The sequence below is a fragment of the Sciurus vulgaris genome (genome assembly GCF_902686455.1).
Source record: "Sciurus vulgaris genome assembly, chromosome: 4".
NCBI lineage: Eukaryota > Metazoa > Chordata > Mammalia > Rodentia > Sciuridae > Sciurus > Sciurus vulgaris.
This window is the reverse complement of record NC_136464.1, coordinates 138,526,487-138,741,303: the sequence shown is the minus strand read 5'-3', so window position 1 is coordinate 138,741,303 and position 214,817 is coordinate 138,526,487. Positions and strand designations below refer to the sequence as shown.

At 37.3% G+C, this 214,817-nt stretch overlaps 3 protein-coding genes and 2 pseudogenes across 15 annotated transcripts; 3 read left to right on the top strand and 2 right to left on the bottom strand.

The window, feature by feature from the left end:
- Positions 1–21,700: 21,700 nt before the first annotated feature.
- On the bottom strand, positions 21,701–108,752 carry WBP4 (WW domain binding protein 4). Of its 6 annotated transcripts, none has more exons than XM_079136529.1 (12): positions 108,595–108,751; positions 107,568–107,640; positions 104,746–104,808; positions 104,537–104,660; positions 102,013–102,183; positions 99,844–99,890; positions 99,273–99,348; positions 96,763–96,953; positions 93,624–93,787; positions 89,397–89,590; positions 81,455–81,582; positions 21,701–21,958 (listed from the first exon to the last, which is right to left on the bottom strand). In XM_079136529.1, coding segments are annotated over exons 1-12 (1,476 nt in total). In that variant the 5' UTR covers positions 108,597–108,751; the 3' UTR covers positions 21,701–21,715. The 6 variants fall into 6 exon arrangements, with proteins under 6 accessions (XP_078992655.1, XP_078992659.1, XP_078992656.1 ...); XM_079136532.1 differs by lacking the exon at positions 21,701–21,958 and adding an exon at positions 75,835–75,924 and having other exon boundaries at positions 108,595–108,750; XM_079136531.1 differs by lacking the exon at positions 21,701–21,958 and adding an exon at positions 79,599–80,411 and having other exon boundaries at positions 108,595–108,750.
- On the top strand, positions 24,185–24,819 carry LOC306660293 (bcl-2-like protein 10; annotated as a pseudogene). The gene has a single exon. The product of its transcript is annotated as a bcl-2-like protein 10 (transcript).
- On the top strand, positions 53,729–56,378 carry LOC306659311 (kelch repeat and BTB domain-containing protein 6-like; annotated as a pseudogene). Its single transcript has one exon. The product of its transcript is annotated as a kelch repeat and BTB domain-containing protein 6-like (transcript).
- On the bottom strand, positions 65,745–70,433 carry LOC306659975 (catenin alpha-1-like). The gene has a single exon (XM_079138017.1). The coding sequence runs from the start codon at positions 70,416–70,418 to the stop codon at positions 67,542–67,544; it is 2,877 nt and encodes a 958-aa protein (XP_078994143.1). The 5' UTR covers positions 70,419–70,433; the 3' UTR covers positions 65,745–67,541.
- A 140-nt stretch (positions 108,753–108,892) lies between the features above and the next one.
- Positions 108,893–212,898, top strand: ELF1 (E74 like ETS transcription factor 1). Of its 6 annotated transcripts, none has more exons than XM_079136524.1 (9): positions 108,894–109,339; positions 162,932–163,232; positions 185,214–185,394; positions 190,294–190,401; positions 192,422–192,589; positions 194,209–194,292; positions 195,249–195,441; positions 203,169–203,615; positions 210,926–212,898. In XM_079136524.1, the coding sequence occupies exons 2-9, from the start codon at positions 163,161–163,163 to the stop codon at positions 211,527–211,529; spliced, it is 1,857 nt and encodes a 618-aa protein (XP_078992650.1). In that variant the 5' UTR covers positions 108,894–109,339; positions 162,932–163,160; the 3' UTR covers positions 211,530–212,898. The 6 variants fall into 6 exon arrangements, with proteins under 6 accessions (XP_078992654.1, XP_078992650.1, XP_078992652.1 ...); XM_079136526.1 differs by lacking the exon at positions 108,894–109,339 and adding an exon at positions 137,025–137,209 and having other exon boundaries at positions 192,485–192,589; XM_079136523.1 differs by lacking the exon at positions 108,894–109,339 and adding an exon at positions 137,026–137,209.
- Positions 212,899–214,817: the final 1,919 nt, after the last annotated feature.

Sequence of the window (214,817 nt, the reverse complement as noted above, 5' to 3'; positions counted from 1 at the left end):
AGAAAAGGGGATGATACCTTGAGTATAGACATGTTGAGGTCTTCCACAGCCAAATGTTATTTCAGATTTCTGAACTTAAATTGAAAAGTGAATGAAAGCGTTGTACAAATTTTAATTTCTCAACAAGCAGACATGGATGTATCTCTACTACCCCAAAAGCAAAAAGCTTCCAGAGTTCATTCTTCTTCTTTTTCTGAAGTGGGAAAGGTCCTGGGGGCCCACTAGTGAGATGACCACAGGGGTTATGGCCACTTTGACTGGGCCATTTCTTCTCTGACCTCACAAGGAGCCATTGTGAGGGAACCTGAAACAGCCAGTATATAAGCGGGTGGCCGCGGCTGGGTTTTTGTCCATTAAGTACAGGAAGCTCTTGGTGGTGACCTGTCGGACTCCCAGATAGTTAGAGCGTTTGGTGGTTGGCGGTTGGTGGTTGTGGTCTTTGGATACTGGTGTTTTTGATTTGGGTTTTTTGTTTTTTGGTTTTTTTTGTTGTTGTTGTTTTTTATTTTGGTCTGTTGTTTTGTTTGGTTTGTGGTTTTTTCTTTGTTTGTTTGTTTGTTTGTTTGTTTGTTTGTTTTTCTTCTTAGCTAGCATCCTTGGGTGGGGTTCCCGCTGAGGATGCGTAGGCAGAGTAGAGAGACTAGTGTAGCGTTGCAGGGGCCCTGCTCCTGCGAAGAGGCGGCCTTCCGGGACCGCTATGAGGTCCTGAGGACCATCGGGCGTGGTGGGAGTGCCGAGGTGCAGGTAGCCCGCCATCTCCTCACCGGGGCAGAGGTTGCAGTGAAAGTGCTGCCGAAGGTAAAGGGGAAGGCGGCCCTCTCCCTCTCCGAAGCCAGCGTGATGAGGTGGCTGGAACACCCCCACGTGATCCAGCTCTTCCAGGTGATCGAGACCCGTGAGCACGTCTACTTGGTGATGGAGCACGCGGTGGGGGGCCCGCTCAAGCACATCCCTTCCCGGGGCATGCGGCAGGAGGAGGCGCGGAGGGTGTTCCGGCAGATCGCGGGGGCGGTGGGCTACTGCCACGGCCAGGGCGTGGTGCACCTGGACCTGAAGTTGCCCAACGTCGTGGTGGATGCGGCTGGCACCTGCAAGCTCATCGACTTTGGCCTCAGCCTGAGGGTCAGGCCTGGGCAGAAGCTGCGCAGGTGCTGGGGCACCCTGGCCTACCTTGCTCCCGAAATCCTCCTGAGGCGGGAATACCAGGGCCCCCCAGCGGACGTGTGGAGCCTGGGCGTCATCCTGTTTTATATGTTGACCGGAAGGTGCCCCTTCAGGGCGCTCTTGCGCTCCGGGATGGTGAGGCGGATCCGGGAGGGAAGGTACCACATCCCTGAGCGCGTTCCGCCCCGAGCACGCAGCCTCATCCGCAGCATGCTGAGCCTGGACCCGGCGCGGCGCCCGACGGTAGAGCAAGTCCTCCAGCACCCGTGGCTGAGGGAGGGTGAGGAGGCTTCCCCCCGTCAGGATGGGGAGCCACCCCCCAAACGCCCAGACCCCGCCATAATGGCAGCCCTGTTGGACTTGGGTCACGACCCGTACGAGGCCTGGGTGTCTCTGACTCGGGGCAAGTTTGATGACGCCGCGGCCGCCTACCTGATCCTTCGGCACCAGCTGAGCCAGGGGGCGGGCTGCGCGTGCAAGGGGAGGCCTGCGCGACCCGCACACCCTTCCCATGGCTCCGTCCTCCCGAGGAGGAGCACCAGCGAGCTTGCCCTTCGCGCCTGTCCCTCGGCCCGTGACCATCGGCTCCCCGAGGAGGCCCAGCACACAGGGCACAAGGACCTCAGAAGGGTCAGCCTGGCTGGCACCGACCTCCGCTGGCTGCTCCAAAGGACCCCTGCACCTGCCCCTGCGCCCCAGAAGCCCAGCCATTCCCGCAGAGATACCTCCACAGGGCAGCCCAAGGCCTGGAAGCGGGTGGCCAGGAGGCTCGCTTCCTGCTTCCGCCAGCTGTGTTGCTGCGAGCCCTGTGGCAGCGAAGAAGGGACTCCTGAGACCAGAGAGCAGAGACGTGGCAGAGGCAGAGCGAGAGTGGCTCCCGTGTGATGGAGAGCTGCGTCTGACCCACCCCACCGGCAGCTGGAGGACGCTGTGCTCTCCGCATGCAGACCTCAGGGCCTGGGCCTGGGCCTGGGTCCCGTGGACTCCAAACCCCTGCAGGAGCCAGGTGTGCAAACTGGCTCAGGCTTCTCTGCACCAGGCGCAGCCAGAGGCACCTGTGGATCTGCCTGGACAACAGGAGTCTCCTCTGCCCCCGCCTGCGAGAGACACCAGAGACTGTTTCTCCCTGGGACACTGGTCCCTGCCCGGCCCTTCTCTGTCCTTTCCCCCATATTTCTGGAAGAGCAGAGGCTTTTCTTGATAGCTTTGTTTCTCAAAAACTTTATAATAAAATCGATGTTCCGAAGATCAAAAAAAAAAAAAAAAAAAAAAACATGTGCTTAAGAAAATGGGGGAGTGGGGAGGGCCTCAAGAACTTGGATGGGCTCCACCAGCAGCTCATTCCGAGGCCGGGCAAGATCGTGTAGCTCCCTCTCCCGGTCAGTGCATTTGAAGACTCGATCACCTTGAGCCAGTGCAGATGGGGCGTCCTCGGTCTCAGGCAATGAACCTGGGTGCTCACTCGCCTTTAGCCATTTTCCTTGGGGACTCAGTTACTTTGTCCCAGTGTGGTCGGAGACTCACCTCCTTGACCCGGTTTGGCTAGAGACTCTCCCCTGGAACCAGTGTAGGCATGGCTTACATTAGCTGGTTCCGTTTTGCCAAAAGGAACTTCTCTCCCAGTCTTCAGGTGCCTCCCTGAGGTGGGCAGAGAGGGTGGGTGGCAAGTGTTGGAGAAGTCGTATCTGACAGGCTCGGGTCCGGGCCAGGCTTGGAAAGGCATCTTCCAAGGCATGCCTAAGGCCAGTGCCCACTTTTCCCTTCTGGGTCACTAATGCCGCTTTCTCCCCAAGGCCTTCTTTGGTCCCCAGCTTCCTACGGTCTCCTGTTCCCTGCTCGCCATAAGTGCACTCAGGTGGGGATGGGTGTTTGGGCCCATGCAAGTGCCCAGCGGACAGGAGGTCACAGGCAGGGGTCCGGCAACCCAGATATGTTGTTCATCCTCCCACCACGTGAACAGTAGCGGGCCTGAGTTGAGCCCGTTGCCTTTGGAAGGTATGAAACCCCAGCTATTTCTTGGGAGTAACAGAAAATGGATGACACAACCGCACAAGTTTAAACAACACACATTACAATTCGGTGAGGTAGACCATTTTGTGAGGAAGCATGCTCAGTCACAAGAACATGGACACCACATAGCCCAACAAATTAGGTAAGCAAATTAGGTTCTCATCCTGACAATTTCCAAAAGGGTCTTGGGTTACACATGATATCACTGGAGAGTTCTACCGCACATTTAAAGAAGTACTCATCCCAATTCTATGGAGTCATTTCCAGGAGGTAGAAGAACAGGGGACGGTTCACAATTTATTTTCCACAGCTGGTGTTGCCCGATTGTTCTACTGCAAAAGGTGGCTCCGAAGGAAAACAACGAACACAACCGAGGATTGACAGGCCAAAGGGCATGGTGAATGTGGATGTGAAAGTCCCTAGAGAGCGCAGGCCCGAGACATCCTATGATCGTATGGGCTGATGTAGGATTGTGGCGTGACACAGTTCCACTTCCACGGGTTGGAATAATAAAACACGGGAAAAATAGGAGGAAGAGTGAGTGTTTGGGGTTAAATTATATCCCTGAAATCTTTTATGTTTAGCTCCTAACCCCACACCTAGGAATGAGGCCTTCTTCTGAGAAATGGCATTGTGAGGATGAAATTCCCTCAGGATGAGGTCATAAGGCAGTAGTGGGAGCAACGTGCCCATTATGAGGAGGGCAGGGGTGCTATCGGGTCAGTGGGACTTGTGTCCTTATAAGGAGAGCAGCCTGGGTTGCTGCTTCCGTTGCGCTGGTGTCTTTATGTGATCATTTTCTGTCCTGTGGAGGTGGTTTTTGGCGTGAAATATGTGAATTCCCTTACCTTTCATCTTGGGTATGTTTTGTGTTTCTCGCGGGCCGACCACTTAATGAGAGAGAGAGACCACTCTGATGTGAACCTGTGGCAGTGTAACTTCAGTAACGCAGAGACATTACTCCCCCTACACAACTGCATTCTGATCCCCCTCACTTACCGACGTCACCGTGTACCATGTGTGTGCGTGGTGTGTTCACTGTCATAGGCTGGAATGAAGGCTGAAGTGGCCTCTGAGGGTCGGTGCTGCTCAGCGTGGTGAAACAATCTGTAGGCGTCCCCTGTGCCAGCAGTGCCCTGTGCTGCCTCTCTGGAGAAGTATTCTCTTCCGTGCCCTGGAGCCCTTGGTGGGTGTGGGCTTACACATAGCTGAGAGGTCCTCGAGGCATCTTTCCTAGGGTGTCTGTGCAAAGTACTTAGTATCCCTTGCAAGGCTGCAACCTCTTCAAGAAGCTTGTCTTCCTTAGCCTCATGTACGTGTGCGCATTTCTGGCTCAGCTGCAAGCTTTTAAAGTGCTTTGGCTTTAACGCTGCTCCCCATTCATGGCAAACCAGGCCGCAGTCTGCCGGTAACATCCGTGCCAGTGACTGAATGTGCTGTGCCATCCCAAAATTCGCTCCACCAGAGTAAGTAGTTCATCCCTTTAAATTCAGAATCACTGCAGATCTCGGGGCATGAGTAACACGTAATGGAGTCCTCTGTGGCGGGCGAAACCCGGGGCCCAGGGTTACGCCACGTGCATCTAAAGATGGGGACTGGCAGAGAGCAAATGGCATCCTAATTATGCTTGGAGAATGGCAGGACGCGTTTACAATTGGCTGTATGATAATCAGTTCAGCCGCCTAGCGCGTGGACAGATATACTTTACATGTATGCTCAAGCGAGTGATTGCTTGACCTTTAACAGGATTGGATGGTCATATCTGGTTACAATTGCTTATGCATGAGACTGCTTATATATTGAGGGTGTTATTTGAATAAAGGGGAAGCTGCTTCATGAACCTTTGAAGCGTACGTGGCTTTCGTCCCGCTGGTAGGGCCGTAGGAGCGAGAAGCCGCGGTTTTCCGGAAGCGGAGCCGCTGGAAGCAGCCTCAGCGGCAAGCAGCGGTTCTCTGTAGTCCTCAGTGCCAAGCACCTGTTGGTTAGATCTGTCAGTCACTGATAGTTACACCCACCACCTGAAAAGAAGAGCCGAGAGAAGGACAACGTGATTCAGGGTCATGATTTCAGAAGTCTGGGTCCAGACATGGCCCACGGAATCGCCGTGGGCCAAAGGTGAGGCGGCACACCGTGGGAAAGGGGCCCAGCAGAGGAGAACTGTTTCCTACATGAAAGCTCGAAGCAGAGAGCGGGAAAGGAGCGAGAGAGCAGAAGCACCCCTCCAGGGCATGACCATTTATCGCCACACCTCCTCCAGTCACACACTGCCTGTGTAGGGTCACCTCCGGGAACTTCCATTGAAACGAGGAGGGTCTTCATTGGGCTACAGCTCTCACAAGCCACTCATTGGACCTCAGAATCCTCCTGCATTAACAGAGAACCTTTGAGAGGGAATACGTCCTGTGCAAACCGTGACAGGCTGCGAGCCCATCTTCCAGGGACCCCCAGGGGGAGGATCACACACTCAGGCCCGGCCTCAGCACGTCAGTGAGACCTCGTCTCAAAAAGCTGGGGATGTACTTCAGGGGGAGAGTGCTTTCCTAAAACGCGGAAGACCCTGGGTTCAGTAGGCAGGATCTTGGGTGGTGAAAGGGGGTGCAGGGGAGAATGAGTTCTACCCTCCCGCCCCTTCCATCATGCGAGGAAAGGGCAGTGCAGTTGTTTGGCCTTGATCTTGCCAGTCTGCACAGCTGGGAGAGGTTAAGTTCTGGTACTGTGTATTACTCAGTGGGAGGTCTTCTGTTACAGTAGCGGGGGGAGGACCCGGTCTCATCCATGTCTTCAGTCCGTGGGAAGGCCACTTTGGATGGTTCCAGCATTCTTGGCTGTCACGTTTTCTCCTTTATCACTTGGAATGTGTCAACCCACTGCATTTTGGGTTGCAGGTTTTCTACTCAGACTTCATTGAGTACTTTATGGGGAAATTTGGATGCGCCGTTCCTCCCTCTCATGCCCACAGGTGTTAGTAGCACGCTCCACAGTGTACATTGTGGCACGGTGTCACCGTGTGAGTGAGCTGCTACCATCCTTTTGGTACCAGTGATTTGGAGTTGGAAGAAAAGGGGATGATACCTTGAGTATAGACATGTTGAGGTCTTCCACAGCCAAATGTTATTTCAGATTTCTGAACTTAAATTGAAAAGTGAATGAAAGCGTTGTACAAATTTTAATTTCTCAACAAGCAGACATGGATGTATCTCTACTACCCCAAAAGCAAAAAGCTTCCAGAGTTCATTCTTCTTCTTTTTCTGAAGTGGGAAAGGTCCTGGGGGCCCACTAGTGAGATGACCACAGGGGTTATGGCCACTTTGACTGGGCCATTTCTTCTCTGACCTCACAAGGAGCCATTGTGAGGGAACCTGAAACAGCCAGTATATAAGCGGGTGGCCGCGGCTGGGTTTTTGTCCATTAAGTACAGGAAGCTCTTGGTGGTGACCTGTCGGACTCCCAGATAGTTAGAGCGTTTGGTGGTTGGCGGTTGGTGGTTGTGGTCTTTGGATACTGGTGTTTTTGATTTGGGTTTTTTGTTTTTTGGTTTTTTTTGTTGTTGTTGTTTTTTATTTTGGTCTGTTGTTTTGTTTGGTTTGTGGTTTTTTCTTTGTTTGTTTGTTTGTTTGTTTGTTTGTTTGTTTGTTTTTCTTCTTAGCTAGCATCCTTGGGTGGGGTTCCCGCTGAGGATGCGTAGGCAGAGTAGAGAGACTAGTGTAGCGTTGCAGGGGCCCTGCTCCTGCGAAGAGGCGGCCTTCCGGGACCGCTATGAGGTCCTGAGGACCATCGGGCGTGGTGGGAGTGCCGAGGTGCAGGTAGCCCGCCATCTCCTCACCGGGGCAGAGGTTGCAGTGAAAGTGCTGCCGAAGGTAAAGGGGAAGGCGGCCCTCTCCCTCTCCGAAGCCAGCGTGATGAGGTGGCTGGAACACCCCCACGTGATCCAGCTCTTCCAGGTGATCGAGACCCGTGAGCACGTCTACTTGGTGATGGAGCACGCGGTGGGGGGCCCGCTCAAGCACATCCCTTCCCGGGGCATGCGGCAGGAGGAGGCGCGGAGGGTGTTCCGGCAGATCGCGGGGGCGGTGGGCTACTGCCACGGCCAGGGCGTGGTGCACCTGGACCTGAAGTTGCCCAACGTCGTGGTGGATGCGGCTGGCACCTGCAAGCTCATCGACTTTGGCCTCAGCCTGAGGGTCAGGCCTGGGCAGAAGCTGCGCAGGTGCTGGGGCACCCTGGCCTACCTTGCTCCCGAAATCCTCCTGAGGCGGGAATACCAGGGCCCCCCAGCGGACGTGTGGAGCCTGGGCGTCATCCTGTTTTATATGTTGACCGGAAGGTGCCCCTTCAGGGCGCTCTTGCGCTCCGGGATGGTGAGGCGGATCCGGGAGGGAAGGTACCACATCCCTGAGCGCGTTCCGCCCCGAGCACGCAGCCTCATCCGCAGCATGCTGAGCCTGGACCCGGCGCGGCGCCCGACGGTAGAGCAAGTCCTCCAGCACCCGTGGCTGAGGGAGGGTGAGGAGGCTTCCCCCCGTCAGGATGGGGAGCCACCCCCCAAACGCCCAGACCCCGCCATAATGGCAGCCCTGTTGGACTTGGGTCACGACCCGTACGAGGCCTGGGTGTCTCTGACTCGGGGCAAGTTTGATGACGCCGCGGCCGCCTACCTGATCCTTCGGCACCAGCTGAGCCAGGGGGCGGGCTGCGCGTGCAAGGGGAGGCCTGCGCGACCCGCACACCCTTCCCATGGCTCCGTCCTCCCGAGGAGGAGCACCAGCGAGCTTGCCCTTCGCGCCTGTCCCTCGGCCCGTGACCATCGGCTCCCCGAGGAGGCCCAGCACACAGGGCACAAGGACCTCAGAAGGGTCAGCCTGGCTGGCACCGACCTCCGCTGGCTGCTCCAAAGGACCCCTGCACCTGCCCCTGCGCCCCAGAAGCCCAGCCATTCCCGCAGAGATACCTCCACAGGGCAGCCCAAGGCCTGGAAGCGGGTGGCCAGGAGGCTCGCTTCCTGCTTCCGCCAGCTGTGTTGCTGCGAGCCCTGTGGCAGCGAAGAAGGGACTCCTGAGACCAGAGAGCAGAGACGTGGCAGAGGCAGAGCGAGAGTGGCTCCCGTGTGATGGAGAGCTGCGTCTGACCCACCCCACCGGCAGCTGGAGGACGCTGTGCTCTCCGCATGCAGACCTCAGGGCCTGGGCCTGGGCCTGGGTCCCGTGGACTCCAAACCCCTGCAGGAGCCAGGTGTGCAAACTGGCTCAGGCTTCTCTGCACCAGGCGCAGCCAGAGGCACCTGTGGATCTGCCTGGACAACAGGAGTCTCCTCTGCCCCCGCCTGCGAGAGACACCAGAGACTGTTTCTCCCTGGGACACTGGTCCCTGCCCGGCCCTTCTCTGTCCTTTCCCCCATATTTCTGGAAGAGCAGAGGCTTTTCTTGATAGCTTTGTTTCTCAAAAACTTTATAATAAAATCGATGTTCCGAAGATCAAAAAAAAAAAAAAAAAAAAAACATGTGCTTAAGAAAATGGGGGAGTGGGGAGGGCCTCAAGAACTTGGATGGGCTCCACCAGCAGCTCATTCCGAGGCCGGGCAAGATCGTGTAGCTCCCTCTCCCGGTCAGTGCATTTGAAGACTCGATCACCTTGAGCCAGTGCAGATGGGGCGTCCTCGGTCTCAGGCAATGAACCTGGGTGCTCACTCGCCTTTAGCCATTTTCCTTGGGGACTCAGTTACTTTGTCCCAGTGTGGTCGGAGACTCACCTCCTTGACCCGGTTTGGCTAGAGACTCTCCCCTGGAACCAGTGTAGGCATGGCTTACATTAGCTGGTTCCGTTTTGCCAAAAGGAACTTCTCTCCCAGTCTTCAGGTGCCTCCCTGAGGTGGGCAGAGAGGGTGGGTGGCAAGTGTTGGAGAAGTCGTATCTGACAGGCTCGGGTCCGGGCCAGGCTTGGAAAGGCATCTTCCAAGGCATGCCTAAGGCCAGTGCCCACTTTTCCCTTCTGGGTCACTAATGCCGCTTTCTCCCCAAGGCCTTCTTTGGTCCCCAGCTTCCTACGGTCTCCTGTTCCCTGCTCGCCATAAGTGCACTCAGGTGGGGATGGGTGTTTGGGCCCATGCAAGTGCCCAGCGGACAGGAGGTCACAGGCAGGGGTCCGGCAACCCAGATATGTTGTTCATCCTCCCACCACGTGAACAGTAGCGGGCCTGAGTTGAGCCCGTTGCCTTTGGAAGGTATGAAACCCCAGCTATTTCTTGGGAGTAACAGAAAATGGATGACACAACCGCACAAGTTTAAACAACACACATTACAATTCGGTGAGGTAGACCATTTTGTGAGGAAGCATGCTCAGTCACAAGAACATGGACACCACATAGCCCAACAAATTAGGTAAGCAAATTAGGTTCTCATCCTGACAATTTCCAAAAGGGTCTTGGGTTACACATGATATCACTGGAGAGTTCTACCGCACATTTAAAGAAGTACTCATCCCAATTCTATGGAGTCATTTCCAGGAGGTAGAAGAACAGGGGACGGTTCACAATTTATTTTCCACAGCTGGTGTTGCCCGATTGTTCTACTGCAAAAGGTGGCTCCGAAGGAAAACAACGAACACAACCGAGGATTGACAGGCCAAAGGGCATGGTGAATGTGGATGTGAAAGTCCCTAGAGAGCGCAGGCCCGAGACATCCTATGATCGTATGGGCTGATGTAGGATTGTGGCGTGACACAGTTCCACTTCCACGGGTTGGAATAATAAAACACGGGAAAAATAGGAGGAAGAGTGAGTGTTTGGGGTTAAATTATATCCCTGAAATCTTTTATGTTTAGCTCCTAACCCCACACCTAGGAATGAGGCCTTCTTCTGAGAAATGGCATTGTGAGGATGAAATTCCCTCAGGATGAGGTCATAAGGCAGTAGTGGGAGCAACGTGCCCATTATGAGGAGGGCAGGGGTGCTATCGGGTCAGTGGGACTTGTGTCCTTATAAGGAGAGCAGCCTGGGTTGCTGCTTCCGTTGCGCTGGTGTCTTTATGTGATCATTTTCTGTCCTGTGGAGGTGGTTTTTGGCGTGAAATATGTGAATTCCCTTACCTTTCATCTTGGGTATGTTTTGTGTTTCTCGCGGGCCGACCACTTAATGAGAGAGAGAGACCACTCTGATGTGAACCTGTGGCAGTGTAACTTCAGTAACGCAGAGACATTACTCCCCCTACACAACTGCATTCTGATCCCCCTCACTTACCGACGTCACCGTGTACCATGTGTGTGCGTGGTGTGTTCACTGTCATAGGCTGGAATGAAGGCTGAAGTGGCCTCTGAGGGTCGGTGCTGCTCAGCGTGGTGAAACAATCTGTAGGCGTCCCCTGTGCCAGCAGTGCCCTGTGCTGCCTCTCTGGAGAAGTATTCTCTTCCGTGCCCTGGAGCCCTTGGTGGGTGTGGGCTTACACATAGCTGAGAGGTCCTCGAGGCATCTTTCCTAGGGTGTCTGTGCAAAGTACTTAGTATCCCTTGCAAGGCTGCAACCTCTTCAAGAAGCTTGTCTTCCTTAGCCTCATGTACGTGTGCGCATTTCTGGCTCAGCTGCAAGCTTTTAAAGTGCTTTGGCTTTAACGCTGCTCCCCATTCATGGCAAACCAGGCCGCAGTCTGCCGGTAACATCCGTGCCAGTGACTGAATGTGCTGTGCCATCCCAAAATTCGCTCCACCAGAGTAAGTAGTTCATCCCTTTAAATTCAGAATCACTGCAGATCTCGGGGCATGAGTAACACGTAATGGAGTCCTCTGTGGCGGGCGAAACCCGGGGCCCAGGGTTACGCCACGTGCATCTAAAGATGGGGACTGGCAGAGAGCAAATGGCATCCTAATTATGCTTGGAGAATGGCAGGACGCGTTTACAATTGGCTGTATGATAATCAGTTCAGCCGCCTAGCGCGTGGACAGATATACTTTACATGTATGCTCAAGCGAGTGATTGCTTGACCTTTAACAGGATTGGATGGTCATATCTGGTTACAATTGCTTATGCATGAGACTGCTTATATATTGAGGGTGTTATTTGAATAAAGGGGAAGCTGCTTCATGAACCTTTGAAGCGTACGTGGCTTTCGTCCCGCTGGTAGGGCCGTAGGAGCGAGAAGCCGCGGTTTTCCGGAAGCGGAGCCGCTGGAAGCAGCCTCAGCGGCAAGCAGCGGTTCTCTGTAGTCCTCAGTGCCAAGCACCTGTTGGTTAGATCTGTCAGTCACTGATAGTTACACCCACCACCTGAAAAGAAGAGCCGAGAGAAGGACAACGTGATTCAGGGTCATGATTTCAGAAGTCTGGGTCCAGACATGGCCCACGGAATCGCCGTGGGCCAAAGGTGAGGCGGCACACCGTGGGAAAGGGGCCCAGCAGAGGAGAACTGTTTCCTACATGAAAGCTCGAAGCAGAGAGCGGGAAAGGAGCGAGAGAGCAGAAGCACCCCTCCAGGGCATGACCATTTATCGCCACACCTCCTCCAGTCACACACTGCCTGTGTAGGGTCACCTCCGGGAACTTCCATTGAAACGAGGAGGGTCTTCATTGGGCTACAGCTCTCACAAGCCACTCATTGGACCTCAGAATCCTCCTGCATTAACAGAGAACCTTTGAGAGGGAATACGTCCTGTGCAAACCGTGACAGGCTGCGAGCCCATCTTCCAGGGACCCCCAGGGGGAGGATCACACACTCAGGCCCGGCCTCAGCACGTCAGTGAGACCTCGTCTCAAAAAGCTGGGGATGTACTTCAGGGGGAGAGTGCTTTCCTAAAACGCGGAAGACCCTGGGTTCAGTAGGCAGGATCTTGGGTGGTGAAAGGGGGTGCAGGGGAGAATGAGTTCTACCCTCCCGCCCCTTCCATCATGCGAGGAAAGGGCAGTGCAGTTGTTTGGCCTTGATCTTGCCAGTCTGCACAGCTGGGAGAGGTTAAGTTCTGGTACTGTGTATTACTCAGTGGGAGGTCTTCTGTTACAGTAGCGGGGGGAGGACCCGGTCTCATCCATGTCTTCAGTCCGTGGGAAGGCCACTTTGGATGGTTCCAGCATTCTTGGCTGTCACGTTTTCTCCTTTATCACTTGGAATGTGTCAACCCACTGCATTTTGGGTTGCAGGTTTTCTACTCAGACTTCATTGAGTACTTTATGGGGAAATTTGGATGCGCCGTTCCTCCCTCTCATGCCCACAGGTGTTAGTAGCACGCTCCACAGTGTACATTGTGGCACGGTGTCACCGTGTGAGTGAGCTGCTACCATCCTTTTGGTACCAGTGATTTGGAGTTGGAAGAAAAGGGGATGATACCTTGAGTATAGACATGTTGAGGTCTTCCACAGCCAAATGTTATTTCAGATTTCTGAACTTAAATTGAAAAGTGAATGAAAGCGTTGTACAAATTTTAATTTCTCAACAAGCAGACATGGATGTATCTCTACTACCCCAAAAGCAAAAAGCTTCCAGAGTTCATTCTTCTTCTTTTTCTGAAGTGGGAAAGGTCCTGGGGGCCCACTAGTGAGATGACCACAGGGGTTATGGCCACTTTGACTGGGCCATTTCTTCTCTGACCTCACAAGGAGCCATTGTGAGGGAACCTGAAACAGCCAGTATATAAGCGGGTGGCCGCGGCTGGGTTTTTGTCCATTAAGTACAGGAAGCTCTTGGTGGTGACCTGTCGGACTCCCAGATAGTTAGAGCGTTTGGTGGTTGGCGGTTGGTGGTTGTGGTCTTTGGATACTGGTGTTTTTGATTTGGGTTTTTTGTTTTTTGGTTTTTTTTGTTGTTGTTGTTTTTTATTTTGGTCTGTTGTTTTGTTTGGTTTGTGGTTTTTTCTTTGTTTGTTTGTTTGTTTGTTTGTTTGTTTGTTTTCTTCTTAGCTAGCATCCTTGGGTGGGGTTCCCGCTGAGGATGCGTAGGCAGAGTAGAGAGACTAGTGTAGCGTTGCAGGGGCCCTGCTCCTGCGAAGAGGCGGCCTTCCGGGACCGCTATGAGGTCCTGAGGACCATCGGGCGTGGTGGGAGTGCCGAGGTGCAGGTAGCCCGCCATCTCCTCACCGGGGCAGAGGTTGCAGTGAAAGTGCTGCCGAAGGTAAAGGGGAAGGCGGCCCTCTCCCTCTCCGAAGCCAGCGTGATGAGGTGGCTGGAACACCCCCACGTGATCCAGCTCTTCCAGGTGATCGAGACCCGTGAGCACGTCTACTTGGTGATGGAGCACGCGGTGGGGGGCCCGCTCAAGCACATCCCTTCCCGGGGCATGCGGCAGGAGGAGGCGCGGAGGGTGTTCCGGCAGATCGCGGGGGCGGTGGGCTACTGCCACGGCCAGGGCGTGGTGCACCTGGACCTGAAGTTGCCCAACGTCGTGGTGGATGCGGCTGGCACCTGCAAGCTCATCGACTTTGGCCTCAGCCTGAGGGTCAGGCCTGGGCAGAAGCTGCGCAGGTGCTGGGGCACCCTGGCCTACCTTGCTCCCGAAATCCTCCTGAGGCGGGAATACCAGGGCCCCCCAGCGGACGTGTGGAGCCTGGGCGTCATCCTGTTTTATATGTTGACCGGAAGGTGCCCCTTCAGGGCGCTCTTGCGCTCCGGGATGGTGAGGCGGATCCGGGAGGGAAGGTACCACATCCCTGAGCGCGTTCCGCCCCGAGCACGCAGCCTCATCCGCAGCATGCTGAGCCTGGACCCGGCGCGGCGCCCGACGGTAGAGCAAGTCCTCCAGCACCCGTGGCTGAGGGAGGGTGAGGAGGCTTCCCCCCGTCAGGATGGGGAGCCACCCCCCAAACGCCCAGACCCCGCCATAATGGCAGCCCTGTTGGACTTGGGTCACGACCCGTACGAGGCCTGGGTGTCTCTGACTCGGGGCAAGTTTGATGACGCCGCGGCCGCCTACCTGATCCTTCGGCACCAGCTGAGCCAGGGGGCGGGCTGCGCGTGCAAGGGGAGGCCTGCGCGACCCGCACACCCTTCCCATGGCTCCGTCCTCCCGAGGAGGAGCACCAGCGAGCTTGCCCTTCGCGCCTGTCCCTCGGCCCGTGACCATCGGCTCCCCGAGGAGGCCCAGCACACAGGGCACAAGGACCTCAGAAGGGTCAGCCTGGCTGGCACCGACCTCCGCTGGCTGCTCCAAAGGACCCCTGCACCTGCCCCTGCGCCCCAGAAGCCCAGCCATTCCCGCAGAGATACCTCCACAGGGCAGCCCAAGGCCTGGAAGCGGGTGGCCAGGAGGCTCGCTTCCTGCTTCCGCCAGCTGTGTTGCTGCGAGCCCTGTGGCAGCGAAGAAGGGACTCCTGAGACCAGAGAGCAGAGACGTGGCAGAGGCAGAGCGAGAGTGGCTCCCGTGTGATGGAGAGCTGCGTCTGACCCACCCCACCGGCAGCTGGAGGACGCTGTGCTCTCCGCATGCAGACCTCAGGGCCTGGGCCTGGGCCTGGGTCCCGTGGACTCCAAACCCCTGCAGGAGCCAGGTGTGCAAACTGGCTCAGGCTTCTCTGCACCAGGCGCAGCCAGAGGCACCTGTGGATCTGCCTGGACAACAGGAGTCTCCTCTGCCCCCGCCTGCGAGAGACACCAGAGACTGTTTCTCCCTGGGACACTGGTCCCTGCCCGGCCCTTCTCTGTCCTTTCCCCCATATTTCTGGAAGAGCAGAGGCTTTTCTTGATAGCTTTGTTTCTCAAAAACTTTATAATAAAATCGATGTTCCGAAGATCAAAAAAAAAAAAAAAAAAAAACATGTGCTTAAGAAAATGGGGGAGTGGGGAGGGCCTCAAGAACTTGGATGGGCTCCACCAGCAGCTCATTCCGAGGCCGGGCAAGATCGTGTAGCTCCCTCTCCCGGTCAGTGCATTTGAAGACTCGATCACCTTGAGCCAGTGCAGATGGGGCGTCCTCGGTCTCAGGCAATGAACCTGGGTGCTCACTCGCCTTTAGCCATTTTCCTTGGGGACTCAGTTACTTTGTCCCAGTGTGGTCGGAGACTCACCTCCTTGACCCGGTTTGGCTAGAGACTCTCCCCTGGAACCAGTGTAGGCATGGCTTACATTAGCTGGTTCCGTTTTGCCAAAAGGAACTTCTCTCCCAGTCTTCAGGTGCCTCCCTGAGGTGGGCAGAGAGGGTGGGTGGCAAGTGTTGGAGAAGTCGTATCTGACAGGCTCGGGTCCGGGCCAGGCTTGGAAAGGCATCTTCCAAGGCATGCCTAAGGCCAGTGCCCACTTTTCCCTTCTGGGTCACTAATGCCGCTTTCTCCCCAAGGCCTTCTTTGGTCCCCAGCTTCCTACGGTCTCCTGTTCCCTGCTCGCCATAAGTGCACTCAGGTGGGGATGGGTGTTTGGGCCCATGCAAGTGCCCAGCGGACAGGAGGTCACAGGCAGGGGTCCGGCAACCCAGATATGTTGTTCATCCTCCCACCACGTGAACAGTAGCGGGCCTGAGTTGAGCCCGTTGCCTTTGGAAGGTATGAAACCCCAGCTATTTCTTGGGAGTAACAGAAAATGGATGACACAACCGCACAAGTTTAAACAACACACATTACAATTCGGTGAGGTAGACCATTTTGTGAGGAAGCATGCTCAGTCACAAGAACATGGACACCACATAGCCCAACAAATTAGGTAAGCAAATTAGGTTCTCATCCTGACAATTTCCAAAAGGGTCTTGGGTTACACATGATATCACTGGAGAGTTCTACCGCACATTTAAAGAAGTACTCATCCCAATTCTATGGAGTCATTTCCAGGAGGTAGAAGAACAGGGAACGGTTCACAATTTATTTTCCACAGCTGGTGTTGCCCGATTGTTCTACTGCAAAAGGTGGCTCCGAAGGAAAACAACGAACACAACCGAGGATTGACAGGCCAAAGGGCATGGTGAATGTGGATGTGAAAGTCCCTAGAGAGCGCAGGCCCGAGACATCCTATGATCGTATGGGCTGATGTAGGATTGTGGCGTGACACAGTTCCACTTCCACGGGTTGGAATAATAAAACACGGGAAAAATAGGAGGAAGAGTGAGTGTTTGGGGTTAAATTATATCCCTGAAATCTTTTATGTTTAGCTCCTAACCCCACACCTAGGAATGAGGCCTTCTTCTGAGAAATGGCATTGTGAGGATGAAATTCCCTCAGGATGAGGTCATAAGGCAGTAGTGGGAGCAACGTGCCCATTATGAGGTGGTAAGGGCGCTCTCGGGTCAGTGGGACTTGTATCGTTATAAGGAGAGCAGACTGATTGCTATTTCAGTTGTACTCCTGTCCTTATGTGATGATTTTCTCTAGAATCTAGTTGATTTTCATAGTGGGATGTTTGAATTCCTGTCCCTTTCATTTACATATGCTTTGAGGCTCTCACAGGCATTCCATTGAATGTGAGAGAAATACCACTCTGATGTGAACCTATGGCAGTGTAACTTCAGTAAATAGAGAATGCTGCTCCTCCACATCTCCATTCTGATCCCCCTGACATACTGATGTCACAATGTACCATGTGTACGCATTGTGTGTTCAATGCTTTAGAACAGAATGGAGGCTGGCGTGACCTCTCAGCATCTGTGTTACTGAGAATTTTGAAAACAATTTTTCGGTATCTCTTGGTCCAGTAGTGTCCCATGATGTTTCTTCAGAGAAATATTCTTTTCCTTACCCTGGAGCCCTCATTGGCTATGGGCTTATACGTTCCTGAGATGCCCTCAAGACATCTTTCCTATTGTGTTTGTGCAAAGTACTTATTATCTCTTCAAACGCTTAAATCTCTTCAACAAACACATCTTCTTTAGCCTCAATTTTACATGAGCTTTTCAGGCTCAACCCAACCACAACGTTGAAAATGCTTTGGCTTTATTTATGCTCCCCATTGGCACAGCAAACCATGCTAAAGACTGCCAATAATATCCATGCTACTGACTGAATACTTTGCTATCCTGAAATTTCCTCCATCAGATTAAGTCGTACAATAATTTTAAATTCAGAATCACACAGAGTCTGAGGACATGAGCAAAATGTAATTGGGCTCTTAGCACCAATTTTTGTTTCAGTTAATTATTTGAGTCAGTGGTAGAACACTCCCCACATCAAAACAACATCATTTAGGAGGAAAATGTTATTCAGGGTCATGATTTCATGTTTTTTTTTTTTTTTCTTTAGGTTATTGTGAATGGGGTAGTTTTCCTAATTTCTCTTTAGGGGATTCATCACTGATGTATAGAAATACATTTGATTTATGGGTATTGATTTTTATATCCTGCTTCTTTGCTGAGTTCGTTTATTAGTTCTAGAAGTTTTCTGATAAAATTTTTTGGATTTTTTAAATACAGAATCATGTCATTGGCAAGTGGTGATAGTTTGAGTTCTTCTCCTATTTGTATCCCTTTAATTTCTTTTGCATAATTGCTCTGGCTTGAGTTTTAAGAGCTAGGTTGAATAGAAGTGGTGACAGAGGGCATCCCTGTCTTGTTCCAGTTTTTAGAGGGAATGCTTTCAATTTTTCTCCATTTAGAATGCTGTTGGCCCTGGGCTTCACATAGATAGCTTTTAAAATATTGAGGTATTTTCCTACTATCCTCAGTTTTCTAATGTTTTGAAGATGAAGAGGTGCTATATATTGTCAAATTCTTTTTCTGCATCTATTGAGGTAATCATGATTCTTATCTTTAAGTATATTGATGTGATGTACTATGTTTATTGATTTCTGGATGTTGAACCACACTTTCATCCCTGGAATGAACCCTACCTGATCATGGGGCATTATCTTTTTCGTATGTTTTTGTATGCAATTTGCCAGAATTTTATTGAGAATTTTTGTGTTTATGTTTTTCAGAACCAGTGGTCTGAAGGTTTCTTTCCTTGATGTGCCCTTGTCTGGTTTTGGTATCAGGGTGATATGAGCCTCGTAGAATGAGTTTGGAAGGGGTCCTTTCTTTTCTATTTCATGGAATACTTTGAGGAGGCTTATGCGTTCCTGAGATGCCCTCAAGACATCTTTCCTATTGTGTTTGTGCACTATTTGGGTCATAAATATTTATGATTGTTATGTCTTTGAAGGTCTTGTAGGACTCAACTGAGAATCTGTCTGGTCCTGGGCTTTTATATGGTTGGTAGACTTTTGATGGCATCTTCTATTTCATTGCTTGAAATTGATCTGTTTAAATTGTGTATGTGCTCCTGCTTCAGTTTGGGTTCACCATAAGTCTCTAGAAATTTGTCTATGTCTTTGAGATTGTCTATTTAATTTGAGTATAAATTTTCAAAATAGTTTCTAATTATCTTCTGTATTTCAGTAGTGTTCATTGTGATACTGCCTTTTTCATCACAAATTTTAGTAATTTGAATTTTTCTTTCTCTTTGTTAGTGTGGCTAAGGGGTTTATCAGTTTTATTTATTTTTTCAAAGAACCAACTTTTTATTTTGTCAATTTTTTGAATTGTTTCTTTTGTTTCAATTTCATTAATTTCAGTTCTGATTTTAATTATTTCCTGTCTTCTCCTACTTTGGGTGTTGATTTGTTCTTCTTTTTCTAGGACTTTGAGATGTAATGTTAGGTCATTTAGTTGTTGACTTTTTATTATTTTAATGAATGAGTTCTATGCAAGGAACTTTCCTCTTAGCACTGTCTTCATAGTGTCCAAAGATTTTGATATGTTGGTGTTCTTATTTACCCCAAGTATTTTTTTAATTTCTTCCCTGATTTCTACTGCTATCCATTCATCATTCAGTAGTATATTATTTAGTCTCCAGGTGTTGGAGTAGCTTCTATTTTTTATTTTATCATTTCTTTCTAGTGCCATTCCATTATGATCTAATAGAATGCAGGGTAGTATTTCTATTTTTTTTTTTTTTTGTATTTGCTAAGAGTTGCTTGTGGCATAACATATGATCTATTTTAGAGAGGGATCTATGTGTTCCTGAGAAGAAAATGTATTTGCTCTTCGATGGATGAAATACTCTATGTATGTCTGTTAAGTCTAAATTATTGATTTTATTGTTAATTCTATAGTTTCTTTGTTTAGTTTTCATTTGGAAGATCTATCCACTAGTGAGAGAAGTGTGTTAAAGCCACCCAGTACTAATGTGTTGCGGTCTATTTTATTCCTGAAATCAAGAAGGGTTTGTTTGATGTACGGAGATGTTCCATTGTTTGGGTCATAAATATTTATGATTGTTATGTCTTCTTGATGTATGATTTCCTTCTGACTAACTTTGACTTGAAGTCCATTTTTTCTCATATGAGGATGGAAACCCTGCTTGTTTATGCAGTCCAGGTGAGTAATATGTTTTCTCTTATCCTTTTATCTTCAGTCTGTGAATGTCTTTTCCAAGGGGGTGAGTCTCTTGAAGATGACATATTGTTGGGTCTTTTTCAAAAAATCCAATCTGCCAGTCTATGTCTTTTGATAAATGAGTTCAGGTCATTAACATTCAGGGTTATTATTGAGTTATGATTTGTTTTTCCAGTCATTTTTTAAAAATTTGACTTAGTTTCTCTTTTTATTGACTTTTCCTTTAGTGTATTTCTTCCCTTTACTAGTTTTCATTTTTTTTTTTTAAATTTCTCCTCAGGGAATGTTTTGCTAAGAATATTCTGTAGTGCAGGCTTTCTAATTGTGAATTCTTTTTACTTTTGTTTATCATGGAAGGCTTTTATTTCATCTTCAAATCTGAAGCTTAGTTTTGCTAGATATAAAATTCTTGGTTGGCAACCATTTTCTTTCAGAAAATTGTTTATATATTATTCCAGGACCTCCTGGCATTAATAGCCTGAGAAATCAGCTGAGATTCGAATTGGTTTCCCCCTAAATGTAATTTCATACTTTTGTCTCATAGCCTTTAAAATTCTATCCTTATTCTGTATGTTAGTCTTCTCATTATAATGTGCCTTGGTGTGGGTCTGCTGTAAATTTGTACATTTGGGGTCCTGTAAACCTCTTGCAGTTGATTTTCCTTTTCACTCTTTAGATTTGGGAGGTTTTCTGATATTATGTCACTGAAAAGAGAGTACATTACTTTACTTTGTATTGCTGCATCTTCATCTATCCCAATAAATCTTAAATTAGGTCTTTTCATGTTATCCTATATTTCTTGGAAGTTCCATTCATGGTTTCTTACCATCATCTCTGTACAGTTGGCTTTATTTTTAAGAGTATATATTTTGTCTTCATTGCATGAGGTTCTGTCTTCCAAGTGGTCTAGTCTATTGGTAATACTTCCCATTGAATTTTTAATTCGTTTTATTGTTTCCTTCATTTTGAGGATTTCTGCCTCTTTATTAAAGTGATCTTTCACTTCCTCCATTTTCTTTCTGATACCATACTTTATTTCAAAGATGGTTTAACTATGTATTTTCTAAACTCCTTCTATGACATTTCTTTAGTATGTCATCTATGGATTTTATTTTTGGAACATCTTGGTTTGTTTGAGGCAATTTGTTCCCTTGTTTTTGCATGCCGTTGTGTGTCTTCCCATCTAGCAGTATGGATTTGAGACAGTATAGTTCCTATCCTTTAGTCTTGTGTCTCTGAAGGCTTCCTTTAAGGGAGAGACCAATATTAACTGCACTCAATGCAAACAATATATAGCTTTATACCAAATAGCTCCTATTAAGGCATCTACAGTTTTGTCACAATAAACAGAAATGATGCATTCAATTAATTTCCACAATATAAACAGTAAGTTTGCTAAAAGGATTTACCATTTAAAAATGATAGACAAAGAAAGAATAGAAGTAGTGTAGAATGTGATGTTTATGAGGGAGAAGGAGAGAAGATAGAGGTAAAATTTTATAGTACAAGTCAAGAAGGAATTAATAGAGGTTAGCTGTTAGCATGAGAGAAGAGAGAAAGAGAACCCAGGGAGACAGATTAGTGAGAGAAAAAATATATACAGATTTTTTAAAAAGTAAAAATATAAGAAAATACAACAAAACTGTAATATACTATACAAACATTCCATTCTTCAGTAAATTGATGCATGAAAATATTTGTATTTAAAGATGATAGAGATGTGAGATAGAGGGGGTGAAAAAAGGAAAGTCTCAATGAAAAACTGAACAATTTTTTCTGCAGGCTTTCAAAAGTTTCTTGGCTTCCCTTCTCCATCAACAGGTGAGGTTGTCTGGAGTTTGATGGTAGCTCCAGTTCTGTGGGTGCCAGACTGGATGGGTGGGTGAGCAGATAGCCAGATACCTCATGCCCTCTTCCAGTCTACCCACCCATTGCAGCCATCCCCTTCCAACCCCATACACTTCAGGACTCACTGAGCTGGAGAGAGCCTGATTCTTTCCAGTTTCTCCAACCTGTGCTTCCCCCAGAGAAATGCCCCCAATCTCTCACTATCTATAGTCTTGCTAGGCCCAGACTCAGTCACATAGACCCAACCACAATCTGACAGATCTGGGCTTCAGATTCCCCAGGCTCTTCTTTGTTGCAGTGACCAGAGCTCAATGCCATTCCAACTTGCACAGAGATCACCAGGAATGCACTCACACAAAGGATCAACCATGCAAACAGTCAGCAAATTGGTTGCTACTAGCACACCCAGCAGCAAGACCTCAGGTGCAACCACACCTACAGGTATCCCAACAATAGATCTCCTGGCCCTGGCTGGTGTCCCCAGCCTGAGGTGGCCATGCCCCAAGGACGTGGCAGTGGCAGAAGCAAACCTGCAGGACCCTTGGCCCTGGGCTCCCAGGCCCTGGTCAGTGTCCCAAGATGACAGCAGTCACATGTAACCAAATCTCCAGATACCTTGACAATGGACCTCCAGGCAGCACTGGGTAGCAGGCAATCCATGAGCAAACAGTAGGTGGTCTGTGGGTAAACAAGGGGCAATCAGCAGGCAAACATGAGTAGCAGGCGATGGGCAGGGAAAAGGTGGATGAACAGTGGGCAATCCACTGGCAAACAGCAGGTAATCTGCTAGCAAATGGCAGGCAATCATGGTGGGCCAATGGGAGTGAACAGTGGGGAATGGGCGGATAGCAACAGCTGCCTTGCAGAGAAACAGTATTTCCTATTCTTGAAATCTGAGTCACTAGGAATGCAGCCTCCATCTAGTCCACCATCTTGGATCTCATGCAATCATATTTTAATCAGAAGAATTCATATTTTTTAATTACTTTATTGAGGGGGTTGACAGATAATATTTGTACGTACTTATGTGGTAAAATATGATGTTTTGATTCATTTGTTGGGTAGGGATTGTATCACTTCTGTATTTTGTTTTCAGTGTCTTATGATGAAAATTGTTTAGTTCTGATGAAGTTTCATTTATCCATTTTTTTCTTTAATGATTTGTTCAGTATTGTTCATTTGTTGGTTTGTTTCCTAAGGAATCTTTGCTTACTCCAAGGTCAGAATGTTTTCTATGTTATTTTCAGAAGTGTCATAGTTTTGACTTTTCTCTTTAGTATTAATACTCATTTAAAATTAATTTTTAATATGGTATTGTAGTGGGTAACTGACCCAAGATTGGATATAAAGTAAACTGAGGACACTGCCCTGGAGAGTGAGAGTTCTCCTCCCTCTGCTCCCGCCAGATGGGTTTCAGGAAAACTAATTAGCACCATTTACTCCTTCCTTTTAGAATGTAAAGGACTTTCCCTGGGACCTAACATCCCTTTGAAGTATGAATGCCCCTGTGAAAACTGGGAACTCAGGGCTAGAGATACAGAAGACTTTTTAAGACAGTTTCCCTTATCACAGTCTGTTTTTGTAAACAGTTCCCACTCTTAAGACCCTTATACACAATCATATGTTGTTTTTTGAAAATTTGTGCCCAATTATGTACTGTTTTAGACTAGAAAATTTATGGCAGTAGGTAGCGCATAAATGTTATAAAAAATTGGTCAGAGGTGCTCAGAATTTTGGAGTGTTAATCTCCTCTGGGCCCGCAGGTGTAAAATAAAGTCTATTTTCTCCAACCCTTCTGAGTGCCATTTTGTTGTTTCCCACAACAGTACAAGGTAGGCTTCATCAATCAAACAAGCAAAGATATTGATTTTATTCAGGATACATCAGTATAATGGCCCTCATATTCACATGGAAAAAGATTGCCTAGGAAGTTCTCCCAAATTCTCTGTAGTTGCCTCATTTTAGAGGCAAATCCAGAGATACTCATGGTCAACATTTGAGATATTGGCTTAGAATATTTTGATGTTCCACACAAGCACTGCTAAGACAGAACAAAGATCAATGTGAGAAAAAGGTGAGTAGAATACCACAGAAAAACTGGCATCCAATAGAAGGCACAGCACAGGGTAGAGTTTGGGATACAGGAATAATTAGTAATGGTAGGTTTAATGATGAGGCGAACACCTCAGGAGGGCAGAGTCTTTGAAGAGCATTGAAGAAAGTTGTAGGTTTGGTTTAAAGATAGGGTATGAATGTACAAATGAATTTAAATAAATTTAAATGTGAATATATAAATATCAATGTCAAAATACACATGAATATTCATATAAATATAAATAATTTCTGCATAAGAAGGTTAGAATTTGGGGGTAGTGTTAAGATTAGGACTAGGTTTAGGGTTAGGGTTAGAACATAGATGATAGATAGATAGATAGATAGATGATAGATAGATAGATAGATAGAATATATATATATATATATGCTACATATATATTTAGCACATATATGTGTGTGTGGCCAACATTTAAAATGGAGAAAAATTGAAAGCATTCCCTCTAAAAACTGGAACAACACAGGGATGCCCTCTGTCATCACTTCTGTTCAACCTAGTTCTTGAAACTCTAGCCAGAGAAATTAGACAGTTCAAAGAAATTAAAGGGGTAGAAATGGGAAAAGAAGAACTCAAACTATCACTATTTGCCAACAACACGAGTCTATGTTTAGAGGATCCAAAAAAATTTCACCAGAAAACTTCTAAAACTAATGAATTCAGAAAAGTAGAATATAAAATCAACACACATAAATCTAATGTATTTCTATTCATAAGTAATGAATCCTCTGAAAGAGAAATTAGGAAAACTACCCCATTCAAAATAGCCTCAAAAAAAATAAAATACTTGGAAATCTAACAAAAGAGATGAAGGGCCAGGGCAGACGCAGTGGGTTCTGGAGAGCAGGCGAAGGTCCAGGCCGGGTGCAGAGGCCAAAGGATGGCAGACCCGTTGCAGGAGCGCACGTTCAGGCTGCTGAGGGCCTACCTGGAGTACTGCGCCCGGGAGCCTGGCACCCCGGAGCCGCCGCCGTCCACACCCGAGGCCGCGGTGCAGCCGCTCAGTTACAACGGCCATACCGGCCCTTCTTCTCCCTCTACCGCGAGTACCAGGGAAACCGCGTGGAGCTGATGGCACGGATGACAGGCTGTTTTTTCCGACAGCCAGGGCCTCAACTGGGGCCATGTGGTGACGTTTGTGACCTTCGCGGGGACTCTACTGGAGAGAGGGCCGCAGGACACCGCCCGGGGGCAGAAGAGGGACAAAGTTGCCCTGGACTGCCAGCGTCTGGTGGCCTTGTGTGCTCAGCTCGTGGGGCGGCGCCGCACCTGGCTGGAGGCTCTTGGTGGCTGGAATGGCTTTTGTCTCTTCTTCAGGACACGCTTACCGCTAACTTTTTGGAGAAGACTGCTGGTCCAGATTTTTATGTCGCTCCTTTTAGCAACTGCCTTCATCTGTTTATGGAAACGATTTTATAAAAAGTTCTGACATTTTTAACCGATTTTTACCTGTTAACCATGACCAACTAAGTGACAATTCTAGGTGAGAAAAACCAGAACTCAGGAAAGCCTCCTCCCCCAAACATTTTTACCTGCATGCTACAGGGAGTCGTGTGGTGATGATTCGGCCAGTGTTTCAGCTCTGGGGAAAAATTCAGGTGTGAGGACAAGGCCACAAGAAGCTCTTTTCCAAGTGGGAAAGTTTGGAGTCTATAGGTTCTTTGCTCCAAAGAACTGCAGAAGAAACTGCCTTCCGTTGACTGGGAAATGTGCTCTTGGCTGCATTTGGATGAGTGAATAGAAGCTATTCCTGTCCATCCACAATTTCAGGGCTGCTGCTAACTTACCATGGCTGTGGCTTCAGGGAAAAATCATCCTCAGAGAAGCCTAAGTCCCAGTGCATCAAAGAATGTGGTATTAATCCTTTTATAAGGAATTATTTGAAATTGAATTATTTGAAACCTAAATCCTTTGATATCTAATTCCTGGGACATCTAGGTTTATAGAGCTAATATATTAGTTTTTTCCTCTGATTCGAACAAAATTTTACGTAACTTCAAAGTTTTAATAAATGTAGATCTTTTTAAAGATTAAAAAAAGAGATGAAAGACCTCTACAATGAAAACTATAGATCGCTAAAGAAAACATTAGAAGGCGGGAAGATCTCCCATGTTCTTAGATAGGCAAATTAATATTGTCAAAATCGACATACTACAAAAAGCACTATGCAGATTCAATGCAATTCCAATTAAAATCCCAATGATGTACCTCATAGAAATAGAGAAAGCAATTATGAAATTCATCTGGAAGAATAAAAGATCCAGAATAGACAAAGTTATTCTGAGCAGGAAGAGTGGTGCAGGAGGTATCACAATACTAGAAATAATAACAAAGATGGCATGGTATTAGCACCAAAATAGACAGATAGACCAATGGCATAGAATTGAAGACACAGAGACAAGCCCACATTAAATAGAGTTATCTCAGATTAGACAAAGGTACCAAAAACATACAATGGAGAATAGATAGGCTCTTCAACAAATGGTGCAGGAAAAACTAGAAATTAATATGCAACAAAATAAAATTAAACCCCTGTCTCTCACTCTGCACAAAACTCAACTAAAAATGGATCAAGGACCTAGGAATTATACCAGAGACCCTGCACCAAAAAGAAGAAAAAGTAGCCCTGAATCTTCATCATGTTGGTTTAGGACCTGACTTCCTTAATAAGAATCCCAGAGCACGAGAAATAAAAGCAAGAATCAATAAATGGGATGTATCAAGCTTAAAAGTTTTTTTTTTTTTTTTATCAGCAAAGGAAACAATCAATAATGTTAAAAAGACCCTACAGAGTGGGAGAAAATCTTTTCCACACACACTGCAGATAGAGCATTATTCTCCAAAATTTATAAAGAGCTTAAAATACTTTACTACAAAAATACAAAAAACCCAGTCAATAAATGGGCTAAGGAACTGAGCAAACACTTCACAGAAGAAGATCTACAGGTGATCAATAAATATGAAAAAGTGTTCATCATCTCTAGTAATTGGAGAAATGCAAATCAAAACCAACCTAAGATTTCATCTCACTCCAATTAGAATGGCTACTATCAAGAATACAAGCAATAACAAGTGTTGGCGTGGATGTGGGGGGAAAGGCACACTGATACATTGCTGGTGAAGTTACAATTTGGTTCAGTCACTTTGGAGAGCAGTATGGAGACTCCTCAGAAACCTTAGAATGGCCCCACTATTTAACCAAGCTATCCCATTCCTCTTGCCTATACCCAAAGGACTTAAAATCAGCATATACAGTAACGCAGCCACATCAATGTTTATAGCAGTTCAATTCCCAATAGCTAGACTGTGGAACCAAACTAGATGCCCTTCAATAGATGAATTGAAAAAAGAAACTGTGGTATATATACACAATGGAATAATACTCAGCCATAAAGAAAAATAAAATTATGGCATTTGCAGATAAATGGATGGAGTTGGAGAATATCATGCTAAGTGAAATAAGCCAATCCCCCCCAAAAAAAACAAAGGCAAAATATTTTCTCTGATAGGTGGATGATAATAAATAATGGGGGGGGGAGAATGGAGGAAATTTAAAATGTGTAGAGGGAAAGGGGGGGAAGGTCAGGGAAGGAAAGATAGTGCAGTGAGAGAGATATCATTACCCTATGTACATGTATGATTACATGAATGGTATGAACATACATTGTGTACAACCATAGAAATAAAAAGTTATAACCTTAAAGAAAAAAAACTGGAACAAGACAGTGATGCCAAGGATGCCCTCTTTCATCACTTCAATTCAACATCGACCTTGAAACCCTAGCCAGAGCAATTAGACAAAAGAAAGACATTAAAGGGATACAAATAGGAAAAGAAGAGCTCAAGCTATCACTATTTGCTGATGACATGATTCTATATTTAGAAAAGCCAAAAATCTCCACCAAAAAACCCCTAGAACTCATAAATGTATTCAGCAAAATAGCAGGATATAAAATTAACACCCATAAATCATTTGCATTCCTATACACCAATGACAAATCAATTGAAAGAGAAATCAGAAAAAATGATCCCATTCATTATAGCCTCAAAAAAAAACATACAAAAAAAAAAAAAAAAAAAAAAAAAAAAAAAAAACCTTGAGAATCAATCTAACAAAAGAGGGGAAAGTAGAGACAAGCCCATAAAAATAGTTATCTCATACTAGACAAAGGCACCATAAACATACATTGGAGAAAAGATAGCCTCTTCAACAAATGCTGCTAGAAAACTGGAAATCCATGTGTAGCAAAATAAAATTTAGACCCCTATTTCTCACCCTGCACAAAAATCAACTCAAAGTGGATCAAGGACCTAGGAATTAGACTAGAGACACTCTGCCTACTAGAAGAAAAAGTAGGCCCAAATCTCTATTATGTTGGCTTAGGAAATGAATTCCTCAACAAGATTCCTAAAGAGCAAAAATTAAAATCAAGAATCAATACAAAGCTTATTTACAACAAAGGAAACAATCAAAAATGTGAAGAGAGAGCCTACAAAATGGGAAAAAATGTTTTCCACCTGCACCACTAATAGAGCATTAATTTCCCAGATATATAAAGAACTTAGAAAACACCAAAAAACCAAATAACCCAATCAATAAATGGGCAGAAGAACTGAATAGGCACTTCACAGAAGAAGAAATACAATCAGTCAATAATATATGAAAAAAATGTTCAACATCTCTAGCAATAAATGCAAATTAAAACTACACTAAGTCTGGGATATAGCTCAGTTGGTAGAGTGCCTGCCTTGCAAGCACAAGGCCCTGGGTTCAATCCCCAGCACCACAAAAAAAAACAAACAAACAAACAAAAAAAAAAACAACAGCAACTAAGATTTCATTTCACTCCAGTCAGAATGGCAATTATCAAGAAATATAAGCAACAACAAATGTTGACGAGGATGTGGGGAAAAAGGCACTCTCATATGTTGCTAGTGGGATTGCAAATTGGTGCAACCAATTTGGTTTGCAACCAATTTGCAAACTCCAGTATGGAGTTTCCTCAGAAAACTTGGAATGGATCCACCATTTGACAGTTAACCACTCTTTGGCATACACCCGAAGGACTTAAAGTTAGCATACTATAGTGATGCACCCATATCAATGTTTATAGCAGCTCAATTCAGCTTTGGAACCAACCTAGATGCCCTTCAACAGATGAATGGATAAAGAAAACGTGGTAAATATAGAATATTTGGAATATCATATATGGAATATTACTCAGCCATAAAGAATAAAATTATGGCATTTGCCTGTAAATGGATGGAACTGAAGAGTATCACAGTATGCGAAATAAGCCAATCCCAAAAAACCCAAAGGCTAAATGTGCTCTCTGATATGCATATGCTAACTCACAATAAGGAGAGGGATATGAACTCATTGGATTAGACAAAGGGAAATAAATGGGAGGGAGTGTGGGAATAGGAAAGACAGTAGAATGAATCAGACGTAACTTTCCTATGTTCATAAATGAGTACACAACCAGTGAAATTCCACATCATGTACAAATATAAGAATGGGATCTTAATTAGAATAAGTTATGCTCCATGTATGTATGTTTCAAAATACACTCTATTGTCATGTATAAAAAGAACAAGTAAAAATTAAAAATAAACATATCAATATTTAAAACATGTTGATATATATGAAAAATATATTTGTATATTTTATATAATAAATATATACTTTTAAATATATAACATATATATTTTAAATCTATAATCACACATGTGAAAGTATATGTGAAAATCTATATAAATATATGTCTTCATATATGAATATATTTAGGGTTAGGTGAATGGTTATGTTTTTTTTAAAGACAGGGTATGAATATATAGATGAATATATATGAACAATACACAAAGCCATAAATCTATTTATATATAAAAACTCATTCATGTAGACTATCATATATATTTTTACCACATATATTCATATATATCTTCATATATACTGATATATATTTCATACCCTAGTACTAACCCTAGCCTTATTCCTAAACATAGTCCTAAACCTAAAAAACCCTAACCATAAATCAATTTATATATAAAGCATATATATTTATATAAATATCCATATATATTTTGACATATTTCTATATTCACATATGTTCATATGTCCATTTATATATAAATACCCTGTTTTTAACCAAACTGTAACAATATACCTAACCCTAAACATATTAATATATGAAACCATAAATATTTATATAGGTTTTCAGTATTTTTACATTATATTCATATATACATTCATATATATTGATATATATGCTAATACCCTAACCCTAACCCAAAGTTATTTCTAAACTTAGACCTAAATATAATAATACTCCATACCCAAGCCTACTTATATGTAATACCATATATATTTTATAAGTATTTATATATGTTGACCTATGTTTATTTATTCACATATATGTATATATTCACATATATTTAAAGCAAAACACCCAACACTAGACTGATTTATATAGGAAGACATATATATTTATATGTTTTCAAATATATTTTCACATATATACTCACATATATTGATACATATCCATATTCCCTAACCCAGACCCTACACCTACTCCTAAACATAATCCTAAACCTAACACTACCACTAAACCTACTAACATGTAAAACCATATATATTTACATGAATATTTATGTATATTTGGACAAATATATTTATATGTTCACATATATATTCAGATATATTCATTTATATATATTTTAAATATTTTAGTTGTAGATGAACATAATGCCTTTGTTCAGTGTTTTGTTTTGTTTTGTTTTGTTTTTTTACTTTTTAATGTGGTGCTGGGGAACAAACCCTGTGCCTCACGCTTGCTAGACAAGTGCTCTACCACTGAGCTACAACTCCAGCCCCCATTTATATATTAACACCCTGTCTTTAAAGGAAACTGTAACCATACATTGAACCCTAAACATATTCATATATGAATCCATATATACTTATATGGGTTTTCATAAATATTTTCACACATATATTTATGTATATTGATAATGTTCATTCCCTAACCCTAACCTTAATCCTAACCCTACTCCTAAACTTTGGCCTAAACCTAACACTATCCCTAAATTTAAACAACTTTATACATAATAAAGTTATATAAATATTTCTTTATTTATAAGTATAAATATTTATATAAGTATTCATATATATTTTGGCATATGTATTAATGTATTCACATATATATTTATAAATGTGTTTGATTATATCACATATATTCATATCATATCTTTAAACCAAACTGTAACTATATACATAACCCTAAATGTATTCATATATGAAACCATGTATATTTATGTTTCACATATATTTTCACATATTTATATATCTATTCATACATAATGATATGTATGCTCATACCCTAACCCTAACACTAATCCTACTCCTAAACTTAGTCCTAACTTTAACACTATCCCTATACCTAAAGCTACCTATACATAAAACCAGATATATTTATATGAATATTTATGAACAGTCTGACAAATATGTTTATATATTAACATATAAATTCATACATATACATAAATATTCATTAATATATTCATATATATCTTTAAACCAAACTGTAACTATACACCTAACCTTAAACTTATCCATATATGAAACCATATAAAATTACATAGGTTTTAATATATATTTAGATATATATTCATATATATTTATATGTTAATTCCCTAAACCTAACCCTAATCCTAACTCTAAACTTCATCAATCCCTAAATCCATTCCTAAAACTAAACCTACTTATATAGAATTCCATATATATTTTATATTCATATATATTTTGAGATATATATTCACATATAAATTCCTATATATTCATTTATACATTGAAATCCTATCTTTAAACCAAACAGTAAACATATACCTAAAAAAAAATATCCATATATGAAACTGTTTATATAGGTTTTCATATATTTTTACATATGTTCATATATATTCATATATATTGATATATATGTTAATATCCTAACCCTAACCCTAAGCTTATTCCTACCCCTGTCAAGATGACTAAATGTAAACCTACTTATATATAAAACTATATATTTAAATGAATATTCATATATATTTTACATACATATTTACATATCGATATATATATTCATATCCTATCTATAAAAGAAACTGTATCCACACAAGGGTATATATGAAGCTATATATATTGATGGTTTCATATATATGGTCATATATATTTATATATATTGATATGTATGTTAATTCCCTAACTCTCACCCTAAACCCGCCCCTTAATTTAATCCTAACTTTAACCATATCCCTATATCTAAGTCTATTTTTTTAGAGAACCATATATATTTTTTAAAAGCAATTTTTAGTTTTTTATTTTAATAATTTTTTAGTTGTAGCTGGACATAATACCTTTATTTTTTTAATGTGGTGCTGAGGATCGACCCAGTACCTCACATGTGCTAGGTGACTACCACTGAACTACAACCCCAGTCCAAGAACCAGATATATTTATAACTATCCATATATATTTTGAAATGTATACTTGTATATTCACATATGAATTATATATTTATTATTAATATATTCGTACCTTATCTTTAAACCAAACTGTAAACATATATCTAACACTAAACCTATCCATGTATGAAGCCATATATACTTATAGTTTTTCATATATTCTTCACATATATATTCACATATTTATTCTTATATATTGACATATACTAATGTTAACCTTATCCCTACTCCTACTTTTAATATTAGTACTAACTGGGCTGGGGATATAACTCAGTGTGTAGAGTGCTTGCCTGTCAAGCACAAGGCCCTGGGTTCCACAAAAAAAAAAAAAAATTAGTACTGATCATAATACTATCCCTATACCAAAACCTACTTAAGTAGAAAACCAGATATATAAATAGAAAAGTCTCATATGTTTTGAAATGTATATTTATATATTCACATATAAATTCAAATATTCATAAATATTCATTAATACATTTGTCACATCTTTAATCTAAACTGTAACTATACACATAAGACTAACCTATCCATATATGAAACCATTTGTATTTATATATATTTTCATATATATATTCATACATATGTTCATTGATATATATATATTCATACCCTACCCCAACCCGAACCCTACTCTTAAGCTTAGGCCTCAACCTAACACTATCCCCAAAACCTAAACATTCTTATATATAATATCATAAACAATTATATGAATATATGTTTTCATGTATTCACATATATATTTATTTATATATTCATATCCTTCCTTTAAATCAAACCTTAACAATACACCTAACACTAAACCAATACATATATTAAGCCATGTATATGCATATAATGTTTCATTTATATTTTTACATAGCCATATACAGATTTATATGTTAATTCTGAAGCAGGAACGCTTTCCTAGGAGTTTTCTTATCTCTGTTATATCTGCGCAAGTCTTGAAACCCAGAAGTCTGTACTATGTACATGATGCTGAGAACAAAGGGCTGTGCTCAACCTTTGGGAAAGATTCTGCTGAACCTGCACCGGTGCTAAATAAACCTTGCTCTTTTACATCTTTGAGTGCGGCTTGTTTCTCTCCAGTGCCATAATGTTCCATAACATATTTTTGTGCATTGGCCAGGAAACCAACAATTGAGCTGGCCCTTTGTGTCGCCACTGTCAGGGACCTGGAGAAAGCCACAGCACCAGCCTGGTGACAGATGAATAGGTGCTGGACGGCCACTTGCCTAATCCCAGCTCTCACTGGAGCTGCACTGACCCTGGCTCTCACTACTTCCTGAATGGACTCAGAAGGAAAATGAAAGCAGGTTTCAGGACAGGATGTCAATCTGTTAAGTCCTCTGGGAACATCTGCCCAAGTCAAGTCCTGCCCTATGACAAAAGGGGAAACGGATCACTTCCCAGTGACCTGTCACTCAGTATAGGTTCTACTTCCTTGGGAGGTCTGTCTGTTGGTCAATTCTGGGTGTGTGTGTGTGTGTGTGTGCATCTGGAGTGAAGGAGAGTCCATGCTCCACCATCTTTGGGCTATGGAGCCTGAGTGAGTCCCAACCTGTGGTTCCCTGGTGACCTCATAAGGTTTAAGGCATCACCAACTGCTGGGGGACCAAAAGTCCCTCCCTGGAAGGTTGGTCTGGGTCAGGGTCTTATACTGACCTGCCATTGATGCTAAGAGGAACCTAAATCTCTGTGAAGAGAGCAGCCAGAATCAGGCACGGTCGCACATACCTATAATTCTAGCAGCTCAGGAGGCTGAGGCAGGAGAATCACAAGTTTAAAACACAGCCTCAGCAAATGCAAGGTGCTAAGTAACTCAGTGAGATCCTTCTCTAAATAAAATACAAAAAATAGGGCTGGGGATGTGGCTGTGGTCGAGTGCCCCTGAGTTCAATCCCTATTACTCACCCTCCCCCCCAAAAAAGAGGTGGACGTAGGTGTGTGTTCATGTGTTGGTTTCCCCCTTGTGTGACACCATCTCAGGGTGGGAATTTTCATATAATGGGCAGCTCAGCTTCAAAACTTCTAGTCTAGAGAGAGAGGATGCCAGCAGGGGAAAAATGACACTGAAATTCCCCCCAGATAACCCATAGAGCTATCTACTTAACTTATGGTAAAATATGTTTAAATATATTTTAAAAGTTCTAGAATAAAGTATAAAAAGAGATGATAAAATACTGTTGTTTTATTTGGACTCAAGAAACTATCCAAAAGCCTTTAGTGTTCTAACTCAAACTTTAGGCCTCTTTAAGGTCAAAACTCCCTGACTTCTGCCTCTAGGAATGATGCCAAAAATGAGGGGGAAAGAAAATCTAAGACAACTACAGTTGCTCCTACTCCTCCACCTGCCCTGTATCCTTCACTATCCAAGCTAAGAAAGGAATTAGAGTTATGCCAAAAGGACATTCAGATTATTTTTCGGGGGAAGAAACAGGAATGATTTGGAGGATAACAATGACAGCTTGGGAGTATTTATGGTCATGTCATTTTTCTCCAAAACCTCTGTTTTGTTTAAGCTCATGGTTTCTGTGATAAATTCACATTTGTTCCTGCACACCTAAATTAATACATTTTGTTCCAATTAGTCTTGTTTTGTCCAACTGGAGTTTTTAGTCTACTGTTTTTCCTGCTGTCTTTGTTCAGAGGTCAATTATTCAAGGAAAAGTTTTTTTAAAAAACTTTGTTTCCTGATGGTTTTTATATATTTGTGTTCATCTGTGTATTATATGTTGTGTCTATTGTGTGTTGTGTGGTATCAAAATTGGCTCATAATAAATGAGTACTTGTAAATTTAATAAATGGAGCCAAATACTTTTTAGTTCACATGACTTAAACATTTTTTTAAAAGGTTCAATTTAAATTGGTTAAACACATAGTAATAAAAATGTCTTTAAAATTACTAACACGTGTTTTTCTAGGTGGTCAAACAAGCAATAGAGTACGTCTAGAAAATGTTTAAAGTGTAATATCCATTGCTTCTAAGATTTTTCTTTAGCAGGAACAGATGGCTTGTGCTGTTAACTATGCTTGTCTGATATCTTGATTTTTATGGAAAATGTAAAGTTAATAAAATTGAGTAAATTAGATTAAACATAAATGGGATTAGTTTTCATAAATGTGTTTGTTAGAGAAGATGTTTAGTTAACTTACAAAGTTAAAATACTAAAATATCAATTGCTAAATATATTCAAATTACATAAGATAACATATATTTAAGAATTATGTGTGTTTTTATAAATCAGCAAATAAAAAAGGAAAACATCCCTAATGCCTCCCAGGGAAGCCACACATGATCAAGACCCTGACCCATCCTGGAAGATAGAACAACAGGTAAAGGAAAAGGAGCTGAGAGGCTTCTCACTAGGCCCCAAGAGTAACCTCCTCAAGAATCTCAGCTGACTCTTAACAGTAGATAGGAACAAGATCAGTTCTGACCAACTTCGTCTTTTTTTTTTTTTTCCAACTTGGTTTTAAATGCCTGGCAAGAGGATTATAACCAAAGCACAGTCATACATGGGCTGACATTCATGCTAAGGTGGTACAACTTGTGACAAAGGGGTTAAAGATCACCTGGAAGTTACAACTAAACTATTATCAGGAAACCATCGTACACTGGATCAAAGTGTTACCAATTAGTTTGTTTAGGATTAGGTCTAGTCTTAACTACATAGACACCCCAAGAGGCCCCCAAAGACAACAGCCCTGCTTTATTCACTTTGGAAGGTGACTAACCTTTGCACAGAAGAAGCTTGAGGAATCCCCCCTGGCTGAGGTAAGTGGACTGTTCTTATTCTCTATACTCATCTATGTACTGTGATGCTTTGGCACTGCCACCCTTTCCCCCTCTCAGTTGCTACAGTCTTAGCTTCAGTATTCACTGTAGGATTAACAACAACTGCTCCAACCAGTTGGCATTGGGTTAAAAAGCTTCTATTAGCAGTCTTTTACCTTCTTTTGACAGGATGCTTTGTTACTATTGGGAGTGTTTGATCTGGCTCTTGTTTGTAGACGAGCCTCTCACCTTGTGACCCATGTCTTCATATGACTCAATCAGGCCAAGATATCACCACAACCCTACCCATTTCATACCCTTTTCTCCTACCAGGAAACTATCTCAGGAACCTACAGGTTGAATAAAAAGATCACCCATATCCTAGTCCAGACCTGCAAAGGTTGGAACCCAAAGAATTACTTGGAAGATGGTTTTCAATGTTTGGAGGAATTCAAGAGTCTCATAAGTTTCCTGATTTGTATGTTAGGGGTCTGCCTTCTCCTGCTTTGCCTGTTACCCCTGGTTATAAAATTTATTTCTAGTATCATAGAGGTTCTAATTAAAAGGAAACTGGCTGCTCATGTCATGATGTTATAAAAATATAAACCATTAAATCAGGATGATGCTCTTTGACCCTGAAAGGATCTGAGCATTGAAAGTGGAAATATGATAGAGATTTTCTCAGAACACACACATACAAAAATAACATAATGCCATCAGTATCAATGTGAGCCTTCCACAACTCAATTGTAACACTTTTTGCCTTAAAAAAACAAAACAAAACAAAAAACCACTTAAGGGAACTAAGTATTTAATTCACTTGGAGGAGACTCCCTCAGGGGTTCAAGAACTCCCCTACACTCTTTAATAGAGCCTTAAGCACTGATTTGGCTTGGTTCCCAGGACAGGATCCAAATTGTGTCTTGTTACAATATGTTGATGACCTTCTGCTGGCCAACTCAACACAGGCACAATGCTACAAGGAACAAAGTCCCTCCATTTCCTATTAACATCAAGCATCAAAGGAAAAGGCACAAATCTGGCAGAGACAGGTTAAATACTTAGATTTTAACATCATATATGGAATGCTGGGGACTAAAAGAAAATGTTGGGTTTCCCATCAACCCTATCCACACCACTCTTCAAAAAGTTCAAGAGTTCCTAGAACCAGGAGAACTCCATGGAATGTGAATCATTGGATTCTCAGGCTTGGCCAAACCCCCTCTGAGGCCTTGAAAGGAGAGGGGGGAAAAAAGCCCCTCTTGAGTAGAGACCAAACCAGGAGGTAACCTTTTAGACAATCAAGGCCAAATTCTCTGAGGCCCCAGCCCTGAGACTTCCTAATGTAACCAGAGCTCAACCTCTTTGCTCATGAAAGGAACAAAATGGCCTTGGGAATCCTAACCCAAGAATTTGGACCTTGGCAAAGGCCAATGGCATATTTATCTAAACAAATTAACTCAGTCATGGCCAGATGGCTGCCCTGCCTCAGAGCACTGGTAGCCACTACTTTGCTGATAAGGGAAGCTGACAAGTTAAAACTGGACAAAACCTCAATGTTAAAGTTCCACATTCAATTGTAACCCTGATGGATAACAGAGGTCACCATTGGCTCACAAATATACAAATGACTCAATATCAAGGGTCGCTATGTGAGAATCCATGGGTAAAAGTGGAAGTTGTACAAACTAAACTCAGCTACCTTCCTACTGGGCAAAGCAGGTCCACCTGATCATAGCTGTTTAGAAGTATTGCATAAAATATTTTCCAGCAGATCAGACTTGACTGATACGCTGCTACAGAACCCAAACTTGGTCCTATATACTGATGGAAGTAGTGTCATAAAAGATAAAAATAAGAATGACTGGATATGCTGTGGTGTTCAACTCTAAAGTGATGGAAACAGAGGCACTTCCCCAAGAATGGCCAGCACAAAGAGCAGAATTATGGACATTAATCAAGACACTAGACCTCCGCCAAGACCAGGGAGCCAACATCTATACCAACTCATGGTATGCTTTTACTGTACATGTCTATGGGACCTTATACATGGAAACAGGACTCCTTACTGCAAAAGAAAAAGGGATCAAGAATCAAGCCAAAATTTTGAAACTTCTAGAAGTAGTATGAGAGCAAAAAAGTATGAGAGCATTTGCAGTGGCAATTGTCCACTGCAAGGGTCACCAAAAGAAAGACAACCTGGTGACCAAAGGAAACTACCATACTGACGCTGCACCAAACAGGCTGTCCAGAAGCAGCTGCCAAAAAATCCAAAAGTCTTGCTAGTCCCAGAAATGCCAGCTGTTCCCAGGTACTCTCCTGAGCAAGAGAAATAGATTTTTAAAAAAGGAAGGGGAAACGAAGACTAAGACAGATTAATGGCTCACATGAGACCACTGAGTTTATATTCCAGAACAACTAGCTTACAGACTGGTCCACCAACAACCTGAACTGATGCACATGGGGAAAAATGCCATGGAAACCTTATTAGGCCAGTACTATGTCACTGCTCATCTCCAAGCACTCTGCTTCTCTGTCTCCCAGTGTTACATGACCTGCTTACATAACAATGCTCTCCAGTTACCTAATAAACCAGCAGAAACACAGCACTGTGGACTGTCCCTGTTTGAGGATATGGAAGTGGACTTCGTTGAAGTCACCCTGAGTCAAGGATATAAATACTTATTAATTTTTGTCTGCACCTTCTCGGGATGAATGGAATTCTTTCCTACCTGAACTAAAAAAAAAATCCATATATATTTTAACATATACATTTATATATTCAATTCATATTCATATATATTCATGTATTTAAATTTATATATTCATACACTATCTTTAAACGAAACCATAACCATACATCAAACCCTACACATATCAACATATGAAACCACATATATTTATATAGGTTTTTATATATGTTGTTACATATATAAACATATATAGATATATAAGTTCATTTCCTAACCCTAACCCTAACACTAACCCTAAATTTATTAAACCCTAACTCTACTTCTAAACATAATCCTACTCATATAGAATTCCATGTTTATATGAATATTCATATATGCCTTGATATGTATATTTATATATTCTCATTAAATGCATAGATATTCATATTTATTTATGCACATATTCATACCGTATCTTCAAACCAAAACGTAATAATACACCAAACACTAAAATATCATATATGTAATCATATATACTTGTATAGGTTTTCATACATTATTTCACATATATTTATATATTTCATATATATTTTTAAATTTTATTAGGTGTAGATGGACACAATACCTTTATTTATTTATTTTTATGTGGTTCTGAGGATCAAACCCAGTGCTTCACACATGCCAGGTAAGTGCTCTACCATGGAGCCATAACTGCAGTCCCATATATACTGATATATGTCTACTCATATCCTAATACAAACCCTAACCCTATTCCTAAACTTAGTATTAACCCTAAAAACAGCCCTAAACTTAAATCAATTTATATAAAATACCATGTTTTTAATATCATATATATTTTTATATATGTATTTATTCACATATATATTCATTTATATGTTAATATCCTATATTTAAACCATATCATAACCATATACTTAACCATAACCAAATCCATATTTGAAACCATGTATATTTATATAGTTTTCATACATATTTTCACATATATTTTGGGAAATATATGTTCATTCCCTAACCCTAATCATACCCTAACATCACCACATATCCTAAACTGACTGATATGTAAAACAATATATACAAATATTCATATATATTTTGACATACATATTTATATATTAACATATATTCATATATTCATTTATATAGTCATACCCTGTATTTAAATGAAGCCATCACCACACAGCTACCTGTAAACATATATACATATGAAGTCATATATATTAATGTTTTCATATATATTTTCACATATATATTCATATGTAGTGATATATATGTCCATTCTCCAACCCTAACCCTACACATAAATTTAGTCCTACTCTAACACTACCTCTAAACTTAAACCTACTTATATAGAAAACCATATGTATTTATATGTGTACACACATATATTCTGAAATGTATATTTATATATATATTCAATATAAATTCATGTATATTCATATATATTCATTTATACATTATACCTTATTTTTCAATAAACCATAAGCATACACCTAACCCTAAACCTATCCATGTATAAAAACATGCATATGTATATAGATTTTCATAGATTTTCACATATATATTCATACAGTAACCCTAACCCTACTCATAGTATTAGTCATAAACTTAACACTACCCCTATACTAACTGTGCTTGCATAGAAAACCAGATATATTGATATGAATATGTGGTGCTCAGTATCAAACCCAGTGCCTCACATGTGCCAGACAAGTGCTCTACCACTGAGCTACAACCCAGTCTTTCACATCATATCTTTAAACCAAACCATAACTGTACACATAGGACTAAATCTCTCCATATATGAAACCATATATATTAACATAGATTTTCATATATTTTCACATATACATTCATTTACATATTCATTCATTACATATATGTTCATAACCTAATCCTAACCCTAATCCTATACCTAAACTTACACCTAATTATAACACTACCCCTAAAATGAAACAATCTTATATTAATACCATAAATATTCACATACACATCGACATGTTTCATATATTTACATATTTATAAATATAATTTTGTGTACTTACACATATTATCTTATATATTTTTACCATTTATTTATTTATTTATTTATTTATTTTGGTGCCAGGGATTGAACCCAGGGGCACTTAACCACTGAGTCATATCCCTAGACCTTTTTTGTATTTTATTTAGAGACAGGTCTCACTGAGTTGCGTAGGGCCTCACTAAGTTGCTGAGATTGGTTTTGAACTTTCGATCCTCCTGCCTTAGTCTCCCAAGTTGCTGGAATTACAGGTGTGTGCCACCACATCTGGCTCATACTCAATATTTAAACCAAACCATAACCATGTATCTAACACTAAACCTATCTACATATGAGGTCATATATTTATGTAGTGTTTTTGTATATTTTCACCTGTAAATTCATATATATATTCATATATATTGATATATGTTGATTCCCTAACCCTAACACTAATCCTATCCCTTAACTTAGTCCTAACCTTAGCACTGCCCCTACACTTAATCCTACTTATATAGAAAACCAGATATATTTATATTAATATTCAAATATATTTTGACATGTGTATTTATATATTTACATATCAATTCATATATATTCATACCTTTAAACCAGTTATCATATACCTAACCCTACAGCTATCAATATATAAAAACATTGCACATGCACAAGACCCTGGGTTCAAGCCCCAGCACCAAAAAAAAAAAAAATATATATATATATATAATATAAACACATATGTATACATTTTCATATATATTTTCATATATATATTTTACATATATTTATATTCATACCCTAATCCTAACCCTAAAACTACCTCTAAACTTAGGCCTAAACCTAACACTACTTCTATACCTATATCTATTTATATATAATACCATTTACATTTATATGAATATTCATATATATTTTGACATAGATATTCATATATTCACATATACATTTATATATACATTCATATGTATTCATATATATTCTTTTATGCATTCATATTCTATCTTTAAAACAAACTGTAACCACACACCTAACACTAAACCTATCCATATAAGAAGTAATGTATATTTCTATAGAGTTTCCTATGTATTTTCACATACATATTCAAATAAGTAATCATATATATTGATAAATACATTCATACTCAAACCCTAACCCTAACCCTAATCCTAAACTTAGTCCTAACCCCAAATATAACCCTTCATATGAACACCCATTTATATTTTGACATATATATTTATATGTACACACATATACTCACATAGGCATTCCCATATATATTCATATATATATACATATATGTACATTTATATTCTTTTTTTTTTATTTTATTGTAAACAAATGAGATACATGTTGCCTCTCTGTTTGTACATGGTGCAAAGGCATACCATTTGTGTAATCATAAATCCACATACAATAATGTTGTTAGATTCATTCTGTTATTTTTTCCCCTTCCCCCCACCCCTCCCACCCCTCTTTACCCTCTATACAGTACTTTCTTCCTCCATACTTGCCCCCCTCCCTAACCCTAACTCTAACCCTAACACTAACCCTTCCCTCCCCCCCATTATGTGTCATCCTCCACTTATTAGCGATATCATTCGTCCCTTGTCTTTTTGAGATTGGCTTATCTCACTTAGCATGATATTCTCCAATTTCATTCATTTGCCTGCAAATGCCATAATTTTGTCATTCTTTATGGCTGAGTAATATTCCATTGTGTATAAATACCACAGTTTCTTTATCCACTCGTCAATTGAAGGGCATCTAGGTTGGTTCCATAGTCTGGCTATTGTGAATTGAGCAGCTATGAACATTGATGTGGCTGTATCTCTGTAGTATGCTGATTTTAGATCCTTTGGGTATAGGCCAAGGAGTGGGATAGCTGGGTCAAATGGAGGGTCCATTCCAAGTTTTCTAAGGAATCTCCACACTGCTTTCCAGAGTGGCTGCACTAATTTGCAGCCCCACCAGCAATGTATGAGTGTACCTCTCTCCCCACATCCTCGCCAACACCTGTTGCTTGTATTTTTGATAATCGCCATTCTAATTGGGGTGAGATGGAATCTTAGGGTGGTTTTGATTTGCATTTCTCTTATTACTAGAGATGTTGAACATTTTTTCATATGTTTATTGATTGCTTGTACATCTTCTTCTGTGAAGTGTCTGTTCATTTCCTTAGCCCATTTGTCGATTGGATTATTTGTATTCTTGGTGTAGAGTTTTTTGAGTTCTTTATAGATTCTGGAGATTAGTGCTCTATCTGAAGTACGATTGGCAAAGATATTCTCCCACTCTGTAGGCTCTTTCTTCACATTACTGATAGTTTCCTTTGCTGAGAGAAAGCTTTTTAGTTTGAATCTATCCCAGTTATTGATTCTTGCTTTTATTTCTTGTGCTATGGGAGTCCTGTTGAGGAAGTCTGGTCCTAGGCCGACATGTTGAAGATCGGGACCTACTTTTTCTTCTATAATCTGCAGAGTCTCTGGTCTGATTCCGAGGTCCTTAATCCATTTTGAGTTGAGTTTTGTGCAGGGTGAGAAATATGGGTTTAGTTTCATTCTGTTGCATATGGATTTCCAATTCTCCCAGCACCATTTGTTGAAGAGGCTATCTTTTCTCCATTGCATATTTTTGGCGCCTTTGTCTAGTATTAGAAAGTTGTATTTATTTGGGTTTGTGTCCGGGTCCTCTATTCTGTACCATTGATCTACCTGTCTATTTTGGTACCAGTACCATGCCGTCTTTGTTACTATTGCTTTGTAATAAAGTTGAAGTTCAGGTATTGCGATACCCCCTGCTTCATTTTTCCTGCGAAGGATTGTTTTAGCTATTCTGGGTTTCTTATTCTTCCAGATGAATTTCATGATTGCTTGCTCTATTTCTGTAAGGTACGTCATTGGGATTTTAATTGGGATTGCATTGAATCTGTATAGCACTTTTGGTAGTATGGCCATTTTGACAATATTAATTCGGCCTATCCAAGAACATGGAAGATCTTTCCATCTTCTAAGGTTTTCTTCGATTTCTTTCTTTAGTGTTCTGTAGTTCTCATTGTAGAGGTCTTTTACCTCTTTTGTGAGATTGATTCCCAAGTATTTTATTTTTTTCGAGGCTATGGTGAATGGGGTAGTTTTCATAATTTCTCTTTCTGAGGATTCCTCACTTATGTATAAAAATGCATTGGATTTATGAGCATTGATCTTGTAACCTGCCACTTTACTGAATTCACTTATGAGTTCTAACAGTTTTCTGGTGGAATTTCCTGGTTCCTCTAAGTATATAATCATATCATCCGCAAATAGGGATAGTTTGAGTTCTTCTTTTCCTATTCGTATTCCTTTAATTTCCTTGGTCTGTCTAATTGCTCTGGCTAGAGTCTCAAGAACGATATTGAATAGGAGTGGTGAAAGAGGGCATCCCTGTCTTGTTCCAGTTTTTAGGGGGAATGCTTTCAGTTTTTCACCGTTTAGAATGATATTAGCCATGGGCTTAGCATAGATGGCCTTTACAATGTTAAGGAATGTTCCCACTATCCCTATTTTTTCTAGAGTTTTGAGCATGAAGGGGTGTTGTATTTTATCAAATGCTTTTTCTGCATCTATTGAAATAATCATGTGGTTCTTGACTTTAAGTCTATTGATATGGTGAATTACATTTATTGATTTCCGGATGTTGAACCAACCTTGCATCCCTGGGATAAAACCCACTTGATCGTGGTGCACTATCTTTTTAATATATTTTTGTATGCGATTTGCTAAAATTTTATTGAGAATTTTTGCGTCAATGTTCATTAATGATATCGGTCTGAAATTTTCTTTCCTCGATTTATCTCTGTCTGGCTTGGGTATCAGGGTAATATTGGTTTCATAGAATGAGTTTGGGAGGGTACCCTCCTCTTCTATTTCATGGAATACTTTGAGAAGTATTGGAATGAGCTCTTCTTTAAAGATTTTGTAGAACTCGGCTGAGAACCCGTCTGGTCCTGGACTTTTCTTTGTTGGTAAGCTTTTGATGACCTCTTCTACTTCATTACTTGAAATTGATCTATTTAAATTTTGTATGTCCTCCTCGTTCAATTTAGGCAATTCATATGTCTCTAGAAACCTGTTGATGTCTTCGAAATTTTCTATTTGGTTAGAATATAGATTTTCGAAATAGCTTCTAATTATGTTTTGTATTTCAATCGTGTCTGTTGTGATATTTCCTTGTTCATTCCGAATTTTGGTGATTTGGGTTTTCTCTCGTCTTCTCTTTGTTAGAGTGGCTAAGGGTTTATCAATTTTGTTTATTTTTTCAAAGAACCAACTATTTATTTTGTCAATTTTTTGTATAGTTTCTTTTGTTTCAATTTCGTTGATTTCAGCTCTGAGTTTAACTATTTCCTGTCTTCTACTACTTTTGGTGTTGGTCTGTTCTTCTTTTTCTAGGGCTTTGAGCTGAAGTGTTAGGTTGTTTATTTGTTGATTTTTACTTCTTTTATTGAATGCGCTCCATGAAATAAATTTTCCTCTAAGTACTGCTTTCATAGTGTCCCAAAGATTTTGATATGATGTTTCTTTGTTCTCATTTACCTCTAGGAATTTTTTAATTTCCTTCCTAATATCTTCTGTTATCCATTCATCATGTAATAGCATATTGTTTAATCTCCAGGTGTTGGAGTAGCTTCTGTTTTTTACTCTTTCATTTATTTCTAACTTCAAACCATTATGATCTGATAGAATACAAGGTAGTGTCTCTATCTTTTTGTATTTGCTTACATTAGCTTTGTGGCATAATATATGGTCTATTTTAGAGAAGGATCCATGTGCTGCTGAGAAGAAAGTGTATTCGCTCTTGGTTGGATTGTATATTCTATAAATGTCCGTTAAGTCTAAATTATTGATTGTGTTATTGAGATCTATGGTTTCTTTGTTCAATTTTTGTTTGGAAGATCTGTCCAGTGGTGAGAGAGGCGTGTTAAAATCATCTAGTATTATTGTGTTATGGTCTATTTAGTTTCTGAAATTGAGAAGGATTTGTTTGACATACATGGATGAGCCACTGTTTGGGGCATAGATGTTTATGATTGTTATGTCTTGCTGATTTATGGTTCCCTTAAGCAGTATGTAATGTCCTTCTTTATCCCTTTTGACTAGTTTTGACTTGAAGTCCACCTTATCTGAAATGAGGATGGATACCCCAGCTTTTTTGCTGAGTCCATGTGCATGATATGTTTTCCCCCATCCTTTCACCTTTAGTCTATGTGTATCTCTTTCTACGAGGTGAGTCTCTTGCAGGCAACATATTGTTGGATCTTTCTTTTTGATCCAATCTGCCAGTCTATGTCTTTTGATTGATGAGTTCAGGCCATTAATATTCAGGGTTATTATTGAGATATGATTAGTATTCCCGGTCATTTGGTTCATTTTATTTATTTATTTATTTATTTATTTTGAGACGACTTGGTTCTTCCTTTATTTGACAATTCCTTTAGGATGGTTCCTCCCATTGCTGATTTGTTTCTTTGTTTTTCATCTCTTCCTCATGGAATATTTTGCTGAGAATGTTCTGTAATGCTGGCTTTCTTTTTGTAAATTCTTTTAGCTTTTCTTTATCATGGAAGGATTTTATTTCATCATCAAATTTGAAGGTAAGTTTTGCTGGGTATAAGATTCTTGGTTGGCATCCATTTTCTTTCAGGGCTTGAAAAATGTTGTTCCAGGCCCTTCTAGCTTTTAGGGTCTGGATTGAAAAATCTGCTGATATCCGTATTGGTTTCCCCCTGAATGTAATCTGATTCCTCTCTCTTGCGGCCTTTAAAATTCTGTCTTTATTTTGTATGTTGGGCATTTTCATTATAATGTGCCTTGGTGTGGGTCTGTTGTAATTTTGTATATTTGGAGTCCTATAAGCCTCTTTTACTTGATCTTCCATTTCATTCTTCAGATTTGGGAAATTTTCTGATAGTATTTCATTGAATAGATTGTTCATTCCTTTGGTCTGTTTCTCTAAGCCTTCCTCAATTCCAATAATTCTCAAATTTGGCCTCTTCATGATATCCCATAGTTCTTGGAGATTCTGTTCATGATTTCTTACCATCTTCTCAGTTTGTTCAACTTTGTTTTCAAGGTTAAATATTTTATCTTCAATGTCTGATGTTCTGTCTTCCAGGTGTTCTATTCTATTGGTTATGCTTTCTATGGAGTTCTTAATTTGGTTTATTGTTTCCTTCATTTCAAGGATTTCTGTTTGGTTTTTTTTCAATATCTCTAACTCTTTATTGAAGTGATCTTTTGCTTCCTGTATTTGCTCTTTTAACTGTCGATTGGTGCGATCATTCAGTGCCTGCATTTGCTCTTGCATCTCGTCATTTGCTTCCCTGAGCATTTTAATTATGTACATTCTGAACTCCCTTTCTGTCATTTCTTCTGCCATGCTGTCGTTGGGTTTCATTGATGTAACATCTAGATTTGTTTGCAGCATTTTCTTTCCTTGTTTTCTCATATTGTTCAGGTATCAGTTGACCGCTGTGATATTGCAGGTTTCCTCTATTGTCTTATAATATCCCTGAAGATTTCTATTATATCCCCTCTTAGTCTTCAGTAGCCTGAAATCTTGGAGGAAGTTGATAATGCAGTGCTCCACAAGGGAGCTGACTCCCTAGGGGTGGTGGCCTTCTGGTGGGGTATATTCCCTGCTAGTGGGCAGAGGTACCTTCACTTGCTGATGAATGGTCATCCAGAAGGGAAGTAGGTTGTGGGCTGATGCAAGACCAGTTTGGGCCTGTGTCTCTGATTTTACGGTCCTTTTGGGAGAACCTCACCCAACAGGGAGGAGTCACCCGGTGGGGAGTTCTCGCTGGTCGGTTTTCCTCCCAGAGGTTCCGTTCAATTCACAACTACCGCCTGGGCTGGGCAGCCTTCTTCTGCAATGTTCCCAGGGACCCGGACCTACCTCCTGGGCCTGGAAGCCTCACCCTTCACAAACGAATCTCCTTCGGCTGCCTCTCCTCAGAGAAGCTTCCTGCAGTCCTGGAGCCTTCGCTCCGCCCCTCAGTTTGTCTGTGGGGCCCTTCCACCAAGAAGCCGTCTAGGACCCTGCTCTGCACTTTTCGCCTGGCTATGTGGCCCCTCCTCTGAGCAGCCACCTGGAGCCCCTTACAATCGCTCCGAGTCCCAGTGACCCGCCACACGCCTTTTCCTCTGGCAGCCACCTGTTGTTCCGTGCGGTCGCTCTAAGACCAAGTGACCCACCACGCACCACTTTCTCCACCAGGCAGTCACCCAGAGATCTGGTGCGTCACGAGTCCCAAGAACTCACTGTGCACCTTCTTGTCCCGACTGCCTCCCGTAGCCTTGGTGCAGTCACTTCGAGCCCAAGCACCCCGCCGCGCTCCTCCTCCTTCTCCAGACAACCCCCTATGTTCAGGAGCGGATGCTCTGGGACCAAACCACTCACCACACTGTTCCACCGGATAGCCGCCCAGAGCCCTGGCGCAGCTGTTCCAATTCCAAGCGACGTGCGGAGCCCGTATTTCTCCTTCTCCTCTGGGCAGCCCCCTGTGTTCAGGGGTGGTCACGTTCAGTCCAAACAGCTCACCAAGCACCTTCTCCTTTGGGCAGCCTCCCAGAGCGCAGGTGGGTTGCGCCGAGTCCAAGCGCTGTGGTGAACAGCCACCTCTCCAATGCTCCCAGCTGTGTGCGATCACTGCTCCGGCGGGGGGAGGGGCGCCTCGCCGGCAGTTCTACTTTGCAAAGATCCCTGCTTTCGGGGCTACCGCCCTGTCTGGGGGCTACCGCCCCGTCTGCCTGCCCAGTGGGAAACACTCACCCGGCTGCTTTGAGCTGGTCCCAAGTCTCTCAATATCTCCTTTTCTTGAGTCCTGCGTCCACGCTGCTCCTCCGGATAGCCGCCCGGAGCCCTGGCGCAGCTGATCCAATTCCAAGCAACGTGCCGAGCCCGTATTTCTCCTTCTCCTCTGGGCGGCCCCCTCTTCAATGCTCCCAGCTGTCTGCGATCACTGCTCCGGCAGGGGGAGGGGCGCCTCGCCGGCAGTTCTACTTTGCAAAGGTCCCTGCTTTTGGGGCTATCGCCCCGTCCAGGACTCCTGCCCCGTCCGGGACGCCTGCCCAGTGGGAGATTCTCGCCCGGCTGCTTTGAGTTGGTCCCAAGGCTCTCTATATCTCCTCTTCTTGAGTCCTGAGTCCTGGAGCAACACGAAACGCAGCCACCCTCTAGTCCGCCATCTTGAATCCCCTTCCATTTATATTCTTTATATAAATATCCTATGTTTAAACCACACTGTAGCCATAAATCTAACCATACCTTTATATGAAACCATATATATTTAAATAGGTTTTCATATATATTTTCACATATATATTCATACATATATTCATATATATTGACATATATGTTTATGCTGTAAACCAAACCCTACCCCTAAATTTAGTTCTAACTTTAACTCTACCCCTATACCAAAACTTCTTTATATAGAAAACCAGATATATGAATATTCATAGATATTTTTACAAATATATCTGTATATTCATATACAAATTTATATATATTCATTAATACATTCATACCTTTTCTTTAATCCAAACCATAACTATGCACCTAGCACTAAACCTATGCATATATGAAATAATATGTATTATATAGATTTCATATATATTTTCACATATATTCATATGCATATTCACATGTATTGATGTTTGTTCATATCCTAACCTTAACCCTACTCTGAAACTTAGTTCTCACCCTAAATACTCCTAACCTTAAAATAATATACATATAAAATTATATATATTTGTAAGACTATCCATACATATTGACATATATTTATATATTCACCTATATATTCATTTATATATATATACTCTATCTTTTAACTAACCCATAACTATATAACCCTAAACATATCCATATATGGTTTATATACTTATATAGGTTTTCATATATATTTTCCCCAAATATATTCATGCATATATTCATATATATCCACAAGGCTGATTGGAAAGTGGTGGAGGAGAAAGTTGTGTTTTTTAGGGATAAAAGTGTTGTTTTATATATATATATATATTATTATTAATAATATATATATATATTTTTTTTTTGGACCAGGGGTTGAACATAGGGGTACTTAAACACTGAGTCACATCCTCAGATCATTATTTATTTTTTTATTTTGAGACAGGGTTTCACTAATTTGCTCAGGCCCTTGATAAGTTGCTGAGGCTGTCTTTGAACTTGTGATCCTTCTGCCTCAGCCTCCTGAGCCACTGGGATTACAGGTGTGCATCACTGCACCCCACTGATATTTTTTCCTGTACTCAATTCTACTGAAGTAGACTAATGGAGTTTGAAGGTTTCAAGAGATGCATTACTATGTTGAAAGTTAAGGTTCACCTGGTACATGCTGAGAAACTGTGATTGTAGTGTGGTGGTAAGTTTAAATGGGCCACAGAGAGAAAAGTCTCCCTGCGACATGATGAAGGGAATGGTAATTTGCTGTCAATCTTGGGGGTGCTCCTGGAGGATAATGTTCTAGGGCCATGGGTGGAAGCTTTCTCCTTCTTAAAATTGTGTACCTAATCTGGGAGTCTGGAACAGATGGTCTACTTTGTGTCAACTACTGCTTCTAGGGTTAGGATTTCCTAAATAGTCTCAATTTAGAGTATATTTCCATTCAGAGTATGATTTGTATTTTTTCATTGTGAAATATAAATTACTTTTTCACGTATAGCCTTGCGGCAGTTTTGGTGGTTAGGAACACAGTGTAAGATTCCTTTTATTTAAATTCAAGATTGGGCTTCCACTGTTATCTTTTCTAGATCTTTAATTTGAAGATCATGTATGGGTTGTGGTGGGAAAGGCAGACCTGATCTACCATTGATAAACAAGTGTACACTTAAAAAGACTCTCATCAATAAGGACAGATATTAGATTGGGTCAAATTAGGGTCATTTAAGGTCCAGGAGAGGTAAAGAATTCACATTGGCTTGCCAGTAATTATGTCATAAGGGGATCATCAATTCTGACTGGTGGCAGTATGATTCAAGAATCATCAGGGTTAAAAGCAAAAATTTGTGCTGGCAGAGCTGCAAACAGTGTTTGACTAATTTGAATTCAGGAGCACCACTGCCCTAATTTATTTTCCTAGATTGAGCATGGTAAAGACACAGCAGTTTTTCTTAACAGTGGAAGTCCTTACTGAAGATCTTGAATAATCTTACAATTGAAGTGAATTTCCTTCTGGTACCAACTTAGCTATAGTAGTGGCAGTAGCCTGTTTGCAGGGAAAAGTTCTAAGTATGCTAGGAATATGTGAATTGTAGTTAAAAGATATTTGCACCCACAAGACTTTGGGAGTTGGATAAAATTTGTTTTCCAATGAAGTTAAGGACTAGCTTTTACCCTTGCCCCACCTAGACTTGTCTCTGGAAGATAGGGCAAAGTGAAGTTTACCTGCTCAATATTAGGGCATGCCCAATAGTATTTGTAGAGAGCTCTAAGATTTTCTTTGCCATGGTATGTAAACATACAGAGGTTGTGAGCTAACTTTTGAGCAAGGGACCAAGGAGGAACCAAGCAGTTTTCTGGGCATCTTCAATGCCCATCTGAGATAAAATTCCCAATTTATTCTCATTAGTTTTTTCAGGCACAGGTCTTAAATAGAATCTGGCTTTTGAGTTCTTTGAACAAGGAGAACTATAGTTAAGGAAACACTTCCTTAAGAAGCAGCTACCTTTGCATATTGGTCTACCAAGGAATTTCCTTTAGCTTTGGGGGTCTGGTCACTAATATGAGCTTTGATTTTGAGAATAGCTTATTCCTTGGGTGAAGGTTAGTGGCTTGGGTTCCATTTTTTTTTTTTTTATAGGCATCTCTGCAGTTATCAAGAACCCTCTGCTCCCATAGCATACCAAAACCATGTACAACTCTGAAAGTATACTGGCTATTTGAGTAAATGTTAGCTTTTTGAGTTTTTTTTTTTTTTTCTTTTTTTCTTTTTTTGGTACTGGGGATTAAAACCAGGGGTGCTTAACCACTGAGACACATCCCCAGCCTTTTAAAAATATTTTATTTAGAGACAGGGACTCCTCAGTTGCTTAGGGCCTTGCTAAGTTGCTGAGGCTGGCTTCTTATTCACTATACCCTGCCTCAGTCTCCTGAGCAGCTAGGATTACAGACGTGCACTGTTCCGAACTAGCTTTCTTATTTTGTTCTTGGGTGAAGTTTACCAGTGTAGTCCCCTGACCTGATTTAAGCTTAGGTAGGGCTGAACTTATTAGGTTGTTAAAAATCTGCAATAGTGTATCCTGCCTAAAATTCCCCATTTGTATTCGTGAGGTAAGAACTGTCTACAAAGAAGGCAAAATCAATGTCTTTCAGAGGCATTTTTGGAACTCTTCCTCAGAAGAATTGGAGACTGCAATGATAATACAGTCATAAGGTCATCCCTAGAGTATAAAGATAAAATAATTTGAACTTTTCTTCCAGCATTTATGAAAAATTCAGCACCATTAATTTGAAATCATGTAAGGAAAAGGAAGGAAGGAAGGAAACTTGTAAGTATATGCAGAGATACCTTTGGTTTTTAAAATTAATCAATGAGGGAAGAGGAAGAAGAGTAGCCAGATTGGGGTTTTGACAGTGGTAGATAATAATGTGAGAGGGAGAAAGTAGCAGGATTTCACAGAAGGTTAGTGTGGAAGTAGAAACTGTTGGGTGTGCTCAGTGAGTTGTAAGGTCTGAATTGTGTGGGGTATTTAAAGGTCAAGTGGATAACCCAGTTTAAATTAAGACACCTCTGAAAGCAGTAGCAACTTCAAATAGCAAGGGGGGAAATACATGAGCAACAGAGTTTAAAAAGAAGTGAAAGTATCCACAGGCCTCTGATTTTCATTGTTTTTGTGTAAATACCCTTAGGGCATGTCTTTTGTTTGTTTGGTACATTACAGTGCAGGATCTCACACATAATCTCTTTTGTATATAAATGGGAAAGGGGTACTGACTACTTAGAAAGTCCAAAAGTTGGAGAAGAGGCTAAAGAGATTTTCAGGTTTTGAAATGCATACATGGAGGGAAAGTCCCCGTCAGGGGGTTGGAGGTAGTTTCCCTAGGGAGGGCAAAAAAAGGAAAGGCAATAAATGAAAAATCTGCCAGGTGTGGTGGCACATGCCTGTAATCCCAGTGATTCCAGAAGCTGAAGCAGAAGGATTCCAACTTTATAAGATCCTAAGCAAATTAAGGAGACCCTGTCTCAAAATAAAAAGGGCTGGGAATGTAACTAAGTGGTAAAGCATCCCTGGGTTCAATCCCCAGTGTGGGGGTGAGAGGCGGTGGCTAGGACTCGGTTCCAGAAATAGCAACAATTCCTAGAAATCCTCAGAGTTGTCTTTTGGTTTCAGGGAGAAGGAAAGTGATGACAGAATTTAGGGGATTTAGGAATTAAGTCTGTCCTTCAAGAGAGAGATCATATTCTCATAAAATCACATGGTAAAAATATCAGTGGTTACCACGATTTGAGGGAGAAAAGGAGGAATAAACAGACTACAGGGCTTTATAAAGCAATGAAATTACTCTGTGTCTTAGAACAGTAGACATATGACACATTTATCAAAACCCATAGGTCTGGGCTGGGGATGTAGCTCAGGGGTACAGAGCTAAACTAACCTGGGCAAGGCCTTACATTGGATTCCAAGCACTGCAAAACGAAACAAATAAACAAAACCTCATAGACCTGTACAACACAATGAGTGAAATCATATTACTATAGACTTTATTCAATGTTAGTGTATCAGTAGTCATTCACTGATTCTAATAAATCATACACTAAAGCAAGATGTTAATAACGGGAAACCGTGAGGGAATGTGGGGTATGAGGGTGTTCCCTGCACTTTCTGCTCAATTTTCCTGTAAAACTTAAAATTATTTTAAAAATAAAATCAAAACAAACTTAAAGAGATCTCTGCAGAAACTTGGAGGGTTTTCTCCATAGGCTCATAATTTCAAATTGCTTCGTTTTCATAAATGACAAAAGAAAAACTAAACCTCACTAATTTCTTATATTCTAAGAATTGTGCATGCTATTAATCATACTACAAACCAACAAATATGAAAAGTATTCTATGGTCTTCATATTTATCTTAATATTTAATATATTCAATTTATCTTCATATTTAATTTTCACACAATCCTATCAAATGTTTATTCGCATTTTACAAAAGAGGAAAGAGTTCGATGAGAAAAATCACACAATAAATACTAGAATTGAACGACTAGTTCTAAACCCTAAAATCAGTTCCAAGAGAATTGACGCCTCGAAACAATGAACAGCCAAAAACGGCTCTCAACATTTCACAAACTACAACTCCCGACATGCAAAGCGGCTTCTGTCCGTCGCCTGTGTGGAGCAGTCAACAGGGCCCCAGCATGCCTTTAGGCACCAAAGGCATCCTGGGAGTGATAGTTCCCAGGGCACTAAGCAAAAACGCATGCGCGGTAATGGCGGTCCTTGCCAGTCCACACCGCAGGGATGTGGGGGGGCCAGTTGAGGCGGAGGAAGTGTGCGAAACGGAAACAGTGAGTCAGGCACTGCATCCGCGATAAAGGGAAGCGACACCGCGGTTTATGGCTGAATTAAGTAAATGGACCGGTGCTGCAGTTTCTTTCCAGACTCCTCTATTTAGCCTCAGCCCGAGCGCAGATTGAGGAGTCAAAGCATAGTGCCCGCAGCAGTTCTCGCCCTCTGCGCCCCGCCGCCATCTCCCCATGGAGTCCCGGGAAGACGCTCCGCGTAACCTCTGCCTCACCTGCCCCCGAGGTGGGAGGCGAACAAAGAGGGTTCACAAGGCCACTGTTTCGGCCTCTTTCACAGGCACATCAAAGGACACAGCGCATTCTGCAGCCCTGCTGGCACAGCTCCAGCAGCTGCTATGTAATGTGACCACCGAGGTGGTGACGCCTGGCAGTGGTCCTGGCACAGGATGCCTGTTCCTCAGCAACCTCAACGTACTGGCAGCTGCATGCCCCTACTCAAAGAGCATGTTCACAGGTGGCATGTATGAGAGCCATCAGATTAGCGTGACCATGCATGATGTGAATGCAGAGCCCCTCAAAGTGTTGATCGACAACTGCTACAAAGGTCATGTGTCCCTGAGAAGGCAAACGTGCTGTGCTGGTAGGCAGCCTCTGACATGCTCCAACTTGAGTGTGTGCAGGAAGCCTGTGCTGGAAGCAATACTAGCCTGTCGTCTTGACCTCACTAACCGCACTACCATCCTCGTTTGTTGATGCTTTTGACCACAAACTGCAATCACAGGCCCAGTCCTTTATAGCCCATAGCATCAAGGAGCTCAGCAGGATGGGTTCAGTTCAGGAAGAGACTAGCAGATCTGACCCTGACCCAACTACTGGGTGACCTGTGCCTGGATAGTCTGGATATAGAGTGAGCAGACAGTGTGCTTTGTGACTGTGCAGTGGCTGGAGGATGCTCCCAAAGAGCGAGGTCCCAGTGCTGCAGAAGTCTTGAAGTGAAGAAGATCAGGACTACTTGGAAGGACTGCTAACTAGGCCCGTTCTGAAGAAGTACTGCCCAGACACTATTGAAGGGGCCCTGTAGATGTGCTATGGTGACATATTGTACAAGTCTCTGGTGCCAGTGCCGAACAGCCGTAGTAGCAACAGCAACTGTTTTGTATCTGCTGAAGAAAATTCACCCCAGAGGCTGGGTCTTTGTTACAAGAAGATGGTGATTTTCTTTGGACACCCCAAAGATCCCTTCTTCTGCTGTGACCCATACTCCAGAGACATTTACAAAGTGCCCTCACCTTGGACCTGCCTTGTTCATATGAGGACTGTCACCACTTTAACTGTGTCTCTCCAGACCATGACATCTACCTAATTGCCCAACCCAGGAAAGACCTCTGGGTTTATAAACCAGCCCAAAATAATTGGCAGCAACTGGCAGATCGCTTGCTGTGTCATGAGATCATGAATGTGGCATATCTTAATGGCTACATTTACATTTTGGGTGGGTGAGACCCTATTACTGGAATTAAATTGAAAGAAGTTGAATGCTACAATGTTCAGAGAACTCAATGGGCATTAGTAGCTCCACTACCCCATTCCTTTATATCCTTTGACTTAATGTTAATCTGAAACTATCTCTATGTTCTCAATAGTAAGTGCATGTTCTGTTATGATCCTAGCCACAATATGTGGCTGACATGCACTTCTCTTAAACGAAGTGACTTTCGGAAAGCATGTGTGTTCAATGATGACATCTATTGTATTTGTGACATCCCAGTCATGAAGGTCTACAACCCAGTTAGGGCAGAATGGAGGCAAATTAACAATATTCCCTTGGTGTCAGAAATCAACAATTACTGACTTATCAATCATGGCCAAAAGTTGTTGCTCATCACTTCCCGCACCCCTCCATGTCAAAGAACTGTGTGACTATGTATGAATACAATAGTAGGGGAGACCAATGGATTAATGTAGGCACCACATTAGGCCTCTTACAGTTTGACTGTTAACTTTTTTTGCCTCTCAGCTCAAGTTATCCTTTTTTGCCTTGAACCTGGTCAGAGTTTTCTTACTGAAGAAGATGATATACCCAGTGAATCTAGTACTAAGTGTGACTTAGGTGGGTTCAGTGATCTGAACTCTGAGTCAGGAAGTACAGGTTCTCTTTATGATGAAGATTTTGGTAGCACCTCACTGAAATGCACAGAATCAACAGGATTTGTTGTAACTTAATTGAAGCACTAAGGTATTTTTGCTGCTGTGGAAAGTATAAAAAGATAAATTTGCCTCTTCCTGAAGAAATAAGGAAGTTGATTAGCTGCAGGTTTGGGTTTAAAATGGTAATGTTCAAAATAGTTAAATAATTTAATGTTTCAGAATTTTAATATTCAGATCCACATATTTAATAATTTACTGTGCTAAAAGCCCAGTATTTGATTATGTATTATGTTTGTGTTTCATTACACAAATTTAAACTTCTGATAAATTTTATATTTGGTTCATTACCATAAGCATTATAACTTTTGAATTTTACTTTTAAAAAAATTGTTCTATTTAGTTATACATGACATTGAAATGCATTTTGATTCATTGTACACAAGTGGAGTACAACTTTTCATTTCTGTAGTTGTACATGATATAGAGTCACACCATTTGTGCAATCATACATGTATATAGGGTAATGATGTTTGTCTCATTCCATCTTTCCCACCCCCTGCCTCCTCCACCACCTCATTTCCCTCTACCCAATCCAAAATTCCTCCATTCTTCCCTTACCCCATTGTCACCACAATTATGCATCAGGATCCACTTTTCAGAGAAAACATTTAGCCTTTGTTTTTTTAGGATTGGCTTATCTTGCTTAGCAAGATATTCTCCAACTCCATCCATTTACCAGCAAATGCCATAATTTTATTCTTCTTTTTGACTAAGTAATATTCCATTGTGTATACATATGACAGTTACTCTATCTATTCATCTATCCAAGGGCATCTAGGTTGGTTGCACAATTTATGTATTATGAATTGAGCTGCTATAAACATTGATATAGCTGCATACTATAGTATGCTGATCTTAAGTCCTTTCGGTATAGGCAGATGAGTGGGATAGCTGGGTCAAATAGTGTGTCCATTTCAGGCTTTCTAAGTAATCTCCATACTGTTTCCAAAGTGGTTGAACTCATTTGCAATGAGTTCATTTTTCCCCATATCCTAGCCAATACTTATTGTTGGTTGTATTCTTGATAATTGCCATTCTGATTGGAGTGAGATGAAATCTTAGGGTGGTTTTGATTTGCATTTCTCTAATTACTAGAGATTTTGAACATTTTTTCATATATTTGTTGTTTGTATATCTTCTGTGAACTGTTTGCTCAGTTCCTTAGCCTACATATTGATTGGGTTATTTGTATTTTTGTTGTTAAGTTTTTTGAGTTCTTTATACATTCTGGAGATTAGTGCTCTATCTAAAGATTTCTCCCACTCTGTAGGCTCTCTCTTTGCATTATTGATTGTTTCTTTTGCTGAAAAGAAGCTTTTTAGTTTGAGTCTATCCCATTTATGGATTCTTGATTTAACTTCTTGGTGCTTTGGGAGTCTTGTTAAGGAAGTCCGGTCCTAAGCTGACATAATGAAGATTTGGGCCTTCCTTTTCTTCTATTTGGTGCAGGGTCTCTGGTCTAATTCCTAGGACCTTGATCCATCTGGAGTTGCTTGTTTTGTGCAGGGTGAGAGATAGGGGTTTAATTTTATTTTGCTGCATATGAACTTCCAGTTTTCCCAGCAAGATTTGTCCAAAAGGCTATCTTTTCTCCATTGTATGTTTTTGGCACCTTTGTCTAGTTGGAGATATCTGTATTTATGTGGGTTTGTCTCTGTGTCTTCTATTCTGTACCACTGGTCCACCTGCCTGTTTTGGTGCCAATTTTTGTAACTATAGATCTATAATATAATTTTAGGTCTGGTATTATGATACCTCCTGCTTTACTCTTCCTGCTGTATTGCTTTTGCTATTCTGGGTCTCTAATTTTTCCAAATTAATTTCATGATCACTTTCTCTATTTCTATGAAGTATGTCATTGGGATTTTAATTGGAATCGTATTGAATCTGTATAGCGCTTTTAGTAGTATGGCCATGTTGATGATATTAATTCTGCCTAATATCTGTTGACGATATTAATCCAAGAACATGGGAGATCTTTCCATCGTCTAAGGTTTTCTTTAATTTCTTTCTTTAGTGTTCTGTTTCATTGTAGAGGTCTTTCACCTCTTTTGTTAGATTTATTTCCAAGTATTTTTTTTTTTTTTGAGGCTATTGCTAATGGGGTAGTTTTTCTAATTTCTCCTTCAGAGGATTCATCACTTATGAATAGAAATGCATTAGATTTATGAGTGTTAATTTTATATCCTGCTACTTTGCTGAATTCATTTATTAGTTCTATAAGTTTTCTGGTGAAACTTTTTGGATCCTCTAAACATAGAATCATGTGGTCGGCAAATAGTAATAGTTTGAGTTCTTCTTTTCCTATTCGTATCCCTTTAAATTTTGGTCTAATTGCTCTGACTAGAGTTTCAAGGACTATGTTGAATAGAAGTGGTGAAAGATGGCATCCCTGTCTTGTTCCAGTTTTTAGAGGTAATGCTCTCATTTCTCTCCATTTAGAATGATGTTGACCTTGGGCTTAGCATAGAGAGCCTTTACAATGTTGAGGTATGTTCCTACTATCCCTGTTTTTTCTAGTGTTCTGAACATGAAGGGGTGTTGAATTTTGTCAAATGCTTCTTCTGCATCTATTGAAATGATTGTATGATTCTGAACTTTAAGTCTGTTGATATGATAAATTACATTTATTGATTTCCAGATATTGAATCAACCTTGCATCCCCGGGATGAACCCCACTTGATCATGGTGCACTATCTTTTTAAATATGTTTTTGTATGCCGTTTGCCGTAATTTTTTAAAGAATTTTTGCATCTATGTTCATCAGAGATATTGGTCTGAAGTTTTCTTTCCTTGATGTGTATTTGTCTTGTTTGGTATTAGGGTGATAATAGCTTTATAGAATGAGTTTAGAAGGGTTCCCTTTTTGGAAGGGTTTTCTATTTCATGGAATATTTTGAGGAGTATTGGTGTTAATTCTTCTTTGAAGGTCTTGTAGAACTCAACTGAGAAACCATCTGGTCCTAGATTTTCTTTGTTGGTAGGCTTTTGATGGCATCCTCTATTTCATTATCTTCTATTTCATTGCTTAGAATTGATCTGTTTAAACTGCGTATGTCCTGCTTCAGTTTGGGTAGGTCATATGTCTCTAGAAATTTGTCAGTGTCTTCAAGATTTTCTGTTTTGTTGGAGTATATATTTTCAAATTATCTTCTAATTTTGTTTTGTATTTCATTACTGTCCATCATGATATTTCCTTTATCATCATGGATTTTAATAATTTGAGTGTTCTCTCTCCTCCTCATTAGTGTGGCTAAGGGTTTATCAATTTTATTTATTTTTTTCAAAGAACTCTCTTTGTTATGTCAATTTTTTCAATTATTTCTTTTGTTTCAATTTCATTGATTTCAGCTCTGGTTTAAACTATTTCCTGCCTTCTACTACTTTTGGTTTTTTTCTAGGACTTTGAGATATAATGTTAGGTTATTTAGTTGTTGATTTTTTATTCTGTTAATGAATGAACTCCATGCAATGAACTTTCTTCTTAGAACCACTTTCATAGCGTCCCAGAGATTTTGATATATTGTATTGGTGTTCTCATTTATCTCTAAGAATTTTTTTATTTCCTCCCTGATGTCTTCTGCTATCCATGCATCATTCAATAGCATATTATTTAGTTTCCAGGTGCTGGAGTAGTTTTTGTTTTTTATTTTATCATTGATTTCTAATTTCATTCCATTATATGTGATAGAATGCAGTGTAGTATCTGTGTTTTTTGGTATTTGCTAAGAGTTGCTTTGTGGTTTAACATATGATCTATTTTAGAGAAGGATCCATGTGCTGCTGAGAAAAAAGTATATTTGCTCGTCGATGGATGGAATCTTCTATATGTCTGTTAAGTCTAAATTATTCATTGTGTTATTGAGTTCTATGGTTTCTTTGTTCAGTTTTTGTTTGGAAGATCTATCCAGTAATGACAAAAGTGTGTTAAAGTCATCCAGTATTATTGTGTTGTGGTCTATTTGATTCCTGAAATCGAGAAGGGTTTGTTTGATGTACATAAATGCTCCATTGTTTGGGGCATAAATATTTACAATGGTAATGTCTTATTGATGTATGATTCCATTAAGCAGTATGAAATGTCTGTCTTTATCCCTTCTGATACTTTGGCATGAAGTCCACTTTATCTGATATGAGGATGGCACCCCCTGCTTTTTCACACAGTCCATGTGCGTGGTATTTTTTTCCCATCCTTTCACCTTCAGTCTGTGGATGTCATTTCCTAGGTCAGTCTCTTGAAGGCAGCATAATGTTGGGTCTTTTATTTTAATCCAGTCTTCCTGTCTGTGCCTTTGATTAATATGTTAACATTCAGGGTTGTTATTGAGATAGGATTTTTATTCCCAGTCATTTTGGCTTATTTTTGGTTTTTAACTTGACTTGGTTTCTCCTTTGATTGACTTTGCCTTTGTAGTTCCTCCCTTTACTGACTTTCATTGTTGTTTTTCATTTCCTTCCCATGGACCATTTTGCTGAGAATGTTCTGTAGTGCAGGGTTTCTTTTTTTGTTTGTTTGTTTGTTTGTTTTTTGGGTGCTGGGGATCGAACCCAGGGCCTTGTGCTTGCAAGGCAAGCACTTTACTGACTGAGCTATCTCCTCAGCTCCAGTGCAGGGTTTCTATTTGTGAATTCTTTTAACTTTTGTTTATCATGAAAGGTTTTAATTTCATCTTCAAATCTGAAGCTTAGTTTTGCTGGACATAAGATTCTTGGTTGGCATCCATTTTTCTTTCAGAGTTTGGTATATATTGTTCTAGGACCTGTTGGCATTGATAGTCTGGATTGAGAAATCTGCTCAATTTGGAAATTGGTTATCGCCTATATGTAATTTGATATTTTTCTCTTGTGGCCTTTAAAATTCTATCCTTATTTTGTATGCTGGGCTTTTTCATTATAATGTGACTTGGTGTGGATCTGTTATAATTTTGCACATTGGTGTCCTATAAGCCTCTTGTATTTGATTTCCCACTTCATTCTTCAGGTTTGGGAAATTTTCTGATAACATTTCATTGAATAGATTGTTAATTCCTTTGGTTTGTATCTCTGTGCTATCCTCAGTCCCAATGATTCTTAAATTTGGTCTTTTCATGTTATCCCATAATTCTTGAAGGCTCTGTTCATGATTTTTTAATCATCTTCTCTGTGTGGTCAACTTTGTTTTCAAGATTAAATATTTTGTCTTCATTTTCTTAGGTTCTGTTTTCCAAGTGATGTAGTCTGTTGGTGATGCTTTCTATTGTGTTTTTAATTTGGTTTATTGTTTCCTTCATTTCAAAGATTTCTGGGTTTGTTTTTTTTTCAGAATCTCTGTCTCTTTATTGAAATAATCTTTTGCTTCCTGCATTTGCTCTTTTAACTCTTTATCGAAGTGATCTTTTGTTGCCTACAATTGCTCTCTTATCCTTTATTTTGTGGATCATTTTAATTATGCACATTCTGAACTCTTTTTCTGACATTTCTTCTACTCTGTTGTCAATGGATTCTATTAATACAACATCTTGGTTTGTTTGGGGTGGTTTTTTCCCCTGTTTTTTCATGTTGTTCATATATATACCCCTCCAGCAGTGCAGATCTGAGGTGTTACACTTTTCACCCTATAGATTTATAGCATCCTAATACCTCACCATTAAGGGGGAGATCAATATTACCAGCACCCAATGCAAACAGTATGCAACCTTAAACCAAATAGCCCCTAATAAGATGTTAACAGTATTGTCATAATAAACAGAGATGATGTGTTTGATTATCTACAGCATATACATTAGGTTTGCAATAAGGTCTACAATTTCTAATGAAGGACAAAGAGAGAATGGGGAAGGGGTGTAGGAGGTGATGTTAATGAGGTAGGAGGTGAGAATATAGAGGTGCTAGATCATAGGAAGATTGAAAGAGAAATCAAAAGAAGATGGTTGTTAGCAGGAGAAAAGGGAGAAAGAGACTCCTAGGAAACAGATAAATAAGAGGAAAATAGAGAGAGTAAAAAAAAAGGAAAAAATGTAAAAAAAAAAAAAAAAAAAAAAAGACTCTACAACAAAAGTGTAATATACTATTCAAACCTCCCAGTTCTCAGTAACTTGATGTCTGAAAAGTACTTGATTTAAAAGATGATGGGGATGTGAGAGCAGGAAATGAAAAAAAAAGAAAAAAGAAAAAAGAAAAATAGGGGCAAAAAGAGTTGAAGAAAACTTGAACAATTATTTCTGTTGGAGTTCAATATATTCTCTACTTCCCTTGTTTTCTGGGGTTGTCTAGAGTTTCCTGGTAACTCTACCCTCAGGATGATGACAGTTACTAAGATGGGAGGATTAGACTTGGAGGTAGAACTCCTAGAGGCAGGGTATAGCAATTGCCAGTCCCTCTGGAAGGCTGCTCCCCAGGACTCTCATTTGGGGTCCACTCATGTGATAGAGGAGCCTGGTCTTAATTCCTTCCCTCACTTGTGGACCCCACAATTCCTGGTCTATAATTCAGTCTCTGAATTGTATCTCTGCTGTCCCTGCCTTTTGACTTCCCAATCAGGAACCTCTCTCCCCAGAGAACCTGAGGACTGAGTATCAGGACCTGTGTGCCTGTCTCAGAAAGCTATTGTGTATTGGGCAAATCAGGACTGGACATGGAGAGCTGTGGGCCAGCCATGTAGCTGCAAGCACTGGGCCAGTTTGGTGGCTAGGGTATGGTGGGAAGAATGTGAGTTGAGGAGCCAGAGGGCCCTGTTGATTGCCAATCCAGTGGGACTAGGTGATTGGTGGATGCCATATTGGGTAGGGAGTCATGGAACCAGGCTGATATCAAGTCCCAGCAAGTGCTACCCAAGTTATCTCTGTGATTTTGGTGGGTGCCGGGCTGGTGGTTGGACAAACCCAGGATCAAGATGCCCTCATACCCTTGTCCCCCTACTGACCCCTTTACAAGTCTCTCCTGCCCCTGCAGCAAGATGGTGGATATTAGCACACCTAGAAGGGATATCTCAGATGTAACCAAGCTGACATGGCCCTTGGTGATGATCTTTCAGATCCTGGCTGTTATTCCTAGATGGAAGCAGCCACATTCCTCCTTGGTGGTGGCAGCAGCAGTTAACTATAGGTACCTTGATAATGAGTTTCTAGTCTCTGGCAGGTGTCCCAAGAAGGAAGCTGCCCCAACTAAAGAAGGTGGCACTGGCGGAGGTAATGCAAGATGGCTGCAGAGGTATCCCAAGATGGAGGCTGCCACACATTGGTAGATTGGGAGCCAAAGCATGGGGCATCCATGTGGGGCGAGGTGCTGGATCTGTGCAGGGCAGCTGAATTTTACTTTTTGTAATAGAAAAGTGACTGAATAGGAACTGTTAGATAATGTCTTGAAAGATTGTATTTTCTTTCAGAATAGTATAGTAGATTTCCAAAATGTTAAACTATATAGTGGGTTTTTTATATAAATTGTGTTCTATCTTAAATATAGTTTGCTAAGTTTTTGTTTGCTTGTTTGTTTGTTTTCCCTCAACTGTTAAGAAAAGTGCACTGTATTAATGTGATGGAATGGTGATTTCATTTGTTAATAATGTACAGAATGATTATAGGCTTCTTAAAAACAAAACAAAACAAACAAACAAACAACAACAACAAAAAAACAGGAACAACAAAAATCCAGAACTCTGCTATTGGACAATAAATTTCATTTTAATTTTGGAACATAAAATGTGTATTTTCAAAAAGTGACCAGTTTTCATAGAAAAACAAAAACAAAACAAAACAAAAAAACCTACATTTGTGTTACCAGTCATCTAAAAACTTGGAAAAATGTAAGTAACTTGCTAACTTTCTTTGTAGATTTGTGTTTTTTTTTTTTTTTTTTTTTTTTTTTTTTTTTATCTGAACCTGATACATGCTTCTTTGAGTCAGAGGAAGAGTCTTTTCTTTCCACTGGTCATAATTATATAATTTTTTATTCATTGCCTTGTCTTAAAAAGTTTATATGATCCTGAAAATGTTTGGACTGTATAATTTTGGTGTTAATCTTAGAGGATTCTTCATCAGGAAGTGACATTCTTGGGTTTTGTTGTTGTTTTGTGTGTTTTTTTTTTTGAGATTGGGTCTTTGCTGTGTTGCTCAGGCAGGCCTCAAATTCTTGGACTCAAGTGATCCTCCTTCCTCGGTTTCCTGAGTAGCTGGGAATACAGGTACAAGTCATCAATCCCAGCCAGGAAGCCATATTTCTTTACCATTTACTGAGGTGATACTGGTTTTGAAAATGTGGTTAAGCTAAAAACAGTACTTTATTGAGATCAGTGGTTAATTAATTATGTCTCTCTTCTAAGTTTTTAAGTCACTAAATGGTTTTATCAGTATGAAAGTACTTTTGTATTAAAAGTTGGCAATTAGCTGGGCACAGTGGCACATGCCTACAATCCCAGTGTCTCAGGAGGCTGAGGCAGGAAGATCACAAGTTCAAAGCCAGCCTCAGCTAAGCAAATCAGCGAGACCCTGTCTCTACCTAAAATACAAAAAAGGGCTGGGGATGTGGCTCAGTGATTGAGTGCCCCTTAGTTCAATCCCTGGTACCAAAAAAAAATAAGTTGTCAATTAAAGTATGTAAGTAGATAATAGCACTTGGGGCCAGTAGTGAAAATATGTTTCCTATAAAATACTTTTGATAATGACAAAAATGGTTATTTTATTATGGTATTTGTATGTTTCATGTTTCTCTCTGTGTGTTTTTATCTCACTGTAATGTAAGGGAAAGTCTATAAATAGAGACCATAATTCCACAAAATTGACATTAAGAGCAAGAATATATAAGTTTATACCTCTGTAGAGTTTATTACATAATGATTATAATGATGCATATACTCATAAATGACCAGTTGTTTATGCTCTGTACATTTTTCTTACATGGCCAGTTAGAATTCTCTTCTTTAATCTTCATTCCTCTTCATTGATTATTCTCTAATGACAGAATGCTAATATTTCTTAACACTCTGGTAGAAATAGAAGAGTGTGCTCTAGGAGGAAGACCTAAATTTTTTTTATTGTTCATTTTTTTTATTGTAAACAAATGGGATACATGTTGTTTCTCTGTTTGTACATGGAGTAAAGGCATACCATTTGTGTAATCATAAATTTACATAGACCTAAATTTTTGAATGAAACGTAAGATGAAAATGGAAAAAGGGAAACACAGAAGGACTTAAAAGAGAAAAAGAACAGTGTTTCTTTAGGCTTTGAAAAGTCTATAAGACAATCATGGGGGTTTTTGTTCTTATTTGTTTTCCAGTATTGGGAATTGAACCCAGAGGCACTGTACCACAGAGCCACATCCCCAGCCCTTTATTTTTTTTTATTTTGAGACAGAGTCTTGCCAAATTGCTGAGGCTGGCCTCAATTTTGCAATTCTCCTGCCTAAGCTTCCTGAGTCTCTGATATCAGAGGTGTTTGCTATACCAGCTGTAACACAGTCATGTTTAATATCATTTTTAGTGAAAGACAGTACTTTCCTTAGTGACAAGTGTTCCTTCAAAAAGAGCAAACTGCTTTAGTGGCATAAGGCAAAATTTTTGTTTGATTTGATTAAAATTCCTCCCTCCCCTCCCCTCCCCTCCCCTCCCCTCCCCTCCCCTCCCCTCCCCTCCCTTCCCTTCCCTTCCCTTCCCTTCCCTTCCCTTCCCTTCCACCAGGGATTTATCCCAGGGGCACTTAACCACTGAGCCATATCTCCAGCCCTTTTTTATTTTTTATTTTGAGATAGGGTCTCACTAAGTTGCTTAGGACCTCACTAAGTTGCTGAGGCTGACTTTGAACTCACAATCCCCCTGCCTCATCCTCCCAAGTCACTGGGATTACAGGTGTATGCCACCATGTCCAATCTTAATGGTGTTTTTTTTTTTTAATTTTAAGTTGTAGATGAATACAATACCTTTATTTATTTTTATATGGTGCTGTGAATCGAACCCATTGCCTCACACATGCTAAGCAAGTGTTTTACCACTGAGCCACAACCCAGCTCTCAAAGGTGTTATTTTTTGATCAGTTTTTCTTATTATTGAATTCTTGATAGTTTTTGTTCTATTTGTTTATTTGTTTTATTGGCTTTGGGGATTGAACCCAGAGCCCTGGGCATGCCAGACAAGCATTCTATTACTGAACTACACTCCTAGCCCAGCTTTTTGTTCTGAGATATTAAAAAAGGAAAATGTTTATTTCAACATTATCCATCTGTATAATTAAGGTCAGCAACTGGTGTATAAAAGATAAATTCCCCAATTTGTCATTCTCAACCTTTTGAATTAAAACTTAGGCTAAATATTAGTAATATCTTGATTTATAGTGAGGTTTCCTTGGGAAAGATTTTGGTTTGTAATATGTTTGTGAATTGGGGAGTAAATGTTAACCATTATTTTATAGAAAAGTGATTTGTATGTTACAAATAAAACTGGTACTAAAACACAGGCTTCCTGATTTCAAATTCAGTGGTTCTGCTAAATGTATAAAACTCTTGCTTGTGTAGTTGCATAGCTACCAGCGTTGAAATCCCTTTTTTGAGAAGAAAACTCTTATCTCCATTTTCCAATTAATTACATCTTTCAGTAAATGCTTAATGTAATGTCATTTACAGGATTACTATTCCTAAGATTTAGAATGACTAATTATCTCTGTGCCTGTAGTCTGAAAAGCTCAAAGAATCTTCATTATTGCAAGTTTTTTGTTTTGTTTTGTTTTGTTTTTGGTTTCATAGTGGACTTTTTTTGGGGAGAAGTTAGTGTAAAAACATTAAAATTCACAAACTTTAAATAAGACAGTAAAATTATACCTTGTAGCTATAGTAATCACTATAGTAATCACAAATAAGGTAAAAATCTAAATTATTGCCTAAGCAAACCCTATTCTGTCAGGCTTCTGTTGCAAACCCAAGGCAGGAAACACTGCGATTATAAGCGAGCCCAATGATGAATTTGCATGTGAAGTTGGGGGAAAAAAGCACTTTCAAATTATGGTGTCACAACATCCCAGCCCCAAAACTGCAATTTTACTAATGTCCTGCAGCAGAGTGCATTAGTAATTGTAGCCATGCATTATAATTCTTACTTCATAAAGAATAATCAGGGTTTTTTCTTTCCCCATGACATATGTTTTATCCCTTGAAGATCTTTCTGGGACATTCTTTCTCCACAGTTGAGTCCATTCTTCTGGCTGAGAGAATAGGGATTCCAATCTGATTGTTACTAACAAGTTAATGAGGGATTTATTTTGGTTATGGAATCTTTATTTAAGTTTTAAAAAATATAGCTAGAAATATGCTCTTGAATCTAAAAGCATTTTTGACCAACTTAAACATGTCCTGGCAAAATTTACCACCTGGCGGGGTTCAAAACCTGCCTATATAAGTGTTCTCTACTTAGCAAGTACACTTGAGTGAAGTGACAGATCCTTAGGAGACCCTGGGGTGGGAGCAGGTGGTTAAGGGCAGAATTAGATGCTATCCATGGCTTTGAACTCGCTGAGGGCCTGCACAGGGTTCACATGCTTCTTCTGAGATGCCCGCTTAATCTTGGTCTGTGTCTCATCCTGCTTCTCTCTCTTCACCAAGGGCTTCTTCTCAGGTGCCTTCATCTTCCAGGACACAGCAAGAAGGTTGAGGGAAGCCATGCCCTGGGACTTTTGGTATTTGGTGGAGGCCACATAGGATGCCTTCACTGTCTGTACCACAGCATTCATCAGGTTCTTGGCTGCCTGGATCAGGGACATGGCGCTGTCCACCTCAGAGACCACAAGCTCTCCACCAAGGTTCTGGACCTCAGCCTTGACCTTGCTGCAGATGTTGAGCTGGTGGCAGTAGAGGGTGATACACTGCAGGTAGGCCAGCAGGTCCTGCTTGCAGGCCGAGTCTGGACAGTGATCTGCAATGGTTTGGCCAAGCTTATCCATCCTGATTCCTGCCTCAGCAATTTTCTTGGCAGCACTAATCACATCTGCTGTATTTTTGAGTGGTCCTTTACCTCGGGTAGAGTCAGTCATCTCCATCATAATCATACACATCCACTTGGCCAGCACAATGATATCATTGCCACTGTCATCCCATTTGGACACTTCAGCATCCAGCTTGCTCTTTTCTTCCTGGAAACTGGCCACCTGTTCCGCAATCTTTGCTTTTTGCTCCTGTGGAAGCTGAGCCATGATTGCCCGGGCACTTTGGCCAGGTATCTGCTGGTCATCTTCTGTCTGGATGCTTGTCCTGCTTCTGACATCGAAATCTTCTGTCTCAAAGTCAGAGTCATCCAACTCCTCAGGGGTCCTTATCATCAGCACTGCTTTCCAGATGTCCCGGATGCCATCATATACCAGGCGAGAGGCATCGATAAACTCGTTATCATCCATAGGCTGGGCAGGGTCTGAGTTGAGGGCTTCTATAGCTGCTTCCACTTGCTCTGTGAAATGTAACATGACTGTGTTGGACAGCAGCTTGGTGGTTTCCAGGACTTTTTCTGTGTAGACTCCTGGCTCATAGTTGTCCATCTCTGAGGTGACTACATGAATGACCCGGGCTGCCCGGCCTTGAATCACACCAGCCATGCGGTCCAGCCCATCCACATCTTTCTCTTGGAGAGCAATGACACATTTGTTCACATCTTCCAAAATGTGATTCTGTGAGACAGCCAAGAAGTCATCAATGGAAGTAATGTCATCAATAGCATCTGTGAGAACACGGACTTGTTTTTCCCACTGTTCTTTAAAAAGATCCATGTTCTCTTGGGCCAGTTTACTTTGTGATTTTGCTGCTAAAGCCAATGCAGCATTGATTACCTGAGGACAGCGAGCTTCTAACTGGCTTGCAGACATTCGAACAAGCTTTATTCCTTCTTCAGTGTTTGAGATGGAACAGGCCAAGCTGGCAACCTCAATCAATTTGTTGGCATGTTCACGAAAAACTTGGGCATACTCCTTAACTTCTTTCTCATTTCCATTCTTTGCAGCGTCAATCAATACTAAAAGTGGAATGCTGGTTTCCAGGAAAGAATCTGAAACGTGGTCCATGACAGTTTTGCGAAGCTGTCTACGCAAGTCCCTGGTTTTCTTGGTCATTTTATATACTGCAGAATCAAGTGCATCACTTCTTTCTTTACGTCCAGCATTGTCCATGTATTCTGAGAGCAGGTCTTGCAAGGCCTGGCGGACAGCATTGCACTCTGCCACAATTCGCTCACGCCGGTCACCACGTGTGCAGGACGAACCAGTCATCAGGGCAACTTCACTAATTATGCTTTCCAGGTGCTCCTCCAAGGAAGGCCTAAAGCGCTCCTCACTGAAGCTCAAGGGGTCCACAATGATTTGTTTATCAAAATTATTGAGAGCATATGCCAATTCTCCTACTCCTCCACCGGGATGCTGGGAGGCATCATCTGATGCAGTAGCCTGGGCTGCATTGGAGATGCCTGTGACTGCCTGTTGAAGCTGTTTGTATATCAAATCCCAGTTGGCCTTATAGGCTGCAACATCAGGGTGCTGTAGGCATGCCTGGGATGCAGTATAGAGGATTGGAACATTTTTCTGCAGGATTCCTCTAGCTGCTGCCATCTGATCACGATGGCCCACATCTTTCAGTTCCTGTTGTCTTTTAGCTGCCATAAGGTTTAGCTTATCCACTTCGGGTTTCAGGGCTTTATACTGTATTCCTAAGTCTTGTTCATTGCCAGCATTCCTCAGTTTCAAGATTCCATCTTCCACAACTTTCAGCTGAACAAGTAATTTGTGGACATCTGTCATATCAGCCAAAATCAGCAGCCGGGTAACAGCAGAGAGCAAAGCTCGAGCTGCCCAACCCACATTGCCTTGCTTCTCGGAAGAACAGGGATCATCTGCAAACTCTCCTGCAGTACTCTTCATCAAATCTCCTTGCTTCCGAACATCTTCTACAGCAGCCACGAGCTCCTCCTTGAGAAACTGACTCTCCTTTGCAATTTTATCTCCCTTCTCCAAGAAATTCTCAGTTGCTTGTTCAAAAGATGCAATCAAAACATGGGCCTTCTTAGAACGACCTCTCTTTTTGTTAGAGGACCCCTTACTGTTGGCCTTTACCAGGGTTGTAACCTGTGTAACAAGAGGCTCCAACAGTCTTTCAACTGCCAAAGTCCTGATCTCTAGACTTTTGGGGTTCCATTTGAAGTTGCCTGTGTGAACAGCAGTCATTTCTGCGGCGAGCGGAACAAAAGCTGGACTCCAGAGGCACGAAGCCAATGGCCGCCGCTTCGTCCACCTCCGGTCGGGCTCAGAGGAGTAAAAGGGCCGCCGGGCGCAGCCTACCGTGGGCCCCGCCCCGCGGCCGGCCCCGCCTGCCCTTCCTGGCCTCATTATTGCAAGTTTGTTTAAATTTGAATAAGTGGTATTAGGGATTCCAGGAATATAAAATGGAAACTAATGTGGCCATTTGCTTGTCTAAATATGGATTAGAGATTGAAATTAAGTTGCAAAGTCTCTTTTCCATCATTTTTTATCGAGCACGGATTTTTATTTTTGTATCTGTATTTTGTTGAGAATCTGAAAAAAACTATTGACCCATTGCCAAGAAAAAAGCACATATTTGTAATTTATAAGGGTGTTCAAGGCTTCAGAAGTTCTTTAGACCCAAAATAAAAGCATTTGTAACAGGCTTGCCCCTTCCCATACCTATCCAAATTCAACAGCCTTTTCATCACTACCATGAACTTTATTTATTTATTTATTCTGGTCCTGGGGATTGAACCCAGGGGAACTTTACTACTGAACTACATCCCCAGTTCTTTTTATTTTTTATATTGAGATAGGGTCTCACTAAGCTGCTGACAGTGTCCTCAAGTTTGCACCTGTCCTGTCTCAGCCTCCCAAATCACTGAGATTACAGGAATGCAGCACTGTGTCCAGCCATTATAACAAATTTTAAAGGAAAATTCATTATAGCCAATATTATAAAGCAGGACAATATCAGGTATTAATATATTTAAAAATGACTATCTGGAAAACCAAGATAATAGTAACTTATTAGTTATTTCAGAATCAACTTTTCATAATAAAAAACAAAAGACCCTCTTCACAGAAACTGCCAAACCTCAGGAGCACCATGGAGGCAGCTGACTATGTGCAGGATAAAAGGACTCCCTTCTTCTGACTCTGCTATTTGCAGATATATTTCAGTAACCTCTATTCCCCACATCTTTGACTTGAAAATTCAAGGTGTTTCAGGGAGCAGGAAGGGAAGGAAACATATTGTTTAAGACATTTTTCCTTTAAAACAACCTTGTCTGGGGACTCAACTCTCTGATGGTCAACCTCTTAGATTCTATCAAATTTTTAATTGGACACAATACTTTTATTTATTTATTTATTTTTATGTGATGCTGCGGATTGAACCTAGTGCCTCCTCACATGTGCTAGACAAAGGTGTATCTCTACCTTTGAGACACAACTCCAGCCCCAAACTGTTACTTGGAATTACAATGCACCTTCCTCCCTCCCCACTCCTCTCTATTTTGGCAGTGCTGGAGTTCAAACACAAAGCCTCCCGCATGCTAGGCTACCACTGAGCTACATTCCCAGCCTATAACTATCAAGCATCTCAATGACAACTATTCTTTTGGAGCAAACTAATCTTTAATTCTAGGAAAACTAGTTAAGTAGGACTTTATGTAAATGGAATGCAAAATATTTCTGCCAAAATTAATGTTTATACCTTAAAGAAATAGAGGTTCTAGAAATCTCAGTTGTATGCAACAGAACCTTAAATTAGATCTTCATAGAAGTTTTTGCCTATTGCATCTGAAAAATTCAGCAATGGCATTCACTTCAGGCAAAGCCTAATCCAGAGCGTCACTGTCCTCAAGGCTGTCTTTGTACAGAAAAATATCACCAGACAATATTTTTTCTTACTTTATGCATTAGTTAGGATAGAGGTTGGTTGTACATAATAGAAACCCTATCATTGTTTAAATAAGTTTCTCATAGAAGTTCAACATTATGTGGACTCTGATCTACAAAGTCACTGGAGACCCAGGCTTTTCTGTCTTCCTGTTCTGCTGTCCTTAGGATATTGTCCTGGTCTACATGGTCCAAGTTGGTTCACCTTCATGTGCACATTGCAGCCACAGGGAAGGGGAAGGGGAGGACATGATTCCACCCTATTAGGTTAAGTTGTATATATCACTTTTGGTGACATAAAATTGGCCAGATCTTAAACATATGGCCAAATGTAGGTACAAGGGTAACAGGAGAAGTTAGTTTTTATTCTGGGTCAATGAATATCCAATAATTCAGGAGTTCCTTATTCTAAAATGAAGGAGAAATATAAGGTTAAATAACAATCTCACACCAGGTTATCTGTTAAGCTAGATTTTATCACTTGGCAGTCAGAATGATTGCCAGACTAAGATCTACCTGGTATCATCTTAGAAACCCCAAGGAAATGGGCAATATTCCGGGACAACTTTCATAGAAAATTAGATTCGTGGACCTTTACTATAGTGAGTCTGAGGTCAACTCCTGGACTACCTAGGCCTGGTCCTCCCTGATTTGCTGGAAGGTGAATGGTTCTGGCCAAGAAGGTGACCAAGGAGAAGATGACCAGGTCAAGGAAGCACTGTTTTGCAAGAAGCTCCTGGCCCAATGAAGCTGGGACATCAGCTTGGGTGTGATTGGAGAGCACTAATGGGGAGATGAATGTCCTGTGAGTCTGTGGAGCCAGAAGCAGCACATAAGCCAAGGTCTCCAAAGGCTTCCTTCTTTCTAGGCTGGGACTGGCCAAACCAGAGTGCTCACAGTTGATTCTCCATGCCTGACCACAATTAAGGTGGTTAGATGATATGAGCAGTTGCTGCATCCAACAAGGCCAAACTTGCAGTTCTGGCAAGGGGCGATGGGGGATGAAAAAAATACATACTCACAAACATAGATTTTGAAAATAAATAACTGGGATCAGGTAGAGTGTTGCTCTCTGATAGAGAAGAAGATCTAAAGAGTTATGCCAGCCATTTTATTTATATATGTCTCATTATCAAGTTAAAGACTATGTAAGCATTATTTTTTGTATTCAGGTAAGTTGTAGAAACTAGAACATCCTATGTACCTTTCCACAGTTGCAATCCACAATTGCAAAGTGCAATCTTAAGAGCTTTGTGTAGCTCTCAAGAAAGTCCACTGTTTAAAATTACTGTGAAGCAGGCAGACTCAGGAATAGTGGAGCTGGTGAAAAATTGTGATTGCCTAGCATAAGAATTCCTCTATTCCTAGGAGCTATGTTCCTGAGATCAAGGTCAGAGCTGATATAACTCTTACAAAGAACCGCCTCATGCAGGGCATTACCAGAGCAGCTAAGCATCCTGTGCCCTTGCACAGGAACATTCCCAGGCACCAGGCATGCCACAGCCATGAGATCATCAGAAAACCCCCAATCTCAATCACTGCTCTTCCATCCACTATCACCACTCTCCACATCTCTCCCTTTTTTGTTTTCTAAATGTAAGTGATGGGTTAAGACTTGGAGTCATTGGATTTCTCCATGGAAGATTCAGCATCCTATTGTTATAACACAAAAGAGAATTAGTAGCAAATATATAATTCCAAAAATGTACCATACTGTATTACTGTATGTTTTAACATATTCCAGGGATTAAAGCCATTTAGATCATTAAATATTTGTTCAGCAAGCCATGTGGGATCCACAGAATCAATTTGGCTTTCTTGAATGTCCTAGATAGGATGATGTAATCCTATGCCATAAGATCTGGGCTGTCATCATTTTTCTGCCAAATGCCCATTAAGTGATTTTTAACTTTCTCCAGATCTTACCGAGAAGAATTATACTTTGTTGCTGTGACAAAAACATACCCATAGTTAGCATGGTAACAGAGCTTTTGTCTAAATTTAAGGGCAGTAAGTTTATTTCCAATATTAATAACTGTAGCTTTTAAAGAATTTAATTTCCCTTTAACTTATCATCAATATTTTTCTGATATTGTAAAGTTTTAGAAGTATTCTGAGCCAAGGCATTAACAAATTGAGCATTTTGTATGTCTTTGGATAAAGCTACAGCAGCAGTCATGACAGAGACTAAAGCAACTATTCCAATTATAACAAGACCAAGAGCAAGACAGAGCACTGGGCATGAATCTGCTGTAGAACTTGAACTCCAGTATCAGAATACCAGGGCTCTGAAATATTAGCTGAAGTCATAATAAAAGAAGGTTGTCAACACCAGTGTTCCTTGTCCTCTATTATACTTAGGAATGCAACTAGTCAAATGACAGTTATAACAAATTACATGATACTATTCTCTTATCCTATTTACTTTTATATTTCTAGTAATTAAAACATAAGGGGCAGGCAAATGGATGAAATTGGAGAACATCATGCTAAGTGAGATAAGCCAATCTCAAAAAACCAAAGGATGAATGATCTCGCTGATAAGCAGATAAAGATGCATAATAGGGAGTGGGAGGGGGGCAAGAATGGAGGAAGGAGGGACTATATAGAGGGAAAAGAGGGGTGGGAGGGATGGGGGGAAGGGAAAAATAACAGAATGAGTCAAAAATTATTACCCTATGTAAATGTATGATTACACAAATGATATGCCTCTACTTCACGTACAAACAGAGAAACAAGATATATCCCATTTGTTTACAATAAAAAAAGTAAAAAAAAAAAAATAAGGGGGTACTGGGGATATAGCTCGGTTGGTAGAGTGCTTGTCTCACAAGCACGAGACCCTGAGTTCAGTCCCCAGCACTGCAAAAAATAAAAAAATAAACAAACAAACAAAAACGCAAGGGGATTGTACACAGGCTCATACCCTATAACAAGGAGCACTCTAAAATCTTTATTCACAGGATCAGGTAGGGGAGTGCCAGTAAAGTTAATGAAATCTAAGGTGGCTATAGAATGCCAAAGATCTCTTTGTATGCCACCACCACTGAGCGTCAGAACATTACTTCTGAATCCTCCAGGGGCAATAGACTTTTGATATGTGCCTCTCATCAACTTTGTGAGAGCAATATAAAATATATTCATTACTGCCATAGATATTATGACGTTCTGGCCAAGTGTTGACACACTCCATCCATTTAGGAAAGGCACACAATTCTGTAGTAGTATGATTATGACAGTTAGGTATTGGTGGATGTTCCCTGGGAGACATGGTTATGTCATCGGGCAGTCCCATTTTTATAATGGTCTGAATGTATTTAGTTACAAGGGTCAGTAAGTTTGGCTACCTTCTCTCCCCCGTATGTTGTCTTATCTTCTGGGACCACTTTTAACAGCTGGTATTGTTACTGTGGGACCAACATATAGGCAGACTCCCACCATATCCAGTATAATTAAACCCAACTAAATGGACAGGTGTAATATATCTAGCTGAAAAGCCTTCCATCATGTATGTATCATTAGTAAATATTGGAATAGATTCTCCAGTCCACATAACTAAAGGTGGAGCTGGAAAGTAAGTCTGGTAAGTTCCCCCATGAACACTGCTTACCTAAGAGCTTAATAAAGCCAGCATGACCACAAGCATTGTGGCAGGAGATTTAACATTTCTCTGTTGATCTACCATCTGTTCAGCCTGGTGTGTCAGATTCTTCAATTGTCCCCACATTGGCAGACCAACCTTCTGGGTTCATCAAGTTCTCTTCCTCTTCTTCCCCAACATCTCATTTTTGATGGGTATCAGGATCAACACTTCAGTTATTTGAAATGTGGTTGGAGGCTTTGGAATGCTGCCACACTACAGTATTCAGAGGAGTAGGAGGACATGGGGACATCAGAGGGTGAAGAAATCCAGGCTCTGTACCAGACCCAAATTTGGGGCAATTGAAGACATGCATCCTGGTGATTTCTGCAATCAACACAAGACTGGCTAGTCCTACTCCCATTCCAGAATGATTTGAGGAACTCCCTGGGCTCCTGATGCTCTCTGTACATAAAAGGCAAGGACACTTCATCTTGTATTGATTAAAACTTCATGGTTTTAAGTGTGTCCTGATACCATAGCTGATGAGCCAAAGTCTTGTCTTGGAAATGTTCTAACTTCCTAAGTGAAAAGAGCACTGAGAAATGGCTCTGTATAATCAATGCCTATTACCTTAACAAATGGGTGAATTAAACAGACACTTCACAATAGAAGAAATACAAATGGCCATCAAATATATGAAAAAATGTTTAACATCATTCGCAATTAGGGAAAGGCAAATCAAAACTACACTGAGATTTCATCTCAAGCCAGTCAGAATGACAGTCAACAAGAATACAAATGATAATAAATGTTGGAGAGGATGTGGACAAACAGGAATGCTTTTACACTGTTGATGGGACTGTAAATTAGTACACATACTGTGGAGATGTCTCAAAAGATTACATATGAATTACCATATGACCCAGCCAAGCCACTCCTTGGTATTTTATCCTAAAGAATTAAGATCATCATACTATAGTGGTACATGCATATCCATGTTTATAACAGCACAATTCACAATAACCAAATTATGGAACCAGCCTAGGTGTCCATCAATGCATGGATAAATTTTTTAAAATGCAGTGTATATACACAATGGAGTTTAATTCTGCCGCAAAGAAAAATAAAATTATGACATTTGCAAGAAAATGAATAGAACTTGAGGTCATTATGTTAAGTGAAATAAACCAAACTCAGGAGATCAAGGGTCATATGTTTCCTCTCATATGTGGAAATCAGAGAGAAAAAAGGAAAAGAAAGGTGGGGGTGGGGTGGGGAATCTCATGAAAATCAAAGGGAGATCAGTAGAGGAAAAGGACCAGGAGGTGGGGGGAGGGAGAAAGTGCTGGGGTGTGACGTTGACCAATTTATTGTTATATTGTGTGCATGTATGAATATGTAACAACACATCTCATCATTATGTACAACTATAATGTACCAATTTAAATAAACATCAAAAGAAAAAAAAAGGAAACACAAACAATAAAAAAGTAAAATAAAGGGCTGGGGAGATAGCTCAGTTGGTAGAGTGGTTGCCTTGTAAGCACAAGGCCCTGGGTTCAATCCCTAGCACCCCCCCCCCCAAAAAAAAAGTAAAATAAAAATGGAACTATACCCCCAAAACAATGCATTACCCAGGGATAGAGAATAAACAGTTATATGTGTCAACTAAATTGTTTGCTTTAAGAGTCAACCAATTTTTATGTAAGCTCCCCTGAGTAAGGAAATTTCAACTATAATTTTTTGTTATTTTTTTCTTTGCCTAGCTTTTAAATGTCTTTCATGCTTCTGCAGGTTTTTCCCATTTCATACCTTGAATAAACTCTTATAATTAGATAGAACAGCAAAAACCAAAATCTAACAACAACAACAAAAAAACTCTAACTTAATTTCTTGCCCAAATCTTCTTTTCTTTTCTTTTTTTGTTTGTTTCTTTGTTTTTGAGATAGGGTTTCACTAAGTTGCCCAATATGGCCTGGAATTTCTGGTCTTCCTGCCTTGGACTCCTGAGTAGCTGAGATTATAGGCCTACACCTCTGTGCCGGGGGCCCTGCTTACTTCATGTACTTAATTGTGCTTTAGTCAATATATACCTATAGAGTCATTATTTTGTGTGCTGTGAAAACTCCAGAATAGCTGCCAAAGAACATTTGGAAATAATTGCTCCTGTTAATTATGTGCTGTAATTTTTATTATAAATACCGGGCTGGGGAGATAGCTCAGTCGGTAGAGTGCTTGTTTTACAAGCACAAGGCCCTGGGTTTGATTCCCAGCACCACAAAAAAATAAAAAAATAAAAATAAAGTACCATTTTCATTTTAAAATACAAACAACCCTTATTTTCATAATAGATGCCTAACCTCTGGGAACAAGCAAGGAATAAATAATACTCGAGTTAGTAGTTATTTGTTTTCCTGTATTAAGACTCCATTGTCATCGCTTCTTGGCCTTTTGGCTAAGGTCAAGTGTAGTACCTGTTCTTATCAGTTTAATATCTTATACACCCTCTATCCCAGGATCATATAGTAAATGGATTTCTTTTCTTAAAAAGATTCCATTGTTCAATTCTACTAAGTCTCCTGTAAGCTTAAAAACAAAATTTTTAAAGGATTTTTAATTGGCACAGAGTAATTATACATATTTATGGGGTATAGCGTGACATTTCCATACGTGTATACAATTTGTAATTATCAGTTCAGAGTAATCAGCATATCCATCACCACAAACACTGATCTTTTCTTTGTATTGGGATACACATTCCTTCTTTCCAGCTGCACCCCTGTAATCATTAACCACCCTCTCTGTATTCCCCCATTCCCATATACTTTCCAGGAAACCACTATTCCACTGTTGCTATGATATCAACTTGTTAGCTTCCACGTATGTCAGAAAAGGCCAAATTTTTTTGAAATATACTGTGACTAGGTTTCTCTTGATATTTTATACATATTGCTTGTTCAGTATTCTGGTCCCATTTCTTTGTTTCTGTTAGTGTCCTTCTCACAGGTGGGAAGTATCCAGTTTGTTGATATGTTTACTCTATTTTTTTGTCTTCTTCACTAGAACATATGTTCTATCATTGCAGGGATCATGTAATACCTTTTTGAAAGTTCCTAACATAGTGCCAAGCCCTGCATTGGTGCTCAATGAATAGTTGTTCAACAAAGAAATACGTAAGTGTATTTGGTGTTTATTCACATTCATATGATAAACACCTACATATCCAGCTCTCATCTCTATGTTAATTTTCTATCTTTCAGTGAAAGAGAGCTATTATTAAACTGTTTTGTCTGGTTGTTATAGCAACCCACTGGTCTCCACAACTACGAGTTATTTCTGATGTGCATATTCTACTAGATAACCCAACAATGCATAATGCTTTCAATTATGGAATGAATAATGATGTTATTATGAATCACATTTCTCACACTATATACTTCTCTGCCTTTTATGAAGATGGTGAAAAATTAGAAGGGAAATTCAAATCTGTTCAGACCAACAAAGGCTAGGAGGCAAAAGCAAAGCAGTCTGACACACCTCCACTCCCGATTCTCATACTGCCTGCAAGTTTCTTCACCTTGCCTCAGGCAGCCATGAACTTGGTTGGGTTTTCTGTCCAAGTTGTTAGGAGAGTTTTGAAAATTAATTGCTACAAAACAAATTTGAAAGTGCTCTGTGAAAGCCTAAAATTGTCTCCTCTTCTCTTTGTTGCCTGTTACTTAAATTTCATATTAAATTAGCAAAATGATAACAGCCCTACCAAAATTGAAAAATTTACTCTAAAAAAAGGGTCAAAATCAGGTACCCTGTTCCCTTTACTCATATTTCAAGCACAGGAACTGAAAAGGGTTTTATTAAACTGGGTTAGGTCATTATAGAACACTCATCGCCATTTCAATGAAACAGAGTTCATCCAAGCCATTCAACCAGCCATGAATTTTTAAAAGATAACTTCAACATTTTATTATCTTTATAATAAAACAATGAAACTTAGAACTGGATCATTTGCTCCTTTTCTTATCTCCTTCCAGTTCAAACTACTTGCATTTCTTTAAAAAAAAAAAAAAAATTTTAGCTGTAGATGGACACAAAATCTTAAATTTATTTATTTTTAATGTGGTGCTGAGAATCAAACCCAGTGCCTCACAGACATTAGGAAAGTGCTCTACCACTGAGCCACAAACCCAGCCCCTGCATTTCTTGACAACCACCCTTCTCTTAGATCTGCAGTCAGGCTTATCACACTCAGGCCTCAGCAGAATCTTGGTAGTTTTAACGTTTTTCCTGAAAATTGGCTTAGTCGCTCACCGTAGCCACTGTTTCCTGTCATAATGCAGCTTTCTGTGTGCATACAGACAATCCTTCCCCTGCTTGGACTGTGTCACTTTATGGGGTTTGTGTTTCTCACCCTTCTTACAGAACGTCCAGCGGGTTTTAAGAAAATTCATCATGTTTGCAGGAGCATTATCGGCATGGAAAGGAAGAGGTCCTTTGGAAAGGTCCAAGAATATGGTCTTTAAAAGATACGATTTATTTTGTAAAGGCAGATATCATAAGAGGATTTTGCATGTATTATGCTTCATGTTCTTTTCTGTAGGTTTTGGCTGTATATGTCAGGCACCACCCAGATTCAATAGTCACCAGCAAACAGTCCCATACATAACCTTATTCAAAATAAGCATACTGCAATTTTCCTGCCTCCTGGGCTTCTTTGATATATGCAAGCAGTCTCCACTTCAATACATCCAGCTGTCTTTAATAATACACTTTGGGGAGTGTTCTCAAGAGGAGAAAGTGAAAGATAAGAAGGAGCAGTATATAGGGGTGTCAAGATTGCAGATCTTGGTAGTAAAACCCCAGACTGTTCTGATCTGTGTAATTATAAGAATATCATTTTGGTTTTCTAGAAATCTCCATGCATTTTTATTCTTGTAAATAAACATCGAATGCTGCACAACACAGCAAACATCAGACCTTTGAGACATCTAAACCTAAAAATCTGCCTATGATTAAAATTTGAAAAATATGCTGGGTGGGGAAGTGCACACCTGTAATCCCAGCGACTTGGAAGACTGAGACAGGAAAATGTCAAGTTGGAGGCCAGCCTCAACAACTCAGCAAGACCCTAACCAACTTAGTGAGACCCTATTTCAAAATAACAAAAAATAAATAAAAAGGGCTGAGGATGTAGTTTGGTGGTAAAGCACCTGGGTTCAATCCCCAGTACCAAATACAAGCTAAATTGCTGAGGCTGGCTTTGAACTCATGATCTTCCTGCCTCAGCCTCCCAAGCCACTGGGATTACAGGTGTATACCACGGTACCCAGCTCATAATTTCTTGATATATAAACATGTACAACTAGTGGAATCAAACAGTGTGATACTGGCGGAAGGACAGTATATAGACTGATATAGATTTGATTGTCTGATGACCAACTGGTTTTGAGAAGAGGGCCAGTTCATTCAGACTTCCACAGATGATGCTGGATGCTTATGGGTAGTGGAATGAAGTTGTTCATTGTTGGTAGGAATATAAAATGGTACAGCCACCATGAATAACAGTTTGGCAGTTCCTCTACACTTAGCTAGGTATGGTGGCAAACACCTATAATACCAGTGACTTGGGAGGCTAAGGCAGGAGGATCTCAAGTTCAAGGTCAGCCCCAGCAATTTAGTGATACCCTATCTCAAAAAAAAAGTGGGAGGGTGCTGGGATGTGAGTCACTGAAAGCACACCTATGGGTTTAATCCACAGTTACCAGCAGGGAAAACAAAACAAACTAACACAGGCCCAGCAATTCCACTCCTGTTCAACCACAGGGTTGCACAGGGTCTGAGAGCAAGTACTATTTTTCTGATCCCAAAGAAAGAAACTGAAGGGCCTCACTGAGATTTTGGACATTTTATTACTCACATGCTCTTTGGTGGCAGCAGACCAGAATAAAATAGAGGACTTCCTAGGCCAACTGCTCATGAGGGTTTCTTCAGACATTTTCTGAGGACTTGATTTTACCACCAAGGTCCTTCTTCTTTGTTTCTCACCTAAAGATTGGAGATAAAGGAATTAGTTCAGTTTCCCTTTTCCTTGTCCAGCAATACATTCTTGAGAGTCCTTCTTAGATCACCTTTAGAAACATCAAACCTTCTAGGAACTGATTTATGTCTACACTAATAATATCCAACATATTTGAAAATAGGAATTAAAATATTTGTATGTTGCCAGGTGTGGAGGTGCATGTCTGTAATCCCAGCTACTTGGGAAACTGAGACAGGAGGATTGCAAGTTTGAGGCCAGCCAGAATAAGTTAGTGATAATCTTTTTCAAAATAAAAAATAGAAAAGGCTAGAGATGAGACTCACTGGTAAAGTGCCCCTGGGTTCAATCCCAAGTACCAGGAAAAAAAAACAACAAAAACCCTCCTATGTTGTTAATATTTGAATAAGTCTCTCCCAAGCCCATGATTTAAAGGCTTAGTCTCCATGGCTTAATTGGGATGGAATCTTTAAGAGGTGGGTTCTAGTGGAAGGAAGCTAGGTCATTGGGGGTGTATTCTTGAAGGAGATACTGGGACCCTAGCCCCTTCCTGTCTTACTTTTTCACTTCCTGGCCACCATGAGGTAAGCAGTTTGTTCTACCATGCGCTCCCCACCACCATGTTCTGCCTCACCACAGACCCAAAAGGAAATGGGACCAAGTGGCCATGGACTGAAACTTCTAAAACCATGAGCCAAAATAAACCTTTCTTCCTTATAATTTGATTATTGCAGGTATTTGTTACAATAACAGAAGGTTGACTAACATACAGAAGTGTCCAGAGAGGCATGTGGTATATCCATAAAATGGAATATTATTCACCTATGAAATTAAATACTTATACATGCACAATACCTTGCAATCATCATGCTAAGTGAAAAAAAAAAAACCAGTCACAAAAAGACAAATTTTGATTCCTCTTGTATTAAACATTATGAATTATATCAATATCTAGAATAAGGAAATTCATAGATACAGAAAGCAGATTAGAGGTTATCAGGCAGGGGCTGGGGATGGCAAGTACTAGAAAGTTGTTCCTTAATGGTTATAGTTTCTGTTTGGGATGAGGAAGATGTTTTGAAAATAGATAATGGTAATGGTTGTGTAACATTGTGAATGTAATTATTGTCACTGAATGGTTTCCTCAAAAATGGTAAATTTTGTTATTTATATTTACCACATACAATTAAATATAATTTATCAAGAGATAACTTTTAAATGGAGATTTTTGTTTTTGTTTTCTTTTTTAGTCAGACGAAACAAATAAAACTAGTTATTTTAGAGTCAGTAGAGGGACATTTTAGTTTTAATCTCAGTAAGTAAAACAACACACTTGTTATAAAAGCAAACATGGTATGAATACCAAAGCACAGTACCTCACAAACCAAGTGTATAAAATGATTTTACAATTTTGTATGGGAAACCCTGAGTTGCTATAGTGCTACTACCTCTCCTGACTTTCCTCCTATGTCCCTAACTCTGCTTTATCTAGGCCATCTTTTCAGTCTCTAGTCTTCCGCTCCTCCCTTAAGCCTTTCTGGTCTTTCTAGCTCAAGTTTTAGCCATCTTTTCTCTAATCTCTTGTTATACCATTGCATGCAATCCTGGTTTGATATTGATGACTCCCAAATTTGTATCTCTAGTTGATATTTCCTTCTGAGTTCTAGAACCATATATTGAGTTATTTTGTTTGACAGCTATGCCTTATAATAAACATATCCCAAATAGATCTCTTTATCCTCACCCAGTCTCACTTCCAAGCCACTTCATACCTCCTATTTTGATGGATGGCCTACTGTCTACCTAGGTACACAAACTGGAGACCAGACATCATCTCTCCTTTTATCTCCCTCACTGTCCACACCCATTCGATTTCTCCACAAGTTCTTCCTTGCTTGCCCAGACTGGACTTGAATTTGGCATCTTCCTGCCTCAGTCTTCCAAGTAGTTGGGATTACAGGTGTGTGCCAGAGGGCCCAGCTACTTTATCCATTTTTAATATATACATGTGTGTGTGTGTGTGTGTGTGTGTGTGTGTGTGTGTGTGTGTGTACAGAGGAATAGGAGCTAGGGCTAGAACCTAGGGCCTTGCACATACTAAGCAAGTGCTCTACCACTGAGTTACATCCTTAGGCTTTTATATATTTTTAATATAAATAATAATGTTTTGATTTTTATTTGTTACTATATGACAGGCATTGTCCCAAGTGCTTTATCAACACACTAATGACTAGCATTAGAATTTATGTCTTTAAACATGCACTGTTCTTTCTGTTCTGGACCTTGCTTTTTTGACCTAACAATTATCTTAGACGTAAATTCATGTAAGTACACATAGGACTCCTTTTTTAACACCTGTACAATATTGCACTGAATGGATATAGCATAATTAATTTAACTAGTTTTGTATTCATAGTTCGTAGGTTGTTTCTAATTCCTGATTTAGAAATAATGCTACAATTATTATACATATTATTTCTCATGTGCATGAAAGTATCTGTAAGATGAACTTCTGGAAGTGAATTTTCTAGGTCAACAGATACATGTTTTTAAATTTTGATTTGTGGGAAAATCGTTCTCTTTACTGTAATGGTTGGATCAATTTATAATGTTCTAAGAATGTAAATGTAGTATAGATATAGTATGATGAAGTTCACAGAAGGAAACAAGAATGAGGTTGGGAAGGAACAAGTTCATTATACTCACAGGTTCCAGACAGGGGGTTATCACATGCATGCAGGGCCATAGAGGAAAGGCCAGGTTTTGTTCAGGGGGCAACAAACAGGATGGAACGAAAAGCCTAGGCCCGAGCCTTCATTTGGGAATTATAGGGGAAAGTCAAGGCAGGACAAAGTACACAGTTTAGGAATAGCTAATTTGAATAGCTCTGTCAGGCATTGGGCAGTAGGATGGTATCTACTTACCTGGTATTTGGGTTTCAGAATGATTTAGGGTAAGAGAATTATAAGTTGGCCCACTGTATCTTCTGTATCCATGAATTTAATCAACCATGGATTAAAAAACATTTAGAAAGGGCTGGGGTTGTAGCTTGGTGGTAGAGCACTGGCCTAGCATGTGTGAGGCACTAGGTTTGATCCTCAGTGCCACATAAAAATAAATAAAGGTATTGTGTCCATCTGCAACAAAAAATATTTTTTAAAAAATCAGAAAAAAATTGGGCCAGTACTTACTTATTGGGGTAAATAACAATTAGTGTCTAGGAAGCATTGCTGTTTCTGGTAGTGAGTTTAGGACTTGAATGAATGTGATAATGAGGGGGATGGAGCTGTGGCTCAGTGGTGGAGCATTTGCCTGGCACCTGTAAGACACTGAGTTTGATCCTCAGTACCACACATAAATAAATAAAATAAAGGTATTATGTCCATCTACAACTAAAAAATATATTTTTTAAGAAAAGAATGTGATAATGAGAATAAGAGGGAAACTGGCCACTTCCCTTGTACCTGAATCTTTAGGTGGGGAAGCAGAATGACCTTGGTTGTAAATAAAAAGATGCATTCATAAAATATCTGAAGAAATACATCTGTGCAAAAGGCACACAACCTACTCTGTATATATTTCCCTGCTTGTAGGCACAGTGGGGCCCTCCATTTTGTCCTGGCCTGTTGCCCCTAAGGATTGTTGAGAGTACTAAAATGTCAAAATTGCTGTCTCAGCTTTTTACTGTCATGTCCTGAGTCACTTTACTCAATATCCTTCTGCCATGATGTCCTGCCTTACTCTGTCTCTGAGGAATGGAGCTGGTCATTTGTGGACTGAGACCTCTGAATCAGTGAGCCCCCAAATAAACTTTTCCTCCTTTAAAAAAAAAAAAAAAAAACAGAAGTCCAAACCCTCTCTGTTGAGTTATCTAATCCAAGTTCTTACTTAGGCATCCATGAACAGTATGCTAGGGTTTTTGCATAATACGGAAAATGTGCTTTTTGGGGGGTCTTATATTAGGTATTTTTAGTAATCTAAAGATGATTTGAAGTATGTTGGATGACATGTAGATTATATGCACACACTATGCCTTTTTACATAAGGGATTTGAGAAACTGAGGATATTGGTGTCCCTGGGGGTCTTGGAACAAACCCCCTAACCCCCAGGATTGTATTGGCTTGTGTGTGTTAGATGAGGAGTCGGGCGGGACTACAGACTAAGGACTGCTTGCTTTGCATATTAAAGGCATCAGTGATCTTTTTGCTATCTTTGACAAAGGGCTAATGCTGGAAGGACAGTCTCAACCTTGTCAGCAAACTTTTTAAGATGTCAAAACACTATAAAACACAGAAGAAAAGAGATTAATATATATACTTTAACTAGCAGTATCAATTTTCCCACATCTTCACCAGTATTATCTAATTATTTGATCTTTGTATTTGACAGATGAAAATGACATTTGTAACAACAAATGTGTGATGTGCCAGATTCTAGTCTATATACTGGGAACAAAACAAAGTGCTTACCCTCAGGGAGCTTACATTTCCAGAAATGTGCAGGGTCTTTATAAAGAAAACTGTAATACTTACAACAAAACTTTTTTTTTTTTTTTTGTGGTGCTGAGGATTGCTTTGGACATCCTCTCCTGCCCCTAAACAACTTTAAAGACAAAAATAACTAAATGATAAAAATACACATTGATGAGATGAATGAATGTTAGAAAGATGGTAATTATTGCCAACTCAACAGTATAGTATAAAAATCCCAAGAATTTGGGAAGAGCAGGGGAGACAACTTGACAAAATGTTATTTGAAATAACAAATGAATATAAGCCATGAACATTTGAAAAAGAAGGGCTCTTTGAGGATATTTGCTCTATCAGAAGTTAAAACACTACAAAAACACATTCCATCAGTATGGTACTATGCAGTAACAGATACTCAAACTCCTAAGTTTATATGTATGTTGTGCCTACATATGAGCAATCATATTATTTTAATTATAGTTACTTAACATACAAAAATCTGATAGGTTTGTTTCCTATTACAGTTCTCAGAATTGATAAATACTGCATTCAAAATTAGTTTTGGCTACTTGGACCACTTTTTTTTTTTTTTTTTTTGGTACAGGGGATTGAACCCAAGGGTGCTTAACCACTGAGCCACATCCTCAGCCCTTTTTGTATTTTATTTAGAGACAGGGACTCACCAAGTTGCTGAGACTGGCTTTGAACTTGTGATCCTCCTGTCTCAGCCTCCCAAGTCTCTGAGACACATAGGCATGTGCCACCACACCCAGTGACCATGCTTCTTTGAATGTAATTTTACCAGTGTACCTCATGAATTCAGGTGTCAGAAGGGTTAACATGATAATGAAAAAAGCTCTACAGTGGTCATGGGAAGAGGTCAGAGATACTGGAATAAAACAATCTATTATTTGGATATTTACGTTTAAAATCAAAATATGTTACTTTTATAATTTACCAACACATATGTAAAATATATATATATATTAATAATAAAAAAGGGGGCTGTAGCTCACCGGTATAGCACTTGCCTAGATATGCACAAGGCTTGGGTTTGACCCCTAGCATCACAAAAAAAGAGAAACTTAAAAAGTCAGAAAATAATAATAGAAATGATCAGGATACAGAATACTTCTGAAAAACTCCAGCTAAGTAAAAAGCTGATAGGTTACGGGGCGCAGTTGCACATGCCTGTAATCCCATTTGCTCGTGAGGCTGAGGCAGGAGGATCTTGAGTTCAAAGCCAGCCCCAGCAAGAGAGGCACTAAGCAACTCAGCGAGACCATCTCTAAATAAAATACAAAATAGGGCTGGGGATGTGGCTCAGTGGTTAAGTGCCTCCGAGTTCAATCCCCAGTACCAAAAAAAAAAAAAAAAAAAAAAAAAGCTGATAGATTGTCTACTTATTCTTTCAAAGCAATCAAAATAGTACTATTCTTTGTAACTTACTGAAATACATCTTTTCTGAGCAATCCTTAAAATCTGATTTAGTTTGAGATATTATCATGAGAACAATGTTTAATTTCAAAGATTAAGGAGTTAGTTTTTAAAACAATAGATCTATAGATCTGGGAATGTAGCTCAGTGGTATAGCACTTGTCTGGAATGTGCAAGGCCTTGGGTTTGATTCCCCTATATTGCAAAAAACCCCAAACAAAAACACATCTAAAAGAGCACCTGAAGGTCCAGTTCAGTAGGAGGACATGTGTTTCTGTGTATGGAGAAGTTCAAGGGGGTTAGCCATGACAACATAGGAGACCCCATCTTAAAAAAAAAAAAAAAAAAAAAAAACCCAGTTCAGAGGCCCACAGCTGTAATCCCAGCAATTCAGAGGTTAAGACCATAGGATGGCAAATTCAAGGCCAGACTAAGTTACTGAAGTCCTAAGGAATTTAGTGAGACCTTTTCTCAACAAACAAGCACACAAAAAACCCTTTAAAGAGAAATACTTCTCATAATTAGACATGGTTTAAAAAAATGTCTTCAATATATTTTGTAGGAACTGAATGTAGGTATAGGAGCTTTCCACTTGTAGTTATGTATTCCAATTGAGAGGAGTAAAGGACCAAAACGTACTGCTCAGCAACCTGACAAATGACCTATAAGATACCTCTTCATACAAGTTTGGGTTTTTCTACTCATGAAGTATCCAAATAAGTAAAAGGAATAAATGTAAAGACAAATCTCCAAATACTATTTCACCAATGCTAATTTGAATCTTATCAGTATTAGAAGGAAAAAAAAACCCAGTATTTTACTCTTCCATGAAGTATTTAATAAGCTATTGTTTTCTTACATGTATACTAGTAATTGTAAAAAGACAAATATTTGCTAACAAAAGTTAAATACTGTACAATTTATGAAAAATATAATTTTGAGAATTAGAAGCACTAAAGGGAGGTACCTACTTCAAATAGGTTAAATATGAAAATCCTACTTTTTAGGAAATTTAACCAGATGGGGAATTTCTAGTATGTCTAAGTGAATGCTAAAAATTTTATTACTAAAGTTAGAGACCTTACTATTTTAGTTCAAGTCTTTTTCTACAGTTTTAAATAAGCCTTAAAAATATTTTCCTGTACATTTATAACTCGTGCTACACAGCATGACTGGGAAAAAGGACTACTCTAGAATGTGAACTGCCTTAGACTTGGTATGTGTTTCTTTTATCTTTATATCCCTAGTTCTTGGTATAATGCCTGGCAGCTCAAAGTTAAAATGCTTAAGTAACATTTATTGCTTTGAACTGAACTGGGGGCAAATACACATTTTTATCTTTGGTCTAGTTTTTGCTCCACTTCAAGTTCTATATTTGAGGTACCTGAGCTGCTTGCTCCTGGTTTTAGCCTTTATCCTCAAATTGAGTATGGTATGCATACATTTTTTACATCAGGCTTCTAAAGGATTCTCAGAATTTGTTACTGGGCTGTGAATCTTCTCTTATGTGGCCTGGTTCTTATTTCTTGGGTAACAGTTAATATCAGTGTGCAAAAATAGTGCATTTTCAATGCAGGATAAGTATGTTCATATGAATAAGAATAGAATAAAGGCCTTATATTTCCATGTTTTAAATAACAGATACATAGCATCTTAAATTATGGCATAATTAACAGTTTTTAGACATTCAACATAATACACCGTATTACAATGCAACATGGTAGGTTTCCATTTTAGGAACAAAAATAAATTTCACATAAAAAAGATTTATTATTTTAATTCACATAAAATGCATTTAGAATAAATCAATTTTAGCATCAGTATAGAAACAAACACAGAGAAGCTTTAAGAGGAGTAAGTCTCCATTATGTCCAAGACACACTTATAAAATGTTTTTACAATTATTGATCATCACCTCGTTGTCTTAAATTTCTAGATTTTCCATTTTCAATTCTTCTCTTTTTGAAAACTGGGGCCACACCATCTGCTGCAACTCCAAGAGAAGTAACTGTTTTTTCTTTAAATACCACTTTGGGTTCCCCAATATCACCTTCTGAAGTTGACACATAGTCATTTTCAGGGCTTGGAAGTTCCAAATCTACCTCTTCACTGGAACAGAAAACAAAAATAAAACCATTCTTTGACTGAATTAAGACAAATGTTTGCCACCAAAGTCCCTAAATCTCCTAATGATGACTAATGGTGAAAAGTTAGAAGGTGGTCATTTTGTAATAGTAAACTTTTAAAATACTGATATTACAAATTTATTTAAGAGATTGAACTCTTATCAAGTTGGATACATGCAGGAAAAGTCTCACTTATTCGTCTTTTATTTCTATTGCAGAAAGGATACATCATCTTAGAAAATGTCTGTGCTTATTATATAAGATACATAGTACCAGTAGATAAATAAGGGAGAGGTATTTATGGAAGCTGATTTTCCCATGGATTGACAAGGACTTTGAAAGCTTATATAGAAGATGAAAATCAAGGAATCTCAATATCCTAGTATAGAAGACTTAGTGTGGTTGTTTGCCTAGCACCCCTTTTTTAAAAACCTAGTTCTTCAACCATCTACATGGTTTGTTTTAATCAGTTGACTGGTCCTGCCTACAAGTACAGTATACTACAGAACATAACATCTTTTCAAATAATTGGAACAGGGAAGCATCTCCACAAAATCAGAATCATTTCCAAATTCCACATGCAAAAACTATAAAGGTTATATTAAGACATAGTACAGTATAAGTGGGGAAAAAAAAAGGGGAGGTGCTGAGGCTGTGGCTCAGTGGTGGAGTGCTTGCCTAGCATGTGTGATGCACTGGGTTCGATCCACAGCAACACATAAATAAAATAAAAGTATCATGTCTATCTACAACTAAAAATATTTTTTAAAAAAGCATGCAGAAACATTATATTAAACTGTTCCAAAAACAATGAAATCAAGGACTGTTTATTCAAAGTTTCTGGGATATATGGGCAGAATTACATTTAGAGACAATTGCTTTAACTTTTCATTAGGAAACAAGAGCAGACTCTCTTTTACCTCCTGTCAATATTCTAAGTGTTATCTGAAGAAAGTAAGAGTGAAAATGGGAAACCTAAGAAAAGTCAGAGCAAGAAAACAATAAAAATAAAACTGGAAATGAAGAAATAAAAAAAAAAATGGAAATGTAATAATTAAATTTAAGAGCTGGTTTACTGAGGATTAACAAGAAATTCTTTGGCAATCTTATTTAAAAAGAAGAAAACAAAAATGTTTAAAACTTAAAAATTAGAACACACAGAAAGCTAAAATAGTATAATAATTGCTACACTGAATGTCTACTACGTGCCATATACTGCACTAGGCACTTGGAGTAGAAACATATATTTTGACTCTTCTAATGTTTCCTTCCACCAATTCCTCAAAGACTGATGAGGGGATGCACTGACAAATATACGAAAAAAAAATTTCAACCTCGTCAGTAAATTAAAGAAAAGTAAAATAAGGTGTGTTTTGCCAAATTAGAAATTATTTAAAATTCAATGGAATAGGGGTTTTAGAAACTGCTAATGGAGTATCTGTATACTCTTTCTGGAAAATAACTGGGTTCTGGGTATTAAGATTTTAAAATGTTCATAGCATGTGGCGTATGCCCATAATTTCAGTGACTCCAGAGGCTGAGGTAGGACTGCAAATTTGAGGCCAGCCAAGGTAATTTAGACCATGTCTCAAAATAAAAAATGAAGAGAGTAGAGATGTAGTTCAGGGGTAGAATAACCCTAGGTTCAATCCCAGTTCCACACAGATTTAAAAATGTCACTTTTACACAAATATTCCACTTCTAGATATAGTCAGAAATGTATACAGAGAAAGATATCCATATAATAATAAGTTCATTATAAAAATAAAAAAATGGGTCAGGCATGGTGTCACGTGCCTGTAATCCCAGCAGCTGGGGAGGCCGAGGCAAGAGGATTGCAAGTCCAAAGTCAGCCTCAGCAATTTGGTGAAGCCTTAAGTAACTTAGCAAGACCCTGCGTCAAAATAAAAAATAAAGACAGCTGGGGTTGTGGCTCAATAGTTAAGCACCTCTGGGTTCAAACCCTGGCACAAAGAAAAAAAAAAAAAAAAAGGATAAATAAATGCCCAACAAAAAGAATGGCTAACTAAAATCAATGTACATCTGAAAGTTGAAATAGTGTTTATAAAACTTTAATGTAACAGGAAAATATTAATAATGTAAAATGAGAAAAATACTTCAAAATGTTAGTATTATCTCTGGGTAACTGAACAATAAATTAATTTTATATACTTTGTTTTCAAAAATTTTCTACACTATTCAGCAGGTATGGTGGTAAAGCCCTATAATTCCAGTGACTTGGGAGACTGAGGTAGGAGGATCACAAGTTCAAGGCCAGCCTCAGGAATTTAGTGAGATCCTGGAAAACTTAGTGAGAACCTGTCTCAAAATAAAAAGTAGACAGGGCTAGGGATGTAGCCCAGTGGTAAAGCACCCTTGGGTTAAATCCCCATTACAAAAAACAAAAACAAAAAACAAAAAACAAACAAAAAAAACTGCAGCAAATATGCATTTTTTAATTGGGGTGGGAAGCCCTACTAAAACTAGGTTGACCTACTTATGAAGTTGGACAAACACATTATATATTAAACTATCTGACTAGGCTAAGATTTCAAAATACATTAAAAGGACAACAACAACAAAAAACTCAACTTGGAAGTACAGATGTAGGACCATCTTCCTATTTTATTTAATGAATTTTAAAAATATTTTTTAGTTGTCGATGAACCTTCATTTTATTTATTTTTATGTAGTGCTAAGGATTGAACCCAGTGCATCATACATGCTGGGCAAGTGCTCTATTATTGAGCTACAACTCCAGCCCCTTCCTATTTTAAACCAAGTAATAGCTGAAGTAATAGAGCAGTCCATTATTTCTGTAACTTTAATGTATAGAGAATCATTATGCTTATCATGATAACTGAAACTATGAAGCATTCAGCACATATTTCCTAATATTTCATTTAGTAATATAAATACAAATTGAGAGGCTGAGGCAGGAGGATCAAAGTTTGAGACAGGCCTGGGCACCTTAGCAAGACACTGTTTTGAAATAAAAATAAATAAATAAATAAACAAAAAGGGCTTGGGATGTAACTCAATGGTACACTTGGTTTCAATCCTCCAGTACAGGGGGAAAAAAAGAACTGTAAATACAACTTCAACAATTTCATAATAACATTTTCGCAGCAGTCCTAAGCTATATTATATTACATTATGTTATATTATACTTAAGGAATCAATTCTAAGATTAGTATACAATACTTATATAATTCTATTTTATGAAGAAGTATGAACTTTCCATTAAATAACTTTACAATAATTTCACTGTAAAAGTATACAAAGCAGCCATCTTACATTATCATTTGAAACCACTGAGGCTTTAAACCTGAAGGTTCCTTTAAGCATTACAGAAACACTAAATGTGAAATTGGAGTGACATCTTTCTTTCGTGGTATAAATTCTCCTAAGAAACGAATTTGAACGAATAAGCTAATAATGAAAATCTTTATCATGATTTTGTTAAACTGACAATAAACTATCCTGTTTTTTGAATATCTGCTTTATAACTCTGAAATGCAGTAAGCTACTTTCAAGAAAATAATAAAGCAAAACTTTTTTGTCTTTAGATATATCCTATAATATATATAAAGTATCTTGCAAAGCATTTATTGAATATGCACATAATTATTCCTCAAAATAATGGTGTGAGAATGTGCACGTGTACACGTGTGAGTGTATGAATATGGTCAACAGAAATGTCATGTTTTGTAGGAATTAGAATTTTAAAAAGTAACCATTACTTTACATTTTAAAATAAAAACCACTCTAGAAATAAAAGAAATGAGCTATACTTTTGCGGGGGTGGGGTGGGGTGGGGGGGGGTTTGGTGCCAGGGATTGAATCCAGGGTCTTATGCATGTGAGGCATGTGTTCTACCACAGAGTTATACCCCCAGTTCCTGGGCTACAATTTTAGTAAGAACAGTATCCTTGAAATTAATGGCTGTAATACATGGATATACTTGAATATATAATATTTGTATTGCCAGTGGGATTAAAGATTTAGGTACTTACTGAGATTTGACCTCTTGTTTAATTTCTTTCCATTCCCCATATGGGTTTGGCTTTTTAAGTGTTTTGGGTTTTTCTTCATTTGGAGCTGATGAAGTCTGTTTTGGGATACTTTTTTCTTTCTGCATTTCTATGTCAGTTCCTTTATTACTTTTTTTATTTTTTTCCTGAAATGTAAATCAAGAATAACACTTAAAATAAAACTGCTATCACAAAGCCAAAATTTAAATTATTTTAAAAGTCTTGTTATAGATTTACACATAATACATTAATACTCACTTAATAGTTTAATTTGCACATAATACATGGAAGAACTTTAATGCCTGATGTGTTGTTAGCTTTTCATTACTGTGACCAAAATACCTGGGCATGGTGGTGCACACCTGTAATGTCAGCAGCTAGGGAGGCTAAGGCAGGATGATCAAAAGTTCAAAGCCAGCCTCAGCAACTTAGCAAGGCCCTAAGCAATTCAACAAGATGCTGCCTTTAGGTAAAATATATAAAAAAAAGGGCTGGGGATGTGGCTCAGTAGTTAAGTGCCCCTGGGTTCAATTCCAGGTTAAAAAAACAAAAAACAAAAAAAAAAAACTATGACAGCTTGTGGTTTCAGAAGTTCAATCCATGGTCAGCTGGCTCCTAGGCAGAAACACCATGGCAGGAGGGCATATTGGAGGAAAGCTGCCCAGCTCATGCCACTTTGGGTACAGAGACAGAAAGGTGCCAATGACAGATACAGTCCGCATGGCCAGGTCCCCAGTGACTTACTTCCTCTAGTCATATCCTATCTATGTATAGTTTTCACCACAGTAAAACTATTCAAATTATATTATTTTTCTATTTTTTTCATGTTTTTTAATTGATGCATTGTAGTTCTATATAATGGTGAGATTTGTTGTTACATATTCATACATGCACACAGTATAACAATACAATATAATTTGGCTAATATCATTCCCCCTTTCCCTCCTCTTCTCCCTCCCCATGGTTCCTTCCCTCTACTGATCTTCCTTTGATTTTCATGAGATCCCTGCCCTCTCTTTTCCTCTCCAGCTTCCACATGAGAGAATACCGATAACCTTTGGCTTTCTGAGTTGGCTTTGTTTTGCTTAGTATGTTCTCAAGTTCCATTCATTTTCCTGTAAATAATATAACTTCATTCTTCTTTATGGCTAAATAAACCTCCACTGTGTATATATACATCATATTTTCTTTATCCACTCATACACTGAGACACCTAGACCAGTTCCACAGTTTAAGCTCATTCAAACTATTAACCCATTAAATGGATTAATCCACCGATGAGGTTGGAGTCTTTATAATCCAATCATTTCACCTCTGAACACTCCTGCATTGCCCAGCACATCAGTTTTTGAGGGACATTCCAGATCTAAACCATAACATTCAAATAAGGTTTTTCATTATGTCTAACATATTAGTTCTCTTTTTTGCTTTCTTACCAAGCTTACATATCTAACAGTGATCTCCCTTTACATTGTTCTCCTTTTGAATTTGATGTTATGTTATATCATCAAACTCTTCTATCAGACCCTTCTCCAACTATTATCTATTTAGAGAACTCTCAATCTGTTAAGATTTAAATGAAAAACGTCTTCACTCTGAGGATACTACCAAAGCCTTACTAGCCTAGACATCTAGCAGCTACGTATGAATTAGAAAGATATCCTATTAGGGTAGAAGTAGTTCCCACAGATGTCCCTGGACAGGGATGGTGCTTTATGGCATCCCTTCATCAGGGATGCCATAAAACTCTGTGGCCCAGTTTAGCAAGTGGACCATGGACTGATTTTTAATCCTCTTTGGAAAATGTACAATTATGAGTGGCTGGCCTGGGACACTGTTTCTTTTGCAATTCTTTGAAAGGATGCTAACTCATCTCTTCATAAGGTTGGTATTATAGGACTAGGATGCAGTGTCCAGTTTTCTTAGCAATTCTGACTGCTTCCAGGTCATGACTCTTTTAATATATCATTTTTACTGAGGCATAAAAGGTCATAATAGCTGGTGTGGTGGCGGATGCCTGTAATAGCAGCAACATGAGAGGCTCACGCAGGAGGATCCCAAGTTTGAAGCCATCCTGGGCAACTTAGTAAGACCCTGTCTTAAAATTTAGCAAGCAAATAAAAAGGGCTGGGAATGTAGCTTAGTGGTAAAGCACCCTGAGTTTCATCCCTGGTATGCATAAAAGGATGTAATACTTTATACTTTGATTGTTATGCAATAAAGATCTCCTCTGAGGATCATGCCACTTTCTATATTATTCTCTCCATTTTCTTTACATGATCAAATGACTTCTGGTCACTACTCTATATTCACTGATGATTCTGGCAACTATGGCACTAATCTCTCTCTATTCAAACTCCTATTATTAACCAAGGAAACAAAAATCTTCTGGCCTGTTCTGTGAGCCTCAAAACCAATGATTTTGGCCTTCACTGTGCTTCAGTCACCTAGTATTAGTTATTCATCTATTCTGAGACTTAAAGTATTACTGACATGCTAATAATATTCAAATAGTATTTCTAGTCCAGACATACAGACTGGGCTATTTAGAAAGTTCTCTGAATGTTGCAGAGGCCTATTAAACTAAGAAGGTCTCAAATGAGCTTAAGAGACTTGTTCTCCAATTAGGTATTAGTAAATGGTATAACCATTTACCCAGTTATCAAAATACAGTAACCTCATCTTATCTTCAGGGATATATTCCAAAATCCCCAGTGATACCTGAAACCACAGATAGTACTGAACCCTATATACTGTATTTTTCCCTATACATACACTTCTATGATAAAGTTTAATTAATAAGTTAGGTAAAGTAAGAGATTAAAAACAATAAAGTACAAAAATGACAACAGCATACTATAATGAAAGAGATTTCATCATGCCACTCTGAATGCCATACATTTTAAGACTGATGTATTGTATTGTTCTGGTATGTTCCATTTATTATTTTCAGAGTTTGGCTGACTATGCATAAATGAAACCACACAAAGCAAAATCAAGGATTAGGAGAGAGACTAGCAAATATGTCCTAGCTCTATTTCTATCTTCATCCAAAGACTGAAGAAAGTCTATAGAACTTTCTTATAAACTAATAAAGTTTTGTGAAGAGTGAAGAACCTACCTTAAACTTTATTATTAGCTTTTTTTTTCCTGTGGAAACCTCTTCTTCTGCTTCCTTTTCCCCATCAGAATCACTATGTGACTCTGATGATTTGGATTCTTCCACGGTGCCAAGTGACTTTTCATCAACTTTACTGGAAAGCATATCGCCAGTGTGTGGAATGAAATCATCAGGTTTTTCCCATTTGGATTCTGCTCAACACATTTTAGTACTTGTGTTATTCAGTAACCAATTCTACTTGTAAGTCATTCCATTATAATACTTTCTATCATTTACAATTATTAAATTACAACATTGCATCTATTTCACATTACTATTTGATTAAGTTCTAAAATAGTTTCCAAACCTCTTGCTTTTTTATCTTTCAGAAATTGATTTCAAACAAATTGGGATTTACTAGATGTAAATTACATCTACTACAATTCCAATGCAAAGGGAGGTTTAAAAAGTGGGGCTAGGGATATAGCTCAGTGACAGAGCGCTTGCCTTGCATGTATGAGGCACTAGGTTCAATCCTCAGTACCACATAAAAATAAACAAAGACATGCTGTCCATCTACAACTACCAAAAAAAAAAAAAGTGGGTGATTCTTTTATGGTCTCACAATTTATCCAATAACAATTTTGGGAAATATACTGATAAGGATCATACATGAGATTCGTTGAAATTTACTCATCATAAAGATTTCCTGGGATTTTCACAAAATAAAATCATTTTGATATGATTGTGAAGATATAATCTGTCATTTTGATAGTGGGGGGATTTAAATCAACTGAGCTCCACTGCCATCTAGTGGTTCACTGAGCTTTTAGTAAAATGAAAACATTTCTCATTGTTTTGAAAATATTCTCTATTTTTGATTTAATAAGTGATTATTCAATTCACTGTCCAATTTAAGCTGTTTTAAAACTGAAAGCGTGGCTATTAACAATCAATGCTCCAAGTATAAGCTGAAATCATCGAAGGCAAAATAGTATGTATAGTCCTGTAAGTTAATATATGTAGACGATAATAAACATTACTTTTTTTTTCCAAACAAAAAAATGTATTGTTACCAATAGCCATAATTATTTTGATGATGGAAAATTGTTTTTAAACATTTAAAATAGACCCAACTTTAAAGTATGTTTTCATTTTTGAGATAATTATGTTCACAGTTTTTTAAAATTTTATTGATTATTATTTTGATTCATTACTTTATCTGTATTTCATACAAATAACAAGAACTTTCAAGAAATAATTTATTAAGCACTTCCTATGTACCAGGCACTGTTTGGGGAACTTTCCAGGTATCTAACCTTCATGACTCCATGGAGTATATAATATGACCATCTCTTTTTACTGAAGAATGACTATAACGTTCAGCAACTTGCCCACTATCACATCACTGATAAAGGAAGAAGCTGTGCCTTGATCTTAGAATCTAATTCTAAAGCCATATGTCACTGTTTATTTTATCTCTATAAAAAGTCAGTGCTTTACTTGGATAGAAACACTGCTATCATTGGGTAGGCTTGCTTGCTAACTGCTTAAGGGTTAAAAGGGCTATTGCTTATTAAAAGATTTAATGCTATGTAGAAGACTGAATAGTAGGAGTTAAAGAAACAAAAAAACCTAAAGTTACATCAACACGATAGTCATACTGGTAAGTTTAACTGCAGTAGGTCCAAGTGTAATTACTTGAATACTAGTTTTATGAAACTAAATTAGATAATTAATTTGAAAAATTTAGATGATAGTAATTATGCATGTCATAAATATTTATATAATTGAAACATTAGACAAAATGAAAGTATGACAATTTTAGCCACTGCTAAAATAATTTTTTGTGGGTTTTTTTTGGGTATGAGGGATTGAACTAAGGGGCACGCAACCACTGGGCCACATCCCCAGTCCTATTTTGTATTATTTATTTAGAGACAGGGTCTCACTGAATTGTTTGCCAGCTGCTGAGGCTGGCTTTGAACTAATGATCCTCCTGGCTCAGCCTCCCAAGCTGCTGGGATTATAGGAGTGCACCACCACACCCAGCTTGTTTTGTTTTTTAAAAAAGGAAAAAGAAAGTTAAGTGCTGGGGGGAGGTATGCAGGTGTACACTATAGCTCAGTGGTAGAACAAGCATAAAGCCCTGAGTATAATCTCTAGTACCACATACACACACACACACACACACACACAAAGAAAGAAAACTGAACATTGGTGATCTATAAGGTACTTTCCATAAAAACGATTATATTTCTAAAATTATAACAAAATCTAGTAATTTTAGAGTTAAAATGATTCTTTTAAATTTGCAAATACAAATTTGCAATTGAGAATAACAACACACAGCACAATATATTACAAACAGAAATTTTTCACTTTTCCACTGTACTAATGTTTTTAAATTACAAAAAACAATACATGCTTTCTATGGAAATGTTTATTATATACTAAAATCCCAAGTTCAGATGATTCATTATTTTTTAGGTACAATTTAGATAGTTAAGAAAATCAAAGTTAACTCTTACCTCCTGTTTCCGTATTGTAATAATAGGTATAACCATCTTCACTTAAACCTTCTACCCAAATGGCCTTCACTGCTGTCTAATAGTTGGGCAAAAAAAAACAAAACAAAAAACAGAATAAACTGGAGATAATGATGATGATAATCATATATTGCATTACTAAGGTAGATTTAGCCACTCCTTCCTTTCCACCTGCCACCTGGAAATTAGGGGTGGTGATACCCATGATGGCCAGGAAGCCTGACTTCTGGTTAATGATACATCAACTTGAGAGAATGTCTCACCTCTGAAAGTCAGGAATTCCTTCCAGATGAACAAGGACATGTGAATGGTAACCATCTGCAAACAGCTAATAATATTCACCCTGCATGGGGTTCCTGAATAGACAACTGTTTCATCTCCACCCAGCCTTCTAACATAAGGATTACAGGAAGAAAGGAACAAATTTGGGGATGGGGGTGGGAGTAGCAGACTTATTTGGAAGTAAAATTTGCTTAACAAAACTCTGCAAAAACCCCAGAAGCCAATCACTTTTAAAAAGAAAGTAAAAACACTATGAATGTGCTTCAATTACCTTTTTTAAGTTTCCTTGAAATCCTTCAGGTTTCTCCCACTGAGATGCTTAAAGCAAAATATATTGCATTTATAAAATCATTTTGCTTTAAAAAAAAAAAAAAAAAAACTCCAAAGAATTTAATTTGGCAAAAATTTACAAGCTAGTTATGTTGTATAAACACTATAGAAATACAGTTTAAAACATAATTGAAATGTAAAAAAAACCCCGTACATCCCAGCAGTATTATGCAAAAGAATACACGTGAGTGCTATGTAACCAAGAAGAAATAACAAAAGAATACACGTGAGTGCTATGTAACCAAGAAGAAATAACAGAATGAAGGATCAGAAGTTACTGGAATGTTTTACCTCCACCAGATGATTCTCTATTCCTTAATTCCTGTGGAACGTGCACAGGAAATATTAGAACTAGGTAGGGCTTTTTTCAAAGACTTCATGGAATTTAGGCTTGGGTTTGAAAGGGGATGGTTTTTTGTTATCTTAGGGCAAGGGACAAGGGAGAAGATGAACAGTGGCTTGAAAGAGGAACAAGATGAAGTATGTAAGAATTAAAGACAAGTATTATTGAGGGCAAGAGTATATAAAGTAGGAAGGTGAAGAAATGATGCCCTAGAAGGGAGAAAGGAAAGAAGAAGTTTCTAACTAAATCTGACAAAGACTACTCATCCCTAGAGTCTATTTATGGGCATCTTTATTGTTGTACACTATTTATTTCACTTAAGCCTCAATATAAATATTACCTATTATTATTATTATTACCATTTCTAGGTAGTCCCAAACTGATTATGATTCTATTTATAATTACAATAACATTGTCATCTCAAGTTTTTTTTTCTCATTAACTTTCTGATCTCATTTCTAAACCTTCCTGATCACTCTGAACTTTTTTGCTGGCTTTTCTTCTGTTCATTCCTTCAATATATGTACTATTCATCCTCTTTACTTTTTGCTCTGTGGTTTGTAATCTCATATACTCCTAAAGGTTAACCCATTATCTATATCCCCAAACTCAATTTAGCTCCCTAACTCCAGATTCTAATTATCAATTAGCTACTGAAAATTACCACATGAATAATTTACAAGTTCCTTAAACTCAACATATGCAAAACTGAATTCATTGCTGTCCTCCTTAAGCTTATTTCTGTAAATGGTGCCATCATTCTCCCAGTTCTCCATATGACCCCAATTTATTTTTCCAGCGTCATTCCTCTTTAAAGGTGTTTTACTTCTGCCAAATGATTTTCTATGTCTTAAACTTTCAATTTCTTTAAGTTCATATTGTTTGATCTGTTGAAATGCTGTATCCTCTTAATCTAATGACGTCTTTGGATTCATTCAAAATACTTATAGATTATCTGCACTGTGTTAGGCAGGCACTCCATTAGGTGGTAGGAATAAAAATGGTAAGACACCATTCTTGAAGTCCCAAGATTAGTTCAAAAGTAATTCCTGTGATAACCTCTCAGATCCATATAGTCACAATTAATTCATCATTATTTTGAGCTCCCATATCTTCTTTAAATTATACTTCTACTGTTGCATATGAAAATTCCTCCTGGAATCAAAATTTATTCTATCACTAAATTTTGCTTCCAGATAGTAAGACAAAGTATTTTTTTCAGAATTTATGTGAAGTCAAAATCCCAAATATATTTAGTTTTTAAGGAAAATGAAAGCATGTTTTTGATATTCCTACTGAAAAACAGCATTATGTATTTCATATGAAATTGATATCTGACATTAATATGAAGGGGGGAATTTCCCATGTCAATTAAGACAATTACACAAAAAAAGAAATCAGTTTCTGGCTCCCAGACTATTTTAGATAGAAAATCTTAAAATTTCCTTTCAAGGACCTTACAATTTATAAAATGAATAGAAAAGCCTTATTTCTTATAGTTCATACTTTCAGAAAAATTGAGAAAATATAAAGTTATAGTTTAGTTGTAAGGAAATCATTATTAAAACTTTAAGTATGACCCTGAGTCATAATGAGAAAGGTACTTTTTTAAAGGGCACATAATTTTCCAAACCTTTTGGCAAAAATAGGTTATAGACTTTCACTGTTTAAAACGTTCCAATATTAATTAAAAGTCCTATCACAAAAAAAAAAAAAAAAAAACTAATTGGAACTATTCTCTACTAGTTCTATGCTTAAATGACTTACCTCCTGTGATGAGATCATAATAGTAATGATAACCCTCAGAGGTTACACCTTCTACCCATCTACCCTTAGAAGAATCCTTTTTTTTCTTCTTCTTCTTTTCTTTCTGTTGATTTGATGCAGAGGTGGGTGGAATAGTGGGGGTTACTGGTGATATGCTTGGCTCTGAAATTTCTATTAAAAAAAAAAAAAGATGAGAGAAAGATGAAGTTGCCAAAGTTATCTCACTTTTTTTTTCCTGTCACAAAACTTTAATAATGTTATTTTATCAAAAGCCTGAGAAGATTTGGAAAAATAATCACGCAAGAACACAATGAAAAATTAAAATAAAAAAAAGTGGTATGGGAATTTAGTGCAACTTATTATTAAAACTTATTCTAAAACTATGGTTAAAAAAAAATCTAGGACTGGGAATGCAGCTCAGTAAAGTGCTTGTGTAAAATACTTAAGGCCCTGGGTTTGATCGCCAGCACTGGGGAACGTTAGGGGATCAGGCGGTCAAAATGATGCAGAAACAGGCAAACATGACTGAAACAGAATGATCCAGATACGGAGCAAATTCCTAGTATATTTTATTAGAAGGAAAAAGATCATTTAATAAAAAGACGTTAGAATAACTGGTTAATTATTAACCAACAACAATAAAAAAGAAAACATTAAAAGCTATTTCCCACTCCTTTACAAGAATAAAAATATCAGATCAAAAATACTTACTAAAAGAAAACAAAATTTAAAAATATCCGTGTTGGAGATGGTGTTGCATACCTGTAATCCCAGTGACTTGGAAGGATGGGACAGGAGGATCATAAGTTCAAGGCCAGCCTCAGCAACTTAGTGAGGCCCTAAGTAATTTAGTGAAACCTCATTTTAAAATAAAAAATAAAAAGGTTTGGGAATGTGGCTCAGTGATAAAATATCTCTGGGTTCAACTCCCAGTACCAAAACAAAACAAAAACAGTACAAAAAGTAAAATAATGTTAAATTCAACCATGTAAAAATTAAGATCTTCTGTATGACAAATATAAAAACAAAAAAACAAACACATGCTTTTTTCAAGAAAGACAAATGAAAAAATACAACGAGTTAATGCCTTACAAAGATTCCTTACAAATCAAACATTCTAACAGAAAAATGGACAAAAGTACAAAATAAGTCAGGTGCAGAGGTGCATGCCTATAATTAATCCCAGTGACTCAAGAGGATAAGGCCAGAGGATTGTGAGTTCAAAGTCAGCCTCAGCAAAAGCAAGGCACTAAGCAACTCAGTGAGCTCCTGTTTCTAAACAAAAAATACAAAAAAAAAAAAAAGGGCTGAGGATGTGGCTCAGTGGTTGAGTGTCCCCTATGTTCAATCCCCAATATCCAAATAAAAACATAAAAAATAAAAAAGCACAAAAGCAAGTCAGAGAATAACATTTACCTTCACTAAAACTCAAAGAAACTCTAGTAAACATAATTTATTTTGTAGGAGATGAGTAAGTATTGAAAAGAATGATCAAATCCAGTATTAGTTGGATCTATCAGGTATTTACATGGATGTGAAAAAATACGCAGTTTTTTATGCCTTTACTTTTCCCCAAAAGATTGGACAATATTTCCAACACTAGGTAATAAATGTTTTATTTTTAGTGAAAGTGTAAATCAGCCCAACATTTCTGGAGATGGCTTGATTGGCTACAATACAGATGATATATTCACACTTTGATATTACAGTCTCATTTTGAGAAAATGTCTCACTTTGAGAAATTGAACCCTCAGAGAAAAAGAAATATGCAAAGATGCATGCATAATGATGCACACTGCAGCATTTTTTGTAAAAATGAAAAACTGTAAGCAATCTAAATGTTAATCATGAAGCAATTAAATAAATTGTGATATACTGTATAGACAGCTACTTTTTACTAAACATTATTATGGATGGTTACTGTAATAAGAAATTTGTACAATAGTGTTACTTAATTTTAGTAAAAATCCAAAGTCACATAACTACCGAGAGGTGATTGACTCTAAAGTCTGTACTCCTAACCATTCTGTAGGCACTAAAAATGATTTACAACTATAATTGCCTTCTAGAAGTAAAGTCAGTTAATTTGTCCAAAAAAGACTATTTCACCATATATTCAACCATATATACAATATGATTCATAGTTTTGACCATATGGATAAAATGAACTGTAGTTATATTGCAAGGCTTATTTTTTAATTAACAGTGTCTTTTAGTTGAACAATGAGAATACCTAAAAAACTCATGGTTATCTATGAAAGGAACCACTCAACTAGAACACAGCTAGGACCAGATAAACACAAAGGTAGAATAGTTGATGGTTGATGTGAATGAAAGCACTAAAAGGTGAAGCAAAAAAGCAAAAGAGAAGTGCATAAGCCAAGTCCTACTATTTAAATAGGGTTATGATGCATATTAAAAGCACTGAGAGTATACCCTGGGTATATAACCTCTTTACAGAAACAATAAGAGCTCTCAGCATGACCTCTGATGTTACCTTTAAAACATGCAGGCTGTTTTTTACCTGACTCTAAGCCAAGCCTTTTCAAATCCTCTTGGTATGCTTTCAGGGCAGCTGCCTCCATTGCAGCAAACTCCTTTGATGCCTTTTCTTCTTCTTTTGCCTTATCCAGGCTTTTCTGTTTAATCTATGTGAGACATATATAATAGTTAAAGTGAGATAAAGAATTGACATTTGCACAGAAAAATTAGCAGAGAACCAGTTCAAATTACCTCACTGATCCTCTTTGCCACATTTTCCTTATGATTTTTTCCCCTTTCATGAAATTCAACACTCTGGAAAATTAAAAATAAAGAGAAAATATAAAGGTAAATTATATGAGCAGCATAAAATTCACAATAAAGCAATATGGTAGATGTGAGAATGGAACATGAGAACATTAAAATTAATGACTGGCAGAAAAGATAAAAACTGATTAATTTTCAAGCATATCAGCCCTTTCGGTAAATGTGCTAGGAAACTGAACCTAGAAATCCTTTGGTTCTCAAGATAAAACAGAATGATCATATTAATGCGAGAAACGTACCAGGTACCAGTGATGATTAATCTTATAAATATGATTATAAAGAAGACTCAAACAAGACATGAAGTCAAAGGATAAAAAACAAAAAAACTTTTTTTTTTTAAGACCTTTGTTTTATTTATTTATTTTTATATGGTGCTGAGGACTGAACCCAGTGCTTCACACCTGCTATGTGAGTGATCTACCACTGAGTTACAACCCCAGTCACACCCAAATTTTGTTTTAAGAAACACCTTCAAGCATCAGATGTCAAAACTGTCAAGGCTCCAGAATTTTGTTATTCAATTTTTACGGTAAATAAGAGACATAAAGAACAATGCTCCTTAAAGTCTTAGTCCTCAAAATTTTAAGAACAGACATTTAAAATGATAAAAAACACACACTTTTATATGATATGATAATGGTGTCAAATGTATGACTTCTATTAAGGACAACTTGGCAATTTGCTTCATAATTATAAATACGTTTCTCCTTTGATCCAGAAATTCCATTTCTGGGAATATATGCCATAGATATGGCTGCACACATACACAATGATTTTTTTTTTGCGGGGGGTGGGGGGCGTCATGGGGATTGAATCCAGGAGCACTCTACCACTGAGCTACATACTCACTTCTTTCCATTTTTTATTTTAAGATAGAGTCTCTCTAAATTGCTGAGGCTGGCCTAGAACTTATAATCCTCCTGCCTTAGCCTCCTGAGTTGCTGGAATTACAGTCATTTACCACTGTGCCCAGTTCAAAATGATCTTATTATATACAAGGTTATTTATTGCAGTACTGTAAGTAAATGAACCGTGCTACAATCCCATCGGCTGCTATAATAGAAAACAAAGTCTCTAAGAGCCTACATGGAGACCTCCAGAACATATTGTTTAATTTTTTAAAGTATGGTCCAAAATACTATGTATATGAAGTTACCTTTAAGGACTTCTATCTATAATACTAGTATTTTTTTTTTTTTTTTTTTTTTTGTGGTGCTGGGGATCGAATCCAGGGCCTCGGTGCTTGCAAGGCAAGCACTCTTACCAACTGAGCTATCTCCCCAGCCCCAAGGACCTCTATCTATATACATATGGAAACAATGGAAGAATAGACAAGAAAGTGAAAAAAATGTTAAACTATGTGCAGGAAGAAAGTCCTGGTAAGCTCCGGAAAATCAAGTTCTATCAAATCTTATGCATTAACTGAGCTATTCTAAAATACTATTGTGGATTCTTCTTTGAAGTGTGACTTTGAAAAATAATCATCTTTACTTCTTATACTGGGTTTCCTAAAGTTATTAGTACCACACAAAAAATAATATTGAAGGACCATTAAAACTAAATTAGTTTTGTTTCTAATTAAAGGCTAAATCAGTGTGTATCAGCAATTCAAGATGAAGATGAAAACAGATTGTACTGGAAGGGATTATTTACACTACCTAACTCATAATATTCATTTTACTGTCTCTTTAAAGGAAAAAAAAAAACTTTCATTGGCATTTATTTGTAAGAAGAGCCTAACTCCAAAAAAGTTAAGAACTTTGGCAAAGTATTCAAATACACCTTGTGGGAAAACAACAATAACAAAAAACCCAACCAACCAAAAATACTAATACCTTGTAGACAAATGTAAATGTGTACTAATGGGATACAGCATTGTTAAAGATGGGACTACTGGGAGTGGGGAAGGAAAAAAAAATAACAGAATGAATCAAACAACATTGCCCTATGTAAATTTATGATTTTTAATTAAAAAAAAAAAGATGGGACTACTATTCTTTTGTGTGTCCAACTCCATCAATTAGAATACATTTGAATGTATATTTGATACTCTAATTTTTATGTAGTTTGTACATAGTACTGTGATATGCAGGAAGGGGGAAAATTGGTGGTGTATTTTTTGTCTTAAAAGTTGGGGCACAGTGGCACATGCCTGTGAGTGGCTCTGGAGGCTGAGGAAGGAGTTCAAAGCCAGACTTAGCAACTTTTCGAGGACCTAGATAACTTAGCCAGAACCTGTCTCAAAAAAAAAAAAAAAAAAAAAGTTGGATCTTGACTATAATTTTAATAGTTATTATTTTTACATTTTATGATATAATAATAATGATCTCTCAAATTTGAAACTCTGCATCAAATATATTTAATTACACATAGAGAAGGAAACATACAATATTCTTTTTATAGTTTAATGGCTTTCTACATTCACTTTGTATACATTATAAACACCACCATTACAATGTAGGTGTTTCATAAACATGGATAATGTTTAATTATCCGGCCACTCACTGTTCATTTCCTGAAAGGCCACAAAATAATTTGACTTCATCACCCACTTTAGTAGATAAAAGGAAAAAGGCTCACAGCTTTCATAAGTAGAAAACTAGGACAACAGAAATCTTTTGATGTTTGGAACAACCAAGAGTAATGTAAAAGAAATGCCTTGTATACCCTGAACTTTGATCAAAAAGCAGGACTTCACATGAATATTATTCACATGAATATTATTAGAATTAGTGGAATCATCATACAGGCCTATTGTCTGCTATCCAACACTTGCAGTAATCACAGAATTTCTTTGGTTGTGACTTCCAGTAGTCGGCCCTGAAAAAGGGAAAACAAGTGTGAGCTTATCCAAAAATTAAAAAGGTAAAAATTTGCTTTTTTTAACCTCTTTTTGGAGTTTGAAAGATAAGCCTCAGTTACTGAACCTTTTGTTAACAAAGCTCCCTATATGTGGCTGAGGCAATCAATTGAGATTCTGTTGCCATACAGAAGTCAGCATAGGACCACTTTGAATAAAATAATTTAAAAATTTTCATCTTTTGTTACTATCATCAGTGTGAGGAAATAGGGAACATCAAGAAAAAAAAAATTATTCGTTTCGTTCCTTCCCAATTTTGGGGGAGGATGCTGTATGGAGGGCCTACAAGAACTCAAGTATGCCTTAAATCAATCATGTCCATCCAAACAAGAAGTACAACAGTATTCTGGGGGAAAGATGTGGTTCCTTGGAGAGTATCAGTTAATATAATTTGTTCTTGAGCTTTGGGACGACAAGAGTTGGAAAAGCAACGGGATTTCACAGAACGCGATCAAAAGAAAGCCATTATGCTGTCCGGGACTGACCTCTTCTAGTGGGCGAGGACTGCAGCGGTGGCCGCAGCCCAATACCAAAGGTTCAGAATACCCCAGGGTTCGAGCGCTAAGAAACCAAAAAGGGCGACCGCGACACCCCCCACCCCACCCCAGACGACGTAGCAAGAAGGAGCCCAGAGGCGCATCCCCCTCGGCAGTGCAACCTGCCACTTCGACTGGCCGCAGGCTCCCAGCTTAGACTCAGTGAAGGGGCACCCAGGGAGCTCCTAAGGGTAGCACTTGTACCCCGTCCAGAAAACCGGTCCTGCAGGTCTGGTGCTGGTCCCGAGCGAGTTAAGAGCGCGTCCGTCACGCCCCCGCAGAAGGGCGGGAGCGGGTGGCGGCAGCGGAGGGACCCGGAGGGAAAGAACTGTCCAGAGAAACAACACCTCGTTGTTCAGAGCCTGAGACCCGACTCACATGACTGCGCCTGCCGCTCCGCGCGTCGCCCGGGGTGCGACTCACACTCACACACTCTCCAAGCGGAGAGAGTCGGTCCGGCCAGCAACGAGGCCCACACGAACCTCACTTTCAGTTCTGACACCTCCCTCTTTCCCTGAGACCAGCGTTCCACAGTTCCCAACTACGGGTGCCCGGGAGACTCAAACCGCGTTTGAAATCTCCTCCTCCTCCCCTCCCCCTATAGGGGCGGTACTCTAAAATCCTGAGAGGTGGGGTCGGTATAAAGGAGTTGAGGTCACGGAGAAGGGGCGAAAGCGCGACGGGACTTGAGCTGAAAGACAAACTTCAAGCCCGTCGCAGACCCGCCTGCTCCTTATCCTCTCCTGGGATCCAGAACTTCCACTCTCCTTCTAGGCTCGCTGGCTCGTGGCCAAGGAGCTCGCACGCCGCCTCCGCCCTGAACGCAAACAGCTGTTCCCAGAGACGTCGCCGCCCTCAACTTTGCCAACTAGTCCTCACGCACTTTGACCAACGGAGCAACCCGGACCTGTGGGCTGGGGGCCGTTGGCGGAGTTTAAAAAGAAAGGTGAAACGTTGATTCTGGGACCCCGCGAGTCTCCGGCTTCGACTCAGAACTTTCCTGTGGCGCGGCTCGGCCCCGCCCCTCCCCCGCTCGGGCCGCGCGCTCTGGCCCGGCTCGTTCCCGCGCGTGGGCAGCGGCTCCGGCTAGAGTAGAGGCGGCAGCAGCGCTTACGCTTGTCAGGTGGGTCCCGCCGGTGCCTTTAGCAGCACTTCCCATATGGTCTAGCGGTTAGGATTCCTGGTTTTCACCCAGGCGGCCCGGGTTCGACTCCCGGTATGGGAATAGTGTAATTTTTTTTTTTTTGGAAGGCGGGTTTGGGGGATGTTTTATTTCCAGTTGTTCAGCTTGACACCCGTCCCCTGCGCGTATCAGTTTGTAGAATACAAGCATTGATGTAATTGTTAGTGGCGTCCAGAGCTGGGGTGCTCCTTTGAGAGCCTCTAGTGGTGTGCAGTGCGGGTTGGAGGAACGCGAGCGCCCCGAGTCCCACTCTGGGTCCCTCTGGCTCGCTGTGTCCGTCGGTCAGGGAGTTTCACTTTCTCCGGAGCTGCTTCCCCGCCCCTTCTGCCCCAGCCCGTAGTTTTCCAGACGCTGGGGAGTTGGTGATTAACTCTGGCTTCGCGTTATCGCCTCCCCATAACCCCCTCGCGTCCACGCCCTGCTTGGTCGCCCTCTCCCGACCCTCCGGAGAGACGCGGGACGGGTTTGTCTCTGCTTTGGGCGTCCGACTGTGTGCCAGGCGTTTAGGGGACCCCCCTGCAGAACGCCCGGAGCCTCCGGCAGCGGCCCAAGGGGCGCGCTTTCCCGTCGGCGCAGCTGCCGGTCACCCCCACCCGCCGCGTGTGCCTGCGGGCCGGCGCGCGAGGTCAGCACACTTGACACTCCCCGGGCTGGTCGCCGTCAGTTAGTACCCAGCCTGTGGAGAGAGCCTTTGGGAAGAGGCCCCCCTTCCTTAAAACACAATGAGCTGCGCAGAAGGAAAATACCACTGTGATGAGATGTTTTTTAAAGAAGAAAATTGACTTTCCAAAGGACCAATGTTTTAAGTGCCACTGATTAAAAAATCCTGGGGGGAGGTGGAGCTTGGATGAGAGAAAATTGGCTGGAGACTGGGGAGGGGATGTTATAACAAAGTTTCACTGTATTTTTAAATATAGAAGCCCTGTGTTTATTACGAGGAAGGGGCAGCTGTGTCAGCAGCATGTGAGCTGTAAATGAAACAAAAGCGTTATCTTAAATGCAAGTTGAAATTAGAAAATAAGGGCAGCTATAGTGTTTAGTCTGTTGGGTCTCCGGGAACAAATAAGGAAAAAATGACTCTTGTGAATATGTTGTCATAGCCATGGCTAAGAGGGTGTTGTTATATGTGTGTTCCAAACTTTCACAGCTTTAACTAACTGCATAGTAAATTTGAAAAATAATCTGTTAATATGATCTGCACGATTAAGGATTAATTAGCTTTTCATTGTAAATAAAAAGATAAAGAAAAAACTGCCACAACTATAAATTTTAAATCATCTTCATTAATTCAAATATTTGTTTACTACATGCCAAGTGTCCTCAGATGCTTTGAAGTTACTGATGTTCAGGTGCTTTATATTAGTAGGTAGATGATAGAATACTGATGAAATCATATTTTGTCCTATGATTAACTGTGAACTTATGGAAATCTTTCACCTTGTCTGAACTCTAGCTTTACAGTCATAAATTCTTGAGACTATACCTTACAAACTTCAGAGAGTGTTGCAAGAATAATTCTTGTATAGGTAATGAAAGTGGAAAAGTTTCATTTAAATAGGGAATGATATTATTAAGAACCAGTTACTAAAGAGTTAGGTCCAAATTTAGAAGGAAGGAAATTTACTTCTGTTTTAATTGTCTCCACAGAGGGCTTAATTTTTGAAATGACTTGGTATTTTTTGAATCCAATGGTACAAAAATGCATTGTTTTAAATTTGAATACCCCTAATTGTAAGTAGTCAGACTGTATTTGGGGCGAGCTAAGGGGAATGGTTGATGGCAAACCTGTCCAAGACACAAATTTTTTTACTGTATTTGTGTATCAGATAGAATATGATAAAGCAACATGTGAGTTGTAGAAATTGCTACTGGAACAGAGAGATGAAGAATCAGTTATACTCAGGTAAGAGAACTAGAGAAGAGACTAGGAGGGGAGAGTGTTCTGGACCTTGAAGAACTGGTTGGATTTCTCCTGATGGGGAATGTGAATCATAAACCTGAGATGGAGGGAGACAAGTTCCAGGAGGCTAGCAAGTAGTCTGGTTTGGCAGGAGCAGAGTGCCTGGAGGGAGAACCATGGGAAATCAAGCCTGGACAGTAGAAAGGAATTTTAACTTGATAAATTTTGATTAAGTAATAGGTTCTTTTTATCAGAGTGACCTTTTATGTCATTAGAGTTTTGAAAACTTTTTTTTTTTTTTTTTTTTTTTGTCTCTTTAAAAATCCTGAACATAGCTGTAATACGTAGGGAAAAAAATCTTACTTAAAAAGACTCAAACTAGAACCAGGTGACGTGTATCTTGGCATGTTGACACAGAAGACTCAGGGGTTCAAAATCAACCTGGGCAACATAATCAAACCCCATCTCAAAAGAAAAGAAAAAAGGCCAGGCATGATGGTACACACCTGTACACCTGTAATTTTAGTGTGCCAGGAGGTTGAGGTAAAGGATCAAAAGTTTTAGGCCAGCTTTAGCAATTTAGTGAGACCCCCTGTGTCAGAATACAAAAATAATAATAATAAAAAAAGGGCTGGGAATGTTGCTCAATGTGAGCACCCCTGGTTTAAATCCCCAGTACTGGGGTGAAGGGAGGTTTCAAACAGTATAAATATGTAGACTATTTTGTAACCATAGGTTTAAAGTTGAAATTTTAGTAGAATGGAAAAAAACCAACCAGTTAATTATAATTCAATTTATAAGAATGAAGTCTAGATTTAAATTATGAGACTAATCTGAAGCTATATTCTTATTGATTTGCTTTATTGAAATATCATGATTTTCTAAGATAACTGCAAATTATTATCAGTAAGGCATACTTCTTAAATTGGTTAAGACTAGGAGATAAATTTGTGAGGATTTATGCATATGGTTGTACTTTTTTACTAAAACACCGTTGGCAGCCATATTTTAGTTGTTTTCTCTTGGCCTCTAAATACTTATACTAAATAAATGGTGCAGATGTACCCCAGAAGTCTCTTTAATATTCGCTGATGTGTGGGTAATCAGAAGATATATCAAAGTTCAGTAAATGTTTGCAGAAATGAGTACTCATATTTAAACAAATACAAGAGATTAGGAAAGGATTATGGCATTTTAAGCAAAATATAAAGACTTCATCCTAGTCTGTGAGACCTAGGGCTATCTGCCCTCTGCTTACCTTCCCAACTTCATTTGTACATTTTGCCTTTTCATTTTTACTTCTTAAACATGCCAAACTTATTCTTGGTTTTATTATTTGCCATTCTTCTGCCTATAATATACCCCTTCCAGTTCTTCACATCTCAGGTCAGCATTACCTTTGCAGAGAGGTCTTTTGTGATCATTCTAGCCTCCCTCTTTTTGGTTACTTTCTGGTTAACTTACCCTGTTTTTACTTCATTTTGATAATAATCACCAATTTATTTATTTGATTCTGTTTCTTATTTTGTTCTATCAGAATATTAGTTCCATAAGGGTTAGGATATTGTGTAGTGGGATTGTTCTTGATCTGTAAAATTCAAACAATAGTAAACAAATTGGAAACCCTGTGGAAATTGGAAATGTAGGATGGTGCAGTCCTGTTGGAAGTTCCGTAGTTCCTTGAACTATTAAACAGAGTAATATCCAGCATTTCCTAAGTGTATACCCAGGAGAAATGAAAGCATATGCCTACACCAAAACTTGTACACAAATGTTTATGCAGCACTATTCATAAGCAAAAAGTGGAAACAATCAAAAAGTCCCACTGATGAATGAATGAATAAATGGTAATGTGTTCATACAATGGAATTTTGGCAACAAAAAGATGAAGTACTGGTGCATACCATACATAGAGGAATTTCAAGAAGCAAAGCATAAAAGACAACATTTTATATGATTCCACTTGTAAAAGGTTAAAAACAGTTACCTGCAGAGAAAGAAGATAAACTAGTGATTACCTTGACACAGAAAGGGGGGTTGGTAGGGTGCCTGCTAATGTAGTACACATGATGATTAAAATGTACTAAAATTAGACTTTAGTGATGTTTGCACAACTCTGTAAATATGCCAAAAAACATTGAATTGTGAACTTTATGGTATGTCAACATTCAGCAAAACTGTTAATAACGGATTGAAGCAACGAAAAGCATATAGGACTTAAAAAAAAAAATTCAGCGCTAGGAATTTGAACCCAGGGCTTCAAGCATGCTAGGAAAATACTCTACCATTCCCCAGTTTTCCTAATTTCATTTTGAGACAGGGTCTTGCTAAATTGTCCAGCCTGGCCTCAAACTTGTGATCCTCTTGCCTCAGCCTCTTGAGTTGCTGAGATTACAGGTGTGTGCCACTGTGTCCTATTGCATATAGAATATCTCTAGATTTTAAATTTATCATTCAAATATTACATATTTTAAAATGATAATAGGGTAATTTAACAAAATTCTAGCTCCTAGGTAATTTCAGGAATGTAGCAGGTATTCAGAAATAACTGATGAAAGAGGTTAGGTGAGTATACACATAATTATGTTACAATGCATAGTGTGCATAGTGTGACAAATGCTCAGAGAGAACTAAACCAAGGATCACAGCGTTTAAAGGTCTCCAAAATTCACCTTTGTGTTTGTATTAGGGAATAGGAAAGGCTTCCTGTAGGAGGCAGCTTTGAGATGAACTTTGAAGGCTAATTAGGTTTTTGTTTATATAGATGGGGGAGGGTTTTAGAGGAAGCAAACCAAAGCAGAGATGCATTAACAGTTGTTAGCTAATTCTGGCCTAGTGGAGTCTATAGGTGGGATAGGAATGGGAAATAGGTCTAGGGTTGATAGGGAACAGTGTTAGTGCTCTGGCAGATCTCTTGTCTCTCCTAACACTCCCAATCCTTGTTGTTTCCAGTGGCTCATACTTTGAAGGAACCTCACCCCTTACCTGCCTATGGCTGGAAATGCCTGGGGCCTTTTACCTGCTTCTCTTAATAGACTGCCTTGTCAGGAACCCGTAACTTTGAAGCAGATGACTTGTTTCCCTCTGTATCACCAGATTTGGAACAGTGAATGGCACCTGGTAAACATTTAGAAAATATTTGATTGGCTGAATAAATAAAAACCAAGAGTTGCAAGGTCTCTTCAAAGCAGTTTATTTTACAGATCCCCTTAGCCCTTGACAAGGAGATTTTGGAAGGTCCTTGAATTTTAGGCTAAGGAGTTTTACTTAGCTTGGAAGAGGGATATGAAATTAATTCATTTAGTAGTATTATGTTAGATGAACTGGAATTTGGAAGGGTTAGACCTGGGTCCTTTCCCACCTTCATTCCTATTTCTCCTCCTACTCTGCTTATATTAGGACCTGACCAAGTTAGGCAATCTTCTGCCAGTAGTAATCTTCCAACAACTCTGTTTGTTTCTAGTCTCCGTAAATAGGGTGATGATAGCGAAATAGAAAAGATCAGATATAAGAGATTCATTGAAGGAAATATTTAAGATTACAAAATAAATACTCCTAAAAGAAATAGGGAAGCTAAACAATTTTTTGGAGAGGACAGGCAAATTTTACCCTCCAGGTTGGTCAGGTAGCAAATTTATTACACATCTTTGTGTAGTGTTTTGAACACTGAAGTTGTACATTGAATCTAAGGACAGTGAAGACTGTGAGACTGCCACCGTGTGGACAATACAATTTTAGAACTAAAATCCTAAAGAATTGTAGAAAAGCTTCGTTTCTTTGAAATTTACTGATATATTCATTTTGCTACTAGGGATTGAAACCCAGGATTTTTTTTTTTTTCTTGGAGGGGGCGTACAGGGGATTGAACTCAGGGGCACTTAGCCACTGAGCCACATGCCCAGCCCTATTTTGTATTTTATTTAGAGACAAGGTCTCGCTGAGTTGCTTAGCACCTTTCCTTGCTGAAGCTGGCTTTGAACTCGTGATTCTCCTGCCTCAGCCTCCTGAACTGCTGGGATTTTTTTTTTTTTTAATTTGTTCTAATTAATTATTCATGACAGTGGAATGCTTTTTGACATATAAATGGAGTATAACTTCTCATTTGTCAGGTTGTACATGATGTAGAGTTACACAGGTCATGTAATAATTTATGCACATGGATCCATTCTACTATCCATTGTACTATCATTCCTACCCGCATGCCACCTTTGCTCTCCTCTGCCTAGTCCAGAGTACCTCTGTTCTCTCTTCCTCCCTTATTGCAAATTAGATCCACATATCAGAGAAGACATTTGGCCTTTGGTTCTTTGAGTTTGGCTTATTTTGCTTAGCATAATATTCTCCAGTTCCATCCATTTACCTGCAAATGCTATAATTTCATTCTTTTTTAAAGCTGAATAATATTCCATTGTGTGTATACCCCAGTTTCTTTATTAATTCATCTGTCGAAAGCACCTAGGTTGGTTGCATAGCTTGGCTATTGTGAATTGAGCTGCTGTAAACATTGATGTGGCTGTGTCACTGTAGTATACTAATTTTAAGTCCTTTGGGTATAAACATAGGAGTGAGATAACTGGGTCAAATGGTAGTTCCATTTTCAACTTTTCTTCGGAATCTCCAGGAGTATTTTACCACATCTCCAGTCCTTTTTTTTATTTTGAGACGTGGTCTTAGAAATTGAGAGGGGCTAAGATAGCTGAGGTCTAAGTTGCTGAGGCTGGCCTTGAACTTGCTGCCTCAGCCTTCCCAGTGACTGGAATTATAGGTGTTTGTCACTGCACCCAGCACGAAATTTGTTATTTTAGAGTTGACTATGGTTCTCCTACACATGGTGTATGTGGTAGAAATCTTCTTTTAAATTTTTAAAAAATTTTGGATACCAGAGATTGGATTCAGGGGCACTCAACCACTGAGCCACATCCCCAGCCCTATTTTGTATTTTATTGAGAGAAAGGATCTCGCTGAGTTGCTTAGCACCTTGCTTTCGCTGAAGGTGGTTTTGAACTCTCCATCCTCCTGCATCAGTCTCCCAAGCTGTTGGGATTACAGTTGTGCGCCACCGTGCCTGGCTGTAATCAGTTTTTTTTTCCCCCCCTGGAACTTTTTCTGAGGCTTTAAAATGGAATCTAGAATACAATTAATAGTTTTAAAAAGTTGTAAAGAAACTCATTGCTTTTTTAGAAGATGTGTTTCTTCAGAAATATGAGTTTGTTTTTTAAAGCATGGCATGTAGGCCTGTTGTGAAATGGTCTTTTTTTACTTTCATTGTACTACTTTTTTAAAATCTTATTTTATAATACATACATTCACACAGTATTGTCTTTGAGAGAATTTTTTGAGTACTATGTGAATCCCCTAACCACTGCCAGCTTCTTTTTTTTTTTTTTTTTTTTTTTTTTAGGTACTGGGAATGAAAGTGAGGATTGCTGTATCACTGAGTCACATCTTTAACCTTTTTTGTTTTTATTTTGAAGCAGATTCTTGTTAAGTTGCCTTGACTGGCCTCAAAATTGTGATACTCCTGCCTCAGCCTCCCAAGTCACTGGGATTATAGACTTGTATCACTGAGCCTTGTTCTTTTAATCTTCTGTGGAGTTGGTTTTAGTTAAAAATTCTCCTTGCTAGATGAATTGCCTTAATTGTACTTTTAAATGAGTTTGGAATATATTGTTTCTTATTTAGAAGGGTTGTCTGCTCACAAATTAAACAGTGGTAAGCTAGCTTGATATCAAAGTGAAATGGTGATTGTGAAAGACTTATTTGTTCTCTGCAACTCAGGAAATGGTTCAGTCTTGGATTCTACAAAATAACTTTGCCAGCAGATGAGTTGTTTACAGCCTATAATGTCGTAAGTGGCTTACACACTTGAATTCCCCGAGATGTCAGCAGGGGTGGAGTAGCCATTTAGTGCTTGAAATTTGTGCTACTAGTAAAGCAGAAGAAAGCTGAAACAACGTTCTGAGATTAGCAGTTGTGCATTCTGATGAAAATGAATATTGGTCTCTAGCTCATTAAGTTACCTGATACTTTGCATTAGGGGCCCTACATTTTGGTATTAGTTGTCAAATATTCATGATCATTATTTCTAATTTTGGTACTGGGGATTGAACCCAGGGGTGCTTCACCACTGAACTACATCCCTAATCGTTTTTATTTTTATTTATTTATTTATTTTTTATTTTGAGACAGGCTGTCCTAAATTGCTGAGGCTGTCCTTGAATTTGATGTCTTCTTGCCTCTGTCTCCTGAGTTCCTGGGGTTCCAGGCGTGTGCCATGGTGCCCAACTGCTAATGATTTTTAATATTTAAATATTACTGTTTTTCTAAGAAGTGTAGCATAACAAACCTAGTAGTTGACTTTAAATGTTTGGATTTTTTTTTCATGTAAATGTGTGGGATTGTGGGTAACTTTTTAAAATAATTATTGGCTCCCTAAATATTTTACTTTCTGTGGTCAAAATATATTGTGTAATTTAAAGCTAAATAGAGGGCTGGGGAGATAGCTCAGTTGGTAGAGTGCTTTCATCGCAAGCATAAAGCCCTGGGTTCAATGTCCAGCACTGCAAAAAAAAAAAAAAAAAAAAAAAGCTAAATAGACCCTGATAAAAATACAGATGTCTAGCAGTATGTGGTAGCATGCCCCTGAAGCTCCAGCTAGTTGGTAGACTGAGGCAGGAGGATGGCTTGAACCAAGTTAGAGACGAGCCTGAGAATAGTGAGATCTCTGTCTCCCAAAGAAAAGTAAATGTTTTTATAGGTCCACAAATAAGTAAATTATCATGTTTTTTAAAAGTACTATTTGGGTGGGAGTGTAGCACATGCCTATAAGTCCAGCAACTCAGGAGGCTGAGGCAGGAGGATCACAAATTCAAAGCCAGCCTTAGCAATTTATCGAAACCTGTCTTAAAAAGAGCTGGGGATGTGCCTCACAGGTTAAGCACCCCTGGTTTCAATTTCCAGTACCAAATACCAAAAAACAAAACAAAGTATTATTTACATATGGCTTAAGAAAAGTAACTTTCTAAATATTTCATAGTCTATTTGTTCCTTTCCTAGGTATTGCAATAAAGAGTTGATAAAATTGAGGATATATTTGTGGTGTTTTTTTTTTTTTTTTTTTTTTGGTACTGGAGATTGAGTCCAGGGGAGCTTTACCACAGCTACATCTCCAGTCATTTTTAATTTTCATTTTTGTTTTGAAGCAGTCTCACTAAATTGCCAAGGCTGGCCTTAAACTTGGAATTCTTTTGCCTCAGCCTCCTGAATCACTGGGATTATAGGCATGTGTCACCGCATCAGGATATATTTATGTTTTCTAACGACCTTTAATTATTTTGCTCTCATATTCTTTTTAAAACTGTGATATTAAACTTCCATCTACACTTCAGCTTTGTTTTCTCACAGTGTTACCTTTTTATGCTATATAATACTATTTTAGGATTATTGGTAGTTAATTGTTCACTTTTACTTTTCATACCTAGGTTTGTTTTCCTCAATACAAATAATAAAATATTTTATTCTTTATAAGTAATTCTCATATAGATGACTTGGAATTTTGTTAAAGCAATTACAACTGTTTCATAAACGGAATTTTAGTATTTTTGAATGCAAACTATTCACTATTAAATACTTTGGGGGAGTTGATAATAGTGGGGATTAGATAAATAAAAGTTAAAAAAAATAACCACTCAACTATCACCAGCCTTTTTTATTTTGAAACAGAGTCTTGATAAGTCGTTGAGACTGGCTTTGAACTTGTGGTCTTCTTGCCTCAACTTCTGAGTTGCTGGAATTATAGGCATTGCTATTGATCCCCACTTTCACTATTAAGTACTTTCTATTTAAAAACTTTTTTTTTTCTGCTTTGAAATGTTCGGGAAGGCACTTAGCCTAGTGACTTCTTCATCTTTATTTGTAGTTTAATCTTTTGAGTTAGTATTTTTTGGATTCAGGATTTAGAGACCAGGATGTATTTCTGAATTAGAATGTGTTATATATTGCTCAGTGTGAAACTTAATTTTTCCAAATGTTATCAAACATTTAATTCAGCGTTTCAGGGTTGGAATGGAATTTTTTTTTTAATCCCAGCTTTCCTAACTTTTGTGTTTATCAGACACTTGTCTTATGCCAGAGGACACCTACAACCCTATTAATTGGGAAGGATGAAGCCCTGCTGAGGAGGCCAGTGGGCATGGACGCAATTGCAACAGCTGACTAGAAAGAGGGGTATGACAAGAAGGGAATGATCACAGGCAAAGTTGATAGGGAATACTGCTCAGCACACAGTGGGGTTAGAGGACTATCCTGGTGAGAGGTAAAACACAGGTTTAAGTAATTCAGTACTCCAAGTATGCAGATGGCATTAGTGAATTTCAGAGATGAGTGGGAATGCCTTTCCTTTTTTTTCCCTTTTTCTGTGTCATTTCACATGAACCACAATTTTGGTTTTCTTTAAAATTCTGGTTTGAAAGATGGTTTATTCTTCTGCATTGTCAATATGGTCTAGAATGCTTTTTACTAGTTTACTGAGCCTTATTTATTTATTTTGGTGCCAGGGATTGAACCCCAGGGCACTTAACCACTGAGCCACATCCCCAGCCCTTTAAAAAAATATTTTATTTAGAGACAGATCTGGCTAAGTTGCTTAGGGCCTCACTAAGTTGCTGAGGCTGACTTTGAACTCTCGATCCTCCTGCCTCAGCCTCTGGAGCCACTGAGATTACAGGTGTATGCCACTGTGCCCATCTATGGAGTCTTATTTTATTTTATTTTTTAACTTTTATTTATTTATTTTCATTAACCTTTTTATTTGATTTTTTTTTGAAAATTCTTTCATACATGTATGTAGGGTAATAATGTCTGTCTCAATCCACCCCACCCCACAGTACAATCCAAAGTTCTTCATTCTTCCCTACCTACCCCCAACTATGGATCAGCATTCACTTGTCAGAGAAAACATTCAGCCTTTGGTTTTAAGGGATTGACTTATTTCACATATTATGATATTCTGCAGTTCCATCCATTTACCTGCAAATGCTATGATTTCATTCTTCTTTAAGTCTGAGTAATATCCCACTGTGTATATGTACCACATTTTCATCTGGGCTTACTTTTTCTTCTATTAGGTGCAGGGTCTCTGTTTTAGTGCCTAAGTACTTGATCCATTTTGAGTTGATTTTTGTGCAGGATGAGAGATAGAGGTTTAATTTCATTTTGTTACATATGGATTTCCAGTTTTCCTAGAACCATTTGTTGAATAGGCTATCTTTTCTCCAATGTATATTTTTGTCACCTTTGTTTAGTATGAGATAACTATATTTATGTGGGTTTGTCTCTGTGTCTTCTATTTTGTACCATTTGTCTACATGTCTATTTTGGTGCCAATATCATGCTGTTTTTGTTACTATTGCTCTGTACTATAGATTAAGGTCTGGTGTTGTTATACCTCCTGCTTCACTCTTCTTGCTAAGGATTGCTTTGGATATTCTGGGTCTCTTATTTTTCCAAATGAATTTCATGATTGCTTTTTCTATTTCTATGAAGAGTATCATTGGGATTTTAATAGGAATTGCATTAAATCTGTGTAACACTTTTGGTAGTATTGCCATTTTGACAACATTAATTCTGCCTATCCAAGAGCATGGGAGATTTTTCCATCTTCTAAGGTCTTCTTTAATTTATTTAGTGTTGTGTAGTTTTCATTATAGAGGTCTTTCACCTCTTGTTAGATTGATTCTCAAGTACTTTTTGTTGAGGCTATTGTGAATGGAGTAGTTTTCCTAATTTTTCTTGCAGTGAATTCATTGCTTATGTATAGAAATGCATGTGATTTATGGGTATTGATTTTATATCCTGCTTCTTTGCTGAATTTATTTATGAGTCCTAGAAGTTTTCTGGTGGAAATTTTTGGATCTTCTAAATGGAGAATCTTGTTGCGGCAAATAGTTTACTTTGAGTTCTTTTTCCTATTCATATCACTTTAATTTCTTTTGTCTAACTGATTGCCCTTGCTATGGTTTCAAGGACAAGGTTGAATAGAAATGTGAAAGTCTTGCTTCAGTTTTTAGGGGGAATGCTTTCAGTTTTTCTCCATTTAGAATGATGTTGGCCATGGGCTTAACTTTTACAATGTTGAGGTATGTTCCTACTCTACCTAGTTTTTCTAGTGTTTTGAACATGAAGAGGTGCTGTATTTTGTCAAATGCTTTCTCTGCGTCTATTGAGATAATCCTATGATTCTTGTCTTTAAGTCTATTGATGTGATATATTACATTTATTGATTTCTGTATGTTGAACCAACCTTGCATTCCAGGGATGAACCCCACTTCATATGGTGGACCATTATTTTTTTTAAGGTGTTTTTGTATGTGATTTGCCAGAATTTTATTGAGAATTTTTGAGTCTATATTCATGAGGGATATTGGTCTGAAGTTTTCTTTCCTTGATGTGTGTTTGTCTGGTTTTGGTATAAGGCTGAAACTTATAGAATGAGTTTTGAAGGGTTCCCTTCTTTTCTATTTCATGGAATATTTTGAGGAGTATTGGTCTTGTAGAACTCAGCTAAGACTCCATCTGGTCCTGGGCTTTTCTTGGTTGGTAGGCTTTTGATGGAGTCTTCTATTTCTTTGCTTGAAATCGATCTGTTTAAATTGTGTATGTCCTGCATTGGTTTGGGTAGATCTAGAAATTTGTCTAGAAATTTGCCGATATCTTTGAGATTTTGGAGTATAAAGTTACAAAATAGTTTCTAATTATCTTCTGTATTTTAGTAGTATCCATCGTAATATTTCCTTTTTCATCACAAATTTTAGTAATTTGAGTTTTCTCTCTCTTTGTTAGCGTGGCTAAGGATTTATCAATTTTATTTACTTTTTCAAAGAACCAACTTTTTGTTTTATCAAATTTTTTGAATTGTTTCTTTTGTTTCAATTTCTTGATTTCAGGCTCAGATTTTAATTATTTCCTGTGTCTTCTGCTTTTGGTGTTGATTTGTTCTTTTTCTAGGGCTTTGAGATGTAATGTTAGGCCATTTATTTGTTGGCTTTTTATTCTTTTAACGCATGAACTGAATGCAATGACCTTTCCTCTTAGCACTGCCTTCACTTCCCAGAGATTTTGATATGTAGTATCAGTGTTGTTATTTACCTCTAAATATTTTTTTAATTTCCTCCTTGATTTCTTCTTTTATCCATTTATCATTTCATAGCATGCTGTTTAGTCCTCAGGTGTTGGAGTAGCTTCTATTATTTTGTTGATTCCTAGTTTCATTCCATTATGATCTACTAGAATGCAGGGTAGGATTTCTGTTTTTTGGTATTTGCCAACAGTTGTTTTGTGGCATAACATGTGGTCTATTTTACAGAAGGATTCATGTACTCCTGAGAAGAGTATTTGTTGAGTGATGGATGGAATATCCTATATATGTTTGTGAAGTCTAAATCATTGATTGTATCATTTAATTCTATAGTTTCTTGTGTAGTTTTTGTTTGGAAGATCCAATGGTGAGAGAGGTGTGTTAAAGTCACCCAGTGTTACTGTGTTGTGGTCTATTTGATTCTTGAAATCGAAAGGATTTGTTTGATGTACTTAGATGCTCCATTATTTGGGGCATATATATTTACAATTGCTATATCTTGTTGGTGTATGATTCCATTAAGCAGTATGAAATGTCCTTCTGACTAACTTTGGTTTGAAGTTCACTTAGTCTGATATGAAGATGGAAACCCCTGCTTGTTTACATCAGCCATGTGAGTTATATGATTTTTCCCAACATTTCACCTTTAGTCTGTGGATGTCTTTTCCTAGGAGGTGAATCTCTTGAAGACAGCATATTGTTGGGTCTTTTTGAAAAAAATCCTATCTTCCAGTCTGTTTCTTTTGATTGATGAGTTTAGACCATTAATATTCAAGGTTATTACTGAAATATGATTTGTGTTTCTGGTCATTTTTTTTTTTTTTTTTTTTTTTACTTTCTCCTTTGATTGACTTTTCCTTTAGAGTAGTTTCTCCCTTTGCTGATTTTCTTTTCTCATTTCCTCCTTATGGAATATTTTGCTGAGAATGTTCTGTAGTGCAGGCTTTCTAGTTGTGAATTCTTTTAACTTTTGTTTATCATGGAAGCTTTTTATTTTCATCTTCAAATCTGAAGTTTAATTTGCCAGATATAATATTCTTGGTTGGCATCCATTTTCTTTCAGAGCTTGATATATGTAATTCCAGGACCTCCTGGCATTGAGGGTCTGGGTTGAGAAATCAGTTGAAATTTAAATTGTTTTCCCCCATAAGTAATTTGATTTTTTTTTTTTTTTTTTTTTTTTTTTGGGTCTCACAGCCTTTAAAATTCTATCCTTATTCTGTATGTTAGGCATTCTCATTATAATGTGCCTTGGTGTAGGTCTGCTGTAATTTTGTACATTTGGAGTCCTGTAAGCCTCTTGTGCTTGATTTTCCATTTCGTTCTTAAGATTTAGGAAGTTTTCTGATATTATATCATTGAAAAGATTGTACATTCCTTTGGTTTGTATCTCCATACCTTCATCTATTTCAATAAATCTTAAATTTGGTCTTTTCATGTTGTCCCATATTTCTTGGAAGTTCTGTTCCTGGTTTCTTATCATCTTCTCTGTGCGGTCAACTTTATTTTCATGAGTATGTATTTTGTCTTCATTGTCTGAGGTTCTGTCTTACATGTGTTCTAGTCTGTTGTTGACACTTTCCATTGAATTTTTAATTTGGCTTGTTTCCTTCATTTTGAGGATTTCTGCTTGATTCCTTTTTATGATCTCTGAAGTGATCTTTCACCTCCTGTATTTTCTCTCCAATACCATCCTTTATTTTGAAGATCAATCTAACTATGTATTTTCTAAACTCCATCTCTAACATTTCTTCTGTTTTATCTATGGATTCTATTGTTGGAACATCTTGGTTTGTTTGATGTACTTCTTTCCCCTGTTTTTTCATGTTATTTGTCTTCTCATTTAGTGGTATGGTACTGAGGTAGTACAGATTTTACCCTTTAGTCTTTTAATGTCCCTGAAGGCTTCCAGTACGTCACCTGCAGGTCCTGGCTGTTGTCTCAAAATGGCGGCAGCCTTGTGTAACAAAACGGTTTGGTACAGTGACAGTGGACTTCCATGCAACAGTGGGCAGCAGGCTAACAGCGGAGGATTAGTGGATGTTGGGCAGTGGGTGATGAATAGGTAGGTGAAAGGCGGGCAATGCGTAGGCAAGAGTCAGATGGGTAAATGGCAGACGATAGGCCACAGTCAGTGAGCAATCTGCACTCAAAAGTAGGCAATATGCTGGCAAATGGAGGGTGATTGGGGTGGATGAATGGGATAAACAGCAGGGGATTGATGAGCAGCAAAGACTGTCTCACAGGGAAACAGATTATCCTCTGCTTGAATCCTGAGTTAGGGAGGACAAGGAATGTCCTCTAATCTGCCATCTTGAATCCCCCCCAACCTAATTTTAAAGAGCTTTTTACCATGAGTTAAACAGAAAACAAAATACAGTAATGTTTATATATAAAGAGCAAATTCGCTGGCTGACACTTAACTGGGATGGCTATTAAATAAACAAAACAGTGAGTGTTGACCAGGATGTGGAAAAATTGGAAATATTGTGTTTCTTTGCTGGGGATATAAAGTGGTATAGCCATTATGGAAAACAATAGTATGGCAGTTCCTCAAAAAATTACTTAGAATTACCATGTCTCCCAGCAATTCCACTTCTTAGTATATACTTAGAAGAATTGAGAGTCTCAGAGATACTATGTACCTATATTCATAGCAACATTATAGCTAAAAGGTAGAAGTAGCCCAAATGAATGGATAAATAAAATGTAGTATATACATACAATGGAATATTATCCAGCCTTAAGGAAGGAAGTTATGACAAGCTACAGCATGGATGAACCTTTAGGACATTATACTAAGTGAATTAAACCAGTCACAAAAAGACATACTGCATGATTCCACTTACATGAGATACCTAAAGTAGCCAAATTTATAAAGAGAGTAGAATTGGTGGTTGCCAGGGAGCATGAAGAGTAGTTTAATGGGTATAGTTTTAGTTTTGCAAGATGAAAAGAGTTCTGGAGATAGATGGCTTGTATACAATATGAATGTACTACAAAATGGTTAAGATGACTAATTTAGTGTAAGGTATGTTTAATCCCTGTTAAAATTTTTATTTTATTTTATTTTTTTTGAAGTGCTGGGGATTGAACCCAGGGCCTTGTGCTTGTGAGGCAAGCACTCTACCAACTGAGCTATCTCCCCAGCCCCATAGGTTTTTCTTTCCACCATTTCATTTTATATTTTGGATACATAGTATCTAAATACTATGTTATTAATATATTTGTACATTTCTGCCTAAGTACCTGAGCATGCAAATCATTGACTAGTGGTTCCATATTTGATAGTTTTTTTCCTTTTTAAAGAAAGCTTGTAACCGAGTGGCGCATCTTAGGATGCTGAGGCAGGAGGATGGCAAGTTCAAAACCAGTCTTAGCGACTTACTGAGATCATATCTCAAAATTAAAAATAAAAAGGGCTGGGGATGTGGTTCAGTGGTAAAGTGCCTCTGGGTTCATTTCCTGGTACCAGAAAAGAAAACTTGTGGCCTGGGGATGTAGCTCAATGGTAAGAGTGCTTGCCTAGCATGCACAGGCCCTGGGTTCAATCCTCAGCACCAAAAACCCCCCAAACCTGTTTCTTTAAATAAACCTTGTACAAAACTACAAAAAGGTTCAAAATATATAACTCTTTTTACTTTAAACATTTTATTTTAATTTACAATGTAGAAGTCGATGCTTAGTAGTCAATCTTTTTGTTCATTTGTCTTTTTGACATGGGGTCTTTCTATCTTGCCTAGATTAGTCTTGAACTTGTACACTCAGGTGATGCTCCTACTGAGTATCTGGGACTCTAGGCACTGGATATCATGACCAGCCATTGGTTAATCTTTTGATGAGGAGTCTAACGCCATTTTCTTTGAGAGCGAGGCCCCTGTTGCAATTCCATGCTATGTTTTCTTTCTTATACATCCAAAAACATATTGCCTAAGATTTTTAGTTTTGATTTGTTAGGTAGATCAAGAGCTTTATTTTTTGTGAAGCATTTGCTAAATATCTACAAATGTATTGGGCTATGTAAACTATACCCCCAAAGTTTTTTTCTTTTTTAAGGACTTTTGGTCATTATTTTTCTCCTGGTTGTCCTTTGCCTTAGCTTTGGTTATGGTGCTTCTCCAAAATCACTAGATCCAGGGGTGCCCTGCACACTGCAGTTCTGGTACTTTAAGAAAAGCATTTAAATCTCTAATTGGGATAATGTGATATGGGAATTGAAGAATATAATTAGCAGTGGTGACTTTCTTAGCTAATTTCAGTTAATGAAAGATGTTTTCTTCTGTGATTTTTTTTTTTTTTTTTTTTTTTTTTTTTTTTTTTTTTTTAGTGATGGGGGTGGGCACTGGGGATTGCACTCAGGGGCACTCAACCACTGAGCCACATTCTTAGCCCTATTTTGTATTTTATTTAGAAACAGGTTCTCTCTGAATTGCTTAGCACCTTGCCTTCACTGGGTGGCTGGCTTTGAACTCATGATCCTCTTCCCTCAGTCTCCCAAGCTGCTGGGAGTGCACCACATAGCCTGGTTCCTTCCTGTGATTTTTTTTTTTTTTTTTTTAAACAAAATAGAATATAATATTTTTATTGATTTTTAAATTATAACCTAAGTTTTATATAGTCAGATCTCTTTTTTTTTTTTCATATCCTCTTCCTACTTTTAGCCACTTGAGATCATTTGTCTGGTGAAGATCTATCCCTCACTTTTTCTATTTTAAAAAATTTTCTTAGATACTTTCTTTTGATGTACTGTAGCAGAATCTTGAAGGATGGGGAGAAAAGGTAGTGGAGAAACAGCAGGAAAAGCAGAGAGGTTGGTAAATCTTGAGAATTTATTGAAATTTATTTCAATTTTTAATCTGGGTAACAGATTACACTTGTATATTTTATTATCCTTAAGTATGAGAAACAACTGTGTAGATTGTTCAAAGTAAATTCTGAAGTTCAAAATATTTTTAAGATTTTAAAATGTTATAAGAAAGGACATAGGATTCTAGAGTGAGAATGGGTTTAAATCCTGGCTCTGTTTACTAACTCTTCAGCCATGGGCAAGTCATGTTTTTGAGCAAGTATATATGTCATACTTGTTGCTTGACTGGGTAATTGTTCAGATTTGGGTTGACTTAGCTGGGACAAGATACATAATCTAGAGAGGCTTCACTCACCTAATTAGGACCTTTTTCCTTGTGGCTCTCATATTCCAGTGGTGGCAGAAAGGGTCTCAACATTGAGAGGGCAAGCCCTTATACACCCATGCTTTCAAGCCTTTCCTTATGTTACCTTTGTTGTTACTCCACCGGCCAAAGCAAAAGCAAATCACTAGGCCCATCTCATACTCAGGAGGTGGTGAAATAGACTTGAATTCATGTATGTGTGTGTGTGTATATACATATATATATATATATTTATATGGGTGTGTGTGTATATATATATATTATCTACATAATACCATTAATTAATCAATTTACAGTGGTGCTGAGGTAAGCATATCCCTGAGCTATAACCCCAGTCTAGTACTGGTCTTGTTAAACAACAGTTCCCTTCCCTTCCTTGCCCCCTAGAACCTGCAAGTGAGAAATCTTCTCTGACTCCCCTCCCAACAAAATTACTTTCTATTTTTAGTTCCTTTCCTCTCCTTCTGTCTTAAACATTCTCTAATCGGGTCTTTAAAACTCCTTATCACATGAGAAAAACTTTAAAAAAAAAAATTAACAGTGGCCTCCATGTTGCTGGATTGACTCAGGGCACTGAGCCACATCCCCAGCCCCTTTTATTTTTTACTTTGAGACAGTCTCGCTAAGTTGTTTGGGCCTCACTAAATTTCAGCTGTCATTTTTTCCTCAGATTCCATCTTACTTAATTTGTCATCAGCATTTGATACATTTCCCTGTTCTTGAAAACATTTTTACTTAAATTCAAGGTTAATAGTACATATGTTTTGTTTTCCTCCTATATTTCTGGGTATTCCTTTTTCCTTCCCTCATTTGTTCTGCAGCATTTCCCCTACCTCTAAATGATGGTATATCCCAAGGAGCTGTCATTGTATATCTGTTGCTTTAGTAGCATGTACACATTATCATGTGTGTAAATGCCCCCCACATTTATTAACTGTATCCCACAACTCTGATCAGAGGAGGATGTAAAATCTTTTCAGTGATGTTTTCTCTTCTGGTATTTTATAACTTAAATACTGTAGTAAAATTAATTATGCTTAAGTACTAATGTAATGCCAATACATCTTATGAAAAAGGACTAAAAAAAGAAAGAGAACGAAGGTATTTGCTTAGTATGTATTTTATACATACAAATGTATTTTCAGTCTTTGTTTCATTAACTGGTTAGGTGGTAGTAGCTGGCATTTGGAACTTTTTCTTCTTCTATCTGTTCAATATTCCTTATGTCTTCACCAAGTTGGTTATGACACAGGACTAGAGAGTTGATACACCTGTGAGGTAGGGTGAGGGTGTACAGCTGGCCTTGCTAGCTTAAAACAGTTTCTGGTGGATTTTATGGGCAAGTGTCGAGAAAAAGGCATTTATGAGATCAGTAGCTACATACCTAGGTCCAGATGTGGTTTCATTGCCTGAGCTAATTAACATCTCTGGTACAATGACTACAGTTGTAGTCATCTCTTGGTTAAGTTTATAATAATCCACTGTTGTTCCCCAAGATCTGTCTTATGTTGCAGGCCACATACGGATCATTATCAACAATATTGTCTTTTAGTCACTGCTGTCTAGTAAGGAGCTGGAACAATGCCTGGCATATAGTAAGTGCTCAGTAAATATTTGTTAAATGAATGACAGAGTTCCTAGAATTAGTTACTAACTTGACATTAGGAAAATCAATTCTATATACCTCCTTTCCCTATTTTTTTAGTTGTTGATAGACCTTTATTTTATTCATTTATTTATATGTGGTGCTATGTATTGAACTCATTGCCTCACATATACTAGTCAAGTGCTGTACCACTAAACTACAGTCTCAGCCCCTTCTTTCTCTATTTTTAAAATGAGATTGGATCATATCAGTATTTTAGGCTTTCTTGAAACAGTGAAGATTTAAATTTTGGTTGTGTTAGTGTTTCCTGAAAATTTTCATAAAATATGTTAAGCAAAAGTTTACAAACCATTATATGAGGCTAAGTGCTTACAGTAATAATTATAAGTGGGACTCTTCAGGGAAGTCTTCATGCAGAGGAGGATTTTGAACTGAGGCTTGGATGGATTATTCAATAGGTAGGCAAGGGGATAGGATGGGAAATAAAGTAAGTGCATTTTAAGCCCAGGAAACAGTGATAAGATAGGCAAATAGGAGAAATTCCAGGAGGTTTCAGTGTCTGGAGTATATGATATATATGTGTACGTATGAGAAGGACAGTGGGGAGCCAGAGAGTTAAGGACTAGCAATGAAAGGTAAAAGGAAGCCGAACTGTGAAAACCTTGAATACTGTGATAGTGTGGCTTTTTATTTTGCCTTTAGGCCAGTCTCAGAAACTTAGCAAAACCCACAGAAAGTTACTGGGATCCTGTTTCAAAAAATAAAAAGAACTGTAGCTCAGTGGTAGAGTGCCCCTAGGTTTGGTCCTCAGTATGAAAAAACAAAAAAGGAAATCGAAGTTGTTTTGTTTTTCTTTTAGCATGAGCAATCATCATATCATTCTTAAAGTTGTTCTTTTTCTTTATAACTTTTTACTGGTACATTATAGTACAGAATGGTGGGGTTATTTGTTATATAATTCGTACGTGCAGACAATACAGCAATATAGTTTGCCCAATATCATTCCCTAGTATTTCCCCTTCAGAGTTGTTCTTTAGGAAGATGGCAGTTGGTGGCAGGGAAAGAACAGGAGATTTGTGTAATATTAGTTTTCTACAACATTATGCTTTAACCTAGAGAGTAGTAAAGATTTACTGTAAACTCAGTATAAAAGATATAGGGTTTCCCAGAATAGCTAAAGCAATCCTTAGCAGGAAGAATGAAACAGGGGGTATCGCAATACCAGAACTTCAACTATACTATAAAGCAATAGTAACAAAAATGGCATGGTATTGGCACCAAAATAGACATGTAGATCAATGGTACAGAATAGAGGACACAGACACAAACCCAAATAAATACAATTTTCTCATACTAGACAAAGGTGCCAGAAATATGCAATGGACAAAAGATAGCCTTTTCAACAAATGGTGCTGGGAGAATTGGAAATCCGTATGCAACGGAATGAAACTAAACCCCTATCTCTCACCGTGCACGGAACTCAACTCAAAATGGATCAAGGACCTTGAAATCAGATCAGAGACCCTGCATCTTATAGAAGAAAAAGTAGGTCCAAATCTTCAACTTGTTGGCTTAGGATCAGACTTCCTTAACAGGACTCCCATAGCACAAGAAATAAAAGCAAGAATCAATAACTGGGATAGATTCAAACTAAATAGCTTTCTCTCAGCAAAGGAAACTATCAGCAATGCGAAGAGAGAGCCTACAGAGTGGGATAATATCTTTGCCACACATACTTCAGATAGAGCACTAATTTCCAGAATCTATAAAGAACTCAAAAAACTACACCAAGAATACAGATGACTCAATCAACAAATGGGCTAAGGATATGAACAGACACTTCACAGAAGATCTACAAGCAATCAACAAACATATAAAAAAATAATGTTCAACATCTCTAGTAATAAGAGAAATGCAAATCAAAACTACACTATGATTCCATCTCACCCCAATTAGAATGGCGATTATTAAGAACACAAGCAACAATAGGTGTTGGAGAGGATGTGGGGGAAAAGGTACACTCATACATTGCTGGTGGGGTTGCAAATTAGTGTAGCTACTCTGGAAAGCAGTGTGGAGATTCCTTAGAAAACTTGGAATGGACCCACCTTTTGACCAAGCTATCCCACTCCCCTGCCTATACCCAAAGGACTTAAAATCAGCATACTGCAGAGATACAGCCACATCAGTGTTCATAGCCGCTCAGTTCACAATAGTCAGACTGTGGAACCAACCTAGATGTCCTTCAGTTGGTGAATGGATAAAGAAACTGTGGTATATATAGACAATGGAATATTACTCAGCTATAAAGAATAATAAAAGTATGGCATTTGCAGGCAAATGGATGAAATTGGAGAATATCATGCTAAGTGAGATAAACCAATCTCAAAAATCCAAAAGATGAATGATCTCGCTGATAAGCAGATGAGGACACATAATGGGAGGTGGAAGGGGGGCAAGAATGGAGGAAGGAGGGACTGTATAGAGGGAAAAGGGGTGGGAGGGGTTGGGGGGGAAGGAAAAAATAACAGAATGAATCAAACCTCATTACCCTATGTGAATGTATGATTACGCAAATGGTGTGCTGTTACTCCATGTACAAACAGAAACAACATGTAGCCCATTTGTTTACAATAAAAATAAATTTAAAAAAATAATACAAAAATTCCTGGGGGTGGGGGGAAGATATAGGGTTTCCTTTCTGCAACATTTAGAAATAATTGAATAGTGGCCGTTGTCTGAAGTAGAGCACAACTTAGAGCCATTGGTTCTCATTAGGCTGGGCTCCACCTGCACCACTGAATCCATTTCCAGGAGTGGGCCAGTGTCTTCAAAAAGTTCCTCTAGGTGATTCTGGTTACAGTCCACTGAAGTAATATTTGTTGTTTTTAATATTGAATTTAAAATTGTGAGAGAGATCTCATGCCTGTGTAAAATAATTTAAGATTATAAACAACATGTTACACATCATAAAGGATACAATCAGTTCTTGGTTATTTTTAATGACAGGAAAGAGTAACACCCAAAATGAACACGGCTAATAGAATCTGGTAACATAGTTATATGACTCTAGCTGTATCAAATCTTGGGCCAAATCATGTCTTTAAAAGTATTTCAGCTGGTGAGTTGGTGCATACTTGTAATTCAAGCTCCTCTTTGATCCCACTACTTAAGAGGCTGAGGCAGGTGGATCACAAGTTGAAGACCAGCCTTGGCAAGTAGTAAAGATTCTACCTTTAAACAAACAACAACAACAAAACAGTGTGTAGTAAATTCCTGATATGCTACAGTTTCCCCTGAATGGACCTTTTTTTTTTTTGTTCTATTTAGTTATACATGACAGCAGAATGCATTTTGATTCATTGTACACAAATGGAGTACAACTTTTGATTTGTATGGTTGTAGGGATTGTACCAGGGGTGCTTAATCAGTGGGCCACATCCCCAGCCCCTTTTTATATTTAATTTAGAGGCAGGGTCTTGGAGTTTCTTAGGGTCTTGTTGAGTTGCTGAGGCTGACTTTGAATTAGAAATCCTCTTGCCTCAGCCTCTGGAGCTGATGTGCCATCATGCCGGCTGAATGAATCGTTTTTGAAACATTATTTATGTGTCTGAGTTTTCCACTGAGTTTAGGGTCCTGTGCCAGGCGGTAAAAATTAAAAAAAAAAAAAAAAAAAAATGAGTATAATCACAACCATGACCCTGGACTGGGGTTGTGGCTCAGTGGTGGCGTGCTTGCCTAGCATGCGTGAGGCCCTGGCTTCCATCCTCAGCACCAAATAATAAAAATAAAGGTATTGTGTCTACTTACAACTAAAAAATTAAAACAAAACAAAACCTGGCTCTTTTACCTTTGCTATACCTCTTGAAATGCGTAGACACTTGTCCAGGAGGCATATTTCTCGTAGATGAGTCCTACTAACCTGGTCTGTGCAGAAGTAGAAAGGAGGCTTTGATTTAACAAAACTAGTGATGAGAGAATAGAGAATTAACTGTGTTTCACATTAAAGCCCACATTTAAAAATTCCACGCAGATATTGGAACCTGGGATTATACTTTCAGAGTTGTTAATATCAACAAAATGTCCAGTTGAAATATTTATAATACTTAATCTAATTCTTTTAATTTTTATATTTTGATCTTTTTTTTTCTTTTTTTTCTTTTTCTTTTTTTTTTTTGCGATTCTAGACATCAAACCCAGGGGTATGCAACCACCAAGATACATCCTCAGCACTTTTTATTTTTTATTACTGAGGCTAGCCTTGAGAATTTCGATTCTCCAACCTGAACCTCCCGACTTGCTGAGATTACAGTGAGGCACCATCACACCCAAAGATCATTTATCAACTTAATGGTTTGATCTTTTCTTCTGTTTCTTGTAGGGATAGCATGTGAGCCCCTGACCCAGAGACAAAGTCAAAACGAGCTTTTTATTTAAGCCTCAGTTTCTTAGATATGGAAATTAGACTGTTCTGTGATTTCATGTCCTAAAGATTTTCAAATTTGAGTTGAAGATGTAACATAAGAAGGAAAAGTGAGCCCTAGCTTACACAATAAATTCTTTTTTAAAGGAAGAAACTGTTTTAACTTTAGTTGACATTTAATAAATTCATTCCATTGACCCAATCTTTTCTCAGCTAGTAATTCAAAGAGGCAGCCATGACAGCTTTACATTAAGGTATATACTGACTCAGCGTTTATCTAATTTTCTAAATGACATATCCATAATATCCATATATATACATAATATATACATTATATTCCCACCATGAGTCTTAAGTTATCTTATTTATGTAAAAGTTCTGAGATTTAGTTAAGGTTTGTCATCTTAAAGTATTTGATGCTGGTTGTTTCAGTGAATCATAATAATAGCCATTATTTATCAGGTGGTTAGTATATGTCCAGTACTGTTAAATACTTCATATTCATGAACTAGATTTTTTAAAATCAGGTTTGTTGAGATATAATTTATATATGGTATAATTTGCCCTAGTTTTATCATTATGAATTATGACAACATAAATATATCTATATATGGTATTATAGTCAAGATACAGAATGTTACCTTGTTCTCCTTTTTTCCTTTACTTCTTCATGGTCAGTCATCTCTCCTCATTCCCTAAACCCTTGCAACAACTGATAGGATTTCCCTTTGTTTTGTCTTTTCTGAATGTCATATAAATGGAATCACATTATATATTTTTTGAGTTTGGCTTATTTCATTCAGGTTAATGCTTTTTAAAATTTTTTCAGTTGTAGATGCTAGACAAGTGTTCTACCACTGAGCCACAACTCCAGTCCCCCACAGTATTGTTAAGTGATTGTCCAAGATGACAGCAGAGCTGGGATTTGAACCCAAGTAGATTACTTGTACCAAATTTTTTGCCTATTTTTTTTTTCTTTGATACTTTAGTGTGTGGGTATTGATTTTTTGGGGGGTGCGGGGGGATTGCTGTGAATGAAATAGGCTTCATTTCCTGTAGGTTGACAATATTTCTAATAGATACACTGCTGGGGAAAGGGGCAGTATATTATAATAGCAACCCTGGAATCATCTCCTTAGGAATACATTTGTGTTGAAAAAGGGTAATTTTCACTCTAAGTCTTTTGCTTCACTTCTGTATATTGGTGATCAAAAGTACTTCTTTTAATTATATTCCAAATATCTGTTATTAAGTAATAAGATTTTTATATAAATATTTTTCTCAGTAGCAGAGCCTTATCCTTTAATGTATCTATACATCATAAAATATCTTCACACTTGATGTCATTCACTTTGTCATTTGGAAACCTATATCATACTGATGCTGTATCTTCAAGACACCCAGCATATGGTGATATACTTAGAGAATATGTACAACTTATTGACTTTACAGAATGACTTAGAATTTAGGCACTTTCCTGCCCCCCTCCCCCAAAGTTGTGGGGTTTGAACCTAAGAGCACTCTACCATTGAACTACATTCCCACCCCTTTTTATTTTGAATCAGTTTCTTGCTAAATTGCTGAGGATGGCTTTGAACTGTTGGTCCTCCAACTTAAGCCTTCCAAATAGCTGAGGTTACAAGCAGGTGTATGCCACTGGGCCCACCAAGCACTTTTTTTTTCTTTTCTTCCCCTGGTACTGGGGATGGAACACTAACCACTGAGCCACATCTCCTGCCCTTTTTTTTGTCTTTTATTTAGAGACAGGTTCTTGCTGAGTTGCTGAGGCTGGCTCTGAACTCTTGATTCTTTTCTCTCGGCTTCTGGAGCCACTAGGATTCAGGCATGCACCACCATGCCCAGTTGAGCTAAGCACTTTTGTAGGTTTATAAGAGATTTTTTTCATTTGTTTGTCTTTGATTATTAGATCTGTTATTTGCTCTGGTATCATCTTTTTACTGTTGCCCTCTTTTATTCTTTATAATTTCTATTTCTAATTAGCTAAAAGAAAATAATCAGATATTAGTCTTATATAGATATTGTCCAAAAGGAGTTTGACTTGTGGGAAATGGGGCCGGGGAGATCAGTGGACTTCTTTTGCTTATGAAGCTTGTTTCTTGGTGTTTAGACTGAATAATCATTATGGGTATGTGAGCTAAAGTAAGCTAAATAGGACATTTAGCAATTGAAAAAGTGATGCATTTTTCTCTTTCATAATTTTTTGTTAATTTGTTAAACCATGAAGATTATTTAAGAAATGCAATAAGCTCATATATGTTAGAGGAATGGAATAAATAGGTGCTTTATAGGCAGAAGGTTGAATTACAGTGCCTCATTGCAAGCACTTTGGGAGGTGCTTAATGTTTTCAAGCCATTTTGATTAACTTAAGCTTTTAGAATAAATTAATGCTTGCCCAGGGCCAGGGTAACTAACATATTTGCTCCTTGGGCACCTTGTCAGATGGATGATGGCTTGGAAAGCAGAGTGTCACTGGCCATAGTTGTTTACACCTTCTGTTGGTCAATGTACAGTGCAAGCAGAGCTGTAGCAGGGTGCCTGGCACATGGGAGGCTTGCAATATATGCAGAAAGTTGTGTACAAAGGTAAAGCTGTGTCTATCATTTGGAAATGGTAGAGTTATGAAATAACTGATTACATTAGTCATTTTAAAATGTTATTTATATATATTTTTAGCTGTAGATGAACACAATACATTTATTTTATTTATTTTTATGTGGTGCTAAGGATTGAACCCTGTGCTTCACACGTGCTAGGCAAGCATTCTAACACTGAACCACATTCCCAGCCCTGGTAACTTTTTCAAAATAAGGTTTTTTATCAAACTTGCCCTTCTATTTAAAATCATTTTGCTATGTTGGACTTCATAATGCAGATTTTAAAAAAATACCATAAACTTTATTAGTTAACTCACACTTTTCCATTGAACTTTGAATTTTCTAATGGATTCTCTCTCTTTAGAGAAACTACAAGTCTGCATCTGGTATTGTACTTTGCTAGCTTTTCCAGATTACATAGTAATATATCCCTTTCATATATGGGTTAATGAGTAGCCAGATTAGAACCACCAATTCATTGTTACATTAAGAGCCACAGTTTGTGGGAGAGCCATTCTCTTATACTTTGCCTTTCATAGTTGTATTTATTTGATATTAATTCTTAAAAGCTGAAATTTTATATTTTAAAACAACATGTATTTTAATTTTGCTCCCTTGTACGTTCTCTTTCTGTTTTATTGTTAATTTTAAATTATAGTTTAAATGAAGGTAGATCTTGCTCTTTGGCTCTACCTTCCTCCTGTCCTATACTTCCCCTCTCCCCACCCACCTCTTGCTGTTTTTTTACCTGTAGATTTGCATGTTTGACCTAGTAGAATAATTGGGTCCACAGCAACATGGGCGTGCCTCCCTTAGAAACAGTTTCATGTATGACTCATAAGCTGAAGCAGACACCACTTCCCCAATCTACAGGAGCCATTTTAACAGCATAAAACTTGCCGGATTGCTTTTTATTTTCAAGCCCAAAGGACAAAATCTAAAGAGAAAGAATGTTTGAAGGTAACTTGTTTATGATTTTATGTATTTGCTTCTGGTTCTTGCTTGAGTTGGTAAGTGGAGGGTGGTTCTTACCTGTTGAAGAACATGGCTGAAAGTGTTCTTTAACTCTGATAAAATGTGTGTAGTCAGTCACATGCCTGATTGCACTTAACTACTGGGGGAAACAAAGCAGTCAAATGCTGGAAAGTTTTAGGTTTTCTTGGTAAAGGATTTTTTTTTTTTTAATGTTGTGTGATTGGTGTTTTTTCCCCCGTGACTTCAGAATAAAAGATTTTTTATTTTTTTACAACCACAAAAACTAGATCAAATTTTAGTTTAAAAAATCTAATCATTTATGGAACAGACTGTAAAGTTATAATTAAATAAACCATTACTCATGTGATATGGATGTTAAAAAATTTAGGGGCAGTGGCTTTGTCTTGTCATTTAATTAAAGATGAACTTTGGGACAACTCATTCACAGGTGTTGTTCTTGGACAGTTCTTTTTTTTTTTTTAAAGTTAATGAATTATGCTAATTGTCTTATTTTGAGAACCAAAAGTGTAAATAATGTGAACAGTTATTTAAATGACAAGTAAGAGCCAGTTTAGAATTTTATGTAAAGAGGAAGAAAGACTCGAATGATTCGTTTACTACTAGAAAAAAATGAAGCTTTATAATTAACACTGGAAACTAGTTTTGAATAACCCTGGGAGCAAAGCTGTCTTCTAAGGAAATGTACTATTTCAATTTTGTGTAAAAAGGAAAAGTGGAGAATTGTCCTTCCTTTATACTATTGTTAAGATTTTGATTATTTTGCATAAACAAAGAAAAAACCTTTCATGAGAAGATTGCTCAGTCTTTTCTAGAAATATTTGTCATCTTTAAAATTGCGAGATTTTTTTAGCTGGCAAGTATACATTCTAGTGTGCCTTGAAGTTCTAGGTATTCTGAGAACTGAGTACAGTAGTATTTTACTTCTAAAACATACTTGAAACTAAAATTTGAATAAAAGTAAAATTTGAATATGCAATAATTAGGTCTAAATGTTTTGGAACTGAAATTAGCCAAATCATTTATTATTGACCAAAATGATAATTTAGCTGGTTAATTGAGAATTTATTCTTGCAACCTTCTGGTTGTTTGAAGTTCTATCAGATTTGAAAAAATATGGAAAGCAGTTGTTCTTACCCTTTTGAAAGGATTGTTGATATTAACAGATCTCAGTTTTGTGGAATTATAAGAAAGACTTAGCAGACATTTTGCTAATTCAGGTCTGAACCATTTGCTATTATCTTTGTTTGCATATTACTGGTTTAGTCAGCCTTTGAGTAAGCAAAGGCTGTATTTACTTCAAGTCTGGACTGTTTTGAAAAATCTAATGAAACCTTTTTGCTTTTGCTTTTTTTTTTTTTTAAAGGCCAGTGGTCCATAAAAGAAAAATTTAGAGGCACACAAATAAGCAATGTAGTTAAAGCTTTTTTTAAAGAAAAGTGGAAGAATTTGGTTTCTTAAAATAAAGAAGCTAGTATAATTTTAAAAAATAGACATGGATCATATATATGTTTCATAGTATGTAATAAAAGGCTAAGGTAGGGCTTTAAGAAGGGACAATTGGAGTGGGGGAGGTCAGAGTGACTTATTACATAGCTCTCCCACTTGTTTTCCTTCCATATGTTTAAAGTTTCAACCCCAGGTCATCTGGATTAAACTTAAAATTCCTGATTTAAAGAGCTTCTGTGCTGAAGAGTTCTGTCTCACTTTTGTAAATGAAGAAATAGTCAGAGAGATGCTGTGACTGGCTCCGAGTTAGGCAGCACTTCCAGTCTGGAGCTCCTCATGCTAGTACACACTAACAAGTGATGCTTTGTTCGAAATGGCCTGTATTTCCTTCAGAATAAATAAAACCTTAAATTATTTGGTGACAATTATCAACCAAATGAGTTCACCAGTACTTTTGAAAATGTGTTCAAGGTAGTTTTCCTTTTTAATCAGAGAAGATGATACATTCATTTCGCTTCTGCAATGGCTTTTTTTTCAGTTAGAATCTTTGATAGTTGAAGCATAGTTTGTGATACTGCCTGTGTAAGATAGTCCTAGATGTCAGTACAAGACATTGGGAACGTATTGATACAAGCTAGGTTTGTTTTTTTCCCTCAGTTTTATCTTACTTCTTTTAGGAGCACAAATACTGTCTAGTACAATACCGATTCTACTAAAGAAAGTGCGTATGTACATGTCCACAAAATCTACAGTTCTCTAAGCTTTAATATTACACATCTTAAAGTTAACCTTCTCATAATTAGTAATCTAATTCCATAGCTTCATATTGTCATATATTTTCCACTCTTTTTAGAATCTAACTATATATACCAGGTTTGTTTAAAAGCTAGAGAATACGAACTCTTTTTCTATTAATTTTTTATGTGTTTTATTGGGATGGTTGGAAATTTACTTTTAGATCAGCTTGTTCTTTAGGACTGAAATTTTTTTAGGTCCTGTTTATTTATTTATTTATTTACATATTTTAGTACTATGTGTATAACTGTTGAATCTCCAAAATTTTTGAGTTAATTCAATATCAGCTTTTGCACAGCATGGCCATCATTGTCCTAAAGCAACAGATGGCACAAAGACTAGAAACATAGGCTCTATCCTCACATACTTAAATTTCTTGTTGGGAAATGGCTTGGTAACATAGTTGAAATAAGTAAAGAATGGAACCAAACCAATTAAATTCCGGTTCACACTGCCTAGAGATGAAAGATGACTGAAATCTGAAATAAGAAAGTTTATCTTGAAGGAATTATGAGTATTGAAGAAAAAATAGCATTTACTTAGGTTAAGAAGAGTGATGAAAATGATACAAGCACTACAGATCTCCACATCTTTTCTATACGTTTGTTTCTTTTTTACCCCCAACCCATTGTTGTATTAACCATGATATATAATTAAACTGATTTTTGGTTTTCAAAGTAATTAGCCCATTCTTCATGTCTCTGAACTTTTAATATTAGCTTTTTATTTCAATTGGTGCTTCATGTATTCTCTTTTCAACCCCTTATCCTTGGGGCTCTAGAAAAAACATTACCGATTTGGGGGGCAGCATTTGCAGTCTTTGAAAACCCTTCTCTTCGGAGAAACAGGTATTATTTGTAATTGAGTCTGGGAGAAGGTGATTTTTAAAAAAATAACATGTACTGCTTAGCTGTGATTTTTGAAGTTTCTTTGGACATTGAACTGCTTCACCGATCGCATATTTGTAGGCTTTGCCTAATGTTCTATCCTATCTAATGGGATATAGTTAAGTGTTCACTGACTCTTACTATATGAGTGGGAAGAAGAGTTGCACCAGTTGAATTGTTTGAAAATGATCATTGCTTCCATCAGATGACCAGAATCTATTTCTCCTTTACTTGGGATCTGCATTCATGTAAATGGTGGAAAATAAATAAGCAATATTTTTGAGTCAATTCAAATGACTCAGGCAGTTTTCAACCATCTGAGCCATCTTTCTTCCATTGTGGAGAACCTAGTAGCTGTGTCGTATACTACAGTAAAAGTGGTTGTGGAACTGCATTACAGGGTCTCCTCTGGTTATGATTCTGCAGTGCCCCAACCCTGCCCAACAAAAGAAAATTAACATTTGTATGCTATTTGCTTTGTTTGCAGAGAAGAAATTATGCAGCTGAGCTCTTAGATGTTCAGATTTCTTCACAGAAAGATTTTATTTTCCAGATATAAATATCTGAATTAACACCATCCTCATCATTAGAGACATTCCCCTAAATTTCTTTTTACTTTCTCTTTCCCTCATAAAAATTAAGCACTCTTCTTTCGTTTTCTCTTTACTTGCTTAGGATATCAGCTTTTTTCTCTTTCCATATCATGAACCTTGAAATTGATTGCTAGCATAAAAAATGCAACTATAAACAAACAACTTGCATGCCTTCAATTGTATGAGTATTAGTTTAATTTTTATATTAAAAGTTATCAAAGTGATGTGTGCACATTGCTTAAAATCTAATAAAGGGTCTCTAATGAAAATTATCCTCCCTTTATCCTTTTTCACTCTCAGTTCTGCTACCTAAAGGCCACCACTTTTTAGAAAAAATTTTATTTCATTTTGTTTTCTTGGGATCAGTCTTTCTCTTATCGTCTACCTTATGTATTAGAAATTCTTCAAGGTAGCAGGAATGAATATGACTGTACATGATGCATTAACTATATGATAGGTGCTCAGTCATACTGTACAAAGTTATATGATACACTTTTTAAAATCTAAATGTAATTTTAAAAATAGATTATTTTCTGGATTTAGAAAATAGTGCTATAAACTGTCCTAAATATTTATAGTAAAACTATAAAAATGAGGTGTTGATTTAATAACTTAGTTTGTATACATCTTATTTTTTATATCAAAACATTCATTGGAAGGTTAGTATTATGAGGCAATTCATTATCCTTTTTTCTTTAAAAAACCAAAATGAGCATGAGCATTTAAACATGAGTTTAAATGTAAAGTGATTAACCCAGGTCACAATACCTTAGAAACCCCCCATTCCTGCTTCTATTTGTTTTCCTTTTTAAAAATAGTTACTATCCTGACTTTTGTGATAGTCTTTACAGTTTTACCACTTTGAACTTCTGTAAATGGAATCATGTCATATACTTCGTGATTTGCTTTTTTCATTTAACTGAGATTTATCTTCATTTTCATTGCAGTGTAGTACTCCTTTGTTTATCTATACCAGAATGTGTGTGTGTGTGTGTGTGTGTGTGTGTGTGTGTGTGTGTGTGTGTGTGTCTGTGTTTTCCTTTAACTATTGGGGATTGAACCCTGCAGTGCTCTATCACTGAGCTACATCTCCAGCCCTTTTTGAGACTGGGGGTCTCTAAGTTGCCCAGGCTGCCCTTGAACTTGGTTCCCTTGCCTCACCCTCCAAGATCACTGGGATTACAGGCATGCTTCACTGCCCAGCTATCTGTTGTGTCTTGATGGCATCAGAGTATTTGCAATTTGGAAAAAATTTCTTGTACATAGTTCCTAGAACATAGGTGTAAGTGTTCTTTGGCAGAATCTTCCTATTGAAATATGTGAAAACTGCAGAATTACATTGGGTAGTTCAAGAAAAGGAAATGGTTTTTACTTTTTATCAAGTATATTTTCAAGTGAAACTGCCTTTTAAAAATGTTCCTACTGGTAAAAAATGCAACTAGTATGGTTTGATAGCATGTCTTTGATTTGTGCTAAGGCAATAGCATTTTTATCTAGTTTTGCTCTTGCATCATCAGAACAAATGTCAACACAATGAAAAAAGGGTAAATAATATGTCAGTATTATAATAAAGATTGTTTTGACCTCATGAACTCCATGAAAATGTTCCCAGATTCTCTGTGGGTCTGAGAATTACTATTTGAGAATCAGTGTAACAGTGGAAATAATCCAAATGTCTAGACAATAGGGGTTGGTAAATAATTGTATATCCACAAAATTATGTAGCAGAAATTTAAATTAACTAATGTTCATTTTAAATATAACCTTATAATATGGTATTTTTTTCTATTTTTGGTGTGCCTCTAATGAGGAAATCAACATTTCTCAAAGAAAGTGAAACTCTTTTTCCAAGTCTCAATATTTCCATTTAGTTGGTTCCTTTGTGATTAACAAAAGGGAAGTTGAAAGGCAGATTCAGTTACTGACTTCTCTTTCAGTCTAAGGGATCTCTGTACAGTAATTTTAATTTTCATGGTAAAAGGAATTGGCAGTGTCATCAATAATTTTTATATGTTTTATAGTAATAGGTGTACTGTGCCTTCAAATTAACCTATTCCTGTGTATTCGGCTCCTCATTAATCATTTTCTGATTTACAGTTTCTTAGCTGAAATCAAAATATTCTTAACTGACTTTCCCTTAATTGAAAGAACTTTAACTTGCTGTACATAGGGCTAGGGTTGTAACTCAGTGGTAGAGCACTTACTTAGCACACATGAGAACCTAGGTTCTATCCTAGCACCACAAAAAGAAAAAAAAAAAAATTTCATACTAAATAAAAGGAGTAGGTTTTAAACTGGTTGTTTTGGGTGTAGGATCTCATGTTTCCTCTGTATAAGGTCAGAACACTTTTTTTGTGTGAGGCATCATTGAAGATAGGCTGTTTTATACATCTGAGATACTGCTTTGTGGTATGATGGAAGTCTAATAATCATTTGTTGGCCTTAGATTTAATATTTTTCTAAGCATTAAGTTCTAGGGAATATTAAATTCTTAAAATTCCTTTCCAAATATCCATTGTGTTTATTTAAAAAAGAATTGTTTTAAAATGAATTTGTTGGAATATTCTGGGAGAATATATACATAGTATACTATTTTTGTTGTTGTTGTTTGTTTGGTACTGAGAATTCATCCCAGGGGTACTTAATCACTGAGCCATATCCCCAGCCATTTTTATTTTTTTATTTTGAGACAGGGTCTCTCTAAGTTGCTTAGTGCTTCACTAAATTGCTGAGGTTGGTCTTGAACTTGTGATCTTCCTGCCTTAGCCTCCTTAGTTGCTGGAATTACAGGCATGCACCACCATACCTGGCATAGAATATCTATAGTATGCTATTTTATAAGATTTCATTTATTTATGAGATGCTAGGGATCAAACTCAGGGCCTTGTATGTGCTAGACAAGCACACACATTGAGCTTCTTTGTTAGACCCTACATAAGGTTTGAAAAATATGCAGATAGAAGCAGGACATGGTGGTGCATATCTGTAATCCCAGGGACTCTGAAGGCTGAGGCAAGGGAATCACAGGTTTTGAGACCAGTCTTGGCAACAGCCAAGACCCTATCTCAAAATAAAAAAATAAAAAATGAAAAGGCCTGGGGCTGTAGCTTAGTGGTAGAGTGTCCTTGGGTTTCATCTCCAGTACTATAAATAAATAAATAAATAAATAAATAAATAAATAAATAAATAAATAAATAAATAAATAATAATCTCATTTTATGTATAATGTATGTATGTATTTTTTGCAGTTCTGGGCATTAAACCTATGGCCTTTATACATGCTAGACAGGTATTGTACCACTGAGCTTTATTAATATGAAGATTTTAGATTTAAATCAGAAATATTAGAATTAATATCACATGTGCTTTAATTTGAGGGGCAATGTAAAACAGTTTGTATTTAGAAATAAGTTATGTTGTGGGTATCACTTTATTCAAAACATTTTTATGGTGTTAACATTCTAAGGTGGGCATTATATTTGATCCTTTGATCTGTGGATTAGAAAAAATATTGTATGTAGTTATAGGATAACTTATAACCTGTTAATCCTGTTAATAAATTTGAAAGAGTACTACTCATCTAACTTTGGTAGAATAGAATAGTTGCAAATCATTGTTAGCATATTTGGTTGTTAGGTGGTGGACATTAGGTTATTTGCCGCTGCTTTGAGACTTTTTCTTCCATTTAGGGTTATTCCAGCAAACGTTGGAGCCAGAGGCTGTGGGAGAGGGGAAGTGTAAGGAAATGGACAAAGTCCCTCTTTCTTCAGGGGACTTAGTCCTTTTTCCCTAGATATCAGGGACAACTGAGATAATACTTTTACAAATAGGGACAGAAGTATACTACAGAGCTTCTAGGAAGGTATTAATAACTCAGACTCTTGAAAAGAATAGCCAGATCCAACTACTTGAAAATACCAGGCAAAAATGAAATTTTCTTTCCAAACCACTCATTTAAGAACTCTTAATTTAGGAGCATAGTGCCATGCTTAAAACTGATTATTATATGTATATTAAGTTCTGTTTAGGAAAGAGAGGTCACAGGAAGCTCAGGATGGACTTATGTGCAGTAAAATGTGAAGAGTAATTTTGGACATCGATCTGGAATGGAGTAGTTATACTAAAGCCTGGCAATATCATAGTTATGGAAGCTTATATTTATAATTAAGGTAAAAGTTAACAGACACAAATAGAGAAGATAGCTGCATTTTGATTTTTACTTAGTCATAGTGATTTTTTCAAAACTACATTTCTATGACATATATTCTTAAGAATACTTGAAAGGTGTATAATAGTTTTGGATATGTATTGAATCTTGGATCCCAATGCCAAAATACTTTTATTGGCTCTGTTTTCATAAGTATTTTTCACCATTCTTGTGTTTCTAATACCATACTTTGATATATTTTCATGTAAATTATTGGACTATTTATAAAACCAGACATAAAGATAGAGCAGGGAAGGCAGGAAATACTTGACATTTGTATGCCATATCTTATTCTCTGCTTCCTGTCAGTTAAACCACGATGAGAGGAACAGACACAGATGTGCAATTGCTGCTTTAATTTTCTACTGGGGAAATCAGTTAGGCATAAAGCTTGTTTCATTAAACTTTTGACACTTGTTGATTCTAGGGATATCATAGGCTTGTTTTATATTATATGGATCATATGGATTATTTGGATTATCTGGTGGCAATTAGATGTTTGTCATAGGACCTAATGGGAAAATAAAGCTTTTACATGTTGAAAAAATGTTTCCTTTTATGACATTTTTATAGGCTATAAAGATTGGTATCCAAATTTGTATATGTGGAATAAATTCACTGAAATGATATATTTTATGTATCAATATATTGATCTTGAAATTTTAGTATCCAGGCATTCATTTATTTTTGCATATTGGTATATCGGGATTCTTTTAAACTTTGAAAGCATTTTATGGTTTATAAAGTATATTCCTTTTTTTTTTTTTTTTCCTTTAGTAGTGGGGATTGAACTCGGGGGCACTCTCCCACTGAGTTGCATCCCTAGCCCTTTTTGTTTTTCATTTTGAGATAGGGTCTGAGTTGTCCAGGGCTGACCTTGAACTTGCAATCCTCCTGCCTCAGCTTCCAGAGTAGGTGTGATGTCAGGTATGTGTCACTATGCCTGGTAAAGTATGTTCTTACTAGGTACAACTTTAAGATGAAATGGTAGGTCATAAAGGTTGACATATCCAAGAAAATGCAATTAGTAAATGACAGAGCTAGGATTTAAATGCAGTTCTTGTGATGCATGTGTCCTGTTAGGAAAACAGTTTGTTTTCTTTTACTTTTCTGCCTGTTTCTCAGTGGTTTAAACTTTTAGCATTATCTTTGCTCATTCTATTTAGAATGCTCCCTTCTCTCTTTATGCTCTCTGTACTTAGGAAAAAATGAATTCAATTTATCCCTGAAGAGTTAGGCCACATGTCACATCCTTGCTGTTTTCTCAGGTTCTCACTGGTGTTTATGTCTATTCCTTCAACACTTGGTTGACTAATTTTTATTGTTTTTACTTAATCTGTTTACAACTTTTTTCATTCTTTAGACAATGAACTACTTAAGGGCAGGCTGTGTCTTATTTTTCTCTTTCTGTATACCCAGTACCTAGCATATATTTGATTTCATAGGTGCTTGTTAGAGGAAAAAATACATTCTTGATCTCTCTTCATCCTGGAATCAACAAGCTGATTTAAGAATCATAATGTGATCTTTCCCTAAAAGTTGCTTTAATGGTTTATTTGAAAGAAAAAAAAAATTATTTATATAGTTTCTGTCTTGCTTCAGCCTTCCCCCCTTTTGTTTTTTTATTTATGAAAATCAAGTATTTTAATGACATTACTAGTAGTTCTATTCTAGGTTGTTAAAAGTGGTGATTATATATTGGCCCACTAAAAAAGATAGCTGAGAATGGATTAGTTATCTTAGATGCTGAACATCAGAAATCTTGGGTTACAGTTATAGATTAATTTATAAATTAAACTAAAAATGTCATTTTTCATTATGGTTCTGATTTCTCTACTGAATAAAAGGAATACTTAGCTTTCCTACTTTTCTTTCTTCCTATATTTTCTATTGTCTCTCTTGTGTGCCTCCATATTTTTGTGTAAATTGCAGTCTTATTACAAAAACAAAGCAAGCATTTTTCACAAGTAGGCTTTTCATTTAGACCTGCCTATTCTAGGAATGTGTTTTAAAGTTTATGTATTAGTAGTTTTTCTAGCCAAAAATTGATACCGGTTACTACATTTCAAAAAATTATTTATTTGTGTTATGAGAATTGAACCTGGGAGTGCTCTACCACTAAGTTACATCTCTATTTTTGACGCAGGGTCTTACTAATTTGCCCATGTTGGTCTTGAACTTGTGATACTCCTGCCTCAGCTTCCTGAGTTCCTGGAATTATAAGTGTGGGCCACCATACTCAGCTAAAAAATAAAATTTAAATAATAAAAAATCTAAGGATTCAAATTTGCTTTTTAAAGAGTGAATCTGTTATTTTTAAGAATTTCACAAGAACCAACTAGTTTTTTCTTACTATTTTTTTTAATATAGGGATTGAACCCAGGGGGTGCTTTGCCACTGAGTTACATCCCCGCCCTTATTATGTTTTATTTTGAGACAGGTTCTTACTAAGTTGCTGAGGCTGGCCTTGAGCTTGTGATCCTCCTGTCTTAGCCTCCCAAGTTGCTGGGATTATAGGCATACACCATTGCACCTGGCTAAATGGTTCTTTGATTTATTAAAACTTAAGTTAGACTATGGAAAATAGTTTTTAGTATACATGTGGGGACTGCCTTTTCTGTCCATTTTTTTGGGAATGTGGGTATATGTATGTCATTTGAGGATACTCAGTGAAACCTTTAACCTCAGTTGGTTCTGGGAAGCTAGTACATCTAGGGAGCCTGCCATCTTTTCCCATTTTAATGAGTCTGAGTATGTTAAAAAAATTATTAATAAATGAAAGTATCTGGTCTAATTTTACTTTTAACACATATGGTATTCTTAGTATGTTCGTTAATAAGAAAACAAAAATTTATCTTTTACTGTCAAGTAACTTATAATCTTACAAGATAGGACACAGTAAATGATTACAAAACAACTTGGGAGAATGAGCTTTATACCTGTTTCTGCTATGGCATGTCTGTTATTATAATTTGTATTTGCCTTAGTCAAAAAAATGGAACCCTTAAAAGTCTTAGCTACCTGTCTTTTTGTTACCCTTCTCCCTTCCCCCACCAGTGTCTGTCTGGTAGGTCTCTAATGCGTGTTTATTGAATCAATAAAGGATATAGATAATACTGATATGATTTCTGGAGACCATCTGGTATATAGAAAAAAAACAATACAGAGAGAATTTTCTCTTCTTCCCTGAGATATTTATGTTTGTAAAGGGGATACTTTATAAATTCCAGAACACTTTTGTTATTAAATTTCAGTTCATTTGAAGTCTGATTAAAAATTAAAGACAGTTGGAGGCCCTGAGTTACCCCTGTGTAAATCAGTATTTTATATGCTACCTATTTTTTCATCAGATATTCCTTTTCTCTTTAATGTGCTCTCAGATTATCTGAAAGGGTAAACGTACTTTCTGTCTACAACTTTTACTCCCACTAGGGTAGGAGAGGTCACATGTTCTGTGTTCAGTTGTAGGAGGGGTTGTGGTGTAGCTGGGCAGTACACATTGAAGGAGAGTGGCAGAACTTTCTATTCATGGGTTGTACGATAACAGCTTGAATTGCCTAATGTTCCCACATTTTAAAAGCAAAATATTTTGAGGGGGAGTTTATTGGTTTTGTGGGCTATTTTTTAATGGGTGCTGGGGATTGAACTCAGGGGCACTCAACCACTGAGCCACATCCCCAACCCTATTTTGTATTTTATTTAGAGACAGGGTCTCACTGAGTCAAAAGCACCTTGCTTTTGCTGAGGCTGGCTTTGAACTCTCAATCCTGCTTCAGCCTCCCGAACCTTCACTGGGATCCTATAATCTCAGTGTGCCACCATGCCTGGCAACATACTATTTTGATTAAGATCCTTAAATTAGATTATAAGCCATTTTATAAAAGAATTTTTTTTTTTTTTTTTTTTTTTTTTTTTTTTTTTTTTTGTAGCACACCAAGAACATGGTCTGGCACATTGTAAATACTCAGTGGATAGTTGTTGACTGGATAAATAGATGAATGAGCTTGACATGAAGTCAGATGTGGACTTGTCTCCACTCTACTTTCAAATACTTTTGAGTATTTTCTTGATAAATCTTTTTTGTGGACTGTCTGGGATCTGTGAGTACAGTGATGAGCACGACAAGGTTCCTGCCCTTATTTGGTTAACTATCTTGATCTTTGTATCTTTATACATTAAGTGAGGTGAGTGTTACTGATATGAAGATTAAATAGGAAATACAGTATTTAGCAGAGGACCTAACTCATTTAAATGGTATTTATTATTTTCTAGTTATTTTCTGATTTGTTATCTCTTCCCTAATCCCCTTGAGGAAGTGTCAGATTTTTTTTAAATTGGTGCAAAAACATCAGTAGTTACTAGAGAGATTCAAGGATTAAATATAGCAGTATGTACATTTTGCTTTGCAAATTATACAGTAGTTATTAAACATGGAGTATTACAAATGATAATAGAAGTGAACTTTATTGTGATATAGTATAATTCCTGGATATGTCTTTATGATGAAGTAATTTTAAAAACTCGAATAGGCCTGTTTTATCTACTAAGCTCAGTGGCAGAGAATTTAGTCACCTTTGAATTCTTGAACTTTTCTGAGAGAAGACAAAGCCATAAAAGAGAAAATACCTCTAATAAAGATCCAGTTTTTGAATGTAGCTTCACTTAGTCAAAATAACCATTTTCATAGAAGCATTTTTCTTGTAAACATCACCTTGGAGGAAGGTAAAGATTTCCCCAGTGGTAATGATTATGATCTGTATTAAGGGATTTAGGAGTTTGAATCGTCATGAATATCATGTCTTTCTTCATTGAGTAACTAGGTCAGTATCATCTATTTAAAGTATTTAATACTAAATGACAAGATACAGTCATTAGTAGATATTCAAATATTTTAAAGTTTTACTGGTATCCAAATGAATGAAGGTGTTTTGATGTTCACTTGAATAACTTATAAGAAGTACATTGTAATGAGTCATATCTTTTTGAAAATCTTATTGTTTTTCTATTTCTACTTTTTTCTGATCCTGTGCAAAGAACAAAAATATCAAGCTAATCAATTAAGTGATTTTTGTTTGTTTTAAAGAATTTTGCCATACCCTGAACAGTTTAAAAACTATTCTTGAGAATATCTCTTATAAGTAATTAGTGAAGAATTTAAGGAGGGCAGCATACACATTAGTGACTTGAAGCTATCAGAGTAGCAATCAAGCTATGGAATGTTTGTTTTAGCTGTCATCATCATTTTTGGATGATATCTCCCAGGTCCCATTAATGTGACTTGAACTGGGTTTTTGTTTTATGTTTGTATTGGGGATTGAACTAAAGGGTGCTTTTCTGCAAATTATATCCCTAGCCCTTTTTATTTTTTATTTTGAGACAGGATCTTAATAAGTTGCTTAGGCTGGCCTGAAAGTTGGGATTCTCCTGCCTCAGCCTCTTGAGTTACTGGAATTACAGGTGTTCACTACATTGGGTTGTTTATTTTATTTATTTATTTATTTTTGGTGTTTGGGATCAAATCCAGGACCTTGTACTTGCTAGGCAAGTACTCTGCCACTGAACTACATCCCATTGCCTATGGCCTTGCATTGGATTAGTAATCATAGGGACCACTCTGTTATTGAAACTACTTGAAACCCTCCAGGACTGTCTTAAAGCATGCAGTACTACTGACCAGCTTTATATAAACAAGTAAGAACTACATTGTGGAGTTTAGTGACCTGTTTGTCTTGTTTCCTGAACTAAATTCATGGGAACAAGGACCATGCATTATCTCTTTGTATTTTCTTCAGTGTGAGCTTAGAAGTTCAGAAAATATTTTGAGTGGGGTGGAATGCATCTGTAATACCAGTGACTGGGAGGACTGAGGAAAGGAGAATCACAGGTTCTAGGCCAGCTTTGGGAACTTAGCAAGACCTTGTCTCAAAATGAAAAAAATAAAAGAAAACAAAAAGGGCTAGGAATATAGCTCAGTGGTAAAGCACCTTTGGGTTCAATCCTCAGTACAGAAAGCAAAACAGAAACCCAATGCAAATCATCTTAAGGGAACCTGGGAACTGCAATACAAAAATGATGATGACCACTGAAACAAACTTTCCATAGCATAAATTTTGGTGGTAGTGGGGGTTGAACCTATGGGCATTCTATCACTGAGCTATATCCCCAGTCATTTTTGTTTTTTTGAGACAGGGTCTTGCTAAGTTGTTGAGACTGGCCTCAAACTTGTGATACTCCTGCTTCATTCTCCCTAGTCACTGGTATTACAGGTGTGTGCTACCACTTGTAGCTGTTCATAAACTTTTTACCTTTAAGTCGGTTAATAGTAGCAGAGGTGCCTCTGAAAAGAGATGTTTGGGATCTTTTGATTAGCTGTGGATATACATCAAATAAGCATAATAAAACTTTTTTTTATTGGTGAAAACCTCATGCCAGTGTCATTGATGGGCTTTAGTTAACATTAAATGAATTCAAGTGATTTAAAAATTGAGAAGGTATACTATGAGAGAAGGCTTTAAAATTTAACTGTTCTGTATGTTATAAACCTTTAAATTATCTAGTATTTAAAGTTTGCTTCTAAACTTTGTACAGTAGGAAAATACAGACTTACATGTATAACTTACTAAATAGCTGTATTTTAAGTATATATCCTATAATACTAAGCCCATGACCTTCTGCATTCTCATTTCTTATTTGAGGTTTTATTGCAGCTGTTTTTTGTTTGTTTGTTTGTTTCATTGAGTTTAGAAACTTAGGATGACAGGATGATTACAGGAATTTCATTTTAAGATTCTTGACATGGAATATCAAAATTGTTTAATTATATTCAAACTTATTTAAAATGGTTTCCTATTATTTAGAGAGGAAAGGGGGTGTACCATAAAAAAGCAGGTCATTCAGGTTTCACATATGGGAAGAGGGAAGTTTTGCACACAAAGAATCTTAGTCTTTAAAATTTATTGGTAACTTGGGAAAAGCCGAAATGTCTTGTTTCCCTGGAGTTTATTGTCTTAAGTCTGGTTGCATTGGGGCTTGGAAGAGGATGCTAAAATGTCATAAGAATAAAAGGTATTTATCATCAGAAAATATGTGGAAAGATCTGAATTGAGCTTGACAGTGTGTACAGACAGATAGCCTGCGTAGTATATATTGGGTTTCTTGGTGGAATCAAGACAGGGCTGACTGACTTCTGTAATCTGAGGCTAGTGGGAAAATAGGAAACTGAAAAATTCAGAAGTGCTGACTGCTGCTGTTGAGATGATAGTTGCTGTAGATTGGGTCTTGAATGTGCCCCTGAGGCTTATGTGTGAAAGGCTTGGCTCCCAGCCTGTGGCACTATTGGGAGTTGGAACCTGTAAAAAAGGTGGATTATGGGGGAAGAAAATTAGGTCATTGGCAGTGTGTCCTTGAAGGACATATTTAGACCCATCCCTTCCTCTTTCTCTTTGCTTCTTGACTACCATAAGGTGAGCAGGTTTCTCTACCCTATGCTACTTGCCATGATGTGCATTTCACCTCAGGCCCAAAGGCACTGGGGCCAAGGGACCATGGACTAAAACTATGAGGCAAAATAAACCTTTCCTCAAGTTTTATCTCAGGGTATTTAGTATAACAATGGAAGGCTGAGTTACACAATAGTAAAGAGTAATAAAATTGTGACAGGTGGACTTTTTTAAAAAATACTTTTGTTTTAAATGAGCAGTTTTAGACTCACACCAAAACTAAGAGGAAGGTAACAGACATTTCATGTATCCTCCTACTTTGGCATATGTATGGACTCTGGCATTATTATCATCCCCACCAGTGTACATTCATTAAAATTTAAGAACCTATACTGACATGTCCTTAACACCAGAAGTCCATGGTTTACATTAGAATTCACTGGTGGTGGTGTACATTCAATAGATTTGGACAAATGTATGTAATATGTATTTAAGTTTCCTCCATATCTTTTCAGACTTGATAGATCATTTCTTTTTAGTGCTGAATAATGTCCCATTCTCCAGATGTATCACAGCGTATTCACTCTCCTACTGAAGGATATCTTGGTTACTTCTAGGTTTTTGGCAACATGAATAACTATCTCCATGTAGATTTTTGTGTGAACATAAGTTTTTACTTTTTTGGGGTAAATACTAGGAAGCCTAATAGCTAGATCATATGGTAAGAGTATATATAGTTCTGTAAGAAGCTTCCAAATTGTCTTCCAAAGTGGCTGAACCTTTTTGCATTCCAACTAGCCATGAATGAAAGTTCTTGTTGCTCCACATCTTTACTAGCATTAAGTGTGGTGGTAAAGTTCTGAACTTTAAACTTTCTAATAAGTTTGTAGGAGTATCTTATTGTCATTTTAATTTTTGCATTTTCCTGATGACATACAAAACATCTTTCATATGCTTATCTGTTTATTTTTGCTAAGTGTCTTTTAAGGTTATTGGAATTTTTTTTTTTTTTTTTTTTTTTGGTACTGGGGATTGAACCAGGGGCACTAAAATCACTGAGCTACATCCCCCAGCCCTTTATGTATGTATGTTTGTATTTATTTTAATTTTGAGACCAGATCTTACTATGTTGCTTAGAGACACGTTAAATTGCTGAGACTGGCCTCAGACTTGGGATCCTCCTGCCTCAGCCTCTCAAGGCACTGGGATTACAGGTGTGTACCACCATGCCCACCTTGGAGCATTTTTTAATTGGGTTGTTTGTTCTTTTATTATTGAGCTTTAATTCTTTCATTAAGTTTTAAGAGGTTTTTGTATATTTTGAGTAACAGTCCTTTAGCAGATGTGTCTTTTGTAGATGTTTTTCTTCCAGTGTGTGGCTTGTCTTATTTTCTTCACATTGTCTTTCACAGAGTAGACATTTTTAATTTTAATGAAGTCCAGTTTATCAGTTCTTTCTTGGATCCTGCTTTTGATGTCATATCTCTCATCACAAAACCCATGGTCATCTAGCTTTTCTCCTGTCTTATGTGAATTTTGGAGTTTCTACATTTTATATTCAGGTTTGTGATCCATTTTGAATTAATATTACAAAGGATTTTAATTTTGTGGCTAGATTCATTTTTTTTACATGTAGACATTCAGTTGTTCTAGCACTGTTGAAAAGACTTACCTTTTCTTCATTGTATTTCCTTTACTCCTTTGTCAAAGCTCAGTTGTTTGTATTTATGTGATTCTATCTCTGGTCTGTTATTTTGTTCTGTTGATCTATTTGTCTCTTCTTTTACCAATACTTCACTGTCTTGAAGCTTGTAGCTTAGAGGTGTATGTTTAAGTTTGATCCATGGTAAATTCCTGTTTATCTTTTCATTGTAGAAATCTGACTAAAATTTCCTTATATGTTTGTCACATCATGAAGAACAATTTAAACCCTGATAATGAATTTGGAGTTTTTCCTATCAGCATTGAAAGCCATTAATTAGTTTAAGTAGAGTGATAAGTAGATTGTATTTTCATTTTTGGTGAATGGTTCCGGCTCCAGGCTGAAGAATCACTGAAGGGGAGCTAGAATAGAGTTAGTAAGGGCAAATCAAATGAAAACATGAAGCAGCTATCAAGTTATTACCTAATAATGTAGTACATGCCCATTAAATGATTTATATGACCTTGAAATTTTTCTTTCAGCTGATAGTGTGTCTCCTTGTAAGAGTTGAACTCCTTATGACAGAACAGTTTCTACCAGAAAAGTATTGTGCAAGTGGGAATTAGAGGAAGGGAAGGCAGTCACAGTGAAATCTCCTGGAGGTACTTTTCTCTGTCAATGCCAGAGCCTAATGCAGTTATTGACGGGAATCTTATCCTCTCAGATGGGGAAACCATTGCACTAGAGACTTGCCCTCCCCAAATGAAAACATTAACTAGGGGAAATAAACAGCCACAGAAATGAAACAGAATTTCCTTGCAAGTTAATTCTTGTTTGTTGGAGAGATTTTTTTTTTTTTTTTTTTTTTTAAATAACTGCCAGAACAGGTTGTGCTGATAAGGACATTTTAGCATGTTTGTGTTCCTTGAACCAGGGTGTTTTTTTCAGAATTCAGATTTAGGGTGCTGAAGGGAAGTTTCCCCAATCCATTAATTTGCATGAGAGCATCAGTTAATGGTGTTTGATTATAACTTTCAAGCTTTTTTTGTTTTGGTATTAGGGATTGAAACCAGGGTTGCTTAAACACTGAGACACATACCCAGCCCTTTTTATTTTTTTATTTTGAGACAGGGTCTCACTAAAGTGTTCAGGTTGAGGTTGGTTAAGTTGCTGAGGCTGGTCTTGAACTTGCCATCCTCTGATCTCAGCCTCCTGAGTTGCTGGGATTATAGATGTGCACCACCATGCCCGGCTACTTTCAGACTTTTTAAGCCAGGAAAGAAGTTAAACTAATGTCATAAGCAGAGTGAAAATTATCTGATTATGGGTGGATATTTCTTTTTTAGTTTTAGGTTCTCTTGCTTTCAGAAGATGCTGAGAAAAGGGTTAATCTTGAACACAGGTATGGACAGGTCTAGGTATTCAGTCTATTTGGCTGTTTTGCAAGGTGCTTGCTGTAGATGCTGCCTGACTGTAATCTGACACCAGGTGGGACCTAGTGGCCAATGATGGAAAGTGGAGAACTATGTGAAAGAACTGGAATTTCAGGTCTGGGGAATAATTGTGGCCTGCCCTCTGAGTCCTGGAAGTGTTCATCTGAGTGTCAGCAAAAAGGCAAAAGCATAGAGAAGTCAGACTATTTAGTTTGATCATATGTGTGTGTGTGTGTGTGTGTGTGTGTGTGTGTGTGTGTGTGTGTATATATTTTTTTTTTTTTAAATTAACATGGTTGAAACTAAGGTGAGCTCAGTCAAGTTTGGGAAGAACTGCTTCATCTTTATGTAGGTTACCGGAAGCCTAATAGAGACTGTGTGTGTGGGAGGGGTATGGGGGGATGCAGGGTGGAGAGTACATGGAACCAAACCCAGTCCTTATGCATGCTAGTCAAGAGGTCTACCTCTGAGCTACAGCTTAGCCCCTGACTGAATTTGTATACAAAAGCCAAAAGCCATCAATATGTGCTTCATTTACATGAAAGCAAGCTATACTTTTGACAGCTATGGGTAGCTTGTTCTCCCCTCTGGCCCCCTCTATCCCATTGAAGAATGCCAAATTTAAAACGATGTCTAAATTTAAAGTAGTTGTGTGGAATTGTTACTTTAAAAGATAGCAGTGGTATACATGGGTCATACACGAATTCTAGGAATTTTTTACAGGGAAGTGCTGGGGATTGAGCCCAATACCTCATGCATGCTAGGCAGGCGCTCTACCAGTGAACTGTACCTCTAGCCCCCAGAGTTTTAAGCTTTTTCTAAACTTTCTTAGATTCTTTGAAAATTTAAAAAATTCAGTTTGTAGTTTAGAATAATTTTATTTTTAAATTAAATTATGAGAATACTAAGTGTAGTGATGAATGATTCGTACACTTGTGTTTTCTGTTTTATATTATACATAATTTACAGAGGACTTTATAATATGGTATTTTTAAAAAAGTTAGTGTCCCTTCCCCCAACCCCTTTTATTTCTGCAGGGACTAAGGATAGGGAGGATATTAAGTCTGATTACTTAACTGTAACTCATTGTAGTGTTTTTCTTAATTGTCTTTGCAATATCTACATTTTTTTAATGTTAATGATAGCAATAATACTGCTTTTGAAGAACTGGGAAGAGCTGGATGCAGATGGCACTTGCCTGTAATCTAGCCTACTTGGTAGTCTTGGCAGGAGGATGGAAAATTCCCAATTTTGTGGAACACTTTCTCAAGAAAATAAGGGACTGGGGCGTGGCTCAGTGGTAGATCCTTGCCCAGCATATGTGGGGCCCTGGGTTTTTATCCCCAGCACTGAAAAAATAAAATCAAATTATAAAAATAAAGAACTAGAAAGGAAAATATCAGTAAAAATCTATTATAAAGTATTCAAATGATTTATTAAGTTGTGGTAGCCTTAAAAAAATCTTGTTTCTTTTTCACTTTTTAGGCCAGGTGAAGGTGTAAAGTAAGATGTAAAGTAGACTTGTAAATGAACAATAATAATGAAATAGATTTACGGAAACAATAGAGAATCTACAAACCCTCCTTCAGTTGTTCAGGTAAAAATATGGTTGAAGATGATCCATCCCATGTATCAAGAGGTTGCATAAAATAATATATGAAAGTATTCTGATTAACAGTTGTACTAGAGTGTAGTAAGGGATTTTATTGCACGGAATTTCTTCATTCCAGATATTCTGCTAAGTAGAAGTGTTAATAAGTTTTATTAATGTAAATATAGGGGCAAAAGGAACCTGATCTGCTTTTGCCTTCTTTGCTACAAAGTGGTTCTATGTCTTTAGACAAATCAGGTTACATTAGATCCTATTTCTTTATTTTTGGGAGTGGCAAAGGCAGTACTGGGGATCGAACACAGAGTCTTGAGCATGCTATACAAGTGCTGTACCTAACTGTATCCCCCATCCCGTTATCTTTTCAATGAATGTGTTGTCGTCCTAGGTGATCTTTAAATGTTTTTCAGCTCTAAAATCCTGTGATTTCACAATTTTTAGATTGAGAATAGGGAGACCCTTTGAAAATTGTGTGGTTTTTCTTGATACCATGGACTAATTTATTTTATTATAAACACGAATACTATCTGAATACTTTAAAGTCAAGTGTTCATCCAGCCATCCCATTACTTTTAGCTAGTACATTTAACCTTTTTAATGCCAGGATTATCTAAAACCTTTTAGCCTGTTTGACTGATGTCCTTCATTTGTTATTTTTCACTTTAATGAAAAATCATAGTAATTTCCAGAGCACAGCAATGGTTTTCTGGAGGGTTACAAGTTTGAGGCCAGCCTCAACACCTTATTGAGACCCTCTCAAAAAAATAAATACAAAGGCTGGAGATGTAGCTTGGTGGAAAGTGCCCCTGGGTTCAATCCCCAGTAGTGTAAGCAAATGAAATACCTTTATGAATTAATGGATTTTTAAATATCCTTATCTATAAAAACCCTTTTGAAGTAATTTTTAAGTTTGCATTCAGTAAGGGATTTTTTATTTTTTGAGACAGGATCTTGCCAAGTTCCTGAGGCTGACCTAGAACATGCAATCCTCCTGCCTTAGCCTCCTTAGTCACTGGGATTATAGGTGTGTGCCACCTGCATGGCTCTAATAGCTGAAATAACTTTATATTAATGAAGTAAACAAAAATTAACCAATTGAATTGATTATGTAACCAGTAACATAACTGAACGTTTTATGTTTGCAATTGGTAAAGTTATTTTGTTTGGAACAGGGACATTAATTGGACTTTGTGGTAAGGGAAGCTTACTAAACAGAGTGAAGACTAGCCTTAATGCAATTGGATTTACCAAAAATGCCAAATTTTTAGGCACTAGAATAGAACTACACTTTTGTTAATAATGGTCTATGAGAGACCAGGCATAGTGGTACTTGCCTGTAATCCTAGCAGCTCAGGAGGTTGAGTGAGGCAGGAGGATCAAAAGTTCAAGGCGACTCAGCATTTTAGTGACACCCTATCTCAAATAAAAAAGACTAGGGATCTAACTCAGTAAGTAGAGTGCCCCTGGGGGGTTATGGCTATGGTATTCTTTGTTGGAGTCCAGCTAATAGCTATGGTAAAGCAGGGCATGGTGGTGCATGCCTGTAATCCCAGTGGCTCAGGAGGCTGAGGCAGGAGCATTGTGATCAGTTCAAAGCCAGCCTCAGCAATGTAGGGGACCCCTAAGCAACTTAGCCAGACCCTGTCTCTAAATAAAATATTGAAAAGGGCTGGGAATGTGGCTCAGTGGTTAAGTGCTCCTGGGTTCCATCCCTGGTACCAACAACAACAACAACAACAAAACTGTGGTTATTTACCACCGAGAATTATAGGATTGAAATTTCAAATAATTAACTTGACACATGCATGCCTGTTATAGATCTCTTATACTATACTTATAGCTATAATTAATGCTTATTGAATACAATTTATGTGCCAGGCTTTCTGTATATATATTTTACATCTTCACATCTCTAGATTTTGGTACCATTTATTATGCCCATTTTACAGAATGAGGAAATTTGAAGTTTATACTTACATGGAAAGGGAAGATTCAGACATCAAGTAAAGTAACTTGTTCGAGGTCACACTTGTAGACATTTGGAACCCAAGTGGTCTGACTCCTGAGTCTCTGCTCTTGTTCCAATTCTTTTACCTTAAATCTGAAGCTTATTTTGGTGATGAGAGTTTAGAAAGCTTATTGCTTAGTATTCCTCTAGCATGTCTTCCTACAGAACAAGAATATGGTACTGACCCAGCTGAAAGACATCAGGATCCAGTCCAGTGGAGTTATTATTATGCCCTACTAGATTTACTTTTCAAAACTGTGAAGACAATTTGATACTTATGTCTGTGAGGTGAATAAGTAGTTTTCACTTATCTTTTTCCTTGTTACTTAATAATATTGTAAAAACACATTCAAGAACTATTAACAGCAGAATGTGAATATAAAATATTATTTAATGATGGGTAAATTTAAATTAGTTGAATATTTAATATTTACTGCGGACCTTAACATTTATTAGGGTAGAACAGAAATCATTTCCCCACCTCAGTTTTAGTACCTATATTTGTCCTATACTCAAGTACGTTTGAGGAAATATGATACATTTAGTTTTGGACATGTTTAAGAAATGCAGTAACCTTGAGGGGCTCTGATGTGGACTTGTGTAATAGTTTACTGACTGCTTTTGGAGATCAGAAGCTGAACTAGGGATGGAGTCCCTCCCTCCTTAAATTTGATATATGCATTTATTTAAATCTATTTTCTAAACTATTACAGTATAAGGGATTTGGGTAGATTTAGAGGCAAGCCTGTATACTACAGTAATGGAGTACTTATTTAGGCAATGAGAATTCTGCTTTTAGTTCTATTTTGCTTGGACTGAGATCTTGGGCACCTGTCAATTCAATGAAAACCTGAATCACAGATTTGGATTTGGTGTTTTGTCTGTTACTGAAAAATTTCAATATACTTTTGTTATTGAAATATTTCTGACATGTACAAATGATAACTCTGGATTAGGTGACCAAATTTATTTCCATGAACACCTTGATGCCATAGGGAATATAATTATACAGGGAAGAGGAAGAAGAGCAGGAAAAATTACAGAGCATCAGAAACCTGATTGAGCCAATAAAATGCTTTTCTTAAATTTTACATTTTTATTTTACGAACTTCTGTATACAAATGAACAAAAGCTATGTAACTGAGATAAGTTGACTTTTTCTGCCCCAACAAATGACCTACCGATGGTGAGGAGCTATTTCAGTTTTGATTTATTACTGTTGATTATTAGCGTGTGCTCTAAGATATGGATATATTCATTGCTTGTTCTTATTTTTTGTGATTTCTGAAAGAGTTATTAAAACGCAGTGTGCCATTTCTTTTATAAAGCCTCCCAACTTCTATCCTCAACCCATAAGAATTGCTCCCTTCAAAAACAGTACTTACCAGGTGTGGAAGTGCTGTGGAAATGCTGCTGAGAAATTGTGTGTGACTGCAATGGAAAAGAAAGTGAAACTTTATATAGAAACTTTATGTAAATATATAGATTCACATTGGTGGTTAGTATAGTGTCACTTGGTATTTATGAACAAACAGGTTTTGGAACAGCCTTTTGGATCCTAACCTAATCCAGAAAACCTTTTATGTCAGGGAGCATCCCTGGTTATATTTTCTTAGTGTAGGTTTTTATGTTGAAGACAATAGGTTCCTTATTATCAGAAGTACTTCACTTTTATTTTTTTATTGATTTTTAGTAGTGGGGACCGAACCCAGAGGGTGCTGAGTCACATCCCTAGACCTTTTTTTATATTTTATTTTGAGACAGGGTCTTGCTAATTTGCTTAGGGTCTCACTAAATTGCTGAGGCTGGACTTGAATTTGAGATCCTTCTGCCTCAGCCTCTGGAGTCACTGGGATTATAGGCATGTGCCATTGCACCTAGCAAGCACTGTGTTTTTGAAGGGGGCAATTCTTATAGGTTGAGGCATAGAAGTTTGGAGGCTTTGTGAAAGAAATGGCACTTGAGTTGAGCATTGAAGAATGGAAAAGATATTTGCTGAGAAAGGGGTTGATGTTCCAAACATGGGTAATAATAGAAGTTGATAAGAGAGGTAAGAATGAATGCAGTTTGTTTGGAGGAACATAGAAAACAGGCCTGTGAGGCCAGGAGTGGGTTGTGTGGTAATTTAAGGGAAAAGATATTACAAGTAATGTGTGTGCCAGACCAAATATATATGTCTTATGTTTATATATCTGTGATCAATTTAAAATGAAAAATTTTTTTTTTCTTTAAATATGGTACATTACTCAAAAACTACTGGAATGTACTAAACATACTTTCTCAATGTTAGAGTTGAACTCTAAAGGATTAGAGCAGTGGGTAGTTGGAAACTACTGGATTTGAACTGAGTTTAGTGAATAAAATTCTGAATTAATTTATTATTTTGACGTAGATTTACGGAAGTCACAGTAATCTATGGTGATGCCTAGAACCTAGAATATATAAGAAATTGGTTTCACTGAAATTAGGAAGTAGAGTACCCTATATTTCTAGCACATAACTGTCTCAGTGAAACTGAACCACCATGTCAGCTTCACCCCCAAACTTGCCTCTAAAGTTTTTAGGAAATTAGTGGCTATACTTTCCTTGGAGTCAACTTCTTTTTTAAATATTTGTAATAAAACCACAAAGGCTATAGCAGAGAAGTAGATGTTATTCAATGTGATTTTTTAAAAATATCTTTGTTTTCATATCACATTTATGGCCATAACTATTTGATTCAGTATTTAACAAAATTATAATAAATATCTAAAAAAAAAATCTAAAACAAAAATTTTCACTTTTTATTAGTACTGGTAACTTTTTAAAAAAATACATCTTTGGCAGGCATTTTAAAAGCATTCTCCCTTCATTGAAATTGTTTTTTGCTGTTAAGTTGCGATTCTGTTTTTCTACTATTGTAAAGTGCAGTTCTTTGCATGTTCTAATTTGCCATGACGTGGTCAAGTGCTGTTTCCTTCCTGTTGCTTGCAGCCTTTTGCTAGAGATAAGAATACATTGCAGTGCATTAAAAAAGAAGCCACCGAAGACGGGCTGTAAGCATGGTAACTCTTAAAAGTATTGTACTTATTAGAAGCCTTTTAAAGAACAGAAAAAGTAGGCTTCAATTTCTGCTTATTTTAAAAAGCTTTTAAAATGTTGTTTACTAAACTTGTAAGTGTACTCAATTTTTAATTAACATATTATTAGACCTAACAGGGATGCTGTCTGAATGTTTCTATTAAAGGCAAAAATATACATTATATATATTATGAAATAGAGCAGCAGTTCTGATATAGGAGCTTTGCTGGATTAGTAGAAAACAGGAAATTGCTTCTGTGTCCTTTATTGTGATTATAAACCTCATTATTGCTGGACTTTGTTTTTGTGTTTTTTTAATATTCAGTACTTCAACTTAAGTTTAACTGAGAGGAGAAATTTCATTTTCAGCAATGAGGGGTGATCTTGGCAGAAATGAAGTCTTCAAAGAAATTTATGTCTAACTTAAAAAAAAAGCCTAATAAAGACATAATTAATTTTTATTTAAAGATAACAACAACATCAAAGCACTGTGGAGATACTGTGTTCTGGTTATATTTTAAATGGATGGCTGCTTTTTCACAACTAATTTAAGCTTTTGTTTTTCAGGCCAGGAAGCTTGAGAAAAGAAAAATTTCAGAAAAATTGCTTCTGTTTGCTTAGAATATCAATGAACCAAGAAAAACTGAAGTACCTTCCTTAAAGATAACCTGGGTATACGGTAATTTCACAGACTTGGCTGAGGGGTTTTACCCAAATTTTTCTCTGGACTCTACTGCCTGATAACTTGAATCTGTTTGGAATTTTTCTCATGTGGATCTAAGGGGAATGCTTTATTATGGCTGCTGTTGTCCAACAGAACGACCTTGTATTTGAATTTGCTAGTAACGTCATGGAGGATGAACAACAGGTATGGGACCTGAAGAAAACTGGATTTTAATAAATTTGTTGTGATTTTTTTTTTTTGTTCGTATCAGAAAATTACTTACTTTAAAAGATGGAGACTTTAAAGTAAAAAAATTAGAATATTTGGAGGTTATATGATCTTAAATAATATTTATAACTGTGGATTCTTTTTTCAAGCAGTTGAAATGATGCTAGCAGTTCCATAATTGTACACCATTTCAATCTAAAGCATGTGACAATGAGGAAGTTACTTAACTTCTGTAGATTTGAATTTCGTCATTTGTAGGGGGACTGAACTGAAGAATTTCTAAATTAACTTTTGTTGAATTTATTCATGATGTGCAAATTGTTTTCAGAATGTAAAAAAAGATCTAAGAGATATTGAGTGAAAGATTTAAGATTAATATAGTTGCCTTGTGTCTCCTCCTAAATACCTAGGATTTCTTGTGACTTTATCATTTATTTCATTTTGAGCAGATTATATGGGGAATGTAAGATATAATGTGGGACACATGTGTTAGAGAGATTCAGTTTACCAGGAAAAATATTTTGAGAACCACTGGGTTTAAAATATGCCTATTATGATTGATCTATGTGTTAAAATAAGCCTAATCCTGAGTACTTAAATAGGCCAATTATAAATACTTTTATTACACAAACATGGTTACTACAAATCATAAAATTGATTTTTAGTTTTGGGCAGGACATGATAATTTCTTAGCTGTTTGTAGTGTCCACTGAAGTGACAGAATAATAAGTTTATAAATAACCTATAAGAGGTGAGGATTTGGATTAACTTGTCTAAAAATCAAGATGAGCTTCAACTAGATAGAAAAATAGTTTGAGGCAAAGGATTGCCTGGCTCCAATTAAAAATGTATTAATAGTGATTTGGATTTAATCTAGAGACAATAAAAAAAAACCATTTTAGGAGAAGAAAGTGTTTTGAATTTATTTAAAGACAGGATGTTTGTGTGTGTGTGTGTGTTTGTGTGTGTATTTGAAGATAGTGTGTTTACTGTACCTCCTCTTAGAAAAGATCCTGTGATAGGCTTGATGTGGTGAGGTTTGATCTGGGGATGTGGTAGCAAAGGACAGAGCCCTTAGCCACTCACTGGTGTGTTCTAGTGCAGTAGCTTTGACACTCTTTTAACCATGAGAAATGCGTTTTACTTTATAGTATCATATTCATACATGCATATATGTAGCTTTAAAAAGGTTTTGCAAACCAATAATTATATACCTGTGTCTATAAAGCACTTTTATCTTATAAAAGTTGTATCTGTGGGCAGGGTGTTGTTGCCTTTACATTACTTTTTTTTTTTTTTTTTTTTTAATGTGATGCTCAGGTGTTGAACCCAGGGCCTCATGCATGCTAAGCTCATGCTCTCGCTGAACTCCAGCTCTGTATTTTCTTAGGTTATTAATTTTCGTTGGACAAAATGAATCTGTTAGTTTTTGACAAGTGTTATCCAAGAACTTTACAGATATTAACCATATGAGGTAAATACCATGAGGAAATTGAGATATGAAGAGGTTAAATGACTTACTCAGAACCATATAGCTAGTAAATAATAGAGCCACAATTTGAACCTCTAGCAATTTGACTTTCCCTAATTTCATATTTTCTTGGATTGATACATGACATCCTTACTGTATTATAATCAGTGCCAAAATATATTGACCAGGTTCAGAGTTCTTTTCATCTACAGTCATGAACATAACAAAAACTTAACTGTGTCACATGAGGTTAGATCCATTGGTAATTGGTTTTATCTGATCTGTGGTTCCACCTCCTTGTTTGTTTGCTGGTTAGTTTATTTTTTATGCTTTTGGTACTGGAGATTGAACCCAGGGTCACTTAACTACTGAGTCATATCCTTGGCCCCTTTTCATTTTATTTTGAGACCACTGTCTGTCTAAGTTACTTAGAGCCTTACTAAGTTGCTGAGGCTGGCCTTGAACTTGCAATCTTCCTGCCTTAGTCTCTGAAGTTGCTGGAATTACAGGTGTGTACCACTACACCTAACTAGTTTTTTTTTTTAATATAAAAGTAATAACAACATTTATAAAAGAAGTCACGTAATATAAAATATAAGAGTGGAAATCTCTCTTCACCCTTACTCCTTCATCCTTTTTTCTTCCTGAGAAGAAACTAGTGATAACTAATTGTGGGTTTTATATACCTACAAAACTATATGCAGAGTTTATTTTTAAGATACAAATGAAATTATAGTAAATGTATATTATAACTTGTTTTCACTTAATTTGTGATAAAATGTGTTTTGATTGGCTCTGTATTATTTTTCTATACTGTGAATGACCTGTTTATTTCAACAGTCTTTGATCATGACTGTATTTCATTATCTCATACAGTACTACAGTGAAAACACTTATTCAGGGAGGTAGTAAACCTTATCTAGTGGCAGTAGTGGTTAAGAGCTTAGGTACTGGTGTCAGAATTCCTAGGTACTGGTGTCAGAATACTGGCTCCACCTCTGTGATCTTGAGCAAGTTCCTTAACCTTTATGTGCTCTGGCTTCCTTATCTACAAAATGGGAATGAAAATTATAGAACCTAAATTGAAGAATTGTTATGAAAATTAAATGAGTTGATACTTACAAAGCTCATAGAACCATGCCTAACAAAGCTAATATTTATAGTATCACATAGTGTCTATATGTATATACAGACTTCAATTTTGAACTTACTAATATATTGTTTCATTGAGCTATTTTTTTATTGTACCAATATCATATAAAATAATGTGATACTATATTTGATATCTAATAGGTAGTCACCCTCAGATTGAGGTGTTATATGAATTTTAAAATTGGCTTATAAAGTTGCATAAAAACTGTTGTGATTTTAACTTTTAATAATTCTTTTACTGAATTTTATTTGCTAATAGATTTTTTATTTTTAATTTTTTTTTTATTTTTTACAGACTGCATTCTGATTCATTGTACACAAATGGGGTACATCATTTCGTTTCTATGGTTGTACACGATGTAGATTCATACCATTCGTGTAATCATATAGGGTAATGATGTCTGTCTCATTCCACTATTTTTCATACCCCCCCCCGTGATTTTAACTTTTTAAAATAAAATATTTGTCTTTTAAAAATAGTTTATGATTCAGTATTGGTTGATTTGTTCGTTCTTTTATAAAATCACTGTTTGAAGGTGCCAGATTAGAATTTATTTCCTCTTTCAGTTTTGGTCTGTGGTTGTATAATGACAGTATTAATATCTATTTGCCAGCACCTTGATCATCATCTCTCATATAAATTTGTACTATTCTCAAAACTGTTTCAGAACTCTCTTGGGTAGAGATAGTGGTGGGAGGACAGGTGTTGGAAAGGAAATATTTAACACTGTTGGTGCTCACAATTTAAAATTCTGTTCTTTGCTGCTTTTTGTACTGGAGATAAAACTCGGGGTGCTTCACCACTGAGCCACATCCCCAGCCAGCCCTTTTTGTGTTTTATTTAGAGACAGGGTCTGGCTAAGTTGCTTAGGGCTCACTAAGTTGCTGAGACTGGCTTTGAACTCACGATCCTCATTTGAAATAAAACCCACTTATTCCAGGTACGCATCCTAAAACAATTCCTTCAGTAGTTAACAGCTTGATCCTGTTATTCCTATATCACTTATTGTCAGTGTCCACACATTTGGCATGTTAAATTTTCATATATACATTACATTTTCCCAAATTAGTTCTAATTGCTTGAAGACAGATTGTTTTTTTCCCTCCACTTATCCCTTCAGGCATTTAATAATGAGTGTTCTCAAAAATTTTTCTCTTATCAATCTGATGATAAAATAATCTGTTTTATAAAACAGATAAAACTTGCCTGTTGGTCAAATGATCCTGGGGTATATATGTGGTCAGTTATAGCCTTTATGTCAGAAGATCTTTGATGAGGAGAACTTTCTCTACAACTTTCTTGGAATATAGTATATATTGTCTTTTCTTTTGTTTGGGTTTGGTATTGGGGATTGAACCCAGGGGTATTTTACCACTGATTTACATCCCTAGTCCTTTTTATTTTGAACTCCTCCAGCTTTATAGTACATATTTTAGGGAGGGCCTACTGTTCTCATTCTCTTTTTTTTTTTTTTTTTTTTTAAGAGAGAGAGAAAGGGAAATAGAGAAAGAGAAAGAAAACAGAGAAAGAGAAATAGAGAAAGAGAGGGAGAGAGAGAAAGAAAAAGAAAGAAGCAGAAAGACAAATAGAGAAATAGAAAAAGAGAGAAAAAGAGAAATAGAAATAGAGAGAGACTCATTTTCATTTAGTACATGTGCAGTATGGTCATTGCTCTGTGATATCAAGACCAGAAACAAATATTCATGGACTCTTTTTTATGGTAACCTTGAACATTGTTCTATTGTACATGCTAAGCAAATAGTGCCTCACTTTTACAAATTGTTATTGAGGGCTGGGGATATAGGCAAGTGGTAGAGCACTTGCCTAGCATGGGCATGGTCCTGGATTGGATCCCAGTACCACTAAAAAAGAAAAGTTATTGAAAATATAAATAAAATAGTTTTTCTGATTTTATTATTATTACTGTTAGAAAAATTAATATCCTTATAGTGTTTTCCTATTTCTTAGGAAACTGCAGAGGGATTTTTTTTTTCTTTCTTTGCTTCCTCTATACCCCTCCCTGCAGTACTAGGGCGTGAACCCAGGGGTGCTCTACCACTGAGCTACCCCAGCTAATTTTATTTTTCATTTTGAGACAGGGTCTCACTAATTTCCTGAGGCTGGCCTCAAACTCATGATCCTTCTCAGTCTCCTGAGTCACTGGAATTATAGGCCTGTGCTATTGTGTCCAACTCAGGGAGTTTTTTAATATGGGCCATTTTCAGAAATCAAACTATATGTTAGAGACTGAGAAAATGTACAGAGTATAGATCATCAAAACCTATTTTTTCCAACCAGGATGGTAAGAATTGTATAGATCATCAAAACCTATTTTTTCCAACCAGGATGGTAAGAATTCTTAAGGTCAGAAATTAAGGGTTCCTCATAAAAAAAAAGGAGGAATGTCAAGTCGGTATTTTATGTATAAAATTGTTTAGCATCAGAGATGTGGAGGACTGAAGCTGGAATGATGCTATTAACATGTACATGGACACAGTGGGTTATTTTCATAAAAGTCCAGATTTTACCTTCTTGGTTGCTTTCTTTTTTAAATTTTAGCAGACCAGATTTATCAAATCCATAAGTAACTGGATCATTTGTGATTATTTGTTTCTCTTCTGTATATTTTAGCCTGGTTACTTTGGGGAAGTCTGACTTCTATCTGACTTAAAACCCTCTTAAGTTTAAGAAGGGGCAGCCCTGTTGTGTTCTAGCATTTGACCTGTGTTCTTTCCCTTCTAACTTTTGGCAGTAAGGAAGATGATTGATATTATGAAAAGGAGTGGTAAGGGAAGTAGGAACTTAGTACTGTCTTTTGAAAATTTTCCTATAACTTCCCTTCTCAGTCATTAATAGAGACAAATAACAGTGTCCTAAAAATGAACATAGATGAGATCATTTCATAAGGTAGCATATAGACTTGTATGGTGGACTCCAGAAATATTCAGGTATGAATTTTAATAGATAATATTTACTGACCATTTTATCCGAGGTACTGTACTATGTCTTTTATAGGAAATATCCTATTTAATTCTTCTAACAATCTAATGAGGTGGGTACTCTCATCTTCACTTTACAAAAAAATCAAGTAGGGCCAGAAAAGGGAAGCAACTTGACTGTAATAACATAGCTACTAAAAGAAAAAGCTGGGAACTGTTTTTTTGTTTGTTTTTTTTAACACTCAAAGCCAAAACTATTTTAAAGTGATCCCAAACTATAGCTTCTCTTAGGAACCTGGTGAAAAGCTGGGGATTATAACCCAACCTGAGCCTTTAATCGTTATTTGAATAATACTAGCCAGTACTACGTGTAAGGAATGAAAAAGTAATTTCAATTGTGGAAAAATTATTTTACTCAGAATTTTAGTGAGGGGGGAACATTATTTATTTGAGTTAATTACAGGCCGATAATCCTTATAACTGTCATACCTATATATCTATTCTTTTTTTTTTTTTTAATACTGTATTGTAAGCCAGGATTGGTGTGGCATATGCTTGTAGTCCCAGTGTCATCAGAGGCTGAGCAAGAGGATTGCAGATTTGAGGCCAGCCTTGGCAGTTTTGAAGACCCTGTCTCAAAAATTAAAAAAAAAAAAAAAAAAAAAAAAAATCAATGTAGCTCAGTGGTAAAGTATTCTGGGTTTAATCCCTAGTACCACAACAAGCAAGTAAACTATTGCAGTGTTACTCATCTATTTAAAATGTACAATTCTGCCAGCTGTGAAATACACCTGTGATCCCAGGAGGGGAGGCTGAGGCAGGAGGTTCACAAGATGGAGCCCAGCCAGGCAATTTAGGAGAGCCTGTCTTAATATAAAAATACTTTTAAGAGGACTGGGGATGTAGCTCAGTAATAGAGCTATGGCCTAGCATGCATGAAGCCCTGGCAAAATAGATAAATAAAATAAATAAATATCAATGGTTTTAGTCCGTATACATAGTTGTGTGTCCATCACCATATTAAATTTTAGAACATTTTTATCATCCCCCAAATAAATCTGTATACATTAGCACTCAGAATCCTATTTCTCCCACCTTTTCCCATCGCCTGAGAACTGCAAATCTACTTTCTATTTATTTCATATAAATGAACTCATGTAATAAGTACTCTTGTGACTGGCTTCTTTCACTTAAGCATTAATGTTTTCAAGGATCATGTGTTGTACCATGTGTCAGTACTTCAGCCTTTGATGAATAATAATTTGTTGTATGGTTATATCATATTGAATCTATTCTATTTATTTTTCAAAAGGACATATTTTTTTAAAATGAGATTTGTGTTGGTAAGTTTTCTCTTGGAGATGGAATTGGCAACTTCAGTTCTCGAAAAAGGTACTCAGTTGCTTAGAACAGTGTTACTGGGTAAATCACAATAGTAATTCTGTTGTTGCTTGGTGCAGTGGTGAGCACCTGTAATCCCAGTGGCTTGGGAGGCTAATGTAGGAGGACTGCAAGTTCAAAGCCACCCTCAGCAATTTAGTGAGGCCCTAAGTAATTTAGCACACTGTCTCAAAATAGTAAAAGGACAAGGGGAAGTGGCTCAGTGGTTTAACCTCCCTGGGCTTAAGCGCTGATATCCCCCACAAAAGTAATTGTTATTTCTAAATATGCATTTTATTTTTTAAAAAGCTTCCCTTAAACATTGTACCTTTGATGTTAGTTTTGCTATATGACTTCAAAAATGTTTGTCTTTCCATTTCTTTTTTTAAGTTTTTAAAAATTTTTTAGTTATATATGGCAGTAGAATGTATTTTGGCAGAATACACATGCATAGAGTATAATTTATTCTATTTAGGTTTCCACTTTTGTGGTTGTACATGATGTGGAGTTATCCTGGTCGTGTATACAAATACAAGGCTAGGAAAGTTATGACCAATTGATTCTTCTGTCCTTCCTATTTCCTCTTTCATTCCCTTCACTTCATTTCCCTTTGTCTAATCCAGTGGACTTCTATTCTTCCTCCTCCCCACCCTCCCTTGTTGTGGGTTGGCATCCACAAAACAGAACATTTGACCTTTGATTTTTTTTTGGCGGGGGCTGGGGGAGTGTAGATTGGCTTATGTCACTTAACATGACATTCTCTAGTTGCATCCATTTACTGGCAAATGCCATAATTTCATTCTTTTTGACTCAGTAATATTCTATTGTGTATTTATACCACATCTTCTTTATCCATTCATCCCTTGAGGGATACCTAGTTTATTTCCCTAGCTTGGCTATTGTGAGTTGAGCTGCTATAAACATGGATGTGGCGGTGTCATTGTAGTGTGCTATTTTTAAGTTCTTTGGGTATAGACTGGGGAGTGGGATAACTGGGTTAAATTGTGGTTCCATTCCAAGTTTTCTAAGGCATCTCCATACTGCTTTCCGAGTGGTTGCACCAATTTGCAGTCCCACCAACAATGTATTAGAGTACCTATCTCATAAAATCAAGAATGTGTACAGAGATCCTACAGATTGGGAGAAAATCTTCACCACCAGTACTTCAGATAAGGCATTAATTTCCTGGATATACAAAGAACTCAAAAAATTTAACACCAGAAAAATAAATACCCCAATCAATAAATGGGCAAAGGAATGGAACAAACACTTCCCAGAAGAAATACAAATGATTAAAAATATATGAAAAATGTTCAACATCTCTAGCAATTAGAGAAATGCAAATTAAAACTAAACTAAGATTCCATCTCCAGCCAGAATGACAGTTATAAATAATACAAGTAACAATCTTCTTTCCATTTCAGTCAACACAGCAGATGTAGGATAAGCAGTTACAAAAACAGTGTTATCGGTTTTTTAAAAAAAGGCCATCTTTGGTGAGTATTGATGAAAATAATGTCCTTCAATTTAGTAAAATAAGAAGAAAACTGTTACTGGTTTGGGTCTGAGTTTAAGAAAATGATCTCCTCATAATAGTGTTCATATATGTAATGGTGTTAGCCACTGCTACATAAGTAGCATGCCTAATATGAAAGAAGTTAGGAAGTAGGCAGGAATCCCCTCCCTCCCTCCCTCACTCCCCTCCTTCCTTGTAAAATTTCTCAATATTAGGGTAATTCTTCTTTTGAAAAATTGCTAAGGAATTGTTATTGAAAAAGCTATGTTATGGTGATTTGACTAGTAAAAACATTTGTGAAGTTGTCTTTTTAACCTGTTCCCATCCAATATGACAGTAAGAGAAAATACTGGAGGTATGAGACAGGACCAGAGAACTTAGCAAGGTGGTATGAAGACCGAAGTTAGGGGAGAAATTTCCATCCTAAAAGGTAATGTTTTACGTGACACTTTGAGGTTTTATTATATTTTATGATTTTGTATAGCATCTGCATTTTCCCCATTTCACTTTATTCTGTGGCAAAGGAAAAGAAAAAAAAAAAAAAACATTTATACTAGACTCCATTTCCTGTTGGAAAGCACCTGGTGAGAAGCTCAAGTAACTCTGCTTTCCTCCTCCTTGTTTCCTACCTCAACATACAACACATTTAGGAATAATTTGGTATCCAAAGGCTTAGCTGTGAGGTGTTTATTAAAAAGCAATTGATTAGTTTACACCCAGTCTGTCTAAAAGTGCCATAGTATTGAATGATGAAAATGGATGTTTCTGGTCAGTCAAGAGTCTTATGGGCCTAGGGAGCATGAATTTGGCTAGCTGTGTGCCTTTTAACAATTTATATCTTTCTCCCTTTAATATTAAGGCAGAGTCTTGCTAAATTGCCAAGACTGGCCTCGAACTTGAAATCCTCCTTCTTTAGCCTCCATAGTTGCTAGAATTAGAGGTGTATGCCATTGTGCCTGGCTGCTAAACAAGTTTTTAAGTAAAACTGAATTTTATTTTTCTATCAAAGATTAAAAAAATACCTCCCAGTTTTAGAAGCATTAAATGCTTTTGCAAAGCATTTGCCAGTAACTGGCCAAAGAAGATAGTATATGTGGCAGTTGTTGTTTGTGCTGTAGTCATCATGTTAATGAACTGAACTACAGTAAATTACAAAAAGGCATTGACATTTGTTACCTTGGGCTGTGTACTTTATATTACCCAGTTGTTTGGATAAGTAAGATAATGGTGATTTTTGTGACTTAGATACCAGTAATATAAATTCATTCAGCTTTTTGTTTGACTGTCTTATTTTTCCTTTGTTAATTACAAATGGTGGCTTGATTCTAGAATAAACCAATAAATGTGTCACTTAGAATTTTAAAAATTTGATAGATTTATTCCGTAGGAGAGCACTTTCCTTTAGCATTGTAGCGTTTGGTTTGGTTTGACATGTTTTGACCTGATATTGATTAGTGTTTTTTATCTTTTTTGAGTAACTTGAATTTATGTCATTGCCTGTGATCAGCTAGTGTGACTTCTCATTCTGGGAAAGGCTCTGTTGTAGCTAAACTATCTGTATTCAGGAATATCTTGTCTTATTTCATTTTGTGTTCAGTACATATAAGATTCTTGTCAAAACCTTTTTTTTTTTAAAGCAGAAATTGCCCTATATGATTTTATTTAAATTCTTTCAGTCACATAGATTTCGCATGTTTAAAACAGGTATCATTCTGATAGTGACTACTGTGATATTTCTTATGTACTTAGTTCATAAGTAAATATGTAAATCTGGTTTAAATGTACTATCCCCCCACCTGCTACAAACTACCTGCTACTTTACCTCAAACTGATTCTGTTCACATATAGTCATGCACATGCACAACTCACCAGTATATTTAACTTTTTAAGTTGACACTCCAATAAGAAAACAAATACAATTTTCATTGACTCTTTTTTCTTTTTGGTACTGGGGATTGAACTCGGGCACTTGGACACTGAGCCACATTCCCAGCCCTATTTGTATTTTATTTAGAGACAGGGTCTCTCTGAGTTGTTTACCATCTCACTTTTGCTGAGACTGGATACTCCTGCCTCAGCCTCCCAAGCTGCTGGGACTCTTTACTTTTTGATGCATGGCCAAATTATAATTTATCCTGACTAAACAATGAAAACTCTGGGCAAAGACGGAAGAAGGTCAATTCTCATGAAAGAGAGACACTAGGATTAGACTTTGTGTAAACAATTTCACAGGGATTTACAATGAAATTCCAAATGTTATCTTGGAGCAGTCTGGAAAAAGGACCATTTATTTAGACCTTTAAGCTTTTTGACAGTACTGTGCAAGAGAGAAGCCAGACTTTTTCAGATACTCACTTCGGAGACATCTGAAGAAAAATATAACTTGTTTTAGCTGTGGCTCTGAGTAGTGTTCATGAAAATAACTATCCATATGATTTTTTAAAACTCAAGCTTTAACTGAAATGAAACTTTGATTATGACTAGTTTATTTGTACGATCCAGTACTAGTAGTCTGTGGTAGTTTTTAAACTTACTGCCTTGCGTTAGATGTCCAGGGTTCAGATTTCAGCTCTGTGTCTTCTAGGTTGGTTGACTACAATACAGCATAATGTTGTGGGGATTCAGTGGGATAAGCTGAATGAAGTAACTAACATGATAGCTACTTTGATCATTATGACCACATTTGGAATAACACTTTATTCTAATTCATAGCACTATAGTGAGTTTCTTTTTAATTAGAAGTACTTTACTTATGTAAGTTACCAAAGAGTTGAATCCTTTTCCTTTCATATTAAGCTGCATAACATAATATTCACATACATCATGGTATTTTTAACAGATATGTAATCCACAAGAACTAGACTATTGATGAAAGAAAGCCGTTAGAAATGAGGAGACTCAGAGTCATGTATTTGTATTTTATATCCTTATACTGCTTTGCATGTTAACCTCTGTCAAAAAACATTTCCTGCTTTATTCTTGAGTGCAGTGTAAGGATAACACTGCCTAGCAGTTTGCAGGGTTCTTTGTATTTTGGTCTTCTCTTCGTACGCTTTGAGTCTCACAAATCGCCCTATAATAGAGGTAGCATTGTTTCCCAACCCCCACTCCATCCCCTTTCCTTTTCAGTGCATGGGCCTTGCCATGTTAAGCATGTACTCTACCACGGAGCTATACGCCTAGCCTTTCTTTCCATTTTCTATAGTGTATTACTACCTAGGATCTATTACTGGGAAATGAAAATACCTGTATTAGAATCTTTCATCTCTACTAGATTTACAGGGCAAGGTTAAAAAGCAACACAGAATAATTAGTCTTCAAAGTAACCTGGCTTAAAGTATGTCTGGATTTCAGTTCTGACTTATATTCTTTTGGAGTATCTACTAGTAGATAATTTGTTGTATTAGCTGTTCATTTATTTCCTTAATTCTTTCAGCAATACAGTACTTAATTTGTTTGATTTCCTCCCAGGTGGAATTATAGGCATGGGCCATCACACCTTACAGAATATTTTATTTAAATATAATAATAAGAGGCTAATGTTATCTCTTACCCTTACCTGGTCATATATATGGTATGCATTTTTCTTTTTTGATCTTCACAATGATTCTTGTTAGTATGATAATTTTTGTTGTCCTCATTTTATAAATAAGAAAAGCTTTTCTAAAGAACAATCTCAGAGGTTGAATGAAGAAGTAAATGTCTAGAAACATGTAACTGTAAAGCGACAGCACTTGCACTGAATTTGAATCTCTAACTCTAGAGAGCCCAAATTCTAAACCATTATGCTGGGATATAAGAGATGAAAGGAACCTTAAAGAAAAAAGAGAATTTGGAAGAATATTAAGTAAATTATTTTAAAGTTATTACATTTGGGATAAGTAAGAATTTCATTTCTCCCCGACACATTTATGTATAAAAATCTTAAAACTAAGTTACATATCACGCTTTTTTTCAAAGTTAAGACCATTGTGTTGAATGGTATATTCTATTATATAGAATTTTTAAAAACCTGGTTGCACAGAGTTCCATTTTCTTTTACTCTAAAAGGTAGAAGGAGCCGGGTGTAGTGGTGCATGCCTGTAATCCTAGTGGCTTAGGAGGCTGAGTAAGGAGGATTTCTAGTTCAAAGCCAGCCTCAGCAAATGGGAGGTGCCAAGTAACTCAGAGAGACCCTGTCTCTAAATAAAACACAGAAAAGGGCGGGGGCTGGGGCTCAGTGGTTGAATGCCCGGGAATTCAATCCCTGGTACCCACCCCCCCAAAAAAACTAAAAGGTGGAAGGTATTTATGGAGAGCTTTAGTTATTCAGAAATATTGTCAGTTGTGGGTAATGAAGCTACATATTTTTCAAAATATGCAGAGAATTTGGCTGTGAAGAATTCTTCACAGAAAACTTTGTGCTGGTCCTTAGAAATCCATTGCAGCAATCTAGTTTGTTTATGTAATATATGACTTTTGAAATCCTTTAAAACACACTTTGGAGATAGCTGTTGGGGAGGGGTACTTTATGGGAAAGGAATAATAATGTTTTATTCTCTTGGAATATGAATATATTCATGTATTATTTATTCCCCTAAGTAATTTTTTTAGTGTGCTGTGGAACTTGTTTAAAGAATTTTCATTTTCATTTTGTGCACTAGTCACCCTATTTTTTTATTGTATGTTTCCAATTTGATGTACTATTTCTGGAGATTTCCCTTTATTATGGTTTATATGACGTGATGAAGGAATGCTATCATAGTATTTAATCATTTCCCCTCTCCCCACTGCTTTACTTTCACCTCCGCCCTGGAACAATGTGTAGAAATGAGAGACACTAGAGAAAAGAGAATCGAAGACATTTTAAGTTTCTGTTTCTCCTATCAGATGAATCTGTGCTTTTTGAACAAATAAATATATAATGTGCACAAATTTAAAATGTGCATGATTAAATAAATGTGCACTGGTCCTAAATCTAGAATCTGATACATTTTCACAGCGAGCATATATATGCATCAGCTTTTGTTTTTGTTGATGCTAAATGTTATTGCTAAGTGTAGGTGGTTAAGTTTGTTCATAGATTATTCTTTTTTTGTCATTTTTGTTTTGTTGTACTGGGGATTGAATTCAGGGGTGTTCGACTACTGAACTATGTCCCCAGCCCTTTTTAATTTTTATTTTGAGCTTGCTAGGTTGCTAAGGCTAGCCTCAAACTTGTGATCTCCTACCTTTGCCTCCAGAGTAGCTGGGATAACAGGTGTGACCACCTTTCCTAGCTAAAAAGATTATTCTTATTACAGATAAAAGGACCATGCCAAACAATGTGAGATTATAGTATGCCAGCTTTTAAAGAGTGTTTATTTCTGTCGATGTTAAATATTGAAGGACTTTCATTATCAAAATATGTTCTTGATTACCGTATGCCATAACATAATAGCAAGTGATTTATTTACAAGTTCTTACAATAACTAGAAAATATTGTTATTCTTGTTTTAGATAGATACAAAAACTAGAGATTACCAAGGGCAGTGGAGCACACATAATCTCAGCAATTTGGGAGACTGAGGCCTGAGGATCATGAGTTTGTGACCAACCTTAGGAACTTAGCGAGATCCTAAGCAATTTAGTGAGACCTTGTCTCACAATTGAAAAAAAAAAAAAACGGTGTGTGACTAAGTGGTTAAGTGCCCCTGGGTTCAATCACTGCTTACCAAACAAAACAACAAAACTAAAGCTTAGTGAGGCTGGGTAATTTGCCCGAGTTCAGATCCCAGGATATGGTAGTCTCCTCTTAAGAACTGGAGCTCTTACTTTTTACACTTTGTTTTCACCATGTGTATATGTAGTACATTTGCTACATCATAAATTATTGTCAGATCATGTTATGATAGAGTGAGTTGATTTTGGTTTTATGTTTTGTTTTCAAAGTCAGTGGTGAAGGAAGTTATTCTAAGAATGAATCAGAGGTCCTCAAAGCAGTGTCTTCATAGGATGAGGGTTTGGGGTCTCCGTTTGATCAGAAGGCAGGGTACAGGAATTTGTCTCACAGATGTGTCATCATAGCATGTGCATTATTCACTTTGTTTACTGGATAAAATCTGGAGTCAGGGAACTTTGGAAGATAAGGGAGGAGAAAGGTGCTGGCCCATTCTTTGATTTTTGTCTTGATGCAGAGATATGGTATGAACCATTTGAAAGTGTGTTTATTTTGCACCTGTCTACAGAAGAGTATCTGTAGTGGGGAAACTTTTAAAGACTGTTTTAAACCAGCTTTTTGTTTCAGGAAGATGATATTTATTTCATTTTAATGTATTTCATAGAGGAACTTGGCAGGATGTTTCACAACCACCATGTAACAGATTGAGCTCTGCTGTTAGAGAACCTTGGCAAACAAGTTATGTGAGAGCTCGTGTGCTTTTTTTATATCCAAAAACCTGTTGAACAAACTTATTTACTTAATAGAGTTGGGATAATCTGATTATTAAATTTCCAGTCTAGGGCCTTGGATTGTGCTGTACTGAGGAAACAAGCAAGCTTAATTGGGGGAAGTAATGTACTACTACACTGGTTACATTTTTTTCTCTTCTTGAGCCTTTTTTTTTTTTTTTTTTTTTAATGGAATTGCCACATAAATGATCAACCACAATATATGTATCTAAATTGAGGACATTGTTGAATTTTGGGGAACTTTCCCTCTCTTTTGCTAAAAGATTGGTTTTATTTTTATTATTGCTTCCAAAACATTTGCTAAATTTTTGCTTTCAACATGTCCTAAATTTACTACTTATTAGTAAAAAAGGAAAATAGGGAAATTTATACATGTATTTTTTCTCCTGTAGAATTGTTAAAGCTTTTAATAAAGTTACAAAAGTTTTTAATCACTGTACTTTAATTTGCCCCTAGAAATCGATGCTTTTGAAACTAATTTTTGATGAATTTTAACTCCAGGACATCATCTTTCTCTAGTTCCCATCGTTTGTGATTTATTCTCATTCTTTTCTAAAAACAAAAGTGAAAATAGTCTGCAAGTGCCAAACAGCAAAAGATTTCATATTATCTGTTTGGTAATTACTAGATATTGAAATTATTCAAAAACGGCATGAACAATTAGAGTTGATTCAATTTAGGGAATGTAGTTTTAAATATTTTAATTCTTTAGAGCAGTGGTTCTGAACCCCAGGAGCAAATAGGATTCACTTGGGGAGCCTTAATAATGGGCCTCAATCATAGCACCATGTGATTTGATGTATTTGATCCTTTGCAGGATCATATATTGACATTTTTAAATGTTTGCCAGTGCACAGCCAAGTTAAGTACTAGTAAAATTTAGCAAGGTTCTCTTATTCAAATAAAAGGATTTGAGGAAGGTTCTCAGTGGTAGGGTGCTTGTCTAACATGCCCATGTCTTTGAACTGATCCCCAGCACAGCCAAACACGAAAAAAAAGAAAAAAGAAAAAAGAAAAAAAAAAAAAAAAAAAAAGGGAAAAGATACTATAAGAAGAGCTTTTAGAGATATTTGGAAAGTCATTTTATAAAGAAGTAGCCATATCCAGGTGTGGTGGCACATGCCTGTAATCCCAGTGATTTGGGAGGCTGAAGCAGGAGGATTGTAAGTTTGAGTCTAGCCTCAGCAATGTAGCATGACCCTAAGCAACTTAGACTCTGTCTGAAAATAAAGAGGGCTGGGGATGTGGATCAGTGGTTAAGTGCCCCTGGGTGTGATTCCTGGTACCAAAAAATAAGAATAAATTTTAAAAAATAAAAATTAAAAAATAAGTAGCTAGCCAAGTGAAATATAATATTGTTAGAGCATCATAGAAAACCATGTTGATACCATCATGTCTTAAAAGAAGACAATAGGTCAGATTACTAATTATTTGTAATGTTGCCAATTTATGAATAGTACCAACCTTTAAGAAAAAAGTATTTGAGACAGAGTCTCTACATTACTCAGACTGGCCTTGAATTCCTGGGCTCAGGTGATCCTCTTGCCTCAACTTCCAGGGTAACTGGGATTACAGGCACATGCCATTGTACCCATTGCTTCAACCTTCTAGGAGGTTCCCTTCTAAATAAATCTTGGGAAGAATTCTGATTGAAAAGATGTAGAAGAAGTTGAAGTGAATACGGTTTGATGATGAATCAGCATAGAACCCTGAAGAATAATATCTGCTCTCAATTTAAAAACTTTTCTTATTTTTGTACTGGGCATTGAACCCAGGGGTGCTTAACCACTGATCCATAATGCCTCAGCCTCTGGAGTCACTGGGATTACAACTTGTGTCACTGTGCCCAGCTGCCATAAATTTTAGAAGTCATTTTAGGATATAGAGAACCAATTGTCAAATGATAAGTTAAATTGAGTCCTATTATGGATTGAATTGTGTACATACTCATTCATTCATATAGGGTACCTCAGAATATGACCTTATTGAGAAATAATTATATTGAAGATATAATTAAGATGAGGTTCTAGTAGAATAGGAACAGGGGATACGTTCCTACTCCTACGGTCTATAAGGATACTGCTGTCCTTATAGAAAAGAGGAAGTTTGAACATAGACACATACAGAGAGAACACCAAGGTAAGCACTCTACCAACTGAGCTATCTCCCCAGCCCAAACACATGTGAACATAAAGACAACCATTTATAAGACAGGGAGAGAGGCCTAGAACAGATCTACAAAAGGAAACAACCCTCCAACCCCTTAATTTCATACTTCTAGCTGTCAGAAGTGTAAGACAATACATTTCTATTGTTTACAAGGTAACTAGTTTGTAGTACCCTAGCAAAATAAGATAATAGTTTATTTTCTTAATATTTTATTTATTTTAAAAATCTAAATCTTGGAAAATTCAACATGTGAATTTTTGCCATGTCTTCATTTAAGAGATTGAGAACCAGTTCTCTTTAAGGAATTTTACAATATGTGGTATGAAGGTTTAAGGTTCCTGATGATTCATACTTTAGTCAGTTGCTAGACAATCCAGTTTAAAAGACAGTTTATCCTGAGCCCAGATCAGCAGCTGGGGTTAATGGAGTGTGCATTTTCCTTCCATTTTTGGTAATAGAGGCGGAGAGTCACCCAAAAGGTATTTCGTATGTGTATTTTGTGTATACAGAATCAGGCCCCTTACCTAACTGTTCGTATTTTTTAAAAGATAGAGAGGTGGTCTCTTTTTTTATATGTGGATTAATAGCACTCTGGAGAAATTAAAGGTAAGCAATTTTGAATACATATCCCTGTTTCAGTGCACTGTAAAAATGACCCATGCTTTTAATGAAAAGAGCAAGTACCTCTAAAGGAGAATGTATGACTGAGTGATCCTGAGATGTATCTTGCATACTGAGAGAACTGACTATGTCAGGAAAGGTTATCATAAACTCAGATGGTTCAGGCCCTGGAACGATAATATTAAAGCCATACCTCCATTTCAAACATAGCTCCTTACTTATTCTGTTTGTCTAAGTAGAACAAGAAAAATATGCCAACAGAACAAACTGTACCATATTTAAGGCTGACTATAATACTGTACAGGTAAAGAACATGGATCCTGGAGTGAATTCAAGTTAGTATCCTATCTTTTGCTCGCTATGATTTGTGGTAATTTGCAGTTGTCCCTCAGTATCCAAGGGGAATTGGTTTGGGGACCTCTGTGGATAAAATTTGCAGAGGCTCAAGTACCTTATATAAAATAGTCATAGTGTTTGCATATAACCTAGGCACATCTTCCCTCATACTTTAAATCACCTCTAGATTACTTCTCTTTAATGTAATGTAAATGCTATGTAAGTTTTTATACTTTAGTCTTTAGGGAATAATGACAAAAATGTCTGTACATACTTAGTACTGATGTAATTTTTTAAAATATTTTCATTCTGCATTTTGTTGGATCTGTTGTTGTGGAACCTGAGGATACAGTAGGCCGACTGTATTTCCCTTCCATTTGCTTACACTTTCTTCTGTAACAATAGATAGTCCAGTGTATCTCCTTCATAGAATTTTGTAATGATTAAAGTGTTAATCCATGTAATGAAAATATCCGGTGTCTATTAAGTTATGCTAACTAATTGCAATAGCAAAGGCAGAGCTATGGTCCATTGTACATGCTACTCCCTTTACTACATACTATATAAGAATAAATAATAGCTCCTATTGTTATGTTAAAAGCCTGTATAGTTTGAGTCCATAACTTTAAAATATATCTTAACAAACCAAAATTGGAGTGACCTTCAGATCAACTGGTGCTTAACTTAAAGATAAGAAAAATAAGGTCAGGATATTGACACTGGAAAAGGCCCTAGCTCTCATGATTTCACTTTTTTTGTTTTATTTTGATTTTTTTGGTTTTGTTTTTTATAGTACGTTACTGCCTTTAAATCAATCATGTTCTTTTCAGATATTCTACAAATATTTCACTGAAATGACACAGGTTCATTAAAAATATATTTGAGGTTTCTAGAGCTTATATAAAGTATTGATACTATATAGTGTATATTATATAATCATATGTACTATATTCAAGTTTTTATAGGTGTTCTACATCTGGGGTGATGGGACAAAGTGCATTAAGCTTTTGCTTCAAAGGAAGCATTTTTCTCTCTACTTCAGTGCTTGCGTTTTTTCTTTTCCTCCCCCCCCCCCTTTTTTCCATTGTTGGGGAGTAACACAGGGTCTCATGCATGCAAAGCAAATATTCTCCTACTGAATTATACCCCTACACTGAAATTTTTCTTAATAGTTTTTAAACTATTATTTGAACTGAAATTAAAATTATTTTTTAAAAGCAAACTAGATTATGCTTGACTATGTATAGACTATCTGCTAGGGAACAAAGAAACTGATAACAGTATTTATCTCTGGGAAGGGCACTGGAGTGGAAACGGCATTATAGTGATATTTGATAACATATTCTTGAGACCTGTAAATTCTGGGGAAAGAGTAATTCACTTCTCCAGTCTTCTTATAGTTTAGTAAAATGAGACAAGAAGATAGTAACAAATTATCTGTAGTTACTTAAAACTTGGGAACTATATGGATTCAGGTAAAATTGTGGAGAAATATTATTTATAATATTCTTGTAATATTAATGCTCTAATCAATCTCTGTCCAAATTGCAAGAGAAATACTTTAGGGATAAATACTTTAACTAGATTCCTTATCTGTCAATGTGTGGGGTAATGAACGCTGTTCTAACCTTATACATAGGCTATAGCAGCATAAAATGAAGTCAAATAGAAATTTATTGAACTCTGGACTATTTTGTTAGAGGAAGAATAGGAGCTTAATTTAAACTTTTAGAAGAGTAGCCAAAGTGCTTTAACAAACAAATATTCATACTAGTTTGGATTATGTGAGTATTGGTTATCTCTCAAGAAAGGGAAATTAAATACCAAATGCCTACATTTTTGAAGGCAAGGAAACTGGTAACTTTGATTATATATTAAATTTAGGTAGTTAACTTCTTATGACAAAAGTAATATCAAACCTTAGTGTACAGTTCTGTAAACTTATTTTTAATATTGAGGATGCTTAATTATAATGAAATCATAATATTTTCAATATAGCAGAGTTGAGGAAAATAGAAAAGTATTTGATATTATCTAAGAGTAGGAACTTTTACTCACATTTAAGATTATACTATAATCTTGTGAGCTGTGGCTTGTGGTAATTTAGTTGTCCCTCAGTATCCAAGGGGGATTGGTTTGGGAACTGAGGTATCTTTCCAGAAGAAATTACTAACAATAGAAGGAAAAATAGTAACTTTATAGTGGAGAAACCTTAAGTAATCAAAGTTAAAGTTCCCAGTAATAGGACAAGTAAGTATTATGAGCCCTCTGACATGACAAATTTTAAAGGACATTCTGTTACTTCTTTAACCCTAACAATCTCATCATGAGAAATTATCCAGTGTCCCAAATTGGGGGACATTCTACAAAACAAGTGCCCTGTACTGTTCAGATTCGTAAAGATTGTGAAAGAGAAAGACTGAAGAATTGCTCCAAATTGAAAGAGAAGAAACTGTTATAGATTAAAGTAATTTTCCTTAAGAAACAGAATATTTACTGAAAGAAACCTGTGATCCTTCAAACAGTGTCAGTGTTACTTTCCTGGTTTGGTAACTGTGCCACCCTTAATAGAAAATAATTTTTGATGATGCACACCTGTAATCCCAGTGAGAGCATAGGCTGAGGCAGGAGGATTGCAAGTTCAAGACCAGCTCAGCAACTTATGGAGGAAACTGTCTCCAAAAAAAAAAAAAAAAAAAAAAAAAAGAACTGGGGATGTTGCTCAGTGGTTAAGCACTCCTGGATTCAATCCCCAGTATCAATCATAATAATATTTGATTATTTAGAAAATAAACACTATAGTATTTTGTCTGGCATATGTCTACCACTTTCAAATAAATCAAAAATATTGGAAGAAAGATGTGCTTAAATGTTACAATTGGGGTCGTGTGAGTTAAGTTTGTATGAGCATTTTTTGTGCTATTCTTGCAGTTTTTTTTTTCTTCTTGAGACAAGGTCTTGCAGCTAAGGCTGGCTTTGAACTTAGATCCTCCTGCTTCAGCCTTCCAAGTTGCAGGGATTATAGCATGCACCACCATGTCTGGCTATTTTTGCAATTTTTCTAAGTTGGAAATCTTTTCAAAATAAAAAGCTAAAGCCAGGTGCGTGGCACATGCTTGTAATCCCAGCAGAATGGGAGACCGAGGCAGGAGTATCAAAACCAGCCTTAGCAAAAGTGAGGTGCTAAGCAACTCAGTGAGATCCTGTCTCTAAATAAAATACAAAATAGGGTTGGCAATGTGACTTAGTGGTCAAGTGCCCCTGAGTTCAATCCCTGGTACCAAAGTAATAATAATAACAACAACAACAACAATAACCAAAGTAATAGTTTAATGAGATTTGTTACTTTTTTTTTTTTTAAAGTAGGTTGTTAAAAACCCCTCTGTGGGTCAGTTATCTATAAAATGAGGTGGTTGGACTAAGTTAAATTTTTAGGGTCCATAAAGTTCTAAAATTCCATGATTTTATAACTGGACATTAGTAGTAATAATTTATACCATTAATATATTTATACTTAAAAGGAACAGTAATAGAAAATGAAAGCTAATGTTTTTCATGGGAGTCAAAAAATGTTAAAATGAGACTTGTGTGCCAAGTGACAGTGTAATATTTATTCAACTCAGATTGTTTTTTTCTTCCAGAGAAACTTTGAGATTTTATTTGTGTATTTGTATGCTGCTTCTTGGTTCATGCTTTTGAAGTTTTTATTTAATGTCATTTAAAAACCTACTTTTATAGCATATTCAATGAAACTTGGTTATTCAGGCCCAAGATTATAAAAGTTTGTGTTATAGTTCCCTGCAGCCTAGAAGGATTGTCAAGATGCAAGTAGCTGATGATGTAGAAACTAAGTTGATATAATAATGTGTAAAATATTTTTGGGTTGTATCTAATAAAAGTAAAACTTTGTTAATCTTTTGTTTTCCTTTACCTCTGCTCCCAGCTTGGTGATCCAGCTATTTTTCCTGCCGTAATTGTGGAACATGTTCCTGGTGCTGATATTCTTAATAGTTATGCTGGTCTAGCCTGTGTGGAAGAACCCAATGATATGATTACTGAGAGCTCACTGGATGTTGCTGAAGAAGAAATTATAGATGACGATGATGATGACATCACCCTTACAGGTGAGTTTGTCTCCAGCTGGACCTTGCTACAGTATAGTTTTAGACACTGTTGTTAGACCAGACTTTTTTTTGGAGATAAAAAGTTTCTAACTTGATTTTGGGTAACTTCATTACCTGCAAAAGCTTGAGCCCTGTAGAAAGTGGAAAGCTACATTTTCTGTCATCTGCCCTGTTTCATATTGCTTTCTCACCTGTTTTCTTAAATATATTGAAATGAATATGACAAAATTACAGGCATGTGAGAAATCAAATCACTCAGTTCATCAACTCTTCACTGAGTGCTTTTTGTTTTTAATATCCTTCACACTATTTTACAAAAAATGAAATAAGTTTTTTGTAGGGAAAGAAAAAGGAATATTGTTTTCTTACTACTTAAACATGAAGCAAATTAGTAGGCCATGACCAGATTGTAGGATAAGGTCCTGTGATTTATAGGATATTTCTCTTCAGGTTCAGTCACAACTAGTAAGATATTTCAAACTTGAAGAGTAGTAGACTATATAAATGTAATGTAGTGATGATACTATTTCTATCAATTTTGAAAGGTTGTAAATGCTTTGTAGATTTGTATGTTGGCATTCATACAAATCTTGGCCAGAGATGTTAGAAATTTGAGAAAATTATTTAGGAGCAAATATTTACATTTTTATTTTTAAAAGATAGTTAACAGAAGTAAGCATAATGTAGTATATCTGTAGTTTTCTTGGTGACAAGTGTTGTGGTTGCCTTGTTTTCTTAACTAATTGAACACCTAGCACAGTGCCTGGTACATGATATATTCAGTAAAAATGTCTTGCACCAGTAAGTATGCTACCAAATACTAAAACTTTTTCCCCCCCCTATACTGGGGATTAAACCCAGGGGAGCTATATCTACAGTCCTTTTTATTTTTCATTTTGAGACAGGATCTCACCAAGTTGCCTAGACTGGCCTTGTACTAGTGATTCTTCTGCCTTCTGGGTTTCTGAGATTATAGGTATAATCTCAGAATATAGGTGTAAAAGGCAATTGACAGATGGATAAAATTAAATACAATTTACATGGTAGATAAAGGATTAATATCATTAATATATAGAGAGCTTTTAAAAGTCAGCAGCAACTTTAAATGGACATAGAACTGGAACAACAGATGTAAATATATATATATATATATATATATATATATATCTGACTCATATGACAAAGAGATTTTATTTAGTAAACAAATGCAGTGTAAAATAAGTAGAATAAGATCTTTTTTACCCAGCATATTGAAAAGATGATGAAAGATGAAATAGAAGATGACAACTTTGTGGCACAGACTTGGGGCCAAAGCATTGAAAATTGGGTTGACATTTTTGTCATAATACCCAGAAAAGCTCTGGAGTAGTGATGTTTGTGGCTGGTATATAAAATCTTATATGGCCAGGGGCTGGGATTGTGACTCAGTGGTAGAGTGCTTGTCTACTGTGTGTGAGGCACTGGGTTCAATTCTCAGCACCACATATAAATAAATGAATAAAATGAAGGTCCATCAATATCTGAAAAAAAAAATCTTATATGACCAAAGAGACAACAATAAAGACTGGAAAGGGGATGGACTGTAAGTTTGTATTCTGCATATTTGGAAAAACTAGACCAGGAATAGTGATTTTGAAATTCCTCAGAGAGGCTAGCTATAGCTGGGGGAAAGGAATAGAAGATTGTTTTGGGACTGAATAAAATTGAGGTTACCTGTAGTAATAAATGTAATAGTGATAATCAAAATAATAGTTGTCAGTTACTGTTTACTGTATACAAACATTGTGATCGTTTCCTGAAAACTTTTCATTCTAAATTGTTTTTAGACTTACAGGAAAAGTTACAAAAGTAGTACAAAAAGTTTCCTGATCTTCCTGCCTCCCTCCTCTGTAATATCTTATATAACCATTGTACATTTATTAAGAATAGGAAATGAACATTGGTCACAATATTTTTAACCCTAAATCTTATTTATAGTTTACCATTTTATTACTAATTATTTTTCCTTTATTCAGTTGTAGGATACTAAAATCATGTTTCATTTTGTTATCACTTCTCCTTGATCTCTTCCAGTTTGTTACTGTTTTAGATTTCCTTGTTTCTCATAATCTTGACAGTTTTGAAGAGTACTGGTTACATATTTTGTAGTATGTGCCTCAGTTTTAGTTGTGTGATGTTTCTTCCTGAGTCCCAGGGTTGAGGTAACACGTTTTTGGTAAGAATGCTACAGAAAATGGCATCGTCTCCTCAATGTATCATATTAGTGTAATAAGTTTTTTAAAAAATGTACATTTTCTTATTTAATTCTCACAATAGAAAAGAAAAACTGAAGTTAGGTTAAATTATGTATCAAGTGGCAGAAGCTCCACTGATAACACTGGTTGACAACACCTACTTTTTGCAGTGCTTTCCAATTTTTTTTTTTTTTTCCAAAGCATTGTCTCATAATTTACTTTGTTGTGGGGTGGGCAGTGCTGAGGGTTGAACCCAGGGCCTCAAGCATGCTAGATAAGCACTCTTACCACTAAGCAACATCCCCCAGGTTCTATAGTCATATATTTTTTTTTTATTCAGAGAAAACCAAAGTTTTTAGTGAATCTAGGTGAGTTTCTCTTATCAATAAAAGAATTGGATTAGTCAAAATTTTCTTTGCATTGCTGAGTGTGTTTGTGTAATGACCACCACTACCAAGTATCTGTTGTGTAGCTAGCATGATTTTTTTTCAATGTATTCTGATGCAACTTGTTCAGTTCATTCATCTTGTCTGAGCAATGCCTTGAGAAAGATGATCCTTATTCTAGAGTTGGGAAGGGAGTATTGTGCTTTTGAGAAGTTCTAGGGGAAGAAAGAACAGTTTTGTTCATAAGGGCAGTAGATGGTACTTCAGATAATGTATTTGTTTGCTAGTTCTGCCATTACAAAGTATCACCAATTGGGTTGCTCAAACAACACCTTTTCTCACTGTTCTAGAAACTGAAAGTCTGAGGTCAAGGTATTGGCAGGTTTGATTTCTTCCGGGGCTTATTTTTGGGCTTATAAGGATGACTGTCTTTTTCCTGCATCTTTATATATAGCCTTCCCTTTCTACCGTTTATGTCCAGATTTCTTCTTAGAGGGACAGTCATTTTGGATTAGAGTCTATCCTACTGACCTCATTTAAATTTATTTCATTAAAGACAGTCACATTCTGAGGTACTGAAATTTAGAACTTTAACATATGAATTTTTAGGGGTCACAGTTCAACCCATAACAGATATTAGGAATTATTAATAATTAATATTTCTAAAATGCGGTAATATCATTGTGTTGGACTCCTTGTCTTTTAGATAACACATGCTAAAATATTTGGAGATAAATATGTTGTCTTGAATTCCTCAAAATAATTTATGTAGAGGGTGAGAACTTGGGGCCAGAGAGTTGGGCTTGGATAAAAAAAAAAGACTGACCATTTGTTGGTAATATTTGAAGCTGGAAATGAATATGTGGGATTTCACTATACTATGTTCCATGATTTTGATTTTGTTTGAAATTTCCAATATAAAAATATTTAGCTACTTTATGGAATTTGAAATTTTAGATTGTTGCTGTTATCTATAACCCCTGATTTCAGATTTTCATATTCTTCAAAATACCTTCATTTTTATTTACTTTTTACCTTCATTCTTTTTTAAAACAACATCAAATTGTCTATTTTTATGTGGTGCTGAGGGTTGAACCCAGTGTCTCACATGTGCTAGGCAAGCACTCTGCCAACTGAGCCACAACCCCAGCCCTTTTTCATTCTTATTCATTGATTTACTTCCTATCAAGTTTACTACAAATTTGAACCTGTAAAATGTATAATGAAAAAATACCACTTTTATCTTTGTTGAAGATCCACGTAAGTTTTCATTTGGGAAAAAACTTTCCAATAAAACTTTTGAAAACCTATAATCCTGACTCTTACCTGTGTGGAGATTCTTCTTTGATGATAAATGTTATATTTACTTTTTAAGCCTGTGTAAAATTTAAAGACTTATAGTTAACATGCTGTCAATCCAACCGTGAATCTGAGAGTTACGATTTTATGCATGTATTCAAACTTTTAAAAATAACATATATTATATATGTACCTTGGCATTAAGCAAAGTCCCTGGTAGAGTAATTAATATTATACAAAACATGCCCAAGAATGGTACCAGAGTACTGTAATTACCAAAGGATGCAATGTGACTGTGCCTAAAAGTTGTTGAAAATATGATAACTCACTTATTAGAGGAGAAAGAAAGAAAATTCAGAGGTAAATGGAGACCACATTCCCATTAGTGAATTAAGACTATTATCATTTATTTTAGAGCTGAAAAGTACTTAAGAATATCAAGCAGTCATTTTATAGCATGTAGTCTAGAAAAACAAAATGACTTGCCCAGTGACATACTGATTTGGTGACATAGTTAGGATTCTGTCATTCCAGGACTCTTTCTACTCCAGTTCAATGCCTGTTCTTACAGTTATTTTGGAAAATGTAAAAATTATCACAGAAAATGATTAGTGGTTTTGCTCCAGAGCAAGAGCTCTATTTTGCTTACCTTTTTATCTCTAGCATCTTACAAAGTTTTTTTTACTTAAAAAGGTAATTACTTAATAGATTCAGTATTATTTTATGTATTGAGATGATTTATATACTGATAGTAAGTCACTGAGCAAATCATTTTTTTTCCTCTAGACCACATACTATGAAATGACTGGGTGATATTTTTAAGTACTTTTCAGCTCTACACTAAATGCTCCTACTCTTAATTCAGTGATGGGTGGGAATATTAAGTGATGCTTCCTGGTTCAGGAGATTAGCAGTATATGAATTTAAAGAGCAACAGATATTTTGTAGCTAATTCTGTTTTTTCTTTTAATGTATTGTAGTTGAAGCTTCCTGTCATAATGGGGATGAAACAATTGAAACTATTGAGGCTGCTGAGGCACTCCTCAATATGGATTCCCCTGGCCCTATACTGGACGAAAAACGAATAAGTGAGTGATTGATCATGCTTATGTACTTTGTAAGGTTATTCTTTCCACTTCTCTCTCTAGTAGATGGTAAATATCAAGAGATCAGAGACCATGTTTTACATTTTGGGGTACTAAACATTTTAAGCTACAGTATTAATTGGGGCACCTTTGCTAGAGTATTCAGTTAAAGACAACTTTTTAATTTGGGAACCAAAAGTAATTTGCTAATTATCAAACAGTGCATTATGCACAATTTCTTCTCTTAACCTCATTGGTGAAAATATTAGGGTATTTGAACCCAGACTATTATAATTGAGTGATCACTATAGATAATCATCATTGAGTAGGCAAAGTCATTGAAATTTTTACTATTCTTTTTTTTTTTTTTTAATATTTTTTCAGTTGTCAATGGACCTTTGTTTTCTTTATTTATATGCGGTGCTGAGAATCAAACCCAGTGCCTCACACATGCTAGGCAAGCACTCTGTGGGCTGAGCCACAACCCCAGCCCAATTTTTACTATATCTTTATGGCATAATTTATTGCCACATCATCCAGGTCCTTACTCCCCATCCCAGTGCTGGGAATTGAACCCACACAATTGAACTCACACATGCTAGGTAAGTGCTTTACCATTGAATTACACCCCTAGTCTCCACATTATCCATTTTTAAATCCATGGTTTTTGGGGGGCATTTTGTGACATGGAAACAATCAAATCATGAAATTAATTGTTATTAAACCAACTCAAGGTATTTATTGAATAGTTGCTATATGTGTAATAGCAGTGCATTAGGCATTAGCACAAAAAGATGTTCATTCTTTCCCAGATCTTGGAATTCAATTTTGAAGTTACTTATAAAATAGGCTGGGTGCATTGGTACATGCCTGTAATCCCAGTGGCTCAGGCAGGAGGATCTCCAGTTCAAAACCAGCCTCAGCAAGAGTGAGTCACTAAGCAATTCAGTGAAACCCTCTCTCCACATAAAGTTACAAAAAAATGGGCCGGGGCTTTTTTCTCTCTCGAAATAAAGTACAAAAAAGGGGTGATGTAGCTTAGTGACCAAGTGTTCCTGAGTTCAATCACCAGTGACCCCCACCCACAAAAAATTGTACTATATTTCATGGCATAATCATTGCCACCATATACATTCACAAGGAATCTATGCATCCTAATCTTACACCAAAGACTAATAAATGATTTTTAAGTAATACACAATTCAAAATAATCTTCACATAACAATTGTACCCCACACTTTTACAAAGAAAAAATGTAGCATAAAGTCTGTGATGATTATGGAGGGAATTATGGTAAAAGTAAAAAATAAAGGCCAGAAGCATTCAGGAAACAGTGAGTAAAGCTAGCTGCTCTAGGAGTACTCTGTCTTTCACACCAGAGACAGGCTTTATTGAGAAAGTGTTTTAACTTGGGCTGTAAATGATAAATAAGCTTTTAATAAAGGAGACAGGAAAGGGGATTCAAGCCAGAGGTAATGAATTGAGCTCCAGACACAGACCTGTAAAAATAAATAAATAAGTAAATAAATTAAAATTTGAGGTAAATGTTGTGGTACGGATAAACTGTAAACTTCATGGTGGGTGGGAGATGTGATTGGAAAGTTTGGTTTGGTTTAGATTGTGGAAGCTTTGAATGGCATGCCATGGAGTTTGGGTTCATTTTATCTTTTTTCCTTGCAAATTATGGGAATATATTTTTCATATAATTTTCCTTCTAATTTTTAGGGTATAAAACTTCTGTATAGAGGAATAATGTGGTGAGAGGAATAATGTGATGATATCAGATTTAGATTTCAGGAAGTAACTCCAGCCTGGAGGAAAGAGACAAGATAAGAGTTATAGTTAGTCAAATAAGAAAGACATTGAAATAAACCAGTCAAGTTTCAACTGATTTAGGGTACTTGATTTAAGGTAGAGAATATATTTTAAGATTTTATTTCTGCTTGAATATTCTTAGAAATGTGAAATTATTTTGGTTTATAATACACAGCAGATTATAATTAGTTGATTTTATTTCCATTAGATAATAATATATTTAGTTCTTCTGAAGATGACATTGTTGTTGCCCCAATTACCCATGTATCAGTCACATTAGATGGGATTCCTGAAGTTATGGAAACTCAGCAGGTGCAAGAGACATATGCAGACTCACCAGAAGCCTCCTCACCAGAACAGCCTAAAAGAAAGAAAGGTAGGTGGTTAATTTTGTGGGGGGGGGGGGGGGGGTGCTGGGGATTGAACCCAGGGCCTTGTACTTACAAGGCAAGCACTCCACTGACTGAGCTATCTCCCCAACCCCGGTGGTTAATTTCTTTGGGGAAACAATCAAGTCTTGATGTGGAATCTATGTATAGTTTTATTTAAGGGTATTTCTTTCTTTCTTTTTTGCACTGGGGATTGAACCTAGTGGGTGTTTTACCACTGACCTACATCCCCAGATCTTTTGATTTTTTTTATTTGATAGTGTCTTAAGTTGTTTCGGGCCTCACTAAGTTTCTGAAGCTGGTTCCAATCTTGCCATCCTCCTGTCATAACCTCTGGAGTTACTGGGATTATAGGCATGTGCCATTGTTCGTGGCTCAAGTACATTTCTATGCCAATTAACACATTGAGGGCAAAAAACCAAACTGAGGTATTTCTTAATATTAGAGTCATTTTAAATGACGCTAATAGAATATTTTATGCATTTAAAATTTTTGGTCTGTCTCACAGAAAAAAAGATTTTCCAACTTTTCTAAAGCCTGAGATTTTTAATCTAAACCTATTAATTCAAACTCACAAAGAGCTTGGGGATAAAGGCAGATTATCTTCCTCCCAAAGGTCATTATTTGAAAACCACTAGTCTACACTTGTGATCCATCCAACATAAGATTCCAATTGGAAATCAGCTAAGGAACTGAAAAGGAAAATGTTAAGGAGAGTTTTGAACTTTTCACAAATTGGCACCACACTTGCCTTCTAAAGTCTTTTACTCTTTCCATTTCATTGTCTTTTGTTTATGTTCCTGCTTTGTTAATATTTTGAGTTTAATATCTGGATTAATGGCCTCACCAAGCACCAATAACTTGAACTCATGTGAAAGTAAGGGAAATTCCAAGATAAAAATGAAAAGGAAAGTAAAAATGTATAAACTGACATTGTAGCAGCTCTCAAGGGCTGAAAAACCTATGTCAAGGGACTTGTTTTTATTGCTTATGTAGAGGCAGCAACCTAGGTCATAGGCCTATGCAAGATTGAGACCTGAACATATAATTGGAACCCTAAAATAACTACAAACTTGGGGAAAAATCCACTCATTGACAAATACAAGGAAACTTGTACAAGTTTCTTATACAAGTGTCTGCCAGGACTCAGTGGAGAAATTCTTCCTTAAGAGTTTATGATCTTTGTGTCCCTTAATCAGCTCATTGGTAGACCCTTTGCCTAGCACATCTGAGGCCCAGAATCCACTGTCCCCAACACATATAAAAATCCCAAGAAAAAAATTTAGTGGATCACCAACATTTTATCTCACATATTTTCTGCACTTATAGAATATGGAAAAGTTTTTGACATTTGAAAATTAACTGTATACAATTTATTTTTATGTGGTGCTGAGGATCGAACCCAGTGCCTTATACATACTAGGCAAGTGCTCTACCACTGAGCTACAACCCTGGCCCTAGTAAAAGTACTTTAAGAGACAAGTTTATTATCCTATGTATAAACATTTTGGCCCTTGAAATTTATGATAAATGAAAAAATAGCGAAGTTGTCCATTCTTCTTCACTTTTGAGGACAGATATTTACACAGGGTTTCTCTGATTTCAGGGAGGAAAACTAAACCACCACGACCAGATTCCCCAGCTTCTACACCAAATATATCTGTGAAGAAGAAAAACAAAGATGGGAAAGGTAAGCACTGCTATAATTTCCCAATCATACTTCCAGGCCAAGAAACATTGGAATTATTTTATAATGTCTTCAGATTGTAAGTAGAAACCTCCAGTTTTCTTCATGAATTGAAATGGAACTTACTACTACCAGTGTTTATAAGATAGTTGCCAATTTCTGTAAAGAGACTGGTAATAAGATAGCTCTAGAAATCCTTTTATTTTCACTTCTACGTCAAAATAATCCATTCATTCATTTGATAATGAAGCTCTTGCAAGAGTTCAGCCCAGTTAGATTTTCAGTTCATATGCATTATTAGGTTGTCTTGAAATTCTGGTGTTTTCATAACTATTGCCCAAATTTGGAAAAAAAGCTGTTATGGTGGATCTACTTTTCTAATATAAAGACAACTATGGAAAGGTTTCATATCATTCTTTCATGCTTCTTCTATGTAATGGTTCTTTTTTTGTTGTGGGGTGGATATTGGGGATTGAACTTGGGGTCACTTGACCACTGAGCCACATCCCCAGCTGTATTTTGTATTTTGATATAAAGACAGGGTCTCACTGAGTTGCTTAGCACCTCACTTTTGCTGAGGCTGGCTTTGAACTCATGATCCTCCTGCCTCTGCCTCCCAGATGCTGGAATTATAGGCATGCACCACTGCAGGTGACAATGTAATGGTTCTTAAAGAAATAGAAAAAAATTATATTGAGGTGCTTTCTCCCTAAGTCATTTCAAATCTAATGGATAAGATACTGCCTCTTTTCAGACATCTTATGTGGAACTAATACAGTTATTAGACCCTAAAAATTATGACCATCAAATGACCAATTCTAACTGAATTATATCAGCAATACTAACTGAATTATGTAATAATTTTGTGTTAATATAGAGTTTGCAAGACTTTCATTTGTTTTATTGTGCTCTTTTAAATGAAATTTTGTTCATTTACAAATAAGTTGTTTTTGTTTTAGGAAATACAATTTATCTTTGGGAATTTTTACTGGCCCTACTCCAGGACAAAGCTACTTGTCCTAAATACATCAAATGGACTCAGCGAGAAAAAGGCATTTTTAAACTGGTAGATTCTAAAGCAGTATCCAGGTTGTGGGGAAAACACAAAAACAAACCTGATATGAATTATGAGACCATGGGAAGAGCACTCAGGTATGTGAAGTTTTTCTTTGGCTGAGAATATCACTTCCAGGGTTGGGGTTGTAGATCAGTGGTGGAGCACTTGCCTAGCATGTTTTAAGGCACTGGGTTCGATCCTCACCGTCACATAAAAATAAATAAAAGTAAAGGCATTGGGTCCTTATACAACTAAAAAAAGTTTAAAAACAAAATATCATTTCCTAGGTATTGAAAAATAGGTACCTTTTAAAAACTGGGATTAAAGAAGTAGTAAATTTTATTGAAGTTTCAAAACCACAATTCTTCAGAAGTTCAGTGGAGTAGACAAAGGTGAATGGAGGGAACTGGGGGGCAAAGAAAAAGGAAAGATAGTGGAATGACTATGACATAACTTTCCTGTGTACATATATGAATATACCACAATGAATCTCAGTATTGTATACATCCATAAGAAATTAATTTTAAAAATAACTATAAGTGGCAGAAAGATTAGGAGAGGGAATGAAGCCAGGGAATTGGGAGAAAGAAGGGGAAGGAGAGGTACTGGGGTCTGAATTAGAACAAAATATAGTCCATGCTTGTATAATTATGTCAAAATGGATTCTCCTGTCATGTATAAAAATAATTTTTTAAAAGCCACAATTCTTATAGAAGTTAATAACCTTCAAACTAAAATCTTATTCTAACCAGGGAAGATGTTTTTCTTCTTAAAAAAAAAATCTTCATGCAAACAATAGATACAGGTTGAACTAAACAAATTCTGAAATCCAAACTGCTCCAAATCTGAAACTTGTTGCGCACCAATATGATGCTTAAATGTTTTGGATTTTGAGAGGTTGGGGAAAATAGCTTAGTGGTAGAGTGCCTATCATGTGCAAAGACCTGGGTTCACTCTCCAGCACTGCAAAAAGACAAATTTTGGATTTTGGAGCATTTCCAAATTTGAGTATTTTGGATTAGGGATGTGCAACCAGTAGTCTATATGCAGATGTTAAAAAACTAAAAAAAAAAAAAAAAAAAAAAATCGAAATATGTTTTGGTTCCAAGTATTTTAGATAGGGCACACTAAACCTGTTTTTAATAAGAAAATCTCTGTCATTAGGAATTATATATGAATGGTAGGGTTCATATTTTGAGCTATTATATTTAAATTTACCCTAACATACCAATAGTGGTTGTCCAAGTACTAAATAAGAAGGTTCATTTTTAAACATGAATCTCAGGTATGATATTTATTATAGTGGAATAAATTAATGCTTCAGTATTAATATTAGAAAATTTTGAATGAGGTACCATTTTATTCTTTTTCCCTTTTATTTTAATTATTTTGATTCATTATAAACAAATGGGGTACAACTTGTTTCTCTGGTTGTACATGAAGTAGAGTCATACCATTTGCGTAATCATACATGTACATAGGGTAATGATGTGTGTCTCATTCTGTTATTTTTCCTCCCCCCCATCCCTCCCACTCTTCTTTTTCCTCTATACATTCCATCCTTCCTCCATTCTTGCCTCCCTCCCATTATGTATCATCCACTTATCAGAGAGATCATTTGTCCTTTGGTTTTTTGGGATTGGTTTATCTCACTTGGCATGATATTCTCCAACTTCATCCATTTGCCTGAAAATACCATAATTTTTTTCTTCTTTATGGCTGAGTAATATTCCATTGTGTATGTATACCACAATTTCTTTATCCATTCATCAATTGAAGAGCATCTATGTTGGTTCCACAATCTAGCTATTGTGAATTGAGCTGCTATGAACATTGATGTGGCTGTATCACTGTAATATACTGATTTTAAGTCTTTTAGGTATAGACCAAATAGTGGGATAGCTGGGTCAAATGGTGGTTCCATTCCAAGTTTTCTAAAGAATCTCCACACTGCTTTCCAGAGTGGCTGCACTAATTTGTAACCCTACCAGCAATGTATGAGTGTACCTTTTTCCCCATATCCTCACCAACACCTATTGTTGCTTGTATTCTTGATAATTGCCATTCTAATAGGGGTGAGGTGAAATCTTAGGGTTGTTTTGATTTGCATTTCTCTAAGAGATGTTGAACATTATTTTTTTATGTGTTTGTTGATTGCTTGTAGATCTTCTTCTGTGAAGTGTCTGTTCATATCCTTAGCCCATTTGTTGATTGAGTCATCTGTATTCTTGGTGTAGTTTTTTGAGTTCTTTTATATATTCTGGAAATTAGTGCTCTATCTGAAGTATGTGTGGCAAAGATATTATCCCACTCTGTAGGCTCTCTCTTCGCATTGCTGATAGTTTCCTTTGCTGAGAGAAAGCTATTTAGTTTGAATCTATCCCAGTTATTGATTCTTGCTTTTATTTCTTGTGCTATGGGAGTCCTGTTAAGGAAGTCTGATCCTAAGCCAACAAGTTGAAGATTTGGACCTACTTTTTCTTCTATAAGATGCAGGGTCTCTGGTCTGATTTCAAGGTCCTTGATCCGTTTTGAGTTGAGTTCCGTGCACGGTGAGAGATACGGGTTTAGTTTCATTCCGTTGCATACGGATTTCCAATTCTCCCAGCACCGTTTGTTGAAGAGGCTGTCTTTTCTCCATTGAATGGTTTTGGCACCTTTGTCTAGTATCAGAAAATTGTGTTTATTTGGGTTTGTGTCTGTGTCCTCTCTTCTGTACCATCGATCTACCTGTCTTATTGCCAATATCCTGCCTTTTTTTTTTTTTTTTTTTTTTGTGGTGCTGGGGATTGAACCCAGGGCCTTGTGCATGTGAGGCAAACACTCTACCAACTGAGCTATATCCCCAGCCCTTCATGCCATTTTTGTTACTGTTGTTCTGTAGTATGGTTGAAGTTGTGGTATTGTGATACCCCCCCTGCTTTACTCTTCCTGCTCAGGATTGCATTAGCTATTCATTTTTCCAAATGAATTTCATGATTGCTTTCTCTATTTCTATGAGATATGTCATTGGAATTTTAATTGGAATTGCATTGAATTTATATAGCACCTTTGGTAGTATGGCCATTTTGATAATATTAATTCTGCCTATCCAAGAATATGGGAGATCTTTCCATCTTCTAAGGTTTTCTTTAATTTCTTTCTTTAGTGTTCTGTAGTTCCCATTGTAGAGGTCTTTCACCTCTTTCGTTACATTGATTCCCAAGTATTTTATTTTTTGAGGCTAATGTGAATGGGGTAGTTTTCCTAAATTCTCTTTCTGAGGATTGATCACTTATGAATAAAAATGCATTAGATTTTATATTCTGCTACTTTACTGAATTCATTTATGAGTTGTTAAAGTTTTCTGGTGGAATTCTTCGGCTCTTCTAAATAAAGAATCATGTCATTGGCAAATAGGGATAGTTTGAGTTCTTCTTTTCCTGTTTGTATCCCTTTAATTTCTTTGGTCTGTCTAATTGCTCTGGCTAGAGTTTCAAGGGAGATATTGATTAGAAAGTGGTGAAAGAGGGCATCCCTGCCTTGTTCCAGTTTTTAGGGGGAATGCTTTCAGTTTTTCTCCATTTAGAATGATATTGGCCATAGGCTTAGTATAGATAGCCTTTACAGTGTTGAGGTATGTTCCTACTATCCCTATTTTTTCTAGTGTTTTGAGCATGAAGGGGTGCTGTATTTTGTCAAGTCCTTTTTCTGCATCTATTGAAATGATCATGTGATTCTTTAAGTCTGTTGATATGGTGAATTACATTTATTGATTTCCAGATGTTGAACCAGCCTCGCATCCCTGGGATAATACCCACTTGATCGTGGTGCACTATTTTTTAATATGTTTTTGTATGCAGTTTGCTAAAATTTTAAGAATGTTTGCATCTATGTTCATTAGGGATATTGGTCTGAAATTTTCTTTCCTCGATGTGTCTCTGTCGGGTTTTGGTATCAGGGTGATATTAGCTTCACAGGATGAGTTTGGAAGGGTTCCCTCCTCTTCTGTTTCATGGAATACTTGAGGAGTATTGGAATGAGCTCTTCTTTGAAGGTCTTGTAGAACTTGGCTGAGAATCTATGTGGTCCGGGACTTTTCTTTGTTGGTAGGCTTTTGATGACTTCTTCTATTTCGTTGCTTGAAATTGATCTGTTTAAACTGTGTATGTCCTCCTGATTCAGTTTGGGTGTATCATATGTTTCTAGAAACCTGTTGATGTCTTTAAGATTTTCTGTTTAGTTGGAGTATAGATTTTCAAAATAGCTTCTATTTGTGCTTTGTATTTCAATAGTGTCTGTTGTGATATTTCCTTTTTCATCCCGAATTTTAGTAATTTGAGTTTTCTCCCTCTTTCTCTTTGTTAGTGTGGCTAAGGGTTTATCAATTTTATTTATTTTTTCAAAGAACCAACTTTTTATTTTGTCAATATTTTGTATTGTTTCTTTGGTTTCAATTTCATTGATTTCAGCTATTTCCTATCTTTTACTGCTTTTGGTGTTGATTCTTCTTTTTCTAGGGCTTTGAGCTGTCAGTGTTAAGTCGTTTATTTGTTGACTTTTTCTTTTTTTATTGAATGTGCTCCATGAAATGAATTTTCCTTTAAGTACTGCTTTCACAGTGTCCCAGAGATTTCGATATGGTGTATCTTTGTTCTCGTTTACCTCTCCCCACCTGATGTCTTCTGTTATCCATGCATCATTCAGTAGCATATTATTTAATCTCCAGGTATTGGAGTAGTTTCTGTTTTTTATTTTGTCATTGATTTCTAATTTCATTCCATTATGATCTGATAGAATACAAGATAGTATCTATCTTTTTGTATTTACTAAGAGTAGCTTTATGGCATAAAATATGGTCTATTTTAGAGAAGGATCCATGTGCTGCTGAGAAGAAAGTGTATTCGCTCATTGATGGATCGAATATTCTATATATGTCTGTTAAGTCTAAATTATTGATTGTATTATTGAGATCTATGGTTTCTTTGTTCAGTTTTTGTTTGGAAGATCAGTCCAGTGGTGAGAGAGGTGTATTAACGTCACCTAGTATTATTGTGTTGTGGTCTATTTGGTTCCTGGAATTGAGAAGGATTTGTTTGACGTACATGGATAAGCCATTTTGGGGGCATAAATATTTATGATTGTTATGTCTTGCTGATTTATGCTTCCCTTGAGCAGTATGAAATGTCCTTCTTTATCCCTTCTGACTAACTTTGGCTTGACGTCCACTTTATCTGATTGAGGTTGGATACCCCCGCTTTTTTGCTGAGTCCATGTGCATGGTATGTTTTTTCCCATCCTTTCACTTTTAGTTTGTGGATGTCTTTTTTCTATGAGATGAGTCTCTTGAAGGCAGCATATAGTTGGGTCTTTCTTTTTAATCCAATCTGCCAGTCTGTGTCTTTTGATTGATGAGTTTGGGCCATTAACATTCAGGGTTATTATTGAGATATGATTTGTATCCCAGTCATTTTGGCTTATTAACTTGACTTGGTTTCTCCTGTATTTAGCTATTCCTTTAGTGTAGTTCCTCCTTTTGCTGACTTACATCATTGTTTTTTATTTCTTCCTCATAGATTATTTTGCTGAGAATGTTCTATAGTGCCGGCTATTTGTAAATTCTTTTAGCTTTCGTTTTATCATGGAAGGATTTTATTTTGTCATCAAATCTGAATGTAAGTTTTGCTGGTATAAGATTCTTGGTTGGCATCCATTTTCTTTCATAGCCTGAAAAATGCTGTTCCAGGCCCTTCTAGCTTTTTGGGTCTGGGTTGAAAAATCTGCTGATATCCATATTGTTTTCCCCCTGAATGTAATTTGGTTTTTTTCTCTCGCAACCTTTAAAATTCTATCTTTATTTTGTATGTTAGGTGTTTTCATTATAATGTGCCTTGGTGTGTGCTTCTGTTGTAATTTTGTACATTTGGTGTCCTATAAGCCTCTTGTATTTGATTTTCCATTTCATTCTTCTGATTTGGGAAATTTTCTGATATTTCATTGAATAGATTATTCATCCATTTGGTTTTGTTTCTCTGTGCCTTCCTCAGTCCCAATAATTCTTAAATTTGGTCTTTTCATGACATCCCATAATTCTTGTAGATTCTGTTCATGATTTCTTACCATCTTCTCTGTTTGGTCAACTTTGTTTTCAAGGTTAAATATTTTGTTTTCAATGTCTGAGGTTCTGTCTTCCAGGTGTTCTATCCTATTGGTTATGCTTTCTATGGAGTTTTTAATTTGGCTTATTGTTTCCTTCTTTTCAAGAATTTGGTTTTTTTTTTTTTTTTTTTTTTTTTTCCAGAATCTCTCTTTATTGAAACTATCCTTTGCTTCCTGCATTTGCTCTTTTAACTGTTGATGTGATCATTCAATGCCTGCATCTGCTCTATTATCTCATCGTTTGCTTCTCTGATCATTTTAATTATGTACGTTCTGAACTCCCTTTCAGACATTTCTTCTGCCATGCTGTCACTGGATTTTTACTGATGTATCATCTAGGTTTGTTTGGGATACTTTCTTCCCTTGTTTTCTCATATTTTTCATGTATCTTCCCTTCTAGGAGTGCAAATCTGAGGTATTGCAATTTCCCTCTAGAGACTTACAGTGTTCCTGCAGGTTTCCAATAACTCACCTCCTAGTCTTCAGTAGCCTGAAGTCTTGGAGGAACTTGACAATGCAGTGACCCAAAAAGAATGCTGCCCCTCTAGGGATGGTGGCCTCCAGGTGGAGTATTTTCCTTCCTAGTGGGCAGAGGCGCCTCCATGTGTTGACAGATGGTCAACCGCAGGGGCACTAGACTGCTGGCTGGGGCCTGGCTGTTTTGGACCTGAGTCTCTAGACTTGCCTCCCCGGCAGGGAAGCCTTGCCCGGCAGCTTTCCCATTTTATTCTTAAGCTTGCTTTTAGTTCGTTTTTCTGTGATGATGTCATTTATTCCTCAATATATGCACATATTTGAGAAGGAGTAAAAATATGAATGATCTAAATAGGCATGATTGCACATGCCTATTATTCCAGCAACTCTGGAGGCTGAGGCAGTTAGGCCAACCTCAGCAAGTTAGAGAGACCCTGTCTCAAAAAATAAAAAGGGATAGGGATGTAGTTCAGTGGTAAAGTGCCCCTGGGATCAATGCCTAGTTGTTAAAAAAGAGAGTGATGTGAATAATCTTTTAGAGGATATGTAATTTGTCAGTCTTAAACTAGAACTCTTCTTAGATCCTCAGCAATTTATTGAGACCCTGTCTCAAAATATGAAATACAAGGAACTGAGGATGTAGCTCAGTGGTAAAGCATACTGGAGTTCAATCCCTAGTACCTAAATAAACAAACAATACCAAAAAAACTAGAAGTAGTTTAAATTTTGGGTTTGTTTAGCTTACACTTCGTTTTGGTTCTTGATTTTGTTAATATCAGTGACAAATAATATTTGGATCACTTCTTTTCATCATTCAGTTTTGCACACAAAACTGAATAAAATTTAAACTCATAGGAATGTTATAGTAAACTGTGGAGAGGAAACAGTCTCTTGATATTTGTAGGACAGTTGATTATCCCAGAAAGTTAGCAGCAAGATAGAGAAAGGAAGAAAATGGAAGGCTGGTTGCTTTTCAGCAGTATCCTAATAAGAACTGACTTTAGATTTAATTGGGAATAAGGACTTTTCTTTCTTTGTATAAGTGTTAAGTGTATCCTATATAAGATAACTGCCATTCATTTAGAAAATTTTTCACTTGTTTGATTCTAACTTTAATGTTGCTTATTATTAGGAAAATTTGTTTGTGTTAAATATTACTTTCATTTGATTGATTGAATAGGATATTGATGAAATTATCTGCTTTGAATAGGTACTATTACCAAAGGGGTATTCTTGCAAAAGTGGAAGGTCAGCGCTTGGTATATCAGTTTAAAGAAATGCCAAAAGATCTTATATATATAGATGATGAGGATCCAAGTTCCAGCATAGAGTCTTCAGATCCATCACTTTCTTCAACGACCACTTCAAGTAGGAATCAAGCAAACCGATCAAGAGTATCTTCAAGTCCAGGGATAAAAGGAGCCACTACAGTTCTAAAAGCAGGGAATTCTAAAGCTACAAAACCCAAAGATCTTGTAGAAGTTACACAGCCATCAGAAGTTTTGAGGACGATGCAGCCCTCACAGTCTCCATATCCTACCCAGCTCTTCCGGACTGTTCACGTAGTACAGCCAGTACAAGCTGTCCCAGAAGGAGAAGCAACCATAACCAATAGCATGCAGGAGGAAACATTAAGTTCCTCTGTTCAGAGTATTAGGTAAGAAAACCAAAGTTTCTATGCATAATTATTAGATGTTTCTGACCAGAACCATTATTTGTTAAGTGGGTCGGGATTCAGAAGTGAGCATTTTTAACTAGAACTGTTGGTTAACAGACTGTCTCAGGTTCAGTATGTATTGTATTAGTCCTGATTGCATCAGTGATTCCTTATTTTTAAACTTTGACATTATTTAATGTTATTCTATCAGTTTAAGTATAGCCTACTAGATGGATCCATATAAGGAATGACCCAAAGGTAAGAAAATCCAGAAAAGTGTTTCAGATCTTTTTTTTCAAATCAAGGCAGAATATGAAAAATTCAGATTGACATACTGTGACATTTAGAATGTACTGAGTTCCAAGAAAGAAATGTTATTACTTGGGAAGATGCTACTACGGAATAGTTCTACAAGTTCAAACAACTGGGGAGGCTAAGAATCTAAAGTTTTCTTTTTCAGACTTCAGATTGCCAAAATTTGGAAAAGTAGTTTTCTTAGTTTAATCAAATCATATTTGCCTAAGAGCTTGAGGAAAGATGCTGACCAAGAAAACCCCATCTGCTTTAGATTGGTCTTCTAAAGAATTTTGGAACTGGCCTTACCTGATTTTAGAATCGAGGCAAGGAAGAAGGCATAAAATTCAATGGATATTTAACAACTTTTGTTGTTTTGCCAGTTTATACTGTCATGAATTTTAAGAATATGAAATGTAACAGCACACAGGAACCCTTCCGAAGCCAATAAAAGTGATATTTATTATCATTAGCAGATTTTCATATTATGTTTGGATTTTCCATAATATAAATGCTGAGGTTTTGGTTCAGTTGATCTCGATATAAGTTAATTTTACCTAGAATCAAGACACAATTGGATAATTCAGTCTTTTCTGCTAATTAAAATGTTTGCCATTGAGAATATCTTAACTTTTCAAATGATGCAAGTTGATTTTTTTTTCCTTTTTATTGGACAGGAATGATATAATCTCAAGCATTTGCCTTCTAGTGTTTTATTTCCTGTTACTGTTTGTGAGCATATGATTGTCTACTTGGCAATATATGGTTCCTCCCACTAGATTCGATTGATTGTCATCTTATCATTGTGTGTATTTGTGCTAATAGGAGACACAACTAGTCACTGGGACCCATTAACTGTTGGAGGTTAAGAGTAAGCAGAATTTTATAGCAATTGTATTCAAGATTTCCATTGTGTAATAAAAAAAGTATTAAATTGCAGATATTGTATTAAATATTACTCTGAAAGTCGATTTGTGACTGATTCACAGTGCCAGCTATTAAAATATTGTAAGACTTGCCAGAAAAATTCAAAACTATATACGTCCCCCCAGTGGTTCTCAAACTATCCTTTGTGTCCCTTTCAGAATCTTCATTTCTAGAATCCCTGACATTTTCATGAAATCTGCCCTGATTCTAATATTGTTTTTTTCAAAGTAGCCTAAATACAGGTTATGTATCCCTTATCTGAAATGTTTAAGACCAGAAGTGTTTCAGATTTTGAATTTTATATTGGATTTTGGAATATTTGCATATATATAATGAACTGTATTGTGGATAGGATCAAGTCTAAACACAAAATTCACTAATGTTTCATACATATCTCATTCATATCAAGTGAAGGTAATTTTATACAATAATTTTGGTACACCTGCATTTTGACAGCTGTTTCAGATTTGAGAACACTTTGAATTTTGTATTTTCAGATTAGGGATGCTCAACCTGTCTTACTACAAGTCATATTTCCAAAACAGCTTTTTTAGGTTTGTTTCTTGGAACTCTTGTTAGATCTATATTCACAAAGAATGTGTCCAGTTTTGGTAACCTCAACCCTTAGTCTCTTACACTTCCTTTCTTATTCTCTAGTTTAGCTGATTGCCTGGCTATATTATCTTCTGTCTGTTAATTTTAATGCCTGCCTCTTAAGTATGTAACTGTCATTTTTCTAGTACCTAATATACATTCACATTTTAGAATTTATTTTGAAGTAGTGCATGTTATTCATTCTTTTTTCTCATTTTAGGATAAAGAGTTTTTTTAAGTGGACTATTATAAAATGAGCAATATAAAATTTAACATTTTCAAATTAAAACTTGGATTCTTACTGTAGTAAATCATTCCTTTGTATATATACTCAGGTTTTTAAAATCATGTATCTTTTTAAAAAATTTTTCTGTCATTTGGTTTTATCCTTTATTTCTTCCCCCAGATTCCACTTATTTTCAAGTAGTTGGGAATGTGCCTTGCAGGTTCAGTCTCCAGCACTGTAACAAAAGAAAACTTTTAATAGAATCCATGTTATTCCTTGAAGTTACTAGCTATAGAAAGGCAAAAGCAATTGAAGAGGAGCCAGCCTCTGAAGACTAAACAGTTGCTGAATATAATTACTCAGGTTCTCGCTAGTTACTTTCTGTTATATAGAAGAAAGAAAATAATTAAATGAAATTGGGCTTCAGTGACACAAGCCTGTAATCCCAACAACTTGGGAGACTGAAGCAGGACCACCAGTTTGAGGCCAGCCTCAGCTACTTAGAGCCTCTTTCAAAATTGAAAAAAGGGAGCAGGGGGTATGCTGGAGATGTAGCTCAGTGTAGCTCAGTGATAAAGTGTCCTTGGGTTCAATCCTCAGTACCAAAAAAAAAAAAAAAAAAAAAGGGAAAATAATTAAATGAACCTCAAGCAAATTGTATACATCACTCTGAAATTTTAACATTATTGGTTTTTATTAGAATAATTTCTAATAAAATAGTGATATTTTGTGTTTTGAATTTGCATTTTTATAATTACCCAGCTTTTTATTATGAAAATTTCAAAATGTGGAAAAGTTAAAATAGTATAATAAATACCTATTTACCATGCACTTAGATTTAAAAATTTATGCCGTTCTTTCTTTTTGACTATTTATCAAGTAAGTTAACATTATCTTTCTTTTAACTCTAAATACCTCAACCTATAACTCATAAGAATGATTATTATTCTAAATAACCATTATTACTCCTGAGAAAATAGTAGTTTGATTATATTTCTCAGTTTTATGACTAATAAAAACAGAGGCCTTTTAAAGATTTTTCTCCCTGTGGTTGAGAGGAGGTAGAGTATATATAATCTAAAATTTAGATTCTTAAATTATTATAAGGATTGACACAGTACTTTTTATATTACTTGACATATAGCAATAGATAGAATTCTCACAGTTCAATGAGGTTTGGGTGATATTCTCATTTTAGCTGTGCATATTGGTGCATACCTATAATTCCAGCTACTTAGGAGGCTAAGGCAGGAGGATTTAAAGTTGGAGACCTTCTTGGGCAACTTAGCAAGATCCTATCTCAAAAAAAAAAAAAAAAAGGCTGGAGCTCATTTGGTAGAGTGCTTACCTAGTGTGCAGTCCCCACCACTGCCTTCCTATCTTACAGATAAGGAAACTGAAACAAAGAGAAGTGAAGGAGCTTGGTTACATCTAGTACATGGTAGAGAGAGTATTTTAATACAAGCAGTTTAGTTCAAAGCTTGATGACTTGCCACACTACCTACTTATTTATACAGATCATATGAACTGTCAGTTATTTACAGTGAGGCATGCAGCAACTCAGTGTTCTTCACGCATTTCTTTTCATCTCATAAATTGCATGTATCTATATTGAGTCAATTAAGCTTCTCTTAATTTATTTACAGTATTTTTGTTTTGTTTTTACAAGTTTATATTTGACTCTGACTTCATGTTAGTCCAAGAAACAACATAATTAAACCACTAGCATGCGTGAGGCACTGGGTTCTATTCTCAGCACTGCATATAAATAAATAAGTAAATGTTCACTGACAACTAAAAAAATATTTAAAAAACAAAACAAAAACAAAAACTGCTGACCTTGTCTCAAAGCAGTCTGGGGGTATAATTCAGTGGTAGAGTGCCCCTACATTAAGTCCTTAGTACTGCAAATAAGTAAAGTGAAAAATGGAAAAAAAAAGTAAACCTCCGATAAAATATTTTCACAAAATTGTCCATTGGTAAACTCGAAGTCCATTTACCTAGCATAACTTCCTTTTCTCTAATATTTATTCAAGCAATAATAGTTTGTCTTGTGTCTTTTTGTTGTTTTTTGGGTGGTACTGGGGATTGAATTCTAGGAATGCTGTACCACTGAGATACATAATTAGCTCCTTTTTTTTTTTTCTTTTAAGACAGGATCTTGCTAAATTGCTGAGGCTGGCCTTATCTTGTAATTCTCCTGCCTTAGCTTTCTGAGTAGCTGGGATTACAGGGTTGTCCCACCGTGCCTGACTTGTCTTAATGTCTTTTAGCTGGGCATGGTGGCACACGCCTTAATCCCAGCAGTTTTGGAGGCTGAGGCAGGCGGATCCCAAGTTCAAAGCCAGCCTCAGCAACTTAGTGAAGCCCTAAACAGCTTAGTGGGATCCTGTCTGAAAATAAAAAGGGTGGTCTGGTTTGTGGCTCAGTGGTAGCGCTGCTCACCTAGCACACATGAGGCCCTGCTTTCCTTTGATCCTCAGCACCATGTGAAAATAAAATAAAGGTATTGTGTCCATCTCCAACTAAAATATATATATTTATAATTTTTTAAAGGGCTGGTGATGTAGTTCAGGGGTAAAGAGACCCTGAGTTAAATCATCAGTACCCCCCCACAAATATACACACACACACACACACACACATTTGTAGTTTTTAGGTTACCTTAAATGTAGTGTGATGGAGAAGAAGGTAGGCATTACCTTCCAGCCCTCCAGCCTTGCCAGTTATTAAATGTGAAATGAATTAAATATTTTGAGTGTTTCCTCATCTGTAAAGATCATAATACTTGACCTTACAGGTGGTTGTGATAATCACTTCCCACTTTCTTAGTAAATTTTCAATAAAAGTTAAATGCTACATTATCTTTTTTAGCCTCAGAAATTTTGATGAATTATAAATTATCAATATTGTACCAGTTGATTACAAGCAGCTTAGGAAGGTTTTAAAAAGTAGTCATCTAAAGTATGTAATATAATGGGATACAGCTGATAGTTTACCCATTAAGGAAAAAAAATTTTTCTGTGGTTTTAGGGAATATTTTATAGTATTTTATTCTTTATTGTCTGAAGTTTTTAATAGTGAAATTTGTTTTAAGATTTGTTCAAATAAGCCAGCGTATTTACATTGTATATATTATATTTAATTATGTGTATTTTCTGACAGATGGTAGTCTAGTTTCTCAAGTAAAGACCGTCTTTCAAAAATTTGAACAAAAGCACTGACTGCCTAATGGTAGTCCTAATTAGCAATATGGAAATTTTTAAAGTACATTATTGTTTCTGCCATACCTTAAAGAAGGAAAAAGGGGAGAGGTGTGTATCAGAGTTAAAATGGCCTGAAGTTCAAGGATATAATAGTAAATATTCATCTTAGCTGAAGTTATTCAGAACTCAAGAGGTAAGAGTATGTTGTAATGATCAGGCACATAGAGTCTCTGCAGTCAGATGGTCTCCTTCTTATCTAACTGGTTATCTTATGGAAGCTGTTCAACCTCTTTTTACATGGTTTCACATATAAAGTGGAGGTAATGTTTTTATACAAGATGGCAAGGCTATACATATTATAGAATCTTTGTGTTAACTACATGCCAAGTACTATTTTATCTATATGTACACGTGTGTAAACTATCATCCTGGAAAGCCCTTAGAACCTTATTTTTAATATGGTGTATGGCTATGGGCTACCATACTCAGACTCTCATTCCACCCAGGTCACTTCAATTCAGGGGGAAAAGAGAAGGGAAGGCACAGTGTATTTTGGAAAGGCTCCCTGGCTCCTAAAGTGATTGTTTCCTCTCAACTTTTCCATTCCTCCCTAGTATTAGTAATCTGGCGTTTATTCCCAGCCATACCCTGCCCACCTATTAAATCTTTATACCCAATTCATGTTCTCTTCTAGCTTTGTCCTTCAAGAGAGCTGTTTATATCCTGCTGTAGACTGATGCTCACAATGATGACTTGAGTGGCAGTCTGAATTTGGGAATCAGTGTCACACGTGAATTGGTAGGCTCTAGTCGTCCTGTGTCTTCCCACCTAGCCCATTTGTTTTCTCAAGAATTTCATTTCCACAGGTGACAGGCCTCATAACTAAAACATACTAAAATTTAGCTTTAATAACCCAGTTTATGGGGACTAACCTGGTGGTTAGCCATTTAAATAACACTTAAGTATCTTTTGTAAAATTCTTTACAGAATTCAGAGAAGACAGTAAAGCTCCAGATTGTTTTTTCAACTATTTGTTTTATATTAACAATGATCAAAACTGTAAATTTCACAGGGGTGAACTTCTAAAATTAGATTGCCTCATAATATCATTTATGTACCTTTATAATAAGTGAGATTATGTTAAATTGTAGCTCTGTAATTAGAATTTGTGAAAATTACTTGGGCCTAGAAAACTGCTAAAACATGCTTCTATTTTATTTTGTCAAAGTTTGACCTTATCTCGTGCCATCAGCCTAAAAACCCTTATAAGTTATAATCCTGACTTGTTTTATGTAAATATATATGAATTATGAGCTATTAAAATTCTAAGAACTCTGTCATGTGTACATTTAAGACGGATTTTTGTTTTAGTTCACAGAGCATTTTTCCTCTTTATATTTAAAAAAACATTGAAAACAATCGTGAAGTTTGGTAATTGTTATGAACACACTGATAATATTCTGTATTAAAAGTGAATCAGACAGATTTGATTTTAATTTCCTGGTTTTCTTCTTCATCTAGTTTTTGTTTTGTATTTTTTGCTGTGGTACTGGGGATTGATCCCAGGGTACTCTACCACTGAGCCACATCCCTAACCCTTTTTATTATTTTCAGACAGAGTCTACTTAAGTTCCCAAACTGGCCTTGAACTTATAATCCTCCTGCGTCAGCCTCCCAAGTCACTGGGATTACAGTCAGGTGCCACCATACCAACTTTCTCCCCCCTTTTTTTTTTTTCCAAGCAGCTCATACCTAACTTACTAATAAGCATTTTGATATCTCATTCCTCACCAAAATTGGTTTGCCAGTTGTGTTGATGTGGCACTATAAACAGAGCTTTTTTAAAAAATAGCATTCATCAGATGATATCATTATGAATAGTTTGAGAGAAAATATGTTGAGTATCTATATTTAATGTATGCCTGCCATGTTTATTATTCTGTGTTACAAATATGGGAAGCAGCATTTGCAATGTCTGACTTGTATTTTTTCAGGATGACTTGTCAGTATTAAGGTTTCAATAATTAATATGCTGTCTCACTTGTATTTGGTTATCTCATTAGGACTATACAGGCTCCAACCCAAGTTCCAGTGGTTGTGTCTCCTGGGAATCAGCAGTTGCACACAGTAACACTCCAAACAGTGCCACTCACAACGGTAATAGCCAGCACAGATCCATCAGCTGGTGCTGGATCTCAGAAATTTATTTTACAAGCTATTCCGTCATCACAGTCCATGACAGTACTGAAAGAAAATGTCGTGCTACCATCCCAGAAGGCAGGCTCTCCTCCTTCAATTGTCTTTAGCCCTGCCCATGTACAACAGGTTCTTACTAGCAATGTTCAGTCCATTTGTAATGGAACCGTCAGTATGACTTCATCCCCAAACTTCAGTGCTACTACACCTGTGGTGACCTTTTCTCCTCGAAGTTCACAACTAGTTGCTCACCCTCCTGGCACTGTAATTACTTCAGTCATCAAAGCTCAAGAGACAAAAACTCTTATACAGGAGGTAGAAAAGAAGGAGACTGAAGATCATTTGAAGGAAGACACTGAGAAAACTGCGCAACAGCCACAGCCTTATGTGATGGTGGTATCCAGTACCAATGGATTTACCTCTAAGGTAGCTGTGAAACAAAATGAACTACTGGAACCTAACTCTCTTTAAATAATATACCAAAGGATTATGGATGATTTGTTTTATAATGAACTCATTTTCAGTTGTCTGTAAACTATCTAATTCTAAGATAAATCTACAGAGGTTCCTAATTTTCCAATTGTTAAAAATAATTGAGTTAATTTTGATTTTGTTAGTTGAGGGAGTAAAACCCAAGTGTTTCTCTTTATTCTCCAAATGTTTCAGAATTCAATTGTGAAGGAACAGGCATTTTATACTATGAAGACATCCTTTTGAGATTTTTTTTTTCAGTTGTTATACCATAAACATTTTTAAAGTTTCTTTTCTAATTTTACATTGTATTAGCTGTTTTGATTCTTTTGTAAATATAATACTTAAATACAAGACAACAGGAAATTTATATAGGAAATATTTTCATTCCACTTACATAAGTTAAGTCTTGACTCTGAAATGCAAGAAACTTATTTCATTCTTTGTTAAAATTATGTCTCTTAGATTGACTATAGTTGGTTGTACTGTATAACAAACTATGAACATGGAAAGTAACATTAAAAATTGAAATATGCCCATGATATGACTCAGCCAGTTTCAACAGAATAGTGTAAAATATCATGCTAAGAATGGTTCTCTCACTAATTAGCTGTGTAATCTTGGGCAAGCCACTGGATTATTTTGAGGCCTCAGTTTTCATAAAAGTGAGGGATGCATAGGACTAAATGATCTTCAGTTTCCCTTCTAGTTTTAAATTTTATGATTCTAACACCTATATTTTAAAATTATAATTAAAACATCAGGTTATTCCCTAAAGCAAATATAGCTTAAATGTTATAGAAAAATAAGTGATCCCTACACAATTCATTCTTCTATTATCAATAAAATATGCCATCAATTCTTCCTAATTTCTTTCATTAATTCCTTAGACCACTGTGTACTGTGGTCCATTAGTATACTTCTGTTGCTGAGTGCTAAGTGATATATTGCTATTCTAAGAGTCAAGGCCCTTTCTTAAAGACTAAGAAAACAACTTGAGTCTTGGGCTAATCTGGCTTGAGTAGTCATTTGTTATAAAAACATATTATAGCTTTATATTTTGGATTGTTTTTTACTGGGGGTGGAGGGGGGAAGGGAATTGCATACACATATATCCAAGTTTCTGAAATGAAATAGTTTTTAGATTTTTCAACTGTAAATAATGTACATTTAATGTCACAAGAAAAATTGTTTTCTGCAAATTTTTCTAGTAAAAATTTTGTAGATGAAAAAATCATGTTTAGAGGTCTACTGGTATGTTTTCGTATTACAAAGTGAATTTGTATTTAAATGAAAATTTAAATTTTGGAATCCTCTAAACGTTTTTGTATCTTTAATTGGTTTATTAAATAAATCGTGAAATTCTCAATATTTGTTTTTGCAAATATTTCTTAAAGAACAAGTGTACAGAGACTGTTGGCTAGTATTTACAGTGTTACTAAATGATTTTATATAAAGAAATTTATTTCTCAGCTGGTGCAGTGGCACACACATATGTAATCCCAGCAATTTAGGAGACTGGGGCAGAAGGATCAGCCTCAGCAACTCACTGAGTTCCTGTATGAAAATATTTTTTTAAAAAATGGAGTGGGGGTGTGGAGCTGGAGATATAGTTCAGTGGTAGAGGGCCCCTGGGTTCAATATTCCCAGTACTGGGGGATAGGGGGAGGGATCCTTGTCACAGTTCTGGAGGCTGGGAAGTACAGTATCAAGATATTGGCATTTCTTGAGGCACTCATGGCAGCAGAATAGTGGGCTTCTTTTATAACAAATCCACTCTGGAGATAATGGTGATAAAATAATATTCATTAGTAATCTTTTAAAGGTCCCACCTCAACTTACATTCAAACTATAGCAACCAAGCTCCAAGAATCAGGTAACAATAAAATATTCTCAGCAGTGATATTAAACACTTGTAAAAACAAGTTTTTTAATTATAAACTTAACTGCTAAACTTAGGAAACATTAAGAAAGATACAAGAAAATAAAATTGTAAATTCAATATCTATACCCAGCAAAAACTTTTACTTATTTTCTCATTCTAATTATTATAGTCTAAAATGTCTTTTAAAGGATATATATTAGTATACTATAATCCAGGTCAATAAAACCTTTTTTTAATTCATTTTTATTGTAAACAAATGGGATACATCTTGTTTCTCTGTTTGTACATGAAGTAGAGGCATACCATTTTGTGTAATCATACATTTACCTAGGGTAATAGTTTTTGATTCATTCTGTTATTTTTTTTCTCCCCCCACCCCTCCCACCTCAATAAAACCTTTTTAACCAAACTACTATTGCAGTTTTTCACTGCATAAATCACATTGTATGTACAGTGTCTTCGTTCGTTTATTATAACAAAATGCCTAAGACTGGATCATTATAATGAGCATAAATTTATTCTTTTGGAGACTACGAAGTTCAGTAACAAAAGGCTGGCAAGTTTTACAATTCAGATTCCAAGATGGTGACTTCAACCTTGCATATGACAACAAAAGTGCTATAGAATTTAAATTAAGGGAAATGAAATACTTTTCAATAAGTATTGCTGGATCAATTGGATATCCATATGGGGGAGAAAATGAACATTAACCCCTACCCTCTTACCTTTCACAAAATTAATTCAAGGCAGATATAGCAAATATGAAAAGTAAATAAGGCATCTAGAAGAACGTATTTTCACAGGCTTGGTGTAGGCAAAGCCTTAAATGAGACACAAAGCAGTGAACATCAAGTCGAATTACGTTTTTACAAATATTAAGAGAATGAAAGACAACAGAATATATCTGCAATAGATATATTTGACAAATGACTCCACTCTAAACCATATGAACTATTACAAACTGATAAGGAAACTTTAAAAAATGGTATATAAAAAAGACTTAAAAAGGGTCTCGTCTTTACAGCCATCATTTCTTGTCTTTGTGTATGCTTGTGAACTCTTCCGTTTTATATCCAAATGAATACTCTTACAAATCTGATACGTTTCAGTCTTATAATTTGGCTACTGGTATCATCTTTCGCTAAACTTAGTTTACCCAAACTAAAAAAGTTTTTTCCTTTTCAATTAATCAGCAAGTCCTGGCAGTTTTATCTTAGATATCTTAATTCAGACTTCCTCTTCTACTCTACGGTGGATGCGAAATCATTTTCTTTGACTTACATTAAAAGTTGTTTCCCAACAACTATTCTCCTTGTCCCTTTAATTGTTCCTTCACGATACAAATAGTTTACCTTAAAAATGCTAATCTATTGCTGCCTTTGCAGATTAAAAAAAAAAAAAAA

What these genes read in the sequence shown, in the direction of transcription:
- LOC306659975 (XM_079138017.1), bottom strand. Translation starts at nt 70,418, where the DNA reads ATGAGGCCAGGAAGGGCAGGCGGGGCCGGCCGCGGGGCGGGGCCCACG.
- WBP4 (XM_079136529.1), bottom strand. An exon ending in AAGGCTTGGCTTAGAGTCAG is followed by an intron (nt 102,184 to 104,536) that starts GTAAAAAACAGC and finishes TTTTTTTAATAG; the next exon opens with AAATTTCAGAGCCAAGCATA. An exon ending in TAGAAATTTAAGACAACGAG is followed by an intron (nt 81,583 to 89,396) that starts GTGATGATCAAT and finishes TCCAATCTTTAG; the next exon opens with GTGAGAAACAAAGAAGAAGG.
- ELF1 (XM_079136524.1), top strand. Translation starts at nt 163,161, where the DNA reads ATGGCTGCTGTTGTCCAACAGAACGACCTTGTATTTGAATTTGCTAGT. An exon ending in TCATGGAGGATGAACAACAG is followed by an intron (nt 163,233 to 185,213) that starts GTATGGGACCTG and finishes CTCTGCTCCCAG; the next exon opens with CTTGGTGATCCAGCTATTTT. An exon ending in TCCTCTGTTCAGAGTATTAG is followed by an intron (nt 203,616 to 210,925) that starts GTAAGAAAACCA and finishes TTATCTCATTAG; the next exon opens with GACTATACAGGCTCCAACCC.